This window comes from Drosophila miranda, chromosome XR, assembly GCF_003369915.1.
Source record: "Drosophila miranda strain MSH22 chromosome XR, D.miranda_PacBio2.1, whole genome shotgun sequence".
Taxonomy (NCBI): domain Eukaryota; kingdom Metazoa; phylum Arthropoda; class Insecta; order Diptera; family Drosophilidae; genus Drosophila; species Drosophila miranda.
In genome coordinates, this window is record NC_046674.1 from 45,702,630 (window position 1) to 45,990,987 (window position 288,358).

Consider the following 288,358-nt stretch of genomic DNA (forward strand, 5'->3'; position numbering starts at 1 on the left):
TTCCAACCTTTCCAAAGTTTTTAAAGTCAACATTTTTAAAAATAATTTCAGCAAAAAATTATAAATTTGCATTGAAATCAATTTTAAAAAAACTGGCTTATTATTTGGTAATTTTGAATTTTGTAGTATTTTTAGAATATATTGGTATATTGTTTGCCAATAAATACTACGAATGCAACAGAATGTAGAAGAAACGAGGGGAAACGTTGTGAGTTGCTGCTGCTTTTTTTTACTTCTTACAAATCCCCCCTCTTACTCACTAAGCAAGGTCGGTCGAAGGGCGAGAACATTACGCAAAATAAACGAAATTTTGAAATACACTTGCAATAGTGAGATCTAAAAGGAGTATGGATACAAAATTTGGTTACTCTAGCTCTAATAGTCTCTGAGATCTGTGGATGCTAAAGATTTTCGTCCTTTGCGGGGGCGGAAAGGGGTGGGGCGAAATTTTTAAATACACTTGTATCAGATGGATCTAACAGGAGTGTGGATACCAAAATTTATTGCTTTAGCCTTAATAGTCTCTGACATCTGTGGATGCCACAGATTTTCGTACTTTGTGGGGACGGGCGAAATTTTGCAATACACTTGTAACAGTGACATATTACAGAAGTCTATCGTTGCTCTAGCTCTTATAGTCTCTGAGCACTAGTCGCTCATAGTGACGGACAGACGGACGGACAGATAGACATGGCTCCATCGATTTGACTATTGATGCTGATCAAGAATATATATACTTTATGGGGTCGGAAACGCTTCCTTCCGGACGTTACACACATCCACTTTCACCACGAATCTAATATACCCCTCTACTCATTTTGAGTATCGGGTATAAAAATGGATATAAAAGAAAATAGTATGATCCTTAATATTCGTCTTTGAAAGACAAGCTATGTATCAATTGAATGTTATTAAATCATAAAAATTAATTTTGAAAAAATTAAGAGTATAAATGAATGTTATTTTTTATTTGTATGGAAAAAATATATTTTTTTTATTACTCATACATTTTTTAATAAAAATTAAAAATAAGTGTTACTTCAGAATTTTTCAATTTAAATTGGGAAATAATTGTTAAATTATAATTTTTATTTTAAAACTTATAACAGTTACGGTCCCTTATTGAATGGTTAGAGCGGCCTAGACGGTAAGCTCAAGATTTTTTTTTCGACTTTCCCCGAATTATCAAACTCAAATTTTGCAAAATTATCAATTTAAATTTAAAAATTTAATTTTTTTAAGACGGTAAGTTTAAGCTACAAAGTGTTTGGGATTTACAGCTGCATTTATCAGCTTTTCAGAACTGCAAAGTTCAATACAACCAGGCGTAAGATACTTTAGTTATGTAAAAAAAGAAGCACAAAGACAGAAAAAAAAATTTTGTTAAATAAAATTTTAAACAATTATAAAAAAAACCAAATCTATTAAAAAAAATTCACTAACAATTTTTAAAGCCCCAAATCTTTAAGAAAAGAATTTTTGGTTCACAGCGGAAATGTGTTGCATAGTGTTATACATATAAAAATGTTGTTGGTTTGCAACTCATTTCCAAAGTCCAAAAGTTCTCCACCGATTGAGCTGAAATTTTGACATATCATGAAATTTAGTTCCAGGATTGGTTTTAAACTTAATATAAAATCGGGAAATCGAGATTTTAGTATTTAAGTATGAATATTTGCAAAAGTAGCCCTCTACAGTGATGTCACTGCCTATCAATAGAATAGACTGAATGCATTTTTGGTTATACAATTTGATTCTCTCATATGTGAGTTAAGCATTCGACGAAAGTTTTGTTGTGTTTGTTAGAGCAGTACAGTTGACACAATAGAGGAATGAGAGTGAACTGTATAAATTTTACAGTTATGATTTATTTCCATTTTGCTTAGCCAATGCCGAAAAATTAGCTTTTTAGGCGATCATTAGAATAGACTCAAAGGCTTTAAGCTGTACACGGTAAAAGTTGCATTTAAATACCTCTTGAACTTTTCAATTATTTTAATATAGAACGGATCGTGGTAAAGCTCTAACAACGGAGAAAAAAGATAAAATACTTTAAAAATACAAAAAAAAACCACCACTTACTGACGTTCGTAAAAAAGCTCGCTCTCTTTTTGCTCGGGATCATATGACATGGAAAACCGAATGGTACCGAACCGTTTTTTCTGATGAAAAACGATTTAATTTGGATGGACCAGATGGGTTTAATTATTACTTTCATGATTTAAGAAAGAAAGAACATCATTTGACCCGTCGACATAGTCGTGAGGAGGGTATAATGGTGTGGGGTGCCATCTCTTATTACGGCACATTTGAAATCCAGTTTGTCTCGTGTAAGATGAATGCCATTCGTTACAAAGAGCTACTCCAAATGTCATTTCCCTACTTTTCCAATATTTTAAAGACATTACATTGGACTTTTCAGCAAGACAATGCCCCAATCCATACTGCTAGAGTGGTAAAGACCAAAATTTTGCATTAATGGAGTGGCTACCTTACTCTCCTGATCTGAATATAATAGAGAACGTATGGGGATGGCTTTCGCGTAAAGTGTATGAATCCGGAAAACAATTTGAAGATGTTGCATCATTGAACCATGCCATCAAAAACGCATGAAGCGAAATATTCGTAACTGCCTATGGCAGTGGTATTGTATTAATGATTTCATTCAACGGTCAAATTAGATCAATAAATCAAATTAGATCTATGTTCGGAAGGTATGATAACTATTTTACTATTTACTATTTTAATGCTGAAATTCAGGTCTCTTCTTTCTCTTTTTCAGTTCAGGGATTCTATTTCTTCAATGAAAATTTGATTAATTGCTTATATTTCTGCAGGATCACTTTCATAGGCCACCGGCAGAGAGCCTACGGCTGAATTGTAGTACGCATCGATGTATTGGAAGCCAAATCGACTTTTGGGACCCATATAAGGTGCTACATCGTACCCATTTCGGTAACGGCAGAAGCTTTGACTAAATGTAGCAGACATGCGTTGCATCCCTGCACAAATTTGGCCAAAGGTCAGCCGGTCGTGCATTTGGTGCTGCAGTATGGCCATCCTGGCCAGAAAACGAAACTGGTCCCCGCTCAACGGGCGTGCTGTGAAAAGTTGGCGAGACTCACTTACCCCGGTGACCTCGTCGCAGAGCAGTTCCCTTAGAGGAATATTAAGCACTGACGAAATCGCTTCTGGCAATGAGCAGGCACTTTTATCTTGCCGGGCTACGCACAGAGCCACAAATGTGTCGCTCAATCCAGTCAGTTTAATTTGGTACTTATAGAACAGCTGATCGGTAATACGATGACTATAGTGCACCACTTTTCTCGGATATTTAGCCTCCAGCAGCTTTTTCAACTCGGGAAAAAAGGCGCCCAGTGCCTGGATATCGAACACATATGTCTGATTGGCCGTGGCCACCACTAGCACCGCTACGGGTCTGTGGCGTCCATATAAACTAGGCTCCGCAATCACTGATATGCTCAACTGATCTCGCATATCGTTAAGTGCTTTGTGATAAGCCGCGTCTGCCTGCTGTATGTAAACGATTCGATTAAGCTTCCTTTCCAGCGAGCTCAACTCGTGGCTCATTAGAGGAAAAATTGTTTTCCCACGCGACGGGCTGATCTCCTTAGCCGTCTTAAAGGACGCTACACTATCATCATCGCTATCCGCCATTTTTTTCAAAGATTGATATTATAGGTGAAAAAATAAGTTACTAGGCGTTTGTCTATGACATCTATTAGTTTTGGTTACGAGTTAGTCCTTTATAGTTGTATGATAATGTCTTTATAGCAAAAGATGAAACACTTTGTGACTTTGTGTATCCCTGGACTATTTGGAGTCCCTGAATAATTCAATGCCAAAACGAATTTTCGAAGTCATTTCTAATAAGGGTGGCTACACCCATTATTAAACAGACTTTATGATATCATATCAGACTTTATTATAAAAATACAATTTAACATTAAGATTCTGAAAAACTTTTTCATTTATATTAATTTTAAGCACTTGAGTGTATTCCATTGATCGATAAAAAACCTTTTGAATAATAACTCCAATTTTTTATTTTTTTCATTAAAGAATGGAATCTTGAAAATTTAAAAAATATATATTTTCCAAATTCATTCGTATCTTGATTTTTAAAATGAAATTTCCTATAAAAAATTCATTGAGTCTATTTTATTGATCGGCAGTGTACGTATGCTAACTAAACAAATAAATAAACTAGTTGAATATCAGCTACCGTATCAACCAGACGTGTTTTTTCAGCTTATCGTTCGAAAATGTGTTATTATTATTCACAATACTAGCTAATAGGCAACAGTCGTCACGTGCGGAACACGAGGCACGAAACACCGTTTCCGAGTGCAAGGTTTATTCATTATATCAAAAATATAGTGTTATTCGTTCTATACCAGTGAATATGGAAAAAGTATAAATAAAACGGAAAAATTCGTGGGAGCAGCCTTAAACTGTAAAAACAAATCGGTCAGAAAATGTATGCAAGAATACCTACTTAGCATATGTTTTAATTTATTTATATTGTAACGAATTGAGATTTAGTAGACTGACTATTGTTGCCATGTTATATTGAAAATAGTCAGTCTTGGCTAAAAAATCTCTGCATAGTTAGAATACCCTCTGTTTTCATATTCTCAACCTTGAAAATACGAACTGTATACACGTAACTACTAGTGTCAGAAGTGTCAATTTTGAGAATGGTTAAATAAGGAGAGCTAAAAGCAGAACAATTGATGAAGGAATTAGCTGAGCGGGGTTTACCGACAAGCGGCTTAAAAGCCGAACTTCAGCTACGGCTAAAATCTGCAATGGAGAGAGCAGGACTCAATTTCGAGGATTATGAGTTCTTGGATGAGCAATGCTCCAGGTCGACAGTGGTGGAGAAGCAGCCGGTGGCAGACAATGATCAAATGATGGCGATGTTGCAACAGATGATGCTGCAGATGGAGGGCCATGGTGACCAGCAACAACAGATTATGCTGCAGATAATGGAAACGAGGGATCAAGTGAAGGATCAAGGTGAAGCTCACAGAAATTATAAGCTATGACAAAGCAGATGTGGGAGAAATGGGCCAGCGATGACAATAAACTCCAGGAAAACTCAGAAGCAGTTCAGCGTCTGGATGAGGAGATCACACGTCTTAATGAAGGAATTCGGCAAGTGGAAAATCGTCTCGAAGATCGGCTCGAGGACCGATTCTGTCAATTGGAATTGGGTGTTCATGTCAACAACATGACAGCAGCCAAACCGAAGTTCTCTACACCTATTTTTGATGCCACAACAACATTTTGCGTTTCATGACTAAATTCGAAAAGTCAGAGTCGAGGAATAATTGGACGGAAGCTGACCGCGCGGCCGTTTTGGTGCTTTCCTTGAAGGGTCTTTCTGCTGAAATGCTACAATCGATTCCCGACGCAGAAAAATTTAATTACGAGGCTGTTAAGAGTGCCTTGGAGCGTCGATATGGAGGTGACCAAATGCGGGAAGTTCATCGCTTGGAACTGAAGGGCAGGGTACAACGTTACGGAGAGTCGCTTCAAGAGTTCGCGACAGACTTAGAGCGACTCTCACGCCTGGCTGACAATGATACCCCAACCGAATTTCTGGAGAGACCGTTTTATGGGCGGTATAAAAGATTTAGACACACGTCGCACTACGGTTCTGAGCTGAATAATGGTAACCGACCGACAAGAACACAAGGACAAGGAATATTTAGCGGCAGATGCTTCATTTGCAACCAAACGGGTCATATGGCGAGAAAATGTCGCGATAGACAAAAGAGACCGAGATCCTGGTCTCTGGAGAGGAAATTATCACAGGATCAAGGGCATATCATAAAGTTGTGACTGGAGACCCCCGATTCAGATTTTTTTAACTAGAACGAGTCGACACAGAGGGGCAAGGGTTGACACGTACTTCGAACTGCCCCACAATTCTCGTTTCCCAGTTGGAGCGAAACTCGAAGAACCTTACTATCAGAGGCATCTTGGATGAAACCGACTTGTTACTATCTTTGGACACAGGCGCATCTCATTCTATAATCAATAGAGGTATAGGTAAAGGAAATGTGGAGCCTCTCAATGGGATATGTCTGCGAACGGCTACAGGTGAAGAGACGCTTATATAATATAATATCATTGCTCATATCGTAGAAGACATCATTATCGGAGTGGATTTCATGATCAGTTATGGCTTTACAAATTCGTTCGTTCTCTTTCGTAGATCAGACGCGTTTTTGTTTTGCGCTCCGCATATTTTCCCTTTGTTTTGCATAAGCAACCAGTGTTTTCATAAATAGACTTTAACTTCCTAACCAGCCTACAATCTGGAAATCTATTCTATTCTGCGAGTGCATGCCTTTTGATTTGTGTTTAAACATTATTTATTTAACTTCTAATTTTTCGGCGTCGGCTTGACGTGTTTGTGTTGTTTCCGTGAGTACGCATTACATTGCATTACAGCTCTCGTCTCTCGTCTTGTAGCTTTTGTTGTTTTATCACTCTCTTGCTATCACCTCAACTTCAATAAGTGTTCTTTCTCTCTCGCTCTCGTAACTTTCTGTTCAGTAGCTCTCTATAAGGCAGACGCGGAAGGGCTTTAAGGAGCTGACCGTTGGCTTTAAAAAGCAGTACGATCGGCTCCTAGCCATGGAGTCTCAATTTGGCAGTCTGCAACTGCTGAATGAGTCTCCGAGGCGTAAAAGGGTCACTCTGCGGAATCTGCAAGTGCCAACCGTCACTCAGCCGTTCGCCGCCGAAAAACTGACTCCGACCACTCCAAGTGTGCAGCAGTTGATCTCGTTTGCCACTCCAAGAGCAACGACAGCTGCTGGCGATGCAGATCCGGTAGCCGAATTCATCGCTTCGGAGAACGTGCAGCCAAGTACGTCTGCAGCGTCCGTGTCCGTGGTGTCCCCAAGCTCGCTAGCTGTCCCGTCTATTCCGATCCCACCAGTGATCAGAAGTTCCGGACCTCTGAATATTGCCACCACAGGTCCTAGGCCTGTGGTGCCTAAACCACTGCTGGGAGTCCCACCAAAACGACAAGTTTTTGTTTCACGGCTGGCCCCTGACCTTACATCTAATGATGTAATTGCTTTTATTCAAAGCAAAATAAAAGCCGTGGGTTTAAAGGTGGAGAAATTTAATTTCTCTTATGCCAGGGAGATAGCCTCGTTTAAGATAAACATCTCCCCAACTCAATTTGAAACCATTTGCTCTGCCAAATTTTGGACGGAGAATTTGGTGGTGAAGGAGTTTAAGGCTAAGAAGAAGAATAGGTCCCCCCATAACTCTTACAAATCATTTCATTGTGCCACCCTCAACTTCCACTTCCTCATCTTCTCGTCCTGCTTCCACCTCTCCAAAAAACTAACTTCTCTTTTTAACTTATCAGAATAGTAGAGGCTTACGTAGTAAGCTCAGCCTTTTTTTCCGGGATATTGTTGCATTTGCTTCTCACGTTATTGTGTTTACTGAAACCTGGTTAAAGCCGTACATTCTTAGTTCCGAGGTTTTGGCAGGTCGGTACACAACTTTTAGCAAGCACCGTTCGTCTCGACGTGCAGGAGGGGTTCTGATTGCAGTGGACTCTAACTTCACGTCCAGGTTCAACCAGAATGGTATTCCTGTGTGTAAAACTGATTCATCCCGCTTTCACTATATTCATTACTTGCTCGTATATTCCACCTTCTTCGGATATCTCTATTTATGAGCAGCATTTTTCCGCTTTATCTGCTGTTTCTTCCTCGCTATCAGATAAAGATCGTATGATAGTTCTTGGTGACTTCAACTTGCCAACTAGTGCCCATGTCACGACATGACTTTGTTGACGGCTTGCTTGACCTGTCCCTGTCTCAAGTCAACCATGTAAAAAATTCCTTGGGTCGATTGCTTGATCTGTGCTTTGTACCTCGAATGTTAGTCTAACAGCTATCTTTCTTGCATGTTCGCGTTCGGTTCGGCTACGCACCGTGCGGCAGCGCCCCTCGGTCGGTTGGGCGGGAGGAGGGCTGCGTTTTGCCTGGGATCCGCGCGTAACAGCCTTCTGCTGGTTTCTCACGGGCCACTTGACGGTGCAGTAGCTGCATCGCCTCTTGAAAAATGCAGTCATTGCATGTCAACGTCCAAGGAAGTCAAGGTTTCATCGGGAGTACCACAGGGTAGCCATCTGGGCCCCTTACCCTTCGTACTTTTTATTAATGACTTACCTTCGGTATTAACATACTCTCGAGTCCTCATGTACTCATTTGTCCAGCATTCGGAAATTTTAGTTCATTCTCGCTTGAAGTCCGATCTCAATAGCTTTCAGTCATTGTGTTGAGCAAATGTGTTACACCTTAATGCCTCGAAATGCAAAGTAATGGCATTTCATCGTTCTAGCCCCTTGCTGGCTTCCTATACCCTATGCGGTGGTTGTCTTGAGCGAATTACCCTGGTGGATGGCGTAATATTAGACGCCAAGCTAAACATTTTTGAACACATTTCTTCCATGGTAAATAAGGCCATGAGCGTGCTTGGGTTTATAAAGAGGTGGTCAAAGAAATATGACGACCCCTATATAACAAAGAATCTCTTTACCTCGTTTGTTCGTCGGATATAAGAATTTTTTTATAGAACATTTTTTACTTTTTGCTCAGCGGGGCCTTAATTGGGATGTAGGTGTGAGATTGCCATCTTACCCTAGTAGATTGCTAAACTTTAGTTAATCAGAGAAAAATTATGGGTATGATTTGTATGCACAATTTGATCGAGGGTGACGTAGATTTGTTGATCCACTAGAATTTATGTATAGTTATAATTTTCCTCTGTCACGGCTATCAGCATCAGTTCGGTTTCGGGCCAGTCAAGGGAAAAACATCGGTGTCTACAACCAACAGCTCCAAACATCACTTTATTTCGGAGTGTACTGCGCCTCCAATTCCTCTCGGAGTGTACTTCATTCTCCGTCTCCGATTCCTCTCGGAGTGTACTTTATCGTCGGCCTTCCCTCCTCTCGGAGCGTGCTTAATCCTCCGTATCCAATAATCTCCTCGGAGCGTACTTAAACCTCCGCTTCCAAATTCTTTTCGGAGCGTACGTAAACCTCCGCAACAAAACTTCTCCACGTAGCGTACTTAAACCTCCGCAACCTAGACTAACGCCGGTAGGACGACCCCCCTGACCAGAACGAAGTAATCAGCCACGTGCGCCCACCCACGCAGACGACCCAGAAGAAAGGACGACCTATCCCAAACTCTATAAATTTAAGAGAAATAGATCGAACCTATTTTTTGTACAGCTTAATCCACGCCAAGTTCTTGAACCACGAGACTCTATTTCATCTACCACATCCAGAGATCAAACAAATTTCTGCGAACCCCGACACGGCGAGCATACTCAATAAGCAATTGCTTTAGTGGACTGCACTCCTCGCAAGGCACTATAAGATCATCAAGATATCGCATGCGGAGGCGCAACGAGCCCCACTCACCCATTGGCGTCATGCCAGTGAGCTGATACCAGCCTTCTGGCTCTCCGCCACTTCCGAATCCTTGCCGTGTTTGCCGCGTGACACCAACGTTATTTTTAGGTAACCTACATCCGGAGGCACTTCACTGAAAATGTATAGTTAGTGGGGGATGACAATTCTAAAATAATTTTTCAATACCATTTATATAAGATAACCACCGACACTGGAAGTGTGCTGACCTTACATATTAGCGAAGTCCACGCCCAGAGTGCGGCGAATGTATCGCAACAATGTTGGCAGCCGTTGCAGCAATCCGACACAACCCACGAGGCGCAAGACAGCAGTTCCCAAGAGTGCCGAACTTCAGCCAGCGACGTTGGAGTTCTAAGAGCTGTTGACACCTGGTATATGTGGTACCTGGCCGCCCAGAAAATGGCCTGGCGTGATCACCTCTCCTTCCTTGGGATCTTTACTGTCCGGAGTGAGTGGCCTGGAGTATAAAATGGCCTCTGCCTCCGCAAACACCGTCCGAATCTCACTCTCCGTGAGCGATCTTGTAACAGTTGCAGTTGGGCAGCACAGATCAATCAGCCGACCCTCGGGTGCTCCGCTAACTCAATTTCTGCGACGGCCTAAAAAAAGCCGCTAAGGATCCGGACTACAATTTTGTAGTTTTATTTGCATTAATTTTCTTTTTTTTTGTTGATTCCTTCTGAACCTTGCTATTCGTATGTAAATTCCATTCACCTCCGCGTCACAGACATGACTCGAAAGCACCGCTACCAAAATTTAATTTATTTTGTCTGCTGGAAAAAAAACAAAATAATACTAGTACAATAAATAAACCTTCCTAAATGAAGCTGTAAGTGACCCAATATCTATTTTGCCTTTGCGCCGGTATTCGCATAATTCGAAAAGGCATGCGCAAACGGCCGACCATTGATGCTAAGAGAGTGCAACGTTTTCATTCAAAATTTAAAGCTTTTAGTTCTCGTAGTTGCCAATTCCGCTCCAATTCTCTAATGCATGGGAGCTTAACAGACAATTACACTGACCAACAAAAAATTAATTTAGTTTTGGATTTAAATTGCGGATTGCTGATCTGACTTCAAATGATGTTGATAATTTTTTTAAATATATATACATATACATATATTCTAATTTTTCCCTTTATCGTTTATTGATTAAGCAACATTTTCCAACCTCATTTATTTTGTTTTCCCTCATTGATTTTCATAATATTCGAAATTAAATACTTTTGTAAGATTTGTGTTTGCTAGTTGTTTTATGATTATGTCGTAGTTAGTACCGAAAAATATACTTAAGTAATGTTTGCAATGGATATGGAATAGACTTATAATTTCGGTGAGAACTGAAGCTATTTCCAGAACATTCTCACAACTGGAAATCATGGAAGGGTGGGTAAAGACTCGTGTGGGTCGACTACCATCTCAAGACCTCACGCCGACGATCTTTTTGGAACCGACAGACGAAAGCACCTAGTACCTTCTGGTATGCCTTATGTATGATTGTGCCGTTTATTTTCCGTGTATGCTAGGAATAGGCATATTGTTGTTTTTGGAGTTAGCTCCTTTTAAAGTTATATTTGAGATTATATTTTTAAGTTTATATAGTAAGAGTCGCGACGCCTTCAAACGAACTCCCCCTCCCCAAGTTACCGAATGACAATGGAACCAGAGAATCCCAGCCGGCAGTGACCTCGACATCCGAGTCGATCCATCCCCTGCTGACGTACATATACATAGCGATATACCACAACAATTTTTGGCGCCCAAAGTGGGCACGAGGAGAAATTTTATACTAACAGTACAAAAAACTATTGGTTAATTTAGCAATAATATCAGCTCATTCATTAATGAAATTAAAATAATACTTGTGTTTTTTTCGGTAGGGAAACTTGGGTTTGCTAATTTTTCCTGATTATGTGGCAAAATGCATAGTTTTAAGTACCGAAAAATATACTGAAGTTATACTAGCAATGAATATGGAATAGACCTTAAATTTCCTAGTGGAATGGTGATGTAATGGGGTAGGGTGAGAATTATTGAGATTTCCAGAACCATCTCACAACTGGAAATCATGGAAAGGTGGGTACAGAATCGTGGGGGTTACCATCTCAATACCTAACGCAGGCGATATTTTTGGAATACCTTCGGGTACGCCCTAGGTATGATTGTGCCGTTTAGTTTTCGTGTATGCTCGGAATAGGCATATTGTTGTTTTCGGAGCTAGCTCCCTGTAGAGTCAAGGGATTATATTTTCTTAAGTTTATGTTATAGGAGTCGAGACGCGGTCAAACGAACGTTGTTACATAAATTGTTGGCGCCCAACGTCGGGCAAGTTCCCATCTTTTGCTCGTTTGTATTCAAATGCTTAATGCTGACTTTAGTTTTCTGCGAAAGATCTTACCATCGGTCGGATAAAATTTCAGAATATTACGGATTCTGTTTGTTTTTTTTTTACCAAAAAAGCGATATTAATTCAGTTAATTAAGAGGATTTTAGCTTCAATAGATTTACTTGTGAAATTGATTAAGAATTCTTCCACTTTGAGCGGAGCATACGGTTACATATAATTGCAGAGTATATTGCATATTTGGTTTAGGCCGGATATCAGAACAGACTGTCCCTGAACGGGTCATGGAAGCACAGATATTACGGTCCCAGATTTGGTTGCACTCATACCGTTGAATTGGCGGGTATTACTGCAACGGCAAGGATTTGCAAGTCCTATCCCTATCTTATTATGTCACCAATAAAATGTCACCATAGGAAACAATTTAGAATATGGAAAAGAAAAATTATAAAATATGTGTTGTCGGTTTTCCCGCGGAGTTGCCTTCAACAGCTCCAATTGAATTCGCTCTAGCATTTATTACCACAAGTTCTTGTCCGGTGCCGGTGCCAGCGCCGAGCTGTGCTGGTCTGTTTTATTCTATAAAGTACATCGACACATAACCTAGTACAATATTGCCAAATAATCTTATCGCAGTATGTCCTCCTGCTTTAACCACGTGACAGTGAAAAGTGAAGCTTAAAACTATGGCGGCATCTCATGGTAGCCGACAGTATGCCCGTATATTTGTGGCTAGAAATTCACCTTTATCGATCAACTTTAAATACAAGATCAAATACTATCCCGCCTATTGCAGTCAACTATCGTCCGACGACATGCGTTTACGACATAGTCCTCAGCGAAACAATCCGCTGGGTTCGGAAAACTTTCGTGGCATTTGTTGCTTCGAAATGTCCAATACTCAGCCGTGTTTTTGTACCCCTTGCAATCACGTTTTCTATAAAGCATGTCTGGCAGAATGGTTCCCTCATTACGATAATTTTCCGAATTGTAGTTGGGTATGTACGTTATCTAAAGTGAAACTAGCTGTTGGCAATTGTTCTCCAAACAAGCAGCAGCTGGAACCAACAGAATTACAAGGTCGCTCGGGAATTACTACTCAAAGTCTTGAAAAAGCTTTGAAGGTAGCACAGACCCGGGTAATGGACATGGTCAGCCAGAGACAGGATAGGTAGCAGAGGGAAATGGCAACAATACCCAATTGGGCCAAACTCCAACTGGAGGTTTAGTCCTGGTCGAACGGACCACTGGGCCAACTCGTTCAAAAAGAATTCAATCACCAGCCAAAAAGCAGTTCCCGCAAGGTCGATCTTCCGGTCCTAAAGTGGGGTGTTTGTCGGGATTGGATGCTAGCCATAGCTCCAACCAGACTGAAGCTCCAATGTCGCTGCTTACTCTAGCCAAACCAGGGCTTGGACTTGAATGTCCTCCAACAGATAATTGAGCGCACCGTTGCCAGAGTCATATCCAAAGGGCTTGAGCAAAAAGGCACCTGCCTGGTGACTGTCGGATAGTCGATCGGGCGAAGACTTGTTGTGACGGGACCCTAGAATGACTAACTCGGAATTGATTTTTTACTTTATAATGATAAGATTTATTTATTTGATATTTTCTTTGCTGTCGTCGTGCCCCGAAAGATTTTTGTGAATTATTCTAAGGAGGGTAAGATTGGCGCGCGGGACAACGTCTGCTCTTTGCCCGGGTCTCCGCGCAAGTGATTTTCGCTCGGCGATCGCTATTTTATCGGTATCTATGAGTATGTTCGGAGCTTACGAGTAAGTGTGGGGAATAAAGTGTTAGCGTGGGATTGGCTGTCGCTTCGCGAGACGTTGCAAAGTAGTGAGTGGAAGTGGGCGGACCACAGGTTTTCTCGCCGGAATCCGGATGGTCGATGAGAGAGCAGCGGAAGGCTGTCTCAAGGGCCCTCGTGTTGGCCCCTCAGCAGAACACGAGTAAACCTGTGGTCGCCGCCGCAGCGGAGCTGACCGAACGAAAGGAGAGGTGGGAAACCGGGCCGAACAGCGGGTACCCTACCATAACCTTACGGAGGGTAAAGCAACCCGCTGCAGAGGCGGCCTTCCACACTATGGAATTGGGAGAACAGAAGAATTGCTGGCGAACAGCAGCTTGGAGGAAATCTTAAAATTTCTTTAAGCCAAATGGAACATTTGTGAGGTGTTCTTAGATCTAAACAAAGGTATGTTAATGTAAAACAAAATTAAATGGCTTCGATCCCGCGCTGAAGTGTCCTGCAGCACCCATTTTATGGTTCGTTACAAGATGAAACTTTGGATAGCGCATCTTGCACATCCTGCTGGTTGGCAAGCACGCGATTGGAAATACCACAAGCAGGAGTGGATCATATCATTTGTTCGGCATTTTGTCAAGCTCTTAGATAACTATAAATAAAATAAATAAAGACTTTCTTCTAAATTTTATAAACAAGGATTCGATCTCGAAAACAAAACGTCGGAGAATCCTTCGTCATTTGGCATTAAATTTGCTTCCCGAAACTCGTCACAAAATGTTATATCAGTCCATTAGCTCAGTCGGTCAATTGAGAAGATTAGATTAGATTAGATTAGATTACATGCATGAAAATCTGGTTCACGAGATACAGAAATCAGAGAAGCCTAGGCTACCGGTCCAGAAAGCGATCCAGAAAAGGATGAGGATATTAACATAGAGGCCATTCAAAGTTCAACGGCTAAGCGCACTTGTTGGAATTGTGAAGAGCTTGGTCATGTATGGGAAAATTGTCTTGCAGATAGGCGTATATTATGTTACGGCTGTGGAAGGTCTGCCTCCGAATGTCTATAAGCCGCTGTGCCAAACCTGTATACGTAGAGCTTCGGAAAACCGTCAGAAAGTTGCATCCAACAACATTCGGATGCTCCCGAAAAACCACAATTAGCCTTGCCTGTTGTCATAGCTCGCGACAAGAAGAATTTAGCTTCTTGTTCTCATAAAATAAGGGAAAGGGAGATGATCGTAAAGAAGAGTTGTAGGTTTTTACCGTATCACGGATGGATAAATAAGTATTTAGAGGTGCGAAAAATAATTTTCAATGAAGAACCACATGAAGTACCAAAACGAACCCAGCGTTTAAGAAAATATGTTAAATATGTTAATGTTAAAAATAACCGTAGACTGTTAGTTTCCGCTATTATTAGTAGTCCCAAGGATATGCGCAGTTTTGACGAAGTATCCTTTCTGGCTCTAACAGAACAGGGTCTGTTAGACACCGGCGCAAATATAATCTGTATAGGTGCTGAAGTAACTCGGACTGATTTTTCATCCCTTTCTGAATATAAACTCACAAAAGCCAATGCAAAAACAGCAGATGGACCAAAGTCAACAAATACTGGGGGTGTTAAATGTCATCATGCGGTATCGAACTTTTGAGAAACCTATGAAGTTATATATAATTCCATCCCTGAAATAAAATCTAATTCTCGGTCACGATTTTTGGAGATCCTATCCGCTGGCCCCAGACATAATTACAGCTGTCGAGATAAGCTCGAAGGACGATGTGGCAGCCGAACCAGACCCATTACGTTACCTTAGTTGCAGCAAAACCAACAACTCGAGGTTGCTAAGCAGTTATTTTTGAACGCGGCGGAGGGACTAGGCCGTACGGCGAATCGATAGAGGTCAGGCAACCCCCGTGAAACAACGATTCTAGCCGGTTAGCCCAGCGATGGAAAAGTTGCTTTATGCCGAGGTAATTCGCATGTTCCAACTAGGCGTTATAGAACCAGTGCTATTACTCCAGTGCTTGGAGTTCGCCAATGAGACTGGTTTTCAAGCCCAACAAAGTCCGTCTGTGTATCGATGCTCGACGACTTAATGAAATTACCCGTAAGGGTTTCCGGCTGCCCAAGGCAAATATCATAACCAAGATGGACCTAAAAGATGCTTTTTGGCAGATCGAACTCTCTAAGGATTCAAAGTCACCAACTGCTTTTACGGTTCCGGAAAGGCCTTTATACCAGTTTAAGGTAATGACTTTTGGCCTATGTGTCGTTTGATGGATGAGATCATTCCCCGGATCAGAGTTACTGCGTCTTTGGATACTTGGACGATCTCTGCATCGTATCTAAAGATTTCTCTGCCCATCTAGCAGTCCTTGTACGACTCGCTGAACAGTTCAGAAAAGCAACCTGACTCTGAATATTTAAAAGATACATTTCTGTGTCACCAGCGTAAATTATCTGGGATAGGTCATCAGTAATGGAGGTATTTGCACCGATCCCTCCAAAGTAGCTTGTAAACTGAACTGACCTCCGCCGAGGAATATAAAACAGGTTCGCGGCTTTCTTTGGGTTTGTGGCTGGTATCGTAGATACATCACAGAGCTTCTTTGCAACAAAAACAAGTTAATTCTGACCCCGGAAGCCCAAGTCGCAATGGACTTTTTAAAAACCGTGTTGACTTCTGCTGTTTTGGTGGGAAGGTTAGCTCGATGGATCTTTAGATTGCAGCAATTTTAATTCTCGATATCGCTCGAAAAGGAAAAGATCTCCATTGTCTCCGATGCTCTATCCCGATTACATGAACCTGAAGTATCCGCAGTAGAGATGAGTACTGGAATAGATCTCGAATCCGATGCCTTTCAGGATGAGAGCTACCAACAGATAAAAAACAGTATATAAAACATTCCGCTTAACTGCCCGATCTGAAAATAATCGACCAATTTCTGTACATTCGAAACGAATACGCAGATGAAAATGCTGTGCAAAATGGACAAATTTTGGAAGTTATGGGTGGCCGAGCGATTTAAGACCGACGTTCTTAAACAAGCTCATGAAAATCCTACGGCCGCATGCCGGCATGCAAAAGACCATAGAAAAAGACCGTAAAAGCTTGTTTTGGCCCGGTTTAGCTAAAGATATTCGCAGTTGTAAGGTTTGCAAAGCATGCAAAGCTCTAATTATACTTTGCGACCACCCATGGGAAACCACATTTAAACTTGTCGACCATTTGTACATACATCTGCTTGGACCCTATCCACGCTGCAAAAATGGACATGCCGGCTTGCTAATTGTTTTAGATCACTTCAGCAAATACTTTTGGCTACACCACCTGAGGAAATTTACATCCGTAATAGTCCAAGAATTTCTGCTGCCTGAAACTGTCGTTAACGATAATGGAAACAAATTTTCATCAATCTTTAGGCTGTTCACCATGTCGAGCCCTGTTTGGCCTAGATATGCTCACGCATGGGACGGATTATAAGCTTCTGAAGGAGTTAGACTTGCTGGAAGAACCCGATTTACTGGTATCTAGGTCGGACAATCTAGCGCAAATCCGAAAAGAGCAAAGCCTGTGTCGTTCCGAGAAGGTCAGGAAGTACTTCACCGAAATTTTTCCTTTGGAAAATTCACGCAGAATTGTAATGCCAAATGGGCTCCTAAAATCCTTAAATGTCGCGTTCGGAAAAAATTGATAATTGTTTCTAACTTCTGGAAAATTTGCAGAGCCATGAAAGAGGAACCTTTAATGCGAAAGACATTAGATCCTGATTTCCGCTAATATTCTGTCTAACGGTGGCTAATTATCGGGAGGTGTAACGGTTTCGGCTAGACAGTCCAGATCCAGGAAAGTCTATTGCTATGGTGCTCGGGTATATCGAATGCAATAACTTTGGGCCAATTAGATTAGCAGATCCTAGCATAGTTGGGGTGGGTGCATGCAGGCTCGTTTTAGGGAACAGCTGAGCTAAGCTTTCGTAAGTTCTGTGCAGCGCATCGCAGAGGAGCTTTCGAAGCGAAGCATTTAGATCTTTTAGCAATTATTTAAGCAGTCCAAAAGCACAAGTTCTTTCTCTTTTTGAAAATTCGAATCGGTTCAGCTGGTGATTGTCTCCGACTCGACAAGAATTGAAAAAAACCAAAAAAAATTAAAAAAAAAAAATACTTTGAAAATCCCGTGCTGTGTGTGCTTCTCGAAAATCGGGGGAAATTAATAGCCGTGCGCCGAGAAAACTGGCAGGGCACCTACCCTCTCTTAAAGTGCCTATTTTCCACACCTCGCCACCAATTGTTTTTCTGAACCGTGCGTCCCAAATTTCTGCAAAAAGAAAACAGCACTCGTGTCTCCGTGGAAAATTCGGAGGAAAGTGCACTGTAGGAAAAAATTCGATTTTTTTTTCTTGGTCCTCGTGGTTTTGTTTCTGTTTCGCCCATAGGGCCCTGGCAGATCGGCAGCCCTTCCAGCTCACCCAAATTTCTGCACCCATACCAAACTCCCACCCTTGACGGGAGTACTCTTCGTAAACCGACCTTGGTGTGAGGCCGAGTTTTTATCCTTTGGAAATCGTTGGAAAAGTTCACCTGCCCGGTTACATAACCTCCACCGGCCATAACCCTTGCGCCATCCATAACCTATACGCATACCAAACAAGCGATATTAATTCAGTTAATTAAGAGGATTTTAGCTTCAATAGATTTACTTGTGAAATTGATTAAGAATTCTTCCACTTTGAGCGGAGCATACGGTTACATATAATTGCAGAGTATATTGCATATTTGGTTTAGGCCGGATATCAGAACAGACTGTCCCTGAACGGGTCATGGAAGCACAGATATTACGGTCCCAGATTTGGTTGCACTCATACCGTTGAATTGGCGGGTATTACTGCAACGGCAAGGATTTGCAAGTCCTATCCCTATCTTATTATGTCACCAATAAAATGTCACCATAGGAAACAATTTAGAATATGGAAAAGAAAAATTATAAAATATGTGTTGTCGCTGGTCCCGCGGAGTTGCCTTCAACAGCTCCAATTGAATTCGCTCTAGCATTTATTACCACAAGTTCTTGTCCGGTGCCGGTGCCAGCGCCGAGCTGTGCTGGTCTGTTTTATTCTATAAAGTACATCGACACATAACCTAGTACAATATTGCCAAATAATCTTATCGCAGTATGTCCTCCTGCTTTAACCACGTGACAGTGAAAAGTGAAGCTTACAACTATGGCGGCATCTCATGGTAGCCGACAGTATGCCCGTATATTTGTGGCTAGAAATTCACCTTTATCGATCAACTTTAAATACAAGATCAAATACTATCCCGCCTATTGCAGTCAACTATCGTCCGACGACATGCGTTTACGACATAGTCCTCAGCGAAACAATCCGCTGGGTTCGGAAAACTTTCGTGGCATTTGTTGCTTCGAAATGTCCAATACTCAGCCGTGTTTTTGTACCCCTTGCAATCACGTTTTCTATAAAGCATGTCTGGCAGAATGGTTCCCTCATTACGATAATTTTCCGAATTGTAGTTGGGTATGTACGTTATCTAAAGTGAAACTAGCTGTTGGCAATTGTTCTCCAAACAAGCAGCAGCCGGAACCAACAGAATTACCAGGTCGCTCGGGAATTACTACTCAAAGTCTTGAAAAAGCTTTGAAGGTAGCACAGACCCGGGTAATGGACATGGTCAGCCAGAGACAGGATAGGTAGCAGTGGGAAATGGCAACAATACCCAATTGGGCCAAACTCCAACTGTAGGTTTAGTCCTGGTCGAACGGACCACCGGGCCAACTCGTTCGAAAAGAATTCAATCACCAGCCAAAAAGCAGTTCCCGCAAGGTCGATCTTCCGGTCCTAAAGTGGGGTGTTTGTCGGGATTGGATGCTAGCCATAGCTCAAACCAGACTGAAGCTCCAATGTCGCTGCTTACTCTAGCCAAACCAGGGCTTGGAATTGAATTTCCTCCAACAGATAATTGAGCGCACCGTTGCCAGAGTCATATCCAAAGGGCTTGAGCAAAAAGGCTCCTGCCTGGTGACTGTTGGATAGTCGATCGGGCGAAGACTTGTTGTGACGGGACCCTAGAATGACTAACTCGGAATTGATTTTTTACTTTATAATGATAAGATTTATTTATTTGATATTTTCTTTGCTGTCGTCGTGCCCCGAAAGATTTTTGTGAATTATTCTAAGGAGGGTAAGATTGGCGCGCGGGACAACGTCTGCTCTTTGCCCGGGTCTCCGCGCAAGTGATTTTCGCTCGGCGATCGCTATTTTATCGGTATCTATGAGTATGTTCGGAGCTTACGAGTAAGTGTGGGGAATAAAGTGTTAGCGTGGGATTGGCTGTCGCTTCGCGAGACGTTGCAAAGTAGTGAGTGGAAGTGGGCGGACCACAGGTTTTCTCGCCGGAATCCGGATGGTCGATGAGAGAGCAGCGGAAGGCTGTCTCAAGGGCCCTCGTGTTGGCCCCTCAGCAGAACACGAGTAAACCTGTGGTCGCCGCTGCAGCGGAGCTGACCGAACGAAAGGAGAGGTGGGAAACCGGGCCGAACAGCGGGTACCCTACCATAACCTTACGGAGGGTAAAGCAACCCGCTGCAGAGGCGGCCTTCCACACTATGGAATTGGGAGAACAGAAGAATTGCTGGCGAACAGCAGCTTGGAGGAAATCTTAAAATTTCTTTAAGCCAAATGGAACATTTGTGAGGTGTTCTTAGATCTAAACAAAGGTATGTTAATGTAAAACAAAATTAAATGGCTTCGATCCCGCGCTGAAGTGTCCAGCAGCACCCATTTTATGGTTCGTTACAAGATGAAACTTTGGATAGCACATATTGCACATCTTGCTGGTTGGCAAGCACGCGATTGGAAATACCACAAGCAGGAGTGGATCATATCATTTCTTCGGCATTTTGTCAAGCTCTTAGACAACAATAAATAAAATAAATAAAGACTATCTTCTGAGTTTATAAACAAGGAATTGATTCGATCTCGAAAACAAAACGTTGGAGAATCTTTCGTCATTTGGCATTAAATTTGCTTCCCGAAGCTCGTCACAAAATTTTATATCAGTCCATTAGCTCAGTCGGTCAATTGAGAAGATTAGATCAGATAAGATTAGATTACAGGCATGAAAATCTGGTGCACGAGATACAGAAATCAGAGAAGCCTAGGCTACCGGTCCAGAAAGCGATCCAGAAAAGGATGAGGATATTAACATAGAGGCCATTCAAAGTTCAACGGCTAAGCGCACTTGTTGGAATTGTGAAGAGCTTGGTCATGTATGGGAAAATTGTCTTGCAGATAGGCGTATATTCTGTTACGGCTGTGGAAGGTCCGCCTACGAATGTCTATAAGCCGCTGTGCCAAACCTGTATACGTAGAGCTTCGGAAAACCGTCAGAAAGTTGCATCCAACAACATTCGGATGCTCCCGAAAAACCACAATTAGCCTTGCCTGTTGTCATAGCTCGCGACAAGAAGAATTTAGCTTCTTGTTCTCATAAAATAAGGGAAAGGGAGATGATCGTAAAGAAGAGTTGTAGGTTTTTACCGTATCACGGATGGATAAATAAGTATTTAGAGGTGCGAAAAATAATTTTCAATGAAGAACCACATGAAGTACCAAAACGAACCCAGCGTTTAAGAAAATATGTTAAATATGTTAATGTTAAAAATAACCGTAGACTGTTAGTTTCCGCTATTATTAGTAGTCCCAAGAATATGCGCAGTTTTGACGAAGTATCCTTTCTGGCTCTAACAAAACAGGGTCTGTTAGACACCGGCGTAAATATAATATATACATTATATAATATAATATAATGTATAGGTGCTGAAGTATATCGGACTGATTTTTCATCCCTTTCTAAATATAAACTATCAAAAGCCAATGCAAAAACAGCAGATGGACCAAAGTCAATAGATACTGGGGGTGTTAAATGTCATCATGCGGTATCGAACTTTTGAGAAACCTATGAAGTTAAATATAATTCCATCCCTGAAATAAAATCTAATTCTCGGTCACGATTTTTGGAGATCCTTTTCGCTGGCCCCAGATTACAGCTGTCGAGATAAGCTCGAAGGACGAAGTGGCAGCCGAACCAGACCCATTACGTTACCTTAGTTGCAGCAAAACCAACAACTCGAGGTTGCTAAGCAGTTATTTTTGAACGCGGCGGAGGGACTAGGCCGTACGGCGTATCGATAGAGGTCAGGCCGCCCCCGTAAAGCAACGATTCTAACCCAGCCCGGTTAGCCCAGCGATAGAAAAGTTGCTTTTTGCCGAGGTAATTCGCATGTTCCAACTAGGCGTTATTGAACCAGTGCTTGGAGTTCGCCAATAAGACTGGTTTTCAAGCCCAACAAAGTCCGTCTGTGTATCGATGCTCGACGACTTAATGAAATTACCCGTAAGGGTTTCCGGTTGCCCAAGGCAAATATCATAACCAAGATGGACCTAAAAGATGCTTTTTGGCAGATCAAACTCTCTAAGGATTCAAAGTCACCAACTGCTTTTACGGTTCCGGAAAGGCCTTTATACCAGTTTGGCCTATGTGTCGTTTGATGGATGAGATCATTCCCCCGGATCAGAGTTACTGCGTCTTTGGATACTTGGACGATCTCTGCATCGTATCTAAAGATTTCTCTGCCCATCTGGCAGTCCTTGTACGACTCGCTGAACAGTTTAGAAAAGCAACCTGACTCTGAATATTTGAAAGATACATTTCTGTGTCACCAGCGTAAATTATCTGGGATAGGTCATCAGTAATGGAGGTGTTTGCACCGATCCCTCCAAAGAAGCTTATAAACTGAACTGACCTCCACCGAGGAATATAAAACAGGTTCGCGGCTTTCTTTGGGTTTGTGGCTGGTATCGTAGATACATCACAGAGTTTCTTTCCAACAAAAACAAGTTAATTCTGACCGCGGAAGCCCAAGTCGCAATGGACTTTTTAAAAACCGTGTTGACTTCTGCTGTTGTGGTGGGAAGGTTAGCTCGATGGATCTTTAGATTGCAGCAATTTTAATTCTCGATATCGCTCGAAAAGGAAAAGATCACATTGTCTCCGATGCTCTATCCCGATTACATGAACCTGAAGTATCCGCAGTAGAGATGAGTACTGGAATAGATCTCGAATCCGATGCCTTTCAGGATGAGAGCTACCAACAGTTAAAAAAACAGTATATAAAACATTCCGCTTAACTGCCCGATCTGAAAATAATCGACCAATTTCTGAACATTCGAAACGAATACGCAGATGAAAATGCTGTGCAAAATAGACATATTTTGGAAGTTATGGGTGGCTTAGCGATTTAAGACCGACGTTCTTAAACAAGCTCATGACAATCCTACGTCCGCATGCCGGCATGCAAAAGACCATAGAAAAAGACCGTAAAAGCTTGTTTTGGTTCGGTTTAGCTAAAGATATTCGAGAGTTGTAGATATTTGCAGTTGTAAGGTTTGCAAAGCATGCAAAGCTCTAATTATACTTTGCGACCACCCATGGGAAACCACACTTAAACTTGTCGACCATTTGTACATACATCTGCTTGGACCCTATCCACGCTGCAAAAATGGACATGCCAGCTTGCTAAATATTTTAGATCACTTCAGCAAATACTTTTGGCTACACCACCTGAGGAAATTTACATCCGTAATAGTCCAAGAATTTCTACTGCCTGAAACTGTCGTTAACGATAATGGAAACAAATTTACATCAATCTTTAGGCTGTTCACCATGTCGAGCCCTGTTTGGCCTAGATATGCTCACGCATGGGACGGATTATAAGCTTCTGAAGGAGTTAGACTTGCTGGAAGAACCCGATTTACTGGTATCTAGGTCGGACAATCTAGCGCAAATCCGAAAAGAGCAAAGCCTGTGTCGTTCCGAGAAGGTCAGGAAGTACTTCACCGAAATTTTTCCTTTGGAAAATTCACGCAGAATTGTAATGCCAAATGGGCTCCTAAAATCCTTAAATGTCGCGTTCGGAAAAAATTGATAATTGTTTCTAACTTCTGGAAAATTTGCAGAGCCGAGAAAGAGGAACCTTTAATGCGAAAGACATTAGATCCTGATTTCCGCTAATATTCTGTCTAACGGTGGCAAATTATCGGGAGGTGTAACGGTTTCGGCTAGACAGTCCAGATCCAGGAAAGTCTATTGCTATGGTGCTCGGGTATATCGAATGCAATAACCTTGGGCCAATTAGATTAGCAGATCCTAGCATAGTTGGAGTGGGTGCATGCAGGCTCGATTTAGGGAACAGCTGAGCTAAGCTTTCGTAAGTTCTGTGCAGCGCATCGCAGAGGAGCTTTCGAAGCGAAGCATTTAGATCTTTTAGCAATTATTTAAGCAGTCCAAAAGCACAAGTTCTTTCTCTTTTTGAAAATTCGAATCGGTTCAGCTGGTGATTGTCTCCGACTCGACAAGAATTGAAAAAAACCAAAAAAAATTAAAAAAAAAATACTTTGAAAATCCCGTGCTGTGTGTGCTTCTCGAAAATCGGGGGAAATTAATAGCCGTGCGCCGAGAAAACTGGCAGGGCACCTACCCTCTCTTAAAGTGCCTATTTTCCACACCTCGCCACCAATTGTTTTTCTGAACCGTGCGTCCCAAATTTCTGCAAAAAGAAAACAACACTCGAGTCTCCGTGGAAAATTCGGAGGAAAGTGCACTGTAGGAAAAAATTCGATTTTTTTTTCTTGGTCCTCGTGGTTTTGTTTCTGTTTCGCCCATTGGGCCCTGGCAGATCGGCAGCCCTTCCAGCTCACCCAAATTTCTGCACCCATACCAAACTCCCACCCTTGACGGGAGTACTCTTCGTGAACCGACCTTGGTGTGAGGCCGAGTTTTTATCCTTTGGAAATCGTTGGAAAAGTTCACCTGCCCGGTTACATAACCTCCACCGGCCATAACCCTTGCGCCATCCATAACCTATACGCAGGCCCATGCGCTTTGCAGTTGCGGTGCATAGAGGTCATATGGATTACCCCCGTGTGCTCCGCTAACTCGCTTTCTACGACGGCCTAGAAAAAGCTGTTACGGATCCGGACCAAGATTTTATAGCATAGTGTATCTCTCATTTTAAATTTTTTTTCTTTTGGTTCCTTCTGAACCCTGCCGCGATAGCACCGCTAGCAGTGAAATCTAACAAAAATTAATTTATTTTGCTGTTTGGCAAAAGAAAAAAAAAATTAATTACAATTAATAATAGTAGAAAAACAAAACCGTCCGAAGCCTTTTGACCAGTCCCCCTCCTACATGGGCACACATAACATTGTTTCCACAGCTCCACAACGAACGGCGACTCTCAGCGAAGGACCACTGTACTGAAGCTGTAAGTGACCCAATATCTATTTTGCCTTTGCGCCGGTATTTGCATAATTCTAAAAGGCATGCGCAAACGGCCGGCCATTGCTGCTAAGAGAGCGCAACGCTTTCGTTCAAAATTCGAAGCTATACGTTGTCGTATTTGCCTATTCCGCTTTAAGCTTGTATTTCTCGCATTCCATGCATTCCTCCTATGCATTAGAGCTTCACAGACAATTACACTTAGAGTCCGCTCCGGCAAGGACATCGTCGACGTACATGAATGACCGGATAATGTGACTTGCTCTCAGGAATCTGGACTGGACGTCGCCTGCTAGCTGTTGCAACACTCGGATGGCAAGAAAAGGAGCACAGCTGACTCCAAAGGTTACGGTCCTTAAATCATAGTCGCGGACTTGTCCCTCTTTGTTTCGAAATTATATTCGCTGGAAAGGGGTGTGTTTCGGATCAACCCAAATTTGGTGATACATTTTGGTGATGTCCGCGTTGAAAACGTACCGGAAGTAACTCCACTTTAGAATCTGGAGGGTCAAGTCAGATTGGAGGCCGGCGTGCACTAGATCATTCAACCTCACACCGTTGTTCGAAAGGCTGGATGCGTTAAATACCACGCGGACCTTCGTGGTAGTGCTCTCAGGCTTGAAGACAGCGTGGTGCGGAAGGTAGTGGATTGCGGACCCATGAGTCGGAGGAACTTCTGTCATGTGATCAAGCTCTAGGTATTCTTGGATTACGGAGTCGTACTGCTCTTGTAGGGGAATGTTTTTTTTCAAGCGACTTTCGCTCCTTAGGAACTGGACCAGCGCGCTTGCTCTTGAATACCCCAGATCTGATCCGAGATGATCTGGGTTGCGAAACGGTAACGTGACGACGTATTTCCCGCTTGCCGTTCTCGACGTAGTTCAGAGTACGACTCCGACTCGCTTACTATTTTGGTAGGAATATCCTCCACCTCCCAAAACTTTTTAAGGAGTTTGTCTAACGGTGTCTCTATCTCGGTGGAAACTTTCGTGGAGAAGGATGAGACCCTGCCTTGTACCGTGTTTGGCACTGGGCCTGTAAGAACCCACTCGAAAAAGGTTTTCTGTCCGTGGAGAGATCCACAGAATAGGACATAGTCTGTGGCGTCCAAGTGTAAGCCTGGTTTGGTCGGGAAGCGGATGGGAAAATGGTTATTCTTGGACTGAGCGGATATTATCCAATTGAGGCCCGAGACCAGTGCCTGGACAAGACGGAATGGAAACATAATGATCTGGAAGAGACGTTCCGTAATGAACGTTGCCTCGGAGCCCGGGTCGATTAGAGCGCGTCCCAAAGTGACAAATATTAATAATAGCCGTTCCCAGGAGTACAGCCCTCTTGCCGGAGGCGAAATAGTTCTGACCACTGGGCTGATCTTCGGCAGAAGTCGGAAGTGGTACGGAATTGGACACGGACTGGTTGGAAACTGGAGTGCCACGGTGCAGCAGCATATGATGCCGGTCTCCACACGTGTTGCAGTTGTGGCCGCTTTGGCATTCACGAATCTGGTAACCTCTTGCGAAACAGTTTAAGCAAAGCAATTTTTGCTTAATATAGCTGGCGCGAGCATCAGGTCTCATCTGAAGGAATTGAGGGCATACCCGGATCGTTGTTCCGAACGAGTGAACCCGCCTTGCAACAAGCCTCCATTGGGAACGGAATGGGTTCTGATTGCCCTTCGAATTTTCTGACAAGGGTAGGCTCGCCCTGGAGTGGGCCTGAGTCTCCATGCCTGGATGGCCGTCCTCGGTCACTTCGAGAGACAGGTACCGCTCCGCCAGAAACTTGTCCATGGCGTGCCAGGCGGGAATTTTGGACTTGGGCGACACGGATTGCTCCCAAAGCTCTAAGGTCGTCTTTGGCAGCTTAGCGGAAATGAGATACACTAGCACTCCGTCAGCGAAAACGCTGTCTGTTTAGACCTCGGAGTGGGTGAGTGTCGTGAGGCACTTGTGGACAGCCCTCTGGAGCTCTTTTAGCGCTGCTGCTGACTCGGTACGGATTTGGGGCAGACTGAAAAGGATCTTCAGCTGGGCCTTGAGGATCAGCCTTTTGTTTTGGAAACGCTCACGGAGGGCGTTCCATGCGGACGCAAAGCCCTCGTTCGTGAGTGGAGCCTGTGCCACTATATTGTGGGCCTCACCGCTCGTCTTTTTGTTGAGGTGGAACAGTTTTTCCACTGGAGCCAACCTCGGGTTTTCTATGTAGATGGCGGTGAACAGGTCTCGGAAAGTGGGCCACTGCTGGTAGTCCCCACTGAAAACTTCAGTGTCACATGGAGGGAGGCGGCAACCGCCGGAAGTCGGCACTTGAACGGCCAGTTGCGGCTTGTGAGGGACAGTCGGGGGCTCGAGCTGATCGTTCAGTTCGGCAAGGCATTGCGCGTAGACCGCGTAGCAGTCATCGTATATCCCTTGGACATCAGCTACCACCCTTTGGATCCGCTTCCGCTATCGCACCCACACAGGCCTCGAACTCCGCGTCTAATTTCGCCCAGAGACTTCGGAGTTGATCTCGATGGACTTGGGAGAGCGAGCGGGTTGGTGTGCTTGCATCTGGAGCGCTGAGCTTCTGGTCGAAGCGTGTCAGTCTGCTTGCAGCCAAGGCAAACTTAGACCTGTGGAACTGGCGGCCGATTGGGCCATAGTGCTAGGAACCGTGCGAGGGACTACCGAAGGGAGCAACAAAGCCTCGAAGGCATGTGGTGTGAGGGCCCGGGACGTGGTCGGACCTTGCTCAGCTGGGCCCAGACGGGAAGATGTCGGCGTAGTGACTGAGCCGTTGGAGCTGGGTGGATGGGTCGAACTCTGCGAACTCACCCGCTTAAACTTCTTACGAGATTTATTTTCACCAGTGGGCATGGTTGACTGATGGATTTGCGATCACGCGTATCAGAGTCGCAAAGCAGTGAGCGGGAATGGAGAAGCGGAAGTTCTGAGCGACGAAACGTGGATATGTGGACTTGGTGGAATTTATTGCGAATTTATATTATAGAAATCGTACACAGTGGCCGCAATATATAATATAAAAATACTGCCAGCAATATAAACGAGGGGGAACGTTGTGAGTTGCTGCGTACACCGCAACTCTACATTTATACCCGATACTTAGTCAGTATGGCTCTCCTCCTTTTCGTCATTTGTGGGGGCGGAAGGGGGTGGGGCGAAATTTTGAGATATACGTTTTATAGTGAGATCTAACAGGAGTGCGGATACCAAATTTGGTTAATCTAGCCTTAATAGTCTCTGAGATTTGTGAATATCCCCAGATTTTCATCCTTTGCGTGGGCGGAAGGGGGTGTGGCGAAATTTTGAAACACACTCGTCTCGGTCCGATATATTAGGAGTGTGGATACCAAATTTGGTTGCTCTAGCTTTTATAGTCTCTGAGATCTAGGCGCTAATGTTTTACTCTAAGCAAAGCCGGCTATGCTACGTGTGTGTTAGAGAGAAACAGGGCGAGAAAAAATCAAATTGTTTTCTTGATGCTGGCTATAATAATAATACGATCCAATTCAGATTCTGCAATCTAAAAGATATGGTCATTCTCTACGATTCTGCGTTTTTGGTTTTATCGTATCTTTAAAAATGTGGATGCCACAGATTTTCGTTCTTTGTGGGGGCGGAAGTGGGCGGGGCGAAGTTTTGAAAAATTTTTGTAGCAGTAACATATCACAGAAATCTGGATCCAAAACATCGTTGCTCTAGCTCTTATAGTCTTTGAGCACTAGGCGCTGAAGGGGACGGACAGACGGACGGACGGACAGACAGACAGGGCTCAATCGACTCGGCTATTGATGCTGATCAAGAATATATATACTTTATGGGGTCGGAAACGATTCCTTCTGGACGTTTCACACATCTATTTTCACCACAAATCTAATATACCCCAATACTCATTTTGAGTATCGGGTATAAAAACTGTCCAACCAAGAACGACTAATGAGGATGAGCAATAATATTGAGGCACAAGGTACCACTATATAGAGTCGGTTGAAAAACGAATGGTCAAAACAATATACCCTCGAAATGCAGGGTAGCGCGTCACTTGGCGTTCCGTTACGGTCAAGCGCGACACCGAAAAATATTCTCCCACCAACAACAACTCAAGCCAAACGGTGGAGAAGCGAAAGTGAAAGAAAAAACGAAAATAGTGCACCGCTGCTGCTGCTTGTATGTGTGTGGGTGTATGGATGTAGGTGCTATATACCGTGTCTGGGATTAACGACCCCCCCCTTTTGACGAGATTAAAACAACGGGTAAAGAAAACGGAGTAACCGTTTTATATACAATAAATATATATAGCTAGATATTTGCAAGAAAAGTAATATATGTATGTAAGTAAATATGTGCCGTACGTATGGAGTGGGGTGTTGTTTTGGACAATATATGTAATTAGTAACACAAAAGGGGAGACGCAGTGCCACGTGTTAGTTTATACATATATGGTTTTATTAGGAATTTAAAAAAAAAAATCAAAAAAACTATGGACCATTGGGCATGCACGGAATAAACAAGGTGACTGCAAGAATATGTGCTTACACATATGTATGTGCGTTGGTATGCATGTGCATATGTCAGGCATGAAAGCTCAGCTGGTAGAAGTAGGAATATTAGTTACAGACATATGTATGTACATATGTATGACGCTCTCGTTTGAGTGTTTTCCAAGTGCGGTTGTGTTTATCACGAGCTCCAAGTTTTCCGGCAAAAAAATCCGCGCCACGCCTGGCAACTGAAAGGAAAGCTGTTAAGAGCAGGTCACTGAAGCACCGGTACGTACTGCGTATGAAATCGGCCCTCGCCGACCACCCGTTCAGTTGCAGGGGCATATCCAGTGCGCTCCGTGCAGGAGGGGGAGAGGGGTGAACTCTTGTTTGGCGCCTTCCGCTATACACATTGTTGGTGGAGTTAAAGCAAAACAATTTTCTCACTCAAATTTTTCTTTCTTTTTCTGTTTACGGTCCTCGCCGGGAGCCTCCCACTCAGCATCTGATCACTGAGCTGCCAGTCAGGTGATCGCGCAGGGTGGCAACTCGGACGGTGTTGCCGGACAGCCTCGTACGGAACAGGGCTGCCGGAGTGCCGGAGCAGAGTTACGCGACAAACGAAATTTCAAATTTCAAATTAAAATCGACCCAGAATTAACTGGAGCATCGAGCAAAGGAATGGAAGAGGACGAAAACCTGGCTTTCATGAAGGGCAGCAAGCTCGCCCGATCGCCAGCAGCTGCGTCAGCTCCAGGAGCAGAGTTACAGAGCATGGACCCGGACGCCCGGGAGACCCCTAAGAGGGTACGGGACCCAGCCAGCCCAGAGAGTTTGCAAAGAAAAACGCCGCCTAAGAGAAGTAAGGCCTGCCAGGAGGCAACCTGCCTCGAAAACCTCCAAGAGCTGGGAAATATCTTGGATGAAGTCCATAGCAGAATGATGGATAAGAATACGCGCCACATCAACATGGCGACGAGAAACATGTTCGTGCGAATGAAGGAGCTTCACACGAGCATCAATGAAGCAAGCCAAGCATCAGCAGCGGGCAGAAGCGCCAGGCAGGAAGGCCTCGACGCCGCAGTCCTGTGCTCAAAATGCTCACAGAGTACCAAGAGCATGAGCATGGACAAAGAGCAGCAAGAAGCCGGCTAGGAAACCTCACCGCCCGGACGCCGTGGTCGTCGAGGCGAAAGGAAAAACCTACAGCGAGGTGCTGGCCCTGGTTACCCGGAGAGAAGACGGTCAGCTTCAGGACCTGAGTACGAGCGTCAACAAGGTCCGCCGTACCGCAAATGGTAACCTGCTCCTTGAGCTGAACAGAGGCAATAAAGAAAGCGCAACAAGGATTAAGGAGAGCCTCGAATCGGTACTGGATGGAGTAGCGGAGGTACGAGCCATTTCCGAAGACACGAGGACGAGGGTGCTAGCGATCAGCGACCTGGACCCGCTAGTAACCGCGGAGGACCTTGTCAAGGCCTTAGCGGAACAATTTGCCATCAAAGTCGACTCGGTGAATGTGAGAAGCCTACGCCCATCATACCGGGACACCCAGACTGCCGTAATTGGACTGCCGAGCAAGGATGCTCAAGTGGTCCTCGGCAAGGGCAAGGTCAAGGTGGGATGGACGGTATGTAAGGTCAAGGAGAAGGACTCGCAGCCTAGGTGCTACAAGTGCTTGGAGATTGGGCACATTGCGCCAAACTGCCATAGTGCGGTGGACCGAACTGGGTGCTGCATTCGCTGCGGCGTCAATGGGCACAAGATAGCAGACTGTCCAAACAAGGCAACCTGCTTCGTCTGCGCCGGGAGAGGCCGAGAGGACAGAGGGCATCAATCGGGAAGCCGGCAGTGTCCCTTCTCGAAGCTAGGAGAGGTAGCCGGAACAAGAGGATGGAAGTGATCCAGCTCAATCTGAATCACTGTAGGGCCGCACAGGACCTGCTCCTGCAGACGGTGAGAGAACTCAAATCGGACCTGGCCATACTCAGCGAGCCGTACAAATCAGGTGACAACAAATCCTGGGCGACCGACAGAACAGGGAAGGCATCCCTGTGGGCATGTGGAGGCGATCCCTGCAAACTCAGCAATGTGCTGGCAGGAGACGGATTTGTGCGCGCGAGAGCTGGCAACCTATGGGTATACAGCTGCTACCTAGCGCCCAGTCTACCCCTCGAGTCCTTCGCCCGAATCATTGAGGAACTAGCTGAAGACGCAAGAAACCGCGGGGCAGTCCTAACCGCCGGGGACTTCAACGCGTGGGCACACGAGTGGGGCTGTCAAGTCACCAACGAGAGGCCGAATCCTGCTAGAAACTTTAGCATCGCTAGACCTAGCGCTGCTGAACGACGCACGACTCGGTTCGTCACATTGCATGAGGAGTATAGGACCGCCAGGAAGGCACTGAAGCATGCAATTCGGAGCAGCAAGCGGGAATGCTTTCTCCAGCTCTGCGACACAGCGGAACAAGACCCCTGGGGCAGGGCTTACAACATCGTTATGAAGCGGCTAAGTGCCGGGAGCAAGGCGCCAACGGACCCCAGCACCCTCGAGGACATAGTGCACACCCTGTTCCCCAGCGAGCAACAGAGGCGTCCAGGCCCCTTAGAAAGCGACGCACCGATCACGGGCATCGAAATGATCACGGAAGCGGAGATCCTGGAGGCCGGTAGGAGCCTGCCCAGCAAAAAAGCCCCAGGCCCGGATGCAGTCCCAAATAGGGCTTTAAAACTGGCATTGGCACTACAGCCATCCGCCTTCGCCGAGGTCTTCAATAAGTGTCTGCTAGAAGGTACCTTCCCCGATAGGTGGAAGATTCAAAAGCTACTGCTGCTCAACAAGCCAGGAAAACCACCAGGCGAGCCTTCCTCGTACAGACCAATGTCTCCTGGACAACGCGGGGAAGGTATGCGAAAAGCTCATTGCACGTAGGCTCAGCCGTGCCATTGAAGATGCCGGCGGCTTGTCGCCCAACCAGTATGGCTTCCGGAAAGGCAGATCAACCCTGGATGCCATTGGCATAGTCACCAACATAGCGGAGAATGCAATAAGTGGGACCCGCTGGAGAGCGGGCCAAAAGCAGTACTGCCTGCTGGTTACCCTGGATATAAAAAACGCTTTCAACTCTGCGGACTGGGGTAAAACGATGGAAGCCCTACGGAGGCTACGGATCCCGGAATACCTCCTGAGAATAGTGGACAGCTACCTCAGTGAGAGGGTGCTGCTGTACGAGTCGAGCGAAGGGATAAGATCATATAGAGTGACTGCTGGAGTCCCGCAGGGGTCGGTGCTGGGGCCGCTCCTGTGGAATACGATGTATGATGGAGTTCTGCGACTGAACCTTCCCGAGGGCACGACGGTCGTCGGGTTTGCCGATGACGTCGCCATCGTAGTGGTAGCCAAGCACCTTGCAGCAGTTGAAGCTTGCTGCAAACGGGGCAATCCGTGCCGTGGAGACGTGGCTCGCCATAGCGGGATTACAGCTGGCGGCCCACAAGACCGAGGCTGTTCTGATAAGCAGCAGGAAGAAGGTGGAGACGGCCCGAGTGTCGGTCGGCGGACACGACATTACTTTGCAAAGGGCTCTTAAATACCTAGGAGTAATGCTGGACACTAGGCTTTCATTTAGAGAGCACTTGGAGTACGCCAACACAAAGGCCGCACAGACTTGCCGAGCACTCTCGCGAATCCTGCTCAACACCAGGGGGCCAAAGCAAGCAAGGAGGAAGCTGATCACCAGCGTCGTCTCCTCTCAGCTCCTGTATGCTGCCGCAGTGTGGATGCAGTCCAAAGCAACGAAGGTGCCGAGCTATATGCGAGGAGTCGAAGCAACGCACCGCTTATGTGCCATCAGGATCGCCTGCGCGTTTAGAACCATATCTGACGACGCAGCACTGGTCATCGCGGGATTAGTCCCAATAGCAGAGCAAGCGAGGGAAAGGGCCGAGGTGTACGAGCTATCTCGCAGGGACACCCACAATCCTCCCACCGGAGTCGAGAGAGAATCACCCAGGCACGAGACCGCCAGGAGGTGGCAGATTAAGTGGGATTCCTCGACTAAAGGACGCTGGACCCACCAGCTGATTCCGGATATCAAGCTGTGGTTGGAGAGGAAGCACGGACAGGTGGACTTCCACCTCACTCAGATGCTGAGCGGCCACGGATGCTTCAGATCGTACCTGAAGCGGTTTGGACACGAAACGGAGGACTGGTGCCCATCATGTGGTCGAGGTATCGTAGAGGACGCTCACCACGTCTTCTTTGAATGCCACCGTTTCGAGTACGAGAGGCGCCAGCTAGAGGATGAGCTAGCCACCAGCATTAGCGTCGGAGGGATCGTGCCGCTCATGGTAGCGAATCCCAAGGCGTGGGATGCCACCACTAGGTTCGCCGCCACTATAATGCGGGAACTACGGAGAGCGGAGAGGGAAAGGAAAGTGTCGGAGGAGTAAGGAGGAACGGCTGTGCGAAGCAATGCTTTGCGGCCGTACCGCATAGCTACGCCCCATTACCCCACCATTGCCCCATTGGGCACATTGCGCCAAACTGCCATAGTGCGGTGGACCGAACTGGGTGCTGCATTCGCTGCGGCGTCAATGGGCACAAGATAGCAGACTGTCCAAACAAGGCAACCTGCTTCGTCTGCGCCGGGAGAGGCCGAGAGGACAGAGGGCATCAATCGGGAAGCCGGCAGTGTCCCTTCTCGAAGCTAGGAGAGGTAGCCGGAACAAGAGGATGGAAGTGATCCAGCTCAATCTGAATCACTGTAGGGCCGCACAGGACCTGCTCCTGCAGACGGTGAGAGAACTCAAATCGGACCTGGCCATACTCAGCGAGCCGTACAAATCAGGTGACAACAAATCCTGGGCGACCGACAGAACAGGGAAGGCATCCCTGTGGGCATGTGGAGGCGATCCCTGCAAACTCAGCAATGTGCTGGCAGGAGACGGATTTGTGCGCGCGAGAGCTGGCAACCTATGGGTATACAGCTGCTACCTAGCGCCCAGTCTCCCCCTCGAGTCCTTCGCCCGAATCATTGAGGAACTAGCTGAAGACGCAAGAAACCGCGGGGCAGTCCTAACCGCCGGGGACTTCAACGCGTGGGCACACGAGTGGGGCTGTCAAGTCACCAACGAGAGGCCGAATCCTGCTAGAAACTTTAGCATCGCTAGACCTAGCGCTGCTGAACGACGCACGACTCGGTTCGTCACATTGCATGAGGAGTATAGGACCGCCAGGAAGGCACTGAAGCATGCAATTCGGAGCAGCAAGCGGGAATGCTTTCTCCAGCTCTGCGACACAGCGGAACAAGACCCCTGGGGCAGGGCTTACAACATCGTTATGAAGCGGCTAAGTGCCGGGAGCAAGGCGCCAACGGACCCCAGCACCCTCGAGGACATAGTGCACACCCTGTTCCCCAGCGAGCAACAGAGGCGTCCAGGCCCCTTAGAAAGCGACGCACCGATCACGGGCATCGAAATGATCACGGAAGCGGAGATCCTGGAGGCCGGTAGGAGCCTGCCCAGCAAAAAAGCCCCAGGCCCGGATGCAGTCCCAAATAGGGCTTTAAAACTGGCATTGGCACTACAGCCATCCGCCTTCGCCGAGGTCTTCAATAAGTGTCTGCTAGAAGGTACCTTCCCCGATAGGTGGAAGATTCAAAAGCTACTGCTGCTCAACAAGCCAGGAAAACCACCAGGCGAGCCTTCCTCGTACAGACCAATGTCTCCTGGACAACGCGGGGAAGGTATGCGAAAAGCTCATTGCACGTAGGCTCAGCCGTGCCATTGAAGATGCCGGCGGCTTGTCGCCCAACCAGTATGGCTTCCGGAAAGGCAGATCAACCCTGGATGCCATTGGCATAGTCACCAACATAGCGGAGAATGCAATAAGTGGGACCCGCTGGAGAGCGGGCCAAAAGCAGTACTGCCTGCTGGTTACCCTGGATATAAAAAACGCTTTCAACTCTGCGGACTGGGGTAAAACGATGGAAGCCCTACGGAGGCTACGGATCCCGGAATACCTCCTGAGAATAGTGGACAGCTACCTCAGTGAGAGGGTGCTGCTGTACGAGTCGAGCGAAGGGATAAGATCATATAGAGTGACTGCTGGAGTCCCGCAGGGGTCGGTGCTGGGGCCGCTCCTGTGGAATACGATGTATGATGGAGTTCTGCGACTGAACCTTCCCGAGGGCACGACGGTCGTCGGGTTTGCCGATGACGTCGCCATCGTAGTGGTAGCCAAGCACCTTGCAGCAGTTGAAGCTTGCTGCAAACGGGGCAATCCGTGCCGTGGAGACGTGGCTCGCCATAGCGGGATTACAGCTGGCGGCCCACAAGACCGAGGCTGTTCTGATAAGCAGCAGGAAGAAGGTGGAGACGGCCCGAGTGTCGGTCGGCGGACACGACATTACTTTGCAAAGGGCTCTTAAATACCTAGGAGTAATGCTGGACACTAGGCTTTCATTTAGAGAGCACTTGGAGTACGCCAACACAAAGGCCGCACAGACTTGCCGAGCACTCTCGAGAATCCTGCTCAACACCAGGGGCCAAAGCAAGCAAGGAGGAAGCTGATCACCAGCGTCGTCTCCTCTCAGCTCCTGTATGCTGCCGCAGTGTGGATGCAGTCCAAAGCAACGAAGGTGCCGAGCTATATGCGAGGAGTCGAAGCAACGCACCGCTTATGTGCCATCAGGATCGCCTGCGCGTTTAGAACCATATCTGACGACGCAGCACTGGTCATCGCGGGATTAGTCCCAATAGCAGAGCAAGCGAGGGAAAGGGCCGAGGTGTACGAGCTATCTCGCAGGGACACCCACAATCCTCCCACCGGAGTCGAGAGAGAATCACCCAGGCACGAGACCGCCAGGAGGTGGCAGATTAAGTGGGATTCCTCGACTAAAGGACGCTGGACCCACCAGCTGATTCCGGATATCAAGCTGTGGTTGGAGAGGAAGCACGGACAGGTGGACTTCCACCTCACTCAGATGCTGAGCGGCCACGGATGCTTCAGATCGTACCTGAAGCGGTTTGGACACGAAACGGAGGACTGGTGCCCATCATGTGGTCGAGGTATCGTAGAGGACGCTCACCACGTCTTCTTTGAATGCCACCGTTTCGAGTACGAGAGGCGCCAGCTAGAGGATGAGCTAGCCACCAGCATTAGCGTCGGAGGGATCGTGCCGCTCATGGTAGCGAATCCCAAGGCGTGGGATGCCACCACTAGGTTCGCCGCCACTATAATGCGGGAACTACGGAGAGCGGAGAGGGAAAGGAAAGTGTCGGAGGAGTAAGGAGGAACGGCTGTGCGAAGCAATGCTTTGCGGCCGTACCGCATAGCTACGCCCCATTACCCCACCAACAAACCACAGTCCCAGACCCCCACAATTAGTTGCTAACCTTATATAAGAACTAGTATTAAAGCATAATAAAAGTAATAGAATACAAAAAAAAAAAAAAACATACATATGTACATATGTATATGAATGTAAGCACTGGATCGGAGGCGGAATGCGGATCAAATTAAACCTTTGGACAAGTAGGAGGCCACAAGCATTGGTGGAACGAAGTATGGTTTAATTCTTTGAGCTAGAGCGGTAAGTACATATGGACATGTCCATATGCCGAGGTGTATGCGGAGTAATGCCGTTTTTATGCGGAGTAATATATATCAAATATATCAATCCATATATATCAAAATCGTGATCCAGGGAACCTCCTAGTAGCCATCGAAAGAAATGTAAACGATCGTTGTGTTTCGTGGTAGATATGTATGTACATATGTATATATTCTCTGTGTATTTCGTTCGGGGGTCGCGCGGTAGATCGGCCGTTTGAATCGGGGTGGCAGGCGTAACTAACTCTAAGTCTTATGCTCTAAGCTTACGATGCTAAGGTGAGCGCAGTGTGGATCGTGTAGTGTCGATCGTGGATCTTCCGAGTGCCCCTCCGAGCGTGCGAGAGCGAGTTAGTTGGGACCGGAGTTAGTACAGTGCGCAGCAGTGTGTTCAGGCTGCCCTGAACATGGGAAAATCCTGGAACTAATTTAGTGTACGACGAAAAACGCGAAAATATCTGATTGGGAAATGAGTCCTCAACACCAATTAAAACTTGGGCGGACTTTTTTACCTCCGAGTCCCTTACATCGGGAGGTATGTTAAACTGCGAGTTCTTTGGCCAACAATGCTCAGCCTCATATACAAATTTCATATGAGTCACCCATAAGTCGCCAAGTCCATCGGATTTGACAGCAGAGGCACATTACGCCATTTAATATCTTCTGAATTGTGGCTACCCTATTTGACACAAAAACAACAAGCGACGATGGCGGAGCCTTTATCCAATGTAGCGTTATTTCGGAGTCTGCCCAGAATAAACGCTCTCTATTCTGCATTTGTCAAGAACTCGTTTGACGTATGAACAAAATTGAGACGAGAGGCGGCGCTTAGCTTAGCCTTGGTATGGCTTTCGTCTTTGGTGGAGCAACTCTAGCTTTTGCTGCCAGCAATCGACAACAGATTTGACCATTTTTGATAACTCGAATATAAAGGCCACAGCCGTATGCTTTACTAGAAGGGTCTGTGGATCCCTAAACTTGAAGAGTTTAGCACCCACAATCATTTTCCAATTGGAGTTTCCAAAGTTTTTGTAGGTGAATTAGAGATTTTATGCTTATGGGGCACAGCCCTCCTAACAGATCGAATAGTCGTGCCCTAACTGACAGAATTGTGCGCTTTGTGTGGGTCACTTCCGCAAAACTTTCATCTAAACGAAAGCGAAATGTGTCTGCATGTGCAATCCTAAGGCTAAGGTCGAAACGGCATGGTTTGAATGGCCGTCATGTGTGTCTCTATGACGAGCTCCAAGTTCTTGAAAGCAACGAATTGCAAGAAATGGAGCTAAGACCGTTCCGTAGGGGACAATAAAAATTTTTAACTTATGAGATGGATTTTCTCGCCACACTATGAGCTGGAAGTTGCGATCGTATTCCGCCATACTCACTTCCCTGTACATCTTCTGCTGTTAAGGCAAAGTGATTGAAACGAAATCTTACGAGAGATAACACCAATACCCTCTGAATAGTCCGTTTTTAAATCGTCCAGAAACTACCCATCCCATCTGTAGCAATGGACCTCAATAATTCAGTCTGAGTTGACCGGTTCAGAAAACCTCAAAGAATGAGTCTGCTCGAGGCAATCATCAGGTCGTGGCGCTCCGAATAGGAGAGATCCTGGAAAATTCGGACATATCAGAAAGAAAATGGGTTCCATTCGTTCCAGACGATGTGAGACGAGTTTTCATAGAGATGCTAGATGATATCTGGTCCACCGTTTCTATTCGACGAAGAAGAGCACTGGTCGATTGCAAAGCTAAGCCCGAGTAACCTGAAACGGATACACGTACATGAGTTGAAGGAGACGCCGTAGCCGCCATCGCTTCGTTCGTTCTCTGTCGTAATGACCAGACGTGCACTCCGCTTCTTTTCCGTTTATTTTGTATAAAAAACCGGTGTTTTTAAAAAAAATATTTATTTAACTCCCTGTTCAGCCTTAAAATCTAAAAATCTTTTCTTATCGCGAGTGCATGCCTTTTAATTTGTGTGAAAACATAATTTACATTTTTTTTTTCGAGAGCCGGATAGTTTGTGTGTTGCTCTCTGTAAGTACGCTCTCACGTGGAATTTAGCTCTTATTCCCGTTGCTTTTGCTTTAGTTATCACTCTCTCCCTATCATCCGAACCGATATAACTGTTCTTTCTCTCTCGCACTTTAAACTTTATGAGTAGTAGCGCTTTCTGTTATTAGCTCTTACTATAACCGCTCTCCTCTTTGCTCTTATTTTACTAATTCCCCTGTAATCGTTTATTTGGCACATTGCTGTGATATCTATTTGTATCGAAAATTTTAAAGTTGTTAACAAAAAATGGGTTATGCTATCGCTAAATTTAATGGTTTGCATTACAGCTGCGGGGCATGCCGGGCAGTTGAGATAATAATGGTAATATTTAGTTGGTAATACTTAGGAGACAGATGCGGATGGGCTTTAAGGAGCTGACCGTTGACTTTAGAAATCAGTACGATCGGCTTCTAGCCATGGAGTCTCAGTTTAGCAGTCTACGCCTCTGCGGGATCTGCCAACCGTCACTCAGCCGCTCGTTGCCGATAAACTGATCCTGACCACTCAAAGTGTGCAATTGATTTCGTTTCCCACTCCAAGAGCAATGACAGCTGCTGGCGATGCAAATTCGGTAGACGAATTCATCGCCTCGGAGAACGTGCAGCCAGAAACGTCTATAGCGTCCGTGTACGTGGTGTCCGCAAGCTCACTAGTTGTCCCGTCCATCCCGATCCCACCAGTAAATAGACGTTCCGGACCTCCGGATATTGCCACCACAGGTATTAGGCCTGTGGTGCCCAAACCACTGGTGGGAGTCCCCCCAAAACGACAAGTTTTTGTCTCACGGCTGGCCCCTGACCTCACATCTAATGATGTAATTGCTTTTATGCAAAGCAAAATAAAAGTCGTCGGTTTAAAGGTGGAGAAATTTAATTTCTCTTATGCCAGGGAGATTGCCTCGTTTAAGATAAACTTCTCCCCAACTCAATTTAAAACCATTTGCTCTGCCAAATTTTGGACGGAGTATTTTGTGGTGAAAGAGTTTTAGGCTAAGAAGAAGAATAAGCCCCATAACTCTTACAAATCATTCCAGTGTACCATCCTCAACCCCGGCCTCAACTTCCTCTGCCTCATCTTCTCGTCCTGCTTCCACCCTTGCAAAAAACTAACTTCTCTTTTAGTCACCTATCAGAATGTTAGAGGCTTACGTAGTAAGCTCAGCATTCTTTTCCGGGATATTGTTGCATTTGCTTCTCACGTTATTGTGTTTACTGAAACCTGGTTAAAGCCGTACATTCTTAGTTCCGAGGTTTTGGCAGGTCGGTACACAACTTTTAGCAAGGACCGTTCGTCTAGACGTGCAGGAGGGGCTCTGAATGCAGTGGACTCTAACTTCACGTCCAGGTTCAACCAGAATGGTATTCCTGTGTGTAAAACTGATTCTTCCCGCTTTCACTATATTCATTACTTGCTCGTATATTCCACCTTCTTCGGATATCTCTATTTATGAGCAGCATTTTTTCGCTTTATCTGCTGTTTCTTCCTCGCTATCAGATAAAGATCGTATGATAGTTCTTGGTGACTTCAACTTGCCAACTAGTGCCCATGTCACGACATGACTTTGTTGACGGCTTGCTTGACCTGTCCCTGTCTCAAGTCAACCATGTAAAAAATTCCTTGGGTCGATTGCTTGATCTGTGCTTTGTACCGGATACGACCTTAGTGTTGTTAGCCCGAGCCTTTCCGCTCACTATACCTGAAGACGCCTATCATCCTACTTTCGAAGTGTCGCTAGATATAAGACCAATTGTATTGGATCGGTCGAGTAGGCTACCTGAACGTGTCCGCTGCTTTCGTAAAGCCGAGCTTGCGAAGCTTAATAACCTCATTAGGGATTTTCATTGTTCCGCTTTATATTTGTGCACTGATGTCATAAAAGGGAAAAACATTAATGCTCTTGGCACATTTTGTGTCCTGCTTTCTTGTCCGATTAGATATGGAAAACCCCCTTGGTTTACCAAAGAGTTATCCAGCCTAAAAATCTTAAAATCAAGACGTTATACAAAATCCCAAAAAGTTGGTCCTCCTACTTCTCACTCTCACTATGTAATAGCTCGGTCATATAATAGTTCAATGCTCGATGCAGGATACGTTTTTCTCAGGACCCTTAACAGTTTTACTGCTTCGTAAACAGTAAGCGCAGAACGTCCGCACACCCATCCTTGCTATCATTTTGTATTACGTCGGAAAATAATGATCAGGCAAAGGGCGATCTTTTTGTCCAATTTTTCCAAACCACCTATTCTGAGGAAAGCTACTCTGGTCATCCGTACCCATACGGTTAACCGAGGTCGAACGGCATTTTCAGTCCCTTGTTAAATGAATACTCTCTACTTCATGATCTTCGACTAGCTAAGCCAGTGTTTTCACCGGGTCCAGACGGGGCTCCAGGCTGTGTACTCAGGTACTGCGCCGAGGCTCTGTGTGGACCCTTGCTTGAACTATTAACCATGTCCATCGATTCTTCTTGCTTGTTGGCTCCCTACACCCTATTTGGTGGTTGTCTTGAGCGAATTACCCTGGTGGATGATCTGGGTGTTATGTTAGACCCCAAGTTAAAGTTTTCCGAACACATTTCTACCATGGTAAATAAGGCCATGGGCATGCTTGGGTTTGTAAAGAGGTGGTCAAAGGAATTTGACGACCTCTATATAACAAAGACTCTCTATACCTCGCTTGTTCGTCCGATCTTAGAATACGGCTCCTGTGTATGGTGCCCTCAGTACAAAGTACACCAGGACCGTATAGAATCAGTACAGAAAAACTTTTTACTCTTTGCTCTGCGGGGCCTTAACTGGGATGCGGGTGTGAGACTCCCATCTTACTCTAGTAGACTGCTATTAGTAAACCTCCCATCCTTAGTTAACCGTAGAAAAATGCTTGGTGTGATTTTTATGCACAACTTGATCAGGGGTGACATAGACAGCCCTGATCTGTTGAGCCGCATAAACTTCACGATTCCTATTAGACTTACTAGAAATTTTATACCGTTGTTCCTTCCACTTTGTAGATCGAATTATTCCTTGCAGGAACCGTTTAGGGTCTTATGCTAGGATTATAATTCCCTCTACCATATTATATCCACCACTAATTCTCTTCCTCTTATTAAATTACTAATCCTTACACACCTTTCTAGTAGTTAGTAATTGTAGTGGTATTTGTATTTTGATTGCATGCTTAGTTTCTTAGTAAGTTTAGTGCTAATTTTCCTCGAATGTTAGTCTAACAGCTATCTTTCTTGCATGTTCGCGTTCGGTTCGGCTACGCACCGTGCGGCAGCGCCCCTCGGTCGGTTGGGCGGGAGGAGGGCTGCGTTTTGCCTGGGATTCGCGCGTAACAGCCTTCTGCTGGTTTCTCACGGGCCACTTGACGGTGCAGTAGCTGCATCGCCTCTTGAAAAATGCAGTCATTGCATGTCAACGTCCAAGGAAGTCAAGGTTTCATCGGGAGTACCACAGGGTAGCCATCTGGGCCCCTTACCCTTCGTACTTTTTATTAATGACTTACCTTCGGTATTAACATACTCTCGAGTCCTCATGTACTCATTTGTCCAGCATTCGGAAATTTTAGTTCATTCTCGCTTGAAGTCCGATCTCAATAGCTTTCAGTCATTGTGTTGAGCAAATGTGTTACACCTTAATGCCTCGAAATGCAAAGTAATGGCATTTCATCGTTCTAGCCCCTTGCTGGCTTCCTATACCCTATGCGGTGGTTGTCTTGAGCGAATTACCCTGGTGGATGGCGTAATATTAGACGCCAAGCTAAACATTTTTGAACACATTTCTTCCATGGTAAATAAGGCCATGAGCGTGCTTGGGTTTATAAAGAGGTGGTCAAAGAAATATGACGACCCCTATATAACAAAGAATCTCATTACCTCGTTTGTTCGTCGGATATAAGAATTTTTTTATAGAACATTTTTTACTTTTTGCTCAGCGGGGCCTTAATTGGGATGCAGGTGTGAGATTGCCATCTTACCCTAGTAGATTGCTAAACTTTAGTTAATCAGAGAAAAATTATGGGTATGATTTGTATGCACAATTTGATCGAGGGTGACGTAGATTTGTTGATCCACTAGAATTTATGTATAGTTATAATTTTCCTCTGTCACGGCTATCAGCATCAGTTCGGTTTCGGGCCAGTCAAGGGAAAAACATCGGTGTCTACAACCAACAGCTCCAAACATCACTTTATTTCGGAGTGTACTCCGCCTCCAATTCCTCTCGGAGTGTACTTCATTCTCCGTCTCCGATTCCTCTCGGAGTGTACTTTATCGTCGGCCTTCCCTCCTCTCGGAGCGTGCTTAATCCTCCGTATCCAATAATCTCCTCGGAGCGTACTTAAACCTCCGCTTCCAAATTCTTTTCGGAGCGTACGTAAACCTCCGCAACAAAACTTCTCCACGTAGCGTACTTAAACCTCCGCAACCTAGACTAACGCCGGTAGGACGACCCCCCCTGACCAGAACGAAGTAATCAGCCACGTGCGCCCACCCACGCAGACGACCCAGAAGAAAGGACGACCTATCCCAAACTCTATAAATTTAAGAGAAATAGATCGAACCTATTTTTTGTACAGCTTAATCCACGACAAGTTCTTGAACCACGAGACTCTATTTCATCTACCACATCCAGAGATCAAACAAATTTCTGCGAACCCCGACACGGCGAGCATACTCAATAAGCAATTGCTTTAGTGGACTGCACTCCTCGCAAGGCACTATAAGATCATCAAGATATCGCATGCGGAGGCGCAACGAGCCCCACTCACCCATTGGCGTCATGCCAGTGAGCTGATACCAGCCTTCTGGCTCTCCGCCACTTCCGAATCCTTGCCGTGTTTGCCGCGTGACACCAACGTTATTTTTAGGTAACCTACATCCGGAGGCACTTCACTGAAAATGTATAGTTAGTGGGGGATGACAATTCTAAAATAATTTTTCAATACCATTTATATAAGATAACCACCGACACTGGAAGTGTGCTGACCTTACATATTAGCGAAGTCCACGCCCAGAGTGCGGCGAATGTATCGCAACAATGTTGGCAGCCGTTGCAGCAATCCGACACAACCCACGAGGCGCAAGACAGCAGTTCCCAAGAGTGCCGAACTTCAGCCAGCGACGTTGGAGTTCTAAGAGCTGTTGACACCTGGTATATGTGGTACCTGGAGTATAAAATGGCCTCTGCCTCCGCCAACACCGTCCGAATCTCACTCTCCGTGAGCGATCTTGTAACAGTTGCAGTTGGGCAGCACAGATCAATCAGCCGACCCTCGGGTGCTCCGCTAACTCAATTTCTGCGACGGCCTAAAAAAAGCCGCTAAGGATCCGGACTACAATTTTGTAGTTTTATTTGCATTAATTTTCTTTTTTTTGTTGATTCCTTCTGAACCTTGCTATTCGTATGTAAATTCCATTCACCTCCGCGTCACAGTCATGACTCGAAAGCACCGCTACCAAAATTTAATTTATTTTGTCTGCTGAAAAAAAACAAAATAATACTAGTACAATAAATAAACCTTCCTAAATGAAGCTGTAAGTGACCAAATATCTATTTTGCCTTTGCGCCGGTATTCGCATAATTCGAAAAGGCATGCGCAAACGGCCGACCATTGATGCTAAGAGAGTGCAACGTTTTCATTCAAAATTTAAAGCTTTTAGTTCTCGTAGTTGCCAATTCCGCTCCAATTCTCCAATGCATGGGAGCTTAACAGACAATTACACTGACCAACAAAAAATTACTTTTAGTTTTGGATTTAGATTGCGGATTGCTGATCTGACTTTAAATGAAGTTGATAATTTTTTTGTATATATATATTTTTTTCCCCATAATTATTAGTTTTATTATTTCGATATATCCAATTAACATACATATACCCTATCGTTTACATATACATATATTCTAATTTTTCCCTTTATCGTTTATTGATTAAGCAACATTTTCCAACCTCATTTATTTTGTTTTCCCTCATTGATTTTCATAATATTCGAAATTAAATACTTTTGTAAGATTTGTGTTTGCTAGTTGTTTTATGATTATGTCGTAGTTAGTACCGAAAAATATACTTAAGTAATGTTAGCAATGAATATGGAATAGACTTATAATTTCGGTGAGAATTGAAGCTATTTCCAGAACATTCTCACAACTGGAAATCATGGAAGGGTGGATAAAGACTCGTGTGGGTCGACTACCATCTCAAGACCTCACGTCGACGATCTTTTTGGAACCGACAGACGAAAGCACCTAGTACCTTCTGGTATGCCTTATGTATGATTGTGCCGATTATTTTCCGTGTATGCTAGGAATAGGCATATTGTTGTTTTTGGAGTTAGCTCCTTTTAAAGTTATATTTGAGATTATATTTTTAAGTTTATATAGTAAGAGTCGCGACGCCTTCAAACGAACTCCCCCTCCCCAAGTTACCGAATGACAGCGGAACCAGAGAATCCCAGCCGGCAGTGACCTCGACATCCGAGTCGATCCATCCCCTGCTGACGTACATATACATAGCGATATACCACAACAATTTTTGGCGCTCAAAGTGGGCACGAGGAGAAATTTTATAGTAACAGTACAAAAAACTATTGGTTAATTTAGCAATAATATCAGCTCATTCATTAATGAAATTAAAATAATACTTGTGTTTTTTTCGGTAGGGAAACTTGGGTTTGCTAATTTTTCCTGATTATGTGGCAAAATGCATAGTTTTAAGTACCGAAAAATATACTGAAGTTATACTAGCAATGAATATGGAATAGACCTTAAATTTCCTAGTGGAATGGTGATGTAATGGGGTAGGGTGAGAATTATTGAGATTTCCAGAACCATCTCACAACTGGAAATGATGGAAAGGTGGGTACAGAATCGTGGGGGTTACCATCTCAATACCTAACGCAGGCGATATTTTTGGAATACCTTCGGGTACGCCCTAGGTATGATTGTGCCGTTTAGTTTTCGTGTATGCTCGGAATAGGCATATTGTTGTTTTCGGAGCTAGCTCCCTGTAGAGTCAAGGGATTATATTTTCTTAAGTTTATGTTATAGGAGTCGAGACGCGGTCAAACGAACGTTGTTACATAAATTGTTGGCGCCCAACGTCGGGCAAGTTCCCATCTTTTGCTCGTTTGTATTCAAATGCTTAATGCTGACTTTAGTTTTCTGCGAAAGATCTTACCATCGGTCGGATAAAATTTCAGAATATTACGGATTCTGTTTGTTTTTTTTTACCAAAAAAGCGATATTAATTCAGTTAATTAAGAGGATTTTAGCTTCAATAGATTTACTTGTGAAATTGATTAAGAATTCTTCCACTTTGAGCGGAGCATACGGTTACATATAATTGCAGAGTATATTGCATATTTGGTTTAGGCCGGATATCAGAACAGACTGTCCCTGAACGGGTCATGGAAGCACAGATATTACGGTCCCAGATTTGGTTGCACTCATACCGTTGAATTGGCGGGTATTACTGCAACGGCAAGAATTTGCAAGTCCTATCCCTATCTTATTATGTCACCAATAAAATGTCACCATAGGAAACAATTTAGAATATGGAAAAGAAAAATTATAAAATATGTGTTGTCGGTTTTCCCGCGGAGTTGCCTTCAACAGCTCCAATTGAATTCGCTCTAGCATTTATTACCACAAGTTCTTGTCCGGTGCCGGTGCCAGCGCCGAGCTGTGCTGGTCTGTTTTATTCTATAAAGTACATCGACACATAACCTAGTACAATATTGCCAAATAATCTTATCGCAGTATGTCCTCCTGCTTTAACCACGTGACAGTGAAAAGTGAAGCTTAAAACTATGGCGGCATCTCATGGTAGCCGACAGTATGCCCGTATATTTGTGGCTAGAAATTCACCTTTATCGATCAACTTTAAATACAAGATCAAATACTATCCCGCCTATTGCAGTCAACTATCGTCCGACGACATGCGTTTACGACATAGTCCTCAGCGAAACAATCCGCTGGGTTCGGAAAACTTTCGTGGCATTTGTTGCTTCGAAATGTCCAATACTCAGCCGTGTTTTTGTACCCCTTGCAATCACGTTTTCTATAAAGCATGTCTGGCAGAATGGTTCCCTCATTACGATAATTTTCCGAATTGTAGTTGGGTATGTACGTTATCTAAAGTGAAACTAGCTGTTGGCAATTGTTCTCCAAACAAGCAGCAGCTGGAACCAACAGAATTACAAGGTCGCTCGGGAATTACTACTCAAAGTCTTGAAAAAGCTTTGAAGGTAGCACAGACCCGGGTAATGGACATGGTCAGCCAGAGACAGGATAGGTAGCAGTGGGAAATGGCAACAATACCCAATTGGGCCAAACTCCAACTGTAGGTTTAGTCCTGGTCGAACGGACCACCGGGCCAACTCGTTCGAAAAGAATTCAATCACCAGCCAAAAAGCAGTTCCCGCAAGGTCGATCTTCCGGTCCTAAAGTGGGGTGTTTGTCGGGATTGGATGCTAGCCATAGCTCCAACCAGACTGAAGCTCCAATGTCGCTGCTTACTCTAGCCAAACCAGAGCTTGGACTTGAATGTCCTCCAACAGATAATTGAGCGCACCGTTGCCAGAGTCATATCCAAAGGGCTTGAGCAAAAAGGCACCTGCCTGGTGACTGTCGGACAGTCGATCGGGCGAAGACTTGTTGTGACGGGACCCTAGAATGACTAAACTCGGAATTGATTTTCTACTTTATAATGATAAGATTTATTTATTTGATATTTTCTTTGCTGTCGTCGTGCCCCGAAAGATTTTTGTGAATTATTCTAAGGAGGGTAAGATTGGCGCGCGGGACAACGTCTGCTCTTTGCCCGGGTCTCCGCGCAAGTGATTTTCGCTCGGCGATCGCTATTTTATCGGTATCTATGAGTATGTTCGGAGCTTACGAGTAAGTGTGGGGAATAAAGTGTTAGCGTGGGATTGGCTGTCGCTTCGCGAGACGTTGCAAAGTAGTGAGTGGAAGTGGGCGGACCACAGGTTTTCTCGCCGGAATCCGGATGGTCGATGAGAGAGCAGCGGAAGGCTGTCTCAAGGGCCCTCGTGTTGGCCCCTCAGCAGAACACGAGTAAACCTGTGGTCGCCGCCGCAGCGGAGCTGACCGAACGAAAGGAGAGGTGGGAAACCGGGCCGAACAGCGGGTACCCTACCATAACCTTACGGAGGGTAAAGCAACCCGCTGCAGAGGCGGCCTTCCACACTATGGAATTGGGAGAACAGAAGAATTGCTGGCGAACAGCAGCTTGGAGGAAATCTTAAAATTTCTTTAAGCCAAATGGAACATTTGTGAGGTGTTCTTAGATCTAAACAAAGGTATGTTAATGTAAAACAAAATTAAATGGCTTCGATCCCGCGCTGAAGTGTCCTGCAGCACCCATTTTATGGTTCGTTACAGGATGAAACTTTGGATAGCGCATCTTGCACATCCTGCTGGTTGGCAAGCACGCGATTGGAAATACCACAAGCAGGAGTGGATCATATCATTTGTTCGGCATTTTGTCAAGCTCTTAGATAACAATAAATAAAATAAATAAAGACTTTCTTCTAAATTTTATAAACAAGGAATTGATTCGATTTTGAAAACAAAACGTCGGAGAATCCTTCGTCATTTGGCATTAAATTTGCTTCCCGAAACTCGTCACAAAATGTTATATCAGTCCATTAGCTCAGTCGGTCAATTGAGAAGATTAGATTAGATTAGATTAGATTACATGCATGAAAATCTGGTGCACGAGATACAGAAATCAGAGAAGCCTAGGCTACCGCTCCAGAAAGCGATCCAGAAAAGGATGAGGATATTAACATAGAGGCCATTCAAAGTTCAACGGCTAAGCGCACTTGTTGGAATTGTGAAGAGCTTGGTCATGTATGGGAAAATTGTCTTGCAGATAGGCGTATATTATGTTACGGCTGTGGAAGGTCTGCCTCCGAATGTCTATAAGCCGCTGTGCCAAACCTGTATACGTAGAGCTTCGGAAAACCGTCAGAAAGTTGCATCCAACAACATTCGGATGCTCCCGAAGAACCACAATTAGCCTTGCCTGTTGTCATAGCTCGCGACAAGAAGAATTTGGCTTCTTGTTCTCATAAAATAAGGGAAAGGGAGATGATCGTAAAGAAGAGTTGTAGGTTTTTACCGTATCACGGATGGATAAATAAGTATTTAGAGGTGCGAAAAATAATTTTCAATGAAGAACCACATGAAGTACCAAAACGCAGTTCCCGCAAGTTCGATCTTCCGGTCCTAAAGTGGGGTGTTTGTCGGGATTGGATGCTAGCCATAGCTCCAACCAGACTGAAGCTCCAATGTCGCTGCTTAATCTAGCCAAACCAGGGCTTGGACTTGAATGTCCTCCAACAGATAATTGAGCGCACCGTTGCCAGAGTCAAAGGTGCTTTTTTGCTTTTTGCTTGAGCAAAAAGGCACCTGCCTGGTGACTGTCGGATAGTCGATCGGGCGAAGACTTGTTGTGACGGGACCCTAGAATGACTAAACTCGGAATTGATTTTCTACTTTATAATGATAAGATTTATTTATTTGATATTTTCTTTGCTGTCGTCGTGCCCCGAAAGATTTTTGTGAATTATTCTAAGGAGGGTAAGATTGGCGCGCGGGACAACGTCTGCTCTTTGCCCGGGTCTCCGCGCAAGTGATTTTCGCTCGGCGATCGCTATCTTATCGGTATCTATGAGTATGTTCGGAGCTTACGAGTAAGTGTGGGGAATAAAGTGTTAGCGTGGGATTGGCTGTCGCTTCGCGAGACGTTGCAAAGTAGTGAGTGGAAGTGGGCGGACCACAGGTTTTCTCGCCGGAATCCGGATGGTCGATGAGAGAGAAGCGGAAGGCTGTCTCAAGGGCCCTCGTGTTGGCCCCTCAGCAGAACACGAGTAAACCTGTGGTCGTCGCCGCAGCGGAGCTGACCGAACGAAAGGAGAGGTGGGAAACCGGGCCGAACAGCGGGTACCCTACCATAACCTTACGGAGGGTAAAGCAACCCGCTGCAGAGGCGGCCTTCCACACTATGGAATTGGGAGAACAGAAGAATTGCTGGCGAACAGCAGCTTGGAGGAAATCTTAAAATTTCTTTAAGCCAAATGGAACATTTGTGAGGTGTTCTTAGATCTAAACAAAGGTATGTTAATGTAAAACAAAATTAAATGGCTTCGATCCCGCGCTGAAGTGTCCTGCAGCACCCATTTTATGGTTCGTTACAAGATGAAACTTTGGATAGCGCATCTTGCACATCCTGCTGGTTGGCAAGCACGCGATTGGAAATACCACAAGCAGCAGTGGATCATATCATTTTTTCGGCATTTTGTCAAGCTCTTAGATAACAATAAATAAAATAAATAAAGACTTTCTTCTAAATTTTATAAAAAAAGGAATTGATTCGATCTCGAAAACAAAACGTCGGAGAATCCTTCGTCATTTGGCATTAAATTTGCTTCCCGAAACTCGTCACAAAATGTTATATCAGTCCATTAGCTCAGTCGGTCAATTGAGAAGATTAGATTAGATTATATTACATGCATGAAAATCTGGTTCACGAGATACAGAAATCAGAGAAGCCTAGGCTACCGGTCCAGAAAGCGATCCAGAAAAGGATGAGGATATTAACATAGAGGCCATTCAAAGTTCAACGGCTAAGCGCACTTGTTGGAATTGTGAAGAGCTTGGTCATGTATGGGAAAATTGTCTTGCAGATAGGCGTATATTATGTTACGGCTGTGGAAGGTCTGCCTCCGAATGTCTATAAGCCGCTGTGCCAAACCTGTTTACGTAGAGCTTCGGAAAACCGTCAGAAAGTTGCATCCAACAACATTCGGATGCTCCCGAAGAACCACAATTAGCCTTGCCTGTTGTCATAGCTCGCGACAAGAAGAATTTGGCTTCTTGTTCTCATAAAATAAGGGAAAGGGAGATGATCGTAAAGAAGAGTTGTAGGTTTTTACCGTATCACGGATGGATAAATAAGTATTTAGAGGTGCGAAAAATAATTTTCAATGAAGAACCACATGAAGTACCAAAACGAACCCAGCGTTTAAGAAAATATGTTAAATATGTTAATGTTAAAAATAACCGTAGACTGTTAGTTTCCGCTATTATTAGTAGTCCCAAGGATATGCGCAGTTTTGACGAAGTATCCTTTCTGGCTCTAACAGAACAGGGTCTGTTAGACACCGGCGTAAATATAATATATACATTATATAATATAATATAATGTATAGGTGCTGAAGTATCTCGGACTGATTTTTCATCCCTTTCTGAATATAAACTCACAAAAGCCAATGCAAAAACAGCAGATGGACCAAAGTCAGCAGATACTGGGGGTGTTAAATGTCATCATGCAGTATCGAATTTTTGAGAAACCTATGAAGTTAAATATAATTCCATCCCTGAAATAAAATCTAATTCTCGGTCACGATTTTTGGAGATCCTTTTCGCTGGCCCCAGACATAATTACAGCTGTCGAGATAAGCTCGAAGGACGAAGTGGCAGCCGAACCAGACCCATTACGTTACCTTAGTTGCAGCAAAACCAACAACTCGAGGTTGCTAAGCAGTTATTTTTGAACGCGGCGGAGGGACTAGGCCGTACGGCGTATCGATAGAGGTCAGGAAGTTGCTTTTTGCCGAGGTAATTCGCATGTTCCAACTAGGCGTTATTGAACCAGTGCTTGGAGTTCGCTAATGAGACTGGTTTTCAAGCCCAACAAAGTCTGTCTGTGTATCGATGCTCGACGACTTAATGAAATTACCCGTAAGGGTTTCCGGCTGCCCAAGGCAAATATCATAACCAAGATGGACCTAAAAGATGCTTTTTGGCAGATCAAACTCTCTAAGGATTCAAAGTCACCAACTACTTTTACGGTTCCGGAAAGGCCTTTATACCAGTTTAAGGTAATGACTTTTGGCCTATGTGTCGTTTGATGGATGAGATCATTCCCCCGGATCAGAGTTACTGCGTCTTTGGATACTTGGACGATCTCTGCATCGTATCTAAAGATTTCTCTGCCCATCTGGCAGTCCTTGTACGACTCGCTGAACAGTTTAGAAAAGCAACCTGACTCTGAATATTTGAAAGATACATTTCTGTGTCACCAGCGTAAATTATCTGGGATAGGTCATCAGTAATGGAGGTGTTTGCACCGATCCTTCCAAAGAAGCTTATAAACTGAACTGACCTCCACCGAGGAATATAAAACAGGTTCGCGGCTTTCTTTGGGTTTGTGGCTGGTATCGTAGATACATCACAGAGTTTCTTTCCAACAAAAACAAGTTAATTCTGACCGCGGAAGCCCAAGTCGCAATGGACTTTTTAAAAACCGTGTTGACTTCTGCTGTTGTGGTGGGAAGGTTAGCTCGATGGATCTTTAGATTGCAGCAATTTTAATTCTCGATATCGCTCGAAAAGGAAAAGATCACATTGTCTCCGATGCTCTATCCCGATTACATGAACCTGAAGTATCCGCAGTAGAGATGAGTACTGGAATAGATCTCGAATCCGATGCCTTTCAGGATGAGAGCTACCAACAGTTAAAAAAACAGTATATAAAACATTCCGCTTAACTGCCCGATCTGAAAATAATCGACCAATTTCTGTACATTCGAAACGAATACGCAGATGAAAATGCTGTGCAAAATGGACAAATTTTGGAAGTTATGGGTGGCCGAGCGATTTAAGACCGACGTTCTTAAACAAGCTCATGACAATCCTACGTCCGCATGCCGGCATGCAAAAGACCATAGAAAAAGACCGTAAAAGCTTGTTTTGGTCCGGTTTAGCTAAAGATATTCGAGAGTTGTAGATATTCGCAGTTGTAAGGTTTGCAAAGCATGCAAAGCTCTAATTATACTTTGCGACCACCCATGGGAAACCACATTTAAACTTGTCGACCATTTGTACATACATCTGCTTGGACCCTATCCACGCTGCAAAAATGGACATGCCGGCTTGCTAATTGTTTTAGATCACTTCAGCAAATACTTTTGGCTACACCACCTGAGGAAATTTACATCCGTAATAGTCCAAGAATTTCTGCTGCCTGAAACTGTCGTTAACGATAATGGAAACAAATTTTCATCAATCTTTAGGCTGTTCACCATGTCGAGCCCTGTTTGGCCTAGATATGCTCACGCATGGGACGGATTATAAGCTTCTGAAGGAGTTAGACTTGCTGGAAGAACCCGATTTACTGGTATCTAGGTCGGACAATCTAGCGCAAATCTGAAAAGAGCAAAGCCTGTGTCGTTCCGAGAAGGTCAGGAAGTACTTCACCGAAATTTTTCCTTTGGAAAATTCACGCAGAATTGTAATGCCAAATGGGCTCCTAAAATCCTTAAATGTCGCGTTCGGAAAAAATTGATAATTGTTTCTCACTTCTGGAAAATTTGCATAGCCATGAAAGAGGAACCTTTAATGCGAAAGACATTAGATCCTGATTTCCGCTAATATTCTGTCTAACGGTGGCAAATTATCGGGAGGTGTAACGGTTTCGGCTAGACAGTCCAGATCCAGGAAAGTCTATTGCTATGGTGCTCGGGTATATCGAATGCAATAACTTTGGGCCAATTAGATTAGCAGATCCTAGCATAGTTGGGGTGGGTGCATGCAGGCTCGATTTAGGGAACAGCTGAGCTAAGCTTTCGTAAGTTCTGTGCAGCGCATCGCAGAGGAGCTTTCGAAGCGAATTATTCGCTCTAGCATTTATTACCACAAGTTCTTGTCCGGTGCTGGTGCCAGCGCCGAGCTGTGCTGGTCTGTTTTATTCTATAAAGTACATCGACACATAACCTAGTACAATATTGCCAAATAATCTTATCGCAGTATGTCCTCCTGCTTTAACCACGTGACAGTGAAAAGTGAAGCTTAAAATTATGGCGGCATCTCATGGTAGCCGACAGTATGCCCGTATATTTGTGGCTAGAAATTCACCTTTATCGATCAACTTTAAATACAAGATCAAATACTATCCCGCCTATTGCAGTCAACTATCGTCCGACGACATGCGTTTACGACATAGTCCTCAGCGAAACAATCCGCTGGGTTCGGAAAACTTTCGTGGCATTTGTTGCTTCGAAATGTCCAATACTCAGCCGTGTTTTTGTACCCCTTGCAATCACGTTTTCTATAAAGCATGTCTGGCAGAATGGTTCCCTCATTACGATAATTTTCCGAATTGTAGTTGGGTATGTACGTTATCTAAAGTGAAACTAGCTGTTGGCAATTGTTCTCCAAACAAGCAGCAGCTGGAACCAACAGAATTACAAGGTCGCTCGGGAATTACTACTCAAAGTCTTGAAAAAGCTTTGAAGGTAGCACAGACCCGGGTAATGGACATGGTCAGCCAGAGACAGGATAGGTAGCAGTGGGAAATGGCAACAATACCCAATTGGGCCAAACTCCAACTGGAGGTTTAGTCCTGGTCGAACGGACCACTGGGCCAACTCGTTCAAAAAGAATTCAATCACCAGCCAAAAAGCAGTTCCCGCAAGGTCGATCTTCCGGTCCTAAAGTGGGGTGTTTGTCGGGATTGGATGCTAGCCATAGCTCCAACCAGACTGAAGCTCCAATGTCGCTGCTTAATCTAGCCAAACCAGGGCTTGGACTTGAATGTCCTCCAACAGATAATTGAGCGCACCGTTGCCAGAGTCATATCCAAAGGGCTTGAGCAAAAAGGCACCTGCCTGGTGACTGTCGGATAGTCGATCGGGCGAAGACTTGTTGTGACGGGACCCTAGAATGACTAAACTCGGAATTGATTTTCTACTTTATAATGATAAGATTTATTTATTTGATATTTTCTTTGCTGTCGTCGTGCCCCGAAAGATTTTTGTGAATTATTCTAAGGAGGGTAAGATTGGCGCGCGGGACAACGTCTGCTCTTTGCCCGGGTCTCCGCGCAAGTGATTTTCGCTCGGCGATCGCTATCTTATCGGTATCTATGAGTATGTTCGGAGCTTACGAGTAAGTGTGGGGAATAAAGTGTTAGCGTGGGATTGGCTGTCGCTTCGCGAGACGTTGCAAAGTAGTGAGTGGAAGTGGGCGGACCACAGGTTTTCTCGCCGGAATCCGGATGGTCGATGAGAGAGAAGCGGAAGGCTGTCTCAAGGGCCCTCGTGTTGGCCCCTCAGCAGAACACGAGTAAACCTGTGGTCGCCGCCGCAGCGGAGCTGACCGAACGAAAGGAGAGGTGGGAAACCGGGCCGAACAGCGGGTACCCTACCATAACCTTACGGAGGGTAAAGCAACCCGCTGCAGAGGCGGCCTTCCACACTATGGAATTGGGAGAACAGAAGAATTGCTGGCGAACAGCAGCTTGGAGGAAATCTTAAAATTTCTTTAAGCCAAATGGAACATTTGTGAGGTGTTCTTAGATCTAAACAAAGGTATGTTAATGTAAAACAAAATTAAATGGCTTCGATCCCGCGCTGAAGTGTCCAGCAGCACCCATTTTATGGTTCGTTACAAGATGAAACTTTGGATAGCGCATCTTGCACATCCTGCTGGTTGGCAAGCACGCGATTGGAAATACCACAAGCAGCAGTGGATCATATCATTTGTTCGGCATTTTGTCAAGCTCTTAGATAACAATAAATAAAATAAATAAAGACTTTCTTCTAAATTTTATAAACAAGGAATTGATTCGATCTCGAAAACAAAACGTCGGAGAATCCTTCGTCATTTGGCATTAAATTTGCTTCCCGAAACTCGTCACAAAATGTTATATCAGTCCATTAGCTCAGTCGGTCAATTGAGAAGATTAGATTAGATTAGATTACATGCATGAAAATCTGGTTCACGAGATACAGAAATCAGAGAAGCCTAGGCTACCGGTCCAGAAAGCGATCCAGAAAAGGATGAGGATATTAACATAGAGGCCATTCAAAGTTCAACGGCTAAGCGCACTTGTTGGAATTGTGAAGAGCTTGGTCATGTATGGGGAAAATTGTCTTGCAGATAGGCGTATATTATGTTACGGCTGTGGAAGGTCTGCCTCCGAATGTCTATAAGCCGCTGTGCCAAACCTGTATACGTAGAGCTTCGGAAAACCGTCAGAAAGTTGCATCCAACAACATTCGGATGCTCCCGAAAAACCACAATTAGCCTTGCCTGTTGTCATAGCTCGCGACAAGAAGAATTTGGCTTCTTGTTCTCATAAAATAAGGGAAAGAGAGATGATCGTAAGGAAGAGTTGTAGGTTTTTACCGTATCACGGATGGATAAATAAGTATTTAGAGGTGCGAAAAATAATTTTCAATGAAGAACCACATGAAGTACCAAAACGAACCCAGCGTTTAAGAAAATATGTTAAATATGTTAATGTTAAAAATAACCGTAGACTGTTAGTTTCCGCTATTATTAGTAGTCCCAAGGATATGCGCAGTTTTGACGAAGTATCCTTTCTGGCTCTAACAGAACAGGGTCTGTTAGACACCGGCGCAAATATAATCTGTATAGGTGCTGAAGTAACTCGGACTGATTTTTCATCCCTTTCTGAATATAAACTCACAAAAGCCAATGCAAAAACAGCAGATGGACCAAAGTCAACAAATACTGGGGGTGTTAAATGTCATCATGCGGTATCGAACTTTTGAGAAACCTATGAAGTTATATATAATTCCATCCCTGAAATAAAATCTAATTCTCGGTCACGATTTTTGGAGATCCTATCCGCTGGCCCCAGACATAATTACAGCTGTCGAGATAAGCTCGAAGGACGATGTGGCAGCCGAACCAGACCCATTACGTTACCTTAGTTGCAGCAAAACCAACAACTCGAGGTTGCTAAGCAGTTATTTTTGAACGCGGCGGAGGGACTAGGCCGTACGGCGAATCGATAGAGGTCAGGCAACCCCCGTGAAACAACGATTCTAGCCGGTTAGCCCAGCGATGGAAAAGTTGCTTTATGCCGAGGTAATTCGCATGTTCCAACCAGGCGTTATAGAACCAGTGCTATTACTCCAGTGCTTGGAGTTCGCCAATGAGACTGGTTTTCAAGCCCAACAAAGTCCGTCTGTGTATCGATGCTCGACGACTTAATGAAATTACCCGTAAGGGTTTCCGGCTGCCCAAGGCAAATATCATAACCAAGATGGACCTAAAAGATGCTTTTTGGCAGATCGAACTCTCTAAGGATTCAAAGTCACCAACTGCTTTTACGGTTCCGGAAAGGCCTTTATACCAGTTTAAGGTAATGACTTTTGGCCTATGTGTCGTTTGATGGATGAGATCATTCCCCCGGATCAGAGTTACTGCGTCTTTGGATACTTGGACGATCTCTGCATCGTATCTAAAGATTTCTCTGCCCATGTAGCAGTCATGGTACGAGTCGCTGAACAGTTCAGAAAAGCAACCTGACTCTGAATATTTAAAAGATACATTTCTGTGTCACCAGCGTAAATTATCTGGGATAGGTCATCAGTAATGGAGGTATTTGCACCGATCCCTCCAAAGTAGCTTGTAAACTGAACTGACCTCCGCCGAGGAATATAAAACAGGTTCGCGGCTTTCTTTGGGTTTGTGGCTGGTATCGTAGATACATCACAGAGCTTCTTTGCAATAAAAACAAGTTAATTCTGACCCCGGAAGCCCAAGTCGCAATGGACTTTTTAAAAACCGTGTTGACTTCTGCTGTTTTGGTGGGAAGGTTAGCTCGATGGATCTTTAGATTGCAGCAATTTTAATTCTCGATATCGCTCGAAAAGGAAAAGATCTCCATTGTCTCCGATGCTCTATCCCGATTACATGAACCTGAAGTATCCGCAGTAGAGATGAGTACTGGAATAGATCTCGAATCCGATGCCTTTCAGGATGAGAGCTACCAACAGTTAAAAAATAGTATATAAAACATTCCGCTTAACTGCCCGATCTGAAAATAATCGACCAATTTCTGTACATTCGAAACGAATACGCAGATGAAAATGCTGTGCAAAATGGACAAATTTTGGAAGTTATGGGTGGCCGAGCGATTTAAGACCGACGTTCTTAAACAAGCTCATGACAATCCTACGTCCGCATGCCGGCATGCAAAAGACCATAGAAAAAGACCGTAAAAGCTTGTTTTGGTCCGGTTTAGCTAAAGATATTCGAGAGTTGTAGATATTCGCAGTTGTAAGGTTTGCAAAGCATGCAAAGCTCTAATTATACTTTGCGACCACCCATGGGAAACCACATTTAAACTTGTCGACCATTTGTACATACATCTGCTTGGACCCTATCCACGCTGCAAAAATGGACATGCCGGCTTGCTAATTGTTTTAGATCACTTCAGCAAATACTTTTGGCTACACCACCTGAGGAAATTTACATCCGTAATAGTCCAAGAATTTCTGCTGCCTGAAACTGTCGTTAACGATAATGGAAACAAATTTTCATCAATCTTTAGGCTGTTCACCATGTCGAGCCCTGTTTGGCCTAGATATGCTCACGCATGGGACGGATTATAAGCTTCTGAAGGAGTTAGACTTGCTGGAAGAACCCGATTTACTGGTATCTAGGTCGGACAATCTAGCGCAAATCTGAAAAGAGCAAAGCCTGTGTCGTTTCGAGAAGGTCAGGAAGTACTTCACCGAAATTTTTCCTTTGGAAAATTCACGCAGAATTGTAATGCCAAATGGGCTCCTAAAATCCTTAAATGTCGCGTTCGGAAAAAATTGATAATTGTTTCTCACTTCTGGAAAATTTGCATAGCCATGAAAGAGGAACCTTTAATGCGAAAGACATTAGATCCTGATTTCCGCTAATATTCTGTCTAACGGTGGCAAATTATCGGGAGGTGTAACGGTTTCGGCTAGACAGTCCAGATCCAGGAAAGTCTATTGCTATGGTGCTCGGGTATATCGAATGCAATAACTTTGGGCCAATTAGATTAGCAGATCCTAGCATAGTTGGGGTGGGTGCATGCAGGCTCGATTTAGGGAACAGCTGAGCTAAGCTTTCGTAAGTTCTGTGCAGCGCATCGCAGAGGAGCTTTCGAAGCGAAGCATTTAGATCTTTTAGCAATTATTTAAGCAGTCCAAAAGCACAAGTTCTTTCTCTTTTTGAAAATTCGAATCGGTTCAGCTGGTGATTGTCTCCGCCTCGATAAGAATTGAAAAAAATCAAAAAAAATCAAAAAAAAAATACTTTGAAAATCCCGTGCTGTGTGTGCTTCTCGAAAATCGGGGGAAATTAATAGCCGTGCGCCGAGAAAACTGGCAGGGCACCTACCCTCTCTTAAAGTGCCTATTTTCCACACCTCGCCACCAATTGTTTTTCTGAACCGTTCGTCCCAAATTTCTGCAAAAAGAGAACAACACTCGTGTCTCCGTGGAAAATTCGGAGGAAAGTGCACTGTAGGAAAAAATTCGATTTTTTTTTCTTGGTCCTCGTGGTTTTGTTTCTGTTTCGCCCATAGGGCCCTGGCAGATCGGCAGCCCTTCCAGCTCACCCAAATTTCTGCACCCATACCAAACTCCCACCCTTGACGGGAGTACTCTTCGTAAACCGACCTTGGTGTGAGGCCGAGTTTTTATCCTTTGGAAATCGTTGGAAAAGTTCACCTGCCCGGTTACATAACCTCCACCGGCCATAACCCTTGCGCCATCCATAACCTATACGCATACCAAACAAGCGATATTAATTCAGTTAATTAAGAGGATTTTAGCTTCAATAGATTTAATTGTGAAATTGATTAAGAATTCTTCCACTTTGAGCGGAGCATACGGTTACATATAATTGCAGAGTATATTGCATATTTGGTTTAGGCCGGATATCAGAACAGACTGTCCCTGAACGGGTCATGGAAGCACAGATATTACGGTCCCAGATTTGGTTGCACTCATACCGTTGAATTGGCGGGTATTACTGCAACGGCAAGAATTTGCAAGTCCTATCCCTATCTTATTATGTCACCAATAAAATGTCACCATAGGAAACAATTTAGAATATGGAAAAGAAAAATTATAAAATATGTGTTGTCGGTGGTCCCGCGGAGTTGCCTTCAACAGCTCCAATTGAATTCGCTCTAGCATTTATTACCACAAGTTCTTGTCCGGTGCCGGTGCCAGCGCCGAGCTGTGCTGGTCTGTTTTATTCTATAAAGTACATCGACACATAACCTAGTACAATATTGCCAAATAATCTTATCGCAGTATGTCCTCCTGCTTTAACCACGTGACAGTGAAAAGTGAAGCTTAAAACTATGGCGGCATCTCATGGTAGCCGACAGTATGCCCGTATATTTGTGGCTAGAAATTCACCTTTATCGATCAACTTTAAATACAAGATCAAATACTATCCCGCCTATTGCAGTCAACTATCGTCCGACGACATGCGTTTACGACATAGTCCTCAGCGAAACAATCCGCTGGGTTCGGAAAACTTTCGTGGCATTTGTTGCTTCGAAATGTCCAATACTCAGCCGTGTTTTTGTACCCCTTGCAATCACGTTTTCTATAAAGCATGTCTGGCAGAATGGTTCCCTCATTACGATAATTTTCCGAATTGTAGTTGGGTATGTACGTTATCTAGAGTGAAACTAGCTGTTGGCAATTGTTCTCCAAACAAGCAGCAGCCGGAACCAACAGAATTACAAGGTCGCTCGGGAATTACTACTCAAAGTCTTGAAAAAGCTTTGAAGGTAGCACAGACCCGGGTAATGGACATGGTCAGCCAGAGACAGGATAGGTAGCAGTGGGAAGTGGCAACAATACCCAATTGGGCCAAACTCCAACTGTAGGTTTAGTCCTGGTCGAACGGACCACCGGGCCAACTCGTTCGAAAAGAATTCAATCACCAGCCAAAAAGCAGTTCCCGCAAGGTCGATCTTCCGGTCCTAAAGTGGGGTGTTTGTCGGGATTGGATGCTAGCCATAGCTCCAACCAGACTGAAGCTCCAATGTCGCTGCTTACTCTAGCCAAACCAGGGCTTGGACTTGAATGTCCTCCAACAGATAATTGAGCGCACCGTTGCCAGAGTCATATCCAAAGGGCTTGAGCAAAAAGGCACCTGCCTGGTGACTGTCGGATAGTCGATCGGGCGAAGACTTGTTGTGACGGGACCCTAGAATGACTAACTCGGAATTGATTTTTTACTTTATAATGATAAGATTTATTTATTTGATATTTTCTATTCTAAGGAGGGTAAGATTGGCGCGCGGGACAACGTCTGCTCTTTGCCCGGGTCTCCGCGCAAGTGATTTTCGCTCGGCGATCGCTATCTTATCGGTATCTATGAGTATGTTCGGAGCTTACGAGTAAGTGTGGGGAATAAAGTGTTAGCGTGGGATTGGCTGTCGCTTCGCGAGACGTTGCAAAGTAGTGAGTGGAAGTGGGCGGACCACAGGTTTTCTCGCCGGAATCCGGATGGTCGATGAGAGAGAAGCGGAAGGCTGTCTCAAGGGCCCTCGTGTTGGCCCCTCAGCAGAACACGAGTAAACCTGTGGTCGCCGCCGCAGCGGAGCTGATCGAACGAAAGGAGAGGTGGGAAACCGGGCCGAACAGCGGGTACCCTACCATAACCTTACGGAGGGTAAAGCAACCCGCTGCAGAGGCGGCCTTCCACACTATGGAATTGGGAGAACAGAAGAATTGCTGGCGAACAGCAGCTTGGAGGAAATCTTAAAATTTCTTTAAGCCAAATGGAACATTTGTGAGGTGTTCTTAGATCTAAACAAAGGTATGTTAATGTAAAACAAAATTAAATGGCTTCGATCCCGCGCTGAAGTGTCCAGCAGCACCCATTTTATGGTTCGTTACAAGATGAAACTTTGGATAGCACATCTTGCACATCTTGCTGGTTGGCAAGCACGCGATTGGAAATACCACAAGCAGGAGTGGATCATATCATTTCTTCGGCATTTTGTCAAGCTCTTAGACAACAATAAATAAAATAAATAAAGACTATCTTCTGAGTTTATAAACAAGGAATTGATTCGATCTCGAAAACAAAACGTTGGAGAATCTTTCGTCATTTGGCATTAAATTTGCTTCCCGAAACTCGTCACAAAATGTTATATCAGTCCATTAGCTCAGTCGGTCAATTGAGAAGATTAGATTAGATTAGATTAGATTAGATTACATGCATGAAAATCTGGTGCACGAGATACAGAAATCAGAGAAGCCTAGGCTACCGGTCCAGAAAGCGATCCAGAAAAGGATGAGGATATTAACATAGAGGCCATTCAAAGTTCAACGGCTAAGCGCACTTGTTGGAATTGTGAAGAGCTTGGTCATGTATGGGAAAATTGTCTTGCAGATAGGCGTATATTCTGTTACGGCTGTGGAAGGTCCGCCTACGAATGTCTATAAGCCGCTGTGTCAAGCCTGTATACGTAGAGCTTCGGAAAACCGTCAGAAAGTTGCATCCAACAACATTCGGATGCTCCCGAAAAACCACAATTAGCCTTGCCTGTTGTCATAACTCGCGACAAGAAGAATTTGGCTTCTTGTTCTCATAAAATAAGGGAAAGGGAGATGATCGTAAAGAAGAGTTGTAGGTTTTTACCGTATCACGGATGGATAAATAAGTATTTAGAGGTGCGAAAAATAATTTTCAATGAAGAACCACATGAAGTACCAAAACGAACCCACCGTTTAAGAAAATATGTTAAATATGTTAATGTTAAAAATAACCGTAGACTGTTAGTTTCCGCTATTATTAGTAGTCCCAAGGATATGCGCAGTTTTGACGAAGTATCCTTTCTGGCTCTAACAGAACAGGGTCTGTTAGACACCGGCGTAAATATAATATATACATTATATAATATAATATAATGTATAGGTGCTGAAGTATCTCGGACTGATTTTTCATCCCTTTCTGAATATAAACTCACAAAAGCCAATGCAAAAACAGCAGATGGACCAAAGTCAGCAGATACTGGGGGTGTTAAATGTCATCATGCAGTATCGAATTTTTGAGAAACCTATGAAGTTAAATATAATTCCATCCCTGAAATAAAATCTAATTCTCGGTCACGATTTTTGGAGATCCTTTTCGCTGGCCCCAGACATAATTACAGCTGTCGAGATAAGCTCGAAGGACGAAGTGGCAGCCGAACCAGACCCATTACGTTACCTTAGTTGCAGCAAAACCAACAACTCGAGGTTGCTAAGCAGTTATTTTTGAACGCGGCGGAGGGACTAGGCCGTACGGCGTATCGATAGAGGTCAGGAAGTTGCTTTTTGCCGAGGTAATTCGCATGTTCCAACTAGGCGTTATTGAACCAGTGCTTGGAGTTCGCTAATGAGACTGGTTTTCAAGCCCAACAAAGTCTGTCTGTGTATCGATGCTCGACGACTTAATGAAATTACCCGTAAGGGTTTCCGGCTGCCCAAGGCAAATATCATAACCAAGATGGACCTAAAAGATGCTTTTTGGCAGATCAAACTCTCTAAGGATTCAAAGTCACCAACTACTTTTACGGTTCCGGAAAGGCCTTTATACCAGTTTAAGGTAATGACTTTTGGCCTATGTGTCGTTTGATGGATGAGATCATTCCCCCGGATCAGAGTTACTGCGTCTTTGGATACTTGGACGATCTCTGCATCGTATCTAAAGATTTCTCTGCCCATCTGGCAGTCCTTGTACGACTCGCTGAACAGTTTAGAAAAGCAACCTGACTCTGAATATTTGAAAGATACATTTCTATGTCACCAGCGTAAATTATCTGGGATAGGTCATCAGTAATGGAGGTGTTTGCACCGATCCCTCCAAAGAAGCTTATAAACTGAACTGACCTCCACCGAGGAATATAAAACAGGTTCGCGGCTTTCTTTGGGTTTGTGGCTGGTATCGTAGATACATCACAGAGTTTCTTTCCAACAAAAACAAGTTAATTCTGACCGCGGAAGCCCAAGTCGCAATGGACTTTTTAAAAACCGTGTTGACTTCTGCTGTTTTGGTGGGAAGGTTAGCTCGATGGATCTTTAGATTGCAGCAATTTTAATTCTCGATATCGCTCGAAAAGGAAAAGATCACATTGTCTCCGATGCTCTATCCCGATTACATGAACCTGAAGTATCCGCAGTAGAGATGAGTACTGGAATAGATCTCGAATCCGATGCCTTTCAGGATGAGAGCTACCAACAGTTAAAAAAACAGTATATAAAACATTCCGCTTAACTGCCCGATCTGAAAATAATCGACCAATTTCTGAACATTCGAAACGAATACGCAGATGAAAATGCTGTGCAAAATAGACAAATTTTGGAAGTTATGGGTGGCCGAGCGATTTAAGACCGACGTTCTTAAACAAGCTCATGACAATCCTACGTCCGCATGCCGGCATGCAAAAGACCATAGAAAAAGACCGTAAAAGCTTGTTTTGGTCCGGTTTAGCTAAAGATATTCGAGAGTTGTAGATATTCGCAGTTGTAAGGTTTGCAAAGCATGCAAAGCTCTAATTATACTTTGCGACCACCCATGGGAAACCACATTTAAACTTGTCGACCATTTGTACATACATCTGCTTGGACCCTATCCACGCTGCAAAAATGGACATGCCGGCTTGCTAATTGTTTTAGATCACTTCAGCAAATACTTTTGGCTACACCACCTGAGGAAATTTACATCCGTAATAGTCCAAGAATTTCTGCTGCCTGAAACTGTCGTTAACGATAATGGAAACAAATTTACATCAATCTTTAGGCTGTTCACCATGTCGAGCCCTGTTTGGCCTAGATATGCTCACGCATGGGACGGATTATAAGCTTCTGAAGGAGTTAGACTTGCTGGAAGAACCCGATTTACTGGTATCTAGGTCGGACAATCTAGCGCAAATCCGAAAAGAGCAAAGCCTGTGTCGTTCCGAGAAGGTCAGGAAGTACTTCACCGAAATTTTTCCTTTGGAAAATTCACGCAGAATTGTAATGCCAAATGGGCTCCTAAAATCCTTAAATGTCGCGTTCGGAAAAAATTGATAATTGTTTCTAGGTTAGGTTAGGTTATGGTGGTAGCCGGGAGGTAAGAGCCTCCCGCCCCCAAGCTCACTTGGACCTATAAAAGGTCCGTTGTGTTGCCGCATGGGCATGTGCCCCTTCGCGTTGCCCGAACCGTGAGAGCATACTACTGCAGGTTAAGGGCAGTCCCATCCGGTGGCTTGGATGTATTTGGACAAGGTCCCTGGTTTGATTACGGACAGGTCCGAAATGTCCGTGAGGAAAGCGGCCCCGAGAATACGAAGACGACGATTTCCAAGGGCTGGGCAGTGGCAGAAGAAGTGGGGGACCGATTCCTCCTCCTCCTCGTCGCGACAACTCCTGCAGAAGTCGTTATGAGGGATTGACAGTCTAGAGGCGTGAGTGCCGATCTGCCAGTGTCCCGTAATGGCTCTAGTAACTGCAGAGCACTGTGCTCTGCTGAGTTTATACAGCTCTGCTGAGCGCTTCTTCGATCGATATGGCCATATCAATCTTGAGACTTTACAGGAAACGGTTTGCTGCCATCTCCTATTGGCATTTTGCTCGAACAATTCGTGCGTTAGGAGCCTGCACGTAGCCAAGGGCATCGCTACTTGCTCCCTCTCCGGTAGGAGAGGAATCGTAGTACCCTGCCTGGCTAGCTCGTCGGCGGCGTCATTCCCCTCGATGTCCCTGTGGCCGGGGACCCATATAAGGAAGAGATCTAACTGCTCTGTGATCTCGTGCAGAGACCTGCGGCAGTCATTTACAGTCGCTGAGTTCGACGATATTGAGCCTAGAGCTTTGATAGCTGCTTGGCTGTCCGAGAAGACGCACACTAAGTGCGTATCTAGAAGTAATTTGGAGACGATCGAAATGGCCTCCTTGATGGCTTCAACCTCCGCTTGGAACACACTACAGTGATCCGGGAGCCTGAAGCAATGACTGATGTTCAGCTCGCTGCAGTAGACTCCGCCTCCCACGCGGCCGTCTAGCTTTGAGCCATCAGTGTAGAAGTGGACCGCATTTGCAGGTCCTGGTTCGCCCATCTCCCAGTCCTCCCTAGATGGGATTGATACCTGGAAGGGCGTCGAGAGGTGATCACTGGGGATACAGTAATCTGTCCTCTCTGGTAATTGCGGGAGTCTCATCAGGATTCCCGAGTGCCCAACCGCGGATGCTTTCCACAGTCTGGCTTCTCTCATTCTGAGGGCGGAAAGTGTTGCCACCTTCTTTCCCATGAGAACCACAGGGAGGAGGTCCAGCACAGTATCCAGGGCTTCCCCTGGAGTAGTGCGTAGCCCGCCAGTTATGCATAGCTCTGCCATGCGTTGAACTCTGCTGAGTTTATTGAGGCATGTCCTTCTGTCCAAGGCTGGCCACCATACCACCACTCCATAGAGCATGATTGGTCGTATGATGGCGGTGTAGAGCCACCGAACTATATAGGGGGTCATTCCCCATTTTAGTCCGATGGCTTTCCTGCAAGTATAGAGGGCTACTGTGGCCTTCTTTACTCTATCCTCTATGCTCAATTTCCAATCGAGCTTTCTATCGAGGATTAGGCCAAGATACTTGGCGTTGTTGCTGAAGACTAGCGTTTCCCCACATAGTCTTGGGGGAATCAGTACCGGAACTTTGTACTTCCTAGTGAAAAGCACCAGTTCCGTTTTAGACGGGTTGACGCCTAACCCGCATTTGTCTGCCCATTTCGACATTTTCGTGAGAGTACTTGTCATGCACTCACACAATGTCTGCGGAAATTTTCCGGAGAATGCTATGGCAACATCGTCCGCGTACGACACCACACGGCAGCCACCCCCCTCTATCTCCCGCAGCAGTGTGTTCACTGCCACGTTCCATAGGAGGGGCAAGAGGACTCCGCCCTGCGGTGTGCCTCTGCTGACAAATCTGGTACACGTTGACGTCCCCAGTGATGCCTCAACCGTCCTGCATTGTAGCATCTGATCGATCAGGCTCACCGTCCTGGAGTCAACGCCCAGATCCGTCAGTGCGCCCGTGATGGCGGTCGGAAGGATGTTGTTAAAGGCGCCTTCTATGTCGAGGAAGGCTACTAGGGTGTACTCCTTAAAATTAAGGGATGCTTCGATGATCGATGTGATCGAGTGTAGGGCCGTTTCGGTGGATCTTCCCTTCCGATAGGCATGCTGGGAGTCTGAGATCAGACTGGACGGAATGCACGCCGTTAGATGCAGCCCCAGGAGCCGCTCCATCGCCTTTAGAAGAAAAGACGATAGACTTAGGTTAGGTTAGGTTAAGGCGGTAGCCGGGAGGGGGGGATAAGAGCCTCCCGCCCCCAAGCTCACTTGGACCTATAAAAGGTCCGTTGTGTTGCCGCATGGGCATGTGCCCCTTCGCGTTGCCCGAACCGTGAGAGCATACTACTGCAGGTTAAGGGCAGTCCCATCCGGTGGCTTGGATGTATTTGGACAAGGTCCCTGGTTTGATTACGGACAGGTCCGAAATGTCCGTGAGGAAAGCGGCCCCGAGAATACGAAGACGACGATTTCCAAGGGCTGGGCAGTGGCAGAAGAAGTGGGGGACCGATTCCTCCTCCTCCTCGTCGCGACAACTCCTGCAGAAGTCGTTATGAGGGATTGACAGTCTAGAGGCGTGAGTGCCGATCTGCCAGTGTCCCGTAATGGCTCTAGTAACTGCAGAGCACTGTGCTCTGCTGAGTTTATACAGCTCTGCTGAGCGCTTCTTCGATCGATATGGCCATATCAATCTTGAGACTTTACAGGAAACGGTTTGCTGCCATCTCCTATTGGCATTTTGCTCGAACAATTCGTGCGTTAGGAGCCTGCACGTAGCCAAGGGCATCGCTACTTGCTCCCTCTCCGGTAGGAGAGGAATCGTAGTACCCTGCCTGGCTAGCTCGTCGGCGGCGTCATTCCCCTCGATGTCCCTGTGGCCGGGGACCCATATAAGGAAGAGATCTAACTGCTCTGTGATCTCGTGCAGAGACCTGCGGCAGTCATTTACAGTCGCTGAGTTCGACGATATTGAGCCTAGAGCTTTGATAGCTGCTTGGCTGTCCGAGAAGACGCACACTAAGTGCGTATCTAGAAGTAATTTGGAGACGATCGAAATGGCCTCCTTGATGGCTTCAACCTCCGCTTGGAACACACTACAGTGATCCGGGAGCCTGAAGCAATGACTGATGTTCAGCTCGCTGCAGTAGACTCCGCCTCCCACGCGGCCGTCTAGCTTTGAGCCATCAGTGTAGAAGTGGACCGCATTTGCAGGTCCTGGTTCGCCCATCTCCCAGTCCTCCCTAGATGGGATTGATACCTGGAAGGGCGTCGAGAGGTGATCACTGGGGATACAGTAATCTGTCCTCTCTGGTAATTGCGGGAGTCTCATCAGGATTCCCGAGTGCCCAACCGCGGATGCTTTCCACAGTCTGGCTTCTCTCATTCTGAGGGCGGAAAGTGTTGCCACCTTCTTTCCCATGAGATCCACAGGGAGGAGGTCCAGCACAGTATCCAGGGCTTCCCCTGGAGTAGTGCGTAGCCCGCCAGTTATGCATAGCTCTGCCATGCGTTGAACTCTGCTGAGTTTATTGAGGCATGTCCTTCTGTCCAAGGCTGGCCACCATACCACCACTCCATAGAGCATGATTGGTCGTATGATGGCGGTGTAGAGCCACCGAACTATATAGGGGGTCATTCCCCATTTTAGTCCGATGGCTTTCCTGCAAGTATAGAGGGCTACTGTGGCCTTCTTTACTCTATCCTCTATGCTCAATTTCCAATCGAGCTTTCTATCGAGGATTAGGCCAAGATACTTGGCGTTGTTGCTGAAGACTAGCGTTTCCCCACATAGTCTTGGGGGAATCAGTACCGGAACTTTGTACTTCCTAGTGAAAAGCACCAGTTCCGTTTTAGACGGGTTGACGCCTAACCCGCATTTGTCTGCCCATTTCGACATTTTCGTGAGAGTACTTGTCATGCACTCACACAATGTCTGCGGAAATTTTCCGGAGAATGCTATGGCAACATCGTCCGCGTACGACACCACACGGCAGCCACCCCCCTCTATCTCCCGCAGCAGTGTGTTCACTGCCACGTTCCATAGGAGGGGCAAGAGGACTCCGCCCTGCGGTGTGCCTCTGCTGACAAATCTGGTACACGTTGACGTCCCCAGTGATGCCTCAACCGTCCTGCATTGTAGCATCTGATCGATCAGGCTCACCGTCCTGGAGTCAACGCCCAGATCCGTCAGTGCGCCCGTGATGGCGGTCGGAAGGATGTTGTTAAAGGCGCCTTCTATGTCGAGGAAGGCTACTAGGGTGTACTCCTTAAAATTAAGGGATGCTTCGATGATCGATGTGATCGAGTGTAGGGCCGTTTCGGTGGATCTTCCCTTCCGATAGGCATGCTGGGAGTCTGAGATCAGACTGGACGGAATGCACGCCGTTAGATGCAGCCCCAGGAGCCGCTCCATCGCCTTTAGAAGAAAAGACGATAGACTTAGGTTAGGTTAGGTTAAGGCGGTAGCCGGGAGGGGGGGGATAAGAGCCTCCCGCCCCCAAGCTCACTTGGACCTATAAAAGGTCCGTTGTGTTGCCGCATGGGCATGTGCCCCTTCGCGTTGCCCGAACCGTGAGAGCATACTACTGCAGGTTAAGGGCAGTCCCATCCGGTGGCTTGGATGTATTTGGACAAGGTCCCTGGTTTGATTACGGACAGGTCCGAAATGTCCGTGAGGAAAGCGGCCCCGAGAATTCGAAGACGACGATTTCCAAGGGCTGGGCAGTGGCAGAAGAAGTGGGGGACCGATTCCTCCTACTCCTCGTCGCGACAACTCCTGCAGAAGTCGTTATGAGGGATTGACAGTCTAGAGGCATGAGTGCCGATCTGCCAGTGTCCCGTAATGGCTCTAGTAACTGCAGAGCACTGTGCTCTGCTGAGTTTATACAGCTCTGCTGAGCGCTTCTTCGATCGATATGGCCATATCAATCTTGAGACTTTACAGGAAACGGTTTGCTGCCATCTCCTATTGGCATTTTGCTCGAACTATTCGTGCGTTAGGAGCCTGCACGTAGCCAAGGGCATCGCTACTTGCTCCCTCTCCGGTAGGAGGGGAATCGTAGTACCCTGCCTGGCTAGCTCGTCGGCGGCGTCATTCCCCTCGATGTCCCTGTGGCCGGGGACCCATATAAGGAAGAGATCTAACTGCTCTGTGATCTCGTGCAGAGACCTGCGGCAGTCATTTACAGTCGCTGAGTTCGACGATATTGAGCCTAGAGCTTTGATAGCTGCTTGGCTGTCCGAGAAGACGCACACTAAGTGCGTATCTAGAAGTAATTTGGAGACGATCGAAATGGCCTCCTTGATGGCTTCAACCTCCGCTTGGAACACACTACAGTGATCCGGGAGCCTGAAGCAATGACTGATGTTCAGCTCGCTGCAGTAGACTCCGCCTCCCACGCGGCCGTCTAGCTTTGAGCCATCAGTGTAGAAGTGGACCGCATTTGCAGGTCCTGGTTCGCCCATCTCCCAGTCCTCCCTAGATGGGATTGATACCTGGAAGGGCGTCGAGAGGTGATCACTGGGGATACAGTAATCTGTCCTCTCTGGTAATTGCGGGAGTCTCATCAGGATTCCCGAGTGCCCAACCGCGGATGCTTTCCACAGTCTGGCTTCTCTCATTCTGAGGGCGGAAAGTGTTGCCACCTTCTTTCCCATGAGATCCACAGGGAGGAGGTCCAGCACAGTATCCAGGGCTTCCCCTGGAGTAGTGCGTAGCCCGCCAGTTATGCATAGCTCTGCCATGCGTTGAACTCTGCTGAGTTTATTGAGGCATGTCCTTCTGTCCAAGGCTGGCCACCATACCACCACTCCATAGAGCATGATTGGTCGTATGATGGCGGTGTAGAGCCACCGAACTATATAGGGGGTCATTCCCCATTTTAGTCCGATGGCTTTCCTGCAAGTATAGGGGGCCACTGTGGCCTTCTTTACTCTATCCTCTATGCTCAATTTCCAATCGAGCTTTCTATCGAGGATTAGGCCAAGATACTTGGCGTTGTTGCTGAAGACTAGCGCTTCCCCACATAGTCTTGGGGGAATCAGTACCGGAACTTTGTACTTCCTAGTGAAAAGCACCAGTTCCGTTTTAGACGGGTTGACGCCTAACCCGCATTTGTCTGCCCATTTCGACATTTTCGTGAGAGTACTTGTCATGCACTCACACAATGTCTGCGGAAATTTTCCGGAGAATGCTATGGCAACATCGTCCGCGTACGCCACCACACGGCAGCCACCCCCCTCTATCTCCCGCAGCAGTGTGTTCACTGCCACGTTCCATAGGAGGGGCGAGAGGACTCCGCCCTGCGGTGTGCCTCTGCTGACAAATCTGGTACACGTTGACGTCCCCAGTGATGCCTCAACCGTCCTGCATTGTAGCATCTGATCGATCAGGCTCACCGTCCTGGAGTCAACGCCCAGATCCGTCAGTGCGCCCGTGATGGCGGTCGGAAGGATGTTGTTAAAGGCGCCTTCTATGTCGGACGATAGACTTATGGGTCTGAAATCTTTTGGGGCAGTGTGCGAGGGCTTGCCTGCCTTGGGTATGAATACGACTTTGGTCTGAAGCCAGGTGTCAGGAATGCACCCGTGGGAGAAGATTCCCTCGTAAATTATTTTGAGCCAGTTAATGGCTTTATGTCCCGCGTGAATCAGTTGGGCAGGGAAAATGCCGTCTGGCCCCGCGGACTTGTAGGGTTTAAAGCTTCTGATCGCCCAGGAAATGTTCTCCTGGCTTAGCAGTCCCAAGATGGCATTTGAGGCGACAGAAGGAGGCGCGAGGTAGTTGGGTCTGTTTTCATCGCAGCCAGGGAAGTGGGTATTTAGGAGAAGATTTAGCGACTCCTCGCTGGACGTAGTCCACGACTGGTCGGTGTTCTTCAAGTAGCCCAGGGTGGGTGTTGTCTTCGAGAGAACTCTGCGCAAGCGTGAGGCTTCTGAGTTACTCTCGATTTCGCTGCAGAACTTACGCCAGGAGGCGCGTTTGGCTTTTCTAAGTTCTTTGTTGTAGGTTGACAGACTGGCCTTGTATTCGGCCCAGTTTTGCTCAACGTTTTCAGCCTTAGCTTTATTGAAGAGTCTCCGGGAGGCTTTCCGGAGTTCACCCAGTTTCGGATTCCACCATTCAGGTTTCTTCCGGCCTCTGTTCTTGCCAGAGGGGCATGCTTTGTCGAGCGCCTTATTGCAGGCGTCGGTAAAGATCTTAAGAAGACGAGTCGTGGCCTCCGTGGAGAACTCCTCCTCAGATGGGGGCTCAGGGAGAACACGACAGAGGTAATCAGAGTACCGAGTCCAGTTTGTCCGCCTGATGTTTCGGAATCGGACTGGCTTCGGTACTGAGAAGGAGAAGACAGTTTCCACGTACCTGTGGTCCGAGAAGGAGTGCTCTTCCAGGACTAACTGTTGTTTCTAACTTCTGGAAAATTTGCAGAGCCGAGAAAGAGGAACCTTTAATGCGAAAGACATTAGATCCTGATTTCCGCTAATATTCTGTCTAACGGTGGCAAATTATCGGGATGTGTAACGGTTTCGGCTAGACAGTCCAGATCCAGGAAAGTCTATTGCTATGGTGCTCGGGTATATCGAATGCAATAACCTTGGGCCAATTAGATTAGCAGATCCTAGCATAGTTGGGGTGGGTGCATGCAGGCTCGATTTAGGGAACAGCTGAGCTAAGCTTTCGTAAGTTCTGTGCAGCGCATCGCAGAGGAGCTTTCGAAGCGAAGCGTTTAGATCTTTTAGCAATTATTTAAGCAGTCCAAAAGCACAAGTTCTTTCTCTTTTTGAAAATACGAATCGGTTCAGCTGGTGATTGTCTCCGCCTCGACAAGAATTGAAAAAAAACAAAAAAAATTAAAAAAAAAAATACTTTGAAAATCCCGTGCTGTTTGTGCTTCTTGAAAATCGGGGGAAATTAATAGCCGTGCGCCGAGAAAGCTGGCAGGGCACCTACCCTCTCTTAAAGTGCCTATTTTCCACACCTCGCCACCAATTGTTTTTCTGAACCGTGCGTCCCAAATTTCTGCAAAAAGAAAACAACACTCGTGTCTCCGTGGAAAATTCGGAGGAAAGTGCACTGTAGGAAAAAATTCGATTTTTTTTTCTTGGTCCTCGTGGTTTTGTTTCTGTTTCGCCCATAGGGCCCTGGCAGATCGGCAGCCCTTCCAGCTCACCCAAATTTCTGCACCCATACCAAACTCCCACCCTTGACGGGAGTACTCTTCGTGAACCGACCTTGGTGTGAGGCCGAGTTTTTATCCTTTGGAAATCGTTGGAAAAGTTCACCTGCCCGGTTACATAACCTCCACCGGCCATAACCCTTGCGCCATCCATAACCTATACGCAGGCCCATGCGCTTTGCAGTTGCGGTGCATAGAGGTCATATGGATTACCCCCGTGTGCTCCGCTAATTCGCTTTCTGCGACGGCCTAGAAAAAGCTGTTACGGATCCGGACCAAGATTTTATAGCATAGTGTATCTTTCATTTTAAATTTTTTTTCTTTTGGTTCCTTCTGAACCCTGCCGCGATAGCACCGCTAGCAGTGAAATCTAACAAAACTTAATTTATTTTGCTGTTTGGCAAAAGAAAAAAAAAATTAATTACAATTAATAATAGTAGAAAAACAAAACCGTCCGAAGCCTTTTGACCAGTCCCCCTCCTACATGGGCACACATAACATTGTTTCCACAGCTCCACAACGAACGGCGCCTCTCAGCGAAGGACCACTGTAATGAAGCTGTAAGTGACCCAATATCTATTTTGCCTTTGCGCCGGTATTTGCATAATTCTAAAAGGCATGCGCAAACGGCCGGCCATTGCTGCTAAGAGAGCGCAACGCTTTCGTTCAAAATTCGAAGCTATACGTTGTCGTATTTGCCTATTCCGCTTTAAGCTTGTATTGCTCGCATTCCATGCATTCCTCCTATGCATTAGAGCTTCACAGACAATTACACTTAGAGTCCGCTCCGGCAAGGACATCGTCGACGTACATGAATGACCGGATAATGTGACTTGCTCTCAGGAATCTGGACTGGACGTCGCCTGCTAGCTGTTGCAACACTCGGATGGCAAGAAAAGGAGCACAGCTGACTCCAAAGGTTACGGTCCTTAAATCATAGTCGCGGACTTGTCCCTCTTTGTTTCGAAATTATATTCGCTGGAAAGGGGTGTGTTTCGGATCAACCCAAATTTGGTGATACATTTTGGTGATGTCCGCGTTGAAAACGTACCGGAAGTAACTCCACTTTAGAATCTGGAGGGTCAAGTCAGATTGGAGGCCGGCGTGCACTAGATCATTCAACCTCACACCGTTGTTCGAAAGGCTGGATGCGTTAAATACCACGCGGACCTTCGTGGTAGTGCTCTCAGGCTTGAAGACAGCGTGGTGCGGAAGGTAGTGGATTGCGGACCCATGAGTCGGAGGAACTTCTGTCATGTGATCAAGCTCTAGGTATTCTTGGATTACGGAGTCGTACTGCTCTTGTAGGGGAATGTTTTTTTTCAAGCGACTTTCGCTCCTTAGGAACTGGACCAGCGCGCTTGCTCTTGAATACCCCAGATCTGATCCGAGATGATCTGGGTTGCGAAACGGTAACGTGACGACGTATTTCCCGCTTGCCGTTCTCGACGTAGTTCGGAGTACGACTCCGACTCGCTTACTATTTTGGTAGGAATATCCTCCACCTCCCAAAACTTTGTAAGGAGTTTGTCTAACGGTGTCTCTAGCTCGGTGGAAACTTTCGTGGAGAAAGATGAGACCCTGCCTTGTACCGTGTTTGGCACTGGGCCTGTAAGTACCCACTCGAAAAAGGTTTTCTGTCCGTGGAGAGATCCACAGAATAGGACATAGGCTGTGGCGTCCAAGTGTAAGCCTGGTTTGGTCGGGAAGCGGACGTTTTATAGTGAGATCTAACAGGAGTGCGGATACCAAATTTGGTTAATCTAGCCTTAATAGTCTCTGAGATTTGTGAATATCCCCAGATTTGCATCCTTTGCGGGGGCGGAAGGGGGTGTGGCGAAATTTTGAAACAAACTCGTCTCGGTCCAATATATTAGGAGTGTGGATACCAAATTTGGTTCCTCTAGCTTTTATAGTCTCTGAGATCTAGGCGCTAATGTTTTACTCTAAGCAAAGCCGGCTATGCTACGTGTGTGTTAGAGAGAAACAGGGCGAGAAAAAATCAAAATGTTTTCTTGATGCTGGCTATAATAATAATACGATCCAATTCAGATTCTGCAATCTAAAAGATATGGTCATTCTCTACGATTCTGCGTTTTTGGTTTTATCGTATCTTTAAAAATGTGGATGCCACAGATTTTCGTTCTTTGTGGGGGCGGAAGTGGGCGGGGCGAAGTTTTGAAAAATGTTTGTAGCAGTAACATATCACAGAAGTCTGGATCCAAAACATCGTTGCTCTAGCTCTTATAGTCTTTGAGCACTAGGCGCTGAAGGGGACGGACAGACGGACGGACGGACAGACAGACAGAGCTCAATCGACTCGGCTATTGATGCTGATCAAGAATATATATACTTTATGGGGTCGGAAACGATTCCTTCTGGACGTTACACACATCCACTTTTACCACAAAAAATTTTCTCACTCAAATTTTTCTTTCTTTTTCTGTTTACGGTCCTCGCCGGGAACCTCCCACTCAGCAGCTTATCACTGAGCTGCCAGTCAGGTGATCGCGCAGGGTGGCAACTCGGACGGTGTTGCCGGACAGCCTCGTACGGAACAGGGCTGCCGGAGTGCCGTAGCAGAGTTACGCGCCAAACGAAATTTGAGATTTCAAATTAAAATCGACCCAGAATTAACTGGAACATCGAGCAAAGGAATGGAAGAGGACGAAAACCTGGCTTTCATGAAGGGCAGCAAGCTCGCCCGATCGCCAGCAGCTGCGTCAGCTCCAGGAGCAGAGTTACAGAGCATGGACCCGGACGCCCGGAAGACCCCTAAGAGGGTACGGGACCCAGAGAGTTTGCAAAGAAAAACGCCGCCTAAGAGAAGTAAGGCCTGCCAGGAGGCAACCTGCCTCGAAAACCTCCAAGAGCTGGGAAATATCTTGGATGAAGTCCATAGCAGAATGATGGATAAGAATACGCGCCACATCAACATGGCGACGAGAAACATGTTCGTGCGAATGAAGGAGCTTCACACGAGCATCAATGAAGCAAGCCAAGCATCAGCAGCGGGCAGAAGCGCCAGGCAGGAAGGCCTCGACGCCGCAGTCCTGTGCTCAAAATGCTCACAGAGTACCAAGAGCATGAGCATGGACAAAGAGCAGCAAGAAGCCGGCTAGGAAACCTCACCGCCCGGACGCCGTGGTCGTCGAGGCGAAAGGAAAAACCTACAGCGAGGTGCTGGCCCTGGTTACCCGGAGAGAAGACGGTCAGCTTCAGGACCTGAGTACGAGCGTCAACAAGGTCCGCCGTACCGCAAATGGTAACCTGCTCCTTGAGCTGAACAGAGGCGATAAAGAAAGCGCAACAAGGATTAAGGAGAGCCTCGAATCGGTACTGGATGGAGTAGCGGAGGTACGAGCCCTTTCCGAAGACACGAGGACGAGGGTGCTAGCGATCAGCGACCTGGACCCGCTAGTAACCGCGGAGGACCTTGTCAAGGCCTTAGCGGAACAATTTGCCATCAAAGTCGACTCGGTGAATGTGAGAAGCCTACGCCCATCATACCGGGACACCCAGACTGCCGTAATTGGACTGCCGAGCAAGGATGCTCAAGTGGTCCTCGGCAAGGGCAAGGTCAAGGTGGGATGGACGGTATGTAAGGTCAAGGAGAAGGACTCGCAGCCTAGGTGCTACAAGTGCTTGGAGATTGGGCACATTGCGCCAAACTGCCATAGTGCGGTGGACCGAACTGGGTGCTGCATTCGCTGCGGCGTCAATGGGCACAAGATAGCAGACTGTCCAAACAAGGCAACCTGCTTCGTCTGCGCCGGGAGAGGCCGAGAGGACAGAGGGCATCAATCGGGAAGCCGGCAGTGTCCCTTCTCGAAGCTAGGAGAGGTAGCCGGAACAAGAGGATGGAAGTGATCCAGCTCAATCTGAATCACTGTAGGGCCGCACAGGACCTGCTCCTGCAGACGGTGAGAGAACTCAAATCGGACCTGGCAATACTCAGCGAGCCGTACAAATCAGGTGACAACAAATCCTGGGCGACCGACAGAACAGGGAAGGCATCCCTGTGGGCATGTGGAGGCGACCCCTGCAAACTCAGCAATGTGCTGGCAGGAGACGGATTTGTGCGCGCGAGAGCTGGCAACCTATGGGTATACAGCTGCTACCTAGCGCCCAGTCTACCCCTCGAGTCCTTCGCCCGAATCATTGAGGAACTAGCTGAAGACGCAAGAAACCGCGGGGCAGTCCTAACCGCCGGGGACTTCAACGCGTGGGCACACGAGTGGGGCTGTCAAGTCACCAACGAGAGGCCGAATCCTGCTAGAAACTTTAGCATCGCTAGACCTAGCGCTGCTGAACAAGGGCTCCCAGCAAACCTTCTGCAGGGGTAGCGCTGGGTCAATCATTGACCTAACGTTCGCGAGCCCTTCGCAGCTGCGCAATGCAAGGTGGTGAATGGGAGACGTGTACACCGGAAGCGACCACGAAGCCATAGTATGCACCATTGGCGAACGCCCCAGACCCAGCAGATCAAGCGCGAGGAGCAAAGCCTACATCGTGGACACGCTCAGCACCAGCGCTCTGGCTAGAAGCCTCGAGACGTGGGAGGCCCTCGGGGACACAAGTGCCAACGAATCGGCCAACCAGCTCGCCTTGCGAATGGAGGAGGCCTGTGACAGGAGCATGAGACAGCGGAAGCCATTCATGCGGCACCACGAGCCAATCGTGTGGTGGAACGCCGACATCGACAGGCTCCGGACAACGTGTCTTAGGGCCAGACGAGCTATGCAGAGAGCGCGACGCACGACTCGGTTCGTCACATTGCATGAGGAGTATAGGACCGCCAGGAAGGCACTGAAGCATGCAATTCGGAGCAGCAAGCGGGAATGCTTTCTCCAGCTCTGCGACACAGCGGAACAAGACCCCTGGGGCAGGGCTTACAACATCGTTATGAAGCGGCTAAGTGCCGGGAGCAAGGCGCCAACGGACCCCAGCACCCTCGAGGACATAGTGCACACCCTGTTCCCCAGCGAGCAACAGAGGCGTCCAGGCCCTTAGAAAGCGACGCACCGATCACGGGCATCGAAATGATCACGGAAGCGGAGATCCTGGAGGCCGGTAGGAGCCTGCCCAGCAAAAAAGCCCCAGGCCCGGATGCAGTCCCAAATAGGGCTTTAAAACTGGCATTGGCACTACAGCCATCCGCCTTCGCCGAGGTCTTCAATAAGTGTCTGCTAGAAGGTACCTTCCCCGATAGGTGGAAGATTCAAAAGCTACTGCTGCTCAACAAGCCAGGAAAACCACCAGGCGAGCCTTCCTCGTACAGACCAATGTCTCCTGGACAACGCGGGGAAGGTATGCGAAAAGCTCATTGCACGTAGGCTCAGCCGTGCCATTGAAGATGCCGGCGGCTTGTCGCCCAACCAGTATGGCTTCCGGAAAGGCAGATCAACCCTGGATGCCATTGGCATAGTCACCAACATAGCGGAGAATGCAATAAGTGGGACCCGCTGGAGAGCGGGCCAAAAGCAGTACTGCCTGCTGGTTACCCTGGATATAAAAAACGCTTTCAACTCTGCGGACTGGGGTAAAACGATGGAAGCCCTACGGAGGCTACGGATCCCGGAATACCTCCTAAGAATAGTGGACAGCTACCTCAGTGAGAGGGTGCTGCTGTACGAGTCGAGCGAAGGCATAAGATCATATAGAGTGACTGCTGGAGTCCCGCAGGGGTCGGTGCTGGGGCCGCTCCTGTGGAATACGATGTATGATGGAGTTCTGCGACTGAACCTTCCAGAGGGCACGACGGTCGTCGGGTTTGCCGATGACGTCGCCATCGTAGTGGTAGCCAAGCACCTTGCAGCAGTTGAAGCTTGCTGCAAACGGGGCAATCCGTGCCGTGGAGACGTGGCTCGCCATAGCGGGATTACAGCTGGCGGCCCACAAGAGCGAGGCTGTTCTGATAAGCAGCAGGAAGAAGGTGGAGACGGCCCGAGTGTCGGTCGGCGGACACGACATTACTTTGCAAAGGGCTCTTAAATAGCTAGGAGTAATGCTGGACACTAGGCTTTCATTTAGAGAGCACTTGGAGTACGCCAACACAAAGGCCGCACAGACTTGCCGAGCACTCTCGCGAATCCTGCTCAACACCAGGGGGCCAAAGCAAGCAAGGAGGAAGCTGATCACCAGCGTCGTCTCCTCTCAGCTCCTGTATGCTGCCGCAGTGTGGATGCAGTCCAAAGCAACGAAGGTGCCGAGCTATATGCGAGGAGTCGAAGCAACGCACCGCTTATGTGCCATCAGGATCGCCTGCGCGTTTAGAACCATATCTGACGACGCAGCACTGGTCATCGCGGGACTAGTCCCAATAGCAGAGCAAGCAAAGGGAAAGGGCCGAGGTGTACGAGCTATCTCGCAGGGACACCCACAATCCTCCCACCGGAGTCGAGAGAGAATCACCCAGGCACGAGACCGCCAGGAGGTGGCAGATTAAGTGGGATTCCTCGACTAAAGGACGCTGGACCCACCAGCTGATTCCGGATATCAAGCTGTGGTTGGAGAGGAAGCACGGACAGGTGGACTTCCACCTCACTCAGATGCTGAGCGGCCACGGATGCTTCAGATCGTACCTGAAGCGGTTTGGACACGAAACGGAGGACTGGTGCCCATCATGTGGTCGAGGTATCGTAGAGGACGCTCACCACGTCTTCTTTGAATGCCACCGTTTCGAGTACGAGAGGCGCCAGCTAGAGGATGAGCTAGCCACCAGCATTAGCGTCGGAGGGATCGTGCCGCTCATGGTAGCGAATCCCAAGGCGTGGGATGCCACCACTAGGTTCGCCGCCACTATAATGCGGGAACTACGGAGAGCGGAGAGGGAAAGGAAAGTGTCGGAGGAGTAAGGAGGAACGGCTGTGCGAAGCAATGCTTTGCGGCCGTACCGCATAGCTACGCCCCATTACCCCACCAACAAACCACAGTCCCAGACCCCCACAATTAGTTGCTAACCTTATATAAGAACTAGTATTAAAGCATAATAAAAGTAATAGAATACAAAAAAAAAAAAAAACATACATATGTACATATGTATATGAATGTAAGCACTGGATCGGAGGCGGAATGCGGATCAAATTAAACCTTTGGACAAGTAGGAGGCCACAAGCATTGGTGGAACGAAGTATGGTTTAATTCTTTGAGCTAGAGCGGTAAGTACATATGGACATGTCCATATGCCGAGGTGTATGCGGAGTAATGCCGTTTTTATGCGGAGTAATATATATCAAATATATCAATCCATATATATCAAAATCGTGATCCAGGGAACCTCCTAGTAGCCATCGAAAGAAATGTAAACGATCGTTGTGTTTCGTGGTAGATATGTATGTACATATGTATATATTCTCTGTGTATTTCGTTCGGGGGTCGCGCGGTAGATCGGCCGTTTGAATCGGGGTGGCAGGCGTAACTAACTCTAAGTCTTATGCTCTAAGCTTACGATGCTAAGGTGAGCGCAGTGTGGATCGTGTAGTGTCGATCGTGGATCTTCCGAGTGCCCCTCCGAGCGTGCGAGAGCGAGTTAGTTGGGACCGGAGTTAGTACAGTGCGCAGCAGTGTGTTCAGGCTGCCCTGAACATGGGAAAATCCTGGAACTAATTTAGTGTACGACGAAAAACGCGAAAATATCTGATTGGGAAATGAGTCCTCAACACCAATTAAAACTTGGGCGGACTTTTTTACCTCCGAGTCCCTTACATCGGGAGGTATGTTAAACTGCGAGTTCTTTGGCCAACAATGCTCAGCCTCATATACAAATTTCATATGAGTCACCCATAAGTCGCCAAGTCCATCGGATTTGACAGCAGAGGCACATTACGCCATTTAATATCTTCTGAATTGTGGCTACCCTATTTGACACAAAAAAAACAAGCGACGATGGCGGAGCCTTTATCCAATGTAGCGTTATTTCGGAGTCTGCCCAGAATAAACGCTCTCTATTCTGCATTTGTCAAGAACTCGTTTGACGTATGAACAAAATTGAGACGAGAGGCGGCGCTTAGCTTAGCCTTGGTATGGCTTTCGTCTTTGGTGGAGCAACTCTAGCTTTTGCTGCCAGCAATCGACAACAGATTTGACCATTTTTGATAACTCGAATATAAAGGCCACAGCCGTATGCTTTACTAGAAGGGTCTGTGGATCCCTAAACTTGAAGAGTTTAGCACCCACAATCATTTTCCAATTGGAGTTTCCAAAGTTTTTGTAGGTGAATTAGAGATTTTATGCTTATGGGGCACAGCCCTCCTAACAGATCGAATAGTCGTGCCCTAACTGACAGAATTGTGCGCTTTGTGTGGGTCACTTCCGCAAAACTTTCATCTAAACGAAAGCGAAATGTGTCTGCATGTGCAATCCTAAGGCTAAGGTCGAAACGGCATGGTTTGAATGGCCGTCATGTGTGTCTCTATGACGAGCTCCAAGTTCTTGAAAGCAACGAATTGCAAGAAATGGAGCTAAGACCGTTCCGTAGGGGACAATAAAAATTTTTAACTTATGAGATGGATTTTCTCGCCACACTATGAGCTGGAAGTTGCGATCGTATTCCGCCATACTCACTTCCCTGTACATCTTCTGCTGTTAAGGCAAAGTGATTGAAACGAAATCTTACGAGAGATAACACCAATACCCTCTGAATAGTCCGTTTTTAAATCGTCCAGAAACTACCCATCCCATCTGTAGCAATGGACCTCAATAATTCAGTCTGAGTTGACCGGTTCAGAAAACCTCAAAGAATGAGTCTGCTCGAGGCAATCATCAGGTCGTGGCGCTCCGAATAGGAGAGATCCTGGAAAATTCGGACATATCAGAAAGAAAATGGGTTCCATTCGTTCCAGACGATGTGAGACGAGTTTTCATAGAGATGCTAGATGATATCTGGTCCACCGTTTCTATTCGACGAAGAAGAGCACTGGTCGATTGCAAAGCTAAGCCCGAGTAACCTGAAACGGATACACGTACATGAGTTGAAGGAGACGCCGTAGCCGCCATCGCTTCGTTCGTTCTCTGTCGTAATGACCAGACGTGCACTCCGCTTCTTTTCCGTTTATTTTGTATAAAAAACCGGTGTTTTTAAAAAAAATATTTATTTAACTCCCTGTTCAGCCTTAAAATCTAAAAATCTTTTCTTATCGCGAGTGCATGCCTTTTAATTTGTGTGAAAACATAATTTACATTTTTTTTTTCGAGAGCCGGATAGTTTGTGTGTTGCTCTCTGTAAGTACGCTCTCACGTGGAATTTAGCTCTTATTCCCGTTGCTTTTGCTTTAGTTATCACTCTCTCCCTATCATCCGAACCGATATAACTGTTCTTTCTCTCTCGCACTTTAAACTTTATGAGTAGTAGCGCTTTCTGTTATTAGCTCTTACTATAACCGCTCTCCTCTTTGCTCTTATTTTACTAATTCCCCTGTAATCGTTTATTTGGCACATTGCTGTGATATCTATTTGTATCGAAAATTTTAAAGTTGTTAACAAAAAATAAATATATATATTAGAATGGAATTCTCTGTGGTTTACGCAAAGAAAACTTGTAAGATCACCAATGATCAGCAGAGTGTCCCCTGCTGGCTCTGCACGCAAAGTGCGCTAGATTTTCTGGCCTCGTGGGTTATGCTATCGCTAAATTTAATGGTTTGCATTACAGCTGCGGGGCATGCCGGGCAGTTGAGATAATAATGGTAATATTTAGTTGGTAATACTTAGGAGACAGATGCGGATGGGCTTTAAGGAGCTGACCGTTGACTTTAGAAATCAGTACGATCGGCTTCTAGCCATGGAGTCTCAGTTTAGCAGTCTACGCCTCTGCGGGATCTGCCAACCGTCACTCAGCCGCTCGTTGCCGATAAACTGATCCTGACCACTCAAAGTGTGCAATTGATTTCGTTTCCCACTCCAAGAGCAATGACAGCTGCTGGCGATGCAAATTCGGTAGACGAATTCATCGCCTCGGAGAACGTGCAGCCAGAAACGTCTATAGCGTCCGTGTACGTGGTGTCCGCAAGCTCACTAGTTGTCCCGTCCATCCCGATCCCACCAGTAAATAGACGTTCCGGACCTCCGGATATTGCCACCACAGGTATTAGGCCTGTGGTGCCCAAACCACTGGTGGGAGTCCCCCAAAACGACAAGTTTTTGTCTCACGGCTGGCCCCTGACCTCACATCTAATGATGTCATTGCTTTTATGCAAAGCAAAATAAAAGTCGTCGGTTTAAAGGTGGAGAAATTTAATTTCTCTTATGCCAGGGAGATTGCCTCGTTTAAGATAAACTTCTCCCCAACTCAATTTAAAACCATTTGCTCTGCCAAATTTTGGACGGAGTATTTTGTGGTGAAAGAGTTTTAGGCTAAGAAGAAGAATAAGCCCCATAACTCTTACAAATCATTCCAGTGTACCATCCTCAACCTCGGCCTCAACTTCCTCTGCCTCATCTTTCCGTCCTGCTTCCACCCTTGCAAAAAACTAACTTCTCTTTTAGTCACCTATCAGAATGTTAGAGGCTTACGTAGTAAGCTTAGCATTCTTTTCCGGGATAGTGTTGCATTTGCTTCTCACGTTATTGTGTTTACTGAAACCTGGTTAAAGCCGTACATTCTTAGTTCCGAGGTTTTGGCAGGTCGGTACACAACTTTTAGCAAGGACCGTTCGTCTAGACGTGCAGGAGGGGCTCTGAATGCAGTGGACTCTAACTTCACGTCCAGGTTCAACCAGAATGGTATTCCTGTGTGTAAAACTGATTCTTCCCGCTTTCACTATATTCATTACTTGCTCGTATATTCCACCTTCTTCGGATATCTATATTTATGAGCAGCATTTGTCCGCTTTATCTGCTGTTTCTTCCTCGCTATCAGATAAAGATCGTATGATAGTTCTTGGTGACTTCAATTTGCCAAATAGTGCCCATGTCACGACATGACTTTGTTGACGGCTTGCTTGACCTGTCCCTGTCTCAAGTCAACCATGTGAAAAATTCCTTCGGTCGATTGCTTGATCTGTGCTTTGTACCGGATACGACCTTAGTGTTGTTAGCCCGAGCCTTTCCGCTCACTATACCTGAAGACGCCTACCATCCTACTTTCGAAGTGTCGCTAGATATAGGACCAATTGTATTGGATCGGTCGAGTAGGCTACCTGAACGTGTCCGCTGCTTTCGTAAAGCCGAGCTTGCGAAGCTTAATAACCTCATTAGGGATTTTCATTGTTCCGCTTTATATTTGTGCACTGATGTCATAAAAGGGAAAAACATTAATGCTCTTGGCACATTTTGTGTCCTGCTTTCTTGTCCGATTAGATCTGGAAAACTCCCTTGGTTTACCAAAGAATTATCCAGCCTAAGAATCTTAAAATCAAGACGTTATACAAAATTCCAAAAAGTTGGTTCTCCTACTTTTCACTCTCACTATGTAATAGCTCGGTCATATAATAGTTCAATGCTCGATGCAGGATACGTTTTTCTCAGGACCCTAAACAGTTTTACTGCTTCGTAAACAGTAAGCGTAGAACGTCCGCACACCCTTCCTTGCTATCATTTTGTAATACGTCGGCTAATAATGATCAGGCAAAGGGCGATCTTTTTGTCCAATTTTTCCAAACCACCTATTCTGAGGAAAGCTACTCTGGTCATCCGTACCCATACGGTTAACCGAGGTCGAACGGCATTTTCAGTCCCTTGTTAAATGAATACTCTCTACTTCATGATCTTCGACTAGTTAAGCCAGTGTTTTCACCGGGTCCAGACGGGGTTCCAGGCTGTGTACTCAGGTACTGCGCCGAGGCTCTGTGTGGACCCTTGCTTCAACTATTGACCCTGTCCATCGATTCTTCTTGCTTCCCCCCCCATCTGGAAGGAATCGTTTATAATTCCTCTCCATAAAAACGGAAGCAAGTCTGACGCAAAAAATTATAGAGGTATGGCAAAGTTATCCGCTATTCCTAAAATGTTTGAGAAGGTTTTAACTCCGCACTTGCAACATCTCTGCAAGTCACTTATATCTCCCAATCAGCATGGATTTATAAGGCGGCGATCAACCACCACGAACTTGTTAGAGCTTACCTCTTTCATCATTAAAAGCTTTCAAGGTAACTTTCAGAGAGATGTTATTTACACCGACTTTAGTAAAGCATTCGACTCTGTAAAACATTCCCTTTTAGCGCATAAACTTGACCTTTTAGGGTTCTCTTCAAAAACTTCCTCTCTTCACCAGTCAAGGTTTCTTCGGGAGTAGCACAGGGCAGCCATCTAGGACCCTTCACACTCTTTATTAATGACTTTCCTTCGGTATTAACATACTCTCAAATACTTATGTATGCGGATGATGTTAAACTCTGTGTCCAGTATAAGGACATTTCATTTTATTTCTTGCTTGCAATCCGATCTCAATAACTTTCAGACATGGTTTTGTGCTAACTTGTTACATCTTAATGCCTCGAAATGCAAAATTATGACATTTCATCGTTATAGCCCCTTGTTGGCTCCGTATACCTTATGTGGTGGTTCTCTTGAGATTACCCTGGTAGATGATCTTGGTGTTATATTAGACGGCAAGCTTAAGTTTTCTGACACACATTTCTTCCATGGTAAATAAGGCCATGGGCGTGCTTGGGTTTATAAAGAGATGGTCAAAGGAATTTGACGACCCCTATATAACAGGCGTCTGCTGGTGTCACACGGGCCACTTTATAGTGCAGTTATTGCATCGTCAATTGAAAGATGAAGTCATTGCATGTCAACGTCCAAGAAATTTTCCTCGCATATTAGTCTAACAGCTATCTCTCCTGTATGTTCGCGTTCGGTTGCGGAGGGCTGCGTTTTGCCTGGGATCCGCGCGTAACAGCCTTCTACTGGTGTCACACGGTCCACTTGATGGTGCAGTAATTGCATCTCCACTTGAAAGATGCAGTCATTGCATATCAATATCCAAGAATATATTTAAAGAACATTTTTCTGTTGGTCAAGTAAAAGTTGGAAAAATAACCCAAAAAGTAGATTGTTTGGATAATATGGTTTTCTTTGCAACAGTCGATGAACCAGCATAGTTTGATATTGAATATTGATCAAAATGAATACTGATAATAAAAGAGACCAAAAACAGAAGCATACTTACATAATTAACTTTTGATTCCTCCTGAAAGAGCCTTTAAAGGCTCATATCTCCATGAACTTAACATTTTTGAAGTTCTTTATCAGAAGCGGATGCGTAAATTATCCAAACCACACTGTGCGTTGTAGCTATGGAATTGGAGCATGTTTTATTTCGCTGCAACCTGAATGATACTATTCCTTCAAAAATTCCCACGCTTATTCATTTACAAAAAAATTGTACATCGTATTGATTTTCTTATAATTTCATTCTTTGTTCATATTTTGAGTAAATCTTGGCTACTTGCCATGTTTTTTATGAATATTCACTTATATTTTGACCTATTATTTTGTGCCAGCTGTTTAATATTAATGTTATATTTATGTATTAACTTACATATATGGTTATATTCAATATACGGCTTATATGTATATAGAAAGAATGTAGATAACTTTTTGTATTAAATCCACTGCATAATTTAGCACGTGCACATATTTCAAGATCTATAAAAATAAAAATTTTATATTTAGACTGTGCTGAAAACATTTTTAAAATTACAGTTTATATAATAAGTTGAACACTAATATGTACTTAGAACTGAGAGCTGTATTGCAACGGCAGTTGCCACGGTAGTGCTAGTTTCGCTCTGATTCACTCGAGGTTTAGCTGATCATCTCGCGATATTTCAGCTTATGCTTGGTCAACATATCCGTGACTGTGACGAGCTTCTTGATTGAGAGTATATTCGATAGCTCCTGAAGTTCTGGCAAATACGATACACAGATGTGATGCAATGTAGCTAGCTCTCGTCCTGCAAGTGTGATTATATAAATCGATAGTATATTTAATTATAATGAATACTGGTGTTGGTTAGAGATTTATAAGGAGATTTCAATAAAGTTTACCGGTGTCTTGTGCATTATGATTTATACTTTGTTCGACAAACATTCCCAACGGTGTATTCGATTCAGAACACAAAGAAAGCTGATCCAAGAATACTATCATACGCTCCTTATTTTTTAATATAAACGGATTTACAACCTCCATGTATTGTTCCTTAAAAAATAGATAGATTGAAAAATAACAAATTTTAATAGTAATTAATAACTTTGATAATAATTTCATTTATATCTTGCACAGTAATATGACTTTTGGCTAGCTATCTGTGACACATTAAATTTAAAATTAGTCGATGAAACATTGCACATACATACGTAGTCGTTTTCGACTTCGTTTCAACTTTTTTTAAATAGATTTAAAGCTCCGACTGAAACAAATTTTTTTTCTGTCTAACGGATTTTGAAAATATCTATAACATTGAGTGTTTTCTTAAGGTTTATTTTAAAATATATTTAAAGCTCTGACTGAAACAAACATACTTAACACAACATAAATCCGTTAACGATTTTAAAATGTTTATAAAACCGAATATTTGCATAAGGTTTATTTTTTAGAGATGATCATCACTTGAGAATGCTACAGAATATATTAAGAAATTTTGCATTCCTAAAAATCGAACAAATGCAGCTTTTTGGGTCAAGCTGAATAAAACACCAAAAGCTTTTGAATAAACTTTGACAACGCATTGTGTGTTCTGTATTTTTCTAATTTCTGCCTAATCTCTTTGATTATGAAAATCGGTTCAACATTCCATTCAACGATAAGCTCGACAACAAGAATTATAGCGTTATAATACATTCTGAGTTGTGCTCAGTAATGTGCGGTCAAAAAGTGAAATATTAAAACGACGATGATGCGCATTAGGCACAGTTTGATTTACGACGATAAGGCTCTTGCAAGTACTATGCTATGTATTAAACCGATCGTCGAAAAACTGAAAGAAGAAGAAATTCCTGAAGAAATTTTGACTGCCCGAGGCTAACGAAAATTTCGTGGTAGCAATGGAGACACGGGATTCTCTGCGAAATTGGAACTCTTTAAAAGTAAATCTCCATGAAAAAAGAGACAGGCGGAAGTCGAATCAAGATTTGGCAAGAGACAAGTGAACAACGAGCGTTAGGGTCGTACGCCAAAAATTGGTCGTGGTCCAAAGAAAAGGTGATTAGCGAAAACGGACTGTGCTGGTCTTGTGGCCGTCGCGGACGCAAGGCATCAACAATTGCGAAAACAAACTCAAAAGTAATAACGAAACCGCAATAGAGAGAGAGAAATCGTTTTTCTAGTGCATGCCGTGCAAAAATTGTTCTCGGATAAATACTCCGTAAGCAGAGCGTGCTAATTAGTAACATTCATCGTGATAAATCGCGCTTTGTGTTTGTTAAGATTTTGAAGACAAGAGACGTAATCTTTGTCAAGTTGAAACAATTTAAATCATTTGCAGAAATTAATTAGTTAATAATTAATTAATTAATTAACTAATCGGCCAAGAAATTGGTACTTTTGAAAACGAAACGGTTAAGAACATTGCAGAATCTTCAACGTTAGCTGGCATGACATGAGCCGTGTGTCGGTCATCTGCAGATCTTTGGTGCAAGGGTCATTGTTGTAAATAAAACGCAACATACGAATTTTTTTCCCAAAAGGAGAAGAACATTATTAGGTTGGTTACTCTGAAACAGCAAATGCATATAGGCTGTTTAATCCTGAAGAATAGAAAGCAATTGGGGCACAAGATGTAATTTTCATCGAGAATAGCCTGTATAGAAATCGCAAGGCTTCGGCGAGTGCTGCTGAATCTGCGCAGCCCAAACTTGTAGAATTCCGGCATATGGAACATTTTATTCCGCATGAACAGGCTCTGGAGATGACCAGTGGAAATTAATCTATAGTTAATTTTAACGGAATAAAACACACAGAGTAGCCAGAATGCTCAGATCGAGTTGAAGATGACAAACAGTCAGTCTTCGCGCAGCCAAATTCAGATTGAGCACGAAGGTGTCACACCTAGAAAGGTTTTTACTGGTCAGCCTGGAAGGCATATCGGCTGAAGACATTCGTGTCCCTCCTAATGCAAAAGGGGCATTGACGGGTACTGAGGGGGTACGCACTAAAGCGTGACAAAGATGGCAATTTCGACCAATTCCCGACTTGTTGCTCAACGTTACGGAGTCAACTTTACCAAGACTTTTTCACCTGTTGCCAGATACTCCAAAAGCAGGCTGGTAATAGCGTTGGCTGTAGAACGTATCTAAAAGCGAGCTACATTATGTCAAAAATAGGTTTTTGCTTTAAAACTGGCTATAAAACGTCATAGTTTTCACTGAGTATTGATGACAATAAGTATACAAAATAAAACGAGGGGGAACGTTGTGAGTTGCTGCGGACACCGCAACTCTACGGTTATACCCGATACTAAGTCAGTATGGCTCTCCTCCGGCAGACGCCGCTAATATTAAACGACACGACAAAGAGTGCGTGCGAGAGAGACAGAAAATCAGTCTGAGCGTGACGTCGGGCGCTGCGTAGCCACTGCAAATTGATTTGTTCCTATTGGCTATAAAAATGATCTGATCTGATCCAGATTCAGCAATCTGATAGATATGGTCATTATCTATGATTCTGCGTTTTTAGTTTTCTCGAATGTGCAATATTGTGGATGCAACAGATTTTCGTCCTTTGTGTGGGCGGAAGGGGGTGGGGCGAAACTTTGAGATACACGTTTTATAGTAAGATCTAACAGAAGTGCGGATACCAAATTTGGTTACTCTAGCCTTAATAGTCTCTGAGATTTTTGAATATCCCCAGATTTTCGTCCTTTGCGGGGGCGGAAGGGGGTGTGGCGAAATTTTGAAACAAACTCGTCTCGGTCCGATATATTTGGAGTGTGGATACCAAATTTGGTTGCTCTAGCTTTTGTAGTCTCTGAGATCTAGGCGCTAATGTTTTACTCTAAGCAAAGCCGCCTATGCTACGTGTGTGTTAGAGAGAGACAGGGCGAGAAAAAATGAAATTGTTTTCTTGATGCTGGCTATAATAATAATACGATCCAATTCAGATTCCGCAGTCTTAAAGATATGGTCATTCTCTACAATTCTACGTTTTTGGTTTTCTCATATCTTTAAAATTGTGGATGCCACAGATTTTCGTCCTTTGTGGGGGCGGAAGTGGGCGGGGCGAAGTTTTGAAATATTTTTGTAGCAGTGACATATCACAGAAGTCTGGATATAAAACGTCGTTGCTCAAGCTTTTAAAGTCTTTGAGCACTAGGCGCTGAAGGGGACGGACAGACGGACGGACGGACAGACGGACAGACAGACAGGGCTCAATCGACTCGGCTATTGATGCTGATCAAGAATATATATACTTTATGGGGTCGGAAACGATTCCTTCCGGACGTTACACACATCCACTTTTACCACAAATCTAATATACCCCAATACTCATTTTGAGTATCGGGTATAAAAAAAAACCAAAAACAGATTCCTACGTTACATACATTTGGACTGCTCCTTAAGTCCTAAAGTATATATGTAAGAAGGAGTGGGCCAGCTGGCCTATTGAGGGGGCAGCGGAGATAAGCAACAGCAGTAATAACAGCAGCAGAGGAACAGCTGATCAGCAGCAACAGCAGTAGTAACAGCAGCAGATCAACAGCGGACAGAGAAGAAGAGGAACCGGGCGAAGCAGTGAAAAGGAGAGAACAGCAGCATACGGACGCGACTCAAGCAGCAGCAGAAAATCAGCAGAAATAAGCCGTAACATTAAGAACTTTTGTAAGCACACATACCAGGCCACCGCGATAATAATACGAATAAACAATACTCTAAATAATATCTTACATTTGGGGGCTCAACCAGTCGCGTACTGCCTGTGTAAAGTGGAAAAAATCAAAAATTGTGTGTCTCATGTCTCAGAAGCCGGCAGCAGACGAAGCGAGACGGAAAAGCAAAAATTCGGTGCAAAAAAACTGCGCATTAGACTCTCAGAAGCCGCAAGCAGAGGAAGCGAGACAGCGAGTGGGTGAAAAGAAGAACCGAGAAAAAAGGGTTGTTTCAAGCCGGAAGGCCACAAGAGTATTGCGCAGTAGAATTATAATGGAAAATACAAGTGGACCACCAGCCGGGAATATGCAGCAAAACGCGAACGAGGAAGCGATGAGGTCAACACTCCTAGAAGAAAACACACAGACGCTCCAACAGCTGGTTCAACTGCTCTCGATGAAAATAAATGCTGATGAAATAGACAAGAAAAATGATGCAAAGCTGGTAGTGGAAAATTTTGCCAAAATTATTCCAGAATTCAACGGAGAAAATTTGTCGGGACAGCAGTGGTTTATTAACTTCGAGCTAAACGCTGAAGCATACGGACTAAATGACAAACAAAAATACGTGCAAGCCCGAGCAAAAATGACAGGTACAGCCGCTCTTTTTCTCGAGTCCACAGCAGTGTATGAGTACGGCCAATTGCGTCACCAACTTTTACAGGAGTTCGAGTGTGAGCGTTTATGCAGTGCGCAAATTCACAATCAACTGTCTATGCGAGTGAAGATTGCCGGCGAAAGTTTTCACGAATATATACTACAGATGAAACGCATTGCTGCACGTGGGACAACAGACACGGAGTCGGTGATTCGATACATCGTCGACGGACTGAATTTAAAAATGGATTATAAGTACACCTTGTATGGATGCAGCTCATACAAGAAGCTGCGAGAGAAGTACGAAATCTACGAAAGAACGCTCGCGGTTGATGGGGGCTTGGCCCCGAAACAAAAAGACTCACAGCCGTTCGGAAAGAAGTCCAATTTCACCAAATATGAAAGGAAGCAACACTGCTACAATTGTGGATCCCAGGAGCATCTACGCAAGGATTGCCGAGCTGCATTAAAGTGTTTCCGCTGCAATCAGACTGGACACATGTCTAAGGATTGCCCGAGTGCTGCTGCCGTAAACGTTGCATACGAGGAAAAACGCATGAAGTCTCTTAAAATTAACGACGTGCAAGTCAAGGGGCTCATAGACACCGGTGCGAAGTTTCCCTATTAAAGGTGTCAGTGTTCGGCAAAATGAGTGGTATCCATCTGCAAGCCAGTTCGTCAACTTTGAGGGGACTTGGAAACAACATCACACGCTCCGCTGGGCAGTTTACGGCAGAAGTGGAGATCGACGGAATGCGACTGGCACACAAATTCCTTGTGGTGGCCGATCATGCCGTCGGATGCGAATTGTTGCTTGGACACGACTTTATATCCAAGTTCACAATGACATCAACGCCAGGAGGATATAAGTTTTCTCCCCTGCCGGGGAGGAAACTGAGGACACCAAACAGATAAGTATTTACAACGTGGTCGAAGCAAATACTGACATAAACATTCCATCGCAGTTCAGAGATGCCGTCCAATCAATGATTCAGGACTTTACTGAAAAGAAGCAGACTGCAGTGTGCCCGATCATGTTGAAGATCGTACCGGACGAGAAAATAGCGCCGTTTCGACATTCGCCAAGTCGAGTAGCCATCAGCGAAGCCGACGTTGTCAAGCAGCAGATCGATGAATGGGCCAACGCTGGGATAATACGACGCTCATCATCAAATTTCGCCAGTCGGACTGTAATTGTCAAGAAAAAGGATGGGAGCAGCCGGGTCTGCGTGGACTATCATCAGTTGAACAAGATGGCCTTGAAAGATTGCTTTCCCGTTCCAATCGTTGAAGAGGTGCTGGAAAAACTGGAAAATGCTAAGGTGTTCACCATCATGGACTTAGAAAATGGGTTTTTCTACGTTCCTGTGGAAGAAAGCAGCAAAAAATATACGGCGTTCATAACGAAGGAAGGCCTCTTTGAGTTCAACCGTGCGCCTTTCGGTTTTTGCAATTCGCCAGCAGTTTTCATCCGTTTTATAAGTTTTGTATTTCAAAACCTTATAAATGAAAACATTCTTGACCTGTACATGGACGATATCGTTATACACGCTGAAACCGCCGACGAATGCCTGGGAAAGCTGAAGAAGGTTTTTGATGCTGCAGCTGAATACGGGCTCAAGATGAAGTGGAAGAAGTGCCGATTTCTGCAGTCGACCATTACATTTTTGGGTCATCAAGTTGGAGGAGGTGAAATCAAGCCTGGATTGGAGAAAACCAAAGCCGTCAGCAAGTTCCCGATGCCGAAAAACATAAAAGCTGTGCAGTCGTTTTTAGGATTAACTGGGTTTTTCCGTAAATTCATAAGAAACTATTCGCTAATCGCCAAACCACTGACCAATCTGCTGCGAAAAGATGTCCCATTTAAAATGAGTCTGGAGGAGCAGCAGGCGTTCGCTACGTTAAAGGAAGCATTGGTGAAAGAGCCAGTCTTGAAACTTTATCGCAGGAATGCAAAAACCGAGATACACACTGATGCGTCAAAGGACGGGTTTGCAGCGGCGTTGTTACAATGGCACGAAGGACAATTGCATCCGATCTTATTCTGGAGTAAGAAAACCTCGGAGTCTGAAGCACGACAGCATAGCTATATACAGGAAGCCAAAGCAATTTTCCTAGCGTGCAAAGAATTTTGTCAGTACATACTTGGAACCAACTTTAAGCTCGTAACGGATTGCGCTGCTTTCAAGCAAACGTTAAGCAAGAAGGACGTTCCGCGGGAGGTAGCCCAATGGGTCCTGTACTTGCAGGACTACGACTTTGAAGTGGAACACAGACCAGGAGAACGGCTGAAGCATGTGTATTGCCTGAGTAGGTAACCAATTGATGTCATGATGGTATCTTCGGAAGTCACAGCAGGAATTAAGAAAGCCCAGCAGGAGGATACGATGATCAAAGCAGTTTCCGAAATTTTGAAAAGTAAACCATATGACAACTTTAAGTTGAAAGCTGGTCTCGTATACAAAGTGGTGCAAGGCACGGACTTGCTGGCAATACCGAAGTCATTAGAAAAAGAAATAATAACCGACGCTCACAACGCAGGACACTTTGCCGCTCAAAAAACAATGCATACCGTACAGCAGAGCTATTGGATTCCACATCTGGAAGGAAAAGTAATGCAGATCATAGGAAACTGTATGAAATGTATAATCTACAACAAAAAGCTTGGCAAAAAAGAGAAATTTCTGCATCAAATTGACAAAGGATCACAGCCGCTGTACACGTGGATCACCTTGGGCCTATGGATGCTACTTCAAAGCAGTACAAGTACATCTTCGCAATGGTTGATAGCTTCAGTAAGTTCGTATGGATGTATCCCACAAAAATAACAGGAGCAGACGAAGTTCTCAAGAAGTTAAGGGAGTGGTCTGATGTATTTGGTAATCCGGCACGCATAGTAAGCGATCGTGGAGCAGCATTTACATCTTCAAGCTTTGAGGAGTTTGTCAAGGAAAAGAACATCGAACACATATGGAGCACCACAGGGGTACCAAGAGGAAACGGACAAATTGAATGCGTAAACCGATCTATTCTGAGAATCATTTCCAAATTGTCGTCGGAGGAACCTGAAAGATGGTATAAGTTCGTACCGCGAGTTCACAGGGCTATTAACAGCACTGTTCATGTGTCTACAAAGCGTTGTCCATTTGAGCTGATGATCGGGGTAAAAATGCGTTGTGGACCGGATAGCGACATACTTCAGCTAATAGAAAAAGAGATGGTTGATAATTTTGAAGACGAGAGGCAAAAGATGCGACAAGAGGCAAAAGAAAATATTCAGCAGGCAGATACAAGGAACAATTCGATAAAAAGCGGAAATGCGAATACGGATACAAGGTCGGAGATCTCGTAGCCATACGTAGAACACAATTTGTAACCGGAAGAAAGATGGCCAGCGAATTCTTAGGACCATACGAAATAACCAACGTGAAACGAGGTGGACGCTATAATGTTCGGAAGGCAGCAGACGTCGAAGGACCAAGCAATACGACCACAAGCAATGATAACATGAAACTATGGAGCTTCTCTGTAGAAAACGAGGACGCATGGTCATCAGGGACTGATGACTAATCAGGATGACCGAGTGTAAGAAGGAGTGGGCCAGCTGGCCTATTGAGGGGGCAGCGGAGATAAGCAACAGCAGTAATAACAGCAGCAGAGGAACAGCTGATCAGCAGCAACAGCAGTAGTAACAGCAGCAGATCAACAGCGGACAGAGAAGAAGAGGAACCGAGCGAAGCAGTGAAAAGGAGAGAACAGCAGCATACGGACGCGACTCAAGCAGCAGCAGAAAATCAGCAGAAATAAGCCGTAACATTAAGAACTTTTGTGAGCACACATACCAGGCCACCGCGATAATAATACGAATAAACAATACTCTAAATAATATCTTACAAATATTCATATTGTGCAAGCAGTCATTAAATTGTTTGACTCTTGCCACCTGCTTTCGTCGGCATCATATTCGTTCGCCAAAGCTCAAAAACATGATACCTGATACATCATAAAAGATACGTTGTTCTTCTGAGCGCGCCCATTGTTAATATGACTGTTCTAAGGAAAATGTTTGTATTTGTTTGGGTATTTTGGTGAGTTTACGAAAGAGTGCATAAATTCAAAATACATACTTGAATTAAAAAATTTACCCAAAACTTCGTAAATTTTTAGTTTTCTAGATAGTTGCAAAAAACTAAGAAATGTCCACGGGAACAAAACAAAGGTGGCTGTTGTGATTTTTGACGAAATCAGAGGAAATATTCTAATTTTAGAATGATGTGCATTTGCAATATTTCCCAAAAGAGATCGACGCTTCCTTTAAATTCACATTCGCACGAGACAAGAGTTTCTTGCTTTTATAAAAACTAAAAAATGTACAGTTAGCCGAGATTGCGCCAGTTTTTTTTTACATGTAGTGCTTTTTTGTATACATGGCTTAAGTATCTTACATATACATAGATGCAATGAACTTTTCGAATTCTAAAAGCTGATAACTGCAACTTTAATTTGGACCTGAATAAATTGGACGGCTGCACATTAGCCGCTTATCCATAGATTTTTATAAGCAATGCCTAAAACGACGCCCAATTAATTGTACTATACAAATGAAATATAAAACACAAGAAACAATTTTTTCCAACCTTTCCAAAGTTTTTAAAGTCAACATTTTTAAAAATAATTTCAGCAAAATATTATAAATTTGCATTGAAATCAATTTTAAAAAAACTGGCTTATTATTTGGTAATTTTGAATTTTGTAGTATTTTTAGAATATATTGGTATATTGTTTGCCAATAAATACTACGAATGCAACAGAATGTAGAAGAAACGAGGGAAAACGTTGTGAGTTGCTGCTGCTTTTTTTTACTTCTTACAAATCCCCCCTCTTACTCACTAAGCAAGGTCGGTCGAAGGGCGAGAACATTACGCAAAATAAACGAAATTTTGAAATACACTTGCAATAGTGAGATCTAAAAGGAGTATGGATACAAAATTTGGTTACTCTAGCTCTAATAGTCTCTGAGATCTGTGGATGCCAAAGATTTTCGTCCTTTGCGGGGGCGGAAAGGGGTGGGGCGAAATTTTTAAATACACTTGTATCAGATGGATCTAACAGGAGTGTGGATACCAAAATTTATTGCTTTAGCCTTAATAGTCTCTGACATCTGTGGATGCCACAGATTTTCGTTCTTTGTGGGGACGGGCGAAATTTTGCAATACACTTGTAACAGTGACATATTACAGAAGTCTATCGTTGCTCTAGCTCTTATAGTCTCTGAGCACTAGTCGCTCATAGTGACGGACAGACGGACGGACAGATAGACATGGCTCCATCGATTTGACTATTGATGCTGATCAAGAATATATATACTTTATGGGGTCGGAAACGCTTCCTTCCGGACGTTACACACATCCACTTTCACCACGAATCTAATATACCCCTCTACTCATTTTGAGTATCGGGTATAAAAATGGATATAAAAGAAAATAGTATGATCCTTAATATTCGTCTTTGAAAGACAAGCTATGTATCAATTGAATGTTATTAAATCATAAAAATTAATTTTGAAAAAATTAAGAGTATAAATGAATGTTATTTTTTATTTGTATGGAAAAAATATATTTATTTTATTACTCATACATTTTTTAATAAAAATTAAAAATAAGTGTTACTTCTGAATTTTTCAATTTAAATTGGGAAATAATTGTTAAATTATAATTTTTTTTTTAAAACTCATAACAGTTACGGTCCCTTATTGAATGGTTAGAGCTGCCTAGACGGTAAGCTCAAGATTTTTTTTTCGACTTTCCCCGAATTATCAAACTCAAATTTTGCAAAATTATCAATTTAAATTTAAAAATTTAATTTTTTTAAGACGGTAAGTTTAAGCTACAAAGTGTTTGGGATTTACAGCTGCATTTATCAGCTTTTCAGAACTGCAAAGTTCAATACAACCAGGCGTAAGATACTTTAGTTATGTAAAAAAAGAAGCACAAAGACAGAAAAAAAAATTTTGTTAAATAAAATTTTAAACAATTATAAAAAAAAACCAAATCTATTAAAAAAAATTCACTAACAATTTTTAAAGCCCCAAATCTTTAAGAAAAGAATTTTTGGTTCACAGCGGAAATGTGTTGCATAGTGTTATACATATAAAAATGTTGTTGGTTTGCAACTCATTTCCAAAGTCCAAAAGTTCTCCACCGATTGAGCTGAAATTTTGACATATCATGAAATTTAGTTCCAGGATTGGTTTTAAACTTAATATAAAATCGGGAAATCGAGATTTTAGTATTTAAGTATGAATATTTGCAAAAGTAGCCCTCTACAGTGATGTCACTGCCGATCAATAGAATAGACTGAATGCATTTTTGGTTATACAATTTGATTCTCTCATATGTGAGTTAAGCATTCGACGAAAGTTTTGTTGTGTTTGTTAGAGCAGTACAGTTGACACAATAGAGGAATGAGAGTGAACTGTATAAATTTTACAGTTATGATTTATTTCCATTTTGCTTAGCCAATGCCGAAAAATTAGCTTTTTAGGCGATCATTAGAATAGACTCAAAGGCTTTAAGCTGTACACGGTAAAAGTTGCATTTAAATACCTCTTGAACTTTTCAATTATTTTAATATAGAACGGATCGTGGTAAAGCTCTAACAACGGAGAAAAAAGAAAAAATACTTTAAAAATACAAAAAAAAACCACCACTTACTGACGTTCGTAAAAAAGCTCGCTCTCTTTTTGCTCGGGATCATATGACATGGAAAACCGAATGGTACCGAACCGTTTTTTCTGATGAAAAAAGATTTAATTTGGATGGACCAGATGGGTTTAATTATTACTTTCATGATTTAAGAAAGAAAGAACATCATTTGACCCGTCGACATAGTCGTGAGGAGGGTATAATGGTGTGGGGTGCCATCTCTTATTACGGCACATTTGAAATCCAGTTTGTCTCGGGTAAGATGAATGCCATTCGTTACAAAGAGCTACTCCAAATGTCATTTCCCTACTTTTCCAATATTTTAAAGACATTACATTGGACTTTTCAGCAAGACAATGCCCCAATCCATACTGCTAGAGTGGTAAAGACCAAAATTTTGCATTAATGGAGTGGCTACCTTACTCTCCTGATCTGAATATAATAGAGAACGTATGGGGATGGCTTTCGCGTAAAGTGTATGAATCCGGATGATTTGAAGATTTTGCATCATTGAACCATGCCATCAAAAACGCATGAAGCGAAATATTCGTAGCTGCCTATGGCAGTGGTATTGTATTAATGATTTCATTCAACGGTCAAATTAGATCAATAAATCAAATTAGATCTATGTTCGGAAGGTATGATAACTATTTTACTATTTACTATTTTAATGCTGAAATTCAGGTCTCTTCTTTCTCTTTTTCAGTTCAGGGATTCTATTTCTTCAATGAAAATTTGATTAATTGCTTATATTTCTGCATGATCACTTTCATAGGCCACCGGCAGAGAGCCTACGGCTGAATTGTAGTACGCATCGATGTATTGGAAGCCAAATCGACTTTTGGGACCCATATAAGGTGCCACATCGTACCCATTTCGGTAACGGCAGAAGCTTTGACTAAATGTAGCAGACATGCGTTGCATCCCTGCACAAATTTGGCCAAAGGTCAGCCGGTCGTGCATTTGGTGCTGCAGTATGGCCATCCTGGCCAGAAAACGAAACTGGTCCCCGCTCAACGGGCGTGCTGTGAAAAGTTGGCGAGACTCACTTACCCCGGTGACCTCGTCGCAGAGCAGTTCCCTTAGAGGAATATTAAGCACTGACGAAATCGCTTCTGGCAATGAGCAGGCACTTTTATCTTGCCGGGCTACGCACAGAGCCACAAATGTGTCGCTCAATCCAGTCAGTTTAATTTGGTACTTATAGAACAGCTGATCGGTAATACGATGACTATAGTGCACCACTTTTCTCGGATATTTAGCCTCCAGCAGCTTTTTCAACTCGGGAAAAAAGGCGCCCAGTGCCTGGATATCGAACACATATGTCTGATTGGCCGTGGCCACCACTAGCACCGCTACGGGTCTGTGGCGTCCATATAAACTAGGCTCCGCAATCACTGATATGCTCAACTGATCTCGCATATCGTTAAGTGCTTTGTGATAAGCCGCGTCTGCCTGCTGTATGTAAACGATTCGATTAAGCTTCCTTTCCAGCGAGCTCAACTCGTGGCTCATTAGAGGAAAAATTGTTTTCCCACGCGACGGGCTGATCTCCTTAGCCGTCTTAAAGGACGCTACACTATCATCATCGCTATCCGCCATTTTTTTCAAAGATTGATATTATAGGTGAAAAAATAAGTTACTAGGCGTTTGTCTATGACATCTATTAGTTTTGGTTACGAGTTAGTCCTTTATAGTTGTATGATAATGTCTTTATAGCTAAAGATGAAACACTTTGTGACTTTGTGTATCCTTGTACTATTTGGAGTCCCTGAATAATTCAATGCCAAAACGAATTTTCGAAGTCATTTCTAATAAGGGTGGCTACACCCATTATTAAACAGACTTTATCATATCATATCAGACTTTATTATAAAAATACAATTTAACATTAAGATTCTGAAAAACTTTTTCATTTATATTAATTTTAAGCACTTGAGTGTATTCCATTGATCGATAAAAAACCTTTTGAATAATAGCTCCAATTTTTATTTTTTTTATTAAAGAATGGAATCTTGAAAATTTAAAAAATATATATTTTCCAAATTCATTCGTATCTTGATTTTTAAATTGAAATTGATCGGCAGTGTACGTATGCTAACTAAACAAATAAATAAACTAGTTGAATATCAGCTACCGTATCAACCAGACGTGTTTTTTCAGCTTATCGTTCGAAAATGTGTTATTATTATTCACAATACTAGCTAATAGGCAACAGTCGTCACGTGCGGAACACGAGGCACGAAACACCGTTTCCGAGTGCAAGGTTTATTCATTATATCAAAAATATAGTGTTATTCGTTCTATACCAGTGAATATGGAAAAAGTATAAATAAAACGGAAAAATTCGTGGGAGCAGCCTTAAACTGTAAAAACAAATCGGTCAGAAAATGTATGCAAGAATACCTACTTAGCATATGTTTTAATTTATTTATATTGTAACGAATTGAGATTTAGTAGACTGACTATTGTTGCCATGTTATATTGAAAATAGTCAGTCTTGGCTAAAAAATCTCTGCATAGTTAGAATACCCTCTGTTTTCATATTCTCAACCTTGAAAATACGAACTGTATACACGTAACTACTAGTGTCAGAAGTGTCAATTTTGAGAATGGTTAAATAAGGAGAGCTAAAAGCAGAACAATTGATGAAGGAATTAGCTGAGCGGGGTTTACCGACAAGCGGCTTAAAAGCCGAACTTCAGCTACGGCTAAAATCTGCAATGGAGTGAGCAGGCCTCAATTTCGAGGATTATGAGTTCTTGGATGGGCAATGCTCCAGGTCGACAGTGGGGGAGAAGCAGCCGGTGGCAGACAATGATCAAATGATGGCGATGTTGCAACAGATGATGCTGCAGATGGAGGGCCATGGTGACCAGCAACAACAGATTATGCTGCAGATAATGGAAACGAGGGATCAAGTGAAGGATCAAGGTGAAGCTCACAGAAATTATAAGCTATGACAAAGCAGATGTAGGAGAAATGGGCCAGCGTTGACAAGAAACTCCAGGAAAACTCAGAAGCAGTTCAGCGTCTGGATGAGGAGATCACACGTCTTAATGAAGGAATTCGGCAAGTGGAAAATCGTCTCGAAGATCGGCTCGAGGACCGATTCTGTCAATTGGAATTGGGTGTTCATGTCAACAACATGACAGCAGCCAAACCGAAGTTCTCTACACCTAGTTTTGATGCCACAACAACATTTTGAGTTTCATGACTAAATTCGAAAAGTCAGAGTCGAGGAATAATTGGACGGAAGCTGACCGCGCGGCCGTTTTGGTGCTTTCCTTGAAGGGTCTTTCTGCTGAGGTGCTACAATCGATTCCCGACGCAGATAAATTTAATTACGAGGCTGTTAAGAGTGCCTTGGAGCGTCGATATGGAGGTGACCAAATGCGGGAAGTTCATCGCTTGGAACTGAAGGGCAGGGTACAACGTTACGGAGAGTCGCTTCAAGAGTTCGCGACAGACTTAGAGCGACTCTCACGCCTGGCTGACAATGATACCCCAACCGAATTTCTGGAGAGACCGTTTTATAGGCGGTATAAAAGATTTAGACACACGTCGCACTACGGTTCTGATGCAGAGAAAAACATACGAGGAAGCGGTCAGTCACGCATTGACCTGTGGAACATCGCTATTGATATGCCGTCCATCACCAAAAGTGCATACTGTACAAAGGGAGCTGAATAATGGTAACCGACCGACAAGAACACAAGGACAAGGAATATTTAGCGGCAGATGCTTCATTTGCAACCAAACGGGTCATATGGCGAGAAAATGTCGCGATAGACAAAAGAGACCGAGATCCTGGTCTCTGGAGAGGAAATTATCACAGGATCAAGGGCATATCATAAAGTTGTGACTGGAGACCCCCGATTCAGATTTTTTTAACTAGAACGAGTCGACACAGAGGGGCAAGGGTTGACACGTACTTCGAACTGCCCCACAATTCTCGTTTCCCAGTTGGAGCGAAACTCGAAGAACCTTACTATCAGAGGCATCTTGGATGAAACCGACTTGTTACTATCTTTGGACACAGGCGCATCTCATTCTATAATCAATAGAGGTATAGGTAAAGGAAATGTGGAGCCTCTCAATGGGATATGTCTGCGAACGGCTACAGGTGAAGAGACGCTTATATAATATAATATCATTGCTCATATCGTAGAAGACATCATTATCGGAGTGGATTTCATGATCAGTTATGGCTTTACAAATTCGTTCGTTCTCTTTCGTAGATCAGACGCGTTTTTGTTTTGCGCTCCGCATATTTTCCCTTTGTTTTGCATAAGCAACCAGTGTTTTCATAAATAGACTTTAACTTCCTAACCAGCCTACAATCTGGAAATCTATTCTATTCTGCGAGTGCATGCCTTTTGATTTGTGTTTAAACATTATTTATTTAACTTCTAATTTTTCGGCGTCGGCTTGACGTGTTTGTGTTGTTTCCGTGAGTACGCATTACATTGCATTACAGCTCTCGTCGCTCGTCTTGTAGTTTTTGTTGTTTTATCACTCTCTTGCTATCACCTCAACTTCAATAAGTGTTCTTTCTCTCTCGCTCTCGTAACTTTCTGTTCAGTAGCTCTCTATAAGGCAGACGCGGAAGGGCTTTAAGGAGCTGACCGTTGGCTTTAAAAAGCAGTACGATCGGCTCCTAGCCATGGAGTCTCAATTTGGCAGTCTGCAACTGCTGAATGAGTCTCCGAGGCGTAAAAGGGTCACTCTGCGGAATCTGCAAGTGCCAACCGTCACTCAGCCGTTCGCCGCCGAAAAACTGACTCCGACCACTCCAAGTGTGCAGCAGTTGATCTCGTTTGCCACTCCAAGAGCAACGACAGCTGCTGGCGATGCAGATCCGGTAGCCGAATTCATCGCTTCGGAGAACGTGCAGCCAAGTACGTCTGCAGCGTCCGTGTCCGTGGTGTCCCCAAGCTCGCTAGCTGTCCCGTCTATTCCGATCCCACCAGTGATCAGAAGTTCCGGACCTCTGAATATTGCCACCACAGGTCCTAGGCCTGTGGTGCCTAAACCACTGCTGGGAGTCCCACCAAAACGACAAGTTTTTGTTTCACGGCTGGCCCCTGACCTTACATCTAATGATGTAATTGCTTTTATTCAAAGCAAAATAAAAGCCGTGGGTTTAAAGGTGGAGAAATTTAATTTCTCTTATGCCAGGGAGATAGCCTCGTTTAAGATAAACATCTCCCCAACTCAATTTGAAACCATTTGCTCTGCCAAATTTTGGACGGAGAATTTGGTGGTGAAGGAGTTTAAGGCTAAGAAGAAGAATAGGTCCCCCCATAACTCTTACAAATCATTTCATTGTGCCACCCTCAACTTCCACTTCCTCATCTTCTCGTCCTGCTTCCACCTCTCCAAAAAACTAACTTCTCTTTTTAACTTATCAGAATAGTAGAGGCTTACGTAGTAAGCTCAGCCTTTTTTTCCGGGATATTGATGCATTTGCTTCTCACGTTATTGTGTTTACTGAAACCTGGTTAAAGCCGTACATTCTTAGTTCCGAGGTTTTGGCAGGTCGGTACACAACTTTTAGCAAGGACCGTTCGTCTCGACGTGCAGGAGGGGTTCTGATTGCAGTGGACTCTAACTTCACGTCCAGGTTCAACCAGAATGGTATTCCTGTGTGTAAAACTGATTCATCCCGCTTTCACTATATTCATTACTTGCTCGTATATTCCACCTTCTTCGGATATCTCTATTTATGAGCAGCATTTTTCCGCTTTATCTGCTGTTTCTTCCTCGCTATCAGATAAAGATCGTATGATAGTTCCTGGTGACTTCAACTTGCCAACTAGTGCCCATGTCACGACATGACTTTGTTGACGGCTTGCTTGACCTGTCCCTGTCTCAAGTCAACCATGTGAAAAATTCCTTGGGTCGATTGCTTGATCTGTGCTTTGTACCGGATACGACCTTAGTGTTGTTAGCCCGAGCCTTTCCGCTCACTATACCTGAAGACGCCTACCATCCTACTTTCGAAGTGTCGCTAGATATAAGACCAATTGTATTGGATCGGTCGAGTTGGCTACCTGAACGTGTCCGCTGCTTTCGTAAAGCCGAGCTTGCGAAGCTTAATAACCTCAATAGGGATTTTCATTGTTCCGCTTTGTACTTGTGCACTGATGTCATAAAAGGGAAAAACATTTTTTACAATGCTCTTGGCACATTTTGTGTCCTGCTTTCTTGTCCGATTAGATATGGAAAACCCCCTTGGTTTACCAAAGAGTTATCCAGCCTAAAAATCTTAAAATCAAGACGTTATACAAAATTCCAAAAAGTTGGTCCTCCTACTTCTCACTCTCACTATGTAATAGCTCGGTCATATAATAGTTCAATGCTCGATGCAGGATACGTTTTTCTCAGGACCCTAAACAGTTTTACTGCTTCGTAAACAGTAAGCGCAGAACGTCCGCACACCCATCCTTGCTATCATTTTGTATTACGTCGGAAAATAATGATTAGGCAAAGGGCGATCTTTTTGTCCAATTTTTCCAAACCACCTATTCTGAGGAAAGCTACTCTGGTCATCCGTACCCATACGGTTAACCGAGGTCGAACGGCATTTTCAGTCCCTTGTTAAATGAATACTCTCTACTTCATGATCTTCGACTAGTTAAGCCAGTGTTTTCACCGGGTCCAGACGGGGCTCCAGGCTGTGTACTCAGGTACTGCGCCGAGGCTCTGTGTGGACCCTTGCTTGAACTATTAACCATGTCCATCGATTCTTCTCAAAGAGTCCTCTTCAAAAACTTCCTCTCTTCACCAGTCAAGGTTTCTTCGGGAGTAGCACAGGGCAGCCATCTAGGACCCTTCACACTCTTTATTAATGACTTGCCTGCGGTATTAACATACTCTCAAATACTTATGTATGCGGATGATGTTAAAGTCTGTGTCCAGTATAAGGACATTTCATTTTATTTCTTGCTTGCAATCCGATCTCAATAACTTTCAGTCATGGTTTTGTGCTAACTTGTTACATCTTAATGCCTCGAAATGCAAAGTTATGACATTTCATCGTTATAGCCCCTTGTTGGCTCCGTATACCCTATTTGGCGGTTCTCTTGAGAGAATCACCCTGGTGGATGATCTTGGCGTTATGTTAGACCCCAAGTTAAAGTTTTCTGATCACATTTCTACCATGGTAAGGCCATGGGCGTGCTTGGGTTTATAAAGAGGTGGCCAAAGGAATTTGACGACCCCTATATAACAAGGACTCTTTATACCTCGCTTGTTCGTCCGATCTTAGAATACGGCTCCTGTGTATGGTGCCCTCAGTACAAAGTACACCAGGACCGTATAGAATCAGTACAGAAAAACTTTTTACTCTTTGCTCTGCGGGGCCTTAACTGGGATGCGGGTGTAAGACTCCCATCTTACTCTAGTAGACTACTATTAGTAAACCTCCCATCCTTAGTTAACCGTAGAAAAATGCTTGGTGTGATATTTATGCACAACTTGATCAGGGGTGACATAGACAGCCCTGATCTGTTGAGCCGCATAAACTTCACGATTCCTATTAGATTGACTAGAAATTTTATACCGTTGTTCCTTCCACTTTGTAGATCGAATTATTCCTTGCATGAACCGTTTAGGGTCTTATGCTCGGATTATAATTCCCTCTACCATATTATATCCACCACTAATTCTCTTCCTCTTATTAAATTATTAATCCTTATACACCTTTCTAGTATTTAGTAAATGTAGTGGTATTTGTATTTTGTATTTTGAATGCATGCCTAGTTCTCTTAGTTATTTTAGTACTAATTTTCCTCGAATATTAGTCTAATAACTATCTTTCAGTAATTGCATCGCCTCTTGCACGATGCAGTCATTGCATGTCAACGTCCAAGAAAAATTATATGCAAATATTGTTGATCTTCTTTATCAACATTAATTTGCCGGTAAATTTTTTCAATGTCCGCACATATTACAAATGGCCATTTACGCCATTTCACCATAATATCGAAAATATCTTTTGTGACTCTTGGTCCAACCCACATGATATCATTTATACTTTTATTGTTTGTGGTTTTTGCTGAAGCATCGAAAACCAGTCTCAGCTTTGTCGTTAGACTGGAATCTCTTATGGCTCCTTTATGGAGCAAATAATATTTCCCATCTTCTTTGTAAATACGCCTTGCACACATCTTCTTCTATGTCATTCTTTTCACTTTCCAATTCCCAGAACCGGTCTAAGTCCCCAACTTCAATTGTTGTCGCCACAATATATTTATCGCCTTTTGATTTGGTGCAACCGGATATAATCCATCCGAATTCTGTATTTTGTTCAAGTAGTCCGTCTATTTTTACTACTCCGTCTTTTAAAATATGGGCATACAAATCTATTCCAATTATTACATCTACCCTACTTGGTTTGTTAAAGTTAGGGTCTGCCAACACATAATCTTGCCACTTAGTTTTGTCAATATTGAAAAACTTTAATGGTAAAGCTTTCATCAGTTTCGGAAGAATAATTGCTTCAATATTTAGAGGACCTTTGTTATAATCACAAGTTTTTACCGATAAGGTAACTTTGTACTTTGAAGTGCAAGAGTCTATAGATGACACTCCACTTACCTCGGTGTTCGCTCTTTTTCGTACTAAGTTTAATATTTGCGCAGCTTCTTCTGAAATTATAGTACATTGCGACCCACAATCAATGAGAGCTCTAAGGTTTTGATAGCCACCATTCCTTGACCTTACTTTTATGAGTGCTGTGAATAAGAACGCTTGTTCTTTTGTCAAGCAAGTGTTAACATTTTCCCTCTTTTCGTAGGGAATATGGAGCATCGTATGATGAGGTTTTTTACAAATCCCACATAAAATTTCAGATAAGCATTTCTTATACATATCATGCCTACAGCATTTTGTGAAAAGGCGCTGTTTTTTAATGAACTGGCCTCTGTCTATCGGACTCATTCCCTTAAACTTATAGCAGTGAATTATGGTATGTCCTGCCATTTTACATAGCGGATAATTTTCTTTTATTTTGCCATATTGCACTACTTTTTTCAACAGCTTCCACTCTTTATCCTGCGACGTGTAAAGAGAAATGTACCGGTGTTCTAAAAATTCCATTACATCTTGCAATGCTTGGATCTTTTTTTGTCCTTTTATATGACTTTCATATAATTGTAAGCCATCTTTGTTGAATTTTTTCAACACTATGTGCGCGAAAATCACATCAACTTCTTCTGTTAATTGTGACTCAAATTTGATTAAATGTATTGACTCATTTATAGAATCAGAAAACCATTTAATATGTTTCGCTGAATCGTGATCCTGCATTGTTAAGTCTAGTAATGAATCGTGATCTAGCAATGGTAAGTCTAGTAAACGATTCAGCTGATCCGAAAAAATGTTTCGTTTATTTTCATACCGCTTGGTCAGCAATTCCGAAGCGGCATTATAATTTTCTAGCGGCGCAGTTAAAAGGTGAGCTGAGATGTACTCAGACTATCTCTGTTATGAATTAATTCACAAAATATTTGTGAGAAGCCGTCCCACTCTTTTTCTTCGCCCGAGAATGTGGGTACTTCTACTTTCGGAAGATCAGGCAAATCGATATCTTCTTTTTTATCGTTGCCCCTTTACTATCCACGCTGTTTTCCTCAGCTATGGTTTGCATCCTAACTTAACTTAATCTTGCTTAACATGCTTTGAATATCAAATTCCAACTTGCCGATTTGGTCGTCGAAGCTGTCGTTTGTTTCATAGCTATTATAAAACACCCACTCCCATCCCTACACTGCCCAAAGGCCTGGCCCTACCGGCTCTAAAGCAGGAAATACCTGTAAGGTGGAAAGTGCCTGTGCGAGCCCAACGGGGCCCAATCCCGAATCCGGAGTGGGTTGTATGGCAACTACCGAAGCTGACACCTTGGAGAGGCAGCTAAGCAATACTGCTGCTGCCCGACCTTCTGGTAAAGCGCATGGAGATGATTTGCCGTCGACAAGGAGTGCACCGAAAAGAGGAGTGCAGGGCACATACAACGTCGGCAACACGCCAGCAGCGAAACCAGCCCATCAGCCGACTGGCTGAAGAAGGTGGAATGGGCCTCGGTTGTGCTCCCGGTGTTCACCTTAAAGCAGATAAAGGTGGCTCCCCAATCTAAGACGCAGCGCTCGCAGGAGACGCCTGGACCGGTGGCAAAGCGCTCCAGAGTGCTGCCCGATGTCTCCTTTGCGCAGATTGCCAGTCTAGCACTAGGACCAGCTCCAGTGAGGAGTCCCTACACATTCTACACGACACGCATTTCCGCGGATGCACAACCACCGCACCGACACACCCATCAGGGGAGGGATCAGTAAAAATTATGGACCACATCCTTACAAAACAGAACATATGTAAGCTGGGCAGTAAACAGCTTCAACCCGTTTAAATCGCCAGGCCCGGACCATTAAATGGCTAAAATGTATCTTCAGGAAGATACTGGCGGTATGTACAATAACACAAGCTCGGCTTATGGCTAGGATAGTTTTCATCCCTAAAGCAGATAAAGCCTCAAACTCAACCCCGAAAGACTTTAGACCAATCAGTTTATCGTCTTTCCTACTCAAAACCTTTGAGAGACGTATCAGGTTACAACTACGGACAACCATAAGTCCTCAGCTGAATCTCAAAGAGTACGCACTTAGAGCCTTTCTCGATATTGAGGGAGCCTTCAACAATGTTGCACTGGGAGCCATCACGGAAGCCCTGACTGACCTGATGGTGGACTGCCACTTGGTGATGCTCATTGATCAATTGCTCATATGCAGGACAGTGACATCATTGATGGGATCGTCCGCCCAGAGAAGGTATGTGAACAGAGGCACTCCACAAGGTGGGGTCCTGTCGCCTCTTCTGTGGAACATGGCAGTCAATAAGATTCTATGCGACCTGGAAAAGGAGGGGGCTGTAAAGTAGTGGCATACGCGGACGACGTCAATTATCTTCGCGGGAAAATACCCCCCAAACACTCTGCGACTTAATGACCGCAAAGCTTGCTCGATTGTCCGGATGGACAGAATCGCGCGGATTGGGATTAGATCCCACGAAAACGGAACTTGTGTTATTCACAAATAAATACAAGGTCCCGCCCCTCAACCCCCCAATACTAAATGGATACAGGCTCTTCTTCAGCGATAGTGCCAGTTACTTAGGGTTGGTAATTGACAAAAAGCTTAATTGAAACCTGAATGTCAAGGATAGAGTGAAGAAGGCAACGACAGCACTCTACACTTGCAATAAAGCTTGAACAATAAGGCATGAACCCAAGCATAGTCCAATGGATGACAATAGTCAGACCTATATTACTCTACAAAGTTACTGTGTGGTGGCCTGCCCTATCAAAAAGGACAATCACCAATCAGCTGGGCAAAGTTCAGCGAACTGCCGCCCTTTGCATTAGTGAAGCTCTTCCCACCACACCAAATGATGCGCTAAGCGCCATGTTATGCCTCCAGAGCCTTGACCTTGCAGGAAAAGAGCAGGCAGAAATGGCAGCAATACGTCTTAGGTACCTCAGCACATAGGTCACCCTTCTATACTTAATAACAACAACATTGTCCCAACAAGAACGTACTATCTAGTTCCAGGGGAGTACACAAATAATCCCTTCAACACTATCATCCCTCATAGAGACGAATGCCTCGAGGACTCCCAGGCCCAGATGGGGCCATAAGCATCTTCACGGATGGCTCGAAGCTGGACGGCAGGGCCGGAGGAGGAATTTTCTCTGAACAGCTAAACAAAAGGCACTCCTTAAGGATTCCGGATCACTGTAGCGTCTTCCAATCGGAAGTTACAGCTATCAGGGAGGCTATGAACTGCCTTCAAACGGTAACCCGCGGCAACCCAGCTTAACATCTATAGCGATAGCCAAGCTGAGATCAAATCACTTAATCCGATCTCCTCGAACTCGGCTACAGTGGCAAACTGCCGAAAACCTCTTCACGAGATGACTCAGCAATTTGCTATCAGCCTTATATGGGTCCCGGGCCACCGGGACATTTAGGCCAACTTTATAGCGGAAGAGCTGGCCTGATCTGGTACTACAACCCACTCTTCTACATGCGAAGAGCTCCACTAATGCAAAGGGCGGCAGTTCGCTGAACTTTGCCCAGCTGATTGGTGATTGTCCTCTGAGCTCTGCAAGCTAGGCAGGAAAAGACGCAGCGTAGTCATACGTTCCCTCACGGGACACAGGCTAATAGGCACCCACGCTAACAGGCTGGGGGATTTTTTGCCACATAATGATTTTTGCCGCAGCTGCAGAGACGAGGAAGTGGAGGAGACAGTGGAACACCTATTCTGCTCCTGCCCAGCTCTCAGCAGAGGAAGGCTACAGCACTTGGGCTCAGCCCATCTACACGACATTTCGGAGGTGTCCAAACTGTGTCCCAGGAAGATAGCGAATTTTTTGAGAGCATCTGGATGGGATAATTGCTGACAGGAAGTCTCACACCGCAGGAAGGGATGATCCTATGCGGTATCACAACGGGCCGAAACCGGCCTAAGTGTGACGGGCTCTGAGCGAGCCCGGCAGCCGCCTCAGCCTAACCTAACCTAACCTAAGGATAATAATGCACCCAAAATAACCAAAACATCTGAAAACACTGTGCTAAATAAAATACACAATATACACATTACAAACAATAGATTTGTGATTCTTAGTGACCCAAAAGTAGATGCTGACAACGCTCAAAAACCTAAGGCTAAGAAATTTGAATTAGTTACAAAATTAACTGATACAATTTTGAGAAAAAATTCTATGTCACAACAGAATAGAATTTAATGACGAACATAGCTATCAATGAGTGGCCAAATACCTCGGCCATGAAAAAAAGAATTACTATACCTACCAACTTAAAAGTAGCAAGTGGTTATCAAAGAAATCGAATCAACAGTTCCAGTCAATGATATAATAGCTGGACTTAAAGCTAAGGGCTTTGAAGTCAAAATGGCTATGAACATAATAAATATAAAGAAAACTACACAACCAATCTTCGAGGTAGAAATGACTCCTGATAGTATGCCCATAGGTAAAAATTAAGTTCACCCAATCTACAAGCTTCAATATCTACTGCACCGTGGAATCACCGTTGAGGAACCACAGAAACGAAATAGACCCGTCGAATCCACGAATTGTCAGTAATACGGACAAACTTATTGCACCCAACGGGCAGTCTAAGTTGACTGCGGGGATGTACATCTCACTGAGACTAGCCCCGTAAATAATTAAAAAATGTATTATCTGTGGGGGAAACTGCCAACTATAGAGGTTGCCCTATCTATAAAGAACTAAAAAATCGCCTAACCCAACACAAAACCGCATTTCAAAGCCTAGTCGTCCACCAAATCTTGCCGTATACCATAAACTACGACCCCAGCATCTTATTTTGCTAAAGCGTGAAGTTCAACTTCAACAAATCACTACAAGAATACAGTATCAGGCATCGCAACAGTGGCCAGAAATTACTGGCCAACGTATCGTTGGAAATCCATCCCAATTGTCCAATGGAATTAAATCCATGCTGGTAACTATTACAAATACAATGGTAGCAATAAAAAAACGACGCATTAACTTATGCGCAATCAAAAACTCCTCCTGGAGCTCCTAATCAAACAGAAATCTGGCAAAATGGTTTCTCTAAAGATGGCGTTTCACAGCACAAGTGCGAGCTCTTGCAGTTCCTTGATCAACATGACATTGACGCCATGCTCATATCCGAGACTTCCTATTAAACAAAAATTATTTTCATCTCAATGGCTACAACTTCTGTGGGACAAATCATCCCAATGGTAAGGCTCATGGAGATACTGGAATTCTGATCAAGCGTTGCATCAGGCATTATCTGTTACCATCACTTGCTAAAACTTATATACAGGCAACATCAATTCATATGAAAACTCAAAGCGGTTACTTAAACCTAGCCGCAGTGTACTGCCCACCGCGCTTCTCCGTTTCCGAAGCAGAATTTGTAAAATTCTTCGACCTATTAGGTGACCGCTTTATAGCAGCTGGTGACTATAATGCCAAGCACACCAATTGGAGATCTGGACACAGCAACCCGAAAGGAAGACAACTATATAATGCTATAATCACATTACGAAACAAGCTTGACATTATTTCTCCGGACAGGCCTACAAATTGGCCCACAGACCTAAATAAGCAACCCGACTTGATTGATTTTGCTGTTACAAGAAGAGGGCCGCAGGCTCAGGTTCGTGTTAAGCACCTAACAGATCTATCAGCGGATCACTCGCCAATCCTACTTCACCTTATGACCATCGACAGTTCTTAAAACGCCCACACTTTCTAACTTCTAGCAAAACAGATTGGGAAATACATAATTGATTGCTGCCATATTGATGCTGCCTAAATATGTACTGTACACGACATAGAAAGCTCAGTTGAATCATTAGTGGCTGTAATGTCACTGGCTGCAAAACACTCCACTCCAATACTAACAGGTAATAAAATTCACAACAGCAGTCGAGTTCTCAGGCATATTGAAGAGCTGCTGTGAGATAAGATAAGCCTTCTGCGAGAATGGCAAGCCCATAGATTACCTACCTCGAAGGACCGGTTAAAATAGACAACCACTACTCAAATAAACTATATGGAGCAATCCTCTCCTAATAGCAAACGATTCCCACTGTGGAAAGCTAAATCAGGCGTGTGTCCGTTTAGAAAACGTCTTCAGACCACATCCAGCAACAAATAGCTTTTTGCTCCCACTAACCAAAAATCTTAAGGAGAAATGACAAGAGTCATTAAGGACCAAGCCTCAAAGCAGGCTCACGACTTCATCTTCCCTAAAATGATCTTTGCAACTTTGTTGCATACTTGATAAACTCGACTTAATGAAAAATCAACTGGTCCACGCCGTTTTAGGATCTTGCTCACCGCAGAATAATAGCGCTCACACTGCTGTGAAAACGATCCAATTGTAATTCTTCTTTACTTCTCACTTCCTTTACTTCCTTGAGTCCTCATAAATATAAATTTAAATTTTTGTTCCTTTGAAAATGCTATACAGCGACAACCTCAACTCCACGCCATATGAATATTCCAAAAGTACGGCAGTATTCGTCCGTTGGCTGAGGTTTTTTATTAATTACAGTCCCTTATGGTGTGGAGTCTTCGAAAAAACATGTTTTTTTATTTTAGCACTAGCTAAAAGTACAGTTTTAGATTTTTAAATCGAGTTTTAGTCGTGTTTTTTAGATGCGGTTCGCAGATGAGATCGCATAGAGGTATCGAAAGTAGCCATTTTGGTTCGGTTTTTTATGTTTTTGCCATAATTAAACCCATTCTTTATGAAATCACTCAGAAAACACCTAGTTTTACCAATTTTATCACTTATTTTCATTTTTATTATTATTATTGATGGACCTACTTCCTTCGAGGATTTTATTTTCGATTTTCGTCCTTTGGAAATGACTTACAACAACCCAAATTTCTTTCTCGTAATAAGGACACTCTAATTGATTTTTGAGAATTTTTTCGATGTCCGGTCGCGACCACATCCAAAACGAGGGGGAACGTTGTGAGTTGCAACTCTACATTTATACCCGATACTTAGTGAGTATGGCTCTCCTCCGGCAGATGCCGCTAATATTAAACGAAGCGACAACGAGTGCGTGCGAGAGAGACAGAAAATCAGTCTGAGCGTGTCGTCGGGCGCTGCGTAGCCACTGCAAATTGATTTGTTCCTTTTGGCTAAACAAATTATTATGCGTTTTTAGTTTTCTCGAATCTTCAATATTGTGGATACCACAGATTTCGTCCTTTGTGGGGGCGAACAGGGGGGGGATCGAAATTTTGAAATATACGTTTTATAGGGAGATCTAACTGGATTGTGGATACCAAATTTGGTTACTCTAGCCTTCATAGTCTCTGAGATCTGTGGATGCCACAGATTTTCGTCCTTTGTGTGGGCGGAAGGGGGTATGGCGAAGTTTTGAAATATATGTACTTGTGCAGGTTCGATATCATAGGAATGTGGATAAAAAATTTGGTTGCTCTAGCTCTTATAGTCTCTTAGATCTATGCGCTAATTTTTTGCGCTAAGCAAAGCCGGCTATGATACGTGTGTCAGAGAGGGACAGGGCGAGAAAACAAGAAATTGTTTTCTTTATTCTGGCTATAATAATTATACGATCTGGTTCAGATTGCACTTTAGAAGATATAGCCATCCTCTACGATTCTGCGTTTTCTGTTTTCTCGTATCTTTTAAATTGTGGATGCCACAGATTTTCGCTCTTTGTGGGGGCGGAAGTGGGCGGGGCAAAGTTTTGAAATATTCTTGTAGCAGTGACATATCACAGAAATCTGGATCCAAAACATCGTTGCTCTAGCTCTTATAGTCTTTGAGCACTAGGCGCTTATAAACGGACAGATGGACAGACAGACAGGGCCCAATCGACTCGCCTATTGATGCTGATCAAGAAGATATATACTTTATAGGGTCGGAAACGATTCCTTCCGGACGTTACACACATACATTTTCACCACAAATCAAATATACCCCTATACTCATTTTGAGTATCGGGTATAATACAACATTTTTCAATGTGAATATCGTATTCAAGTGTCGCATTTTTTAAGAACGGAAATTTGAATTATTTCAATTAAATTGTTTTCCTTAATCTACTTTAATGAATAGTGCTATTATTTTTTTTTAATTTATTCTAAATTGAATATAGATTTGAGGAAAATTTTAATTCACCGTTTTCTTTGGTTTGTGCCGGATATTTAGTGCCTGAAGTGTACATTTTAGTGTGTCGTATTCAAGTGTCGGGGAGTGTATTTTACATTCAGATTTTCGTACTTTTTAGTTTCTAAGAGAAAAGGTTCAATAAATAAAATACCGTAAAAAAAAAATAAAAACTTTAGCTCAACTCAATGAATTCAAGGGCAATGTTCAAACATTAACACATTATTATACACGTTCACTTATGTAAACCCAGATTTCTAAAATTAATTTTGCAAATTACATACAGTAGACAATTTAAGCCCATTAACACTCATTAAAAGCAAGATACATATTTCAACGCGTTTTTTTTCTGTCTTTTTTTGTTAGAGTCAATGTACAACCCCCCGCTAATCTACAGTGAGCACTGTTTATTGTTTTAGAAACAACTTTTTTATGATTTTTCCACTAAGTCGCTTATAAATGCATTTTTCTGCAATGATAAATGACAATGTCATCGACTATGCCCTAAGATCCTTCCATGTTAATGTCAATAGTTCAGCGTATGGCGGGTATTTAGATTGGTTATCGAGGGCACGAGCTCTTAATAGGTTTTCATGGAAAGTTCTTTTATTGACGCACAATACATTTTTTTGAATGGTTCCTGATGCATGCGAAAGATGTTTTATGAAATGTTTCTTTCGGAAACTATTTTTGAGTTGAAATAGCAACAACCACCAGCTTAAGAGCAGTCTAAAATAACTGTGCCTAGCTAGACCTAAAAAACCAGTCGCCCGCGAATTCCGCCCCCACCTTAATGGAAGTGAGAATTTTATGTAGAGGGAATACATTCTTATTGGAAAAAAAACGTTTAAAACGTACTTCTTGGTAGTAGTCAAGTCCGACTGCGAATATGTACGGGTGGATGCATATGTATGTATGTTCAAATACGTCAAGCGGCACTCTGGTTATCCATCTCCATCTCCATCCATTTCATGACCACACTATTTGGCCTGACAACGAAACCTGAACTGGGAACTCCCAGCGCCATATTTAAATCCACATATGTATGGTTTATCCTAAAACTAAGGCAAGATACATTTTTCGGTAGCGAAAACAGGTGCAATTTTCGTGTTGGAATAATAAAAAATCATCCTTGTTGTTGGCTAGCGAAATTTGTAACTAAAGAAATTACACCAGCACGATACAGTTCGTTAGCAAAATGTTCAATATTTCTATATTTCGGTAGCGAATTGACAGGCACGTCTTTTCGATCCCACTCTGTTGTTATACCCTGGATGCTTACACTGTTTCTCACTCGTACGGATGCCAATATCCGCCTCCCGCTACGCGTCTGGATTCTTAATCTGTTTCTCATTCCTACGAATGCCCGTTCTTCCTTAGTAATTTTCGAAAGCTATCTTTCCGATCCTTCTCTGTTGCTGTACCCTGAATGCTTAGTCTGTTTTTTATTCGTAGCACCGAATGAACTCATTTGGAGACATTGATTGTATGATATATTATTGTATTGTATGCGTTTCTGCCGTAAACTTTAGTGGGCCACAAGGCTCACAAACGAAGTCCACTTGATTAATGCGATCAAAAGGTTGCGTATTTAATTGAGCAATCGATACATAATTGACCGATACAAATCATATCTTGATGCCTTTCTTCTTGCACGTCTTGAAGTCTACGTTGTGCTCGATGTCTTCTGCTTTTGATTTTGAGAAGCATGGAAGCAGCGCAATTCTCGTTCGATTTCTCGTTCTTTTTGAGTGAATTGATTCGCAATTTTCCGATGTCTTACCGATTATATTAGATCGTCTTGATAGCAAAAATTTCAATAAAATAAAAAAATTAAAACATTTTCGAACGATAAGCACAACAAACACGTCTGGTTAAACTATTTTATTTTTTGGTTTAGTTTGCAAAAGTTTGACGGCGCTGGAAGGCCTACTTTTGAAAATATCGCGGTCGCATTTCCGATTTTATATATAACCATATATATAACTATCCTGTCCATTTCAATTCTTGCAGGACTTTTCAAGTTTTTATATGAGCATTTTCATATATGGAGATAAAACGAGGGGGAACGTTGCGACCGACAGTATGACTCTCCTCCGAGAGACGGCGCTAACATTAAACGACACAACAAAGAGTGCGTGCGAGAGAGACAGAAAATCAGTCACAACGTGTCGTCGGGCGCTGCGTAGCCACTGGTAATTGATTTTCTTGTAGTTATAATAATGATTCGATCTGATCCAGATTGTGCGTTTTTAATTTTCTCTAATCTTCAAAATTGGATGTGGATGCCATAGATTTTCGTCCTTTTTGTGGGCTGAAGAGGTCGTGGCGAAATTTTGAAATACACTTGTAACAGTGACATATCACAGAAGTCTGTCCTTACTCTAGCTCTTATAGTCTCTGAGCACTAGGCGCTCATAGGGACGGACAGACATGGCTCAATCGACTCGGCTATTGATAATGAAACGCTTTCTTCTGGAAGTTACACACATACATTTTCACCACAAATCTAATATACCCAATATAATCACTTTGAGTATCTGATATAAAAACATGTTGATTCCATGTTTTTCCGGCAAGTATAGTTTTATCCAAAACTGTCGAAACTTTCTCCCTTGATATTTTCCTTCCAGCACTAAGTAAGAGTCGGGCTGGCAAAAACCCTCTAGCTGAACCCTCCACGAGGGTGCCGGCTGGGCAATGGACACTGCATTATCCCGGGCGAGGATAATGCACTGTCGCTTGCCTTGCCCGGGGTAATGCAGTGTCTAGCTAAGGCTATGGTCCATCGTCTTCCCGATCTAAAGTCGGGGGAACTGAACCAAGGCCATGGCTAGAGGTGCCTGGCGGCCAGGCATAAAACGCTAGGGGTGGTCCCCCCGAAAAACATTAACCAGTATGGACCTTCGGGCCAAATATGGAGGTAGATAAGGAGCAAACACGGGTTGGGATGTCAACCCAAACGTCGGTGGAAAGCGTGACTGCTACCACCGGCGGGCACGGGGAGGAGCAATCCTCTCTGCGTGTCGCCAGCGGTCACACCTCGGGCATGGCGGGAGCAGGTCATGTCAGTTGTAATACTACTGCCACAAAAACGACGCGTAGCAGGGTGAGCCGCGCGGGTGCCGTTGTCGATGCAGACTCGGACCTGGAGAGCGTGCTATCCCTTAGCAAGACCGAAGAGGAAAGCCTTCTCCGCTCGCCGGAACCAGGTACCAGCTCCCTGCGTAGGGAAGGGCCGAAGCGTTCCAGGGAGGGGATGAAGGCAAAAGCTCAGTATAAGGCGGCCCTCAAGTTAATGAGCCGGCTCCAGGGCAAGGCGGATATCTCCCAAGAGGAGAAGTCCAAGCTAGCCTGGGCTGAGCAACGGGTACAGGAGGGCCGCGAATACTACGCGCAGCTGCCGCAGATGAAGGCAACAAACGGTGGATTCGCCAACAAGGTGGAGGAGATGTTGGCCACCAAGAGGCAACGCTCGATCGAGAGTGCTGCCAAAGACACTCCGGCGAGCAAGCGGCAACGCGGGCCCAAGGTGGCCACCCCCCAGCCGAAGACGAGGAAGCCGAGGCAGAAGGCCATGAGCGAGGTGTCCAAGAGACATCTCATTGTGGCCTTGATCGACCGCAGCGATGAGAACGGGAAGATGACGGCGGCGCAGTGGAAGTTAGTCCACGCGCAGCTCGTCGAGGCACTGTTCTCGCGAATGGAGGAGGACCCTAGCGCTCCCATGCCCACGTTCGATGGAGCGGGATGGCTGAACGGGGTCAAAATCCTCAAATGCAATGACGACCCAACGCGGCAGTGGCTGGTGCAGAGGGTGCCCCTACTGGAAGCTCTGTGGGAGGGGGCCAAGCTGGAGGTGGTAGACAGGGAGCTGATCCCGTCCATACCAAAGGCGAAGGTGCTCTTCCCCATTGCTGTCCAGGGGAAGCGAGCACTGAAGCTGCTGCAGAGGCAAAATCCGGACGTGCCAACGGCTGATTGGAAGGTTCTGCATGCCGGTAGCCCACTACCCAACGAGGGGGGCCAGCACGTGATCCTCCAGATCAGCAAGGTGGCGGAGGACATCCTGTATCCCAAGTTCGGGAAGATGGCGTGGGGCGTAGGTAGCGTATACCTACGGCTGAAAAAGCGCCACCCGAGGACAAAGATGCGCACACCCTCCAGGCAGGCGAGGTCGAGAAGGACCTAGGTCTGGAGACCATAGTGAAGGCCGCCCAGGGTCTTGCGCTGGACGACTCGGAGGAGGAGGAAGACGGTGACGGTGACCTGACAATCATAGTCAACCCGTCGTGCGAGGTTGAGTTAGCCACCCATGACACTAAGGGTGCTGCAACTCAATCTCCATAAAAGCAAGGTAGCGTCGGCGGAGCTCCTCATTGCCATGGAGCAAGGGCCCGCCGACATAGCTTTAGTCCAGGAGCCGTGGATTGCGTCAGGCAACTCTGTGGCCGGACTAAAGTCCTCAAATTACAGCCTTCTCTACTCAACATCGGTAAGCAGGAACAGAACCGCCGTACTCGTACGGAAGGGAATCCATGCTCATCTTATGTCTCATTACAGCACGGATGACCTGACGGTGGTGATGCTGGAGAGCGAGGAAAAGCGCCTAATGGCAGCTTCCTGCTACATGGCTCACGACAGGCCCGCCCCGCCGCAAGAACTTAGGAGTCTGGTGACAGAAGCCGGCTCCAAAAATCTCCAACTCCTCATCGGTGCAGACGCCAACGCCCATCACAATGTGTGGGGAAGCCCTGACACCAACGATAGAGGTGAGTCACTCCTAGACTTTATCTTATCCACTAACTTAGATGTAGCAAACGTGGGGAGGAACACACCTTCGTGGGTCCCACCTCGTCAAACGTGCTAGACCTAACTCTTGTCACGGGAAAGAGTACCTTGGTATCTGACTGGAGAGTCCTCGAAAGACCATCCTTCTCAGACCATAAGTACATTCAGTTCAAGTGCGAATTCAAACACTCTTCGAAGATAACAGTCTATAGAAACCCCCGAAACACAAACTGGGTAAAGTTTAAAAAGACTGTTACTTCGAAGCTCGCGAGTCCGGGCTCAGTGAAATCTGCGGAGGATATAGAGAAGTCCCTAAAGACCCTATCCAACGAGTTACTGAACGCCTACCATGCATCGTGCAAACCCTCGAGAACGAAGAGGAGGTCCAAGCCACTCTGGTGGAACCGAGATCTCTCTCTCCAAAGGAACAACCTCAAGGAATTCTTCAAGATCGCCAAACAAGCGAACGAAGAGATTGTCAATGAGGAATATAAAATCCTACTTAGGAGCTACAAGAAGGAAATACGTAAGGCACAAAGGAACTCGTGGAGAAACTTCTGCTCCAACATTGAGAAAGTGCCCGAAACCGCTAGGCTCCGGAAGCTGCTCTCAAAGCAGCCCACAGTACAGAGCCAACTAAAACTAGACAACGGACAGTGGACAGAGGGCAGTAAAGAAGCCCTAACAGCACTAATGGAGGCGCACTTCCCTGGATGCACCGAGGTCACTGACGCCAAGGAGCATCAGGACCTAGCAACTGAGGAACAGCACCCCCCAATAGGTCTGTTAACCACTAAGAGAATCCACTGGGCCATAGACTCCTTCGCGGCCATATAAGCACCAGGACTGGACGGGATATTCCCAGCCATGATGCAGTTGACCAAAGAGGTTATTACCCCATGGCTCTTCGCAATATACTCAGCATGCCTAAGTACAGACTATATCCCCATCCAATGTAGAACCTCGAGGGTTGTCTTCCTCCCTAAGGCAGGAAAGTGCAGCCACGTGAGTCCCAAGGATTACAGACCGATAAGCCTTACCTCCTTTCTACTAAAAACACTAGAAAAGCTGTTGGATTTACACATCAGGAATGAGGTAGGGGGACTGATGTCAATAAACCAACACGCCTACACCAAGGGGAAATCAGTGGAGACGGCACTACACTCGCTAGTAGCCACCATCGAGAGCGCCCTTCACAACAAAAAGTATGCTTTGGGAGCATTTGTGGACATCTCAGGAGCATTCAACAACGTGGCAACAACCGCAATAACAAGTCGCCTAGAAGCGAATAACATACACCCTGCAATCAACGTCTGGATCAAAAACCTCCTAAGTTGTAGACGGGTGCAATCGGAGTGGGGCACCGCTTCCATGGTAAAGGGGGCACACAGAGGCACACCTCAAGGTGGAGTCCTATCGCCACTACTGTGGAATTTGGTGGTCGACGACCTCATTAAGAGATTTGAAAGGAAGGCCCCAAAAAGAACAGCCTATGCAGATGACATAAGCATACTTATTACGGGTGTATGTCCATCGACCCTCAGCTCCATAATGGAACGTACACTCAGGGAGATACGTGAGTGGGCGGAAGAGGTAGGACTCAGTATCAACGCGGACAAGACGGACCTCATCCTCTTTACCAAGAGGTACAAGGTACCGATATGGACCCCCCCGAAAATTGACCAAACTAGGCTGACTCCAATATCACAGGTGAAATACCTAGGCACAGTACTGGACAGCAAGCTGGCATGGAGGCCCAATGTAGTGGAAAGGGTGAAGAAGGCTACCATTGCGCTTTATGCATCCAAGAAGATGCTCAGCAGCACATGGGGCCTGTCACCTGCTCTAATGCACTGGATCTACATCTCGGTGGTGCGACCAACTCTGCTGTATGGAGCCTTAGTGTGGTGGCAGGCTATTGAAAAGAAGACATACCATAAGCTTATGGAAAAGACTCAGCGAAAGGCTCTGCTCTGTATTACAGGGGCGCTGAGGTCAACCCCAACAAAAGCACTCGAAACTATACTCGGAATCGACCCCCTGGACATTCACGCTCGCCTGATTGCGGGAAAGGCACAACGCCATATAGCATCAGGAAACCTATCCATACAAGGATACGGGCACAGTTCAATTGGCAGGGACATGACCAGATCAACTGATTACATGACCCCCCAAACTTGCCTTGACGTCAAAACAACCACATCTTTGGGACCTGAAGACTGGAAAATTGGAAGGGACCAAACTGAGCACCTCAATATATACACAGACGGCTCCAAGATGGAAGGAGGAGTAGGAGAGGGCCTATACTGTACAGACCCTGAGATAAGGCTGTCGTATAAGCTACCGGACCAATGCAGCATATTCCAGGCAGAAGTTTTTGCCATCGGGAAGGCAGCGGAGGTCGCTCTCCTAACAGAACGAGCACACGATGCGGTCAACCTATTCGTCGACAGCCAAGCGGCGATAAGATCCATGCAGACGTCCGCGGTCAGTTCCAGAAGTGTCTTGGCGAGCAGGGAGGCATTAGACATCCTAAGCACGATAAAGACAGTGCGGATCTATTGGGTTCCCAGCCACCAGGGCATCGAAGGAAACGAAGCGGCGGACGTACTAGCTAAGGAAGGCGTCGGGCTGGAGAATAGGAGAACCGAGAACGTGCCTGTCTCCCTCAGAACGCTGCAAGGCGATCTAGAGAAGCAGGCTAGAGCACAGACTGATAGCAGGTGGAGGAGTACCACCACCTGCAGAACCTCGAAGATAATGTGCAAGGAGCGCAACGAGAAACTTAGCCACTACCTACTGCACCTACCACGAAAAGACTGTAGATTGCTAGTGGGAATACTTACAGGTCACTGTCTGGCTGCTGCACATGCAGCCAAGCTGGGCATCACCAACAGAGACAGTTGTAGGAAATGTGAGGAACCTGGGGCTATCGAAACCCTGGAACAGCTCATCTGCAACTGTCCGGCTCTCTCAATGGCAAGGAGGAGATACCTGGGCGCCCCAGTGTTGGCATCACTGGAAGATGCCTCCAAAAGGACGCCACAGGAACTGCTGGCCTATGCTAAAAACACCTCGATTCTCGGGGACTTTTAAAACCACATTAACACTCCCGCGACGGTTCATACACCCCCCCATCCGGATAACTAAGGGCCATATTGGCCTATGCGTGGCCCCGCTGAGGGCCGTCCGGGTTAACCTAACCTAACCTAAGTAAGAGTCGACAATCCCATAATAAAAACTTGCTTCCATACAAAATTTGAAAAATTTAACAGAATTAAGTAAACAAAGGGCCGGCAAAAACCCTCTAGCTAAACCCTCCACGAGGGTGCCGGCTGGGCAATGGACACTGCATTATCCCGGGCAAGGGTAATGCACTGTCGCTTGCTCCGGGGTAATGCAGTGTATATCTAAGGCAATGGACCAGCGTCTTCCCGATCTAAAGTCGGGGGAACTGAACCAGGACCATGGCTAGAGGTGGCGCCCAGGCATAAAACGCTAGGGGGTTAGGTTAGGTTAGGGCGGTAGCCGGGAAGTGGAGATAAAGCAACCCCCGCCCCTCAAGCTCACTTGGACCTATAAGAGGTCCATTGTGTTGCCGCATGGGCATGTGCCCCTTCTCGTTGCCTAAAACCGGGGGAGCAGACTACTGCAGGTTAAGGGCAGTCCCATCCGGAGGCTTGGATGAATTTGGACAAGGTCCCTGGCTTGGTTTCGGACAGGTCCGAAATGTCCGTGAGGAAAGCGGCTCCGAGAATACGAAGACGACGATTTCCAAGGGCCGGGCAGTGGCAGAAGAAGTGGGGGACCGATTCCTCCTCTTCCTCGTCGCGACAACTTCCGCAGAAGTCGTTATGAGGGATTGACAGTCTAGAGGCATGAGTGCCGATCTGCCAGTGTTCCGTAATGGCTCGAGTAACTGCAGAGCACTGTGCTCTGCTGAGTCTATACAGCTCTGCTGAGTGCTTCTTCGATCGATATATCAATCTTGAGCCTTTACAGGAAGCGGTTTGCTGCCACATCCTATTGGCATTTTGATCAAACAATTCGTGCGTGAGGAGCCTGCACGTAGCCAAAGGCATCGCTACTTGCTCACTCTCCGATAGGAGAGGAATCGTAGTACCTTGCCTGGCTAGTTCGCCGGCGGCGTCGTTCCCCTCGATGTCCCTGTGGCCGGGGACCCATATAAGGAAGAGATCTAACTGCTCTGCGATCTCGTGCAGAGACCTGCGGCAGTCATTTACAGTCGCTGAGTTCGACGATATTGAGCCAAGAGCTTTAATAGCTGCTTGGCTGTCCGAGAAGACGCACACTAAGTGCGTGTCTAGAAGTAGTTTGGAGACAATGGCCTCCTTGATGGCCATAACGTCCGCTTGGAACACACTTCAGTGATCCGGGCGCCTGAAGCAATGACTGATGTTCAGCTCGCTGCAGTAGACTCCGCCTCCCACGCGGCCGTCTAACTTTGAGCCATCAGTGTAGAAGTGAACCGCATTTGCAGGTCCTGGCTCGCCCATCTCCCAGTCCTCCCTAGGTTAGACAGATACCTGGAAAGGCGTCGAGAGGTGATTACTAGGGATACAGTAATCTGTCCTCTCTGGTAATTGCGGCTGTCTCATCAGGATTCCCGAGTTCCCAACCTCGGATGCTTTCCACAGTTTGGCTTCTCTCATTCTAAGGGCAGAAAATGTTGCCACCTTCTTACCCATGAGATCTACGGGGAGGAGGTTCAGCACGGTATCCAGGGCTTCCCCTGGAGTAGTGCGTAGCCCGCCAGTTATGCAACGCCATGCGTTGAACTCTACTGAGTCTGTTAAGACAATTTCTTTTGTCTAGGGCTGGCCACCATACTACCACTCCATAGAGCATAATTGGTCGTATGATGGCGATGTATAGCCACCGAACTATATACGAGGTCATTCCCCATTTTAGTCCGATTGCTTTTCTGCATGTATAAAGGGCCACTGTGGCCTTCTTTACTCCATCCTCTATGCTCAGTTTCCAATCGAGCTTTCTGTCGAGGATTAGGCCAAGATACTTGGCATACGCCACCACACGGCAGCCACCCCCCTCTATCTCCCGCAGCAGTGCGTTCACTGCCACGTTCCATAGGAGGGGCGAGAGGACTCCGCCCAGCGGTGTGCCTCTGCTGACAAATCTGGTGCACGTTGACGTCCCCAGTGATGGCTCAACCGTCCTGCATTGTAGCATCTGATCGATCAGGCTCACCGTCCGGGAGTCAACCCGCAGATCCGTCAGGGCGCCTGTGATGGCGGTTGGAAGGATATTATTAAAGGCGCCTTCAATGTCGAGGAAGGCTACCAGGGTGTATTCCTTAAAGTTAAGGGACTTTAAGCAACTTTCATCGAAGCGATCGATGTGATCGAGTGTAGGGCCGTTTCGGTGGATCTTCCCTTCTGATAGGCATGCTGGGAGTCCGAGATCAGACTGGGCGAAATACACGCCGTGAGATGCAGCCCCATCGCCTTCAGAAGAAAAGACGATAGACTAATGGGTCTGAAATCTTTTTGGTCTCGCAGTGTGCGAGGGGTGGGGGGTAGTCCCCCCGAAAAATATTAACCAGTATGGACCATCGAGCCAGACATGGAGGCTGATAGAGATCAAGCACGGGTTGGGATGTCAACCCAAACGTCGGTGGAAAGCGTGACTGCTACCACCGGCGAGCACGGGGAAGAGCAGCGGTCTGCGTGTCGCCAGCGGTCTCACCTTGGGCACGGCGGGAGCAGGCCATGTCAGTTGCAATACTACTGCCACAAAAACGACGCGTTGGAGGGAGAGCCGCGCGGGTGTCGCTGTCGACACAGACTCGGACCCGGAGGGCGTGCTATCCAATAGAAAGACCGAAGAAGAAAGCCTTCTCCGCTCGCCGGAACCAGGTACCAGCTCCCCTCCAGGGAGGGGATGAAGGCAAAAGCTCAGTATAAGGCGGCCTTAAATTACTAAGACGACTCCAGGGCAAGGCGGATATCTCCCAAGAGGAGAAATCCAAACTAGCCTGGGCAGACCAACGGGTTCCGGATTCTGCTTCTGCAGCAGCTTCAGTTCTCGCTCTCCTTGAACAGCAATGAGGAAGAGCACCTTCGCCTTTGGTATAGACGGCATTAACTCCCTATCTACCACCTCCCTCCCACAGAGCTTCCAGTTGGGGCACCTAGACACCCAATAAGGGTGCTGCAACTCAACCTTCATAAGAGCGTCGGTGGAGCAAGGGCCCGCTGACATAGCTTTAGTCCAGGAGCCATGGATTGCGTCAGGCAACTCTGTGGCAGCCAACCTTCTCTACTCAACATCGGTAAGCAGGGACAGAACCGCCGTACTCGTACGGAAGGGAATCCATGCTCATCTTATGTCTCATTACAGCACGGACGACCTGACGGTAGTGATGCTGGAGAGCGAGGAAAAGCGTCTTATGGCAGCTTCCTGCTACATGGCACACGACAGACCCGCTCCACCGCAAGAACTTAGGAGTCTGGTGACGGAAGCCGGCTCCAAAAATCTCCAACTCCTCATTGGCGCAGATGCCAACGCCCATCACAATGTGTGGGGAAGCCCCGACATCAATGATAGAGGTGAGTCACTCCTAGACTTTATCTTATCCACTAACTTAGACGTAGCAAACGTGGGGGAGGAACACACCTTCGTAGGTCCCACCTCGGGACCTACGGGAAAGATTACTTTGGTATCTGACTGGAGAGTCCTCGAAAGACCATCCTTCTCAGACCATAAGTACATTCAGTTCAAGCGCGAATTCGAACACTCAGTTCGAACTATAACAGTCTATAGAAACCTTCGGAATACAAACTGGATCAAGTTTCAAAAGACAGTTACGTCGAAGCTCGCGAATCTGGGCTCAGTGAAATCTGAGGAGGATATAGATAAGTCCATAGAGACCCTATCCAAGGGGTTACTGGATGCCTACCAAAGTGCCTGAAACCACTAGGCTCCGGAAGCTGCTCTCAAAGCAGCCCACAATACAGAGTCAATTAAAGCTACGTGACGGACAGTGAATAGATGGCAGTAAAGAAGCGTCACCGACGCCACCGAGATCTGTTAACCACTAAGAGAATCCACTGGGCTATAGACTACTTCGCGGGATTAAAATCGCCAAAACTGGACGGGATATTCCCAGCCATGATGCAGATGACCAAAGAGGTTATCGCCCGATAGCTCTAAGCACTATACTCAGCATGTCTAAGTACCCTATCCAATGGAGACAGTTGTCTTCCTTCCAAAGGCAGGAAAGTGCAGCCACGTGAGTCCCAAGGATTACTGACCAAAAGCTTTACCTCCTTTCTACTAAAAAAACTGGAAAAGCTGTTGGATTTACACATCAGAAATGATGCCTACACCAAAGAGAAATCGGTGGAGTCAACACTACACTCGTTATTGTTGTGCCAACACTTAAGTCTGGCAATGTATAACTCGTACGTGTAAGTGACCGATTAATGTATCAATAAATGTGACGAGGGAGTATACATATGTACAAACAAACGTATATGTGCATGTAATTTATTTAGAGCCAGTCTCCGTTTTTCACTTTCACAAAAGTTTTCCGATTTACTTTTGAAATTACATAAATTGGGGCTCCCTCACATTCCGCAATATTTATTCGTTTTCAAAACCAAAACATTTTCGTTGACGAAATGAAAATTAAACGGCTTTTTATACAACGAAACGAACCTTAATTGCAGAGGGGGAAAAATAGATGACTTATTGATGCATCACATAAACTTGACACCTATATCAGGGTAATTTAACTTTTGTTTTTTTTAAATAATTTTATTTTAACCCAACCACAAATTTGGCTCGGAAAAAATTGGCCAGGGCAACAACAATTTTCATTTTGGTGCAAACAGTTGACGCAGTCCGATTTGGTTATCGGATGCGCATAACAGCACAAATGTGCATGTAACAGTCCAGACTGTGCTTGTAACATGCGCTCAAGAGAACATATGGGTGAGCACAGGCCTTATATGATTCTGACTTCAAAATGGAAGTGCAGCAAATAAATTTTTTTTTTTTTTTAATTACCGCTTTGTTCTTTATATCCAGGGGAAAGCATAAATCATCTCTTCAAGATGAAATCCTGGTGGGTTTTATGAAAGACAACCCAGACTTGCAAAAGTATTTGTGAAGTTCAATTGATGATTATTCATCTGCACCGAAATGAACTCAGCACATAACAGTTTGTCCATCAGCGGAATAAGTTTGTGAAGAATCTTTCAAAATGTACTGCGACCAATGTTTATATGGTGGTCTTTGGCAACTGCCCACGGGTAGCAGCCAGTGGCGAGATATCGCGTTATGGAAGCCAATTGCGTAGAGGGAGATAACTTCCTGGTAACACCCAATTGGAGTTGAACTTTCTCCAAAATGATTTTGAAAGTTTGTTTGTCGATCCGAAATGACTTCACAAAGCTTGACCATTAGCAATTTAATTTTCAATTTTCATGCTGTTACTCACAGTTCGTCAGACATGTTAAATACACGTCGGGTCACCAAATTGTATAATGGTTTTAGACCCCAATTGTCCGAATAATTATTCCGATTAAATAAAAACACGGCGCGCAAATAAAATTACGATATTTTGCTGAATGCGTAATATCCAAAATACAAGTAAAGCTTGCTTGCCCTTCACATCCGATTGCTAATCGCCAAGTATCGATAAGCATATATAAGCAAATATAAGGCATCACTTGTTAAATTTGTAAGATTAAAAATATCTCAAAAAGAGGTTTGAAAGTGGCGAGGCGCGGCACTACTATTTCAATGAACACAGCTGTACATACATATTTTTTAAGGGCTGTAAGGGTTTTCGGTAGGACATACACAAAATCGACCGATCGTCGGTCTCTATTAGGCGATCACTGGAGAGAAGGCAAACTGTGGAAGGAGGAAAAACAGAGATATAGAGATACAGCAACAGCCAAAAAAAAAACGAGCGAGAACGTTGTGATCCCCATCAAGGGCCGTGGCTCTAAACGTCGGAATTGGTATCGAAGCCAATGACTGCCGCATTTTCTCGCTGCTCGTAAAAGGGATGATTTGACTTGTTGGTTAAGGCGGGGAGCAATTTTGCTTGCACTTATCATGAGAGATGAAGAAAAAATAGAGAGAAACAGAAGAAACAGTACCGCTATTTATATTCCATTGTTAATTCTTGCGCTTCGTTTGTCCCTTTATCACCTATTTTATCTATTTCCATTTTTCCGCTACTGTTTTTTATTACGCTCATCTATCTCTCTCTCTACTCAGACCAACACCAGCCGTTATATCTGGTTCCCTCCGCCAGAGAGCGCACACTGCATGAGGAAGAGTGTGTGTGCGAGTGAGGGTAGGGAGAGTAAGCGCGTGGAAGGGGTAGCGTAGCCACTGTAATTCGATTTTTTCCTATCTTCAAAATTGTGGATGGTAGACTTTCGCTTTTTGTTGGGGTGGTAGGGGGCGTGGAAAAAATTTTAAATAAACTTGATTCTGCGTGATATCACAGGAGTCTCCACACAAAATTTGCTTGCTCTAGCTTTTATAGTTTTTGAGAACTAGGCGTCAAACCAGACGGACGGACGGACAGACAGACACAGACATCGACTGGGGTATTGATGGGTGACGCTAACTGAAGCTATCCCTAAACTCTTCGAGTACTGGGTATGAAAACGAAGTAGAAAACGCCACGAAACAAGAAGAGTAGGGCCTATTTATCACAATTTTTCGACAATTGAAGGTAAATAATATTATTTTAAAAAATCAAGAGAAAAAGAGTGGAATCTAATATAATATGTATAAAATAACAATACATTCATATACATATGTACACGTAAATGTAACAATATAGTATAATATTAATATATAATATAAAATTCTTAATAAGCGCATTAAATTTATATTTAGTGGTGAATTCAGTCTATATATATGGATAAATGCAGTCGAAGGTCCCCCCACCCCTTGACTTTTATGGGTGAAGCGTACTGAAGGCAGGGTACTGATTCGCAATGCAATGTTGCAATCTTTTGAACATACCTTACCACCAAATTCAATCAGATTAGCTAGATTTTGCAGACACTTTGCGACCATTATGAGAGAACGAGTTGCTGCGGTTTGCGGTGTTTCACTAACGAGACCAAACTGCCGCGGATTCAGCAATGCGGGGCACAGTAGGCGAAGAAAAATAAAACCAGAGACGACGCGCGTGCGCACCAATCGCTCCGACGGCCACTTAGCCATTACAGACTTCTGCAGACAGTTGCAAATATAGCGCACATTGCGAGGACAAGCGTCTGGCGATGTAAATATCGATTGTGTAACAAGATCAAGGATTTGCAAGAGAAATTCAGCATTCGTACATGCGTCATCATTGACGTCCATCTTTGTCGGATTGAGCTCTGCGGACTGCTTACTTTCCAGAATTTTCTGTACCGTTTCACTTACTGCGGATTGCAGAAACCCGCTACATTCTGTTCTCATATATAGGTCCATCAACGTGGTGGCCAGAGATGCACCACGAAAAAGCGTTGTCGTCTCGTTCTCTCGTGCAACCTCCGCCTGACATAACGTACGGATCAACTCCGTTTCACGCTTCTCGTGCCGAAACACTCGCAGCAGCGATGTGGCCAACGGGACTCGATCGTTGTGGCAGAGTTCGGCTAGAGCCTTCACAGCATATAACTCTGGCTCAATAAGCAATTGCTGTAGTGGACTGTACTCCTCGCAAGGCATTATAAGATCATCAAGATATCGCATGCGGAGCCGTAACGAGCCCCACTCACCCATAGGCGTCATGCCAGTGAGCTGATACCAGCCTTCTGTCTCTTGGCCATTCTTGAGGGCAGACAGATCGATAGTCATCTCCGCCACTTCCGAATCCTTGCCGCGTTTGCCGCGTGACACCAACGTTATTGTTAGGGAAACTACATCTGGAGGCACGTCACTGAAAATGTATTGTTAGTGGGGGATGATAATTCTAATTTAATTTTTTATAATTCATTCATATATCTATTTGATCCAGGGGCCGAAATCATTATAAGTTATATTTTCAAAACAACACAATCAACTTTTTGTTTAAAAAAGATTTTCTTTAGTGATAATCATTATTTTTTAGCATAGCGCGCAAATAACTGTTGACCGTTTCTCGTTGTCAGCAAATAAGCTTTTACTCAAACTTTGAGAAAAGGCTCAGACAGCAACAGTTTGCATCGGCTCTTTAACGAGCTCGTTCGAGGTCGGCGAGCAACCGTTTTTTTTGTTCTGTTTCACTCTGATTGATCCCCGATCGGTTGCTTGAGTGAAATGAAGCATAAAGTATTTTGCGACTGTTAAAGACAATATGATCTTAAGAATGGCATATAAAAGCAACAAAAAATAAGTGAAAATAAATTTGTCTTGTTCTTAACAAAAACAAAAATAGATTTTTTTTCTAAATAAGCCAAATTACTTTGAAGACCGTTTGCATTCACTTTTTCAGTAACTTGCTCATTTACTGAGCCTCAATGTGCGAAAGTCAATCGTATCTCTCCCTACACTATGTTCGTTAAAAGAGCATCACACGAACAGGTCCACTCAAAGCGCTCAACAAAAAAACGAAGTCTCTTGCTCAGAGCAAGAGCGACTGCGTAAAGACAAAAACGGTCAACTGTTATTTGAAAGCTAGTTATATTTTTAATATTTAATATTAATATTTAATTTAAAATGATTTTTTCGGTTACAAAAATAAAAAACATTCATGATTTACGGTCCCTGATTTGGTCAATTCATTTTTGAGACTCACTCTAGCACGAATTCCTCTTCCCAAACTGGTTCGGGAGCGATCTTGACACGAGTTTTGCCAACTTTCACCTGATTAAGTGAGATACTACAATATGGATGTGGCACTAGTTTGAATGGAAGGCGATGTGCCTCCAGGACGTGAAGATTGAGACAACGTAGCTCGCGGAGACGTGACACCTTCTTTTGAGCACGACTTAGCTGTGAGTCGCATTGCTCCTTGAGAGCATTTATCCATTCCACATAGCTCTCCTGACTGGGAGCGCATAGATACGTTACCGTGGCTAGACAGGGTAGAGCTCTCTCTACAATTTGAAAACAATAGGGGCGCTCCCAGAGTGAATCATGACATTGATAAAGGTATGCGCACGACAGATCAATGAGGCCTTTGGGTTTTGTTTTTTTGGGATTGTCATAAAAACACAGCTGAGTCTCACAGCCATCGTTGATCAAAGCGAAGTATAATTGTTTCCATTTGGTCGACTTGTCAGATTTCTTGTTTAAATGACCATGATGTTTGATACCCTTAATTTTTTTGAGGCCTATTTGGTCACGACACTCGCGTAATGTCGCATAGATTTTCTCCGCAGCTTTTTCCACGACATATTGCTTATTAAAATCTGTCTGTGCACCATTTACAACAGGATGATTAAGCGAGTGGCCCTCTACAATTTGCTCCTTGCGATAGCGATTAATAACCGCGTCAAGGCATTCAAATGTGCGCCCGCCCATTAAATACCGCACTCCTTTTTTCTCAATACGAAACCGCTGGATCTGGTTGTTGATGTGGAAAAAAAGTGAGTAGTCCCCTGGCGAATTGTCGCTGGGTCGAACCAAAAAACTTCCTGGACCAGCTAAATAGTCAAATACAAAAGGTTTTAGAATAAATACATTATCAACATTTTTTTCATTAAGTTTTCTGAATGATAATTTGAAAACTAAGATGGATAAATACCCTTGACTAACACGTCGACAGCTTCATTCTTTGTACAATTTGGATGAAACCATGGAAATACAGTGTTTGGATCGATAGATACATCCAAATCATCAACCAGTTCTCGAAAAATCATCCCCTGCTCTCCGGTACGATGAGCAGTCACCCACAACCAGCCGTCGCCCATATCGTTGTGAACAAAGAAAATGTCGCCTTTTTGGAAGCTAAGCTCGTCGGTCTCGGGCATTTTCGTATATGGTAGGATCGCCACTACACGCTTCTTATCATTGACTGGCTCCGGCGGTGGTACAGGTATGACCAATCGTTCGCGCTTCAGTAAGTCGCTGCATGATGTGTAGTATCCAACAAGATCACTCAGAGAAATGAACTGCCGCCCACCAATGTAAAAGTCACCGCATACGGCTGTGATCCTAAAGATAATAGAGGTTATGTAATATTGATAAAAATGCAGCCATATGTAGATATAATTGTTTTTTATTGGCATTATAAGCGAACATTATAAGTAACATTTTCAAAAGTACTTCCGATTTGTAGGATCTTGTTCATTTTGGTGCACTACCTGAATGAAAAATCGTTCGAAACGCTTTGTAAACGTCCAAAATATTTTAGGGAATTCTAGTTGTGTTTGTACAGTAACCAAGTGCATCTTTTGAGACCTTGACAAACGTCACTTGTACACCATTACAAATGGAAATTTTCCTTAAAATATGATGTACGTGTACAGTGCTCTAATACAGTTCTTCGCAAACTTGTTGTGTTCCAGGCACACCTTTCAAATCAAGAAATTTTAAAGGTTACATATGGGCATTTCCGCGAAAAGGTCAACCAAGAGTCGCAAAAAAAAGTACCGAAGAACTTGCTGTTTTTCATTATTTATTATTAAGAAGTATTGAAATTTTATATTTTTTGGTTAAAATAGTGAAAAAGTTCATACGTAAAAAATAATTGTAGACGAAGTTGAGTTTGTATGTATCTTACACTGGGTACGTTTTATAGGCTTATTTCGTTAAAACATTACTAAATTTAGAGTTCTCTTACCGTACAGAAGAAATTAAATTGTACTTAGATAAGTGCACGTGCTTAGAGCACGAATTAACCGCATTTGGGCTAAAAGTGACCGAAAAACAGCATAAGTTGTTTCCAATAATCTATTTTTTATTCATTACGAAAGTTTGTCGTGTGAGTGACCGCAAGTGCAATCCCTTCTAAAAAAATGATTTTTTCTTAGTTATTGTTAGCTTTTTTCAATTAAAACTTAGACGGATCAACAAGATATTAATAAAAAAAAATTAAAAGCAAATGCGGTACATGGACAAAATAAAAAAAACCCAACAACAACTGATGGATTATAGAGCAAAACAAAGGTAATTTTACCGAAAGTACAGAATAAAGTTGCGAAAATTAAAACAAAGATAAAAGTTAAAAAGAAAGAATATGATAGATAAAAAAATAAAAATAGCGCGCACCGCTTATTTTCAAATGTTATATTAATTAATTATGTATATATATGTTAAGCAAAAAGGAATTTAAAATAAATTAATTTCTTTTCTTTTGTAAAATCGAGTATTTTGTAGTCGTTTGCAGCTCATGGATATCACTTTTTTATTTCTTCTTCTTATCTTAAATATTAACGTAATGACTATATACACTACTGGACAAAAAAATAAGTACATCGGTGTCGTGCTAGTTTGTTATGGAATGGAATAGCTCGAATTTTTGTAAATGTATGGTTGCCAATTGTTTATATTTGGAAAGGTTACAGTCTTGCCAAATATTTAAATCAAAAATTAAAGTGGGGAGCCATCTTAATAAAATTCTATTCATACATTTTTGCTGAATGGGCATTTTTGGTCTGGCCAAAATAATAAGTACACTGGTGTTATTTAAACATTTTAAAGGATTAGATAAGGATTTGGTCAAAGGATTCTTTAGATAGGCCGTACTCCTGAAGAAAAGAAGTTTTCCATAAGTCTTCAAAAAGAAAGGAAAATTCTCCGGAATATTGCGAAAAGTCTTGAACGCTCGGTATTTTTTGTTCAGAATGCTTTAATAGTGCTTATTAAAAATCGAGGATGGAAGAAGAAATCTCTACAAACAACGGACACCAGCATCATCAGTCTTGCAATAATGGATCAGTTCATGTCCTTCAAGGCCATATACGCTTAAATTGGCAAAGAAAAATCAGGTCTGATGGTTCGTCGGAGACATCAATATGCAGACCTAACAGGACGTATAGTCCGAAAAGTTCCCTTACTCCGAGTACAAATTTTTAATATGAGGCAAAAAGTCGTTGAAAATCATTTGGCATGGTCTGGGTCAGATGGGTCTTAAAAGTGGAATAATATATTATTGAGAGACGAAACAAAAATAAATCTTTTTGATAATGACTCCAGAAGATGTATACAACGACCCAAAGGCAAAGAATTCGACTTCCGGTACACAAAGATAATGGTTAAGAACGGAGGCCGATGTATAGGTATCTAGGGCTATTTTTCTTGGCATGGCGTTGAGCCGGTACATCACATAACTGATCATGTGATCCAATTCGGGTATAAAAACATATTGACAGACATTATACAACCTTATGCTGAGGAAAACATGCCCTTGAGATGGGTCTTTCTACCGGAAAATTACCCAAAGCACACCTCAAAGGTGGTGAAGGCGTGGTTTACGGGAAAGTCTCCTGACTTAAACCCATTTGAAAACTTTTGGGGTGACTTGAAACGTCGAATTGGTAAAAATAGTTTTCGAAAAGAAAAAGAATTTTTGAGAATTTGTGCAAAAAAACGTGGTATGAGATTCCAGTGGAGACTTGCCGCAAACTTATTGCTAGTATGCCAAGAAGAATGGCCGAAGTCATCTAAAATAAGTGTTGCTATAGAATACTAGTAAAAGATTATAAATTATAAGAAAAAAATGGACAAATTTTGATACGCTTTTAGTTTTTCGCTGTGGAGAATTGCTGTACATATTATTTTGGCCAGCCCTTGTTTATGTTTTTAAGGTTTAATCGGTCATAAAATATATAATTGAAATGAAAAAAGCTTATGATAAACATTTTTATAGTCTATTGTAGGTTAGAAAACTAAAAGTAAATTTGATTTTTTAATTATGTTTATTAGAAAAGTTTTAAAAGACCTGAAAGGAATCTCATAAGCGTGTACTTATTATTTTGGCCAGTAGCGTATATACATATGTACATAATTAATTAATATAACATCTTGTCTCTTGTGCAGCAATGCTATTTTTGTCTTCGTTGTGATTTTTATTTAATACAAAGAAAATAATCTTTCGCCTGTCGGTATTTATTGGCAGTGCTCTTTCTGCCTTCTTTACGGCCTTTCCAAGAGATTGCTGGCTACATTACCTTTAAATTTTCTATTTCTCTTTCTTCTATTTCTTTTTTTATAAATATTTTGTTGGTCCATCTAAATTTTAATTGAAAAAAGCTAACAATAACTAAGCAAAAATAATTTTTTGAATGAACCGTCGCGGCAGTGTTTAGGGGGTTTTGAAGTCCTCGAGGATCGAGGTATTTTTCGCATAGGCCAGTAGTTGCTGTGGCGTCCTCTTGGAGGCATCTTCCAGTGATGCCAGCACTGGCGCGCCCAGGTACTTCCTCCTTGCCCTTAAGAGAGCAGGACAGTTGCAGATGAGATGTTCTAGGGTTTCGGTTGCCCCAGGTTCGTCACATTTCCTACAACTGTCTCTGTTTGTGATGCCTAGCTTTGTTGCATGCGCCGCAGCCAGGCAATGGTCCGTTAATATTCCTACTAATAATCTGCAGTTCTTCCGTGGTAGGTGCACCAGGTAGTGGCTGAGTTTGTCATTGCGGTCCTTGTACATGATTTTCGAGGTTCTGCAGCCGGTGGTACTCCTCCACCTACTTTCGGCTTGTGATCCGGCCTGCTTTTCTAGATCGCTTTGCAGCGTTCTAAGCGAGACAGGCACGTTCTCGGTTCTCGTATTCGCCAGCCCGACGCCTTCCTTAGCTAGTACGTCCGCCGTCTCGTTTCCTTCAATGCCCTGGTGGCTGGGAATCCAGTAGATCCGCACTGACTTTGTCGTGCTTAGGGTATCTAGTGCCTCCCTGCTCGCCAAGACATTTCTGGAACTGACTTCGGACGACTGCATGGATCTTATCGCCGCTTGGCTGTCGACGAATAGGTTGACCGCATCGTGTGCTCTTTCAGTGAGAAGAGCGTCCTCTGCTGCTTTCCTGATGGCAAAAACCTCTGCCTGGAATATGCTACAATGGTCCGGTAGCTTATATGACAGCCTTATATCAGGGTCTGTACAGTATAGGCCCGCTCCTACTCCTCCGTCCATCTTGGAGCCGTCCGTATATATATTGAGGTGCTCCGTTTGGCCTCTTCCGATTTTCCAGTCTTCAGGTCCCAAAGATGCAGTTGTTTTTACTTCGAGGCATGTTTGGGGGGTCATGTTGATCTAGTCATTTCCCTTCCAATTGAACTATGCCCGTATTCTTGTGGCGACATATTTCCTGAAGCGATGAGGCGTTGTGCTGCCTTTCCTTCAGTCAGACGGGCGTGGATGTCTAGGGGTTCGATTCCAAGTAGGGTTTCGGGTGCTTTTGTTGGGGTTGACCTCAGCGCACCTGTAATACAGAGCAGAGCCTGTCGCTGAGTCCTTTCCATAAGCTTATGATACGTTTTCTTTCCAGTAGCTTGCCACCACACTAAGACTCCATACAGCAGAGTTGGTCGCACCACCGAGATGTAAATCCAATGCATCAGAGCCGGAGACAGGCCCCATGTGCTGCTGAGCATCTTCTTAGATGCATAAAGTGCAATGGTGGCCTTCTTCACCCTTTCCAATACATTGGGTTTCCATGCCAGTTTACTATCCAGTACTGTGCCCAGGTATTTGACTTGTGTTTTTGGGGTTAGCCTAGTTTGATTGATCTTCGGGGGGGTCCATATCGGTACCTTGTACCTCTTGGTAAAGAGTATGAGGTCCGTCTTGTCCGCGTTGATACTGTGTCCTACTTCTTCCGCCCACTCGCGCATCTCCCTGAGTGTTCGTTCCATTAGTGAGCTGAGGGTCGATGGGAAAACACCCGTAATAAGTATGCTTATGTCGTCCGCATAAGCTGTTATTATTGGGGCCTTCCTTTCGTATCTCTTGATGAGGTCGTCGACCACCAGATTCCACAGGAGGGGCGACAGGACTCCACCCTGGGGTGTGCCTCTGTGTGCCTCTTTCACCGTGGAAGCGGTGCCCCACTCTGATTGCATCCGTCTGCAACCTAGGAGGTTCTTTATCCACAGGTTGATTGCTGGGTGTGTGTTAGTCGCTACCAGGCAATTTGTTATTGCTTCCGTAGCCACGTTGTTGAATGCTCCGGAGATGTCTACGAATACTCCCAGTGCATACTTTTTATTGTGAAGGGCTTTCTCAATGGTAGCTAATACCGAGTGTAGTGCGGTATCCACCGATTTCCCTTTAGTATAGGCATGCTGGTTGGTTGACATCAGTCCCCCTACCTCATTCCTGATGTGTAAGTCCAGCAGCTTTTCTAGTGTTTTTAATATAAAGGAGGTAAGGCTTATCGGTCTATAGTCCTTGGGACTCGCATGGCTGCGAGTAATCAATTTTACTTATGTCGTCCATTATAATATCAAAACCTATAAAATACCCACTTTTTTTTTAAATATTTCACATATTATTATGTAAAAACATAAGGCTTTCCACCTTATTGGGCGTCAAAAGCGTTCGCCTTTTGCGGACTATTTCTCCTGCTGCAGAAAAAACTCGCTCACATGGCACCAACGTGGCTACCAAGCCAAGACGTTTCAACGTATATTCGTATAGTCGTGGATACATATTTTTTCGCTGTGTCCATAGCTAGGTATTTATCTACCTCTCTGATGGCAGCAGCCGTTTTGTTGCTTGGTTGAACTGCTTGTCTTACTAATGCAACTTTTGGTGGGCCACGTTTTGACGGTTTGTGGTGCTCTCTGCATACAAAATATTATTCTCCAAAACGTACGGTCATCTCCTCTGAGTTTTTCTACGACTACCCGTAGAAAATCATTTTTTGAAATTGCATTGGCTATGGATTGGTGCAGCAAAGTGACCATTATAATAACCTTTGATAAGGTGACATTGTTCTCTGCCGAAATTTCAGTTGTTATTTGACACGAGGCTGAACGTTGTGAGTTGCTGCTGCGACCGCAACTCTACATTTATACCCGATACATACATACATAGTCCGTATAGCTACATTGAGCGACAAAGAGTGCGTGCGGGAGAGACAGAAAACATGTCTGAACGTGTCGTCGGTCGCAGCGTAGCCACTGAAAACTGATTTGTTCTTTTTGGCTTTAAAAATAATCCGATCTGATCCAGATTGGGCAATCTGGTAGATATTGTCATTCTCTATGATTTAGTTTTCTCGTATCTTCAATATTGTGGATGCCACAGATTTTTGTCCTTTGTGGGGGCGGAAGGGGGTGTGGCGAATTTTAAAACAAAACTGTCAAGGTCCGATATCACAGGAGTGCGGATACCAAATTTGGTTGCTCTAGCTCCTATGTCTCTGAGATCCTTGAACTCACATTTTGCAATAGGCAAAGCCGACCATGAAACCTGTGTTTTAGAGAGAGACAGAGCGAGAGAGAATGAAATTGTTTTCTTGATTCTGGCTATAATAATAATACGATCTTGCTCAGATTGCACTCTAGAAGATATAGTCATCTTCAACGATTCTGCGTTTTCTGTTTTCTCGTATCTTTGAAATTGTGGATGCCACAGATTTTCGATCTTTGTGGGGCGGAAGAGGGCGGGGCGAAGTTTTGAAATATTCTTGTAACAGTGACATATCACAGAAGTCCAGATATAAAATTTTGTTGCTCTAGCTCTTATAGTCTTTGAGCACTAGGCGCTGATAGGGACGAACAGCTCTCAGTGTTACAAAACTATTTGTAATTTTTCACTGCAGAACTCACTGTTACAACTGTATTTCTTTTTGCTCACTGTAGAGAGCTCACTGCTACAAGTGTGATTCAAAATTTCGCCCCACCCCCTTCCGCCCACACAAAAGACAAAAATCTATGGCAACCACAATTTTGAAGAAAACGCACAATCATAGAGAATGGCCTTATCTACCAGACTGCCGAATCCGAATCAGATCGGATTATTATTATAGCGAAAAGTAACAAATCAATTTGCAGTGGCTACGCAGCGCCTGTCGACACGTTCTGACTGATTTTCTGTCTCTCTCGCGCGCACTCTTTGTCGTTTAATGTAGCCATACTGACTATGTATCGGGTATAAATGGTCCACAACGGTCTCCGCAGCAACTCACAATGTCCCCCTCGTTTTAAATCAGTTTTCTTTTAATCGTTACGTATTGAACAGTCACTATCAGTATCAATCCGATTAAAAATGTATGGTCAATCGTGAAACGACGGCTTGGGCAATAGGAATCAGTGCCATCTGACCTAGGCGATCTTTGGGGACGTTAGATGCGGAATGGAATCGTATTCCAAAAGATATTTTTAAGAATATGATAGAGAGCATTCCCAACCATATTAAAAAAGTAATATCAAATATGGACAAAATGTTAATACACCTAATTATTATTTTACACGGTAGATCCCCTAAATTTTTGCCATTTACAAGTGCTCTGACCAGTAAATTTGCTTGGATGTAAATATATATATGTACACAAAAAAAACGAAAGAGAAACAAATATGTACATATGGGTATTTCCGCGGTCACTCACACAACTTTCGGAAGCAAAATAAAATTTTAAGTGTTAAATAAATCAAACAATATTAAATTTTTTACACTTCACCACTAATAATTTTTTTTAGTGTTTTGAGAGTACTATCAATGGTAAAAAAAATTGAGAGCCTCCGGTTTTTATCTTTTGAGCATAGCTCGCAAACAACGGTCAACACTTTTTCCCTTTGCAGTCTCGTCACTGACAAAACAGAACAAGACCACGCAGACACGTGGTCTCTCACTGAGCAGAACACTTTGTCTCTTCGCTTGTGTTATGTGTTTCGTCTTTGGGGTGGAGCCCGACACACGATCGTGTCTCACAATAACAACTAAGAGAGACACTTTGGTCAAGCGCTCACAGCAAAAGTGTCTTTAGATGAGCAGAACCCAAAAAGTGTCTGAGTAAAGTGTTTTTAGTTTTTTTTTTTTTCGTGTTTATGTTTATTTATTCATGTTTTTCGCATCTTTTTGGTTATGTTATTGTAATATTTATACTTATTTGCGAATTTTCCGCAAACTGAAGAGACATGGATATGGATGTATGTATATATGTATATATTTTGTATTAATACGAATTTAGCTTAACCACTAACAATGAGTTAATATTTTCCGCACTTAAAGAGCAACGTTTTTCATTCAAAATATAATGAAGTGCTGAAAAGGCTCTTTCGACCGATACCTGAGTGGCCGGTGTAGCCAGCACCACCTGTGCGAGCGAATTCAAGTGTGGTGATCTTAGCTTCATGTCGTTAAAAAGCTGCAATATATCGGCATTTAATGGTAAACGGCCATTGTTCATAGCAAAGTTCTCCACATCAGTAAAAATTTTGGAAAGTTGTTCAGGAACAGGCTCATTTTGGGTTTGGGACAGTGTCTGACACAATTCACGAAGGCAAGTGATCGTTGCCACAGCCACCACACGTACAAGCACGCATACATACGCAAAAGACACTTTTTTCGTTCGCTCGCGACAAGATGCTCAGTGAAAAACAGGAACAAAAGAGAAGTGAAAAAATCGGTCTTTGCTTGAGCGAAGAGCGAGTTGAGCAAAAACAGATTTGATCGGGTCTTTTCAGTCCCTTTTCTCAATGTGTTCGTCAATGAGAGGTTTTTATCAGACACGCCGAAAGTGTCAACAGTTATTTGCGAGCTATGCTAAACCCTTATCTTTTCAAAAGGTGTCATCTACTCCAACGATTACGCAACATAGAAGAAGGCAAAATAGAAGGCATCAAAAGCGAACTCAAAACACAAAAGGTCATTGACGCAACTAAAATTCACAAACACAAAGACGGCTTTCTCCAAGAAACCGGTCTGATCATCCTCACATTCGATACACCAACACTCCCCCAGCATATCATGATAAGATACGAACGAGTAAACGTTCGCCCCCAAACGCCTCGCCCCCTCAAATGCAATAATTGCGAGAAATTCGGTCACCCAACCAAATGCTGCAGAACCCCCAAAATCTGCAAAAACTGCTCCGAAGTACACCTCGCCGACGACGATCTATGCTCCAAGCCCAAATCTACAACGAAGAAGATCTCTAAATAATAACAATAGTATTAACATTCATTTCAAGCCCCTTAGAAGTAAATACAATCACTAGTATGCAACTTAAAATAATACAATGGAACATACACGGCTACAAAAACAACTACATTGAATTACAAAGTCTCATGAAAGCATATAACCCCCTAATTGTTGCCCTACAAGAAACCCACATATCCAACCCCAACTATCTCCCTATCCCAACCAACTAAGTAATTGTAGTGGTATTTGTATTTTGATTTTGATTAGCGTTTGTCTGGCACACTGGTTTGATAGCCATTTATTTTGAAATATTATTTGATTCTAATTTTGTTCAATTTCTTATTATGGAGTTTTCTGTTGTATGTGCCAAAAAATCATGCAATAAGCAGATCACCCACGATCAGCCGATTATCCCCTGCTGGCTCTGCGACAGCGTAGTGCACGCAAAACGTGCTGGATTTTCTGGCCTTGTGAGTGATGCCATTTCAAAGCGTAATGGATTGCGGAAGGGCTTTAAGGAGCTGACCGTTGGCTTTAAAAAGCAGTACGATCGGCTCCTAGCCATGGAGTCTCAATTTGGCAGTCTGCAACTGCTGAATGAGTCTCCGAGGCGTAAAAGGGTCACTCTGCGGGATCTGCAAGTGCCAACCGTCACTCAGCCGTTCGCCGCCGAAAAACTGACTCCGACCACTCCAAGTGTGCAGCAGTTTGATCTCGTTTGCCACTCCAAGGGCAACGACAGCTGCTGGCGATGCAGATCCGGTAGCCGAATTCATCGCTTCGGAGAACGTGCAGCCAAGTACGTCTGCAGCGTCCGTGTCCGTGGTGTCCCCAAGCTCGCTAGCTGTCCCGTCTATTCCGATCCCACCAGTGATCAGAAGTTCCGGACCTCTGAATATTGCCACCACAGGTCCTAGGCCTGTGGTGCCTAAACCACTGCTGGGAGTCCCACCAAAACGACAAGTTTTTGTCTCACGGCTTGCCCCTGACCTCACATCTAATGATGTAATTGCTTTTATTCAAAGCAGAATAAAAGCCGTGGGTTTAAAGGTGGAAAAGTTTAATTTCTCTTATGCCAGGGAGATATCTTCGATCAAGATAAGTGTCTCCCCAACTCACTTTGACACCATTTGCTCTGCCAAATTTTGGCCAGAGCATTTGGTGGTGAAGGACTGGTGAAGGACTGGTGAAGGACTTCAAGGCTAAGAAGAAAAATAGGCCCCCCATAACACTTACAAATCATCCCAATGCGCCATCCTCATCTTCCCGCCCTGCTTCCACCCTTCCAAAATACTAACTTATCTTAGTAACCTCTTAGTAACCTATCAGAATGTAAGAGGCTTGCGTAGTAAGCTCAGCATTCTTTTCCGGGATAGTGTTGTATTTGCTTCCCACGTTATTGTGTTTACTGAAACCTGGTTAAAGCCGGACATTCTTAGTTCCGAGGTTTTGGCAGGTCGGTACACAACTTTTAGAAAGGACCGTTCGTCTCGACGTGCAGGGGGGGGCTCTAATTGCAGTGGACTCTTACTTCACGTCGGAACACTTCACACTCCAAGTTCAATAGGAACTGGAATTCCTGTGTGTAAAACTGATTCTTCCCGCTTTCGCTATAATCATTACTTGCTCGTATATCCCACCTTCTTCGGATATTTCAATTTATGAGCAGCACTTGTCCGCTTTAACCGCTGTTTCTTACTCGCTATCTGATAAAGATCGTATGATAGTTCTTGGTGACTTCAACTTGCCAGGAACTGTTTGGTCTTCGGTAAACGAGTCTAATATTCTAGTGCCCAAGTCACGACATGACTTTGTTGACGGCTTGCTTGACCTGTCCCTGTCTCAAGTCAATCATGTGAAAAATTCCTTGGGTCGATTGCTTGATCTGTGCTTTGTATCGGATCCGACCATAGTGTTGTTAACCCAAGCCCTTCCGCTCACTATACCTGAAGACGCCTACCACCCTACTTTCGAGGTGTCGCTAGATATAGGACCAACTGTATTGGATCGGTCGAGTAGGCTACCTGAACGTGACCGCTTCTTTCGTAAAGCCGAGTTTGCGAAGCTTAATAGCCTCATTAGGGATTTTGATTGGTCCGCTTTGTACTTGTGCACTGATGTCATAAAAGGCACAAATGCTCTTACAATGCTCTTGGCACATTTTTTGATTCTTGTGTCCCGCTTTCTTGTCCGACTAGATCTGGAAAACCCCCTTGGTTTACCAAAGAGTTATCCAGTCTAAAAAACTTAAAATCAAGACTTTATAAAAAATTTCAAGAAGTGGGTTCTCCTACTTCTCACTCTCGCTATGTAATAGCTCGGTCAAACTTTTCAGTTCTTAATGCTCAATGCTATAAGAACTACCTATCTCGATGCAGGATACGTTTTTCTCAGGACCCTAAACAGTTTTACTGCTTCGTAAACAGTAAGCGTAGAACGTCCGCACACCCATCCTCGCTATCATTTTGTAATACGTCGGCAAATAATGATCAGGCAATTGCCGATCTTTTTGCCCAATTTTTCCAAACCCCCATTTTACGGTTTACCGAGGTCGAACGGCATTTTCAGTCCCTTGTTAAATGAATGCTCTTTACTTCATGATCTTCGACTAGTTAAGCCGGTGTTTTCACCGGGTCCAGACGGGGTTCCAGGTTGTGTACTCAGGTACTGCGCCGAGGCTCTGTGTGGACCTTTGCTTAAACTATTCACCCTGTCCATTGATTATTTTTGCTTCCCCCCGATCTGGAAGGAATCGTTTATAATTCCTCTGCATAAAAAAGGTAGCAAGTCTGACGCAAAAAATTATAGCGGTACAGCAAAGATATGCGCTATTCCCAAAATGTTTGAGAAGGTTTTAACTCCGCACTTGCAACATCTCTGCAAGTCACTTATATCTCCAACTCAGCATGGATTTATAAGGCGACGATCAACCACCACGAACTTGTTAAAGTTTACCTCCTGAGATGGATTTCTAGCTATATTTGCTCCAGTTCTCTTCAAAAACTCCCTCTCTTCACCAGTCAAGGTTTCTTCGGGAGTACCACAGGGCAGCCATCTAGGCCCCTTACTCTTCACACTCTTTATTAATGACTTGCCTTCAGTATTAACATACTCTCGAGTACTTATGTATGCGGATGATGTTAAACTCTGTGTCCAGTATAAGGACATTCCATTTTATTCTCGCTTGCAATCCGATCACAATAGCTTTCAGTCATGGTGTTGTGCAAACTTGTTACATCTTAATGCCTCGAAATGCAAAAAATGACATTTCACCGTTCTAGCCCCAGAGGCTCCCAATACCCAATGTGGTGGTTCTCTTGAGAGAACTACTTGCGTGCTTGGGTTTATAAAGAGGTTGTCAAAGGAATTTGACGACCCCTATATATTAAAGACTCTCTATACCTCTCTAGTTCATCCGATTTTTACTAAAACTTACATACCTTTCTCGTAATTAGTAATTGTAGTGGTATTAGTATATTGAATGCATTCTTAGTTCTCCTAGTAATGTTAAGTTCTAATTTTTCTCGCCTATTAGTCTAAAAGCTATCTTTCCTGCATGTTCGCGCTCGGTTCCCCTTGGTTGGTTGGGCGGGAGGAGGGCTGCATTTTGCCTGGGATTCGCGCGTAACAGCCTTCTGCTGATGGCCTATCTCAGTGCTGCACTCGCTTGCTCGATGACCAGTTTTTCCGCATTTGAAACAATTTCCGTCGAATTGTTGCTTTGCGCCTGAGTTCTCGTCGTTCTTTGTTCCGTTCTTCCCGACATTCGCGTCCTCTCGTGATCCTGTTTTCTAATGCCTTCTTCTATCATTTTTACTTTAACAGCTTCAAATTTTGTCGCGTTTAAATCGCGACTACAAAATTTTCCAATGAATCGAGTGAACTCAATAGCATAATGACTTTTTGCTCGTCGTGGAGTTTTATATTCAGTTCCGTCAATTTTTCAATTGCCTCTACAAAAAATTAATATAGGCGGGCACATCATCGCCCTGCAGCATATTTAGCCGATTAAGTTTTTAAAAAGTTGCACCTTTTGGCATGTGAAGCTCCTTTAATTTGTTCCATATGGCTTGAGATGTTACGCAAGTCGTTGTGCAGAAAGAGCGACGCCTTAACATTTAAGGTTACGTATGCCATTGCTTTCTCATTAAATTTTTCACATTTGAGCTGCGGCATCTTCTCCACTTTTTTTTCCACACACTACATCCAATACGTCTGCCATTACTAGGGCACTTCATGGCCAAGTGACATACGTTGTAATTGTTCTCATCAAGTTTTTCGATTTGATTTGACAAATTCATGTTTGCTAATTGTTGCTCGTGTATAGGCGCACGATACTAGCTATTGACGATTTAGCGCAAACGACACTCAAACTTAGAAGCTTTATAGTCTGTGATTAATCCGAAACAACGAACTCTGGGCCCATAACCAATGTTAGCAATGTTTAGTTTACCGTTCTATACATATGAGTGATATATAAAGCGAAGCCAACAAAAAGAGTACATATGAGACCGATTACATTTTTAAGAAATGCAGTATGTCAGGAAATGGAAGTTTCGTACAGAAGTAGGATGGCTTGCTCGCAGAAAAGTGCTATCTCAGATTTACAAACTAAACGAGGGACAACGTTGTGAGTTGCTGGTACGACCGCAAAATAATACGATCTGATCCACATTCAGCGATCTGGTAGATATGATCATTCTCTATGATTTTGCGTCTTTAATAATAAAATAAATAATAATAATAAATAAACTTGTAGCATTGAGATCTAACAGGATTTTGTATACTAAATTTGATTGCTCTAGCCATAATAGTCTCTGAGATCTGTGAATGCAACAGATTTTCGTCCTTTGTGGTGGCTGAAGGGGGTGGGGCGAAATTTATAATATATTATATGGGTATGAAATCCATTCTCAGTTTACATTTGCCTTGTACACTAACTGGTATACGTGCAACAAGAATTTATGAAGTTAAAAACCATAGCTCGCAAACGACGGTCAACACTTTTTCCCTTGTCTCGTCACTGAAAAAAGCGAAAAAGACCACGAAGACACGGTCTCTCACTGAGCAGAACACTTTTTGTCTCTTCGCTTGTGTTATGTGTTTCGGGTTTTCGGGTGAGCCCGACACACGATCGTGTCTCACAATAACAACTTAGAAAGACACTTTGGTCAAGCGCTCACAGCAAAAGTGTCTTTAGATGAGCAGAACCAAAAAAGTGTCTGAGTAAAGTGTTTTTAATTTTTTTTTCGTGTATATGTTTATTTATTCATGTTTTCCGCATCTTTTGGGCTATTGTATTGTAATATGTATATTTATTTGCAAAATTGGCAAACGAACATTTTCGTTTTGCTTTTCACGATTCATTTTAAGCTCCAATAGTCAAACCGTATAGAATTCACAAAAATTGACAGTTGCCATAAGCATCACACGTACAAGCACGCATACATACGCAAAAGACACTTTGTTCGTTCACTCGCGACAAGATGCTCAGTGAAAAACAGGAACAAAAGAGAAGTGAAAAAATCGGTCTTTGCTCGAGCGAAGAGCGAGTTGAGCAAAAACAGATTTGATCGGGTCTTTTCAGTCCGTTTTCTCAATGTGTCTGCAATGAGAGGTTTTTATCAGACACGCCGAAAGTGTCAACGGTTACCGTTAACCGGTCACTCATGCGACTTCAGGTAGACATGGCTTAAGACATCAAAGCTAATAATCGGCAAACTGCGAATTGTGTGCCAATTTTGAACTTTAAATATTTTTGATATAAATAAAAAATATGAAGCTTTATTATTAGACTTATAATTTTTTAAAATTTGGCCTGTCCTTTTTTTGCGAAGGATTCTTCTGGGTCACTCACGCGAAATTTTTTCCAATGCAGTTTTGTGTGTATAATAATAGTCATTCCATTAATATTAAAGCTAAGAAGAAGAATAAAAAATAAAAAAGAGATATCCATGAGCTGGAAACACCTAAAAAGTACTCGATGTTACAGAAGAAAAGAAAGAAATTTATTTTAAATTCGTTTTTGCTTAGCATATATATACAATACTGGCCAAAAGAATAAGTACATCGGTGTCGTGCTAATTTTTTATGGAATAGCTAGAATTTTTGTAAATGTATGTATGCCAATTTTTAATCTTTGGAAAGGTTACAATCTTGCCAAATATTTAAATCAAAAATTAAAGTGGCGAACCGTCTTTATTAAATTCTATGCTTAAATTTTTGCTAGATGGGCATTTTTGGTCTGGCCAAAATAATAAATACACTGGTGTTATTTAAACATTTTAAAGGATTAGATAAGGATTTGGTCAAAGGATTGTTGGTTTTTATTGAGTTCTTTCATATTTAAGTACATAAGAGCTAAAAAAAATTCTTAAGATAGGCCGTACTCCTGAAGAAAATAAGTTTTCTATAAGTCTTCAAAAAGAAAGGAAAATTGCCGGGAAAAATCCGGGAAATTGCGAAAAGTCTTGGACGCTCGGTATTTTTTGTTCAGAATGCTTTAATAGTGCTTAAAGTGCTTATTGAAAATCGAGGATGGAAGAAGAAATCTTTACAAAAAAGAATCAGTTCATGTCTTCCAAGGCCATATACGCTTAAATTGGCAAAGAAAAATCAGGTCTGATGGGTCGTAGGAGACTTCAATATACAGACCTAACAGGACGTATAGTCCGAAAAGTTCCCTTACTCCGAGTACAAATTTTTAAGATGAGGCAAAAAGTCGATGAAAATTATTTGGCATGGTCTGGGTCAGATGGGTCTTAAAAGTGGAATAATATATTATTGAAAGACGAAACAAAAATAAATCTTTTTGATAATGACTCCAGAAGATGTATACAACGACCCAAAGACAAAGAATTCGACTTCCGGTACACAAAGAAAATGGTTAAGAACGGAGGCCGATGTATAGGTATCTAGGGCTATTTTTTTTTGGCATAGCGTTGAGCCGGTACATCGCATAACTGATCATGTGATCCAACTCGGGTATAAAAACATATTGACAGACATGATGCAACCATATGCTGAGGAAAACATGCCCTTGAGATGGGTCTTTCTACAGGAAAATGACCCAAAGCACACCTCAAAGCTGGTCAAGGCTTGGTTTACGGAAAACAATGTAAACGTTATGACTTGGCTAAGTCACTCTCCTGACTTAAACTCAATTAAATACCTTTGGGGTGATTTGAAACGTCGAATTGGCAAAAAGTGGAGTGGAGACTTGCCGCAAACTTATTGCTAGTATGCCAAGAAGAATCGCCAAATCCAAAATAATGGTGGCTATACGGGATACTAGTATAAAATTACAAATAATAAAAAAAAGTGGAAAAATTTTGATACGCTTTTAGTTTTTCGCTTTGTAGAATTGCTGTACTTATTATTTTGGCCACCCCTTGTTTATGTTTTTTAGGTTTAATCGATCATAAAATAAATATATGAAATTAAAAATGCTTATGATAAATTTTTTTATAGTCTACTGTAGGAAAACTTTTAGAAAACTAAAAGTAAATTTGATTTTTCAATTATGTTTATTAGAAAAGTTTTATAGGACGTGAAAGAAAGCTCATAAGCGTGTACTTCCTATTTTGGCCAGTAGTGTACATATATGTGTATAATTGCACACAAAGCTGCATTGGAAAAAATGTCGCGTGAGTGACCCAGAAGAATCCTTCGCAAAAAGGGACAGGCCAAAATTTTGAAAGTCATAATTCTAATAATAAAGGTTCATATATTTTTTAATTATATCAAAAATATTTAAAGTTCAAAATTGGCACACAATTCGCAGAGTCTGCCGATTATTAGCATGATGTCTAAAGCCATCTCTATTTGAAGTCGCATGAGTGACCGCTCTTTTGTGGCTTTTATCTCAAAAGATAAAAACCGGAGGCTCTCAATTTTGTTTACCACTGATAATACTCTCAAAATACTACAAAAAATTATTAGTGGTGAAGTGTAAAAAGTTTAATTTTGTTTGATTTATTTAACATTTAAAATTTTATTTTGCTTCCGACAAAGTGAACGCGAAAATGCCCATATATCAGGAAAAAAATGAAAATGATATATTTTGTATTATCAAAATAAATATACCCAACCTGGAAAGATGTTTACTGAGAAATGTGAGCATGTTTAACTGAGCACATCCGATCGAAAGTTGAAGCAACCGTTTATAAGGCTGTACACTCAGTTAACATAGTTATTTTTCAAAATTATTCAAAAATGGTTAGCATTTATAACAACCCAAAATATGTTCCGAATGCACTTGCATATCAAGAAGGCAATGGCAGGTTGAAAGTTTATCTAATATATCCAGCGACTTTTTTCTGCATATTGTTGTGAAATTGGTTTTTTTCCTAGTAGGAAAAGTATTAATGGTACACAATCAATAGAGTTGTGCTAATTGACAGTTTATTTAGGTTTTTCGTAAGCAAGGGTGAGTATTTGATTCTTACTAGCTGTGTGCAAGTCAATTACATTAAGACTAAGACTAAATACATAGATGTAAATATAATACAATGCGACACATGAAAACTGTAATAATGGGGAATAGGGTAAAGTTGTCGGAGATTATGCAAAATATTATCTTTGGTCTACATAAGGATGGTAAAAGCGTTCGCGAAAAACCCAATGTTGCTGAAATAAGCAAGACCAACGTTCAAAAATTTGTAAAAAAAACCCCCCCATACTAGAAAAAAACATTAACGAGGGGGAACGTTGTGAGTTGCTGCTGCGACCGCAACTCTATATTTGTACCCGATACATTGTCAGTATGGCTACATTAAACGACAAGAGTGCGTGCGAGAGAGACAGAAAATCAGTCAAAACGTGTCGACGGGCGCTGAGTAGCCACTGCAAATTGATTTGTTACTTTTGGCTATAATAATAATCCGATCTGATTCGGATTCGGCAAGATTCGCCAATCTGGTAGATATGGCCATTCTCTACGATTCTGCGTTTTTGGTTTTCTCGTATCTTTAAAATTGTAGATGCCACAGATTTTCGTCCTTTGTGGGGGCGGAAGTGGACGGGGCTAAATTCTGAAATAAATTGTAACAGTGACATTTCACAGAAGTCTGGATACAAAATGTCGTTGCTCTAGCTCTTATAGTCTTTGAGCAGACGGACAGACAGACATGGCTCAATTGACTCGGCTATTGATGCTGATCAAGAATATATATACTTTATAGGGTCGGAAACGCTTCCTTCTGGACGTTTCACACATCCACTTTTACCACAAATCTAATATACCCCTATGCTCATTTTCAGTATCGGGTATAAAAAGTGCCGACCTTGCACAGTGTCTGAACAAACAAAACGTTAAGCGAGTGCTACGGGCTGCTAGTTAACAGGAACTGTTAACCTTACGGTTCTGTTATACGCACGGAAATTCCATCAACATCGGTATCCATATCGATGTCAGCATCGATATCAACATCGACAGATATTAAGATAGACAGACAAAAAGAGGAAGCGACACAGAACAGATAAAATTAAAAGCTCTATATATATTTTTAACTCTTATTATCAATAAACACTATAATACTACTCGAAAAGCCATCCCTTCATAGTCTTCGATTCAAGCGGAAAAATTATGTACGCTGTGAACGTAAGTCTTGCTATGAGCGAGCTTCGGGGGCTGGCTCGCTCATGGTATGGGCTGCTTTTGGACTCCGCGGAAGATCACCTGTATAATCTTGTATCATGACCTGTATCACCTTCATATCATTGCGGATGAATTCTCAGATATACATGAGTCTTATGGACGATGTATGAGTGCGGTTTGACGGGACATACTGGGAGAACATACTCCGATTTAAACCCAATCGAGAATGTTTGGGGAATACTTTAAGCAATGTTTATAGAAATGGGAGCCAATTTGAAAATTTCGCCGACCTCAGAGAGGCAATTATTTAAGAATGGGCCATATCCACCAGAACAACCTACAAAATTTGTTTTTTTCAATGTCTAAGCTGTTCACTGAAATTATCTCAAAGCGTGGAGGCAATATCCACTATTAAGTAAAAATTTTTTTTTTAGTGTTCCAATAATTATTTCCAAGGGAGCATCTTTAAGGATATGAATTTGCCCAGAAAGGATCTGTAATTAAAGTAAGTTTTACCTAATTTCAATGTTCATTTTCTTTATATATAAGATACAAAATGTAAATAAAAGTAAGAAGAGTAAACCCGATTTTATTTAAAAAAAGGAGTGTACCAATTGAATTTCGACCAGGTAGTAGCGAGAGTTTAAAACCCCTATTCGTATAAGTATGTGTGGAAACTGGTAATATAATTGCAACAGCACGCTTTAAAAGCAGTGGATCCTAATTTTTTATATGAAGCCAAAAATGTTCAGCATTAGTTCGAAAACGTTTGGTTTTAATGTCGCTTCAGTTTTTAACATAGCTCGCAAACAACTGTTGACACTTTCGGCGTGTCTGATAAAAACCTCTCATTGACGGACACATTGAGAAAATGGACTGAAAAGACCCGATCAAATCTGTTTTTGCTCAACTCGCTCTTCGCTCGAGCAAAGACCGATTTTTTCACTTCTCTTTTGTTCCTGTTTTTCACTGAGCATCTTGTCGCGAGTGAACGAACAAAGTGTCTTTTGCGTATGTATGCGTGCTTGTACGTGTGATGCTTATGGCAACTGTCAATTTTTGTGAATTCTATACGGTTTGACTATTGGAGCTTAAAATGAATCGTGAAAAGCAAAACGAAAATGTTCGTTTGCCAATTTTGCAAATAAATATACATATTACAATACAATAGCCCAAAAGATGCGGAAAACATGAATAAATAAACATATACACGAAAAAAAAATTAAAAACACTTTACTCAGACACTTTTTTGGTTCTGCTCATCTAAAGACACTTTTGCTGTGAGCGCTTGACCAAAGTGTCTTTCTAAGTTGTTATTGTGAGACACGATCGTGTGTCGGGCTCACCCGAAAACCCGAAACACATAACACAAGCGAAGAGACAAAAAGTGTTCTGCTCAGTGAGAGACCGTGTCTTCGTGGTCTTTTTCGCTTTTGTCAGTGACGAGACAAGGGAAAAAGTGTTGACCGTCGTTTGCGAGCTATGGTTTTTAACTTCATAAATTCTTGTTGCACGTATACCAGTTAGTGTACAAGGCAAATGTAAACTGAGAATGGATTTCATACCCATATAATATATTATAAATTTCGCCCCACCCCCTTCAGCCACCACAAAGGACGAAAATCTGTTGCATTCACAGATCTCAGAGACTATTATGGCTAGAGCAATCAAATTTAGTATACACAATCCTGTTAGATCTCAATGCTACAAGTTTATTTATTATTATTATTTATTTTATTATTAAAGACGCAAAATCATAGAGAATGATCATATCTACCAGATCGCTGAATGTGGATCAGATCGTATTATTTTGCGGTCGTACCAGCAACTCACAACGTTGTCCCTCGTTTAGTTTGTAAATCTGAGATAGCACTTTTCTGCGTGCAAGCCATCCTACTTCTGTACGAAACTTCCATTTCCTGACATACTGCATTTCTTAAAAATGTAATCGGTCTCATATGTACTCTTTTTGTTGGCTTCGCTTTATATATCACTCATATGTATAGAACGGTAAACTAAACATTGCTAACATTGGTTATGGGCCCAGAGTTCGTTGTTTCGGATTAATCACAGACTATAAAGCTTCTAAGTTTGAGTGTCGTTTGCGCTAAATCGTCAATAGCTAGTATCGTGCGCCTATACACGAGCAACAATTAGAAAACATGAATTTGTCAAATCAAATCGAAAAACTTGATGAGAACAATTACAACGTATGTCACTTGGCCATGAAGTGCCCTAGTAATGGCAGACGTATTGGATGTAGTGTGTGGAAAAAAAAGTGGAGAAGATGCCGCAGCTCAAATGTGAAAAATTTAATGAGAAAGCAATGGCATACGTAACCTTAAATGTTAAGGCGTCGCTCTTTCTGCACAACGACTTGCGTAACATCTCAAGCCATATGGAACAAATTAAAGGAGCTTCACATGCCAAAAGGTGCAACTTTTTAAAAACTTAATCGGCTAAATATGCTGCAGGGCGATGATGTGCCCGCCTATATTAATTTTTTGTAGAGGCAATTGAAAAATTGACGGAACTGAATATAAAACTCCACGACGAGCAAAAAGTCATTATGCTATTGAGTTCACTCGATTCATTGGAAATTTTGTAGTCGCGATTTAAACGCGACAAAATTTGAAGCTGTTAAAGTAAAAATGATAGAAGAAGGCATTAGAAAACAGGATCACGAGAGGACGCGAATGTCGGGAATAACGGAACAAAGAACGACGAGAACTCAGGCGCAAAGCAACAATTCGACGGAAATTGTTTCAAATGCGGAAAAACTGGTCATCGAGCAAGCGAGTGCAGCACTGAGATAGGCCATCAGCAGAAGGCTGTTACGCGCGAATCCCAGGCAAAATGCAGCCCTCCTCCCGCCCAAACAACCAAGGGGAACCGAGCGCGAACATGCAGGAAAGATAGCTTTTAGACTAATAGGCGAGAAAAATTAGAACTTAACATTACTAGGAGAACTAAGAATGCATTCAATATACTAATACCACTACAATTACTAATTACGAGAAAGGTATGTAAGTTTTAGTAAAAATCGGATGAACTAGAGAGGTATAGAGAGTCTTTAATATATAGGGGTCGTCAAATTCCTTTGACAACCTCTTTATAAACCCAAGCACGCAAGTAGTTCTCTCAAGAGAACCACCACATTGGGTATTGGGAGCCTCTGGGGCTAGAACGGTGAAATGTCATTTTTTGCATTTCGAGGCATTAAGATGTAACAAGTTTGCACAACACCATGACTGAAAGCTATTGTGATCGGATTGCAAGCGAGAATAAAATGGAATGTCCTTATACTGGACACAGAGTTTAACATCATCCGCATACATAAGTACTCGAGAGTATGTTAATACTGAAGGCAAGTCATTAATAAAGAGTGTGAAGAGTAAGGGGCCTAGATGGCTGCCCTGTGGTACTCCCGAAGAAACCTTGACTGGTGAAGAGAGGGAGTTTTTGAAGAGAACTGGAGCAAATATAGCTAGAAATCCATCTCAGGAGGTAAACTTTAACAAGTTCGTGGTGGTTGATCGTCGCCTTATAAATCCATGCTGAGTTGGAGATATAAGTGACTTGCAGAGATGTTGCAAGTGCGGAGTTAAAACCTTCTCAAACATTTTGGGAATAGCGCATATCTTTGCTGTACCGCTATAATTTTTTGCGTCAGACTTGCTACCTTTTTTATGCAGAGGAATTATAAACGATTCCTTCCAGATCGGGGGGAAGCCAGAAGAATCAATGGACAGGGTGAATAGTTTAAGCAAGGGTCCACACAGAGCCTCGGCGCAGTACCTGAGTACACAACCTGGAACCCCGTCTGGACCCGGTGAAAACACTAGCTTAGCTAGTCGAAGATCATGAAGTAGAGAACATTCATTTAACAAATGCCGTTCGACCTTGGTAAACCGTATTGGTAGGGATGACCAGAGTAGCTTTCCTCAGAATAGGTGGTTTGGAAAAATTAGGCAAAAAGAACATCGATTGCCTAATCATTATTTGCCGACGTATTAAGAAATGATAGCGAGGATGGGTGCTGACGTTCTTCGCTTACTGTTTACGAAGTTGTAAAACTGTATCGAGATGGGTAGTTCTTATAGCATTGAGCATTAAGAACTGAGAAGTTTGACCGAGCTATTACATAGCGAGAGAGAAGTAGGAGAACCAACTTGAAATTTATTAAAAATTCTTGATTTTATGTTTTTTAGGCTGGATAAATCTTTGTCGAACCTAGGTTTCCTAAATCTAATCTGACAAGAAAGCGGGACACAAGCTAAAGCCTGGTGTTAGCAACAAAACGTAACAAATGCAGGTCAAATTCAAACATGTTTGAACGAAAATATGTGGATTGGCCTAAAGCCTTAAAGTCAGCTGTCACTGTTGTATTCCAAAAAAGGTCGCAGATCACGAAAAGGGCAGGTTGCAGATCTGGTTGTATCAGAGGGAGGAAACATCAATTTTATCCTTCACCTGGTCTAAGAGGATACAGTCATATTAATCATTTATTGCTGTGACAGTTTGCAAGTAATCAAAAAACTGGTGCTATCAACTTTTTGTCCGTTTTCTGGACACTAACTTGTTTGGGAGCCGAAGAACCGGGTTCATACTACTTTTTAGCCTATTTTTTTGATTCAAGATCATGGTGAGAGACCCAAGTCGCACAAGTTCACGTTATCCTTTTGAAAACGCTCTAAATGTTTTTAAGAACGTCGTTTTTGTTCCATTTTTAGCAAATGGTGGACATTTTGCACACAGCTCTCTGAAACCCAATACTTTAGTCAAAATGTTTCTTACACTGCCCAATGAGATGCCTAGGGCTTTTACTAAATCTCTATCAGTCGCTTGACGATTTTCCGATACGATATCCCGTATTTTTTCTACGATTTCTTCTGTTGTTGCTTATTTTGTACGTCCATAATGTGGATCGTCTTCATGTATTGTTCGACGACGCTTAAATTAATTAAATTAATTTAAGTTAAACCTTCAAAAAGAAAAAAATCAATTAATGCACGATACTTGATTTTTTTTATTGTAAACGAGGGGGAACGTTGTGAGTTGCAGCGGACACCGCAACTCTACAGTTATACCCGATACTAAGTCAGTATGGCTCTCCTCCTGCAGACGCCGCTAATATTGAACGACACGACAAAGAGTGCGTGCGAGAGAGACAGAAAATCAGTCTAAGCGTGACGTCGGGGGCTGCGTAGCCAGTGCAAATTGATTTGTTCCTTTTGGCTATAAAAATGATCTGATCTGATCCAGATTCAGCAATCTGATAGATATGATCATTATTTATGATTCTGCGTTTTTAGTTTTCTCGTATCCTCAATATTGTGGATGCAACAGATTTTCGTCCTTTGTGGGGGCGGAAGGGGGTGGGGCGAAATTTTGAGATGTACGTTTTAAAGTTAGATCTAACAGGAGTGCGGATACCAAATTTGGTTACTCTAGCCTTAATAGTCTCTGAGATTTGTGAATATCCCTAGATTTTCATCCTTTGCGGGGGCGGAAGGGGGTGTGGCGAAATTTTGAAACAAACTCGTCTCGGTCCGATATATTAGGAGTGTGGATACCAAATTTGGTTGCTCTAGCTTTTATAGTCTCTGAGATCTAGGCGCTAATGTTTTACTCTAAGCAAAGCCGGCTATGCTACGTGTGTGTTAGAGAGAGACAGGGCGAGAAAAAATGAAATTGTTTTCTTGATGCTGGCTATAATAATAATACGATCTTATTCAAATTCTGCAGTCTAAAAGATATGGTCATTCTCTACGATTCTGCGTTTTTGGTTTTCTCGTATCTTTAAAATTGTGGATGCCACAGATTTTCGTCCTTTGTGGGGGTGGAAGTAGGCGGCGCGAAGTTTTGAAATATTTTTGTAGCAGTGACATATCACAGAAGTCTGGATCCAAAACATCGTTTCTCTAGCTCTTATAGTCTTTGAGCACTAGGCGCTAATAGGGACGGACAGACGGACGGACGGACGGACGGACGGACGGACGGACAGACGGACTGACAGACATGGCCTAATCGACTCGGCTATTGATGCTGATCAAGAATATATATACTTTATGGGGTCGGAAACGATTCCTTCTGGACGTTACACACATCCACGTTTACCACAAATCTAATATACCCCAATACTCATTTTGAGTATCGGGTATAAAAAGTACTGTGACACGTCGATACTAAATGATTTTTTAAACGAGGAGGAACGTTGTGAGTTGCTGATGTCGCAACTCTACACTTATTCCCAATAAATAGTCAGTATGGCTTTCCTCCAGCAGACGAAACTAACATTGAATGATAAAGGGTGCGTGAGAGAGACAGAAAATCAGTCAGAACGTGTCGTTGGGCGCTGCGTAGCGACCGAAAATTGATTTGTTACTTTTGGCTCTAATAAAAATCCGATCTGATCCAGGTTCGGAAATCAGGTAGATATGGCCATTCTTTATGATTGTGGATGCCACAGATTTTTGTCCTTTGTGGAGGCGCAAAGAGGTGATGCGAAATTTTGAAATACACTTGTGCAGGTTCGATATCCCAGGAGTGTGGATACAAAATCTGGTTGCTCTAGCTCTTATAGTCTCTGAGATCTAGGCGTTCACTTTTAGCTATTGGCAAAGCAAAGAGAAACAGAGAGAGAGAGAATTAAATTGTTTTCTTCATTCTGGCTATAATAATGATACAATCCGACTCAAATTCCGCCGTCTAGAAAATATGGTCATTCTCTACGATTCTGCGTTTTTGGTTTTCTCGTATCTTTAAGATTGTGGATGCCACAGATTTTCGTCCTTTGTGGGGTCGGAAAGGGGCGGCGCGAAGTTTTGAAATATTTTTGTAACAGTGACATATCACAGAAGTCTGGATATAAAATGTCGTTTCTCTAGTTCACTATCACTAGGCGCATAAAGGGACGGGCAGACGGACGGACGGACAGACATGGCCTAATCGACTCGGCTATTGATGCTGATCAAGAATATATATACTTTATGGGGTCGGAAACGATTCCTTCTGGACGTTACACACATAGACTTTCAGCACAAATCTAACATCCCACATCTTAACAGCTTAGCTTATTAACAAATAAAGAACCGATTTTCAATCCTCCCACCATAAGTAAAGAAAATTACCCTTTTCCGAACTTTCCAGTTGCATTAAAGCTGCATTACGCCTGCTAGAATCGAACCGAAGTGTGGTCTGGTGGGATAAATCCAGACTTCCGATCTAGGTATCCACTGTTCAAGCCCTGGATTTTCTTATCGTTTTTTTTTTTGTTCTTAACCAGAAGCCCGTAAAGCTAGCATTTTAAAATTTACCGGCCAAACTCATGTTTAGCAGTTTGAGTGCATTGCCGACGCGCTGCTTCCCCCATGAACTGCTCGATAACATATTTCCAACAGCAAGCAGTTCGTCTGCAAGGAAAGAAGTTCGTAGAAAATAGTATAACGACGCTGCTCAAGATGAATGAAGTAAAAAGGTGACGTCGACCGCTGTAGTCATCCACTTTTTCAGCTCGCTCTCCCGGCTCTCAGAGAGACAAGGGCTAGAAACAGATGGCACCCTTTTTTGTAGTTGTTTTCATGCATACTGGCTAACGGATGGCTTTCGAAAGAGAACTGATGTGGTGATAGCACCAGCTTATTAGTAAATTGAAGAAGAAGGCGTATTGAAGCAGGCGACTACTCAATAATCTGGGGCCTGGTGGTTCAAATCCTTGCATGTTTTCTTTTTTTTCTTCTTCCAATTGCGCGCTTTATGTCTCTTTATCGTTACGTACATGTGGTGTGCTTTTCTGTGTGGCACGCGCTAAAATCATTTCACACGCATCTTGACTCTGTCATTCCCTTTGAGTGATTGCGACGATCAGAAGAGATTTTTCCCTGTGTTAACTAAATTCACATCATACGCAATTGTCATTGCGAAAACAATACTTTTTCTAGTTGTTAACAAACTTGCGATTGCACACCGCATGCTATTAAGTGAAATTAGATTTCGTGAGTGCGTTTCTATACAAACACCAAAAATAGTACGAAAAGTTATAAAAAGCGTCCAGGGTCTTGCGCTGGACGACTCGGAGGAAGAGGAGGACGGTGACCTGACGATCATAGTCAACCCGTCGTTTGAGGTTGAGTTAGCCACCCATGACGCTAAGGGTGCTGCAGCTCAACCTCCATAAGAGCAAAATAGCGTCGGCGGAGCTCCTCATTGCCAAGGAGCAAGGGCCCGCCGACATAGCTTTAGTCCAGGAGCCGTGGATTGCGTCAGGCAACTCCGTGGCCGGGCTAAAGTCCTCAAATTACAACCTTCTCTACTCAACATCGGTAAGCAGGAACAGAACCGCCGTACTCGTACGGAAGGGAATCCATGCTTATCTTATGTCTCATTACAGCACGGACGACCGGACGGTAGTGATGCTGGAGAGCGAGGAAAAGCGTCTTATGGCAGCTTCCTGCTACATGGCACACGACAGGCCCGCTCCACCGGAAGAACTTAGGAGTCTGGTGACGGAAGCCGGCTCCAAAAATCTCCAACTCCTCATTGGCGCAGATGCCAACGCCCATCACAATGTGTGGGGAAGCCCCGACATCAATGATAGAGGTGAGTCACTCCTAGACTTTATCTTATCCACTAACTTAGACGTAGCAAACGTGGGGGAGGAACACACCTTCGTAGGTCCCACCTCGTCAAACGTACTAGACCTAACTGTCGTCACGGGAAAGATTACTTTGGTATCTGACTGAAGAGTCCTCGAAAGACCATCCTTCTCAGACCATAAGTACATTCAGTTCAAGTGTGAATTCGAACACTCTTCGAAGATAACAGTCTATAGAAACCCCCGGAACACAAACTGGGTAAAGTTTAAAAAGACTGTTACTTCGAAGCTCGCGAATCCGGGCTCAGTGAAATATGCGGAGGATATAGAGAAGTCCCTAAAGACCCTATCCAACGAGTTACTGAACGCCTACCATGCATCGTGCAAACCCTCGAGAACGAAGAAGAGGTCCAAGCCACTCTGGTGGAACCGAGATCTCTCTCTCCAAAGGAACAACCTCAAGGAATTCTTTAAGATCGCCAAACAAGCGAACGAAGGGATCGTCTATGAGGAATACAGACTCCTACTCAGGAGCTACAAGAAGTAAATACGCAAAGCACAACGGAACTCGTGGAGGACCTTCTGCTCTAACATCGAGAGAGTACCAGAAACCGCACGGCTACGGAAGCTGCTCTCTAAGCAGCCTACCATACAAAGCCAATTAAAGCTAGATGACGGACAGTGGACAGAGGGCAGTGATGAAGCCCTAACAGCTCTAATGGAGGAACATTTCCCTGGTTGAACCGAGGTCGCTGATGCCAAAGAGCCCCAGGACCTAGCAACCGAGGAACAACACCCCCTAACAGATCTGTTAACCACTAAGCGAATCCACTGGGCAATAGACTTCTTTGCGGTCACAAAAGCACCAGGACTCGACGGGGTATTCCCAGCCATGATGCAGGTGACCAAAGAGGCGATTACCTCATGGCTCTCCGCAATATTCACAGCTTGTCTAAGTACAGGCTATATCCCTATCCAATGGAGAACCTCGAGAGTTGTCTTCCTCCCAAAGGCAGGAAAGTGCAGCCATGTGAGTCCCAAGGATTACAGACCGATAAGCCTTACCTCCTTTATACTAAAAACACTAGAAAAGTTGTTGGATTTATACATCAGGAATGAGGTAGGGGGACTGATGTCAACAAACCAGCACGCCTACACCAAAGGGAAATCAGTGGAGACGGTACTACATTCGCTAGTATCCACCATCGAGTGCGCCCTTCACAATAAAAGGTATGCACTGGGGGCATTTGTTGACATCTCCGGAGCACAACCGCCACAACCGCAATAACAAGTCGCCTAGAAGCGAATAACATACACCCAGCAATCAACGTATGGATCAAAAACCTCCTAAGTTGTAGACGGGTGCAATCGGAGTGGGGCACCGCTTACATGGTTAAGACGGCACACCTCAGGGTGGAGTCCTGTCGCCACTACTGTGGAATATGGTGGTCGACGACCTCATCAAGAGATTTGAAAGGAAGGCCACAAAGATAACAGCCTATGCAGATGACATAAGCATTCTTATCACGGGTGTATGTCCATCGACCCTCAGCTCCTTAATGGAACGTACACTTAGGGAGATACGTGAGTGGGCGGAAGAGGTAGGACTCAGTATCAACGCGGACAAGACGGACCTCATCCTCTTTACCAAGAGGTACAAGGTACCGATATGGACCCCCCCAAAAATTGACCAAACTAGGCTGACTCCAAAAACACAGGTGAAATACCTAGGCACAGTACTGGACAGCAAGCTGGCATGGAGACCCAATGTAGTCGAAAGGGTGAAGAAGGCCACCATTGCGCTTTATGCATCCAAGAAGATGCTCAGCAGCACATGGGGCCTGTCACCTGCTCTAATGCACTGGATCTACATCTCGGTGGTGCGACCAACTCTGCTGTATGGAGCCTTAGTGTGGTGGCAAGCTACTGAAAAGAAGACATACCAAAAGCTTATGGAAAAGACTCAGCGACAGGCTCTTCTCTGTATTACAGGGGCGCTGAGGTCAACCCCAACAAAAGCACTCGAAACTGTACTCGGAATCGACCCCCTGGACTTTCACGCTCGCCTGATTGTGGGAAAGGCAGCACAGCGCCTTATCGCTTCAGGAAATATGTCATCAGAAGGATAAGGGCACAGTTTAATTGGCAGGGACATGACCAGATTCACTGATTACATGATCCCCCAAACTTTCCCCGACATCAAAACTATCTCATCTCTGGGACCCGAAGACTGGAAAAAGGGAAGGGACCAAGCTAAGCACCTCAACATATATACGGACGGCTCCAAGATGGACGGAGGAGTAGGAGCGGGCTTATTCTGAACAAACCCTGCGATAAGGCTGTCGTATAAGCTACCGGACCGATGCAGCATATTTCAGGCGGAAGTTTTTCGCCGTCCGGAAAGCAGCAGAGGTCGCTCAGCTTATAGAGCGAGTAAACGAGTAAACTTATAGATACCCTAAGCACGACAAAGTCAGTGCGGATCTATTGGGTTCCCAGTCACCAAGGCATCGAAGGAAACGAGGCGGCGGACGTACTAGCTAAGGAAGGCGTCGGGCTGGAGAATAGGAGAACCGAGAACGTGCCTGTCTCCCTTAGAACGCTGCAAAGCGATCTAGAGAAGCAGGCTAGATCAAAAACCGAAAGCAGGAGGAGTACCACCACCTGTAGAACCTCGAAAATTAAGTGCAAGGAACGCAATGGGAAACTTAGCCACTACCTACTGCACCTACCGCGAAAGGACTGTAGATTGTTAGTGGGAATACTAACAGGTCATTGCCTGGCAGCTGCACATGCAGCAAAGCTTGGCATCACCAACAGAGACAGTTGTAGGAAATGCGATGAACCTGGGGCTATCGAACCCCTGGAACATCTCATCTGCAACTGTCCGGCTCTCTCAAGGGCTAGGAGGAGATACCTGGGCGCCCCAGTGCTGGCATCACTGGTCGATGCTTTCAAGAGGACGCCACAGGAACTGCTGGCCTATGCTAAAAACACCTCGATTCTCGGGGACTTTTAAAACCACCTCAACACCTCCCGCGATGGTTACCTTGATACCATTTGGTTGCTCTAGCTTTTACAGTCTTTGAGATCTAGGCGCACACTTTTTGCGATAGGCAAAATGATGAATGATGAAACGTGTGTGTTAGAGAGAGACAGAGCGAGAAAGAATGAAATTGTTTTCATAATTCATCATATCGTTCGTTCTCTTTCGTAGTGATCAGACGCGTTTTTGTTTTGCGCTCCGCATTTTTTCCTTTTGTTTTGAATAAACAGGTGTTTTCACAAATAAACTTTAATTAACTTCCTAACCAGCCAACAATCTGGAAACCTATTCTATTCCGCGAGTGCATGCCTTTTGATTTGTGTTAAAACATTATTTAACTTTTTATTTTTCGGCGTCGGCTTGTCGTGTTTGTGTTGTTGCAGTGAGTGAGTACGCATTACATTGCATTGCAGTCCGCTCTCGTCTGGTAGCTTTTGTTGTATTACCCCTCTCTACCTATCATTCTCTCTCGCTCTCGTAACTTTCTGTTCAGTAGCTCTCTCTCTCTCATTAGCTGCTGCTGCAACTGATCTTCTCTCCTCCTATTAGCGTTTGTCTGGCACACTGGTTTGATAGCCATTTGTTTTGAAATATTATTTGATTTTAATTTTGTTAAAATTTTGTATTATGGAGTTTTCTGTTGTATGTGCCAAAAAATCATGCAATAAGCAGATCACCCACGATCAGCCGATTATCCCCTACTGGCTCTGCGACAGCGTAGTGCACGCAAAATGCGCTGGATTTTCTGGCCTTGTGAGTGATGCCATTTCAAAGCGTAATGGTTTGCACTACACTTGCGAGGCATGCCGTGCGGTGGAGAAAGACATGGAAGCTTTTATGAGGCAGACGCGGAGTGGCTTTAAGGAGCTGACCGTTGGTTTTACAAACCAATACGATGGGCTCCTAGCCATGGAGGCTCAGTTTAGCGGTTTAAAACTGCTGAATGAGTCTCCGAGGCGCAAAAAGGTCACTCCGCGGGATCTGCAAGTGCCAATAGTCGCTCAGCCGCTCGTTGCCGAAAATCGGACTCCGACCACTCCAAGTGTACAGCAGCAGATTTCGTTTGCCACCCCAAGGGCAACGACAGCTGCTGGCGATGCAGATTCGGTAGCCAAATTCATCGCTTCGGAGAATGTGCAGCCAAGTACGTCTGCAGCGTCTGTGTCCGTAGTGTCCGCAAGCTCACTAGTTGTCCCGTCCATCCCGATCCCACCAGTAAATAGACGTTCCGGACCTCCGGATAGTGCCAACACAGGTATTAGGCCTGTGGTGCCCAAACCACTGGTGGGAGTCCCACCAAAACGACAAGTTTTTGTCTCACGGCTTGCCCCTGACCTCACATCTAATGATGTAATTGCTTTTATTCAAAGCAGAATAAAAGCCGTGGGTTTAAAGGTGGAAAAGTTTAATTTCTCTTATGCCAGGGAGATATCTTCGTTCAAGATAAGTGTCTCCCCAACTCACTTTGACACCATTTGCTCTGCCAAATTTTGGCCAGAGCATTTGGTGGTGAAGGACTGGTGAAGGACTTCAAGGCTAAGAAGAAAAATAGGCCCCCCATAACACTTACAAATCATCCCAATGCGCCATCCTCATCTTCCCGCCCTGCTTCCACCCTTCCAAAATACTAACTTATCTTAGTAACCTCTTAGTAACCTATCAGAATGTAAGAGGCTTGCGTAGTAAGCTCAGCATTCTTTTCCGGGATAGTGTTGTATTTGCTTCCCACGTTGTTGTGTTTACTGAAACCTGGTTAAAGCCGGACATTCTTAGTTCCGAGGTTTTGGCAGGTCGGTACACAACTTTTAGAAAGGACCGTTCGTCTCGACGTGCAGGGGGGGGTTCTAATTGCAGTGGACTCTTACTTCACGTCGGAACACTTAACAGTCCAAGTTCAACAGGAACTGGAATTCCTGTGTGTAAAACTGATTCTTCCCGCTTTCGCTATATTCATTACTTGCTCGTATATCCCATCTTCTTCGGATAGTTCAATTTATGAGCAGCACTTGTCCGCTTTAACCGCTGTTTCTTCCTCGCTATCTGATAAAGATCGTATGATAGTTCTTGGTGACTTCAACTTGCCAGGAACTGTTTGGTCTTCGGTAAACGAGTCTAGTATCCTAGTGCCCATGTCACGACATGACTTTGTTGACGGCTTGCTGGACCTGTCCCTGTCTCAAGTCAATCATATGAAAAATTCCTTGGGTGGATTGCTTGATCTGTGCTTTGTATCGGATCCGACCATAGTGTTGTTAACCCAAGCCCTTCCGCTCACTATACCTGAAGACGCCTACCACCCTACTTTCGAGGTGTCGCTAGATATAGGACCAACTGTATTGGATCGGTCGAGTAGACTACCTGAACGTGTCCGCTGCTTTCGTAAAGCCGAGTTTGCGAAGCTTACTCGTAATAACCTCATTAGGGATTTTGATTGGTCCGCTTTGTACTTGTGCACTGATGTCATAAAAGGCACAACAATTTTTTACAATGCTCTTGGCACATTTTTTTATTCTTGTGTCCAGCTTTCTTGTCCGATTAGATCTGGAAAACCCCCTTGGTTTACCAAAGTGTTATCCAGTCTAAAAAACTTAAAATCAAGACTTTATAAAAAATTTCAAGAAGTGGGTTCTCCTACTTCTCTGTCTCGCTATGTAATAGCTCGGTCAATCTTTTCAGTTATTAATGCTCAATGCTATAAGAACTACCTATTTTGATGCAGGATACGTTTTTCTCAGGACCCCAAACAGTTTTACTGCTTCGTAAACAGTAAGCGTAGAACGTCCGCACACCCATCCTCGCTATCATTTTGTAATACGTCGGCAAATAATGATCAGGCAATTGCCGATCTTTTTGCACAATTTTTCCAAACCACCTATTCGGAGGAAAGCTACTCTGGTCATCCGTACCCATACGGTTTACCGAGGTCGAACGGCATTTTCAGTCCCTTGTTAAATGAATGTTCCCTACTTCATGATCTTCGACTAGTTAAGCCGGTGTTTTCACCGGGTCCAGACGGGGTTCCAGGTTGTGTACTCAGGTACTGCGCCGAGGCTCTGTGTGGACCTTTGCTTAAACTATTCACCCTGTCCATTGATTCTTCTGGCTTCCCCCCGATCTGGAAGGAATCGTTTATAATTCCTCTCCATAAAAAAGGTAGCAAGTCTGACGCAAAAAATTATAGCGGTACAGCAAAGATATGCGCTATTCCCAAAATGTTTGAGAAGGTTTTAACTCCGCACTTGCAACATCTCTGCAAGTCACTTATATCTCCAACTCAGCATGGATTTATAAGGCGGCGATCAACCACCACGAACTTGTTAGAGTTTACCTCTTTCATTATTAAAGGCTTTCAAGGTAACATACAGACGGATGTTGTTTACACCGACTTCAGTAAAGCATTCGACTCTGTAAACCATTCCTTTCTAGCACATAAACTTGACCTGCAAAGTAATGACATTTCATCGTTCTAGCCCCTTGTTGGCTACCTATACCCTACGTGGCGGTTCTCTTGAGAGAATTACCCTGGTGAATGATCTTGGTATCTTATTAGACGCAAAGTTTAAGTTTTCCGAACACATTTCTACCATGGTAAATAAGGCCATGGGCGTGCTTGGGTTTATAAAGAGGTGGTCAAAAGAATTTGACGACCCCTATATAACAAAGACTCTCTTAACTACGCTAGTTCGTCCGATCTTAGAATACGGCTCCTGTGTATGGTGCCCTCAGTACAAAGTACACCAGGACCGTATAGAATCAGTACAGAAAAACTTTTTACTCTTTGCTCTGCGGGGCCTTAACTGGGATGAAGGTGTGAGACTCCCAGTGGACACTTTTTATTTTGTACGAAAAAAACTTATTGTCCCCAATTTTTTCTGATTTCAATATTTTGTGGGGCCGCCCTTAGCTTCAATAACAGCTTTTAGATGTCGGGGCATACTTTTTACCAAATGATTGGTTTCATTGGGATTAATTTTCTCCCATTCCGTCATCAGAGCCGTTTTAAGGATTTCCTTGGAGGAAATTTTATGTTTCCTAATTTTTTTTTCTAGCAAATCCCAAACATGCTCTATGGGGTTCAGATCTGGTGACTGCGGCGGCGTTTTTAACTGCTTGCACTGATACAACAGCCATTCTTGAACCAAAAACGAGGTATTTTTGGGGTCATTGTCTTGTTGAAACAAGAAATTCATCGCTTCAAGACCCAATTTTTCGACACTCGCCATTGAATTGTCAGTCAAAATTTTCTTGTAGATGTGTTTGTCCATCTTGGTCTCAATAAACACCATTTGCCCAGGTCCAGCTGCTGCTATACACCCCCAAACCATTACATTTCCACCGCCATGCTTCACTTCATTTCCGATGTGAACAAAAAAAAAAAGATTGGAGTTCGCAAAACTTCACTTAAATAAGCCAGATTCTTTTTGGGAGAATGTTATATTTAGTGAGGAGTCTAAATATAATATATTCGGACATGATGGACCATCCAAAGTATGGAGAAAGGATAATCAAGCCATGAAAGAGAAAGACCTCATCCCAACAGTGAAGCATGGCGGTGGAAATGTAATGGTTTGGGGGTGTATAGCAGCAGCTGGACCTGGGCAAATGGTGTTTATTGAGACCAAGATGGACAAACACATCTACAAAGAAATTTTGAGATATACGTTTTATAGTGAGATCTAACAGTAGTGCGGATACTGAATTTGGTTACTCTAGCGTTAATAGTCTCTGAGATTTGTGGATGCCCCAGATTTTCGTCCTTTGCGTGGCGGAAGGGGGTGTGGCGAAATTTTGACACAAAACGGTCAAGGTCCGATATCACAGGAGTGTGGATACCAAATTTGGTTGCGCTAGCTCTTATGGGTTCTGAGATCCTTGAACTCATATTTTGCAATTGGCAAAACCGACCATGAAACCTGTGTGTTAGAGAGAGACAGAGCGAGAAAGAATGAAATTGTTTTCTTGATTCTGGCTATAATAATTATACGATCTGGTTCAGATTTTGCACTCTAGAAGATATAGTCATCTTCTACGATTCTGCTTTTTAGTTTTCTCGTATCGTCGAAATTGTGGATGCCACAGATTTTCGCCCTTTGTGGGGGCGGAAGTGGGCGGGGCAAAGTTTTGAAATATTCTTGTAGCAATGACATATCACAGAAGTCTGGATCCAAAACATCGTTGCTCTCGCTCTTATAGTCTTTGAGCACTAGGCGCTGAAGGGGACGGACAGACAGACAGACAGACATGGCTCAATCGACTCGGATATTGATGCTGATCAAGAATATATGTACTTTATGGGGTCGGAAACGCTTCCTTCTGGACGTTACACACATCCGTTTCACCCCAAATCTAATATACCCCTATACTTATTTTGAGTATCTGGTATAAAAAAATCACAAGGATGGATGCATTTTTAAAGATTTTAAAGGCGTTTAAACTGAAAAGAGACGAACATGTATCCACACGTGCTCGCCACTGTACGTATATTAGAAAAAGTGAAATGTTTTCTTCCTCAGGGAAAAAATAGAGTTATACTTACCGAAAATGGTTTATGCCAGTGCGTCCATAATAACTAAGAACATACGAGCCAGGCTTACGATCACTTTCACGTACTGTCCAAAACATATTAATCATTTAAAATAAAATATATGTATGATCAAATTTATTGCGTTGCTATCCGAGATTATTACGATTATATTACGCACCCAAATAGCTTCCTAATTTACTGCTTCCTCGCAGACGGGACTCTGCCGAATATCGATCTAACCGCCCATGATACCATTCGCTTTCCGGAGGCGCAATGATCGCCGGACGCTCCCCTGCAAGTAAATGGGGTTATTTTAATAATATTTTATCAGAAGTCGCAGAAGAAGCCAAAAATGTAAAGTGACAGCAACCGCAGCAGACTGCAATATTTGATCACTGTTTGCCAACATATTCTCAACTAATAGTGGATATGTGCTGGATATTTTAAGCTTATGTTTGACGAAGCTGTAAAACTCTTTAGGGTTCTGAGAAAATGGCATCCTACAGAAAGTTTAACACAAAAATTTAAATCCTCAAATCAAAAAGTATATGTATGTATAATAAATTATAAAGTTACAGTCTGATTTGACAATGCTTAGGGGTTCGGCACCTTGAGGTCAAAGTTCAAAAATACGATATTTGACCAATGGTTCCTATGGCAGCTATACTAAATGTTGCTGTGATCGGATTGATTTTTGTTTGGGATCTAAAATACTAAAATATAATCCATCCTCTAAAATTTCAGCTTGATTGGTCATATTTAAGCCAATTTTTCCAGGGGCCGGGCAATGGCAGAAAAAGTGGGGGACTGATTCCGCCTCTTCCTCGTCGCGACAACTCCTGCAGAAGTCTTTGGCTCGAGTAACTGTAGACCACTGTGCTCTGCCGAGGCTATTCAGCTCTGCCGAAATGGCCATATCGATCTGGAGACCTTGCAGGAGGTAGGGGGACCCATATAAAGAAGAGATCTAACTGCTCTGCGATCTCGATTAGAGGCCTACGGAAGTCATTTACAATCGTCGAGTTTGACGATATTGAGCCTAGTGCTTTAATGACTGCTTGCTTTGGAGTTTGGAGACAATAGAAATGGCCTCTTTGATTGCCTCAACCTCCGCTTGGAACAAATTAAATTCATCTGGCAGCCTGAAGCAGTAACTGATGTTTAGCTTGTTACAGTAGACTCCACCACCCACGCGGCTGTCTAGCTTTGAATCGTCAGTGTAAAAGTGGACGGCATTTGCAGGTCCTGGTTCGCCCATCTCCCAGTCCTCTCTAAGTGGGATTGATACCTGAAAAGGCGTCGAAAGGTCGAAAGGGGGTCTCGTCAGGATTCCCGAGTGCCCAAACGCAGATGCTTTCCATAATTTGGCTTATCTAATTCTGACGGCGGAAAGTGTTGAAACCTTCTTTCCCATGAGATTTACGGGGAGGTGGTCCAGCACGTTATCCAGGGCTTCCCCTGGAGAAGTGCGTAGCCTGCCAGTTGTGCATAGCTCTACCTTGCGTTGAACTCTACAGGGTCTGTTGAGACAAGTTCTTTTGTCTAGGGCTGGCCACCATACTACCACTCCATAGAGCATGATTGGGCGTATGATGGCGGTGTATAGCCACCGAACTATATACGGGTACATTCCCCATTTTAGTCCGATTGCTTTCCAGCATGTATAAAGGACCACTGTGGCCTTTTTATTCTATCCTCTATGCTCAGTTTCTAATCGAGCTTTCTTTCGAGGATAAGGCCAAGATACTTGGCATTGTTGCTAAAGGCTTGCGCTTACCCACAGAGTTTTGGGAGAGTCAGTACCGGGACTTTTTACCTCTTAAGTAATGAAAAGCACTAGTTCCGTTTTAGACGTAAACCACCATTTCCTGCATCAATTGCCTTCATTAATGTATCATAAACTTCCTTTTGTTGAGGATTCAACAGGGGTACATTTGTTTTAAAAGCTAAATTCAATTCCTGGTTATCATATTCACGTTTCCATTCTAATTCTCGATTAAATGCGTCATTCATTTCATGATTTGGCGCTGTCATTCCTAGCCTGACTAATAAACTACCGCATATGAGGTAACACATGTCTTCGATCAATAGTAAAGCTTGATTATGTATCTTCTCATTCATTTCAAGATCGGGATTTCTGGAACTTACACGATTTTGATGTAAAATATCTTCTGACATATTATATTTGTGTTTTTTTTTTTTTTTTTTTTTTTTTAAATTCCATTTAATTGCTCGTATTTACAACTTATTTTATACTTAAAGCAAACTATATTAAAGGTTAGGCTATGCAAGCCCAACATGTGTGGTACGGCCGTGAAGCAATGCTTCACACATGTGCAGGCTTCGTTTAGACTAACTGGACTCTTGTCTGGTGCTCAACAGCACGCAGTTCCCTCATAATGGTCGCCGCGAAGCAGCTCGTCGCCTCCCAGTTTTCCGGGGACAGGAGCATGCACGGCACCAAGCTCTGCTTCACTACGGCTCCACCCAGCGCTTCTTCTAGCCGCTGGCGCTGCGCTGCGAACCTGCCACACGAAAATATCGCATGCTCGGCATCCTCCTCCACGTAGTGCCCGCACCAAGAGCATTCTGCGGAGTCCGCGTGCCCGAAGCGATGAAGGTAGCTTCGGAAGCAGCCGTGACCACTGAGGAGCTGAGTCAGGTAAAAGTTGACCTGCCCGTGCTTCCTGCTTACCCACGCGTCGATGGACGGGATAAGCTGGTGGGTCCAACGCCCCTTAGTGGTCGTGTCCCAGCGCTGTTGCCACCTTCTGAGACTCTCCTGTTTGCACGCCATGCGTACCTGCCTTTTCGCCGCCGCGTCCATTCCTCTGCCATGTGTTTCCTGGTAGTATGTGGACCGTTCATCCGCCAGGAATTCCAGGGGTGCTATGCCCGCGATCACGTGTGCTGCCTCGTCCGAGACCGTTCGGAAGGCACTGGTGATCCGAATCGAAGAGAGGCGGTGCGTGGCTGCCAGACCCCGTGCGTAGCTCGCTGTTCTAAGGGCCTTTGCCCAGATTGGCGCCGCATATAGAATCACCGATCTCGTGACACTCGTTAGCAGTTGTCGCCGCCATTGCTTTGGTCCTCGGGTGTTCAGCATTAGCCTCGAGAGCGCACCGTTGGTGGTCGCCGCCTTCGTGCCCATGTAGGCCAAGTGCTCCCGAAAGCAGAGACGTGTGTCCACCAGGACACCAAGGTATTTGATAGCGCGCTTAGACGAAACCAGGGTACCTGCCACTAAGATGTTGGCCGTCTCGACTTTCTTCCGGCTGGATACCAGCACTGCCTCTGTTTTGTGGGGTGCGAGTTCGAGCCCGACCAGGTCCAGCCACTGTTGAATGCGCGCTATCGTTTGGTTGCAGGTCGTTTCCACGACGGACAGGTCTTTTGCCACCACTAGGACAGCCACATCGTCTGCAAAACCCACCATGTTTACTCCGTGGGGGAGGCTGAGTCGCAAGATGCCGTCATACATTGCGTTCCACAGAGTGGGGCCAAGCACTGAACCCTGCGGGACGCCTGCCGATACCTCGTATTTCTCCGTGCCAGCCTGCGTGTCGTACAAAAGCAGCCTTCTCTCAAAGTAGCTTTGTACTATCCGCTGCAGGTACCTGGGTGTGTCGAAACTCTCCAGCGCCCTTAGGATGCAGCTCCACCTCGCCGTGTTGAACGCGTTCTTAATGTCTAGGGTGACTACTAGGCAGTACTCTTTCCCGCCGCCTTTCCACTGAGTGCCGGCAATTGCACCGGAGGCAATGTCCACCACCTTACGAACGGCGTCTATCGTGGATCGGGCCTTGCGAAAGCCGTATTGGTGCGGTGAGAGGTCGCCAGCCTCCGCGATGGAGCGTTCCAGTCGCGCGCAGACCACCTTTTCAAGCAGTTTACCCGCGGTGTCGATCAGGCAGATAGGCCTATACGACGACGCTGTCCCCGGCGGCTTGCCTGGCTTGGGAATAAGCACTAGCTTCTGTATTTTCCACCTCATAGGGAACACTCCTTCCCGAAGGCTCTGTTCGGGATAGAGTCCGGCCCGGGAGCCTTGTTCGGGCTGATGCTCCTGGCTGCGCTTTCGACTTCCTCGAGTGACACCTCCTCGATGTGTGCCTGACTGTGCGGTTGCAGTGTGAGGCAACGGACATCCCCGATGTGGTCAGCCCTGTGCGGAAAGAGTTCCTCCACGATGGATCTTGTCGTGTCGGGGTCCGATGGGGGTGCCTGCCTTTTGGCGCAAAGTTTGTTCGTCACCAACTTGTACGCCCTTCCCCATGGGTCCTGCTCCGCAGAGTCGCATAGCTTGAGAAAGCACTGGCGCTTGCTATCCCTAATGGCCGCCTTGAGGGCCCTTCTGCAGTCCCTAAACGTGGATTGCCATTGCGGAAAGGCAGTGCTTCCGCGCGAGCGCTGGTAGCGGCGTCGAGCTCGGTTGCATTCCCGGCGTAGCGCGGCAATGTCCTCGTTCCACCAGAACACAGGTTGGTGGTGGCGACCGTAGTGCTTCCTCTGCGCCATGGTGGCAGTGCATGCTGCCTCCAGATGCTCCATGACATGGTTGGCCATGCATTCAGCATTTCCATTCGCCGTGAGGTTGGACATAAGCTCCATGAACAGGGCCGTGTTGAGCGTTTCGGCGCGATAGCATCTCCATCTGGGCGCAGCTGTCTCTACGCTAGACGTCTGTTGGCCTGTGTCCCATATAATTGCCCTGTGGTCGCTCCCTGTGTAGATGTTGCTGATGCTCCAGCCCGATGAATTAAAAAGTGAGCTGCTGACAAATGTAAGGTCGATGACCGATCCTGTTCCTGCTCTGGAGAAGGTATGCTGGTTTCCCTCGTTGAGGAGCGCGATGTCCAGGGGCGCAATGATCTCCAGCAGAGCTCTACCTCTCGCATTCGTCACCACGCTTCCCCACTCCTCAGCCCACGCGTTGAAGTCCCCTCCAATGGCTACTGGGTGACGTCCTCTAGCATCAGCCGCTAGGTTGTCTAGAGTACCTGCGAACTCGGAGAGCGTCAGGCTTGGGGCAAGGTAGACGCTGTATATCCACACACCTCCGACCTTGGCGCGCACAAACCCAGCAGCAGCGCTTGAGAGGGAAAGCTGCAATGGCGTGGCCCCTCATAGCCATATCGCGGCCTTTTTTGTGGCATCCAAGATGAACCCAGGGGACTCCCTAGTTTGATATGGCTCGCTGAGGATGGCGAGGTCAATTGCCAATTCTCTTATGGATTGGCTCAGCAGGTCTTGAGCCGCAGCGCAGTGGTTGAGGTTGTAGTGGTATATTTGTATATGTGCCACAATGTATATGTGACTTGGAAATGCAGAGATAATAGCTTCTCCGATTGTCGTATCCCTCTGTGTATCGTGTTCTATTAAATTGAGTTCTTCACATGCAGCACGATATGTTGGGAATATTGTTCCATTCACAGTGCGCACGCAAGTGCCACGCACATTAACCAGCAGCAACCGCAAATGGAAGCATTCATCATTCTTTGGATGAACTGTATACATATGACCAAGAGCATCAGTAGAACGCACATCCGGATAACCAGGACCTGCATTGCCATACTTCCGTCGTTGAAATTTCTCCGATGAAACATTCCAAGTATAATACCGTGGAATCTCCGAGTGAAGCAAAGTTCGTGCAAATGGATCGCTTTGGCAGATCGCAAAGAAACTGGTAAATGTTGTCGCTAGAGGTGTTTCAGCACGTTGAACAACATTTCATGCCGTGAAACTCGTTGACCATTCTCCAGATGCACAACATCTATCATCTTACAGTTCACTTAACAATCCAACTGTTGTCGACAACGAAATCCATTCTTTTCACTTTTTGTGATAGTTCGACTGTTTTCGTCGGGAGACCGACGCTGATACAGTGGATAACCGTCGTTTCCAGTGACGATATCCGCCGTTAATTTCCTTGGATATCGTTTGGAAAACTTGCAATCGACCATGCAAGATGATTGGGGATAGATGGCGCCACACGGTCAATGAATCATATTTGTAATCACGACATCATGTAGGTCTAGATCGGCTCGTGATCGTGAATCTTTCCACTTACCAAATTAGAATGTGTGCATGTGGCAAGCCTCGTTTTTGCCATTCGATTGAATAGATCCAGTATCTCCAAAGACGCGTTCATCAGGGACCCAGTTTTTTGCCTGAATACACGTGCTGTGATGTCGTGTCGATCACTTGATGTTTGTCCGGGAAGCAGCAATTGAACAATCTGTATCCATATTGGATTACATGTAAAAGTAATAAAAAGATCTGGCCGACCGTAAAGACGAACATCTGTCATTGCATCTGGCGCATATTCATGCATATGACTACCTATATATACACTTGATCATAATAATAGGTACACTTTGAAGCTTTTCATGAATAATTAGTTTTATCGTACTTTAAGAGTTTAAAAAAAAATTTGTTTGGTATGTTTTATTCGTCAATGTGATGCAGGTTCGTGACAAAAAAAAAAATTAAACAGGGGAACCGCCAAATAACAGAGCTTTAAGCGAAATGGCGAGTTCTTGGATTTTAGGCCATTAAACGTCCATTTAGCTACAGTCTAAGTATAAACAAATAATTAGCTTAATCTACGATCCGTAGACGGCTAAAAAAATCCAACCTTCCATGTAGAATAGAAAGAAAGGTCCCAATTACGCGTCAAAAATATAGCCTTGCGGCAACATTTTGCTAAAAAGTGGAGAAACCATTTATGGAGCGACGAAACTAAAAAGAATTTATTAGGGAATGAATGTTAAAGCAATGTAGGAAGGAAAGAAATTTGATCCATGCTTCACAAAAAGCTGTCAAACACGGAGTTGGCAATTAATTATATGGTGCTGATCATCCTGGTACGACGTAGGCCCACTTTTCCTATCAACGAACAGAATGAACGCTGAGCAATACGAGTCCATATTGGAGAATGTTATGCTATGTTATGCTGAAGAAAGGCTGGCGAAAATCCTCTAGCTGAACCCTCCACGAGGGTGCCGGCTGGGCAATGGACACTGCATTACCCGGGACAAGGGTAATGCACTGTCGCTTGCTCTGTCCGGGGTAATGCAGTGTCTAGCTAAGGCTATGGTCCGGCGTCTTCCCGATTCAAAGTCGGGGGAACCGAACCAGGGCCATGGCTAGAGGTGCCTGGCGGTCAGGCCAAAAACGCTAGGGGGTGGTCCCCCCGAAAAATATTAACCAGTATGGACCCTCGGGCCAAATATGGAGGCGAAGAAGGAGAAAGCACGGGTTGGGATGTCAACCCAAACGTCGGTGGGAAGCGTGACTGCTACCACCGGCGGGCACGGGGAGGAGCAATCCTCTCTGCGTGTCGCCAGCGGTCACACCTCAGACTTGGCGGGAGCAGGCCAAGTCAGTTGTAAAGCTACTGCCACAACAACAACAACAAATACAACTCACTCCGCAGCCTGCAAGTTGAGCCGCACAGATGCCGTAGTCGACACAGACACGGATCTGGAGAGCGTGCTCTCTATGAGCAGGACGGAGGAAGAGAGCCTTCTCCGCTCACCGGAACCAGGCACCAGCTCCCTGCGTAGGGAAGGGCCGAAGCGTTCCAAGGAGGGGATGAAGGCCAAAGCACAATACAAAGCGGCCCTCAATATCAAAAGCCGGTTGCAAGGTAAAGTAGACATCTCCCAGGAGGAGAAGGTCAAGCTAGCCTGGGCCGAGCAGCGAGTAGAGGAGGGCCGACTACATTACGCCCAGATGCCACAGATGAGGGCGTCGAATGGCGAATATGCCAATAAGGTGGAGGAGATGATGGCCACCAAGAGGCAACGCTCGACTGAGAGTGCCATTAAAGACACTCCGGCGAGCAAGCGGCAACGCGGGCCCAAGAGTGCAGCCCCTCCACCGAAAGTGGCCAAGAAGCCATCGAAATCGAACGCGAAGGTCAGCGATGTGACCAAACGACATTTGATCGTGGCACTCATCGACCGGAGCGAGGAAAACGGCAAGATGTCAGCGGCACAGTGGAAGCTTGTGCACGCGCGTCTCGTCGACGCACTGTTTGCACACATGGAAGAAGACCCCGCGGCCCCTATGCCCACGTTCGATGGTGCTGGGTGGCTAAATGGGGTTAAGATCCTAAAGTGCAACGACGATCCAACCCTAAGGTGGCTGACGCGTACGGTCTGCCAACTGGAGGCGATGTGGGAGGGGGCCAAGCTGGAGGTTGTGGACCGGGAGCTTATCCCGTCCAAGCCTAAGGCGAAGGTACTCTTCCCCATCACAATCCAGGGAGACCGAGCGCTGAAGCTCCTTCAGCGGAAAAACGCGGACGTGCCAACGACCGATTGGAGGATCCTACACATTGGTAGCCCACTACCCAACGAGGGGGGCCAATGTGTGATCCTCCAAATAAACAAGGAGGCAGAGGATCTGCTGTATCCCAAGTTCGGGAAGATGGCGTGGGGCATGGGTAGCGTCTACCTGCGCCTCAAAAAGCGCCACCCTGAGGACAAGGACGCGCATACCCTGCAGGTAGGCGAGGTGGAAAAGGACTTAGGTCTCGAGTCCATCGTGGAGGCCGCCCAGGGTCTTGCGCTTGAGGACAAAGACGAGGAAGACGGTGACCTGACGTTAGTAGTCAACCCGTCGGATGCAAGTGAGCCAGCCACCCATGCTGAGTGTGCTGCAGCTAAACTTACATAAAAGCAAGGTAGCGTCGGCGGAGCTCCTCATCGCCATGGAGCAAGGGCTCGCCGACATAGCTCTAGTCCAGGAGCCCTGGATTGCGACAGGCAATTCAGTGGCCGGACTAAAGTCCTCAAATCACAACCTGTTCTACGCAACATCGGTAAGCAGGAACAGAACCGTCGTACTCGTACGAAAGGGAATCCATGCTTACCTTATGTCTCATTACAGCACGGATGACCTGACGGTTGTGATGCTGGAAAGCGAGGAAAAGCGCCTTCTGGTGGCTTCCTGCTACATGGCTCACGACAGACCCGCACCACCCGACGAACTCAGGAGCCTGGTGACAGAAGCCGGCACCAAAAACTATCAACTCGTCATCGGGACGGATGCCAATGCCCACCACAATGTGTGGGGAAGCACCGACATAAATGATAGAGGTGAGTCACTCTTAGACTTTATACTTTATACTAATCTATATATAGCAAACGTCGGGGAGGAGCACACCTTCGTGGGTCCGACTTCATCCAACGTGCTAGACCTAACACTAGCAACGGGAAACAGTACTACGGTATCTAGCTGGAGGGTCCTTGAAAGACCCTCCTTCTCAGATCACAAGTACATTCAGTTTAAGTGCGACTTCAAACATTCTTCGTAGGTAATAGTCTATAGAAACCCCCGGAATACAAACTGGGAAAAGTTTAAAAAGACAGTTACTACGAAGCTCGCGAGTCCGGGCACAGTGAAATCCGCGGAGGACATAGAGAAGTCTCTAGAGACCCTATCCAACGCGTTGCTGGACGCCTACCACACATCGTGCAAACCCTCGAGGACGAAGAAGAGGTCCAAGCCACTCTGGTGGAGCCGGGATCTCTCTCTTCAAAGGGACAACCTCAAGGAATTCTTTAAGATCGCCAAACAAGCGAACGAAGGGATCGTCTATGAGGAATACAGACTCCTACTCAGGAGCTACAAGAAGGAAATACGTAAAGCACAACGGAACTCGTGGAGGACCTTCTGCTCCAACATCGAGAAAGTACCAGAAACCGCACGGCTACGGAAGCTGCTCTCTAAGCAGCCTACCATACAAAGCCAATTAAAGCTAGATGACGGAGAGTGGACAGAGGGCAGTGACGAAGCCCTAACAGCACTAATGGAGGAACATTTCCCTGGTTGCACCGAGGTCGCTGATGCCAAAGAGCACCAGGACCTAGCAACCGAGGAACAACACCCCCCAACAGATCTGTTAACCACCAAGCGAATCCACTGGGCAATAGACTCCTTTGCGGGCACAAAAGCACCAGGACTTGACGGGATATTCCCAGCCATGATGCAGGTGACCAAAGAGGCGATTACCCCATGGCTCTCCGCAATATTCACAGCTTGTATAAGTACTGGCTATATCCCTATCCAATGGAGAACCTCGAGAGTTGTCTTCCTCCCAAAGGCAGGAAAGTGCAGCCATGCGAGTCCCAAGGACTATAGACCGATAAGCCTTACCTCCTTTATATTAAAAACACTAGAAAAGCTGCTGGACTTACACATCAGGAATGAGGTAGGGGGACTGATGTCAACCAACCAGCATGCCTATACTAAAGGGAAATCGGTGGATACCGCACTACACTCGGTATTAGCTACCATTGAGAAAGCCCTTCACAATAAAAAGTATGCACTGGGAGTATTCGTAGACATCTCCGGAGCATTCAACAACGTGGCTACGGAAGCAATAACAAATTGCCTGGTAGCGACTAACACACACCCAGCAATCAACCTGTGGATAAGGAACCTCCTAGGTTGCAGACGGATGCAATCAGAGTGGGGCACCGCTTCCACGGTGAAAGAGGCACACAGAGGCACACCCCAGGGTGGAGTCCTGTCGCCCCTCCTGTGGAATCTGGTGGTCGACGACCTCATCAAGAGATACGAAAGGAAGGCCCCAATAATAACAGCTTATGCGGACGACATAAGCATACTTATTACGGGTGTTTTCCCATCGACCCTCAGCTCACTAATGGAACGAACACTCAGGGAGATGCGCGAGTGGGCGGAAGAAGTAGGACACAGTATCAACGCGGACAAGACGGACCTCATCCTCTTTACCAAGAGGTACAAGGTACCGATATGGACCCCCCGAAGATCAATCAAACTAGGCTAACCCCAAAAACACAAGTCAAATACCTGGGCACAGTACTGGATAGTAAACTGGCATGGAAACCCAATGTATTGGAAAGGGTGAAGAAGGCCACCATTGCACTTTATGCATCTAAGAAGATGCTCAGCAGCACATGGGGCCTGTCTCCGGCTCTGATGCATTGGATTTACATCTCGGTGGTGCGACCAACTCTGCTGTATGGAGTCTTAGTGTGGTGGCAAGCTACTGGAAAGAAAACGTATCATAAGCTTATGGAAAGGACTCAGCGACAGGCTCTGCTCTGTATTACAGGTGCGCTGAGGTCAACCCCAACAAAAGCACCCGAAACCCTACTTGGAATCGAACCCCTAGACATCCACGCCCGTCTGACTGAAGGAAAGGCAGCACAACGCCTCATCGCTTCAGGAAATATGTCGCCACAAGAATACGGGCATAGTTCAATTGGAAGGGAAATGAACAGATCAACTGATTACATGACCCCCCAAACATGCCTCGACGTAAAAACAGCTGCATCCTTGGGACCTGAAGACTGGAAAATCGGAAGAGACCAAACGGAGCACCTCAATATATATACGGACGGCTCCAAGATGGACGGAGGAGTAGGAGCGGGCCTATACTGTACAGACCCTGATATAAGGCTGTCATATAAGCTACCGGACCATTGTAGCATATTCCAGGCAGAGGTTTTTGCCATCAGGAAAGCAGCGGAAGTCGCTCTTCTCACTGAAAGAGCACACGATGCGGTCAACCTATTCGTCGACAGCCAAGCGGCGATAAGATCCATGCAGTCGTCCGCAGTCAGTTCCAGAAATGTCTTGGCGAGCAGGGAGGCACTAGATACCCTAAGCACGACAAAGTCAGTGCGGATCTACTGGATTCCCAGCCACCAGGGCATCGAAGGGAACGAGACGGCGGACGTACTAGCTAAGGAAGGCGTCGGGCTGGCGAATACGAGAACCGAGAACGTGCCTGTCTCCCTCAGAACGCTGCAAAGCGATCTAGAAAAGCAGGCCGGATCACAAACCGAATGTAGGTGGAGGAGTACCACCGCCTGCAGAACCTCGAAAATCATGTGCAAGGAACGCAATGACAAACTAGGCACTACCTGCTGCACCTACCACGGAAGGACTGCAGATTATTAGTGGGAATATTAACGGGCCATTGCCTGGCTGCGGCGCATGCAACAAAGCTAGGCATCACAAACAGAGACAGTTGTAGGAAATGTGACGAACCTGGGGCAACCGAAACCCTGGAACATCTCATCTGCAACTGTCCTGCTCTCTTAAGGGCAAGGAGGAAGTACCTGGGCGCCCCAGTGCTGGCATCACTGGAAGATGCCTCCAAGAGGACGCCACAGCAACTGCTGGCCTATGCGAAAAATACCTCGATCCTCGAGGACTTCAAAACCCACTAAACACTGCCGCGACGGTTCTTAAATAATTGTTGCTGTGTTGTTAAAAGCAACAACTTTGAATTTTTCCGAAACCCAGCAACAATCTTGTACTCATATGAAGCCTCCATTATGCATGCACTTTGTTCGAAGATCAATGACCAACTAATTAGAAGATCATTATGCCGAAAACATGTAAATTGTAATAACAAACGAGATAACATAATAAACGGACTTCTTTTAAAGGTACTTCAATTGATTCTTGATGCACTTTGCAAGTTTTTAGAAATTTAGGGTGTAATGACACTCATTTTTGTGTCATAATGCCCGCGGGCCCTACGACACTTTGGGAGAGGGCGCTATGTCACTTTTAAAAGTGACAAAAGGCGTTATGACATGCACCCTACTTGAAGTGTACCTATTTTTTTGAGCAGCCTGACATTGACTTTGAAGTACAAATGGATCTATTTTCTTTTATAACATTATCCTATAATATAGTGTAATTTATTTAATTGGAAAAAAATACTTAAGGAATAATTGAGAACTAATTTTTAGTGTGTAGTACGTCGCCGGCAGAATAGTTTATTTACCAATATTTGCTGCATTTCCTTCAGTACCAATTCCATCATGTAAATGTATGTATAATGTATAAATGTAAACGCTTTAGAACGAAAGTTGGCTTGGTTCAACCTAATGAAAGTTAAACGTTTCGTTTCTATTTTGGTGTACATATTGACGAAATATTGCTGAACTAATCGACGAAACCGCAGCGTAATAATTAATCGCGCTAATTATACCCGATATCCGATGGATTTGCGGTGAAAATGGACGTGTGTAACGTCCAGAAGGAATCGTTTCCGACCCCATAAAGTATATGTATATATTCTTGATTTTACAGAGCTAGAGCAACAACATTTTATATCCGGACTTCTGTGATATGTCACTGTTACAAGAATATTTCAAAACTTCGCCCCGCCCACTTTCGCCCCCTCACAAAGGCCGAAAATCTGTGGCATCCACAATTTCAAAGATACGAGAGAACGCAGAATCGTAGAGGATGTCTATATCTTCTAGAGTGCAAAATCTGAACCAAATTTGGTATCCACACTCCTCTGATATCGGACCTTGACAAGGTAGTTTCAAAATTTCGCTACACCCCCTTCCGCCCCCGCAAAGGACGAAAATCTGGGGCATCCACAAATCTGAGAGACTATTAAGGCTAGAGTAACCAAATTTGGTATCCACACACCTGTTAGATCTCACTATAAAACGTATATTTCAAAATTTCGCCCCACCCCTTCCCGACTCCACAAAGGACAAAAATCTGTGTCTACCACAATATTGAAGATTCGAGAAAACTAAAAACGCACAATCATAGGGAATGACCATATCTATCAGATTGCTGAATCTGGCTATTTATAGCTAAAAGAAACACATAAATTTTCAGTGGATACGCAGCGTCCGACGACACGCTCAGACTGATTTTCTGTCTCTCTATCACGCACTCTTTGTCGTGTCGTTTAATATTAGCGGCGTCTGCCGGAGGAGAGCCATACTAACTAAGTGTCAGGTATAAATGTGGAGTTGCGGTCGCCGCAGCAACTCACAACGTTCCGCCACGTTTTCTTTGTAGTTTCTTCAGCATTTAATGGATTTATCATTTCGATATTCAAATAATATCCATCTTCTCCTTGCCAAAACATACATGAGCGGGCTCTGCAACATGTCATATGACCAGTATCGCAAAATGCAATGACAATATCAGGTCTTTCCATGTTTTCACCAACAATCAGGATGGCAACTTCATCTATTGTTGGAGCGTTAAATCCACTCTGATCACCAAATGAGCTCATTTGCAAACAACCATTGAATTTTTGAGTGTTTGCAAGAAAATTACGTGATTTGGGCGTTTTGCCACAAATGGAACAGGTGGCGGAGTCAATAATGACAATTTCACTTTTCCACAGAAAACTTCAATGCGCTAAAATATTTGCAAACAACGTCCAATCCCAATGCAAACGCTATGATGTGGATGAGTTTTTTGGAGCGCTTGCAGTCGGAGTGGAGCATGATACCTTGCAAGCACATACTAAATTTAGTCTAGAGCATGCCGAAACTTTTTCGGAATGTGATAAAAGCAAAGGCCCTTTGGAAAAAAATATTTTCAATATTTAATTTTTTTAGGTTTTCTATCCTAATAATTGACACAAATTGTTGTGCATTTTTTTTATTACATTAAACCGTGCCGAATCGTGTTAGAAGTTGTGATTTTACGTACTCATACACTTTACATTTAGGTTTCTGGCAATATGTTTCTTACTCGCGTCAAATTTAATTTGTAATCCTTATTTGACTTTTATTTTTCAATATTAAATATAGAACAAAAGCCGAGGGACAGGGGGCTCTTCTTCTTCTTGCATTTTTGTTTAAGCCTCGAGCGCAGTGAGTCGCGGTGTTTTCTCTCTCTCTCTCTTCAATTTTATGAGCAAACTGCCGAGCACATTCTTGAGTCAGTCTCTCTCAGCTCACGCATTACCCGACACAGCATTGCCAGACTCAATTGCTCTCCTTCCGCAATGCCTGTTTGATCTCGCTCTTTCAAATACCAAAAGCACCGCGCCACAGTCGGCTGAGACGACTCTTTCTCGTTCTCCAGCCTCGCTTTCGGCAAAAATGCGAATTGAAAGCGTAACAGGCATAAGTCTACCACATAGTTTCTGTTCTTTCGTTATTGTTACAATTTCTTAATGCTATACATTTCTCTCTACATCATTCTTATACATCCCCGACACGGCCATCCTGACTTTCACACGTCCTCGTGTGCATACTGTAACACTAGGTTAGTATCATTCTTGTATCTTCTTGTACTCTTAGTATCGTCTTTTCATCTTTCTTGCTTTCATATCTTATGACCATTCTAAATAGAAATAAACAAACTCAAACAGTACAAAACTTCATATAATGAATCTTCAAATGCTGGTTTCGCAGGCTATCGTATTCCAATTTTCACGGAGTGCCACATCTATCTCGCACAACCACGTAAACATTGCTGGTTCTGCACTTGACTTCGACTTGACTTCTATACTCATACTCTTCTGCGCAAACCCAACCATTTGGCTATACACAATATTAAAGCACAGTCTACAGGCCCTTGCCACATCCTCGCGACGCTTTGCACCTCCAGTGGCACGATCTCAGTAGTTCTATATCCATCACACACAATATCACCCAACCCAGGCATGAATATTGTTGATTAAAACCAGCCCCTGTTTTTGACGTTCCCCGCACCTCTCTCAGGTGGGAGAGAAAGACCCACGAGCTATGTCTTTTTCACCACTGTCGCTTTTCTCATTATTCTGGTCCTTTTGCTCATCTGGTATCTTTCGCAGACTCTCGTGCGAATACTTATATACGTTCGCTTACGTATCAATGATTTCCACAGGTAACGATCATCTTCAAGCAACTCTGCAATCACAAAATGTCCTCTGAACTTGGGACTCTGATGCCATTCTTCACTTTTAAGCAAGAAATGATCCTCAACCCTGTGTTTTAAAATCTTGGCCTTATCCTTGTAAACTCGTTTCTTGTCATATTTCGCATTCCTCTCCATATTTTCTTTGGCCTGTACTCTCGCTTGTTTACAATCTCTTTTAGTCTCATCAATGGGCAGTAAACCCATTGGTCTAGCCTCTTTCCCATTAACAGCTCTAATGGGCTGAATTTCGATGCTCTGTTTGTTGTGCAATTCATGGCTAACCGCACCTCACTAAGTGCATCCTACCAGGATCGTTCGCCTGTTTCTAGGCTGTCAGCATACCGTTCATCGTGCTCATGACTCGCTTAACCAACCAAGCCATTGGCCCTACTTGCACCGGTCACTATCAACTGGAAATCTATGAAATCAATGAACAGAACTATCGAAATCGCGCACAGGCAAAACTCCTGCCTTGATCTGCAAAATAATACGACTAGGTTCCCCAAAAAGCGATATTGTTCATTTCACAGCCTTAATACAGTTATCGGCGTCCAAAATCTCATACCTTCTCATACAGGTAAACAAATTTAGTGAATGAATCAATTGACATATTCCTTGGCATCGGTTTTGCCACTCAACTTGCCATTCCTGGAGGCTTTGACAGTTTGCATGTGATGAGGTCTCTACGAATTTTCGTACATATTTAGACATATGTTCAAACCAATATTTTTCATACCTTATCCTACGTTTTCTGCCATCCCAAATGCATTGGGCCACCTGAAGGCTCTCGGAATTACAGGTAAACAGCGTTTTTTGCAATTTCTCTGGATATCGGATATTCCGATATAGAATTTCTGATCTTAACTCATAAGTCATTGGCAAATTGTCCCGCAACTCCCCACCATTCAGCTGGGCTATGATTTCCCTCAAGCACGAACGCTGCTGCTCAGCTACGAGCCAGTTATCTGTCACTTTAGTCCAATCGATGCGAACCTCGGATACCCTGCTTAAAGTCTCGGGTGCAGTGACAATCGAATTTCGGGATAAAAAGTCTACATATGCCATGCGACTGCCATTGCGATACTCCACAGATAAATCAAACGACTGTAATTACGCCCACCAACAGACGTACACTTGCAATAATATTTGAACATTCTAGGCTTACAGTTAAATGGAATATTGTGTATCAAAAATAATCAAAACCGGCTCATGAATTAGCACTGAGATAATCTTCTGTCTTATTTCTTCATGCTCGGCCTTTCAGACAAAACTTTTAATCTTGAAAGTCAACTGATATAAAACTTCATCTGCTCAGAAAACTGTGGGACAAACTTACGAAAGTACGACGCTAAACCTATAAATTGTTTCAACTGTGTAACAGTCTTTGATTCTAATAAACCAGCTTGGTTCAATACTACCGTCTTTGACCAAGTATCCGAGATATTCTAGTTCAGTTTTGAGAAATGCGCACTTTTTAATGTTAAATGGAAATCCTGCTTCCGATAGTGACTTTAACACAATTTCCTATCTCTCAAATGCTTCCTCTTTCGACCTCGCGACTACCACCGCGTCATCAATTGCATAGCAAAATGGACAGTCTTACTGACATCTACTAAACGAACTTCTAATTCCCCTGTCTTAACAAGTCTACTTGGCATACCGAAAATGAAATTTTATTTATTTAATCATTATTCGCCAACGGAATTAAAATAATTATTAATTATTATTTTTATTTATTTTATTTCTTTTTAATGAATTGGTTAATTTAATTTTATTGAATTTATTGAATATTTTAACGTAAAATTGAGTTGCGCTCCTAATGGTTTTGATGTAATGGGGAAGATTTTTCCATACGCGAATAGCCGTAATGAAGAACCGCCTCTTCGAGCAAAGCGTTTGAATTCGAGGGCATATGTAATTGTTTGTTCTTTTTTATGTAGCGGGGTTAAGTTTGCGGTAAAGGTAAATCGGTTCTTGGGTGGTCACAATTTTATGAAAGTAAACTAAGGTTCTGAAATCTATCCATGAGGTCAAGTTGAGGTCAAGTACTTTACGAGACAGGTGTGAAACATGGTCAAAACGACTTAAATTAAAAGCATGATGGACAATTGACAACAGTCACATTGACGAAAAATTTCTATACCATAAAAGAGAGTGGGGATGAGAATGACTTTAGCAATTAATAGTCTTATTTATTCTGGCAAAAAAGTTTTAGATGCTGAGAGCTGACGCAGCAGAGCATATGTACGTCCAGTTGCCTTTGATATATGTTTACTCCATGATAGAGTACTACTGAATGTTATCCCCAGATTAACTGCAAATAGGAATGGATAGGAAATAGGTGTATTGCCTATGTATAAATTCTCGATATTTTTGTATCAATCCGTTTTTTGGCAATTACAATACATTTTGATTTTTTAGGATTTATTCCCAGGCCATTCTCTTTTCCCCATTTCTCAATTAGGGAAAGCATTTTGTTGGACATGTTGACACAAAGATTTATTTCATTAACGGGACTACTAATATAAATTTGGACGTCATCAGCATGTACTTCACAGTCAGACAAAACACTGGGTAGATCATTAACATATATGGAAAATAGTAAGGGGCCTAGTACTGATCCCTGAGGGTCTCCCCGTGAAAGAGCCCGAAAAGTGGAAGCATATGTACCGGATACTACTGCCTGCAATCTATTTGTTAGGTATGATTTTACAAAATTGACCGCAGTCCCTGAGAAGGTGAATAGGTTGGTCAGTTTTGTACAAAGAATATTATGGTTGAATGAGTCGAACGTCTAACTGTGGTCGAGAAGTGTTAAAAACGTAACCCAGTTCTTATCGAGTTGCTGTCGAATATCTTCGACAGTATCCGTTACAGCGCTTATACAACCTTTTTTTTTCGAAAACCTGACTGAGTGTGGTTTAATAGCGAGTAGTTAGTCAGGTAGTTTTCTATCTGTAGGGACATGAGATTTTCTAGAACTGTTAACGGGAACGGAAGTATCGAAATGGGTCTAAAGTCGTTGTTATGTTTACGGATCGGTAAAATGTTCGCTTTTTTCCCATTCGGTTGGAAACGAGGACGTAGTTAAAGCCGTTTTGAAGATATAAGTGATGTGAAACAAAATCTTAGGAAGTAAGATTTTCACAAATTTCGAGCTAATGTTATCGAGACCTTCGGCATTAGACTTCACCTTAAGTATACTCGCAAGGACATCACAATGATTGACATACACAAAGCTAAAACTATTATCACCAAGTGGAATGCTATTCAGGTATGTGTTACTTGTCGCTTCAGGTACTTCAATTATCGAGAACTTTTTGTTAAGTTCTTCGAAATTTATATCTAGCTAAGTCTTCTGTTTACATTTTCCTATTCCTATACTATTCATTTCATTCCATCTTTGCTTAATGGTAGAGCAATTTTGGAACTTAGATTTATAGTAACTACGCTTAGCAGATCTTATACTTTTGTTAACATTTGCTCTTAACTCTCTGTAACTTAAACGGAAGTAGTCCGTTTTATACCGCTTCCATTTACTGTAAGCAACATCTCGCTGTTACGTTATTTCTTGATCTCGTTGTTAAACTATGGATTTTGTCTTGGTTTGGTAACTTTGGTTTTTAGTGGTATAAATTTGTTGAACAAGTACTGAATATTGTTGTTAAAAACCGAAAGAGAATAAACTCATTTTCTTGATTTTGGCTATAATAACTATACGATCTGGTTCAGATTTTGCACTCTAGAAGATATAGTCATCTTTTACGACTCTGCGTTTTCTGTTTTCTCGTATCTTCGAAATTGTGGATGCCACAGATTTTCGCCCTTTGTGGGGCGGCGAAAGTGGGCGGGGCGAAGTTTAGAAATATTCTTGTAACAGTGACATATCACAGAAGTCCGGATATAAAATGTTGTTGCTCTAGCTCTTATAGTCCTTAAGCACTAGGCGCTTATAGGGACGGACAGACGGACAGACAGACAGGGCTCAATCGACTCGTCTATTGATGCTGATCAAGAATATATATACTTTATGGGGTACGGAAACGATTCCTTCTGGACGTTACACACATCCATTTTTACCACAAATCTAATATACCCGTATACTCATTTTGATAATAGAACAATCATTAAAGTAAATTAAGGAAAACAATTTAAATGAAATAACTCAAATTTCCGTTTTTAGTGGTATAAATTTGTTGAACAAGTACTGAATATTGTTGTTCAAAACATTCAATTGACAATCAACAAGGGGAGAAAGGTAAATGGAAGCCCAGTCACATGCATTCAATTCTAGATAAAGTTCATTATAGTCAATATTTTAGAATCTCTATAAGTAAAGGAATTAGACTCTCTTTCAAGAGATTGCTATTGAGATCACCTACAAGTATGATGTCAATGTATGACACCGAGATGTCCGAAATAATATTTAAGAGTGGCTCATAATCGATTGTACTTTTGGGTCGATAAATACAGCCTAATAACATTTTCTTGTTCATTTTGCTTGCGATTTCCAAGAAGAGATATTCAATAGGACATTCACTAGGTTGTGTACATTTAACATTACATTTTAATTCCGAATTCCTATATATAGCAACGCCACCTGCATGTTCAATACGATCCGAACGAAAAACAATATAACCATACCATGACACACAATTGACAAATCACATAAATCAGAGTTAAGCCACGTTTCAGAAACACATATGTATAACATCTACATTTGACTGAGTAAAGAGAAATCTAAACTCATCGATTTTCCTTAACAAAATTTGTGCATTTATGTGTGCAACTTTGAGACCATTTCTATGGATACTAATTATTTTAATCATACTACCGGCTATGGAACTACCTATCTCACCATTCATTAATAAAGTGAGAGCTTATTAGGGACGCAAACTCAAGAGAGGGGGAAGAGAGGGGGAAAGGCTGTGCGGGCTCATTAGATGGTGCGAGCGACAAAAGCTCATCCATACGCTCAATGCATTGAACGCCCTCTCTATCATAAGATCGTACATGCACGAGGCCGCGCCGAGTAAAGACAGCTCCAAGAATTTTGTGCTTCTTCATTCGCATGGCCTCTTTGAATATTTGATAGTTCTCTCTTAAAAGCTGCTCATTGACGTAGACAGCAGCTTCCAGGTCGAAACCAAAGAACTGTAAGCTCAGTTGTCTCTTGCTCTCGCGGCGGTAAGTCCCAATCTTACCGAGGAGATTGATCTTCTTGCGGACGTTTTCCATTTAAACAATTATAACGGGGTCGATATTGGAGTGTTGTGTTTGTCTGGCCCTATCTTAAATAATAACAGAAAATAACAAAATTATTTATGGAAAAGGAAGAGATCTACAAGCAACCGTCTGACGGCTCCCTTCCTTTGGCAAAAGTCAAAGCGCATCTTAGCTGGCAGCGCATTGTGGTGACGCAGCGCCCTACTAATGGGCTCATTAAAGCCATAGTTGGTCCGATGGAGATTAACTACAAAGGGAGCATGGGTCAAGGCCAATCGATGTTACCCACTAGAAGGTCATAAATAAAGATTTGAGCGGTAATGGCCCTTCGATCCTTGAGAGGGAAGAGATGCACGAGGCGACATCTGCACTCATAAGACGTCAACGGAATGGATAAGGGCAAAGGCTTGAGTGCAAATTTCAGAAAATTTCTTTGCAGTCTTTCGATGCACGCATCGAATTGAAAATTTGAACGACCCCAGTGGCATTCCAGACCATGGAAGCGTACTCAAGGCGCGAGTTCACAAGGAATGAGAACAGACTTAGCCTCGTATATGGGTCTGAACTGGAATGAATTGCGCTTAACAAAGCCGAACATAGAATGGGCTTTTGGCAAGATGAAATTCAAATGCTCGACAAAAAGATATTTGGAATCGAGTTCTAGTATCTCCGTCTGCTTTAAGAGCTGATGGCCATCTCTTAAATATGAGGCAAGCACATTGAAGACCCAATTGCTAAAAGAAACAAAGTAAAATTTGCTAATGTTGAGAGGGAGCGAGTTAAGTTTGCAACAACGAGCAACTCTATCCAGGTCCCGCTGGAGAAGGATACTGTCGTCTAAGGTGTTGACAGATCGGAAGATTTTAAGATCATCAGCATAAAGCAAATGATCAAAAGCTTGAATGCTGAGAGATATGTCGTTGATCAAAATTAAGAACAGAAGTGGATCAAGTGCACTACCCTGTGGAAGGCTGGAAGTAGCCAAGAATGGGTCCGAAGGCCTAACATTTACCAACACGACGTACTCTCGCCGCTCAAGATATGACCTAAACCAACTGAGCAGGAAGGAATGAATCCCTAACCGATGCAGCTTGGCTATTAAGGCACAGTGGGAGACTTTGCCAAAAGCCTCACCAAAGTCAGTATACACAACATATACTTGAGAGTGCATATCAAAGACACGAGTGCAGAAATTACTGAAAGCGATGAGATTAGTGGTCTTTGATTTACCCGGCATCAAACCATGCTGATTTGGGCCAATGTACGACTTCATGAGGAAGGTGATCTTTCTGGCAATGATACGCTCTAGAAGTTTTGAAACATTGCTGAGTTTGGCAATTGGTCTAGAATTGGAAATGCGATTTTTGGTACCTTTCTTAAAAATTGGCGTAATCGTGGCAGCTTTCCACTTGCCAATAAACCGACCCGTTAACAGCGAATTTGTGAATAGAATTTTGAGAGGTTCACAGAACGCTACAACACAGTTGCGAAGCAGGAAGGCCATCACAGTCGGGTTTATTAGAATTATCGAACTCATCAATTGCCTCTTCCGATACATCAAGTGTGCCAATATTGACCACCGAGGGAATAGAGTTTAAGACATCGAAACTGTGCCAAGCTGCGTATGGCTCAAAATTTAAGCTAAAGAAAGAAGCAAAAAGGTTTGCTATACCATTATCCGTATTAGCGCTCAAGCTACACAGGTTCATAACAGAAGGAAGAGAGCTCGTTGACCTTTTGGAATTTATAAAATGACAAAACGACCTGGGATTGACTTTAAGTTCCCTCTCAACGTCGGCAATATATTGGTTATACAAAAATTTGCTTAAAAAAGCAAACTCCCTCTTATGTTGCACATACCTCGCCCAATCCACAGGGTCCCGGGTCTTACCAAATCGTTTAAGGTACTTATTACGAAGATTCGTATATTTCATAAGACCCTTCGTATACCACGGTAGTCTATAGGAGCCATGCACCCTTTTGGAAGCATTGTTACCAATAATACGACGGACCGTATGCAGGAAAACATTATAGGACGTGTCTACACTAGGGTGCGAGAGAACAGAAGCCAAATTAACATTTAACATACTATCCCGAATAGCATTCAGGCTTACAGTAGAAAATAAGCATTCATAATATGGTGTTGCAGCAGACGATCGTAATTACCCTATCGTAGCGTGTGCGATGTTGTGAGCAGAGCTTTTGCTCTCACACGCCGCGCTCTTGTACTGCTCTCTGCGCATTCAAGATCGGCTCGACGGTGGAGTCGGGGAGTTTTGCTATCTCTGGCTGCGACCAGTCCAATAAATGCTTTGAAGTCGAGCACTTGTTTTTTTTTAGTCATACATTACCTGACAATTTAACGTAAAAACCGAAACTAGAGCCCGCTGGACCGGAGTCATCATCACGTTTGTTTTTGGAAAAAGTATTCCGAATTTTCATTGGCGCCCGAGCAGGGACATCGGCATCCAGCATTTCGTGGAAATTCGCACGACAAACCAGTGACCTACAGTGCATCTTCGTTGTCTCGGCACAAGTCATTGGTTTTTTTTGTTCTGTTGCGAATAGAGCTCTAGCTGGCTGGTTTTGTGCGACAAATTGGATTCATCTTTACTCAACAAAAAAGGAAAGTGTTCGGCTAATCTTTGCCGAATTCTCAGGTATTTAGTGCGAAAAAAATTGAGTGCTAGAACCAAGCCACCATTTTGTGCGCTGTGTTTCTCTATTTGGCCACTGATCTCAATTTCATTGGCACCTCGTTGAATTGGAATACCAATTAAATAAAACACAAAGTAATAAAATAAACCAAAGTGAACAGCCAGCAACATAAAATATTTATTATATGCGGAATATTGGTGGATTGAAGAAAAGTGCAAATTGATGAGGGTTTACGGTACTTGCTAATCAGACGCTCCGGTCATTGCCGCTGTTTTCAATTCTCTTTTGCGAAGTACCGCTTATTGGTGCTGCCTTTACTTCGGTAACGCTATCGTTGCGCCAAATTGTGCATAGTTTGGCTGCGTTTGGTTGTGTGCATTGGCAGCATAATTTGTGTTTGTTTCGCTGCGTTAACCCTTTGAAGCCGATACATAGTTTTTTGTGGAAATTTCGCGTTCTTTCATAGTTTTTTGCATACCCTACAGTATTTTGGTTAACCATTGTCTAAACCCAGTGCATTACTTTCCGACCCTCTTGAAGTAAGAGAAAGCGCCAGAATGAGTGAAAAGGAAAGGGAAATTGTTACCAGGGAAGGAGGTTCAAAAGAAGGAGGGGGTCCAAAAGTCCTGCAAAAGTTAGCAACAGCAATGCAAAGACACGATAGGGTGATGGGCGATCTAAGGCGTGTGAGAACGGCCTTTGAAGAAAAAACTATTTCGTTCGACTCTCTTCAAATTAAATGCAGACTCGAGCTGATCGAAAATTATTGTGAAAAGTTGATGGATATACAGGCAGACGTGGATTGCTTAAATCCCAACAACGATCTACGAGCATCGGTCGAGGATATGTGTGTTACCACAAAGGCTCTGTACATGTCTGCACTTAAAGAACCCGAAACTCAGCGAATACAGAGGAGGGATAGGAGTAGCCAGCGTCATTCATCACATCTGCCTAAAATGAATCTCCCCAAGTTTAGTGGAAAACATTCTGAATTTAAAAACTTTATAAGCCTTTTCGAGAGTTTGGTGCATAACGACCCAATATTATCAAATGTGGAAAAATTCAACCACTTACTGTCGTGTCTCGTTGACGATGCATTGGGAACAGTGAAGGCGTTTCAGATCTCTACAGACAATTATGAGAAGGCTCTTGATAGTTTGAAGGAGGTTTACGACAAAAAATATTTGATCTTTTCTGATACTGTTTCGCAGTTGTTTGACATTCCCAGCACAACAAAAGCTTCTGCTTCATGCCTTAGGTCCCTCATTGACACGGTGTCAGCCATATATTCTTCTCTGCAGTCGTTAGGAAGCGAAAAAGACATAAATAGCGCGATGCTAATTCACATAGCGCTGTCTAAAGTAGATCCCACAACGAAGTCTCGGTTCGAAGAGCAACTGGATTACGATAAACTACCGTCTTGGTCCGAGTGCGCAGCCCAGCTGAATCGGCGCTATCAGCATCTAGCTGCCGAAGAGTCAACACGGAATAAGGGTAAAACTAAACAAAAGACAAGTAAAGGACCCACTAAATCGTCATTTTCATGTGCAAAGACGGATAGGCGAGCTGATTCGAAATGTAGCTATTGCCACGCGGGGAATCATACCATAAGCAATTGTCAATCGTTTAGTGCTCTTCCTGTTCTTCAACGGTTCGATATCACCAAGCAACTCCGACTGTGCATAAATTGTTTGAAGCCAGGTCATACAGTGACGAGGTGCAAGACAGCAAAATGTCGAGTGTGCTCTAAGCCCCATAACACTCTGCTTCATCGATACGGGGTTGAGCCCCAGCAAAATGGGCCTAGTTCTGTGCCAGTAGAACATTCGTCATCGTCTGATCCTCAGACAGCTTATTCTAGTCATGTTGCTAGTGCTGACCAGGTTATTCTTGCTACCGCTGTTGTAAAGGTGCAAGATCGGTCCGGACAATTTCAGTATGCACGGGCACTTCTAGATTCCGGCTCCCAAATTAATTTTATATCCGAGGATCTAGCCCAGCGCTTACGATTGCGCCGTGATGAGTCGTGCCTTAATATCACAACTGTTGGAAAAAACTCGTCCGTCATAAAGCAGAAGATTCATACTTCTGTCCAATCTCGTATCAACGATCACAACTTTGATTCCGATTTTTGGGTGTTAAGGTCGATTTCCACATACCAACCCGATCATGTTGTCAATTTCGCCCAATGGAAGATACCAGCAAACCTGCAGATGGCAGACCCGCAGTTTTACAAGCCTGCTAAGGTTGACTTATTGATAGGGGCAGAAACCTTTTTTAAGTTAATGTGTGTAGGCCAATTAAAGGCAAGTTCCGAACATCCAACAATCCAGAAAACATTGTTGGGATGGATTGTATCAGGAAAATATAAGGCATCAGCACAGGATGCTGTATGCAATATCGCTGTTGGTAGCGATCATAGTTCTCTCGACTCTCTGGTGGGAATTGTGGCATCCACAATTTCGACGATACGAGAAAACTAAAAACGCAGAATCGTAGAAGATGACTATATCTTCTAGAGTGCAAAATCTGAACCAGATCGTATAATTATTATAGCCAGAATCAAGAAAACAATTTCATTCTTTCTCGCTCTGTCTCTCTCTAACACACAGGTTTCATGGTCGGTTTTGCCAATTGCAAAATATGATTTCAAGGATCTCAGAACCTATAAAAGCCAGAGCAACCAAATTTGGTATCCACACTCCTGTGATATCGGACCTTGACCATTTTGTGTCAAAATTTCGCCACACCCCTTTCCGCCCCCGCAAAGGACAAAAATCGGAGTCATCCACAAATCTCAGAGACTATTAAGGCTAGAGTAACCAAATTTGGTACACACACTCCTTTAAGATGTCACTATAAAAGTCAGTATACACAACATATACTTTAGAGTGCAGAAATTACTGAAAGCGATGAGATTGTTGGTCGTTGATCTACCCGGCATAAAACCATGCTGATTTGGGCTAATGTACGACTTCATGAGGAAAGTGATCTTGTGGCAATGATTCGCTCTAGAAGTTTTGAAACATTGCTGAGTTTGGCAATTATTGACACTTTTCTTAAAAATTCGCGTATTTGTGGCCATCTTTCCACAAGCCAAAAAACTGACCCGGTTAACAGCGAATTTGTGAAGAGAATTTTGAGAGGTTGACAGAACGAAAGCAGGTAGGCAGAAATGGCATAGTCGGGTTTATTAGAATTGTCAAACTCATCAATTGCCTCCAATATGACCACCTCTGATACATCAAGTGTGCCAATATTGACCACCAAGGGATGGTGAAAAAGTTGAGCTAAAAAAGGAAGCAAAAAGGTATTTGAGCTTAAGCTACCAAGGTTCATAACTGATGGAAGAGAGCTCGAAGACCTTTTGGAATTTATGAAACGCCAAAATGACCTGGGATTGATTTTAAGTCCCCTTTCAACGTCACTAATTTACTGATTATATAATAATTTGTTTATAAAAGCAAACTCACGCTTATGCTGCACATACCTCACTCAATTAACAGGGTCACGGGTCTTACCAAATCGTTTAAAATACTTTTACAGTGGCGAGCACGAGGGGATACATGTTTATCTTTTTTCATTTTAAACGCCTGTAAAATCTTTTAAAACGAATCAATCCTTGTGATTTTTTTTTAATAGATTCTTTAATTTAGTGAGAAAGAAAAAAAAACAATAATTTCAATTCAAAGAGATCCTTTTCCTTAAGAGATTTTAATTTCTTCAAAAAAAGTGCATGTATCCACATTTGCACGTTTCAAATTTTGTCACCTTAATAATTTTAAAAAAATATTTGTTCCACAGGGCCTTAGGTTTTATCATATTCCAAATAAGTTTTGGCATACTCTCGACTAAATTTAGTAAGTGCTTGCAAGGTATCATGCGCCACTCCGACTTCACGCGCTCCCAAAGACTCACCCAATCCGTTTGGTAACAGACTCGTACTTTTCCAATGTTTTTTACTTTCATATTTTTGCCATACCTTGCTTCATGAAGAATAAAGTTGCCATCTACATTTTGGACTCGTTCGATTCTTTTGGCGATTTCCCGCTGATTTAGGCCAGAATTTATATAACCTTTTTTTTACCTATATTATATATATATATATATATATACATATTTAAGAAGGCTGTACGCTCGCGTCCCCTATCCCCCTAGCCGTCGTCTTAATCAGTCGTCTAATCAGTTGTCCGTCGCTAAAGTCATATTCAAACAATTAACATTAAAAACCACCCCAGAACTATTATAAAACTTCAACCCAATATCAACAAACGTTATTTTAATTAACATTCCTACATTTGGGGGCTCGTCCAGTCTTGAATGCGCGGAGTTTTCGCATAGCAGAGCAATCTCGGTCGCCTAAAGTGGATGGTGTATTTATACCCGATACTCAAAATGAGTATTGGGGTATATTAGAATTGTGGTAAAAGTGGATGTGTGTAACGTCCAGAAGGAATCGTTTCCGACCCCATAAAGTATATATATTCTTGATCAGCATCAATAGCCGAGTCGATTGAGCCATGTCTGTCTGTCCGTCCCCTTCAGCGCCTAGTGCTCAAAGACTATAAGAGCGAGAGTAACGATGTTTTGGATCCAGACTTCTGTGATATGTCACTGCTACAAGAATATTTCAAAGCTTTGCCCCGCCCACTTCCGCCCCCACAAAGGGCGAAAATCTGTGGCATCCACAATATGAGTTCAAGGATCTCAGAACCTATAAAAGCCAGAGCAACCAAATTTGGTATCCACACTCCTGTGATATCGGACCTTGACCATTTTGTGTCAAAATTTCGCCACACCCCCTTCCGCCCCCGCGAAGGACAAAAATCTGAGGCATCCACAAATCTCAGAGACTATTAAGGCTAGAGTAACCAAATTTGGTACACACACTCCTTTAAGATGTCACTATAAAAGTCAGTATACACAACATATACTTTAGAGTGCAGAAATTACTGAAAGCGATGAGATTGTTGGTCGTTGATCTACCCGGCATAAAACCATGCTGATTTGGGCTAATGTACGACTTCATGAGGAAAGTGATCTTGTGGCAATGATTCGCTCTAGAAGTTTTGAAACATTGCTGAGTTTGGCAATTATTGACACTTTTCTTAAAAATTCGCGTATTTGTGGCCATCTTTCCACAAGCCAAAAAACTGACCCGGTTAACAGCGAATTTGTGAAGAGAATTTTGAGAGGTTGACAGAACGAAAGCAGGTAGGCAGAAATGGCATAGTCGGGTTTATTAGAATTGTCAAACTCATCAATTGCCTCCAATATGACCACCTCTAATACATCAAGTGTGCCAATATTGACCACCAAGGGATGGTGAAAAAGTTGAGCTAAAAAAGGAAGCAAAAAGGTATTTGAGCTTAAGCTACCAAGGTTCATAACTGATGGAAGAGAGCTCGAAGAGCTTTTGGAATTTATGAAACGCCAAAATGACCTGGGATTGATTTTAAGTCCCCTTTCAACGTCACTAATTTACTGATTATATAATAATTTGTTTATAAAAGCAAACTCACGCTTATGCTGCACATACCTCACTCAATTAACAGGGTCACGGGTCTTACCAAATCGTTTAAAATACTTTTACAGTGGCGAGCACGTGGGGATACATGTTTATCTTTTTTAATTTTAAACGCCTGTAAAATCTTTTAAAATGAATCAATCCTTGTGATTTTTTTTTAATAGATTCTTTAGTTTAGTGAGAAAGAAAAAAAAACAATAATTTCAATTCAAAGAGATCCTTTTCCTTAAGAGATTTAAATTTCTTCAAAAAAAGTGCATGTATCCACATTTGCACGTTTCAAATTTTGTCACCTTAATAATTTTTTAAAAATATTTGTTCCACAGGGCCTTAGGTTTTATCATATTCCAAATAAGTTTTGGCATACTCTCGACTAAATTTAGTAGGTGCTTGCAAGGTATCATGCGCCACTCCGACTTCACGCGCTCCCAAAGACTCACCCAATCCGTTTGGTAACAGACTCGTACTTTTCCAATGTTTTTTACTTTCATATTTTTGCCATACCTTGCTTCATGAAGAATAAAGTTGCCATCTACATTTTGGACTCGTTCGATTCTTTTGGCGATTTCCCGCTGATTTAGGCCAGAATTTATATAACCTTTTTTTACCTATATTATATATATATATATACATATTTAAGAAGGCTGTACGCTCGCGTCCCCTATCCGTCGTCTTAATCAGTCGTCTAATCAGTTGTCCGTCGCTAAAGTCATATTCAAACAATTAACATTAAAAACCACCCCAGAACTATTATAAAACTTCAACCCAATATCAACAAACGTTATTTTAAATAACATTCCTACATTTGGGGGCTCGTCCAGTCTTGAATGCGCGGAGTTTTCGCATAGCAGAACAATCTCGGTCGCCTAAAGTGGATGGTGTATTTATACCCGATACTCAAAATGAGTATTGGGGTATATTAGAATTGTGGTAAAAGTGGATGTGTGTAACGTCCAGAAGGAATCGTTTCCGACCCCATAAAGTATATATATTCTTGATCAGCATCAATAGCCGAGTCGATTGAGCCATGTCTGTCTGTCCGTCTGTCCGTCCCCTTCAGCGCCTAGTGCTCAAAGACTATAAGAGCGAGAGTAACGATGTTTTGGATCCAGACTTCTGTGATATGTCACTGCTACAAGAATATTTCAAAGCTTTGCCCCGCCCACTTCCGCCCCCACAAAGGGCGAAAATCTGTGGCATCCACAATATGAGTTCAAGGATCTCAGAACCTATAAAAGCCAGAGCAACCAAATTTGGTATCCACACTCCTGTGATATCGGACCTTGACCATTTTGTGTCAAAATTTCGCCACACCCCCTTCCGCCCCCGCGAAGGACAAAAATCTGAGGCATCCACAAATCTCAGAGACTATTAAGGCTAGAGTAACCAAATTTGGTACACACACTCCTTTAAGATGTCACTATAAAAGTCAGTATACACAACATATACTTTAGAGTGCAGAAATTACTGAAAGCGATGAGATTGTTGGTCGTTGATCTACCCGGCATAAAACCATGCTGATTTGGGCTAATGTACGACTTCATGAGGAAAGTGATCTTGTGGCAATGATTCGCTCTAGAAGTTTTGAAACATTGCTGAGTTTGGCAATTATTGACACTTTTCTTAAAAATTCGCGTATTTGTGGCCATCTTTCCACATGCCAAAAAACTGACCCGTTAACAGCGAATTTGTGAAGAGAATTTTGAGAGGTTGACAGAACGAAAGCAGGTAGGCAGAAATGGCATAGTCGGGTTTATTAGAATTGTCAAACTCATCAATTGCCTCCAATATGACCACCTCTGATACATCAAGTGTGCCAATATTGACCACCAAGGGATGGTGAAAAAGTTGAGCTAAAAAAGGAAGCAAAAAGGTATTTGAGCTTAAGCTACCAAGGTTCATAACTGATGGAAGAGAGCTCGAAGACCTTTTGGAATTTATGAAACGCCAAAATGACCTGGGATTGATTTTAAGTCCCCTTTCAACGTCACTAATTTACTGATTATATAATAATTTGTTTATAAAAGCAAACTCACGCTTATGCTGCACATACCTCACTCAATTAACAGGGTCACGGGTCTTACCAAATCGTTTAAAATACTTTTACAGTGGCGAGCACGTGGGGATACATGTTTATCTTTTTTCATTTTAAACGCCTGTAAAATCTTTTAAAACGAATCAATCCTTGTGATTTTTTTTTAATAGATTCTTTAATTTAGTGAGAAAGAAAAAAAAACAATAATTTCAATTCAAAGAGATCCTTTTCCTTAAGAGATTTTAATTTCTTCAAAAAAAGTGCATGTATCCACATTTGCACGTTTCAAATTTTGTCACCTTAATAATTTTTTAAAAATATTTGTTCCACAGGGCCTTAGGTTTTATCATATTCCAAATAAGTTTTGGCATACTCTCGACTAAATTTAGTAAGTGCTTGCAAGGTATCATGCGCCACTCCGACTTCACGCGCTCCCAAAGACTCACCCAATCCGTTTGGTAACAGACTCGTACTTTTCCAATGTTTTTTACTTTCATATTTTTGCCATACCTTGCTTCATGAAGAATAAAGTTGCCATCTACATTTTGGACTCGTTCGATTCTTTTGGCGATTTCCCGCTGATTTAGGCCAGAATTTATATAACCTTTTTTTACCTATATTATATATATATATATATACATATTTAAGAAGGCTGTACGCTCGCGTCCCCTATCCCCCTAGCCGTCGTCTTAATCAGTCGTCTAATCAGTTGTCCGTCGCTAAAGTCATATTCAAACAATTAACATTAAAAACCACCCCAGAACTATTATAAAACTTCAACCCAATATCAACAAACGTTATTTTAATTAACATTCCTACATTTGGGGGCTCGTCCAGTCTTGAATGCGCGGAGTTTTCGCATAGCAGAGCAATCTCGGTCGCCTAAAGTGGATGGTGTATTTATACCCGATACTCAAAATGAGTATTGGGGTATATTAGAATTGTGGTAAAAGTGGATGTGTGTAACGTCCAGAAGGAATCGTTTTCGACCCCATAAAGTATATATATTCTTGATCAGAATTAATAGCCGAGTCGATTGAGCCATGTCTGTCTGTCCGTCTGTCCGTCCCCTTCAGCGCCTAGTGCCCAAAGACTATAAGAGCGAGAGTAACGATGTTTTGGATCCAGACTTCTGGAATATGTCACTGCTACAAGAATATTTCAAAGCTTTGCCCCGCCCACTTCCGCCCCCACAAAGGGCAAAAATCTGTGGCATCCACAATTTCGACGATACGAGAAAACTAAAAAGCAGAATCGTAGAAGATGACTATATCTTCTAGAGTGCAAAATCTGAACCAGATCGTATAATTATTATAGCCAGAATCAAGAAAACAATTTCATTCTTTCTCGCTCTGTCTCTCTCTAACACACAGGTTTCATGGTCGGTTTTGCCAATTGCAAAATATGAGTTCAAGGATCTCAGAACCCATAAGAGCTAGAGCAACCAAATTTGGTATCCACACTCCTGTGATATCGGACCTTGACCGTTTTGTGTCAAAATTTCGCCACACCCCCTTCCGCCACGCAAAGGACGAAAATCTGGGGCATCCACAAATCTCAGAGACTATTAACGCTAGAGTAACCAAATTCAGTATCCGCACTACTGTTAGATCTCACTATAAAACGTATATCTCAAAATTTCGCCCCACCCCCTACCGCTCACACAAAGGACGAAAATCTGTTGCATCCACAATATTGCAGATTCGAGAAAACTAAAAACGCAGAATCATAGATAACGACCATATCTATCAGATTGCTGAATCTGGATCAGATCAGATCATTTTTATAGCCAAAAGAAACAAATCAATTTGCACTGGCTACGCAGCGTCCGACGTCACGCTCAGACAGATTTTCTGTCTCTCTCGCACGCACTCTTTGTCGTGTCGTTTAATATTAGCGGCGTCTGCCGGAGGAGAGCCATACTGACTTAGTATCGGGTATAACTGTAGAGTTGCGGTGTCCGCAGCAACTCACAACGTTCCCCCCCCGTTTGTTTTGGCGTTGGCGCGAAATCCACACACGAACATAACAACGAAAAGGAAGATGCCAAAAACCAAACGTACGCCGGCAAAGAAGGGAAAAGAAGTAGAGAACTGGGAAAAAGAAAATTTGTTGCTGTGGGATGAAGATTTGTCGGATTTGGAAGAAGATTGCAAAATTGGATTAATACAACAAGAAAAAAAGGTAGAAATGGCTGAAGAAAGACTGGCAAACATGAACGCCAAGATGCATCAAATGATGAAGCTGTTAGCCCTCAAAATAGTGGTGGACGAACGCAGGGTCAATCAAATGAAAATATCGGCTGATAATTTCGTGAAGATTTTGAGCAATACAAATAGCGCGGGTATCCTCCAATCGTAAAATGCAGAGATCGGAAACATTTTACGAGTATTTGCTTAGCAAAAGAAGAAGAAGCAGCAGTATTGCGGTATTTCGTAAACGGGATGCAAATGCTATTTACGAACTGGTTCAAGATAAACTCAGCAGTGACAAAAAAAATTGTTTTAATTTCGGTTTGCCGGATCATAAAAGAATGTCGTGTACAGCTGATACGAAATTCTTTAGTTGCAACATATCTCCCGTAATTATCCAAAGAAGGCTGGAAGAGTGAATATAATCATGGATCGCAGTCGTTTTAAGACAGTCCTCGTAAATGGTATTGAAGTTCAGTGCCTAGTTGACACGGGATCAGACGTAACCTTGGTGAAGGAAGGAGTGTTTGAAAAGTTGAACGATGTCGAAATGCTGGAAAGTGCAACAACTTTGAGGGGCCTAGGAAACAAGAACACGAAACTGATTGGATTTTTTCATGCCGACATAGAAGTAGATCAGCTGCGAACTGAACACAAGTTCCTGGTGGTTCCAAACAATTCAGTGGAAAGTGATGGACTATTGGGCTACGATTTTATAAAGAAGTTCACGCTTATTGCTAATGCGAACGGGGTCTCTTTTCTAAGCATGGAAAAGCAGAAAAAGTCGAAAGAAGAGTATAACATGGTTTACAATGTGATCGAAACTCCAGGTAATTTTGTGGCTCCACCCCAATAGCAGAAGAACATCGAGCAGCTAGTGGAAAGCAGTTACAAGTCAGCCAAAGTGCCTATATAATGTCAAATTGAGCTTAAGATCATTCCAGATGGAGTAATAAAACCTTTTTGTCAGTCGCCAAGCCGTTTGTCTGGAGATGAAGCTGCAGCTATAAAAAAGAAGATTGATGAGTGGCTCGATCAGGGTATTGTACGCAAATCAACTTCTCAAGTAGCGAGCAGAATTGTGATAGTCAGAATGAAAGATCAAGCGTTGAGAGTCTGCGTTGACTATCGAGAACTAAATATTATGGTGTTGAAAGATCGTTTTCCCGTTGCAATGAAGGCACAGCAGAGCGACGATGGTATAAAAGCAATGGTTCGAGCTCTACAACACGGTGTAAGTCTCCACCATATTTTTACCATATTCGCTTTTTGAGGTTAGAAAAAACCCGACATGATGGAGAAAATCTGTCCTTGGACTCGTGTTCAGCGAGACAAAATATATAGGGATATGTCAGCCGGTCATATACCAGCTGGTCAGCCGCGCACGACACCTTTTTTTGTGGGGCTGTGTAATTCATAAAAGAAAAGGAAAACGAGTCAAATACATAACGAAAACGTTTATAAAATAAAATATAATTCTACTACCTCCTGGCTACTGTACTTGCTGTGATACATATCCTACCAATCTCTCTCCTCCTTCGCTCAAGCAAATAAGCCTCCGGCATGCTGCTTCAAAATCTATGTCGACACAAGTTTTGCGAATAGCAATGGCATATGGAAATAGCGCCAGTGAGTACAGACTGCATATGCATTGCGTATTCATAACTATGTCCATTAGGGTGAATGGAAATTTGTGAAAAATGTTACCTTTATAAAAAAATATCTTAAGGCTCCTCATTAGACTGTTGTTTTTAAAACAACTCAGTTGGAGACACAACAGTAAAAATGTTCTTCATGTATTTATAATTATTATTTGTATTTATCTTAATATTATTAATATTAAATTCTAACTAAAAATTAATTTAGAGTACGGAATATACAATATTTTGGTTGAAAAATTTAGATTTTGTATCAAACAGTGGTCTTTCGTTAGTTCCTTTTATTCGGGAACAAATTAATCCATTCCTAGCTTCTGTTCCACAGACAGACAATAAAGACTCTAAGGGCTCGCGAACACTGTAGCTGAAATCGGAGCTGAACTCGGCGAGGAGCGAGGTGCCCAGCAGACCGAGGGCCAGAGTGTGGGTGCCGGCTACCTTTAAGGAGCCAGAGCACATCCTCAAGACGCTGCAGAGGTGCAACTCAAGCCTACCGACCTCGGATTGGAAGGTAGCCAAAGTAGAGACGACACAAGGGCCTACTAACCAGGCAGTGCTCGTCCTCAACGAAGAGTCTCTGGCCCCGATAGAGGCAGCTAAAGGCGAGCTGAATTTTGGCTTTAGCTCGGTCACCATCAAGGTCTACAAGTCGGATTCAGCGGCCGCGGCACGTCCTGTCGACAACCCAGTTGAGCAGGACGTCGCTGCGGAGATCGAAGCGCCTGACGACGAGCTGGAGCCATACTAAGAAGGCTTCGGCTTCTCTTCGGAGACGAAGCTGATGCTCGACTTCGAATCGATGTGCCAAGGATTCTTCAAATCAATCTCCACCACTCTAAGGCAGCATCGGCTGCCCTCATACTCCGCTTGGACGCGAGCGGAGCCGACGTAGTCCTAATCGAAGAGCCTTGGGTGGTAGGAAACAAGGTCTGTGGATTAAGGACGAAGGAATACAAGATTATTGTATACCAAAATGAAGGTACCTGCATACTTGCGAGAAAGCACCTAAATATCTTTCTGCTCCATAATTATAGAGATGACGACAACACGGCGGCAAGCCTAGAGATAAAAGGGACTCATCTCAGGGTGGTGTCGTCCTATATGGCCCATGAGGAAAATGATCCTCCCAACGACCTTGTTTGCAAACTAGCCAGCGATAGCGAAAGGTCGAACAGAGACCTGCTAATATGTTGCGATGCCACACCCAATGGGGGAGCCCGGACACAAATGTAAGGGGTGAGTCACTTTTCAGCTTCATCCTGGACTCAAACTTATTTATTTGTAACGGGGGCAACGACCTCACTTTTATATTTAAAAATCGACAGGAGGTTATTGACCCCACGTTAGTGTCAAACAAACTGTTAGACACAGTCAAGTTTTAGAGGATCATTCTTTCTCGGATGATACATCCCACCGACTATATAACCCCAGAAAAGCCAACTGGGAAATATATAGCACATCCCTGGAGAAACTACTCCTCCTAATGCCCCTATATGCTAGAGCACGAAAGACGACCTAAGCCGTTTTGTGAACAGGTTCACGGAAGCCTGCAATATAGCCTTCAAGGCAGCATGCCTTCCTAACAGACCAAGGGGAAAAAATAAGCCCCTTGGTGATTAGTACAACAACAATTAGACATCCTTCGCAGAAGCTGCAGGACTCTCTTCAATAGAGCCACAAGAGTTTACGAGGATACTCACTGGACTAACTATTAAACCAGTCTAGCACTAGGACCAACTCCAGTGAGGAGTCCCTACACATTCTACTTGACACGCATTTCCCCGGATGCACAACCACCGCGCCGACAGACCCCTCAGGGGAGAGATCAGTAAAATTTATGGATCACATCCTTACAAAACAGAACATATGTAAGCTGGGCAGTAAACAGCTTCAACCCGTTTAAATCGCCAGGCCCGGACCATTAAATGGCTAAAATGTATCTTCAGGAAGATACTGGCGGTATGTACAATAACACAAGCTCGGCTTATGGCTAGGATAGTTTTCATCCCTAAAGCAGATAAAGCCTCAAACTCAACCCCGAAAGACTTTAGACCAATCAGTTTATCGTCTTTCCTACTCAAAACCTTTGAGAGACGTATCAGGTTACAACTACGGACAACCATAAGTCCTCAGCTGAATCTCAAAGAGTACGCACTTAGAGCCTTTCTCGATATTGAGGGAGCCTTCAACAATGTTGCACTGGGAGCCATCACGGAAGCCCTGACTGACCTGATGGTGGACTGCCACTTGGTGATGCTCATTGATCAATTGCTCATATGCAGGACAGTGACATCATTGATGGGATCGTCCGCCCAGAGAAGGTATGTGAACAGAGGCACTCCACAAGGTGGGGTCCTGTCGCCTCTTCTGTGGAACATGGCAGTCAATAAGATTCTATGCGACCTGGAAAAGGAGGGGGCTGTAAAGTAGTGGCATACCCCCCAAACACTCTGCGACTTAATGACCGCAAAGCTTGCTCGATTGTCCGGATGGACAGAATCGCGCGGATTGGGATTAGATCCCACGAAAACGGAACTTTTTCGCCCGTCAAGGTCAAGGTCCCGCCCCTCAACCGCCCAATACTAAATGGATACAGGCTCTTCTTCAGCGATAGTGCCAGTTACTTAGGGTTGGTAATTGACAAAAAGCTTAATTGAAACCTGAATGTCAAGGATAGAGTGAAGAAGGCAACGACAGCACTCTACACTTGCAATAAAGCTTGAACAATAAGGCATGAACTCAAGCATAGTCCAATGGATATATCTGACAATAGTCAGACCTATATTACTCTACAAAGTTACTGTGTGGTGGCCTGCCCTATCAAAAAGGACAATCACCAATCAGCTGGGCAAAGTTCAGCGAACTGCCGCCCTTTGCATTAGTGGAGCTCTTCGCACCACACCAAATGATGCGCTAAACGCCTCCAGAGCCTTGACCTTGCTGGAAAAGAGAAGGCAGAAATGGCAGCAATACGTCTTAGGTACCTCAGGACATAGGTCACCCATTTATACTTAATAACAACAACATTGTCCCAACAAGAACGTACTATCTAGTTCCAGGGGAGTACACAAATAATCCCTTCAACACTATCATCCCTCATAGAGACGAATGGCTCGAGGACTCCCAGGCCCAGATGGGGCCATAAGCATCTTCATGGATGGCTCGAAGCTGGACGGCAGGGCCGGAGGAGGAATCTACTCTGAACAGCTAAACATAAAGCACTCCTTAAGGATTCCGGATCACTGTAGCGTCTTCCAATCGGAAGTTACAGCTATCAGGGAGGCTATGAACCGCCTTCAAACGGTAACCCGCGGCAACCCAGCTTAACATCTATAGCGATAGCCAAGATGAGATCAAATCACTTAATCCGATCTCCTCGAACTCGGCTACAACGGCAAAATGCCGCAAACCTCTTCACGAGATGACTCAGCAATTTGCTATCAGCCTTATATGGGTCCCGGGCCATCGGGACATTTAGGGCATCTGTATAGCGGACGAGCTGGCCTGATCTGGTACTACATCCCCCCTTTCACAATATAAGGAGGATATTTGTAGCCTATGGCCACCAAGCTTATCATAAAGGAGATATACAAGCGAGCAGCTCGGCTAACATGGCCGACCATAGATAAGAAACGCACCTCTGAGTTCTGCAAACTAGGTAGGAAAAGGTGCAACGCAGTCATACGTTCCCTCACAGGATATTGGCTAATAGGCACTCACGCTCACAGGCTGGGTGACGCACATAATAATTTTAGCCGCAGCTGCAGAGACGAGGACGAGGAGGAGACAGTGAAACACCTGTTCTGCTCCTGTCCAGCTCTCAGCAGGAGGAGGCTACAACACTTAGGCTCTGCCGTTCTGAACGCCATCTCGGAGATGCCTACATTATGTCCCAGAAAGATCGCAAACTTTATAAGAGCATCTGGCTGGGACAATTGCTCACATGAAGTCTCACTTTTGCAGGGAGGGAATTATCCCAAACGGTATCACAATGGGCCGAAACCGGCCTAAGTGTGGCGGGCTCCGAGCGATACTGGCAACAGCCTCTACCTAACCTAACCTACTAAACGCATTAAGCATGCGTTCTGAATATAAATATAACTAGAATCACTATTTACGAGAAAGGTATGTCAGTATTAACAATTTAAGAAGAGGAAGGGAAGTAGTCATGGTTATAATATGGTAGAGGGAATTATAATCCGAGCATAGGACCCTTAACGGTTCATGCAAGGAATAATTCGATCTATAAAGGGAAACGGTTGTTTCTAGTGGATCTAATGGGAATCGTGAAGTTTATGCGTTTATTCAAGTTTTATGGTACCTTTAGTGTTTAAAACAAAATTTCTTGTGGTATATTTTGTTTGTCAATGTGTGACAAAAAAAATGAAACAGGCGAACCGAGGAATAACAGGAATCAATATAATATGCACAATGTCACTTCATTTTCACTATCAAGTGAATAATTTGGAAATTCTTGGCTTTTTGGCCATTAAACATCCATTTAGCTACAGTCTAAATATAAACAAATAATTATTTTTTTCTTACAAGAATGGGCCGAAAGTCTTATTTTACAGAGGAAGAAGCCCGATTGGATCTTATTCTGAAAAAAGAATTCAAATCTCTTCGGGCCATTGCCAAATTAATGAAAAAATCTCATAATTTTGTTTAGATGTTTAAAAAATTAAAACCTTGTCAGGAAATTCGCCGAAAGCCACAGAAAAAAACATAGCAATTGATCACTACATACTTTTTTTTTTATGAAAAAGGACCCATTTAAGTCGTCAAAGGCTACTGCAGCAGAAATTGGACTAGAAGTTAGTGCTCCAACGACCCGTAGACGGCTAAAACAAGCCAACTTTCCATGGAGAATAGAAAAAAAGGTCCCACTTACGCGTCAAAAAAATATAGCCTTGGGGCAAAATTTTGCTAAAGATCATAAAGACCTGGCAAGATGCGCCGGAGAGAAAAAGTGGAAAAACCTTTTATGGAGCGACGAAACTAAAATAAATTTATTAAGGAATGAATGTTAAAGCAAGGTAGGAAGCCCTAAAGGAAAGGAATTTGATCCATTTTTCACAAAAAACTGTCAAACACGGAGTTGGCAATTAGTTATAAGGGGCTGCTCATCCTGGTACTGCGTAGATCCACTTTTCCTGACAACGAACATAATGAACGCTGAGCAATACGGGTCCATATTGGAGAATGTTATGCTACCTTATGCTGAAGAAAACATGAATTTCCATTGGGTATTTAAGTAATATAACGACCCAAAGCACACATCAATGCTTTGACCAAATTTTTCAAGATCGAAAAATTGACGTTTTAAAGTGGCCTATTCAATTTTCCTACTTAAATCGTTAAATTAAATTAAATAAGCTGAGTTTACATTTTCAAATAATCATAAATTATGAGAGGGCGTTCAAAAATTGTGGTATGAGACACCTATAGAAACCTGCCAGAAGCTTATGAAAAGTATGCCAAAAATAGTTACACCGGATATTAACTAGTAAACTCTAATAAGGCAAAAAAAAAAAAAAATAAATAAAAAAATTAAATAATAATCAACTTTTACATAACTATACCTGAAGTTTACCTATTATTTTGATCAGCCTGACATTGACTTTAAAGTACAAATTGATCTATTTTCTTTTATAACAATATCCTATAATATAATCAAGTTTATCTTATTGAAAAAAAATACTTAAAGAATAAGTGCGAACTAATTTTAGGTTTAAAATATTGAATAAACACGTTTTCTGTTACGTTAAAGTTTCCGTAGATGCGTGTATCTATTAATATTATCATGAGTGTACGTGACCCTTGACCAAGTTGTGCAGAAAAAGCACACCAAGCATTTTTTTAACGATTAACTAAGGATGGAAGGTTTAATAAAAGAAATCTACTAGGAAAAGATGGCAATCTTACACTTGCATCCCAACTTCTGTACAGTCCTGGTAACATTTTGTACTAAGTGCACCATAAACAAGAGCCGTACTCCCAAATCGGACGAATTATTCAGCTATAACGAGTCTTCGTTATATAGGGGTTATCAAATTACTTTGACTACCTCTTTATAAACCCAAGCACGCCCACTTGGGGTCTAATATAGCACCAAGCTTATACACCAAAGTAATTCTCTGAAGAAAACCACCGCATAGGGTGTAGGGAACCAACAAGAGACTAGAACGATGAAATGTCATTCTTTAACATTTTGAGACATTAATGTGCAACAACTTTCCACAAAACCAGGACTGAAAGCTTAACATCATCTGCATACATGAGTACTCCAGATTTTGTTAATGCCGAGGGCAGGTTTTAATAAAGAATGTAAAAAGAAAGGAGCCTAGATGGCTGCCCTGCGTTACTTCAGAAGTAACCTTGACAGTTGAAGAGACGGAGACTTTAAAAAGGACTCTTTGAGACCTGGAATAAAGGTAGCTAGAAATCCATCTCAGGAGGTTGAGCAGAAACTCTAAAAGGCCACGTTTTTGTGCTAGAAGGGAGTGGTTCACAGAGTCGAATAATTTACTAAAATCTGTGTAAATAACATTCATCTGTCATCCAGTCTCAGTCTATACTCCGTCAAGTAAAGACGCGCCAAATCTAACCAGCATCGAGCACACCGAAATCCAAAACACAAAACCTAACACAAAAACATTCAAGTGCACAAAGCAAACTCCCAAAAAAACCAAAAACAAACACACCTAACGAACAGTTAGAACATTAAGTGCAGCGGGCGTCAGCCTTAGCCTACCTGAAATGTCGCGACCACCAGACCCCAAATTCCACGCACCGTGGGACAAATCATCGTTTCTCGAACCCAAATATATTACAATAATCAGAACAGACAATAAAACCTTCGAAAACGTGTCCTTCATTATTAAAAAAGTCATAGACTTTCAATGTGGAGGTGAAGTAGACTCAGTCAAAAAAATCAGGGACGGTTCACTGCTCATTAAAACAAAAAGAACAACCCAGGCATCAAAGCTCCTGAAAATCCACGATTTTCATGTGAAAGCATCTGATCACTAAACCCCATAGCTCGCAAACGACGGTCAACACTTTTTCCCTTTGCTGTCTCGTCACTGACAAAACCGAAAAAGACCACGCAGAAGCGGTCTCTCACTGAGCAGAACACTTTTTGTCTCTTCGCTTGTGTTATGTGTTTCGTCTTTGGGGTGGAGCCCGACACACGATCGTGTCTCACAATAACAACTTAGAGAGACACTTTGGTCAAGCGCTCACAGCAAAAGTGTCTTTAGATGAGCAGAACCCAAAAAGTGTCTGAGTAAAGTGTTTTTAGTTTTTTTTTTTTTCGTGTTTATGTTTATTTATTCATGTTTTTCGCATCTTTTTGGTTATGTTATTGTAATATTTATACTTATTTGCGAATTTTCCGCAAACTGAAGAGACATGGATATGGATGTATGTATATATGTATATATTTTGTATTAATACGAATTTAGCTTAACCACTAACAATGAGTTAATATTTTCCGCACTTAAAGAGCAACGTTTTTCATTCAAAATATAATGAAGTGCTGAAAAGGCTCTTTCGACCGATACCTGAGTGGCCGGTGTAGCCAGCACCACCTGTGCGAGCGAATTCAAGTGTGGTGATCTTAGCTTCATGTCGTTAAAAAGCTGCAATATATCGGCATTTAATGGTAAACGGCCATTGTTCATAGCAAAGTTCTCCACATCAGTAAAAATTTTGGAAAGTTGTTCAGGAACAGGCTCATTTTGGGTTTGGGACAGTGTCTGACACAATTCACGAAGGCAAGTGATCGTTGCCACAGCCACCACACGTACAAGCACGCATACATACGCAAAAGACACTTTTTTCGTTCGCTCGCGACAAGATGCTCAGTGAAAAACAGGAACAAAAGAGAAGTGAAAAAATCGGTCTTTGCTTGAGCGAAGAGCGAGTTGAGCAAAAACAGATTTGATCGGGTCTTTTCAGTCCCTTTTCTCAATGTGTTCGTCAATGAGAGGTTTTTATCAGACACGCCGAAAGTGTCAACAGTTATTTGCGAGCTATGCTAAACCCTTATCTTTTCAAAAGGTGTCATCTACTCCAACGATTACGCAACATAGAAGAAGGCAAAATAGAAGGCATCAAAAGCGAACTCAAAACACAAAAGGTCATTGACGCAACTAAAATTCACAAACACAAAGACGGCTTACTCCAAGAAACCGATCTGATCATCCTCACATTCGATACACCAACACTCCCCCAGCATATCATGATAAGATACGAACGAGTAAACGTTCGCCCCCAAACGCCTCGCCCCCTCAAATGCAATAATTGCGAGAAATTCGGTCACCCAACCAAATGCTGCAGAACCCCCAAAATCTGCAAAAACTGCTCCGAAGTACACCTCGCCGACGACGATCTATGCTCCAAGCCCAAATCTACAACGAAGAAGATCTCTAAATAATAACAATAGTATTAACATTCATTTCAAGCCCCTTAGAAGTAAATACAATCACTAGTATGCAACTTAAAATAATACAATGGAACATACACGGCTACAAAAACAACTACATTGAATTACAAAGTCTCATGAAAGCATATAACCCCCTAATTGTTGCCCTACAAGAAACCCACATATCCAACCCCAACTATCTCCCTATCCCAACCAACTAAGTAATTGTAGTGGTATTTGTATTTTGATTTTGATTAGCGTTTGTCTGGCACACTGGTTTGATAGCCATTTATTTTGAAATATTATTTGATTCTAATTTTGTTCAATTTCTTATTATGGAGTTTTCTGTTGTATGTGCCAAAAAATCATGCAATAAGCAGATCACCCACGATCAGCCGATTATCCCCTGCTGGCTCTGCGACAGCGTAGTGCACGCAAAACGTGCTGGATTTTCTGGCCTTGTGAGTGATGCCATTTCAAAGCGTAATGGATTGCGGAAGGGCTTTAAGGAGCTGACCGTTGGCTTTAAAAAGCAGTACGATCGGCTCCTAGCCATGGAGTCTCAATTTGGCAGTCTGCAACTGCTGAATGAGTCTCCGAGGCGTAAAAGGGTCACTCTGCGGGATCTGCAAGTGCCAACCGTCACTCAGCCGTTCGCCGCCGAAAAACTGACTCCGACCACTCCAAGTGTGCAGCAGTTTGATCTCGTTTGCCACTCCAAGGGCAACGACAGCTGCTGGCGATGCAGATCCGGTAGCCGAATTCATCGCTTCGGAGAACGTGCAGCCAAGTACGTCTGCAGCGTCCGTGTCCGTGGTGTCCCCAAGCTCGCTAGCTGTCCCGTCTATTCCGATCCCACCAGTGATCAGAAGTTCCGGACCTCTGAATATTGCCACCACAGGTCCTAGGCCTGTGGTGCCTAAACCACTGCTGGGAGTCCCACCAAAACGACAAGTTTTTGTCTCACGGCTTGCCCCTGACCTCACATCTAATGATGTAATTGCTTTTATTCAAAGCAGAATAAAAGCCGTGGGTTTAAAGGTGGAAAAGTTTAATTTCTCTTATGCCAGGGAGATATCTTCGATCAAGATAAGTGTCTCCCCAACTCACTTTGACACCATTTGCTCTGCCAAATTTTGGCCAGAGCATTTGGTGGTGAAGGACTGGTGAAGGACTGGTGAAGGACTTCAAGGCTAAGAAGAAAAATAGGCCCCCCATAACACTTACAAATCATCCCAATGCGCCATCCTCATCTTCCCGCCCTGCTTCCACCCTTCCAAAATACTAACTTATCTTAGTAACCTCTTAGTAACCTATCAGAATGTAAGAGGCTTGCGTAGTAAGCTCAGCATTCTTTTCCGGGATAGTGTTGTATTTGCTTCCCACGTTATTGTGTTTACTGAAACCTGGTTAAAGCCGGACATTCTTAGTTCCGAGGTTTTGGCAGGTCGGTACACAACTTTTAGAAAGGACCGTTCGTCTCGACGTGCAGGGGGGGTTCTAATTGCAGTGGACTCTTACTTCACGTCGGAACACTTCACACTCCAAGTTCAATAGGAACTGGAATTCCTGTGTGTAAAACTGATTCTTCCCGCTTTCGCTATAATCATTACTTGCTGGTATATCCCACCTTCTTCGGATATTTCAATTTATGAGCAGCACTTGTCCGCTTTAACCGCTGTTTCTTCCTCGCTTTCTGATAAAGATCGTATGATAGTTCTTGGTGACTTCAACTTGCCAGGAACTGTTTGGTCTTCGGTAAACGAGTCTAATATTCTAGTGCCCAAGTCACGACATGACTTTGTTGACGGCTTGCTTGACCTGTCCCTGTCTCAAGTCAATCATGTGAAAAATTCCTTGGGTCGATTGCTTGATCTGTGCTTTGTATCGGATCCGACCATAGTGTTGTTAACCCAAGCCCTTCCGCTCACTATACCTGAAGACGCCTACCACCCTACTTTCGAGGTGTCGCTAGATATAGGACCAACTGTATTGGATCGGTCGAGTAGGCTACCTGAACGTGACCGCTTCTTTCGTAAAGCCGAGTTTGCGAAGCTTAATAGCCTCATTAGGGATTTTGATTGGTCCGCTTTGTACTTGTGCACTGATGTCATAAAAGGCACAAATGCTCTTACAATGCTCTTGGCACATTTTTTGATTCTTGTGTCCCGCTTTCTTGTCCGACTAGATCTGGAAAACCCCCTTGGTTTACCAAAGAGTTATCCAGTCTAAAAAACTTAAAATCAAGACTTTATAAAAAATTTCAAGAAGTGGGTTCTCCTACTTCTCACTCTCGCTATGTAATAGCTCGGTCAAACTTTTCAGTTCTTAATGCTCAATGCTATATGAACTACCTATCTCGATGCAGGATACGTTTTTCTCAGGACCCTAAACAGTTTTACTGCTTCGTAAACAGTAAGCGTAGAACGTCCGCACACCCATCCTCGCTATCATTTTGTAATACGTCGGCAAATAATGATCAGGCAATTGCCGATCTTTTTGCCCAATTTTTCCAAACCACCATTTTACGGTTTACCGAGGTCGAACGGCATTTTCAGTCCCTTGTTAAATAAATGTTCTTTACTTCATGATCTTCGACTAGTTAAGCCAGTGTTTTCACCGGGTCCAGACGGGGTTCCAGGTTGTGTACTCAGGTACTGCGCCGAGGCTCTGTGTGGACCTTTGCTTAAACTATTCACCCTGTCCATTGATTATTTTTGCTTCCCCCCGATCTGGAAGGAATCGTTTATAATTCCTCTGCATAAAAAAGGTAGCAAGTCTGACGCAAAAAATTATAGCGGTACAGCAAAGATATGCGCTATTCCCAAAATGTTTGAGAAGGTTTTAACTCCGCACTTGCAACATCTCTGCAAGTCACTTATATCTCCAACTCAGCATGGATTTATAAGGCGGCGATCAACCACCACGAACTTGTTAGAGTTTACCTCTTTCATTATTAAAGGCTTTCAAGGTAACTTACAGACGGATGTTATTAACACCGACTTTAGTAAAGCATTCGAATCTGTAAACCATTCCCTTTTAGCGCATAAACTTGACCTTTTAGGGTTTCCGCCCAACCTCCTGAGATGGATTTCTAGCTATCTTTGTTCCAGGTCTCAAAGAGTCCTCTTCAAAAACTCCCTCTCTTTACCAGTAAAGGTTTCTTCGGGAGTACCACAAGGCAGCCATCTAGGCCCCTTACTCTTCACACTCTTTATTAATGACTTGCCTTCAGTATTAACATACTCTCGAGTACTTATGTATGCGGATGATGTTAAACTCTGTGTCCAGTACAAGGACATTTCATTTCATTCTCGCTTGCAATCCGATCTCAATAACTTTCAGTCATGGTGTTGTGCAAACTTGTTACACCTTAATGCCTCGAAATGCAAAGTTATGACGTTTCATCGTTCTAGCCCTTTGTTGGCTCCCTATACCCTATTTGGTGGTTCTCTTGAGAGAATTACCCTGGTGGATGATCTGGGTGTTATGTTAGACCCCAAGTTAAAGTTTTCCGAACTCATTTCTACCATGGTAAATAAGGCCATGGGCGTGCTTGGGTTTATAAAGAGGTGGTCAAAGGAATTTGACGACCCCTATATAACAAAGACTCTCTATACCTCGCTTGTTCGTCCGATCTTAGAATACGGCTCCTGTGTATGGTGCCCTCAGTACAAAGTACACCAGGACCGTATAGAATCAGTACAGAAAAACTTTTTACTCTTTGCTCTGCGGGGCCTTAACTGGGATGCGGGTGTAAGTCTCCCATCTTACTCTAGTAGACTACTATTAGTAAACCTCCCATCCTTAGTTAACCGTAGAAAAATGCTTGGTGTGATATTTATGCACAACTTGAACAGGGGTGACATAGACAGCCCTGATCTGTTGAGCCGCCTAAACTTCACGATTCCTATTAGACTGACTAGAAATTTTATACCGTTGTTCCTTCCACTTTGTAGATCGAATTATTCCTTGCATGAGCCGCTTAGGGTCTTATGCTCGGATTATAATTCCCTCTACCATATTATATCCACCACTAATTCTCTTCCTCTAGTAATTAGTAATTGTAGTGGTATTTGTATTTTGATTGCATGCTTAGTTTCTTAGTAAGTTTAGTGCCAATTTTCCTCGAATGTTAGTCTAATAGCTATCTTTCTTGCATGTTCGCGTTCGGTTCGACTACGCACCGTGCGTCATGCGGCAGCGCCCCTCGGTCGGTTGGCCGGGAGGAGGGCTGCGTTTTGCCTGGGATCCGCGCGTAACAGCCTTCTGCTGGTTTCACACGGGCCACTTGACGGTGCAGTAACTGCATCGCCTCTTGAAAGATGCAGTCATTGCATGTCAACGTCCAAGAAAAAAAAAAAAAAAAAAAAAAAAACTATTCAACATACTGCAGCTATAACCAGCTTAATGCTTTTGGAGGCACAGACATCCTCATACACAACTCTATATCCCACACCCAAATCCCTCTCAACTCTGACTTTGACGCAGTAGGTGTCAACATCAAATCAAAAACCAAAGTCAACATCATATCCTCATACATCTCCCCTAACAAACCCTTCAACTCCCGCAATCTACATAACGTCCTAACCCTAACCACAAACGACCCCACTCTAGTCCTAGGAGACTTTAACAGCTGGCACCCCTACTGGGGCTCACCTACGGCCAACCTAAGAAGGAAAACTTTAGCCTCCTTCCTAGACCATTCTAACCACATCCTCCTAAACGACAAATCCCCCACCCACTTCTCAACACACAAGACATTCACCCACATTGACCTCTAGCATCAGCAACTATTGCTCCAGAACTCCTTTGGGAAGTAATAGACGACCTCCACGGCAGCGACCACTTCCCCATACTTATCTCTCTTTTCAACAATCCTTCCCTTCCAAAATTTACCTCAAAACCGTCCTTCAATCTGAAAAGAGCCGACTGGGACCTCTACCAAAAACACATCCATAAACTCAACTCCACTACCCAAACAAGCGACAACGTCAACAGGGAAAACGCTCTTATTAAGAAAATAATAATCCAAAGCGCCCATCTTTCCATCCCCCAAAACACCACTTTCTCCCTCCCCCGTACCGTTCCCTGGTGGAACAAAGAACTAACAATCCTTAAAAGTTTAAAAACCACTAAATGGAATAAACTCAAACGAGACATAAACAACACCACCACAACCAACCAAACCGAAATAGCCAACTCCTTCGCCCACACATGGTCAGAAGAAGCTCACGATCGTAATTTCTCCCCAACATTCCGTACAAACAAATCCCACACGGACTCCCTTATTAACTACACCCCAACTCCACCAGCACTAGAAATAGAAAAGGACATTACACTCATAGAATTCTCATCAGCACTGTACTCCCTGAAAGGAAACACCCCCGGCCTCGACCGCATCTCTTACTCAATGATAAAAAACGCACCCCCCCACCCCTAAAACCAGAATAATAAACCACTTTAACAAAATACTCGACTCATACATCCCACAATCGCTCAAACTCAGCCTAGTCCTCCCGATTCTAAAACCACAAAAACCACTAACAGCCATAAAATCCTACAGACCCATATCACTTAATTCATGCCTAGCCAAAACGCTCGATAAGATAGTGACAGAGAGGTTATGGTTTGTTTTGAACTAGATAGTCTATTCTACGTAGACCACCTAGCTACCAAAGCCATTGCCCTAAAAAAACATCTAACCTTAATATCCCTTGACTTCACCAAAGCTTTCGACAAAATAGGAATCCACTCCATCGTTCAACAACTAAAAAAAATGGAAAGTAGGTCCACGAATGTTACAATATGTCATAAACTTTATGTCAAACAGGAAAATCCTCGTGAAAAGTGGTCCGAACCTCTCGAACACCGTACCACTCCCCAACGGCATACCCCAAGGCTCCCCCATCTCAGTTGTCCTTTTTCTTATAGCGTACAACCCACTCTCCGAAATCTTATCCTTTCACAAGCAGATTAAATTCAGTGCATACGCCGACGACTTCCTCCTTATCATCCAACACAGCAAAAGGAAAAGCCCCACAACCGACATCCAAACAATCCTCAACCAAATAAACAACTGGTGCACTCAGTCAGGAGCAGACCTCTCCAAAGACAAAAGCTAACTCCTACACATATGTCGCAAACATAACTGCAAACCAAAATTCCTTACTGTCAACACATCCATCAACCAAAACAGCTCACTCAGACTACTAGGCCTCACACTCAAATCCAGATACAACTGGAATTCGCACATCAATAAACTCAAAATAGACCTTGCCAAGCCACTGGGCATTATCTCTAATCATATCCAGAGTAGACTTCTGCCTCCCTATACACGGTTACGCACCAAAAAGCCAGCTTAACCGCCTGAAAACTACGATTAATGCAGCAACAAGAGCCGCCCTGGGTGCATTCCGCACCACACCCACTAACAACCTTCTATCCGAAGCCAACTTACACACCTTGGAAAACAAGCGAGATTTTCTAACAGGCAAAATATTCAAAAACCTCATCCACGCTAAAGACACCCCACTAAACTCACTCCCAAAAAACCTAAAAAAAAAAACACAGACTGCTAAGCACGATTGACAGAGCCAAACAAATTTCCCAGAATAACCTCATACCGTTCTCCCCGATTAAAACCTCCAACACCAATAAATTCAACCGGACTACTTCCACAGTATTCCTCAGTCCTTTCCAGCGAAATTATAGCTATCCACGAAGCCATTTTATTAAGCCGCAACAAACGCGGAAGATACGCTATCTGCACAGATTCACTCTCCTCTATTTCCGCAATCACCAATCCCAACAATTCCTCGATCTACCCCACCACAATCCGTAACCTCGTCACCAAACTATTCCCAAAAATAACAATTATCTGGATACCTAGCCACATTGGCATAAAAGGGAATGAAATTGCTGACACCGCAGCCAAAACTACCTCCAGACAACCCCTCATATATACCCCCAATCATAATTCTAACGACATCTCACTATTCCTTAAGAAAATCCTCCTATCGAAACAAACAGACCTCCTCACTAAGACTTCCCCCTGGTACCAACAAGTTATCAATCTATCTTCCACTCATCCTCCCCCCAAAAACATAAACAACCTTAACAGAAGACACCAAGTCATCCTAAACAGACTGAGACTAGGGCACACAAATTCACCAATGCCCACTACATGGATAATACATCCTCCAACGCATGCCCACCGTGCCACAACCCAACCATAGACATAAGACACATACTATACACATGCCCCGCCCTCTCTCTTCAAAGATCCTCAATATTCCATTCCAAAATAATCCTCAACTACCTAGTTCAATCAATAGTATACTAGATAATAATTCCTTCACAACATATAATAACGTATAAAACCAACCCTGTACATATGTACATAAGTTCATACATACTCAAGTGTTTAATTATAACATAGCGAGCTTAAGGCCTCAGTAGCTATAGCCCCATACCTTGCTAATACCTAGTTGGAACTATCTATTAGCTTTATATAATAATAATACGAAATAAACCTTCATCTGTAAGTGTTCTTGAAAGCCTTTAATGATGGCAGTTGATCGCGCCCTGTAAATCCATGCTGAGCTGATTTGAGTGATTTGCTGAGATTTTGCAGGTGCGCAGCTAAAATTTTCTCAAACAGCAATAGGTATAACAGATAAATTGGATGTACTTGTAATTCTTTGCGTCGGACTTATAGAGAGGAGAAATAAACAATTTCTTCTAGATCAGTAGGAAGCAACATTCAAAACCATTAATGAGGTTATTAAAGTTCGCAAACTGGGATTTGCAAAAGCAACGGCGACACGTTCAGATAGCCTACCCGACCTATCCAATACAGTTGGTCCCAGATCGAGCGACACTTCGAAAGTGGGATGGTAGGCGTCTTCAGGTGTAGTGAGCGGAAGGTCTCGGGTTAATAACACTATGGTCGGAACCTATACAAAGCAAGCCGTAAAAAGTCATGTCGTGACATGGACAATAAATTATTAGGACTCGCTAACCGAAGACCAAACAGTTCATGGCAAGTTTAAGTACCCACGTCTTTATCTGATAGCGAGGAAGAAACAGTTTTTATAGCAGACAGGGGCTGCTCGTATTAGGGCCTGTTTTGATACCGTCCACGGTAATAAACAAATGGCGAAGTGCTAATTCATACGCATTCAATAAGCGAACAAAGGTCGTTTAAGGTTTCTTTTCAATAAGCATATATGTTAGTTCGTTTTTATGTCCAGTGTTTACAGCAGTTCTATCACATCCAATTGTTACAAGAGAAGGATATTCATATGATTTTTCTAAAACCTAGACAATATTATTTTAATTGTGTGCTGCTTTTCCCGAATTGAAATAAGACCGATGTATTCTGAGCCCGGTTCAGATATTAATGAGCTATTTTTTTTCGGTGATAGTTTTTCGCGCTAAAACAGTACATAAATACATTTTTGTCTTTACGACCGTCAAAATAAATAGCCATCATAGGTTTAATTCGTTGAACAAATCTTCGCGAACTTTCTCAAGCTGTCGACGAATATTATGAGATTATTCAGGCAGGCTCCGTTTTTCATTTATCATTCATTCATTCATTTTTCGTTATCCATTTCAGCCAAAACGTTTCGTTTTAAGGTTCTCCAGTTTTCACATATTTTTTTTTATCGATATATTTCATTTTTCATCGTTTCTGGCGAAAAAAAAACCAGCTGACCTGGCTGCTTTGTAGAAATAATGCGTGATTAAAATGCATTTTATTTTTTCAATTGCTTGTTTTGAAGGAAGACGACGGCAGAAATTACGTGATCTAAGAAGATCTAGACATCTTAGATGCCACACTTGTGTATTTAACATGGCTGACGAACTGTGAGTAACAGCATGAAAATTGAAAATTAAATTGCTAATGGTCAAGCTTTCAGAATTGTAAAGTCATTTCGGATCGACAAACAAACTTTCAAAATCATTTTGAAGAAAGTTCAACTCCAGGAACTCCTGGGTGTTACCAGGAAGTTATCTCCTTCTACGCAATTGGCTTCAGTAACGCGATATCTCGCCACTGTCTGCTACCAGTGGGCAGTTGCCAAAGACCACCATATAAACATTGGTCGCAGTACATTTTGAAAGATTCTTCACAAACTTATTCCGCTGATGGACAGACTGTTATGTGCTGAGTTCATTTCGTTGCAGATGAATAATTATCAATTGAACTTCACAAATACTTTTGCAAGTCTGGGTTGTCTTTCATAAAACCCACCAGGATTTCATCTTGAAGAGATGATTTATGCTTTCCCCTGGATTTTTAAGAACAAAGCGGTAATTAAAAAGAAAATAAATTAATTTGCTGCACTTCCATATTGAAGTCCGAATCATATAAGGCGGGAAACAGCTGTGCTCACCCATATGTTCTCTTGAGCGCATGTTACAAGCACAGTCTGAGCTGTTTCATGCACATTTGTGCTGTTATGCGCAAAAATGTATTTCTTGCCAACGTTCCTATAACCAAATCGGACTGCGTCAGCTGTTTGCACCAAAATGAAAATTGTTGGTGCCCTGGCCAATTTTTTCCGAGCCAAATTTGTTGTTGGGTTAAAATAAAATGATTTATAAAAAAACAAAAGTTAAATTACCCTGATATACAGTGAAGAGCACATGTGGATACATGTTTATCACTTTTCACTTTAAGCGCCTGTATAATCTTTAAAAATGAATCAATCCTTGTGATTTTTTTTTTTAAGATTCTTTAATTTAGTGAGAATGAAAAAAGACAATAATTTCAATTCAAAGAGATCATTTTCCCTAAGAGATTTTAATTTGTTCAAAAAAAGAGCATGTATCCACTTTTGCATGTTTCAAACTTTTACTTTAATAATTTTTTAAAATATTTGTTCAAAATAAGAGCATGTATAAACTGTTGCACGTTTCAAATTTTTTTGCTTTAATTTTTTTTAAAAAATATTTGTTCTAAAGGGCCTTAGCTTTTATCATATTCCGAATAAGTATTTGCATACTCTCGACTAAATTTAGTAGGTGCTGGCAAGGTATCATGCGCCACTCCGACCTCACGCTCTCCCAAAGACTCACCCAATCCCTTTGGTGCAGACTCGTACTTTTTCAATGTTTTTTAAACAGAGCCCATCGATTTTCAGTGTGATTTAGATCTGGGCTATTGAGCAGGCCACTGGATTAAGTGAAAACTCGAATTATTGGGACGATTTTTCACGAACTTAGCCGTGTGCGTCGGGCTACCGTCTTGCTGGAAAGTGATCTCGGATATGGGGAAGACAAATTTGTCTATACAATTTGACAAAATGGGTTCCTAAATATGAAGATAATATTCTTTCTTCATTATTCCATCGATTTTAACCAATTGGAGAACGTCCCATCCCGGATTCGGGGTGGGTGGTGAATTGGCTCCCAAAACCGATACCTTGGCAGAGTGGCTATGCAATCCTGCGGCTGCTCTGCTTGCTGGTAAAGTGGCGGGTGATGAGTTACCATCTACTAGTGTCCAAGCCAAGCCATTTACATATGCCGACAGAAGGAGTGCTGGCAATATACTCCGTCGGCAGAACGCAAGCCAGATGTCCAGCCCAACGGACAAATGGTTAAAGAAGGTTGAGTGGGCCTCGAAGGTGCTGCCGAACTTTGGCAAGGAAGCACCGAAGAAGGAAGCCCCTCAGCCAAAGAGGCAGCGCTCGCTGATTGGCGTCCTGGACAAAGGCAGCGTGGACTCACGAATCCCCAAGAATCAGTGGAAGTGGCTGGAAGCGGCACTGGCCGACCGCTGCTTCGAGCTGCTGGAAAAGCAGCCTGGACCCCCTCCCGTCTGCAAAGACATGGGCTGGTACCAGGGCTGCATAAAAATCGTAGCCTGTGAAGACGAGCGCTCCGTACAGCTGTACAAAGCAGGGGTAGCGCAAGTCGGGGAAGTCTACCCAGGGGCGAAGCTCGTCGCTGTAGACTGGAGCGAAGTGCCCAGTAGACCAAGGGCGAGAGTCTGGGTGCCCGCCTCCATGAAGGAGCCGGAACGCATCCTTAAAATGCTGCAAAGATGCAACCCCCACCTCCCAACATCGGACTGGAAGGTGGTCAAAGTTGAGACGACACAGGGCCCCACAAACCAGGCGGTGGTCGTCTTCAACAAAGAGTCGCTGGCCCCGATTGAGGCTGCCAAAGGCGAGCTCAATTTTGGGTTCAGCTCGGTGACCGTAAAGGTCTACAAGTCGGATGCAGCGGCCGGGGCGCGTCCTGTTGACAAGCCAATCGAGCAGGACGCTGCCTCGGAAATCGAAGCACCCGACGATCACACAGAGACAGACCCAGAGGGCTACTCCACCGATGGCACGCTGAGATGCGACTTCGAGGCGATGTGTTGCCACGAAGAAGTCGAGGACGATCCAGATGCCGATATTACAGTGGTGGAGAACACTAAGGACGTCCTTGAGGCTCCTTCAGATCAGTCTCCACCACTGTAAAGCAGCATCCGCTGCTCTTATACTCCGCCTCGAAGAGAGCGGAGCAGACGTAGCCCTAATCCAGGAACCTTGGATAGTGGGAGACAAGGTTTGTGGACTAGGGTCGAAGGAGTACAAGATAATTGTAGCTCAACATGAAGGTAAAACCCGCACCTGCATTCTCGCCAGAAAGCACCTTAATATCTTTCTGCTCCATAATTATAGCGATAGCGACAACACGGCGGCAAGCCTAGAGCTGAAAGGGACACATCTAAGGCTGATGTCGTCATACATGGCCCATGAGGAAAACGATCCTCCCAACGACCTTGTTCGCAAGCTAGCCAGCGACAGCGAGAGGTCAGACATAGACCTACTAATAGGTTGCGATGCCAACGCTCGCAAGCTAGCCAGCGACAGCGAGAGGTCAGACATAGACCTACTAATAGGTTGCGATGCCAACGCTCCACACTCAATGGGGGAACTCGAACACAAATGTAAGGGGTGAGTCACTTTTCAGCTTCATCCTTAACTCTAATCTATTTATTTGTAATCGGGGCAACTTTTATAATTACAAATCGACAGGTTATTGACCTCACCTTAGTGTCTCACAAACTGTTAGACATAGTCAAGAGTAGGCAAGTCCTTGAGGACCACTCTTTCTCTGACCACAGATACATCGAGAACACAATATCCCTCGAGTGTCCGAAACCTAAGGACTATATTAATCCCAGGAAAGCCAACAACTAACCCCTCGATAGGGTATCTTAAAAGGAATGACGGCACGTGGACCAACTCCAGTGAGGAGTCCCTGCACGTTCTACTAGACACGCATTTCCCAGGGTGCACAACCATCGAGACGGTACATCTCCCAGGAGAGGGACCGGTAAACTCGATGGATCACATCCTCACAAAACGTAACATAAGCTGGGCAATAAGCAGCTTCAACTCGTTCAAATCGCCAGGCCCCGACCAGGTAATTCCGGCCTAACTTCAGAAGGCCGGGGATACGGCCATCAACTGGCTACAAGGTATCTTCAGGAAGATACTGGCTGTGGGTACAATACCGCGAGCATGGCTTAAGGCAAAGATAGTCCACATTCCCAAAGCAGGGAAAGCCTCGCACTCAACTGCAAAGGACTTTAGACCAATCAGCCTTTCGTCCTTCCTCCTCAAAACCTTTGAGACTCGTCGGGCTGCAACTGAGGACAACTATACACCCTCAGTTGCTGTCAGGCGCACAGCATGCCTACCGGAAAGGAAAATCCACGGAAACGGCTCTTCATGAAGTGATCTCAGCGGTAGAGAAATCTCTACATTTCAAAGAGTACACACTTAGAGCCTTTCTCGATATTGAGGGAGCTTTCAACAACGTTGTACCGGGCGCCATTACAGAAGCCCTGACTGACCTGGGGGTGGACCGTCACTTGGCGATGCTCATTGATCAATTGCTCATATGCAGGACGGTGACATCATTAATGGGATCGTCCGCCCAGTCAAGGTATGTCAACAGAGGCACCCCGCAAGGTGGTGTCCTGTCTCCTCTTCTGTGGAACATGGCAGTCAATAAGATTCTATACGACCTGGAAAAGGAGGGGGCTGTAAAGTAGTGGCATACGCGGACGACGTCAATTATCTTCGCGGGAAAATACCCCCCAAACACTCTGCGACTTAATGACCGCAAAGCTTGCTCGATTGTCCGGATGTACAGAATCGCGCGGATTGGGATTAGATCCCACGAAAACGGAACTTTTTCGCCCGTCAAGGTCAAGGTCCCGGCCCTCAACCGCCCAATACTAAATGGATACAGGCTCTTCTTCAGCGATAGTGCCAGTTACTTAGGGTTGGTAATTGACAAAAAGCTTAATTGAAACCTGAATGTCAAGGATAGAGTGAAGAAGGCAACGACAGCACTCTACACTTGCAATAAAGCTTGAACAATAAGGCATGAACTCAAGCATAGTCCAATGGATATATCTGACAATAGTCAGACCTATATTACTCTACAAAGTTACTGTGTGGTGGCCTGCCCTATCAAAAAGGACAATCACCAATCAGCTGGGCAAAGTTCAGCGAACTGCCGCCCTTTGCATTAGTGGAGCTCTTCGCACCACACCAAATGATGCGCTAAATGCCATCCTATGCCTACAGAGCCTTGACTTCGCAGGAAAAGAACGCGCAGAAGCAGCAGCAATACGTCTAAGAGACTCAAATCAATGGGTGACACAGTGCATAGTTCACTCAGCCATATTAAATAATAGCAATACCGTCCCTTCAAAAACAGACTACCAAGTTCCAAGAGAGTACACAGTTACTCCCTTCAACACAATCATCCCTCACAGAGACGAATGGCTCGAGGGACTCCCAGGCCCAGATGGGGCCATAAACATCTTCACAGATGGATCAAAGCTGGACGACAGAGTCGGAGGGGGAATCTACTCTGAACAGCTAAACATAAGGCATTCCTTCAGGCTCCCAGATCACTGCAGCGTCTTTCAAGCGGAAGTCATAGCAATCAGGGAGGCTCTAGACTGCCTACAAGCGGTTGCCGTTACGGCAACCAAGCTTAACATTTATAGCGATAGCCAGGCTGCGATAAAATCGCTAAGTGCGATTTCCTCGAGCTCGGCCACCGTGGCATACTGCCGCAAATCTCTGCACGAGATGGCTCAGCAATTTGCTATTAGCCTGATTTGGGTCCCGGGCCACCGGGACATCGAGGGCAACTGTATGGCGGACGAGCTGGCCAGATCTGGCACTACAATCCCCCTTCTCCAAGACAAGGAGGATATCTGTATGCCAATGGCTACCTGTAAGCTTATTATAAAAGAGCAATACAAGCGACTAACAAACGATAAGTGGCAAATAGTGCCACGATGTCGCATAACTCGGCAAACACGGCCGACCATGGACAAGAAGCGCACCTCCAAAACAATATCAATTAAGTGGCCGCCTCTATTAGCAATTACAAATTGCGTTTTTTTTCTGCGTTTGCCATTACCTTACGATATCGGTGGATGTTGGCTCATTATATCTGCCCGCAAATGCGAAATAATTGTCTAAACGGTTACTGGTATCAACAAGACGGTGCGCCATGCCCCACTGCCAATGAAACAATTCAGCTTCTGCAACGAAAATTCCCAGGACGTCTGCTGTCAAAAAGAGGCGATATTGACTGGCCACCCAAATCGCCTGACTTAACCCCCCCGGACTTCTTTTTGTAGGGCTTTCTAAAAAGTAAGGTTTACGCCAACAAGCCTCAGACTATAGACCAGCTTAAGGCAAACATTCGTTCCGAAATCAACGCTATAACACCAGAGATGCTCGAAAAGGTAATGGCAAACGCAGAAAAAAGAGCGCAATTTGTAATTGCTAATAGAGGCGGCCACTTAATTGATATTGTTTTCAAAACATATTCTAAATATATTTTAAAGAACCAAACCAAATAAAAATACCTTATTGAAATCGGTTGTTTTTTAAAAAGTTATTCGATGTTTCCATACCGTACTAAAAGATGGCGCACCTTGTATTTCGCCATTTATCTTCTTTTTTCAGCACAATTATGAATACATTCCGGGCTGCTTTCATAAAATTTTTTGTTTTTATTGGTAAAATATAAAAACCGTGTAACCGTGGAGTATATACACCAAGGTCACACTCACCGCTAGCAATATGACAATGTTCGGCAGCAAACTATTTTTTTGATTTTAGTACTAAAAAGACTATAAAACCAAAATATTGCATTAGCAACCAATTCCATTTCAATTTTCGTTTAATGTTTCGCGGTACGAGCTCGTGGGGTCCTGGTACTTAAATTCTTTCTTGTGTTATCCTTCGTCTCTAAACGCAACGTTGCTCTACGTGTTTTCTTTTACTTTTCTTGAGATCGACATTTGCGTGTCACTGTTGTTCGATTTTTCAGACTGAAAAGTAATTTTTTGTGCGTATTTATTGTTGTTTGGCTCTGGGACCGACTCAGCTGCCCAAGTCATTGACAAACAAACGAAGTCGAGTTGACAGCGGGACCGAGGTCAGAGACAAGGCATAAGTAAAAAGATCAATGAAGCCCCACTCGTGCCCTCTGTCTACTGGGTGTCAAGAAAAGCCCCTCCACAGAATGGTCACTCATTCTTTTGTATAGTCTTTGGTACTAGTAGGCTATGATATGCCAAGTTTAAAAAAACTTCCAAGTTCTGAAAAGATATTAAAGCTATCAATCTACCCTCAAAACTATAAAGATTGCCGCCTGGGAAATTTTTAAGCTTTCATATTAAGATTTAAGTCAAAATTTCGCAGAAAAAAAAACCGCCAAAAATGATCTATTTTGCATTTGAATTTTGCGCACCTCTAAAATACATTAAAAATATACAATTTCCTTTAAATAATAAACTTATTTAATTTAAATAAAATAAAATCACATGGAACTTACTAGTTTTTATTAAAAAAGTTTAAACTTACCATTTAGCAAATGAGGTCCCTCAAACTCATCCTGATCCAATTCCTGCGCCAAATCAGTCAAATCAATTCCACCACCAGCCACCATGACACCAATACCAGCAATCGCTGCCATGTTACAGTCATCAGAGCAGCCCGTTGGTGATCCGAGTTTTTCTTTCTGAATAACAACATCCACATTACTCAAACGCATAAGATCTGCCATGTTGAGTCTAACTTCTGGTTAAGAAATGATATTGCAGGCTTATGTTTCGGTATGCGTTGGAGACAAGCTGTTATTATAATGAACTCAACGAGCATTAATACTAGTTGAGTGTTATAGATGATTTTCCACAAGTAAAAGATAACATAAAAAGATTAGATAGATCAGCATTAATGGAATGAGTGAGCATTAGTCTTTTGTATGATTGAGATAACGTGTAACGAGTAACGTGTGTTTACAAGCATGACAAGCTTCTTTATAGTTTTTTTGATTGCAATGATTTTTCTTGTGAGTGCGACTGGTCAAAGGATCTTTCTCCGAAATATCTCGCATTACGAGCCACGAGTATGTACAGTGTATATGTGTGTAATCACAACAGCTGATTGATGCAGAATCGATAAATTGATCGTGAAAAACGACACATTTTTTTAACAGGTGAACACCAATACAAGTACGCATCAATATGATTATTAAAAAAAACTTCATAAAATGAAGAGTCACATCTTCTGAGCCGCCATTTAAAAATAGAACACGTTCACGTTTACGACAGTGAATATGTACATATGTACATACATATGTAGGTAATTACACTACAACATAGTCTGCATGCAGTACATGTATTCAGCTATAGGGCGTTAAAGTAGAAAAGTTTAGATTTAGTATTTATAACCACATATCTTTGACTAATCCCCTTTAAAGCTCAAGTACATTTTGGTGGGAACTAATCGGTTTTGCATGCGCAACCGTCATTTACACACTCCACCACTTTTTATATATGGTAACCCTAACAAAATAGGTATGTACGTAATTACTTTAGACACATAAGCAGCGCAAAAGGAAGAATATAGAATTTTCTACACTTACAATTTTCATCTGTTTTGTTTAAGAACCAGTACGCATTAATGGCATATTTGTATTACTAAATGTTTGTCAGGTAAAACATTTAATTTGTTTTCAAAACTGTTTGTCCATTGTCCGCGTCGAATTCTCGTTTCTGGGTGCAGACGCTTGGGGCTGCAGTGTGACCGCAGACGTATCCATAAAATATACCGTTTGATTCTCAAAATATACGATAAACATACCATGATTTCCATTTATTATTTTATTTTTTATCCAACTACACTTTAATTAAATAAAAACCTTATGAGACAAGCATGTAGTGAGAGTGAGAAGAATTCATGAATAATTTGTATTGAAGTGGTGGTAGCGCAGCAGCAGAAAACTATTTATTCATACTCTAAAAAAAAATAATGATATTAAGACCGGGTTTTCGATGTCGGGTTAACATATATCAAAACATTGAAGTCTCATGAGAGAGCTAACTTCTAACCGGCTGCAGTTAAGAATTTTTTGGCTTTATAAAATGATGAAGACGAAGAGATTATTGACAGCTGATTTCAGAAAATTAGTGAACATTTTCATGTTTTCCTTACTCAAGCCTTTCATTTAAGCGGCAACTTCCTTATTACGGCAAAAAACAAAGAATTCATTTTCCAAATTTTACATCAGAAACGAAAGTAAGCAAATCATAAACAGTTGATGCAATAATCAAAGCATCAATTGCTTTGTACAGCACATTTGTGCGCTCAACACCCATTTGTGCGTTTAACAACACCCTTTTATTCTTTTTCGTTACGTTTCGAGAAAACCGAAATGTTTTCTGTTTATCTGGTGACCTTTATCCTAACGACAAATAACCGGCACCTGAACTCGAAGTCGAGAAACCGGCCATAAGCTTTGCCAACTTTGCTTGTGGTACAGAAGTCTCATAAACCAAATGAGTGGATGCAGAATGAATTATGGTCTTCAAATTTTCAGAATTGAAAGATTGTGTTTGTCCGCGGATGGCGTGGCATAGCATCAACAAAGTTGCGATAAGATTTGAGGTAATAGTTATGTGAGAACACGGACGCATTGTAAAATAAATGTTATATGTTATATGTATATAAATGTTGGTTTTAGAATGATTTTAGCATCAGGCTTTACCGGTAAACATGGATATTAGGAAATTCTTCCGCCAAGAAATTGCGGAAAAATGATGTGAGTCCCATCGCCATATGAAAGGATCTGAAAACCCAGAACATGTCATGTATTATCGATAACAGTGTCCTGGGTGATAGGCACTTTTCCCATGCCTGGGTATCTTCTCCACGATGCTTGGGTGATTTTGTATTCCAATTCGTTGGATAATTCACGTCTAATATTTTTTTGCAATTTAATTGTGTTCCTTTTTTTATTATATTGTGTTCATCATGCCCAGCTAAGTACAGGTACAGTGTAGTTCTGATTTCAAAATTCAAGAAAGAAAAGTTTCGTCGCTTAAATCGATTTAGCAGCCGAACGGCTCGAAATCGCAGAATGCGCTTTTGAATTTAGATTAAGAAATATTCAAAGAATATATGGCCATGAACGGGACAATCGTACACATTGCAAGTGGTAAAATCGACAAAATAAAACGGAGCTTCAAAATTATTTCTCCCCTGGAAAGTAGCTCTTGGTTATGTACTAATTAGAGGGCTAATTTGTGCTGAGGTCTATTTTGGGTAACTTTTGAGATCCTGGCAAAAAATCAAGAGAGTCGCACGGGCGATGAATTAAAATTTAGATATCAGCGAAAGTTGAGGCAATATATTGATGCGAATTTCTGATAATTGTTGGGAATTGATGTCTTATGAAAATGGTTATAAATTTACGCAAATTTGGTTTGTAGTATTATTAAAATTAAATTTAAGCTTCTGTCGCACGGGATACAAATATCTCGGCTTAATAAAATGTAATCTATTTTTATTTAACTAATATTGATAAATTACTATAGCCACCATAGTAGATACCATGTAGCATAGAAACAAACATTGACTTATTAGATTAAGAGAGTAAAAAAACTTGGCTTAAAAAACCAAAATTACCAAGAATCCTATGATTTCAAATAAGCGCTCGCGCAGAGCTATTAGGACATCTGGGTATACCCAGCTGATCATAGCCAGTGTATGCTTAGCGCACCAACCAAAGGTCACACTGCCAGCTGATCATTAAACAACAAAGTAGAAACACGGAAGGGTACTACACATGATTTTTGTGAATAAAAGCGGTTTGCCAGAACCATTGGCGCCATTTTGTCTCCGGACAGTCAAAGTATCAGCATCGACTGCTGAGGGTAACCGATTTTTCTGTGACACCCAACAGCAACAGACGATCACCTTCTTATCGGTCCGTACTATATCCTCCGTATTCCTTTCTCTCTGAGCGTACTCTATCCTCCGTATTCCTTTCCCTCTGAGCGTAGTTTATCGTCCGAATTCCTTCGGTTTTCTCGTACTTTATCCTCCGAATCCCAGTCTTCTTGGAGCGTACTCTATCTTTCATATTCCCTTTCTCTCCTTGTTTCGGAACTTACTTAAGCTTTCGCAACTGCGTTTACCCCCGGTAAGACGACCCACACTGGCCAGCACGTGGTAATGGATGTAGACCCCGACGGAAGGCCCCGAAGTAAGACCATGATACTGTATCAGATTAAACTCTGTACATTTAAAACAATAAATAGAGACTATTCTTGTGCCGCTTAATCCACATCTTATTCTTAAACGACGAGTCTAGATTTCAGCTACCAAATTCAATCACAACTAACAAATTTTTTTAAACACCGGCACGGCGAGCTTACCCCGGCTGAAGTGCCGTCAAAAACATGAAACATAAAAAACAGAAAATACCGATAAAGTGAACTTTTGCTTATTTGAATAGCTGTTCAGACAAAAGTTAATGAAATTATATGGCAATTCGTTATGTTAGTTAAGTTTAAATCAATTTAGAAAATAGTATTGGTAAAAATAAAAATTATAAGTTCTTGGATAAGCAAGGGTCCAGTTCGACAGTGGAGGAGAGTCAGCCAGCGGCGGAAAATGGCCAATTTATGGAGATGATGCAACAAATGATGTCGCAAAAACAACTGATGATGCTGCAGATGAAATGTCATGGTGACCAACAACGACAGATGATGCTGGAGATTAAGGATCAAGGCTAGACGATGAAGGGTCAAGGTCACCTTCCAACAGCAACAGATGATACTGCACGTGAATACACAAACGGAGGTGCAACAGCAACAGATTATGCAAGGTAAGCTGATGAAGGATCAAGGGGATGAACATTCACAAAGATTAGAAGCCATGGCAAAACAGATGGAAGAGAAATGGGCCAACGTTGACGAGAATCCCCACTATAACTCAGAAGCAGTTCAGTGTTTGGATGAAGAGATCAAGATCGACTCGAGGACCGATTCCGTCAATTGGAATTGGGTGTTCCTGTAAACAACATGGCAATAGCCAAACCGAAATTCGCTACACAATATTTCATGATACAAATCGAAATTTCATTGTCGAGGAATAATTGGACAAAAGCTGACCGCGTGGCCGCTTTGGTGCTTTCCGTGAAGGGTCTTGCTGCTGAGGTGCTACAATCGATTCCCAACGCATATAAATTGATTTACGAGGCTGTTAAGCGCATCTCATTCTATAATCAAGAAAGGTATAGCTAAAGGAAATGTGGAGCCTCTCAATGGGATACGTCTGCGAACCGCTACATGTGAAGAGGCGCATATGGAGGTGACCACATGCGGAAAGTTCATCGCTTGGAACTGAAGGGCAAGGTGCAACGTTACGCGGAGTCGGTTCAAGAGTTCTCTCGCCTGGCTTACAATGATGCCCCAATAAATTTTCTGGAGAGATGCAACATCGATGGTTTGATAGTCGGTATCAGGGACTTAGTCACACTCAGCGTAATGGTTCCGAGTATTGACCTGTAAAACATCGTCCATCACAAATAGTGCATTTATTTACAATCAAACGGGACATATGGCGAGACAATGTCGCGATAGACTAGAAAGACCGAGATCCTGGGCCATGGAGAGGAATTTATCACAGGATCAAGGGCATATCAAAAAGTTGGGACTAGAGACCCCGGACTCAGATCTTTGAAACTAGAACGAGTCGACACAGAGGGGCACATACTTCGAACTGCCCCACAATTCTCGTTTCCCAGTTGGAGCGAAACTTGAAGAACCTTACTATCAGAGGCATCTTGGATGAAACCGACTTGTTACTATCTTTGGACACAGGCGCATCTCATTCTATAATCAATAGAGGTATAGCTAAATGCAATGTGGAGCCTCTCAATGGGAGAGGCACATATCAATTTTGAACACGATTTTATCGTTGCTGATATCGTAGAGGACACAATTATCGGAGTGGATTTCATGATCAGCTATGGCTTTACACTGGCCGTCAGTCATCGGGTGCTACAGGGGGATAAACGGATGGCGGCTCGGCTTGCACAACTGTAAGCTCGGAATGAGGCGCAGCCACTCCACCACTGGGGTTGGGCTTCCCCTGTACCCGGGGCGGTTTGTGCCTTACACCCCTAGGATACAGAGGGTTGCGAGCGAACCGTCACCTGCCGTAACTGTACACACCGGTGGAAGTGCGATTATACTCTCCCTAGAAACAGGTCCTGGTACGAGACATGCTTTTCCAGGATGCTGGCGAATGGTAGTCGGGCGGCGAGAAAAAATCTCAGTGAAATTACCCCAATCCAAGGTGACACTGTTATATGCCGAGGGATGCATGGCCGAGGGGTGCTCGGTCGCTAATATGCGGGCTCTGGATACCTGCCGCCCTCCAGTTTGAATTAGGCTTCCCGGGGCAAGCGGGCTATGCCCCTTCGCGCCTACTCGTGGGACCAACTATGCCAAACAAATAAAATATCAAAAACAAAAACACTGCAAAGGAGCTCGGTACTCCGTTTAAAGTACCGGAGGGACATAACCATCCCTTTACATCAACGCCTGGGAAACCAGGTCTAAGGAAGACGGGGTAGGAGACTCAGCCGGTTCACCGTCTTCAATCAGCAGCCGGGAGGGGGGGCCCGAAACACCAATCGGGTTCTTCCAAGTCGGGTGGCTCCAAGGGCGAATCGTGTACCGGGGTGGCTGCTAAGCAGGGCGTAATCGCGGCTGGTAAGCGCTCCGGGACCAAAGAACCCATGGGAGCCCGGCAGGTAGCGTCTCTGCACCACGCAGAGAAAAGCCGTCGTACCAGGACAGGAGACGTGCGGCTTTCATCCTGGCCAACGAAGACCCTAACTACAGGTCGTCAGTCGAAGGGGTTGAGCAGAGGCTGTGGACCGCCTCAATCCTGCCAGAGCCATGGCCCCCAACAAGCGGCAACGCTCAGCGGAGGATCCCGCTAGTCAGCCAGGCCAAGCTCAGCAAGCCAAGCGGGTGAAAACCCACCTCACAAGCCGATCGTTCGCTGAGGTGGCGAGGGGCAAGACCCTGATCGGTGTCCTGGACAAAGGCGCCGAGGACGGCCATATCCCTCGCGACAAGTGGCACCTGGTGGATAACGAGCTCCAGGCCAGTTCCTACAGGAACTGGAGGAGAACGGCGGAACACCGCCAAAGTGTGAAGACGCAGGGTGGAATCAAGGCAAGGTGAAAGCCATCGCCTGCCAAGACGCTCGCTCTGCGGCCCTCTACATGAAGGCGGTGGCTGCTCTAAAAGAGGTCTATCCAGGGGCGGAGGTCGAACCAGAGCCGGAGCTGCCGCAGATTCCAAAAGAGGAGGCCTCGTTTGGATGCTCGGAAGCATGGTCTTCGGTCTGAGGACTCCAGACTATAAGCTAAACGTAGCTGAAACCGCAGGTAAAATTCGTACCTGCATTCTTGCAAGAAGAGAGTTGCACTTATTTCTGCTGCCAAATTTCAGCAATGAAGACCACACCGCAGTTAGACTCGAAGGCCAGGAGCGCTCACTGAGGATCTGCTCCGCATACATGGGTCAGGATCAACCTGACCCCCCTCCACAAGCGCCTCACCGGGCTATAATCTCAGACTGTTCGGCCAAGGACATCGGCATAATTGTGGGGTGCGACGCCAACGCACATCACTGCCAGTGGAGAAGCACTGACATAAACGAATGAGTACCTTTTCAGTTACTTACTGACCATTCAGATGGTCTTATTAAACCGGGGTAGTGACCCCACCTTCAAGAACAGAGGCCGAAAGAAACCTGAGTGGTGAAATCCAAAACTGGGGGAACTCCGGAAAGCCTCCCGGAGACTCTTCAATAAAGCTGAGGCTGAAAACGTTGAGCAAAACTGGGCCGAATACAAGGCCAGTCTGTCAACCTACAACAAAGAACTTAGGAAGGCGAAGCGCGCCTCCTGGCGTAAGTTCTGCAGCGAAATCGAGAACAACTCAGAAGCTTCGTGCTTGCGCAGAGTTCTCTCGAAGACAACACCCACTTGGGCTACTTGAAGAACACCGACCAATCGTGGACTACGTCCAGCGATGAGTCGCTTAATCTTCTCCTAAATACTCATTTCCCTGGCTGCGATGAAAACAGACCCAACTACTTTGCGCCTCCTTTTGTCGTCTCAAATGCCATCCTGAGCCTGCTTCGCCAGGAGAACATTTCCTGGGCGATCAGAAGCTTTAAACCCTACAAGTCCGCGGGGCCAGACGGCATTTTTCCTGCCCAACTGATTCACGCGGGACATAAAGCCATTAACTGGCTCAAAATAATTTACGAGGGAATCTTCTCCCACGGGTGCATTCCTGACACCTGGCTTCAGACCAAAGTCGTATTCATACCCAAGGCAGGCAAGCCCTCGCACACTGCCCCAAAAGATTTCAGACCCATAAGTCTATCGTCTTTTCTTCTAAAGGCGATGGAGCGGCTCCTGGGGCTGCATCTAACGGCGTGCATTCCGTCCAGTCTGATCTCAGACTCCCAGCATGCCTATCGGAAGGGAAGATCCACCGAAACGGCCCTACACTCGATCACATCGATCATCGAAGCGTCCCTTAACTTTAAGGAGTACACCCTGGTAGCCTTCCTCGACATAAAAGGCTCCTTTAATAATATCCTTCCGACCGCCATCACGGGCGCACTGACGGATCTGGGGGTTGACTCCAGGACGGTGAGTCTGTAACGTGCAACGAGTCCTTGTTTGAAAACGGGCGTTGCGATTTGAGAGAGCTGGGCACGCTATTAATTATCCGGCTCTAGCTCGTCGGCTTGGCGGTGGAGTTGTTGCTCCCTCAGACTAGAGGCTTCGTTCGTTAATGATATTGCCAGCATATAGCGTGCTGCGACTTGTTGCTAGTACGGTAGATTTGACGACAAGACGGAAAGAAGGCGAAGGAGGGGGAGGAGATAGGGAACAGGAAGTGAGATGGTAATGAAAGGAAAGAGGGATAAAGAGGAAAGGAGAGCAGGAGCCGAGGAAAACGGAGAGATATCGGTGCATATGTCCGCCGATGTTGTGCGGAGTCTGAACCCGCCCTGCCTATGGTCACCATCACGGGACAGCCCGATCTTCGATGACCCCTTTTTTTGACCTACGAAAACGCGCGTTCTAGCATTGAGTCCATTATTTTTCATCTTTATCTAAACTTCAACATCATTCCTTAAAGCAAAATTAAATCCGAAATGTCAACATAGTATATGATCCTAATAACTACTAAAAATAGGTTATTCGTAATGGTCGTATATATATACGGATATTTGATTATGTCGCGATGATATATAATAAACAGTAATATTCGGGTTAAATTCTGGTTAAATTCGTAATTTGCGCTTTTCGCACAATGGTTGGAAAAACATTAAATACTTTTAAATTCAGGATGAATCAAAATCGAAGAGGCGATCTGGCTGACAAAACCAGCCAACGAGCGGATCAACGAGCAAAAAACACAGGCTCAGCCTTGAAAGGCGTGGGTCCAAGGTTTCAGAATCGCGAGGTTGGGCAAGGATTGGTTTAATTTGAAAACTACGTACATTTCATTTTTCTTTTGGGTTGGTTTACTCACTCGCAGTACAATTTCCAACGACGAAAGATCGATCTTCCGGCGCAGGCTGAAAAACAAACGTTAATTCGGAAAGGTTTACAGTACCGAGACTCTATCTCTTGCCTCAACTCAGAATTCCCACCTCGATCTACACTCCTTGAGTCACAAAACTTTTGGGGAAATTTTCCCCGTACAAATTCAATCCGAGTTCAACGGATACAAACGCAATATACAAATTTTATAATATCCTTAAACTTATTCGGCCTCAATGGACGTTACTTTAAACATCAGGATGGTAAAAAGCGAGGCTAGCATCCGCGAAACCCTACGAAGTGGTAAACTGGGCTCCCTGTAGCTGCCGGAAGAGGAATCCTTGCGGAGTCTGGGTGGAGGGGACAGCCGACGCGTAGAATTCTGCCTCTGACTGGCCGAAGATCCGGCAATCAAGAAAACGTTGGCCGCAGGTGGCTTTATCACTGCAGCATGGTCTGCGCTCGGCAGCCAGGAAAACGTTGGCCGCAGGTGTCTTTTTGTAGGCGACGGATTCCTAGCGGGAAGGCGGTTTCTTACTCCAGCCCCCGGCTGGCTGCGCTCTGCGGCTTACTTAGCCTGCGACTGGAAAATGGGGTGCGTTTAAATAGCGTGGGCCGCTGCCCCACACGATAAGCGAAAGACCGTCCGGTCTCCGAAGCTATCGCGTCTTTTCCTCCGAGCGGAATCTCCTGCGGGACTCCCGTGGCCCGCCACTCTACTTGTGCAAGCAAGGGAATCAGCGGGTGCGTGAGCTGCAGAGAATCCAATAAAAACCCGTTCTGCGGACTTTTTAATCGCACTCACCCAAAATATAGCGAGCGAACGGAAGATAAGTCTTTTCCCTACGGTGTCGACTTGTTCCGCAACGGAATTTTCCTCGGATGGAACTTTTTCACAGAAATCGGTTGCACGCGCACAACTGGACTCGGCAAGAGTTTGACCGGAAAAGGAATTTGACAAGACCTGTCAGTCCAACATTGTCCTTGCCTGTTAGATGTCTAAAGCATCTCTGCGCGTTAACAGGTCAAAGTAACCCTGCGCGTTAACAGGTCAAAGCAACCCTGCGCATTTTAACAGGTCAATATGTATCCCTGGCCCCGAGATCGATATCATGGTTTTTCAAATCTTAACCGATTGATCCGACCCTCCAAACCTATCGACTTCGTTTTAAGTCGCTTCAGGCCCGCTACAAAGCCCCCCACAAAATCAGACTAGGGGTATCCACTAGGCTGATACAGCATTAAGCGATTTTCATTGTCGAATGTCCTTAGCATGATAGTTGCCCAAAGATCGTCCTTGTAAATCTTCAAATTCGTAATAGGAACCGCCCAACTTCCTTCGAACTCGAGCCTTGACAAACGCTTGTCCGAGTTTGGCACTATACCCGGCTTGGAAGCAGCTTTGCTTGAAGTTCCTCCGAAACACTTCCTATCCCACGGAGAAATCTACTTGTCTTGCGCGCAGATTGTATCGCTTCTCGTTTTGCTCATGCATCTTCTGCATTTGTGCACAGGCGTCCTGGCGTATGATTTCAGGCGAGTCGGGTCTGTTGAACACCAAGGATCGATCGTATAGTAACTTTAATTTCCTGAGTAGAGAATATGTCGACCCGGCAGTGACCATATGCTGGCCGAACGCCATGTAGTATGGGGTAGTCCCAATACTAGCATGGGACGCAGATCTTAGCGCACATGAAATGCGGCTCAGGTGCTCGTCCCAATCCTTTTGATCGCTTCGTAAGTACGCCCTGATCCCACTAATCACTGACCGGTTCACACGCTCAGAGGCATTCGCTTGAGGTGAATGCACGACCGTTAATGTGTGTGTTATTTCAAAATGGCCTAAAAGCTTTCGAAACGATTCGGATCGAAACTGGGACCCGTTATCAGATACGATAGTTTCGGGAACCCCAAACGTCATAAACAATTCATTTTCGAGATACTTAACCACCACGTCTGCGTTTATTTTATTGACTGGCTTCAGGAAGACGTATTTCGAGAAGTGGTCCAGTACAATAAAAATGCCTATGTTTCCGCCTCTCGACCTGGGGTATGGTCCCAGAAAATCTACGAACAGTCTTTGGAAGAACCGCCGACTCTCCGGCGCTTTCCCTAAGGGAGGTCGGAGAAAACTTTGGTCGTCTTACAAACGGGACAAGCATTGATGTAAGCTTTTACGTCGGATACTAGACCAGGCCAGAAATAATGTCGCTTTATACGTTCAATGGTCTTGTGGATTCCTCCGTGTGACGCTAACGAATTGTCATGGGCGCGCGCAAGCACGTCGGGAACCATTATTTTTGGTATCCACAGCTTCCAAGCGTATTCATCGTGAACTTGTTCTCCGGTCAGATGTTCAGCACGACGGTACACAAATCCCTTATTCGTTCTTAAGTAGTAGCTTGTCCTGGTTAGCCTGAACTTTCTGTGCTAAGTCCGTATATTCGGACGATAAGAAGTGTTTAGAGGACAAATCGACCAACGACCCATCAGGTGAATCCAAGGCGGCTACTTCATCTTCGTTGACCCGAGACAACACATCGGGGACTACGCTCTGCGTACCTTTACGATGTTCGATTTTGAATCGATACCTCTGCAGAGCAAGGGCCGTCGAGCTAAACGAGAACTCAGATCTGTGTTGGACATAAGCCATTTCAACGAGGCGTGATCGGTTATGATCGTGAAATCATTACCTTCTACGTATGCTCTGAAGTTCTTCAAACATACTATTGCCGCCAAGCATTCCTGTTCTGTCACGGTATAATTACGTTGCGCTCTGTTCAGCTTCTTTGAAACGAAGGCGATAGGGCATTCGTCTCCCTCTTTGGACATTTGTACTAGTACTCCTCCTACTCCCGTTTTGCTGGCGTCGCAATGAATGTAGAAAGGACTTGCAAAATCTGGACTTCTGAGTACCGGGGCCTCACAGAGACATTTCTTTAAGGCGTCAAAAGCTTTTACTGCTTCATCCGTCAGATCGAATTGCCGTTTAGTGGTGATGACGTCAGTCAATGGAGTAGAGATCGAAGCGAAATTTGGTACGAATTTCGCTACCATCCGCATAAACCCATAAAACTTCTTAATCCCTTTAGATTTTTGGGTAAGGGAAAACTGGTGATCGCTTTGATCTTCTCGGGATCTGTCCGGATACCTCCATCTCCTATGATATGTCCTAGGTAACGCACTCGTCGCATGCAGAAATGACTTTTGATAATATTGATCGTCAATCCTGCTTGCTTCAGATGCCTAGATAAAACCCCTAGGTGCTTTTTAAAATCCGAAGAAACGACTAATAGATCGTCTAAATAAACGAATACTTCGTTCCGCAACCGGGCTGGAACTACTTTATCCAGAGACATGGTGCTGGTGGCATTACACAATCCAAACGGCATTACCTTGAATTGGTACAGAGGGCTACCCGGAACCGTAAACGCGGTCTTATCAAGAGACTTTAACTGTAACGGTATTTGCCAGTAGGCGTCTTTCAAATCGAGACTCGTGATATATTCTGGTTTCGGCAATCGGCTAAGAATGCCACTAATCTGAGGCAAAGGATACGCGTCCTTTTCTGTGAAACTGTTTACCTTTCGGCAATCTAGACAAATCCGAACCTTTCCGGGCTTAGTAACCATTTCTATTGGTGAAGACCACGCACTGTCCGATTCTTCGATCACACCTAACTGTAACATCCGGTCTATGTCAGTGTACATAGCTTTTTCAACGGCTGGAGAAACAGGAAAATGCCTTTGTTTCACTGGTTTGGCATTTCCTACGTCGATCACGTGTGTGATTAGGTTCGTTTTACCTAAGCCGTTTATAGCAAACAAAGGATAACCGTTTATGACCTTGGACAATTGGTCCTTTTGGATTCTGGTTAACGAATGTTGTTCTTCACTATCCTTTGCTCGCGGAGCCTCTATTTCTGATACCCGCAACCTGCTAGACAGTAAATCGTATAACTTCCAGAAATCAATTCCGAAATAAAGGTCTTGTTTCAACGAAGGAATCAAATAAATCTCTAGAGACTTTTTCTCCTCTCCATATTCGATGTCTATCCTCATTTTCCCTGCTATCCGTTGTGCTCTTCCATCAGCGGTTTTAACATTCTCCTTGATTCGCTTGTAAGGTACGTTTCCGCACATCACTTCACTCGCCAAGTTACCTCCTATAAAGCTGATAGACGCTCCTGAATCCAGCAAACCGTATACTGTGCAGTCTAACAGATGAATCGGTAAGAACGGACGAGGATCTCTAGCCATTTCAGAGAGCGCTCTTAAATAAGCCACCCCTGATTTACTCTTCTTTACTTCCCGCCAGAAACGAGCCATGCGCTTCTTTCCCCGAGATTTATTCTTCCCCACGGTCTCTGGTGAATCACAGCCAGTAAAATTTTGTTCTAATATGGGCTTGCAATACAACGCGAAATCGTTGTTGCTTTTTTAAAAGTCCGGTGTAATCAGTGATGTCACTGTTGTTAGCTACGAAGTTAATCGGTGTTCGTGCCTTGATAGCAAAGCACTCTCGAAGTTTTCGGTCTGTACGGCAACTTCGGCGTGCTGGCCTTGGAGTTTTTTGTGCACTTTTTGCAACTTGGTTTATAAGTGTTAGCGGCTCCACAGCCGTAACAAAAAACTGTTCTTTCTGAAACGCAATCTTGATATCTGTGACCGGCCTGATGACAGTTCCAACAGATTAACGAGATGGCTTCTACCTCCAACTCCCTCTCGGTGTCTGAGTCTTCTCGTAGCTCCCGATCTAACCGTAGTTCTGACACTTCTCGTCGAAAGGGAACAGCTTTGGTGTACCCATGCGTACCTTTTACGTCTTCTAAAAACATCTCACGCCTGCGGCACACTTCCCTGAGCTCCTGTACACTCCTGAAATCAATATTCAACAGCTCATGCCGTATCTCCGGCCTTTAGTTATTCCGGAGCACCCGTACAAGCTTGCGAACCGGCCACTGCACTTCCAATTGATCCGTCAGAGTAGATATCCCATCGTAGAACGTATCAAAGGACTCGTTTGTTCTTTGTTTCCTGTTTCGAAATAATTCCTCGAGGTCTACGTCATCCTTTTCTTGACGGAACTGTAACCGCAAAGCTATACAAAGACTATCCCAGCGGACCACTGCGACAGACTTGTGATGCCGCCAGTAGAACTCATTGGCTTTCCCCTCAAAGAGAACACTGGCATTTCGGCACAACAAAGAGAAATGCCTTCACCCTTCTAACGTCTGGTGAGTTAATGCTTCGACTCGGTAGATAAAGTTATCAATTGATACGCCGACCCCCGAAAACTTGATCTTCCACCCATTTAGAATGTGAACTACTTTGTCTGGCCTCTGACCCAGATCAACTGACCCACTTCGCTGCGGCGATGGAAAACCTGCGTCCTGCAGTGCATTTCTGGGACTATAACAGGTTTCCGGTTCCTGTCTTGTTGTTCTAGCAGGCTCTTCGGGAGGCGTTGGTGACCGGGTTGCTATTGTGGCAGCCTCGGCAACACTTGGCCGTAAAATCATGCGTTGAACTGTAATATGTCACTACTTTAATTAGAACGCTGGCACGTCAGTGCCGTTTGACTTCGGTTTTTAGAATATCTTTATTGAATTTATTCTTATAACTCAGACCGCATAGCTGCGCTGCCGGTTACGCCAACAGCGGAGCGGCTTCATACATATTTGTCTTGTCAGCATAATCGAGAGGGCAAGAGCCGTATGTACATATGTGTATATATATATATGCTTCAAGTGGTCAGCGTGGGAATGCTGACTTAGCTTAGCGCATAAGCGGCGATCATATTGCACGCTCACTTGAAATGGTTTTGTTTGTGTACTGCAACAATGTGTTGCTGATATATTTATTGTTAGCCGTTGGGTACAGTGTACACTCAATATATGCACATACTACAGAACAGTTTCGGTCACAGAACTTTGAATTAGGTCCGACAGCCTATTGGACAACGAGTTGAACAACTTACGCTCTAACGAGGCTAATTCTATGCTTTTAGAGGTACTAGGCTCCTCTTCTCCCCTTAGACGCTCTTTCGACTGCGAGCGAGTACTTTTCGCTATTGTCTTAGGGATGGCGCCTCCAGCGATTCTATCCTTCGACTTGCATTCTGGACAAGAGTCACTCGTCTTCAAACGTGTTGTCATGCAAACTATGTGAGATTCGTGCCCACACGCGGTTGGGTAAACCTCGTTGGGAGACAGTATCGCCTCCTTGCACAGCGCACACACCTTACTAGTGTTGCCCCCAGCCTCCGAGGATTCCCTTTCGGGTGACCGATCTAATCCCATACTGAGATGCTTCCTCCTATTATGCACTACTTCCTTGCCTCGTGTACCCGTCTTTCAGACAACGATAAAACTTTTTCCGGAGCCTGATAACCTCTTCCAATCAGTTCTCCGCGCTTACGATTGCACCAACCAACAATTTCCAAACGAAATTCGTTTCTAATCTTTTATCCGCAATAGCCCAAACTTTTGAACTAAATCTCAACTAACTTGAACGCACCTAAAATAACTTAAACTCAATGCAGCCACGCCGCGAATCGTAAGGTCCTATTCTTAGAACCGATATCTCCCTTGCCAAGGAAAAGATTAGCGTTAATACTCTCAAGTAAATTGCTTAGTCGTGGGCAGTCAGGAATCTCCAGACTTCTTCCTCACAACGAACATGTCACTTGATAGTAGGTCACATCGAAGCGGACAGACAACTGTTCAACAACGGTTTATCGATTTCCCAGCTTTCGATGGCTACCTCTAATGCTTCTTAACAAAATTCAGACGAAGATTTCCCTCCGCGACCGTGGATAAAGAGACTCTCGAAAGCTGTCTATTTATGTTCCGAGGCGGCAGCGTAAAAGAACCCATCTAAAATTAAGCAGTAATAAGCCGATGACGCGGTACTCTCTACAGGGTCAGGTGTTCAACCGGAGTTGATCTCATCCTGCAATTCCTCTGCTTAAAGATGCTTAACGTCGCTGGCCTATTTGAGAAAAAAAAATCGTCACCATACTAGTAATCCGCGGTCAGAAGAGAATACGGGTATTCTCACTATCTGTCTTCCAAGCGGACTCCAATACGGCAATGACTCCTCCAGAAAATGAAAACGGAAAATGTAAAAGGAGAAAATGACAGAATCTATCTAATCATCCAGGAGTTCCCATTGAATATTTCGAACTACTCACTGGGGCCCCACGTTGGGCGCCACTTTTAATATCATTAATAATCATAACTGTAACGTGCAACGAGTCCTTGTTTGAAAACGGGCGTTGCGATTTGAGTTGTTGCTCCCTCAGACCAACCCAGACTCGAGGCTTCGATCGTTAATGATATTGCCAGAATATAGCGTGCTGCGAAAGAAGGCGAAGGAGGGGGAGGAGATAGGGAACAGGAAGTGAGATGGTAATGAAAGGAAAGAGGGATAAAGAGGAAAGGAGAGCAGGAGCCGAGGAAAACGGAGAGATATCGGTGCATATGTCCGCCGATGTTGTGCGGAGTCTGAATCCATTATTTTTCTTCTTTATCTAAACTTCAACATCATTCCTTAAAGCAAAATTAAATCCGAAATGTCAACATAGTATATGATCTTAATAACTACTAAAGATAGGTGATTCGTAATGGCCGTATATATATACGGATATTTGAGGGTGCGCGAGCTGCAGAGAATCCGATAGAAACCCGTTCTGCGGACTTTTTAATCGCACTCACCCAAAATATAGCGAGCGAACGGAAGATCAGTCTTTTCCTTACGGTGTCGACTTGTTCCGCAACGGAATTTTCCTCGGATGGCACTTTTTCACAGAAATCGGTTGCACGCGCACAACTGGACTCGGCAAGAGTTTGACCGGAAAAGGAATTTGACAAGACCTGTGTCCAACATTGCCCCTGCCTGTAAAATGTCCAAAGCATCAGATTTGTCAACAGAGGCACACCGCAGGGCGGAGTCCTCTCGCCCCTCCTTTGGAACGTGGCAGTGAACGCACTGCTGCGGGAGATAGAGGGGGGTGGCTGCCGTGTGGTGGCGTATACGGACGATGTTGCTATAGCACTCTCCGGAAAATTTCCGCAGGCGTTGTGTGAGTGCATGACAAGTACTCTCGCGGAACTTGTTCTTTTCACCCCAAAACTCTGTGGGGAGGCGCTAGTTTTTAGCAATAATGCCAAGTATCTTGGCCTAATCCTCGACAGAAATCCTCGAAAGCAGGAAAGCAATTGGACAAAGATGGGGAATGACCCCGTATATAGTTCGGTGGCTATACACCGCCAACATACGACCAATCATGCTCTATGGAGTGGTAGTATGGTGGCCAGCCTTAGACAAAAGTAATTGTCTTAACAGACTCAGTAGAGTTCAACGCATGGCAGCGCTATGCATAACTGGCGGGTTTCGCACTACTCCTGGGGAAGCCCTGGATACCGTGCTGAACCTCCTCCCTGTAGATCTCATGGGTAAGAAGGTGGCAACACTTTCTGCACTTAGAATGAGAGAAAACAAACTGTGGAAAGCGTCCGTGGTTGGGCACTCGGGAAACCTGATGAGACTCCCGCAATCACCAGAGAGGACAGATTACTGTATTCCTAGTGATCACATCTCGACGCCCTTCCAGGTATCAATCCCACCTAGAGAGGACTGGGAGATGGGCGAACCAGGACCTGCAAATGCGGTTAACTTCTACACTGATGGCTCAAAGTTAGACAGTCATTACTTTAGGCTCCCGGATCGCTGTAGTGTGTTCCAAGCGGAGGTTGAAGCCATCAAGGAGGCCATTTCTATCGTCTCCAAACTACTTCTAGACACGCACTTAGTGTGCGTCTTCTCGGACAGCCAAGCAGCTATTAAAACTCTAGGCTCAATATCGTCGAACTCAGCGACTATAAATGACTGCCGCAGGTCTCTGCACGAGATCGCAGAGCAGCTAGATCTCTTCCTTATATGGGTCCCCGGCCACAGGGACGTCGAGGGGAACGACGCCGCCGACGAGCTAGCCAGGCAGAATACTACGATTCATCTCCTATCGGAGAGGGAGCAAGTAGCGATGCCTTTAGCTACGTGCAGGCTCCTAACGCACGAATGGTTCGAGCAAAATGCCAATAGGAGATGGCAGCAAACCGTTTCCTGCAAAGTCTCAAGATTTATATGGCCAACGAGAAGGGACACATGCGGCAACACAATGGACCTCGTATAGGTCCATGTGAGCTTGACGGGCGGGAGGCTATTATCCCCCCTCCCAGGCTACCGCCTTAACCCAACCTAACCTAACCTATGGCTTTACACTGGATTTACAAAAACAAAATTCTGAATTATGGAATTATTGAATTTCATAAGTGGAGGAGAGACGACGGCTATGTGATAAATATAGATGCATCGCACAAAGTCGTAGGTCCACCCAATATGGGATTAGTGTGTAATAAGCTATGTCGTAAGGATGGAAATGAGAAATTATTTGTTGACGAGCCCGTTGGAGAGGAATCCAAAAACATTTTAGTAGGCAAAAGGGAGAACTAATTGGACAGTATCAAAAGATTACAAAAAATTTGACAGCGAAACAAATCATTCTCAGATGAATAGCTACAGTACCAAGAGGAAAGAAGCAAGAGAATTAATATCAGAAATGGAACGTAATGGAATAATAGAGCCGTCCATGGAGTTCTCCAGTAGTACTTTTTTTTTTATATATCTCTTGGACGTTGACATGCAATGACTGCATCTTACAAGAGGCGATGCAATTACTGCACCGTCAAGTGGCCCGTCTGAAACCAGCAGAGGGCGATTACGCGCGGATCCCAGCAAACGCAGCCCTCCTCCCGCCCAACCGACCGAGGGACGCTGCCGCATGACGCGCCTCGCGTAGCCGAACCGAACGCGAGCATGCAGGAAAGATAGCTGTTAGACTAATATTCGAGGAAAATTAGCACTAAACTTACTAAGAGAACTAAGCATGCATTCAAAATACAAATACCACTACAATTACTAATTACTAGAAAGGTGTGTAAGGATTAGTAATTTAATAAGAGGAAGAGAATAAGTGGTGGACATAATATGGTACAGCGAATTATAATCCGAGCATAAGACCCTGAACGGTTCATGCAAGGAATAATTCGATCTACAAAGTGGAAGGAACAACGATATAAAATTTGTAGTAAGTCTAAGTTTAAGTCGTGAAGTTTATGCGGCTCAACAGATCTGGGCTGTCTATGTCACCCCTGATCAAGTTGTGCATAAAAATCACACCAAGCATTTTTCTACGGTTAACTAAGGATAGGAGGTTTACTAATAGCAGTCTACTAGAGTAAGATGGGAGTCTCACACCCGCATCCCAGTTAAGGCCCCGCAGAGCAAAGAGTAAAAAGTTTTTCTGTACTGTTTCTATACGGTCCTGGTGCACTTTGTACTGAGGGCACCATACACAGGAGCCGTATTCTAAGATCGGACGAACAATCGAGGTATAGAGGGTCTTTGTTATATAGGGGTCGTCAAATTCCTTTGACCACCTCTTTATAAACCCAAGCACGCCCATGGCCTTATTTACCATGGTAGAAATGTGTTCGGAAAACTATAACTTGGGGTCTAACATAACACCAAGATCATCCACCAGGGTAATTCTCTCAGGAGCCAACAAGGGGCTAGAACGATGAAATGTCATAACTTTGCATTTCGAAGCATTAAGGTGTAACAAGTTTGCACAACACCATGGCTGAAAGTTATTGAGATCGGATTGCTAGCGAAAATAAAATGAAATGTCCTTGTACTGGACAAAGAGTTTTACATCATCCGCATACATAAGTACTCGAGAGTATGTTAATACCTAAGGCAAGTCATTAATAAAGAGTGTGAAGAGTAAGGGGCCTAGATGGCTGCCTTGTGGTACTCCCGAAGAAACCTTTACTGGTAAAGAGAGGGAGTTTTTGAAGAGGACTCTTTGAGACCTGGAACAAAGATAGCTAGAAATCCATCTCAGGAGGTTGGGCGGAAACCCTAAAAGGTCAAGTTTATGCGCTAGAAGGGAATGGTTTACAGACCCGAATGCTTTACTAAAGTCGGTGTGAATAACATCCGTCTGTAAGTTACCTTGAAAGCCTTTAATAACGAAAGAGGTAAACTCTAACAAGTTCGTGGTGGTTGATCGCCGACTTATAAATCCATGCTGAGTTGGAGATATAAGTGACTTGCAGAGATGTTGCAAGTGCGGAGTTAAAACCTTCTCAAACATTTTGGGAATAGCGGATATCTTTGCTGTACCACTATAATTTTTTGCTTCAGACTTGCTACCTTTTTTATGAACAGGAATTATAAACGATTCCTTTCAGATCGGGGGGAAGCCAGAAGAATCAATGGACAGGGTGAATAGTTTAAGTAAGGGTCCACACAGTGCCTCGGCGCAGTACCTGAGTGCACAACCTGGAACCCCGTCTGGACCCGGTGAAAAAACCGGCTTAGCTAGTCGAAGATCATGAAGTAGAGAACATTTATTTAACAAGGGACTGAAAATGCCGTTCGACCTCGGTTAACCGTATGGGTACGGATGACCAGAGTAGCTTTCCTCAGAATAGGTGGTTTGGAAAAATTGGGCAAAAAGATCGGCCATTGCCTGATCATTATTTGCCGACGTATTACAAAATGATAGCGAGGATGGGTGTGCGGACGTTCTACGCTTACTGTTTACGAAGCAGTAAAACTGTTTAGGGTCCTGAGAAAAACGTATCCTGCATCGAGATAGGTAGTTATTATAGCATTGAGCATTAAGAACTGAAAAGTTTGACCGTGCTATTACATAGCGAGAGTGAGAGGGACACAAGAATCAAAAAATGTGCCAAGAGCATTGTAAAAAATGTTTGTGCCTTTTATGACATCAGTGCACAAGTACAAAGCTGACCAATGAAAATCCCTAATGAGGCTATTAAGCTTCTCAAACTCGGCCGATCCATTACAGTTGGTCCTATATCTAACGACACTTCGAAAGTAGGATGGTAAGCATCTTCAGGTATAGTGAGCGGAAGGGCTCGGGTTAACAACACTCTGGTCCGAATTTTTCACATGATTGACTTGAGACAGGGACAGGTCAAGCAAGCCGTCAACAAAGTAATGTCGTGACATGGGCACTAGGATACTAGACTCGTTTACCGAAGACCAAGCAGTTCCTGGCAAGTTGAAGTCACCAAAAACTATCATACGATCTTTATCTGATAGCGAGGAAGAAACGGTGGTTAAAGCGGACAAGTGCTGCTCATAAATAGAGATATCCGAAGAAGGTGGAATATACGAGCAGGTAATGAAAATAGTGAAAGCGGGAAGAATCAGTTTTACACAGGAATTCCAATTCCTGTTGAACTGGGACTGTGAAGTGTTCCGACGTGAAGTTAGAGTCCACTGCAATCAGAACCCCTCCTGCACGTCGAGACGAACGGTCCTTTCTAAAAGTTGTGTACCGACCTGCCAAAACCTCGGAACTAAGAATGTCCGGCCTTAACCATGTTTCAGTAAACAAAATAACGTGGGAAGCAAATGCAACACTTTCCCGGAAAAGAATGCTGAGCTTACTACGTAAGCCTCTAACATTCTGAAAGGTTGAAAGGACTAAAAGAGAAGTTAGTTTTTTGGAAGGGTGGAAGCAGGACGGAAAGATGAGGAAGATGAGGATGGCACATTGGGATGATTTGTAAGAGTTATGGGAGACCTATTCTTCTTCTTCGCCTTTAGCTCTTTCACCACCAAATGCTCTGGCTAAAATTTGGCAGAGCAAATGGTGCTAAAATCAGTTGGGGAGACACTTATTTTGAATGAAGCTATCTTTCTGGCATAAGAGAAATTAAACTTTTCCACTTTTTTGCTTTGCATAAAAGCAATTACATCATTAGATGTGAGGTCAGGGGCCAGCCGTGAGACAAAAACTTGTCGTTTTGGTGGGATCCCCACCAGTGGTTTAGGCACCACAGGCCTAGTATCTGTGGTGGCAATATCCGGAGGTCCGAAACGTCTATTTACTGGTCGGATCGGAATAGACGGGACAACTAGCGAGCTTGTGGACACCGCGGACACGGACGCTGCAGACGTTCTCCAAAGTGATGAATTCGGCTACCGAATCTGCCTTGCCAGCAGCTGTCGTTGCTCTTGGAGTGGCCAACGAGATCAACTGCTGCACACTTGGAGTGGTCGGAGTCAATTATCGGCCGCGAGCGGCTGAATGACGGTTGGCACTTGCAGATCCCGCGGAGTGACCTCGGAGACTCATTCAGTAGTTCCAGACTGCCATATTGAGACTCCATGGCTAAGAGCCGATCATACTGCTTTTAAAGCCAACGGTCAGCTCCTTAAAGCCCTTTCGCGTCTGCCTCATACATATGACATCTCAACCGCACGGCATGTCTGACAACTGTAGTGCAAGCAATTACGTTTTGATATGGCATCGCCCACGAGGCCCGTAAACCCAGCGCATTTTGCGTGAACTACGCTATCGCAGAGCCAGCAGGGGGTACTCGGCTGATCATGGGTGATCTCTTTCCGATAGGATTTTCTGGCACATACAACAGAAAACTCCATAATAAAAAATTTGAACAAAATTAAAATCAAATAATATTTCAAAACAAATGGCTATCAAACCAGTGTGCCGGACAAACTCTAATAGGAGGTGTTCAGGCCAGCAGGAGATGATTGCCGCGCACTGTGCCAACTTCGTGCGCTCCGGTCCCAACTCGCTCTCGCGCGCTCGGAGGGGCGTTCGGGAGATTTTACGATCCACGATCCACCCGGCGCTCAAGCCATCATAGAGCATAGATCATAAGGCTTAGCTTAGTTACGTTTCCACCCCCGATTCAAACGGCCGAACTACCGCGCCCCAAAACCAAATACACACCTACATATTACGAAACACAGCTGCTTTTCATTTCTCGCGACGGCTTCTAGGAGGTTCACTGGATCAACGATTTTGACGTTTGGAGAATTGATCTTCGATCCGCCCCACTAAAAACAGGAGGAGAGGAGAACAGTTGCAGCAGCAGCTAATGAGAGAGAGAGCTACTCAACAGAAAGTTACGAGAGCGGGAGAGAAAGAACAGTAATTGAAGTTTAGGTGATAGGGAGAGAGTGATAATACAACAAAAGCTACAAGACGAGAGCTGTAATGCAATGTAATGCGTACTCACGGCAACAACAAACAATAATGTTTTAACACACATCAAAAGGAACTCGCGGAATAGAATAGATTTTCAGATTGTAGGCTGGTTAGGAAGTTAATTTAAGCTTATTTACGAAAACACCGGCTGTTTATGCAAAACAAAAGGAAAAAATGCGGAGCGCAAAACAAAAACGCGTTTGATCTACGAAAGAGAATGAACGAATACTTGTAAGAAAGAAAGATGGCAGAACTCGATTTTGCGTAGATAATCGGAGGAAAAATAATTTAACCAAAAAGGATAGTTAGCCTTTTCCAAAAATATACGATTCTCTGGATTCCCTCCTATTTGGGACTTTGGACTTACGAGGCGGATATTGGCAAGTGGAGATGGATAACGATGATAAAGAAAAAACTGCGTTCACTGATGGTGATGGACTGGCAAGAAGGTTTCAACACTTCCGCCCTCGGGAATCCTGACGAGATTCCGCACCTACCGGAAAGGACTGATTATTGTATCCCTAGTGATCACATCTCGACGCCTTTCCAGGTATCAATCCCACCTAGGGAGGACTGGGAGATGGGCGGACAAGGACCTGCAAATGCGGTCCACTTCTACACTGATGGCTCAAATGACTGCCGCAGGTCTCTGCATGAGATCGCAGAGCAGTTAGATATCTTCCTTACATGTGTCCCCGTACATAGGGACATCGAGCGGAATGATGCCGCCGTCGAGCTAGCCAGGCAGGGCACTACAATTCCTCTCTTATCATAGAGGGAGCAGGTAGCGGTGCCTTTGGCTACGTGTAGGCATCTTACGCACAAAATATTCGAGCAAAAGGCCAACGGGAGATGGCAGCAAACCATCTCCTGTAAAGTCTCGAGATTGATATGACTTCTTAATGACTTCTGCAGGACTTGTCGCGACGGAAAGAGGAGAAATCAGTCCCCCACTTCTTCTGCCATTGCCGTCGTCTTCGGCTTCTCGGGGCCGCTTTCCTCACGGCTATTTCGGACTTGTCCGACATCAGACAAGGGACCTTGTCCAAATTCATCCAAGCCTCCGGATGGGACTGCATTTAACCTGCAGTAGTCTGCTCTCACGGTTCAGGCAACGAGAAGGGGCACATGCCCATGCGGCAACACAATGAGCCTCTTATAGGTCCAAGTGAGATTGGTGGGGCGGGGGCTTTTATTACCCCTCCCAGGCTACCGCCTTAACCCAACCTAACCTAACCTATGGCTTTACACTGAATTTACAAAAACAAAATTCTGAATTATGGAAATATTGAATTTCATAAGTGGAGGAGAGACGACGGCTATGTGACGAATATAGATGCATCGCACAAAGTCGTAGGTCCACCCAATATGGGATTAGTGTGTTATAAGCTATGTCGTAAGGATGGAAATCAGAAATTATTGGCTGTCGAGCCCGTTGGAGAGGAATCCAAAAACATTTTAGTAGGCAAAAGGGAGAACTAATTGGACAGTATCAAAAGATTACAAAAAATTTGACAGCGAAACAAATCATTCTCAGATGAATAGCTACAGTACCAAGAGGAAAGAAGCAAGAGAATTAATATCAGAAATGGAACGTTATGGAATAATAGAGCCGTCCATGGAGTTCTCCAGTAGTACTTTTTTTTATATATATCTCTTGGACGTTGACATGCAATGACTGCATCTTACAAGAGGCGATGCAATTACTGCACCGTCAAGTGGCCCGTCTGAAACCAGCAGAAGGCGATTACGCGCGGATCCCAGGCAAAACGCAGCCCTCCTCCCGCCCAACCGACCGAGGGACGCTGCCGCATGACGCGCCTCGCCTAGCCGAACCGAACGCGAGCATGCAGGAAAGATAGCTGTTAGACTAATATTCGAGGAAAATTAGCACTAAACTTACTAAGAGAACTAAGCATGCATTCAAAATACAAATACCACTACAATTACTAATTACTAGAAAGGTGTGTAAGGACTATTAATTTAATAAGAGGAAGAGAATAAGTGGTGGATATAATATGGTACAGCGAATTATAATCCGAGCATAAGACCCTAAACGGTTCATGCAAGGAATAATTCGATCTACAAAGTGGAAGGAACAACGATATAAAATTTGTAGTAAGTCTAAGTTTAAGTCGTGAAGTTTATGCGGCTCAACAGATCTGGGCTGTCTATGTCACCCCTGATCAAGTTGTGCATAAAAATCACACCAAGCATTTTTCTACGGTTAACTAAGGATAGGAGGTTTACTAATAGCAGTCTACTAGAGTAAGATGGGAGTCTCACACCCGCATCCCAGTTAAGGCCCCGCAGAGCAAAGAGTAAAAAGTTTTTCTGTACTGTTTCTATACGGTCCTGGTGCACTTTGTACTGAGGGCACCATACACAGGAGCCGTATTCTAAGATCGGACGAACAATCGAGGTATAGAGGGTCTTTGTTATATAGGGGTCGTCAAATTCCTTTGACCACCTCTTTATAAACCCAAGCACGCCCATGGCCTTATTTACCATGGTAGAAATGTGTTCGGAAAACTATAACTTGGGGTCTAACATAACACCAAGATCATCCACCAGGGTAATTCTCTCAGGAGCCAACAAGGGGCTAGAACGATGAAATGTCATAACTTTGCATTTCGAAGCATTAAGGTGTAACAAGTTTGCACAACACCATGGCTGAAAGTTATTGAGATCGGATTGCAAGCGAAAATAAAATGAAATGTCCTTGTACTGCACAAAGAGTTTTACATCATCCGCATACATAAGTACTCGAGAGTATGTTAATACCTAAGGCAAGTCATTAATAAAGAGTGTGAAGAGTAAGGGGCCTAGATGGCTGCCTTGTGGTACTCCCAAAGAAACCTTTACTGGTAAAGAGAGGGAGTTTTTGAAGAGGACTCTTTGAGACCTGGAACAAAGATAGCTAGAAATCCATCTCAGGAGGTTGGGCGGAAACCCTAAAAGGTCAAGTTTATGCGCTAGAAGGGAATGGTTTACAGACCCGAATGCTTTACTAAAGTCGGTGTGAATAACATCCGTCTGTAAGTTACCTTGAAAGCCTTTAATAACGAAAGAGGTAAACTCTAACAAGTTCGTGGTGGTTGATCGCCGCCTTATAAATCCATGCTGAGTTGGAGATATAAGTGACTTGCAGAGATGTTGCAAGTGCGGAGTTAAAACCTTCTCAAACATTTTGGGAATAGCGGATATCTTTGCTGTACCGCTATAATTTTTTGCTTCAGACTTGCTACCTTTTTTATGAACAGGAATTATAAACGATTCTTTTCAGATCGGGGGGAAGCCAGAAGAATCAATGGACAGGGTGAATAGTTTAAGTAAGGGTCCACACAGTGCCTCGGCGCAGTACCTGAGTGCACAACCTGGAACCCCGTCTGGACCCGGTGAAAAAACCGGCTTAGCTAGTCGAAGATCATGAGGTAGAGAACATTTATTTAACAAGGGACTGAAAATGCCGTTCGACCTCGGTTAACCGTATGGGTACGGATGACCAGAGTAGCTTTCCTCAGAATAGGTGGTTTGGAAAAATTGGGCAAAAAGATCGGCCATTGCCTGATCATTATTTGCCGACGTATTACAAAATGATAGCGAGGATGGGTGTGCGGACGTTCTACGCTTACTGTTTACGAAGCAGTAAAACTGTTTAGGGTCCTGAGAAAAACGTATCCTGCATCGAGATAGGTAGTTATTATAGCATTGAGCATTAAGAACTGAAAAGTTTGACCGTGCTATTACATAGCGAGAGTGAGAGGGACACAAGAATCAAAAAATGTGCCAAGAGCATTGTAAAAAATGTTTGTGCCTTTTATGACATCAGTGCACAAGTACAAAGCTGACCAATGAAAATCCCTAATGAGGTTATTAAGCTTCTCAAACTCGGCCGATCCATTACAGTTGGTCCTATATCTAACGACACTTCGAAAGTAGGATGGTAAGCATCTTCAGGTATAGTGAGCGGAAGGGCTCGGGTTAACAACACTCTGGTCCGAATTTTTCACATGATTGACTTGAGACAGGGACAGGTCAAGCAAGCCGTCAACAAAGTAATGTCGTGACATGGGCACTAGGATACTAGACTCGTTTACCGAAGACCAAGCAGTTCCTGGCAAGTTGAAGTCACCAAAAACTATCATACGATCTTTATCTGATAGCGAGGAAGAAACGGCGGTTAAAGCAGACAAGTGCTGCTCATAAATAGAGATATCCGAAGAAGGTGGAATATACGAGCAGGTAATGAAAATAGTGAAAGCGGGAAGAATCAGTTTTACACAGGAATTCCAATTCCTGTTGAACTGGGACTGTGAAGTGTTCCGACGTGAAGTTAGAGTCCACTGCAATCAGAACCCCTCCTGCACGTCGAGACGAACGGTCCTTTCTAAAAGTTGTGTACCGACCTGCCAAAACCTCGGAACTAAGAATGTCCGGCCTTAACCATGTTTCAGTAAACAAAATAACGTGGGAAGCAAATGCAACACTTTCCCGGAAAAGAATGCTGAGCTTACTACGTAAGCCTCTAACATTCTGAAAGGTTGAAAGGACTAAAAGAGAAGTTAGTTTTTTGGAAGGGTGGAAGCAGGACGGAAAGATGAGGAAGATGAGGATGGCACATTGGGATGATTTGTAAGAGTTATGGGAGACCTATTCTTCTTCTTCGCCTTTAGCTCTTTCACCACCAAATGCTCTGGCCAAAATTTGGCAGAGCAAATGGTGCTAAAATCAGTTGGGGAGACACTTATTTTGAATGAAGCTATCTTTCTGGCATAAGAGAAATTAAACTTTTCCACCTTTTTGCTTTGCATAAAAGCAATTACATCATTAGATGTGAGGTCAGGGGCCAGCCGTGAGACAAAAACTTGTCGTTTTGGTGGGATCCCCACCAGTGGTTTAGGCACCACAGGCCTAGTATCTGTGGTGGCAATATCCGGAGGTCCGAAACGTCTATTTACTGGTCGGATCGGAATAGACGGGACAACTAGCGAGCTTGTGGACACCGCGGACACGGACGCTGCAGACGTTCTCCAAAGTGATGAATTCGGCTACCGAATCTGCCTTGCCAGCAGCTGTCGTTGCTCTTGGAGTGGCCAACGAGATCAACTGCTGCACACTTGGAGTGGTCGGAGTCAATTATCGGCCGCGAGCGGCTGAATGACGGTTGGCACTTGCAGATCCCGCGGAGTGACCTCGGAGACTCATTCAGTAGTTCCAGACTGCCATATTGAGACTCCATGGCTAAGATCCGATCATACTGCTTTTAAAGCCAACGGTCAGCTCCTTAAAGCCCTTCCGCGTCTGCCTCATACATATGACATCTCAACCGCACGGCATGTCTCACAACTGTAGTGCAAGCAATTACGTTTTGATATGGCATCGCCCACGAGGCCCGTAAACCCAGCGCATTTTGCGTGAACTACGCTATCGCAGAGCCAGCAGGGGGTACTCGGCTGATCATGGGTGATCTCTTTCCGATAGGATTTTCTGGCACATACAACAGAAAACTCCATAATAAAAAATTTGAACAAAATTAAAATCAAATAATATTTCAAAACAAATGGCTATCAAACCAGTGTGCCGGACAAACTCTAATAGGAGGTGTTCAGGCCAGCAGGAGATGATTGCCGCGCACTGTGCCAACTTCGTGCGCTCCGGTCCCAACTCGCTCTCGCGCGCTCGGAGGGGCGTTCGGGAGATTTTACGATCCACGATCCACCCGGCGCTCAAGCCATCATAGAGCATAGATCATAAGGCTTAGCTTAGTTACGTTTCCACCCCCGATTCAAACGGCCGAACTACCGCGCCCCAAAACCAAATACACACCTACATATTACGAAACACAGCTGCTTTTCATTTCTCGCGACGGCTTCTAGGAGGTTCACTGGATCAACGATTTTGACGTTTGGAGAATTGATCTTCGATCCGCCCCACTAAAAACAGGAGGAGAGGAGAACAGTTGCAGCAGCAGCTAATGAGAGAGAGAGCTACTCAACAGAAAGTTACGAGAGCGGGAGAGAAAGAACAGTAATTGAAGTTTAGGTGATAGGGAGAGAGTGATAATACAACAAAAGCTACAAGACGAGAGCTGTAATGCAATGTAATGCGTACTCACGGCAACAACAAACAATAATGTTTTAACACAAATCAAAAGGCACTCGCGGAATAGAATAGATTTTCAGATTGTAGGCTGGTTAGGAAGTTAATTAAAGCTTATTTACGAAAACACCGGCTGTTTATGCAAAACAAAAGGAAAAAAATGCGGAGTGCAAAACAAAAACGCGTTTGATCTACGAAAGAGAATGAACGAATACTTGTAAGAAAGAAAGATGGCAGAACTCGATTTTGCGTAGATAATCTGGATTCCCTCCTATTTGGGACTTTGGACTTACGAGGCGGATATTGGCAAGTGGAGATGGATAACGATGATAAAGAAAAAACTGCGTTCACTATTGGTGATGGACTGGCAAGAAGGTTTCAACACTTCCGCCCTCGGGAATCCTGACGAGATTCCGCACCTACCGGAAAGGACTGTTTATTGTATCCCTAGTGATCACATCTCGACGCCTTTCCAGGTATCAATCCCACCTAGGGAGGACTGGGAGATGGGCGGACAAGGACCTGCAAATGCGGTCCACTTCTACACTGATGGCTCAAATGACTGCCGCAGGTCTCTGCATGAGATCGCAGAGCAGTTAGATATCTTCCTTACATGTGTCCCCGTACCTAGGGACATCGAGCGGAATGATGCCGCCGTCGAGCTAGCCAGGCAGGGCACTACAATTCCTCTCTTATCATAGAGGGAGCAGGTAGCGGTGCCTTTGGCTACGTGTAGGCATCTTACGCACGAAATATTCGAGCAAAAGGCCAACGGGAGATGGCAGCAAACCATCTCCTGTAAAGTCTCGAGATTGATATGACTTCTTAATGACTTCTGCAGGACTTGTCGCGACGGAAAGAGGAGAAATCAGTCCCCCACTTCTTCTGCCATTGCCGTCGTCTTCGGCTTCTCGGGGCCGCTTTCCTCACGGCTATTTCGGACTTGTCCGACATCAGACAAGGGACCTTGTCCAAATTCATCCAAGCCTCCGGATGGGACTGCATTTAACCTGCAGTAGTCTGCTCTCACGGTTCAGGCAACGAGAAGGGGCACATGCCCATGCGGCAACACAATGAGCCTCTTATAGGTCCAAGTGAGATTGGTGGGGCGGGGGCTTTTATCACCCCTCCCAGGCTACCGCCTTAACCCAACCTAACCTAACCTATGGCTTTACACTGAATTTACAAAAACAAAATTCTGAATTATGGAAATATTGAATTTCATAAGTGGAGGAGAGACGACGGCTATGTGACGAATATAGATGCATCGCACAAAGTCGTAGGTCCACCCAATATGGGATTAGTGTGTTATAAGCTATGTCGTAAGGATGGAAATCAGAAATTATTGGCTGTCGAGCCCGTTGGAGAGGAATCCAAAAACATTTTAGTAGGCAAAAGGGAGAACTAATTGGACAGTATCAAAAGATTACAAAAATTTGACAGCGAAACAAATCATTCTCAGATGAATAGCTACAGTACCAAGAGGAAAGAACAAGAGAATTAATATCAGAAATGGAACGTAATGGAATAATAGAGCCGTCCATGGAGTTCTCCAGTAGTACTTTTTTTTTTATATATCTCTTGGACGTTGACATGCAATGACTGCATCTTACAAGAGGCGATGCAATTACTGCACCGTCAAGTGGCCCGTCTGAAACCAGCAGAAGGCGATTACGCGCGGATCCCAGGCAAAACGCAGCCCTCCTCCCGCCCAACCGACCGAGGGACGCTGCCGCATGACGCGCCTCGCCTAGCCGAACCGAACGCGAGCATGCAGGAAAGATAGCTGTTAGACTAATATTCGAGGAAAATTAGCACTAAACTTACTAAGAGAACTAAGCATGCATTCAAAATACAAATACCACTACAATTACTAATTACTAGAAAGGTGTGTAAAGATTAGTAATTTAATAAGAGGAAGAGAATAAGTGGTGGATATAATATGGTACAGCGAATTATAATCCGAGCATAAGACCCTGAACGGTTCATGCAAGGAATAATTCGATCTACAAAGTGGAAGGAACAACGATATAAAATTTCTAGTAAGTCTAAGTTTAAGTCGTGCAGTTTATGCGGCTCAACAGATCAGGGCTGTCTATGTCACCCCTGATCAAGTTGTGCATAAAAATCACACCAAGCATTTTTCTACGGTTAACTAAGGATGGGAGGTTTACTTTGTACTGAGGGCACCATACACAGGAGCCGTATTCTAAGATCGGACGAACAATCGAGGTATAGAGGGTCTTCGTCGAGGTCGTTCCTTTGACCACCTCTTTATAAACCCAAGCATGCCCATGGCCTTATTTACCATGGTAGAAATGTGTTTAACTTTAACTTGAGGTCTAACATAACACCAAGATCATCCACCAGGGTAATTCTCTCAAGAGAACCACCACATAGGGTATAGGGAGCCAACAAGGGGCTAGAACGATGACTGGTGAAGAGAGGGAGTTTTTGAAGAGGACTCTTTGAGACCTGGAACAAAGATAGCTAGAAATCCATCTCAGGAGGTTGGGCGGAAACCCTAAAAGGTCAAGCTTATGCGCTAGAAGGGAATGGTTTACAGACCCGAATGCTTTACTAAAGTCGGTGTGAATAACATCCGTCTGTAAGTTACCTTGAAAGCCTTTAATAACGAAAGCGGTAAACTCTAACAAGTTCGTGGTGGTTGATCGCCGCCTTATAAATCCATGCTGAGTTGGAGATATAAGTGACTTGCAGAGATGTTGCAATTGCGGAGTTAAAACCTTCTCAAACATTTTGGGAATAGCGGATATCTTTGCTGTACCACTATAATTTTTTGCTTCAGACTTGCTACCTTTTTTATGGAGAGGAATTATAAACGATTCCTTCCAGATCGGCGGGAAGCAAGAAGAATCAATGGACAGGGTGTTTAGTTTAAGTAAGGGTCCACACAGTGCCTCGGCGCAGTACCTGACTTGAGATGTCATATGTATGAGGCAGACGCGGAAGGGCTTTAAGCAGCTGACCGTTGGCTTTAAAAGCAGTATGATCGGCTCTTAGCCATGGAGTCTCAATATGGCAGTCTGGAACTACTGAATGAGTCTCCGAGGTCACTCCGCGGGATCTGCAAGTGCCAACCGTCATTCAGCCGCTCGCGGCCGATAATTGACTCCGACCACTCCAAGTGTGCAGCAGTTGGCCGTTCATCACTTTGGAGAACGTCTGCAGCGTCCGTGTCCGCGGTGTCCGCAAGCTCGCTAGTTGTCCCGTCTATTCCGATCCGACCAGTAAATAGACGTTTCGGACCTCCGGATATTGCCACCACAGATACTAGGCCTGTGGTGCCTAAACCGCTGGTGGGGATCCGACCAAAACGACAAGTTTTTGTCTTACGGCTGGCCCCTGACCTCACATCTAATGATGTAATTGCTTTTATGCAAAGCAAAAAATGTAGAAGTTTAATTTCTCTTATGCCAGGAAGATAGCTTCATTCAAAATAAGTGTCTCCCCAACTGATTTTAGCACCATTTGCTCTGCCAAATTTTGGCCAGAGCGAGGCCCGTAAACCCAGCGCATTTTGCGTGAACTACGCTATCGCAGAGCCAGCAGGGGGTACTCGGCTGATCATGGGTGATCTCTTTCCGATAGGATTTTCTGGCACATACAACAGAAAACTCCATAATAAAAAATTTGAACAAAATTAAAATCAAATAATATTTCAAAACAAATGGCTATCAAACCAGTGTGCCGGACAAACTCTAATAGGAGGTGTTCAGGCCAGCAGGAGATGATTGCCGCGCACTGTGCCAACTTCGTGCGCTCCGGTCCCAACTCGCTCTCGCGCGCTCGGAGGGGCGTTTGGGAGATTTTACGATCCACGATCCACCCGGCGCTCAAGCCATCATAGAGCATAGATCATAAGGCTTAGCTTAGTTACGTTTCCACCCCCGATTCAAACGGCCGAACTACCGCGCCCCAGAACCAAAATTTCTCGCGACGGCTTCTAGGAGGTTCACTGGATCAACGATTTTGACGTTTGGAGAATTGATCTTCGATCCGCCCCACTAAAAACAGGAGGAGAGGAGAACAGTTGCAGCAGCAGCTAATGAGAGAGAGAGCTACTCAACAGAAAGTTACGAGAGCGGGAGAGAAAGAACAGTAATTGAAGTTTAGGTGATAGGGAGAGAGTGATAATACAACAAAAGCTACAAGACGAGAGCTGTAATGCAATGTAATGCGTACTCACGGCAACAACAAACAATAATGTTTTAACACAAATCAAAAGGCACTCGCGGAATAGAATAGATTTTCAGATTGTAGGCTGGTTAGGAAGTTAATTAAAGCTTATTTACGAAAACACCGGCTGTTTATGCAAAACAAAAGGAAAAAAATGCGGAGTGCAAAACAAAAACGCGTTTGATCTACGAAAGAGAATGAACGAATACTTGTAAGAAAGAAAGATGGCAGAACTCGATTTTGCGTAGATAATCGGAGGAAAAATAATTTAACCAAAAAGGATAGTTAGCCTTTTCCAAAAATATACGATTCTCTGGATTCCCTCCTATTTGGGACTTTGGACTTACGAGGCGGATATTGGCAAGTGGAGATGGATAACGATGATAAAGAAAAAACTGCGTTCACTATTGGTGATGGACTGGCAAGAAGGTTTCAACACTTCCGCCCTCGGGAATCCTGACGAGATTCCGCACATACCGGAAAGGACTGATTATTGTATCCCTAGTGATCACATCTCGACGCCTTTCCAGGTATCAATCCCACCTAGGGAGGACTGGGAGATGGGCGGACAAGGACCTGCAAATGCGGTCCACTTCTACACTGATGGCTCAAAGGTTGACGGCCGCGTGGGAGGCGGAGTCTACTGTATCGAGCTGAACATCAGTCATTGCTTCAGGCTCCCGAATCACTGAAGTGTGTTCCAAGCGGAGGTTATGGCCATCAAGGAGGCCATCTCTATTGTCTCCAAACTACTTCTAGACACGCACTTCTCGGACAGCCTAGCAGCTATTAAAGCTTTAGGCTTGATATCGTCGAACTCAGCGACTGTAAATGACTGCCGCAGGTCTCTGCATGAGATCGCAGAGCAGTTAGATATCTTCCTTACATGTGTCCCCGTACATAGGGACATCGAGCGGAATGATGCCGCCGTCGAGCTAGCCAGGCAGGGCACTACAATTCCTCTCTTATCATAGAGGGAGCAGGTAGCGGTGCCTTTGGCTACGTGTAGGCATCTTACGCACGAAATATTCGAGCAAAAGGCCAACGGGAGATGGCAGCAAACCATCTCCTGTAAAGTCTCGAGATTGATATGACTTCTTAATGACTTCTGCAGGACTTGTCGCGACGGAAAGAGGAGAAATCAGTCCCCCACTTCTTCTGCCATTGCCGTCGTCTTCGGCTTCTCGGGGCCGCTTTCCTCACGGCTATTTCGGACTTGTCCGACATCAGACAAGGGACCTTGTCCAAATTCATCCAAGCCTCCGGATGGGACTGCATTTAACCTGCAGTAGTCTGCTCTCACGGTTCAGGCAACGAGAAGGGGCACATGCCCATGCGGCAACACAATGAGCCTCTTATAGGTCCAAGTGAGATTGGTGGGGCGGGGGCTTTTATCACCCCTCCCAGGCTACCGCCTTAACCCAACCTAACCTAACCTATGGCTTTACACTGAATTTACAAAAACAAAATTCTGAATTATGGAAATATTGAATTTCATAAGTGGAGGAGAGACGACGGCTATGTGACGAATATAGATGCATCGCACAAAGTCGTAGGTCCACCCAATATGGGATTAGTGTGTTATAAGCTATGTCGTAAGGATGGAAAGGAAAAATTATTGGCTGTCGAGCCCGTTGGAGAGGAATCCAAAAACATTTTAGTAGGCAAAAGGGAGAACTAATTGGACAGTATCAAAAGATTACAAAAAATTTGACAGCGAAACAAATCATTCTCAGATGAATAGCTACAGTACCAAGAGGAAAGAAGCAAGAGAATTAATATCAGAAATGAAACGTAATGGAATAATAGAGCCGTCCATGGAGTTCTCTTGGACGTTGACATGCAATGACTGCATCTTACAAGAGGCGATGCAATTACTGCACCGTCAAGTGGCCCGTCTGAAACCAGCAGAAGGCGATTACGCGCGGATCCCAGGCAAACGCAGCCCTCCTCCCGCCCAACCGACCGAGGGACGCTGCCGCATGACGCGCCTCGCGTAGCCGAACCGAACGCGAGCATGCAGGAAAGATAGCTGTTAGACTAATATTCGAGGAAAATTAGCACTAAACTTACTAAGAGAACTAAGCATGCATTCAAAATACAAATACCACTACAATTACTAATTACTAGAAAGGTGTGTAGGGACTATTAATTTAATAAGAGGAAGAGAATAAGTGGTGGATATAATATGGTACAGCGAATTATAATCCGAGCATAAGACCCTAAACGGTTCATGCAAGGAATAATTCGATCTACAAAGTGGAAGGAACAACGATATAAAATTTCTAGTAAGTCTAAGTTTAAGTCGTGAAGTTTATGCGGCTCAACAGATCAGGGCTGTCTATGTCACCCCTGATCAAGTTGTGCATAAAAATCACACCAAGCATTTTTCTACGGTTAACTAAGGATGGGAGGTTTACTAATAGCAGTCTGCTATAGTAAGATGGGAGTCTCACACCCGCATCCCAGTTAAGTCCCCGCAGAGCAAAGAGTAATAAGTTTTTCTGTACTGATTCTATACGGTCCTGGTGTACTTTGTACTGAGGGCACCATACACAGGAGCCGTATTTTAAGATCGGACGAACAATCGAGGTATAGAGGGTCTTTGTCGAGGTCGTTCCTTTGACCACCTCTTTATAAACCCAAGCACGCCCATGGCCTTATTTACCATGATAGAAATGTGTTCGGAAAACTTTAACTTGGGGTCTAACATAACACCAAGATCATCCACCAGGGTAATTCTCTCAGGAGAACCACCACATAGGGTATAGGGAGCCAACAAGGGGCTAGAACGATGAAATGTCATAACTTTGCATTTCGAAGCATTAAGGTGTAACAAGTTTGCACAACACCATGACTGAAAGTTATTGAGATCGGATTGCAAGCGAGAATGAAATGAAATGTCCTTGCACTGGACACAGAGTTTAACATCATCCGCATACATAAGTACTCGAGAGTATGTTAATACCTAAGGCAAGTCATTAATAAAGAGTGTGAAGAGTAAGGGGCCTAGATGGCTGCCTTGTGGTACTCCCGAAGAAACCTTTACTGGTAAAGAGAGGGAGTTTTTGAAGAGGACTCTTTGAGACCTGGAACAAAGATAGCTAGAAATCCATCTCAGGAGGTTGGGCGGAAACCCTAAAAGGTCAAGTTTATGCGCTAGAAGGGAATGGTTTACAGACCCGAATGCTTTACTAAAGTCGGTGTGAATAACATCCGTCTGTAAGTTACCTTGAAAGCCTTTAATAACGAAAGCGGTAAACTCTAGCAAGTTCGTGGTGGTTGATCGCCGCCTTATAAATCCATGCTGAGTTGCGGAGTTAAAACCTTCTCAAACATTTTGGACATTTTAGCGGATATCTTTGCTGTACCGCTATAATTTTTTGCTTCAGACTTGCTACCTTTTTTATGGAGAGGAATTATAAACGATTCCTTCCAGATCGGGGGGAAGCAAGAAGAATCAATGGACAGGGTGAATAGTTTAAGTAAGGGTCCACACAGTGCCTATGCGCAGTACCTGAGTACACAACCTGGAACCCCGTCTGGACCCGGTGAAAAAACCGGCTTAGCTAGTCGAAGATCATGAAGTAGAGAGTATTAATTTAACAAGGGACTGAAAATGCCGTTCGACCTCGGTTAACTGTATGGGTACGGATGACCAGAGTAGCTTTCCTCAGAATAGGTGGTTTGGAAAAATTGGGCAAAAAGATCGGCAATTGCCTGATCATTATTTGCCGACGTATTACAAAATGATAGCAAGGATGGGTGTGCGGACGTTCTACGCTTACTGTTTACGAAGCAGTAAAACTGTTTAGGGTCCTTAGAAAAACGTATCCTGCATCGAGATAGGTAGTTCTTATAGCATTGAGCATTAAGAACTGAAAAGTTTGACCGAGGTATGCCTTTTATGACATCAGTGCACAAGTACAAGGCTGACCAATGAAAATCCCTAATGAGGTTATTAAGCTTCTCAAACTCGGCCGATCCATTACAGTTGGTCCTATATCTAACGACACTTCGAAAGTAGGATGGTAAGCATCTTCAGGTATAGTGAGCGGAAGGGCTCGGGTTAACAACACTCTGGTCCGAATTTTTCACATGATTGACTTGAGACAGGGACAGGTCAAGCAAGCCGTCAACAAAGTCATGTCGTGACATGGGCACTAGGATACTAGACTCGTTTACCGAAGACCAAGCAGTTCCTGGCAAGTTGAAGTCACCAAAAACTATCATACGATCTTTATCTGATAGCGAGGAAGAAACGGCGGTTAAAGCAGACAAGTGCTGCTCATAAATAGAGATATCCGAAGAAGGTAGAATATTCGAGCAGGTAATGAAAATAGTGAAAGCGGGAAGAATCAGTTTTACACAGGAATTCCAATTCCTGTTGAACTGGGACTGTGAAGTGTTCCGACGTGAAGTTAGAGTCCACTGCAATCAGAACCCCTCCTGCACGTCGAGACGAACGGTCCTTTCTAAAAGTTGTGTACCGACCTGCCAAAACCTCGGAACTAAGAATGTCCGGCCTTAACCATGTTTCAGTAAACAAAATAACGTGGGAAGCAAATGCAACACTATCCCGGAAAAGAATGCTGAGCTTACTACGTAAGCCTCTAACATTCTGAAAGGTTGAAAGGACTAAAAGAGAAGTTAGTTTTTTGGAAGGGTGGAAGCAGGACGGAAAGATGATGAAGATCAGGATGGCACATTGGGATGATTTGTAAGAGTTATGGGAGACCTATTCTTCTTCTTCGCCTTTAGCTCTTTCACCACCAAATGCTCTGGCCAAAATTTGGCAGAGCAAATGGTGCTAAAATCAGTTGGGGAGACACTTATTTTGAATGAAGCTATCTTTCTGGCATAAGAGAAATTAAACTTTTCCACTTTTTTGCTTTGCATAAAAGCAATTACATCATTAGATGTGAGGTCAGGGGCCAGCCGTGAGACAAAAACTTATCGTTTTGGTGGGATCCCAACCAGTGGTTTAGGCACCACAGGCCTAGTACCTGTTGTGGCAATATCCGGAGGTCCGGAACGTCTATTTACTGGTGGGATCGGAATAGACGGGAGAACTAGCGAGCTTGCGGACACGGACGCTGCAGACGTTCTCCAAAGTGATGAATTCGGCTACCGAATCTGCCTTGCCAGAAGCTGTCGTTGCTCTTGGAGTGGCAAACGAGATCAACTGCTGCACACTTGGAGTGGTCGGAGTCAATTATCGGCCGCGAGCGGCTGAATGACGGTTGGCACTTGCAGATCCCGCGGAGTGACCCTATTACGCCTCGGAGACTCATTCAGTAGTTCCAGACTCCATGGCTAAGAGCCGATCGTACTGCTTTTAAAGCCAACGGTCAGCTCCTTAAAGCCCTTCCGCGTCTGCCTCATACATATGACATCTCAACCGCACGGAATGTCTCACAACTGTAGTGCAAGCTATTACGTTTTGATATGGCATCGCCCACGAGGCCCGTAAACCCAGCGCATTTTGCGTGAACTACGCTATCGCAGAGCCAGCAGGGGGTACTCGTCTGATCATGGGTGATCTCAAACCAGAGTGCCAGACAAACGCCAATAGGAGGAGAGGAGAACAGTTGCAGCAGCAGCTAATGAGAGAGAGAGCTACTCAACAGAAAGTTACGAGAGCGGGAGAGAAAGAACAGTAATTGAAGTTTAGGTGATAGGGAGAGAGTGATAATACAACAAAAGCTACAAGACGAGAGCTGTAATGCAATGTAATGCGTACTCACGGCAACAACAAACAATAATGTTTTAACACAAATCAAAAGGCACTCGCGGAATAGAATAGATTTTCAGATTGTAGGCTGGTTAGGAAGTTAATTAAAGCTTATTTACGAAAACACCGGCTGTTTATGCAAAACAAAAGGAAAAAAATGCAGAGTGCAAAACAAAAACGCGTTTGATCTACGAAAGAGAATGAACGAATACTTGTAAGAAAGAAAGATGGCAGAACTCGATTTTGCGTAGATAATCGGAGGAAAAATAATTTAACCAAAAAGGATAGTTAGCCTTTTCCAAAAATATACGATTCTCTGGATTCCCTCCTATTTGGGACTTTGGACTTACGAGGCGGATATTGGCAAGTGGAGATGGATAACGATGATAAAGAAAAAACTGCGTTCACTATTGGTGATGGACTGGCAAGAAGGTTTCAACACTTCCGCCCTCGGGAATCCTGACGAGATTCCGCACATACCGGAAAGGACTGATTATTGTATCCCTAGTGATCACATCTCGACGCCTTTCCAGGTATCAATCCCACCTAGGGAGGACTGGGAGATGGGCGGACAAGGACCTGCAAATGCGGTCCACTTCTACACTGATGGCTCAAAGGTTGACGGCCGCGTGGGAGGCGGAGTCTACTGTATCGAGCTGAACATCAGTCATTGCTTCAGGCTCCCGAATCACTGAAGTGTGTTCCAAGCGGAGGTTATGGCCATCAAGGAGGCCATCTCTATTGTCTCCAAACTACTTCTAGACACGCACTTCTCGGACAGCCTAGCAGCTATTAAAGCTTTAGGCTTGATATCGTCGAACTCAGCGACTGTAAATGACTGCCGCAGGTCTCTGCATGAGATCGCAGAGCAGTTAGATATCTTCCTTACATGTGTCCCCGTACATAGGGACATCGAGCGGAATGATGCCGCCGTCAAGCTAGCCAGGCAGGGCACTACAATTCCTCTCTTATCATAGAGGGAGCAGGTAGCGGTGCCTTTGGCTACGTGTAGGCATCTTACGCACGAAATATTCGAATAAAAGGCCAACGGGAGATGGCAGCAAACCATCTCCTGTAAAGTCTCGAGATTGATATGACTTCTTAATGACTTCTGCAGGACTTGTCGCGACGGAAAGAGGAGAAATCAGTCCCCCACTTCTTCTGCCATTGCCGTCGTCTTCGGCTTCTCGGGGCCGCTTTCCTCACGGCTATTTCGGACTTGTCCGACATCAGACAAGGGACCTTGTCCAAATTCATCCAAGCCTCCGGATGGGACTGCATTTAACCTGCAGTAGTCTGCTCTCACGGTTCAGGCAACGAGAAGGGGCACATGCCCATGCGGCAACACAATGAGCCTCTTATAGGTCCAAGTGAGATTGGTGGGGCGGGGGCTTTTATCACCCCTCCCAGGCTACCGCCTTAACCCAACCTAACCTAACCTATGGCTTTACACTGAATTTACAAAAACAAAATTCTGAATTATGGAAATGTTGAATTTCATGTAAGTGGAGGAGAGACGACGGCTATGTGACGAATATAGATGCATCGCACAAAGTCGTAGGTCCACCCAATATGGGATTAGTGTGTTATAAACTATGTCGTAAGGATGGAAATGAGAAATTATTGGCTGTCGAGCCCGTTGGAGAGGAATCCAAAAACATTTTAGTAGGCAAAAGGGAGAACTAATTGGACAGTATCAAAAGATTACAAAAATTTGACAGCGAAACAAATCATTCTCAGATGAATAGCTACAGTACCAAGAGGAAAGAACAAGAGAATTAATATCAGAAATGGAACGTAATGGAATAATAGAGCCGTCCATGGAGTTCTCCAGTAGTACTTTTTTTTTTATATATCTCTTGGACGTTGACATGCAATGACTGCATCTTACAAGAGGCGATGCAATTACTGCACCGTCAAGTGGCCCGTCTGAAACCAGCAGAAGGCGGTTACGCGTGGATCCCAGGCAAAACGCAGCCCTCCTTCCGCCCAACGGACCGAGGGACGCTGTCGAATGGCGCGCGGCGCGTAGCCGAACCGAACGCGAGCATGCAGGAAAGATAGCTGTTAGACTAATATTCGAGGAAAATTAGCACTAAACTTACTAAGAGAACTAAGCATGCATTCAAAATACAAATACCACTACAATTACTAATTACTAGAAAGGTGTGTAGGGACTATTAATTTAATAAGAGGAAGAGAATAAGTGGTGGATATAATATGGTACAGCGAATTATAATCCGAGCATAAGACCCTAAACGGTTCATGCAAGGAATAATTCGATCTACAAAGTGGAAGGAACAACGATATAAAATTTCTAGTAAGTCTAAGTTTAAGTCGTGAAGTTTATGCGGCTCAACAGATCAGGGCTGTCTATGTCACCCCTGATCAAGTTGTGCATAAAAATCACACCAAGCATTTTTCTACGGTTAACTAAGGATGGGAGGTTTACTAATAGCAGTCTGCTATAGTAAGATGGGAGTCTCACACCCGCATCCCAGTTAAGTCCCCGCAGAGCAAAGAGTAATAAGTTTTTCTGTACTGATTCTATACGGTCCTGGTGTACTTTGTACTGAGGGCACCATACACAGGAGCCGTATTCTAAGATCGGACGAACAATCGAGGTATAGAGGGTCTTTGTCGAGGTCGTTCCTTTGACCACCTCTTTATAAACCCAAGCACGCCCATGGCCTTATTGACCATGATAGAATTGTGTTCAGAAAACTTTAACTTGAGGTCTAACATAACACCAAGATCATCCACCAGGGTAATTCTCTCAGGAGAACCACCACATAGGGTATAGGGAGCCAACAAGGGGCTAGAACGATGAAATGTCATAACTTTGCATTTCGAAGCATTAAGGTGTAACAAGTTTGCACAACACCATGACTGAAAGTTATTGAGATCGGATTGCAAGCGAGAATGAAATGAAATGTCCTTGTACTGGACAAAGAGTTTAACATCATCCGTATACATAAGTACTCGAGAGTATGTTAATACCTAAGGCAAGTCATTAATAAAGAGTGTGAAGAGTAAGGGGCCTAGATGGCTGCCCTGTGGTACTCCCGAAGAAACCTTGACTGGTGAAGAGAGGGAGTTTTTGACGAGGACTCTTTGAGACCTGGAACAAAGATAGCTAGAAATCCAGAGTCCAGAGGATCGGCTTGAGGTGCTTCTTCGGAGGTTTCGGGAGGTAGAAAATTGCATCGAACCAATAATAAAGTCTACCAAAGAAGAGCTAGATTGTGAAGCACACTTTGTTCGCTTCGTAGATTCCTGACCCTTGAGAGAAAGTTAGATCGTCGCCCTGATGTTAAATCTCAGTATGCAGCATTTATAAAGGAGTACCTTGATTTAGGCCATATGTCTCAGGTTCCTACCCAGTCAATCAGCAACTGCCGATATTTTTGGCTTACCATTGCATCATGAAGGAAGATAGTTCTACGACCAAGCTTCGCGTCGTTTTTGATGGATCCGCTTCAACCTCATCTGGATATTCCCTGAACGACGTTTTAATGGCTGGTCCCGTAATCCAACCCAAACTGTTTCATATTCTTGCTCGATTTCGGTCATACGCCGTTGCGATTACGGGAGATATCTGTAAGATGTATCGTTGTGTAAGAGTCTCGACCGAGGATAGCAACTTGAAGTGTATTCTGTGGAAAAACTCCAGGGAAGAAGACTTGCGTGTGCTTATGTGACGAAGCCTGCCTCCTATTTATCTGTGCGAGCGATGCATCAGTTGGCAATGGACGAGCAGATGGCGTTTCCAGTTGGAGCTGAAATCCTTCGCCGTGACTTCTACGTGGATGACTTGATATCTGGAGCCAGCTCTCAGGAAGAGGCTATCCGAATTCGGAAGCAAACTACTGGAATTTTGTCTAGAGGTCAGTTCAGATTGAGGAAATGGTGTTCGAACGTCCCTGCTGTGCTGTATGGAGTTCCGGAAGAGGACAATTAAACATTTTTGAAGTTCGACGATGGCAGCCATGTGACTAAAACCTTAGGACTTGCGTGGGATCCGGTTTCTGATCTACTATTATTTTCGTTCTCGGCCCTTCAATCTTCTTTGAATTCCTGCAGGCGCTCTGTTTTGTCATCCATAGCGCGATTCTACGATCCTCTCGGACTAGCTGGTCCCGTAATTACTAAATCCAAAATCTTTCTCCAGCGCTTGTGCCAAGAAAAGTTGTCCTGGGATGAAAGCCTTCCAGTCGCACTGAATACCGAGTGGCAGGAAATATGCACCAGCTTTGGTCAGATTCGTCGACTTGAATTTCCTCGGCTTGTACTCCTTCCAGACTCTACGCTGGAAATTCACGGATTTTGCGATGCCAGCATCGAGGCTTATGGTGCATGCATTTATGTCGTGTCCAAGGGTCAGCATTCCAGCAGTCACTTACTTTGTGCCAAATCTCGTGTGGCTCCTTTGAAGACACTTAGAGTACCAAAGTTGGAGCTTTGTGGAGCGGAGTTGCTGGCTAGGCTCATATCTGAGATAGCTGGAATGAATGTACTCAAGGGAAGGTGTTACTGTTGGTGTGATTCTGCCGTTGCGCTCTCATGGATTCGGGACGAGCCGTCAAGATTTAATATTTTTGTTGCAAATAGAGTGTCAACGATTCAGGAAATGACCGAAAAAATGGAATGGCGCTATGTTCCCACAGCTTTAAACCCAGCCGACATTCTGTCTCGAGGGGCTCATCCGACTGAGCTGAATGAGTTACCTCTTTGGGCTCATGGTCCTCCATTTCTTTGCGGCTCCTCAGATGACTGGCCACCCACTGTGCTACCTGATAAGCCAGCCCATGAACTTCGTCGGAAGGCTCTTCTGGTTAAATCGCCCCACATGGACATTATTGCTGATTTCAACTGTGCGAATTCATTTGCTTCTTTGCAACGCGTTTTCGGATACATTCACAAGTTTTGCAACCGGATTCGGCGCCCCGGACTCACTGTCTCAGACATTGAACATGGAACCCAGGTATTGCTACGACTAGTCCAGCGTACTCAGCTATGGGAGGACATGAAGTCACTGCGGGCAAGGGGAGCAGTCTCCTCATCGAGCTCAATTGCATCGTTGTCGCCATTCATGGATCAGTTTGGACCTCTCAGGGTAGATGGTCGACTGAAAAACTCTTCGTTGGATTTTGATGGCCGTCATCCAATCATCTTGCCCAGCAGCCATCCACTGACTCTTGCAATAATCTCCCATTTTCATGAGTGGAATCTGCACGCTGATCCTCGAGCTTTTCTTGGACTAATTAGATCCCAATATTGGCCTATTGGGGGGAGGAAGACGGTAAACAAGGCAGTAAACAAGTACATAAAATACTTTCGACTGAAGCCCAGGGGATTTGAAGCATATTATGGCGGATCTTCTAAAGGAGCGGCTCGATGGTTCTCATGCCTTTGAGATCACAGGCGTAGACTTTTGTGGGCCGTTTTTCTACAAACCGGAGGCACGCAACAAGGCTCCAATCAAGTGCTACGTCTGCGTCTTCATTTGTTTCGCTACCAAGGCTGTTCATCTGGAGCTTATAAAAGACTTATCCACAGTTTCTTTTCTTCATGGACTAAAGCGCTTCATATGTACCATACGAAAGCAGCGGCAAATTTGGTCAGACAACGTAACAAATTTTGTCGGTGCTAAAAATGAGCTGATGGAATTAAAGCGCCTGGTCCTCAGCGATGACCATCAGAAGGCGCTGCTGGATTTTTGCTTGGTCGAAGCTATGGACTGGCATTTCATTCCTCCGCGCTCCCCTCATTTTGGTGGTCTATGGGAGGCTGCAGTGAAGACGGCCAAGTACCACTTCTACCGTGCGATAGGCAACTCGGTGCTTGGATTTGACGAGCTGCGGATGCTGTTGTGCCACATTACGGCAGTAATTAATTCAAGACCTCTAGTTTCAATTTCAGAGAGCCCTGCCGATCTAGATGTTCGCTGAGCCTGACGTCACGCAGCTAAACTTCGATCGCCTGGACGGCTGGCAGCGCGTGTCGTACCTGCAGCAGCTCTTTTGGTCCCGGTGGAAGGAGGAGTACATAACGTCACTGCAGCAGCGCTCAAAGTGGCGCACTTCGAAGCCTAGTTTAGCAGTCGCAGATTTGGTTCTTGTCAAGAATGAGAATCTTCCTCCCATGAAGTGGCCACTGGCGAGAGTGGTCGAGCTTTTGCCTGGACGAGATGGCGTTTCCCGAGTTGCTGTGCTGAAGACGTCATCTGGAATCACCAAGCGCGCCATCAACAAGCTGTGCCTGCTGCCCCTTAAAGATGCTGTTGAAAGTCAGGCTTCCAACGGGGGGAGTATGTCGGGTCAAGCAGCTTAAATATTTTAAATTATTGCCAGTGGTGCGGCCCAAAGGAAATGCATTTTGGTGTTGTCGTTTCCAATGCCCCCACTGCAAAGATCATTTGCTACCGCATATGCGCATGCAGCGGAATTCTTTCGTCTCCTTATGTCGCAATCTCTCGTAATCGGCTTAACAGCGTCCCCGAGCAGCTCTTACGCTCTCGGGCTATCATACGCTCTCGCTCGCGTCTAAGCTTGCTGCATAGGGCCCGGCAGATTGGCCCGTCAGCCCTTGCATGAGCAGTCTTGAGCTAATCGTCGCAGCTATTAGATTAACATCCTCGCATCAATCGTTCTCCCCATATGTACATACGCGATAAGTTGGCTTACATGTGCAAATAAATTGTGAATTTTATAAACCCTCTCGACTTTCATTAAATTAAATATTGCAACAGTTATTAAAAACGCTAAATAGCTTAACAGCTTATTTACGAAAACACCGGCTGTTTATGCAAAACAAAAGGAAAAAAATGCGGAGCGCAAAACAAAAACGCGTTTAAACTACGATATAGAATGAACGAATACTTGTAAGAAAGAAAGATGGCAGAACTTGATTTTGCGTAGATAATCGGAGGAAAAATAATTTAACCAAAAAGGATAGTTAGCCTTTTCCAAAAATATACGATTCTCTGGATTCCCTCCTATTTGGGACTTTGGACTTACGAAGCGGATATTGACAAGGGGAGATGGATAACGATGATAAAGAAAAAACTGCGTTCACTATTGGTGATGGACTGGCAAGAAGGTTTCAACACTTCCGCCCTCGGGAATCCTGACGAGACTTCCGCACCTACCGGAAAGGACTGATTATTGTATCCCTAGTGATCACATCTCGACGCCTTCCAGGTATCAATCCCACCTAGGGAGGACTGGGAGATGGGCGGACAAGGACCTGCAAATGCGGTCCACTTCTACACTGATGGCTCGAAGGCTGACGGCCGCGTGGGAGGCGGAGTCTACTGTATCGAGCTGAACATCAGTCATTGCTTCAGGCTCCCGAATCACTGAAGTGTGTTCCAAGCGGAGGTTATGGCCATCAAGGGGCCATTTCTATTGTCTCCAAACTACTTCTAGATACGCACTTAGTGTGCGTTGTCTCAGACAGCCTAGCAGCTATTTAAGCTTTAGGCTTGATATCGTCGAACTCAGCGACTGTCTGCCGCAGGTCTCTGCATGAGATCGCAGAGCAGTTAGATATATTCCTTACATGTGTCGCCGGACATAGGGACATCGAGCGGAATGATGCCGCCGTCGAGCTAGCCAGGCAGGGCACTACAATTCCTCTCTTATCATAGAAGGAGCAGGTAGCGGTGCCTTTGGCTACGTGTAGGCATCTTACGCACGAAATATTCGAGTAAAAGGCCAACGGGAGATGGCAGCAAACCATCTCCTGTAAAGTCTCGAGATTGATATGACCTCATCGATCGAAAAAGCGCTCGGCGGAGCTATCACCCGAGCAATCACGGGATACTGGCAGATAGGCAGTCATGCCTCTAGACTGTCAAAACCTCATAATGACTTCTACAGGACTTGTCGCTACGAGGAAGAGGAGGTCCCTACCTTGTCCAAATACATCCAAGCCTCCGTATGGGACTGCATTTAACCTGCAGTAGTCTGCTCTCACGGTTCAGGCAACGAGAAGGGGCACATGCCCATGCGGCAACACAACGAGCCTCTTATAGGACCAAGTGAGTTTGGAGGGGCGGGGGCTTTTACCCCCCCTCCCAGGCTACCGCCTTAACCCTTAACCTAACCTAACCTATGGCTTTACACTGGATTTACAAAAACAAAATTCTGAATTATGGAAATGTTGAATTTCATGTAAGTGGAGGAGAGACGACGGCTATGTGACGAATATAGATGCATCGCACAAAGTCGTAGGGCCACCCAATATGGGATTAGTGTGTTACAAGCTATGTCGTAAGGATGGAAATGAGAAATTATTGGTTGTCGAGCCCGTTGGAGAGGAATCCAAAAACATTTTAGTAGGCAAAAGGGAGAACTAATTGGACAGTATCAAAAGATTACAACAAATTTGACAGCGAAACAAATCATTCTCAGATGAATAGCTACAGTACCAAGAGGAAAGAAGCAAGAGAATTAATATCAGAAATGGAACGTAATGGAGTAATAGAGCCGTCCATTAGTCCATGGAGCTCTCCAGTAGTAATTTTTTGTTCATATATCTCTTGGACGTTGACATGCAATGACTGCATCTTACAAGAGGCGATGCAATTACTGCACCGTCAAGTGGCCCGTCTGAAACCAGCAGAAGGCGGTTACGCGTGGATCCCAGGCAAAACGCAGCCCTCCTCCCGCCCAACCGACCGAGGGACGCTGCCGCATGACGCGCCTCGCGTAGCCGAACCGAACGCGAGCATGCAGGAAAGATAGCTGTTAGACTAATATTCGAGGAAAATTAGCACTAAACTTACTAAGAGAACTAAGCATGTATTCAAAATACAAATACCACTAAAATTACTAATTACTAGAAAGGTGTGTAAGGATTAGTGATTTAATAAGAGGAAGAGAATTAGTGGTGGATATAATATGGTAGAGGGAATTATAATCCGATAAGACCCTAAACGGTTCATGCAAGGAATAATTCGATCTACAAAGTGGAAGGAACAACGGTATAAAATTTCTAGTTAGTCTTATAGGAATCGTGAAGTTTATGCAGCTCAACAGATCAGGGCTGTCTATGTCACCCCTGATCAAGTTGTGCATAAAAGTCACAACAAGCATTTTTCTACGGTTAACTAAGGATGGGAGGTTTACTAATAGCAGTCTACTATAGTAAGATGGGAGTCTCACACCCGCATCCGGAGACACTTATTTTGAATGTAGCTATCTTCCTGGCATAAGAGAAATTAAACTTTTCCACTTTTTTGCTTTGCATAAAAGCAATTACATCATTAGATGTGAGGTCAGGGGCCAGCCGTGAGACAAAAACTTATCGTTTTGGTGGGATCCCCACCAGTGGTTTAGGCACCACAGGCCTTTTACCTGTGGTGGCAATATCCGGAGGTCCGGAACGTCTATTTACTGGTGGGATCGGAATAGACGGGAAAACTAGCGAGCTTGCGGACACCGTGGACACGGACGCTGCAGACGTTCTCCAAAGTGATGAGTTCGGCTACCGAATCTGCCTTGCCAGCAGCTGTCGTTGCTCTTGGAGTGGCAAACGAGATCAACTGCTGCACACTTGGAGTGGTCGGAGTCAATTATCGGCCGCGAGCGGCTGAATGACGGTTGGCACTTGCAGATCCCGCGGAGTGACCCTTTTACGCCTCGGAGACTCATTCAGTAGTTCCAGACTCCATGGCTAAGAGCCGATCGTACTGCTTTTAAAGCCAACGGTCAGCTCCTTAAAGCCCTTCCGCGTCTGCCTCATACACATGACATCTCAACCGCACGGAATGTCTCACAACTGTAGTGCAAGCTATTACGTTTTGATATGGCATCGCCCACGAGGCCCGTAAACCCAGCGCATTTTGCGTGCACGACGCTATCGCAGAGCCAGCAGGGGATACTCGGCTGATCATGGGTGATCTCTTTCCGATAGGATTTTCTGGCACATACAACAGAAAACTCCATAATAAAAAATTTGAACAAAATTAAAATCGAATAATATTTCAAAACAAATGGCTATCAAACCAGAGTGCCAGACAAACACTAATAGGACGAGAGGAGAACAGTTGCAGCAGCTGCTAATGGGAGAGAGAGCTACTGAACAGAAAGTTACGAGAGCGAGAGAGAAAGAACAGTTATTGAAGTTCAGGTGATAGGGAGAAAGTGATAATACAAAAAAAGCTACAAGACGAGAGCTGTTATGCAATGTAATGCGTACTCACGGCAACAACACAAACACGACAAGCCGACGCCGAAAAATTGGAAGTTAAATAAATAATTTTTTAACACAAATCAAAAGGCACTCGCGGAATAGAATAGATTTTCAGTTTGTAGGCTGGTTAGGAAGTTAATTAAAGCTTATTTACGAAAACACCGGCTGTTTATGCAAAACAAAAGGAAAAAAATGCAGAGTGCAAAAAAAACACGCGTTTGATCTACGAAAGAGAACGAACAAATGCTTGTAAAAAAGAAAGATGGCAGTACTCGATTTTGCATAGATAGTCGGAGGAAAAATAATTTAACCAAAAAGGACAGTTAGCCTTTTCCAAAAATATACGATTCTCTGGATTCCCTATTTGGGACTTTGGACTTACGAAGCGGATATTGGCAAGTGGAGATGGATAACGATGATAAAGAAAAAACTGCGTTCACTGTTGGTGATGGACTGGCGATGGAAATTCTCAGTAATGCCTTTCGGCCTCTGTAATGCTCCGGCTACATTTAAACGATTGATGGAACTTGTAATATATGCTAACAAATGCAAAGAAATGCTAATATTTCCAAACACAAGTTAAAGTTTTGGGCCATGAAGTAACTAGAGAGGGAGTCTACACTGATAAAGATAATGTAGCGGCAGTACAAAATTTGTTTTAGAAGTTTCTTGGGACTGTGCACCTATTAAGGCAGATTTGTTCCTGGGTTCGCCAATGTGGAATGCAGCCTATATGAACTGACAGGAAAAAGTCAATGCTACAAATGGACAGAGGAAGAGGAGAAAGCTTTTCAAAAAATTTAAGTTCTGGATACAGATGCGAATGGCAAAAGAATTGGAGTGTCGTAATTAATAATTAATAATTCCAGGTAATTGAGGACAAGAGAGAGTGATAACCTATGACAGCAAAGTTTTATCGAAGCCAGAAAGAAACTTTTGTATCACGAGAAGAGAACTAATTTCGTCAGAGACTTCCACAAGTAGTATTTGTATTTCATATGTAAATATCACACAGCACAAAGCTCGCCCGATGGATAGAGCGGTTGCAAAACTACTACGGCAGAACGTTTCAACAGAGCATTAGAAGAATATCTTAGGAACGACACATATCAGAATAAATGAGATTCGGAAAGCATGATACCACAGCGACCACGCTGGCGACTTTAATATTTAAGAACGATTTAAGGCTTCCGGCTGTTGTGAAATTCGGTGTAACCACAACTTTTAATGGAACTATCAATGATGTGATAGAAGGGACGAGATTCACAAATTTATAAGAAGTCGCATCCAATTCAAGAGGGACAGAAAAAAGTCCCGGTATGATCTGAAAGCGAACACTGAAGAGTTTCAGGATGGCGACTTGGTGCTGTTTTATAATCCACAAAGGAAGAAAGGATCATCCTCAAAGCTACAGACAAATTGGGAGGGTCCTTATACAATCGTAAAACAATCGAAAGACAACCGAAGACCGAAACTAAATGTATAATATCTCGAGAGACTAGCACGTTATTATGGAGGCTGACTATTGTTGTTGTTAAGCTATTAAGCGTTTTTAATAACTGTTGCAATTTGAAGTTAATGAAAGTCGAGAGGCTGTTTATAATTCACAATTTATTTGCATATGTAAACCAACTTATCGCGTATGTACATATGGGGAGAACGATTGATGCGAGGATGTTAATCTAATAGCTGCGACGATTAGCTCAAGACTGCTCATGCAAGGGCTGACGGGCCAATCTGCCGGGCCCTATGCAGCAAGCTTAGACGCGAGCGAGAGCGTATGATAGCCCGAGAGCGTAAGAGCTGCTCGGGGACGCTGTTAAGCCGATTACGAGAGATTGCGACATAAGGAGACGAAAGAATTCCGCTGCATGCGCATATGCGGTAGCAAATGATCTTTGCAGTGGGGGCATTGGAAACGACAACACCAAAATGCATTTCCTTTGGGCCGCACCACTGGCAATAATTTAAAATATTTAAGCTGCTTGACCCGACATACTCCCCCCGTTGGAAGCCTGACTTTCAACAGCATCTTTAAGGGGCAGCAGGCACAGCTTGTTGAGGGCGCGCTTGGTGATTCCAGATGACGTCTTCAGCACAGCAACTCGGGAAACGCCATCTCGTCCAGGCAAAAGCTCGACCACTCTCGCCAGTGGCCACTTCATGGGAGGAAGATTCTCATTCTTGACAAGTACCAAATCTGCGACTGCTAAACTAGGCTTCGAAGTGCGCCACTTTGAGCGCTGCTGCAGTGACGTTATGTACTCCTCCTTCCACCGGGACCAAAAGAGCTGCTGCAGGTACGAAACGCGCTGCCAGCCGTCCAGGCGATCGAAGTTTAGCTGCGTGACGTCAGGCTCAGCGAACATCTAGATCGGCAGGGCTCTCTGAAATTGAAACTAGAGGTCTTGAATTAATTACTGCCGTAATGTGGCACAACAGCATCCGCAGCTCGTCAAATCCAAGAACCGAGTTGCCTATCGCACGGTAGAAGTGGTACTTGGCCGTCTTCACTGCAGCCTCCCATAGACCACCAAAATGAGGGGAGCGCGGAGGAATGAAATGCCAGTCCATAGCCTCGACCAAGCAAAAATCCAGCAGCGCCTTCTGATGGTCATCGCTGAGGACCAGGCGCTTTAATTCCATCAGCTCATTTTTAGCACCGACAAAATTTGTTACGTTGTCTGACCAAATTTGCCGCTGGTACGTATGGTACATATGAAGCGCTTTAGTCCATGAAGAAAAGAAACTGTGGATAAGTCTTTTATAAGCTCCAGATGAACAGCCTTGGTAGCGAAACAAATGAAGACGCAGACGTAGCACTTGATTGGAGCCTTGTTGCGTGCCTCCGGTTTGTAGAAAAACGGCCCACAAAAGTCTACGCCTGTGATCTCAAAGGCATGAGAACCATCGAGCCGCTCCTTTGGAAGATCCGCCATAATATGCTCCAATACACTGGCCTTCAGTCGAAAGTATTTTATGTACTTGTTTACTGCCTTGCTTACCGTCTTCCTCCCCCCAATAGGCCAATATTGGGATCTAATTAGTCCAAGAAAAGCTCGAGGATCAGCGTGCAGATTCTACTCAAGAAAATGGGAGATTATTGCAAGAGTCAGTGGATGGCTGCTGGGCAAGATGATTGGATGACGGCCATCAAAATCCAACGAAGAGTTTTTCAGTCGACCATCTACCCTGAGAGGTCCAAACTGATTCATGAATGGCGACAACGATGCAATTGAGCTCGATGAGGAGACTGCTCCCCTTGCCCGCAGTGACTTCATGTCCTCCCATAGCTGAGTACGCTGGACTAGTCGTAGCAATACTTGGGTTCCATGTTCAATGTCTGAGACAGTGAGTCCGGGGCGCCGAATTCGGTTGCAAAACTTGTGAATGTATCCGAAAACGCGTTGCAAAGAAGCCAATGAATTCGTATGTGGGGCGGTTTGACCAGAAGAGCCTTCCGACGAAGTTCAAGGGCTGGCTTATCAGGTAGCACAGTGGGTGGCCAGTCATCTGAGGAGCCGCAAAGAAATGGAGGACCATGAGCCCAAAGAGGTTACTCATTCAGCTCAGTCGGATGAGCCCCTTGAGACAGAATGTCGGCTGGGTTTAAAGCTGTGGGAACATAGCGCCATTCCATTTTTTCGGTCATTTCCTGAATCGTTGACACTCTATTTGCAACAAAAATATTAAATCTTGACGGCTCGTCCCGAATCCAAGAGAGCGCAACGGCAGAATCACACCAACAGTAACACCTTCCCTTGAGTACATTCATTCCAGCTATCTCAGATATGAGCCTAGCCAGCAACTCCGCTCCACAAAGCTCCAACTTTGGTACTCTAAGTGTCTTCAAAGGAGCCACACGAGATTTGGCACAAAGTAAGTGACTGCTGGAATGCTGACCCTTGGACACGACATAAATGCATGCACCATAAGCCTCGATGCTGGCATCGCAAAATCCGTGAATTTCCAGCGTAGAGTTTGGAAGGAGTACAAGCCGAGGAAATTCAAGTCGACGAAACTGACCAAAACTGGTGCATATTTCCTGCCACTCGGTGTTCAGTGCGACTGGAAGGCTTTCATCCCAGGACAACTTCTCTTGGCACAAACGCTGGAGAAAGATTTTGGATTTAGTAATTACGGGACCAGCTAGTCCGAGAGGATCGTAGAATCGCGCTATGGATGACAAAACAGAGCGCCTGCAGGAATTCAAAGAAGATTGAAGGGCCGAGAACGAAAATAATAGTAGATCAGAAACCGGATCCCACGCAAGTCCTAAAGTTTTAGTCACATGGCTGCCATCGTCGAACTTCAAAAAGGTTTCCTTGTCCTCTTCCGGAACTCCATCCAGCACAGCAGGGACGTTCGAACACCATTTCCTCAATCTGAACTGACCTCTAGCCAAAATTCCAGTAGTTTGCTCCCGAATTTGGATAGCCTCCTCCTGCGAGCTGGCTCCAGATATCAAGTCATCCACGTAGAAGTCACGGCGAAGGATTTCAGCTCCAACTGGAAACGCCATCTGCTCGTCAATTGCCAACTGATGCATCGCTCGCACAGATAGATAGGAGGCAGGCTTCGTCCCATAAGTAACGGTGTCCAATTGAAACACACGCAAGTCTTCTTCCCTGGAGTTTTTCCACAGAATACACTTCAAGTTGCTATCCTCGGTCGAGACTCTTACACAACGATACATCTTAAAGATATCTCCCGTAATCGCAACGGCGTATGACCGAAATCGAGCAAGAATATGAAACAGTTTGGGTTGAATTACGGGACCAGCCATTAAAACGTCGTTCAGGGAATATCCAGATGAGGTTGAAGCGGATCCATCAAAAACGACGCGAAGCTTGGTCGTAGAACTATCTTCCTTCATGACGCAATGGTGAGGCAAAAAATATCGGCAGTTGCTGATTGACTGGGTAGGAACCTGAGACATATGGCCTAAATCAAGGTACTCCTTTATAAATGCTGCATACTGAGATTTAACATCAGGGTGACGATCTAACTTTCTCTCAAGGGTCAGGAATCTACGAAGCGCTTGATTGTAAGATTCTCCAAGGAGATCCAAATTATATTTTGCTGGCAGCCGAACACAATAATCGCCTTTATGTAGTCGACGGAAATGCTGCACAAAGTGTGCTTCACAATCTAGCTCTTCTTTGGTAGACTTTATTATTGGTTCGATGCAATTTTCTACCTCCCGAAACCTCCGAAGAAGCACCTCAAGCCGATCCTCTGGACTATTATCCTCAGCAGCTACGGCCCGAGCGCGAGAGACGATCAACGAGGAACCTTTTAAACGCGAACAACCTCCAGACACGACCCATCCCAAGCGCGTTTTCTAAATTGAAAGCAATCCTGGCAGTAGCTTGACCTGACCAACATACAGGAGCTCGAAAAACAGACTTGCGCCAATTAGCAGATCGATGCGCTGCGGCTTATAAAACTCCGGATCAGCTAGTGGTATGTTAGATGGAATGTTCCAGTTTTGAGTGTCAATTCCAAAGCTTGGCTGTCGATCGGTTATGCTATAGGCTACAATGGCAGTGATGAGAGTTGAGTAATCCGATGAGCGAGAGTGCAGGCTAACGTTGACCGAAAATCCATCCGTGACGAAGCTAGAGTCGCCTATTCCCGAGACTGCAGTAGCTGATTCGCGAAACGAGAAGTTATTAGATGCAACTGGGAGCCGGAATCAAGCAACGCTCGGCAGGGAACTAAAACTCCGGAACGATTTTTGACTAAGACCGTGGCCGTGGCAAGTAGAACAGCACCATTCCTGAGATCTTGGGCAATAAGGGCAGACGAGGTAGCCGCTGAAGTAGAGGGCTCAGTGGTATGCTCAGACGGCGTAGACTCAGACAGCGCAGACTGAGATGGAGTATACGGCGCTGATTTCGTTGTTGCTCGAGGTGCACTGAAGTAATCGATGCCCTGTTCTGAGACAATTTATACACAACGAAAGCCGCTTGGCTTCTTTATGGCGATTTGTGGGGGACAGCGCTTTAAACTTCTGACAGTGCTGGACCTCGTGAGCACCATCGTTTCACAGCGCGCAGCGTGCTACGGTTTGGTTCGTTGTAACCAATGTGGACCTAGAATTATTATGCTTTCTACTTCTGCCCACCTGATTGCTCAACGCATAGCTTGCCATAGAAAAGTCCATCGTCTCCAATGATCTGCATCGCTGCTCCAAGAACGAGGCCATAGATTCCCACGACGGAATTAATTTGGCGAATGCGGGGTCGTTGAATCGTTCCTCCCACTTCTCTTGGCTCGCTGGATCCAGTTTTCGGAGAAGCTCCTGCACGATGATGCATCCTGCGATCTGCTCAGTGGTGCCCAAACCCTGGAGCGCGCGCATATGTGAATTAAACTTGTCTGAAAGCTCCCGAAGCATGACCACTGACCCAGGTTCCACAGCCTGAAGCGCCAAGATCTCATTGATGTGTGCCTGAAAAACCAATCGCCGATTATTGAATCTGTTTTCCAACAAATCTAATGCCACAGCATAATTGCCATCTGAGATTTCCAGCGACCGAACAGTCTCCAATGCCGAATCCCGCAGACAGGAACGCAAATGCTGGAGCTTTTCTATGTTTGTTAAGTCCGGATGGCTGTCGATGATGGTGGCAAACATTGAATAAAAGTCCGTCCAGTTCGCATACCCGCCGCTAAACGTCGGCAATTGTATAGGAGGCAGGGATGGTACTTGTCTACGGTGTGGTAGAAATTGCGAGCCGGCAAAATCAACCGTAGTGTTTCCTCCAGCCAAAGTAGAATGGAACGGCATGTGGCCGCTACTCTTAGCCATTTCCCTCATAATCGCCGACTTCAGCGAGCTTGCAAGTGACTCAAAAATGTCACACAAACCACTGTGAATTTCGCTTCGATCCAATTCCTCAAGCTCGCCGTGAAACATCTCAAATTTGCCAATCAACTTCTCGACTTGCTCTTGCTTTACCACGAGCATGTAGTAGTCACAGTCCGACGACTCATTCTGCCAAGCGGTAGCTAACCTTTTCATTTTCTCGCATAATTCCGTTGACTTAAGCGTCAAAAAAGACACCCTGTTTTGCTCACTGGTCATTGGAATTTCGTTAGCAGCATTAATTTCCATGGTAGCGGCAGCGTTAGCAGAAAGACCAACGTCTCTAGCGGGAAGATGATCGCAAAGAGTAACACGATCAATAGACGACAAGAACCGAGCCCAGCAAGCGAACAGCTATGTATGAACTGTATATACAAAGGTGGCCGGTGTAAGAAACGTTTCTTGCGGGAAGATAACCGAAAAGAGAAGCGCAAGCCAACAGCTATGTACGTGCACTACCGAATATGCAGGGGAGGCCGGTGTATATATGTGTGGATAACTTATGTGGTCGATGACACTGGTTGAGATGGCAATTAGTTTAGATCTTTGAATGCTATATTAGTTTGTGATTGCACTGATGGATTATTTATTGCACAATCACGTCGGGGTCACCAAATGTTAAGCTATTAAGCGTTTTTAATAACTGTTGCAATTTGAAGTTAATGAAAGTCGAGAGGCTGTTTATAATTCACAATTTATTTGCATATGTAAACCAACTTATCGCGTATGTACATATGGGGATGATTGGCCGAACGATTGATGCGAGGATGTTAATCTAATAGCTGCGACGATTAGCTCAGGACTGCTCATGCAAGGGCTGACGGGCCAATCTGCCGGGCCCTATGCAGCAAGCTTAGATATTTAAGCTTAGATTTAAAATATTTAAGCTGCTTGACCCGACAGTTGTCTTGCCGGATTACACTAGTATAGTATGAGTTTTTTTTTAGTATTTATAGTATTTATTTTATAGTATGAGTACTTTTATTGAGTATTGATAAAAATAAGTTCCCCTTCGCTTTTATTTCACCTGAACGATGCAGTATGTGACTATTAGTGCTGGGCGGGGAGGTCTCATCGCCGGACAAGTTAAAGACTGCGCAAGTTTATTAGGATGGGCCTGAAGCTTGACCTGATACTTATCTTTTACCGTGGCGATTTCATTTTTGACAGATGCTATATCTAATAGGCTCTGCACACTGAGCCCATCCCGGGGGAGTGGCGGTATTTTTTGACAGATGTGAAACTCCGATTCACATTGGCACCATCCACCATCCGTCAAAAATAGCTGATGACAGATATAGCAATTATATATATATATTTATATATATATTATAATATTGTGCATTACTGTGGTGTATTTTACACAATATATCAAATATGCAAAATAACGCGATTAATGAAAATTGGGAGCTTGCAACAAATGCGCAGCGCGAACAGCACGATAGCAGAAACAGTTCTGCGGACTTTATTCAGTCAGCAGAACAGATACGATCTTCAAGTCGTGCTTTTCCATCTTTCTGTGGTGGCCCTTCTGTTCTTCGAGTCGGTCTCTGGCAGATACAAAATGTCATCCTTTTTGGTTTTCTTTCGAGCAGATTTTTGTTTGATTAGGAGCTCCAAGCGGAGATTTTGATTGCGGATAGGTCCCTGTATCGTTTTTTGTATTGCTACCATTGTAGCATGTGTACCATGTGTATTTGTTATAGTTACTAGGAAATGGATTTGCAAGGGTACGTTGGCTAGTGATTTCTTTGCCCATGTTGCGATGCCTGATGCTGCATTATTCCTGTAGTGGTTTGTTGAAGTTTCGGTTTTGACTACTGAGGTAGAAGAAGAACGTGCAGAAAGGCAGCGGCGAAAAGTTACAACTGGTTTCTTATCTAATGCCCCTGCCCCATCTTTTGTAACTGAAAAAATTTGAAACTAGCAGTGAATATACACTACACATAAAATCTGAAGAAGGCTAAACTTGAAGTACAAAACGTGTTCCAGTCCCACCTGAACGACAGATGACCAGGGCCGAGGGCGACGCGCCATCTAGCGGAAGTCCAGGGAGGCTCGATGGTGTATGGGGACATCGGGGGGAGCTAAAGCCGGTACTGGGGATGTAAGAATCCAGGTTCCATCGACGAAGAAGAAGGGGCAGCAGCGGTAACAGATGAGGCGCCTGGTACGAAATTGGAATAACCAATTGTTACTTAATGCAAGTACTGGACAATGTCTTGCCGCCAAGTGCGCGAGTGGCCAGCCGGCTAGGACAGAGGCCGTCGAGCCAGATAAGAATGGATTCGGCTCCAAGTACTGCATGGGCCTGGTAGAGAAATATGACTATGAAAATTATTTGAACTGCGTCGAGCCGCCTTTGCCCTGCGTGCCTTTAACGTTGAGGTTTCTCGGTCAGTCAGCGGACACCAAATAGAGCCGCAAATTGCAAAGCTGCGTCTCAAGTTCTGGTACGATTCCATAGACAAAAGCTTCGAGCTGGACTCCCAGCAGTCTTACGTGAAGGACCAGCCAGTTCTGCGGGAATTGAAGCACGCCGTAGGGACCCGCAAGCTCAACAAAATCTATCTGCGTCGCCTGGTCACGGCCCGCGAGCGTCCGCCCAATCAGGCGTTCGAATCGATGCGGGAACTGGAAGAATACGCTGAGCAGGCGTTTTCTTCCCTGCTGCATCTGCTGGTGGAGGTGAGCGGCTCTAAAGACCTGCAAGTCGATCATGCTGCCTCCCATCTGGGCAAGGCTCAAGGCATAGCCACACTGTTGAGGGCCATACCACATCCGGGACGCCAGCAGGCAGTCTGTGTGCCCCTCGAAGTGCTGGTGCGGCACGGGGTCAGCCAGGAGCGCATATTGCGCAGCAAGAGTGACGACAAGGGCGTAGAGGAATGCATCTTCGAGGTGGCCAGTGCGGCCAATACACATTTGAAGTTGGCCCGGCAGCTGCACGATCAAGTGCCGCGTCCGGTGCGCAAGATCTTTCTGTCCGCCGTGGCCACCGGTGGTTACCTGGAGCGACTGCGACGCGCTGACTTTCTGCTTACCCACAAAGGTTGTGTGGGACGTGACACCATGCTGCCGGCCCGCCTCTTCTGGAATAGCCTGTTGAATCGATACTGATTATACCCCTTAGCCTCTGTCAGGAGTTAGTTATAGTTTAAATAACCCTGAAGCCAAATTGTTAAACTACCTAAATTTGCTATTTTGCAGCAGAAGGAGGTACTAAAAGTTCACAAAAAAGGTTAATAATAAATGAATGATTGTAAAAGGAAAAGAAAGAAAATAGGATTAGTTAGATGTATTAGTGAGGATAAAAGGGGATAAATAGGAGTGAAAAGAATTAGAAAACGTGGAGTGGATTATGAAATTCGTAGAGTGTGGACGGAAGAGAAACGTCGACCCAGCACCGTTGAAATTTTGTGCGTAAAATATAAAGTTTGAAGTAAGTACAGAAAAAAGGCTGGTGAGCAAATAGATGTTAATGCAGCAAATTTTACTCATAGCCGGCACGGAATATAGCCACCAGAACCGGACCAAAATTTTTCCTGGATAGGAACACGGGAGGTCGAGAGTCGGCTGCAGAGTAGAAGTCTCAGTAGGAACCTGAGTGAGTTCGTTCCAAGGGTCGTGTGTGTGAGCCGAAAAGCGCGGGACGTGAGAAGGGGGGGTGGGGAGAAAGAGGGCGACGTTCGTGCCAGGGCGATCGTAGCCAAATCGCATGTTCGTTGCAGCGCCTTCCAGTACGTGCCACACATTTGGTCTCGTGCATCACAAAAAACCCCGGAACCTTCGTCAGGAGTAGGGGCGACCGCATCCAGTGAGCAGCATCAACGGGGTGGGCATCAAGCGCGGAATTGGCGTAACCCGATAATACTCAGACACTCGGGTCAGGGTCGTGGCGAGAGTAGGAGAGCTGGTGGGATTCCTCGAGAAAATCCGCAACCAAATCCGCCGGGCTATAGACCTTGGCCACCGTGGGGACGAGTCGAAAAATGGGATGAGACGTTCGACGGAGACAGACAAAATGACGGTCGAGGATTTCGTGTTTCCACGCTGTCCGTGGGATGAAGTTCTAAAG

The 288,358-nt window shown here is 44.2% G+C and overlaps 4 protein-coding genes and 1 pseudogene across 12 annotated transcripts; 2 read left to right on the plus strand and 3 right to left on the minus strand.

Annotated features, from left to right (window-relative positions):
• Positions 1-1,908: 1,908 nt before the first annotated feature.
• On the minus strand, positions 1,909-3,678 carry LOC117186106 (protein Exd1 homolog). The gene is made up of 2 exons (XM_033386201.1): positions 3,130-3,678; positions 1,909-1,944 (listed from the first exon to the last, which is right to left on the minus strand). Exons 1-2 carry the CDS (start codon positions 3,676-3,678, stop codon positions 1,909-1,911), a joined length of 585 nt encoding a protein of 194 aa, XP_033242092.1.
• An 82,899-nt stretch (positions 3,679-86,577) lies between these two features.
• Positions 86,578-229,216, minus strand: LOC117186414 (ras GTPase-activating protein 1). 7 transcript variants are annotated; one of them, XR_004471499.1, is made up of 10 exons: positions 229,044-229,214; positions 227,981-228,282; positions 168,834-168,947; positions 168,668-168,740; positions 132,607-133,016; positions 131,656-132,505; positions 129,912-130,818; positions 87,234-87,384; positions 86,920-87,139; positions 86,578-86,831 (listed from the first exon to the last, which is right to left on the minus strand). XR_004471499.1 is itself a non-coding variant. In XM_033387182.1 (10 exons), the coding sequence occupies exons 2-10, from the start codon at positions 228,180-228,182 to the stop codon at positions 86,991-86,993; spliced, it is 2,790 nt and encodes a 929-aa protein (XP_033243073.1). In that variant the 5' UTR covers positions 228,183-228,282; positions 229,044-229,214; the 3' UTR covers positions 86,578-86,990. The 7 variants fall into 7 exon arrangements, 5 of the variants coding, with proteins under 5 accessions (XP_033243073.1, XP_033243072.1, XP_033243071.1 ...); XR_004471498.1 differs by having other exon boundaries at positions 86,887-87,139; XM_033387182.1 differs by having other exon boundaries at positions 86,578-87,139; positions 129,912-130,168; positions 130,235-130,818.
• Positions 119,438-127,380, plus strand: LOC117186416. Of its 3 annotated transcripts, none has more exons than XM_033387187.1 (3): positions 119,438-119,508; positions 126,136-126,186; positions 126,255-127,380. In XM_033387187.1, exons 1-3 carry the CDS (start codon positions 119,467-119,469, stop codon positions 126,357-126,359), a joined length of 198 nt encoding a protein of 65 aa, XP_033243078.1. In that variant the 5' UTR covers positions 119,438-119,466; the 3' UTR covers positions 126,360-127,380. The 3 variants fall into 3 exon arrangements, with proteins under 3 accessions (XP_033243078.1, XP_033243076.1, XP_033243077.1); XM_033387185.1 differs by lacking the exon at positions 119,438-119,508 and adding an exon at positions 119,651-119,854 and having other exon boundaries at positions 126,028-126,186; XM_033387186.1 differs by lacking the exon at positions 119,438-119,508 and having other exon boundaries at positions 125,684-126,186.
• On the minus strand, positions 172,586-174,160 carry LOC117186415. The gene is made up of 2 exons (XM_033387184.1): positions 173,713-174,160; positions 172,586-173,655 (listed from the first exon to the last, which is right to left on the minus strand). The coding sequence occupies exon 2, from the start codon at positions 173,264-173,266 to the stop codon at positions 172,646-172,648; it is 621 nt and encodes a 206-aa protein (XP_033243075.1). The 5' UTR covers positions 173,267-173,655; positions 173,713-174,160; the 3' UTR covers positions 172,586-172,645.
• Positions 229,217-286,382: 57,166 nt separating the features above from the next.
• Positions 286,383-287,548, plus strand: LOC117186346 (annotated as a pseudogene).
• The last annotated feature ends 810 nt before the right edge of the window (positions 287,549-288,358 follow it).

Coding starts and splice junctions, on each gene's coding strand:
- LOC117186106 (XM_033386201.1), bottom strand. CDS start 3,678: ATGGCGGATAGCGATGATGATAGTGTAGCGTCCTTTAAGACGGCTAAG. Junction 1,945..3,129: donor TCTGCGACGAGGTCACCGGG/GTAAGTGAGTCT, acceptor TACCGTGTACAG/CTTAAAGCCTTTGAGTCTAT.
- LOC117186416 (XM_033387185.1), top strand. CDS start 126,277: ATGCTGGAGAGCGAGGAAAAGCGTCTTATGGCAGCTTCCTGCTACATG.
- LOC117186415 (XM_033387184.1), bottom strand. CDS start 173,266: ATGGAGCTTATGTCCAACCTCACGGCGAATGGAAATGCTGAATGCATG.
- LOC117186414 (XM_033387180.1), bottom strand. CDS start 228,182: ATGGCAGATCTTATGCGTTTGAGTAATGTGGATGTTGTTATTCAGAAA. Junction 87,385..129,911: donor TGATTGAATTTGGTGGTAAG/GTATGTTCAAAA, acceptor CTATTTTTTAAG/GAACAATACATGGAGGTTGT. Junction 87,140..87,233: donor TCATAATGCACAAGACACCG/GTAAACTTTATT, acceptor TCACACTTGCAG/GACGAGAGCTAGCTACATTG.